The sequence below is a fragment of the Oryzias latipes genome, chromosome 21 (genome assembly GCF_053564925.1).
Source record: "Oryzias latipes strain Hd-rR chromosome 21, Olatipes_Hd-rR_3.1".
Lineage (NCBI taxonomy): Eukaryota > Metazoa > Chordata > Actinopteri > Beloniformes > Adrianichthyidae > Oryzias > Oryzias latipes.
Window position 1 is genome coordinate 17,688,867 of NC_136257.1, and position 237,886 is coordinate 17,926,752.

The 237,886-nt window shown below is 41.1% G+C and overlaps 4 protein-coding genes across 7 annotated transcripts; 1 reads left to right on the forward strand and 3 right to left on the reverse strand.

Annotated features, from left to right (window-relative positions):
* The first annotated feature begins 18,799 nt into the window (after nt 1-18,799).
* On the forward strand, nt 18,800-34,122 carry LOC101174308 (protein FAM171B). 2 transcript variants are annotated; one of them, XM_004081808.4, is made up of 8 exons: nt 18,800-19,114; nt 26,319-26,552; nt 27,019-27,111; nt 27,190-27,348; nt 28,450-28,620; nt 28,864-28,980; nt 29,273-29,396; nt 32,764-34,122. In XM_004081808.4, the coding sequence occupies exons 1-8, from the start codon at nt 18,943-18,945 to the stop codon at nt 33,626-33,628; spliced, it is 1,935 nt and encodes a 644-aa protein (XP_004081856.1). In that variant the 5' UTR covers nt 18,800-18,942; the 3' UTR covers nt 33,629-34,122. The 2 variants fall into 2 exon arrangements, with proteins under 2 accessions (XP_004081856.1, XP_011487864.1); XM_011489562.3 differs by lacking the exon at nt 26,319-26,552.
* A 54,010-nt stretch (nt 34,123-88,132) lies between these two features.
* On the reverse strand, nt 88,133-117,351 carry calcrla (calcitonin receptor-like a). Of its 3 annotated transcripts, XM_023950475.2 has the most exons (14): nt 117,149-117,351; nt 116,980-117,057; nt 102,593-102,711; nt 101,182-101,326; nt 100,746-100,856; nt 100,083-100,195; nt 99,678-99,769; nt 98,687-98,813; nt 98,335-98,488; nt 98,178-98,238; nt 98,041-98,107; nt 95,294-95,512; nt 94,848-94,889; nt 88,133-93,875 (listed from the first exon to the last, which is right to left on the reverse strand). In XM_023950475.2, the coding sequence occupies exons 3-14, from the start codon at nt 102,665-102,667 to the stop codon at nt 93,651-93,653; spliced, it is 1,431 nt and encodes a 476-aa protein (XP_023806243.1). In that variant the 5' UTR covers nt 102,668-102,711; nt 116,980-117,057; nt 117,149-117,351; the 3' UTR covers nt 88,133-93,650. The 3 variants fall into 3 exon arrangements, with proteins under 3 accessions (XP_023806243.1, XP_023806244.1, XP_078795483.1); XM_023950476.2 differs by lacking the exon at nt 116,980-117,057 and having other exon boundaries at nt 117,149-117,295; XM_078939357.1 differs by lacking the exons at nt 102,593-102,711; nt 116,980-117,057; nt 117,149-117,351 and adding an exon at nt 101,432-101,456.
* A 1,183-nt stretch (nt 117,352-118,534) lies between these two features.
* On the reverse strand, nt 118,535-182,347 carry tfpia (tissue factor pathway inhibitor a). Its single transcript, XM_023950477.2, has 8 exons — nt 182,146-182,347; nt 142,854-143,051; nt 128,369-128,545; nt 128,088-128,153; nt 126,345-126,422; nt 123,041-123,103; nt 120,776-120,964; nt 118,535-120,323 (listed from the first exon to the last, which is right to left on the reverse strand). Exons 1-8 carry the CDS (start codon nt 182,225-182,227, stop codon nt 120,250-120,252), a joined length of 927 nt encoding a protein of 308 aa, XP_023806245.1. The 5' UTR covers nt 182,228-182,347; the 3' UTR covers nt 118,535-120,249.
* On the reverse strand, nt 136,704-207,853 carry LOC144988674 (uncharacterized). Its single transcript, XM_078939356.1, has 2 exons — nt 207,840-207,853; nt 136,704-139,413 (listed from the first exon to the last, which is right to left on the reverse strand). The coding sequence occupies exon 2, from the start codon at nt 139,390-139,392 to the stop codon at nt 136,834-136,836; it is 2,559 nt and encodes an 852-aa protein (XP_078795482.1). The 5' UTR covers nt 139,393-139,413; nt 207,840-207,853; the 3' UTR covers nt 136,704-136,833.
* Between the last annotated feature and the right edge of the window lie 30,033 nt (nt 207,854-237,886).

The window sequence follows — 237,886 nt, forward strand, 5'->3', positions numbered from 1 at the left end:
CGTGTTTTTTGACAATATGGGAAAACGACACTTTTGTTTATGCGATTGTCACGAAATTGCACACACATGCCAAGACCCTGATTCTACAATAACCAAAGAAGTTTCGTTGACCTTTGACCTTGGGAAGGGGCGGCCATCTTGAATTTTCATAAAAAAGCACCTTTAGTAACGTATACAAACGAAAACTCGTCCTAGGGATTTTTATCGATCTTTTTGAAACTTCTCAGGCATCAATGGCAAGCTACTGTGGACAAAATGTTGGAATTAGAAGTTGTAGAATTTGAAACGCGTGCGCGTGGCGAATTCGCAACCGTCGCCATTTTAGCTAGCTCGCACATATTTTATCGGAATAGCCTGAAACTGAAATATGCGATACCCTGGCCCACACTGAACAAAACGATGTCACATACGACAAAATCGATAAAGGAATGTGGCCGTGGTAAACAAAAAACCGTCGCAAAAAAAAGTGCTGACTCGGCAAAAAAAAATTTTTTCGGATTTTATTTTTAAGAATCGGCTAACGAAACCCAGATAACTTTGTCGGGTATAACCAAAGAAAGTTTTGAAATCATTACGTGATGGCCACACGACCTACGGTTTGGCGGCCATTTTGTGCCAAAATCTGCCATTTTGAGTTATTCGCATTTTTACACGATATGGAAAAATGAACTTTTTTTCGAGCGACTTTCACGAAATTTGACTCGCATGTCCCTAGCGTAAGTCTACAATCACCTTTGGAGTTTCGTCGACCTTTGACCTCGGGAAAAGGCGGCCATCTTGAATTTTCTATAAAAAACACTTTTGCCACTGGATTCAAACGTAAACTTGTCGTTGGAATTTTTATCGATCGTCTCGAAACTTTTTGGGCATCAATGGCAAGCTACTGTGGAAAAAATGTTGGAATTAGAAGTTGTAGATTTTGAACGGCGTGCGCGTGGCAAGCTAGCAAAGTGGCGCACTGTTATAACTCCCATGCCTTTCAATGCAATACAGTGAAAATTGAATTCATGCATTCATGCCTGAAACTGAATACATTGAAAAACACTGGATATGGACATATAAGGAATGTGGGCGTGGTTGGCATAAAACCACTGTTGCTAAGGACGACAAAAAGTTTACTTGTACCGATTTGTCCGAAACTGACGTCAATCTGTTCGTCTTCTCAAGGGGACCAAAACATAAAATGGTTGCTATGGAGATAAAATAAACAAAAAAGCCGCCATTTTGGAAAAAGTGGGGTTTTTATCAACTTATGGCATATAGCTCTCACCAATGGAGGAATGTGTTTTTCTGAGTCAGTTGATGATGCTGATCGCTATGCTAGCACTTTTAGCCACATTAGCATAGCTAGCATAGTTAGCATAAATACCATTTTAGGTAATGTGTTTTTCTGAGTCAGTTGATGATGCTGATCGCTAGGCTAGCACTTTTAGCCACATTAGCATAGATATCATAGTTAGCATAATTAGCATTTTAGGTGATCTGTTTTTCTGAGTCAGTTAATGATGCTGATCGCTATGCTAGCACTTTAAACCACATTGGCATAGCTAGCATAGTTAGCATAATTAGCATATGTAGTTTTGACTAGCCTTCATCAAAAGTGGGCGGTGAGGGCGGTGAGGGCGGTGAGGGCGTTGGTGCGTAGAGTTGGGCGTGGAAGGCGGGTTGCGTCTGCGGGCCATACAACGCCGCTTGCGGCTTTAATTACGTTTCTTCTTTCTTACGGATCCGTTGAGCTCAAATTTGACCCCCGCCACATACCCGAAAACTCACCAAAATTGGCACACACCTAGGATAAATTGAAAATGAATTTTCGGCAAAGAGAACGTCACCCCCACCACGACGATGACATCACGGCGTGCGTTCCCGTCAAAAAAATGAATGGGCCGAAAATCGCTTATGGGGCCAAAAAAAAATATTTTGAAATACAGGTACGAAACCAAAACACGCGTGTTGGAAATATCCCAAAGAAGTTATGAAATCATTATGGGATGGCCACACGACCTACGGCTTGGCGGCCATTTTGTGGCGAACTTTGAGATATGGCGAATTTCGTGTTTTTTGACAATATAGGAAAACGACACTTTTGTTCAAGCGATTTTCACGAAATTTCATACACATGCCACAAACACGATTCTACAACTACCAAAGAAGTTTTGTTGACCTTTGACCTTGGGAAGGGGCGGCCATCTTGAATTTAAAAAAAAAAGCATCTTTATTGACGGATACAAACGAAAACTCGTCCTAGGGATTTTTATCGATCTTTTTGAAACTTCTCGGGCATCAATGGCAAGCTACTGTGGACAAAATGTTGGAATTAGAAGTTGTAGAATTTGAAACGCGTGCGCGTGGCGAATTAGCAACCGTCGCCATTTTAGCTAGCTCGCACATATTTTATCGGAATAGCCTGAAACTGAAATATGCGATACCCTGGCCCACACTGAACAAAACGATGTCACGCAAGACAAAATCGATAAAGGAATGTGGCCGTGGTAAACAAAAAACGATCGCAAAAAAAAGTGCTGACTCGGCAAAAAAAAAAAATTTCGGATTTTATTTTTAAGAATCGGCTAACGAAATCCAGATAACTTTGTCGGGTATATCCAAAGAAAGTTTTGAAATCATTACGTGATGGCGACACGACCTACCGTTTGGCGGCCATTTTGTGCCAAAATCTGCCATTTTGCGTTTTTCGCGATTTTACACAATATGGAAAAATGAACTTTTTTTCGAGCGATTTCGACGAAATTTGACTCGCATGTCCCTAGCGTAAGTGTACAATCACCTTTGGAGTTTCGTCGACCTTTGACCTCGGGAAAAGGCGGCCATCTTGAATTTTCTATAAAAAACACCTTTACCACCGGATTCAAACGTAAACTTGTCGTTGGAATTTTCATCAATCGTCTCGAAACTTTTTGGGCATCAATGGCAAGCTACTGTGGAAAAAATGTTGGAATTAGAAGTTGTAGATTTTGAACGGCGTGTGCGTGGCAAGCTAGCAAAGTGGCGCACTGTTATAACTCTCATGCATTTCAATACAATACAGTGAAAATTGAATGCATGCATTCATGCCTGAAACAGATTACATTGAAAAACACTGGATATGGACATATAAGGAATGTGGGCGTGGTTAGCATAAAACCACTGTTGCTAAGGACGACAAAAAGTTTACTTTTACCGATTTGTCCGAAACTGACGTCAATCTGTTCGTCCTCCCGAGGGGACCAAAACATAAAATGGTTGCTATGGAGATAAAATCAACAGAAAAGCCGCCATTTTGGAAAAAGTGTTTTTTTTAGCAACTTATGACATAACTCTCACCAATGGAGGAATGTGTTTTTCTGAGTCAGTTGATGATGCTGATCGCTATGCTAGCACTTTTAGCTATGTTAGCATAACTAGCATAGTTAGCATAATTAGCATTTTAGGTAATGTGTTTTTCTGAGTCAGTTGATGATGCTGATCGCTATGCTAGCACTTTTAGCCACATTAGCATAGTTAGCATAGTTAGCATAATTAGCATTTTAGGAAATGGGTTTTTTTTGAGTCAGTTGAGGATGCTGATCGCTATGGTAGCACTTTTAGCTATGTTAGCATAGCTAACATAGTTAGCATAATTAGCATTTTAGGTAATGTGTTTTTCTGAGTCAATTGATGAGGCTAATCGCTATGCTAGGACTTTTAGTCACATTAGCATAGTTAGCATAGTTAGCATTATTAGCAAATCCAGCCTTGACTAGCTTTTAATTTGTGGGCGGTGAGGGCGGAGAGGGTTGACGGTGGTGCGTAGAGTTGGGCGTGGAAAGCGGGTTGCGTCTGCGGGCCATACAACGCCGCTTGCGGCTTTAATTAATTTTTATTTTTTATGTCGCATTTTATTTTTAATCTGTGTGGTAAGTGCTTTTTTTGTGGCAGAACGAAGCCGGAAGAGCGGCTAAGTGAAGGCTAACATGCGCTAACAACAACATTTAGCCTGGATGAACATAAATCGATGCGGGAAATGCCGCAATCTGCAGCTTGGCTCCACGTAAATATGTGGGAATAACATAAGCCTTTATTTTGTTGGGACACGACTAGAAACACAAATCCACGTGATTGTTTGAACGTTTTTTAAGGACTGAGCGGAATTTTGCTTTGAAAAGCTCACACCGCCCCAAAGCCGCTGTGTGGGATGAAGACATGGTTCTCCAGAATTCGGCTGCTCGTTCACATAGAGCTGCGGGACAGATGGCAGTCTGAAGCCTCCCTACCGTAAAACAAAGCATCCTCCCATCCACCCATAAATTCCTCTGAGTGGGGTGAAAATGTTGCTGCAACAGCCCAAAGAAGCAACAATACTGCAATTTGAGAAAAACATAAAAGCTTTCTGTGCCTGTATTTTCTTTGTGGAAATACCCATTCTTGTTCATTTATACAATTTTACCACTTTCACCAAACTCATATTCCTCTTTTGCTTCATTTAATCACAAAATTCATTATATTAACATCTACTTTGGGACTCTTTTTCTTCTTTTTTGGTATTTGAAGAATTTATCTGTTATCGTTCATTCTTTCAGAGACTGCTCACCATTTCATATTAATGTGAGTCAGACATAGTAATGACAGCCAAGGAGACATCCAGTGTCCACATGAAAACATGTCATTAGTGCAACACTGGACAGTACATCACAGGAAGAGAGATAAATGAGATGGAGGTATTCTTCCTTCGCCATGTCACGCCGCTGTGACAGTTTGCATTAACCTAACATGTGACCTCACATGATACATAGTTTGGGTGTTTGGAGGATGTTTGTGGTCTCCCGCATAAATGATGCCCCATCAGTTGGGTTCATTTCTTCTTCGTCACCATTATCCTTTTTGTTTGTTGGTATCAGACAGAAAGGAGACACATCCATCACAGATAAACAAAAATATGTACGAAACGTGCTGTCGTCCTCCTTTGGGAGATCATCCAAACATCTCCATTCCTACACCACAGATCTGGGACTTTGAGACTTCCTTGCTTCCTTATAGCTGAACAGATATTTTGCAGTTTCTTAAATTTGCTGGAGCTACTTTCCCAGGGGAGAGCAGCTCGGTCTGCTCCACTTATCATCTGCAACACCATGGCCATTACCGTCTTCTCTGCTTTTAGTTCATTTCTACTCGTCTTCCTTTACCTCTTTGTGAGGCTGCCACTCCAGCAGGCGCCGCCCTATGAGTGATACCACAGCAGGGTCACAGAAGGCCCTCAGGAGTGACCCCCTCACTCTCAAGGACCGCAGTCTTCTGAGAAGATACAGCCTGCTCTGCCCCTTCCTGCACAAAACATCTGTGTTAATATTCCAGTCCAGTTTATTGCTGAGATGAACAACCAGGTACCCTGGTACCAATGAGGGGGCATCAGACTGATACAAGCAGAAGTCCACCACCAATCTTTGGTGGTGGACTTCTGAATCTTGAGGTGATCACCTGAATCTTGAGGTGGTTTTGCACACACCAGTCCATAAAGTCCAGAATAAGTCTTCTGTAACCACCCTCATCATCCTCAGTGGTGAACCCAAAATTCACTCACGTCAGCCCTCTGTATCATGCATGAAGGGTGACACTGCAGGCCAGGGTATAGTTTGTAGATGTTTTTAAAATCAGTTTTTAATGTTTCATTTTGTGTATTTTAAAGAGAATGCATGTTCTTCCTTCAACATTTGTTGTCTTTTCGTGGTCAAGTCATTCTCAGGTCAGTGTAAACAAGACTAAACATGCAATCAATGACTACTATCAAAATTTTTCAAACCTCTGATTTCGGACCTTTCACCTTTCACTCAAATGCGAACAAAAACTCTTTTTTTTCATTTTTACAAAATGATGCCTCTTGTCGTCATCTTACCTTCTGCGAGGAATTTGAAGTATTTTCCGATCAAGAAATGGCTTGTTGGTTAAAATAAAAATATTAAAAAAGAAGTAAGTCTAAATTTCCCAGGGGTGTGAATAATTTCAGACTTGTAATTCCTCTTACAAATTTCCGAGCGAAAATGACTTCAACTTTTTCAAGCTTTCAAAAGCTACTTATTGACACTTTTTTAAAATGTTCCATGAAAGTCAAGGTCAGAAGAAGTAAAATACAGTATCCAAAAGCCAGTGGCGGACCGTGCATTACACACCTGGAGCTTCAGTAGTACTACGTCTGAATCACTCAACCCCTCATTAACCATTTTACGATGCAGAAACGAGCTTTGCATTGCATATTGGAAATTCCTGTAGCCACAATAAATGCTTCTAACTGGACCAGAGTGCAGCCTTTGACACAGTTGACCACTCTATCGTTTTAAACGGACTTCACAACATGGTTGGAATTACTGGGACAGCTTTTAATTAGTTTAAGTCCTACCTCAAAGATGGAGATTTTATTGTTAATTTAAATTATTTCTCATCTGGAAGGCACAAACTAACATGTAGGGTGCCCCAAGGATCCATCCTGGGTTCAACACTTTTTAATTTTTACATGCTTCCGCTTGGTGATCTCATCAGGTGACACCGCATTAACTGTCATAGCTATGCTGATGACACTCAACTGTATGTAGCTGTGCCTCCGGATGACATTGGACCCGTGGACAGCCTTTTAAACTGTATTTTAGATTTTAAAATCTGGATGAGAGAAAACCTTTTGAAGCTCAACCAAGACAAAACTGAAGTCTTGGTTATCGGTTCTGAAGCTGTGAGTGACAAAGTCCAATTTTATCTGTCACCAACTTTATGACTATATGTGATACAGGAACCTTGGTGTGATTCTAGATGTAGATCTTCTTGACCAACACGTGAATCAAGTAACAAAAACTGCATTTTACCATCTGAGGAATATCGCCAGAGTGAGACCCTTTCTCTCTAGAGCCAGTGCTGAAATCTTAATTCATGCTTTTATTACATCAACAATCGGTTGTTCCTCACTTCTTGCCGCCTCCATTTTGACTTTGAGCTGAGTGAGTTCCCTTCCGAGCAGAGCAAAGTGGCTTTTGCTCTGAGCTTTCTAACGGGCCGAGCCAAACGACGGGGGGTTGGCAGAGTGGGACAGCGGAGCTGAGCTATGCCGCTCATTTCGAGCATTTTCCACCCAACTTCTCACGGTGTTCGACCCAACCACTCCACACCGAGCTGCCGCTTCAGAGCTTCTCCGTCTCCAGCAAGGAGCCCACAGCGTCTCGGACTGGAGTTTCGGACACTGGCTGTCAGCACCTGCTGGTCAACGTCTTTCTTCTGGGCCTCTGCAGCCCACTTAAGGACAAGGTGGCGGTGAGGAACTGGAAGTGGAGGGGCTGATTGACCTGGCCATGCGCATTGATCAGAGGAGGAGAGAATGGGGTCAGGAGCAACGCAGCGACACAGGCCACCGCATCCTGTGGGTGTTCTGGCACTCAATTCTGGCGCCTTTGCCGGAATGGAGCGCATACAGCTGGGATCTGGACGTCTCATCCCTTTATAATGTCAAAGGTGCATGAGGGAGCGGCTATGTCTGTATTGCGGGGTTTCCGGGCATTTCAAGCACAGCTGTCCGAGGAACTCCAGAGAAAAGGGAGAACTGGTGAGCTGAGTCTCCTCTTTATGTCCACCTTCAAGGCCACCTACCAAGGTCTTGGTAGAACACACTGGAGTGCAGGAGGAGTTCAAGACTTTGATTGACTCTGGTTCCGATGGAGATCTGATTTCTCAAGATGTGGTTAGAAGACTTATGATCCCTAATGAGCCTTTATCTCCTGACCTGGTCATTCACGCCTCGAATGGTTCAGTCATTCACAGGGTCGCTGCACACACTTGTGAACATTAAAGTGACAGTATCTGTTAACCACACTGAACTGAAGAGGATCTACATTTTAGAGAAAATTAAAACCCCAGGTTATCTTAGGGTTTCCTTGGTCATGCAAACATGCTCATCATCTTCTGGACAGCTGTTATCATGGAGTTCTTTTTGTTTACTGAACCGTCTCTCTGCTGCTGCTGCAACACTCTCCTGATCCTCCAGACCTCCGTAAGGTTCCCTCTGTATATCATGACCTGAGTGCAGTGTTCTGTAAGGTTTGAGCTAAGTCTCTGCTCCCCCACCGTCCCTATGAGTGTGCTATTGACCTCTTACCAGGATCACAAACACCAAAGGGCCACATGTGTTGGAGACCCACAATGTCCTCAGACATAACCACTTTGCGGCTGCATGTCCTGTGTATGCCTAGGACCCCTCCTGCTGGATTGTTGCACCTTCGACCTGTGTCTTCCAGACTTTGGTCCCATGTAGCTTTAGACTTTATGACTGGTCTACCCAACTCAAGAGGTAAAAATGTTATCCTGTCATTGACAGATTCTCTAAACTGGTGCATGCCATACCACAGCAGAAGCTACCATCAGCTGTGCTCGTTCCTCAGCATTTGTTTCATCTGCATGGCCTGCCTTAAAACATCACCTCTGATCGTGGCCCTCAGTTCATAGCTGCATTTTGGAAGGAGTTCTGCAACCTCCTAGGGATCAAGGTCAGTCTAAGCTCTGGCTTCCACCCCCAAACCAATGGCCAGGTAGAGCGGTACAACAAGGATTTAGAACTGACGTTACGAGCCGTGTGTAACAGAACCCAGGACTTGGTCCTCTCTGCTTCCGTGTGCTGAGTATTCTCACAACACCTTCATTAATTCCTCTAGATACTCTCCCTTCCAAGCAGCCTATGGGTATCAACCTCCTCTATTTCCCCACCAGGAACAACTGGCTTGAACAGGGTGTGACACTCTTCTGCTGATGTCCCACTAAAAGGGGGTACAAAGATGTTACTCCCCCGCTACATCGTTCCATACTCCATCACGCAAATCCTGTTTCAGTGAAACTGGACCTTCCTCGCACACTATACATCCTCCCTTTGTTCAATGTCAACAAGTTGAAAACAGCCAGAGACTCTCCTCTTCAACCCGCTCCAGTGTCCCCTCCAGCTCCTCGTTTCATGGATGGTGGTCTGGTTTGGTCGAGTGGGCATACAGCACCTTGGAGCGTTACGGCCCTGCCAGGCTGAGCTGCAAAACAGGATTGGTGACCCCTGCGCTAAACGTTAGCCACATTAGAAGTGTTTGACGTGTTACTATAATCACAATAACTAACTTCCAATCTTGTTTGTAACGCGTAAAAAAACGAATGATACCTCTAAAACACGTGTCAAACTCAAGGCCCAGGGGGCAAATGTGGCCCTCCATGTCATTTAATGTGGCCCTCGAGGGCATAAAAGTTTTTAATTTCTTAAAATAAAAAATAAAATTGGTGTGTATCTATTCATATCTAGGGGGAATCGGACATGAAATATCGGATTGGGCTACTATACATTAGGACTTAAACACTGTCCATATAATCTAACCTGACATAATCAAATTTAAAAGGATTTATGCTAAAGTAACAAGCAAACTTATGTTTTCTATGCAACTGTAATTGTCACTTTAAAAAGTTATAATAAATAAATAAATTAGTTATTAAGAAGTAGTTACATTCATTTTTCATTACATGTATAAGTTATATCTGGCCCTTTGAGGACAGCCACTATGCTGATGTGGCCCTCGGTGAAAATGAGTTTGACACCCCTGCTCTAAAACAAATGTTACTTTGACTACGCTAATTCCCATCTTTGTTAGTAACATGTAAAATTAAAAAAGGAATTTGTGTTACAATTACACTCAACCTTTTTTTAAGTGTACCTTATAGTGCAGAAAATATGGTAAACTTGTGATACTTTAAATGGCACAAATTCAAAACCACATTTTTATAACATTTGAGTTTATCGTCTGCTTATCTGCACATGGTAATGTCACAATCAAATGCTATTTACAGGTTCAATGGTCTGACATCATACATCCACAAAAATCAACATGTTTAAGCTTGGCTCTCATTGGAACCAGCTGGATCATTTTTATTACTTTCTCCCAGATCACAGGCCCTAAAACATTTATTTCAGTTTGTTTTGCATTAGGATTAAAACTATTCAATTCGTCAGGTATGGAAGAGAATTACATGTGCTGTAAGTGAACATCCTCACCCTTCCATAGTTTCTCCAACAAATGCCCAGCAGTTCACTTGTGTCAAACACAGCAGGTGTGTCAGATGGTCTCTTGGCAACCATGTGGCCCTGGTGTAGAATCATAAAAGGTCATGCAGATTCTTTCTGTGGTGACTTCAAGCAAAAATGGTTCAGAGTGTACGTAGGAGAGCATCTTTATACTTTTACTCTATACACCATTTGTTTCTTTTTAGCCTGAGCCACGGCATTGCTGGTATTTCTTAATCCTACCTTGACCTTGGCAAGGTTTGTCATGAAACCATGTGTTTTGCATCTACAAAAAGTCAGTTCCCCATATTTGAAATGGCCATGGAGATATTGTGCACGTTTTAGCAAGAGCTTACCTGCTCTTTTTCTTAACTCCACTGCAATTCCAGTTTTTTTTTTAGGAGCAGACATTTGAAAAGCTATAAAATAAAAAGAAAATTTCAGGGAATACCTTTAAGCTTCTGTGGCCATAAAACGCTTAACGGAACTCTGATGTAACGTCCTGCAATGTCTCCACAATCAAACGTTTTTTTCTTTCTGGGAGTGTTTAGACTTTTTTCTGAGGTCCTTGTTATCCCCCAGCCAAATTCCACATCATGCCAGGATACCCCAAAAGCCAGACTGATGCTGTCATAATTCATGGCAAGCTGTGCACCTGTCTCTCCAGGCAAGGACTTACTCACTGTGTGACACTGTCTATCACTTTGTCATCTTTAATTTCTTCCACTCTCGTGTCATTTTGTTGCCTCTGGTCAAGAATATTTTGAAAGGAAGCACAGCTGCAGAATCTCGTATGGAGTCCGTTGCACACGCTGCAGTCGGCACCTGACAGGCTGTTTAGTTTTCCAAATGGACCAGCAACAGAAATGAATGTCGGCTGTTTTGATTGTACTACAATATATGATCATCAGAAATAAAAAACCTATGGAAGTTATTCCCTACTTTTAGATGGTTTCATTGGGTTTAGTATGGCTCGTTTGCCATTTTTATGAAAATCCTGTTTTTAAAAAGTTCTTGTGGGTTTTTTCTGATGATAACAAAATTTAGCTTAAAATCGCATTTCTGAGTACCGTAATTTCCGGACTATAAGCCGCTACCTTCTTCCTGCGCTTACAGCCCTGCGGCTTATTCAGTGACGCGGCTAATTTATGGATTTAATTGGCGGCCGCCATGTATGTACTTTCGGACTCTGTGCATGGTTCGAATTCTCTATCCAACTCCAGGCAACATGTCATTTATTTTTCAACACACCTCTAAGCAGCCAAACAGCATGGACTTTAGTTCAGGTCTTAGACACTTCAGTCATGGTTCAACAAAAAGAAACATGCATGCCCGGCCGCATCCCAGATTCCTTTGGTGCCTTTAGACCCAACGTGCACGTGATCGCCACTACATTATGATGCAGCTTTCAAGTTAAAGGCAAGCGTGAAAAAATCCACCATCACCAACGGGTTTGGAAAAGCCAGTCAGCTGCTGACGGAAAAGCTGCAATCTGCAGCTGGGCTGCACGTAAATATGAGGGAATAACATCAGCCTTTATTTTGTCGGGACACGACTGGAAACACAAATTGACGTGGTTGTTTTAACTGTTTCTAAGGACTGAGCGGAATTTTGCTTTGAAAAGCTCACAGCCACTGTGTGAGCTGGAGACATGTTCTCCTGCTGCTCGTTCACATAGAGCTGCGGGGCCGATCGCAGTCTGATGGCTCCCACACGTAACAACGCATCCGCCCCTCATACACAAAACGTAGAGTATTAAGTCCGATTGCTCTGCACAGACACGATTTGCTCCGTCCACCGGCGCAATGGGGACGAAGCGCTACTCCCTGGAGCCGCCCTGGCCAGGGGTGTCGGAGAAAATAGGAAGGGGAGACAAGGAGCGCGCGGGGCGAGCGCGGACGCCTCTGCTGGAGCAACAGTGTTTGTTGTGGAAGGAAACTTCTGACGCACGCGCCGCGCGGAGGCGCGCGCTTTTCAGTCGCCGCTGCTTCATTTTACTGGTGTGTTTTTTTAACCTGCCCCGTTACCACCATAATGCTGCCGCGACACAAGCGGAAGGAGAGCTGTTCTTCCGTTCGCCCCTCCATGCACTGCTGCTCCTTGCTCATTCTTAAACACGTACAACAGTGTGGCGAGCCGGGTTAGACCCGCCTTTAGCCCCTAAGACTCATGGGAAATGGGGGATCGCGGATGTAAATTTCCTCATCATAACTGAAGGATGTAATGTTGATTATATGGTTACTTTTTGTAATTTTATGTATGATACCTAGATTGTCAATAAGTAAAAAAAACTAAAAAAAAAATAAACCATAACTGAGGAACTTGTGAACAGAATAGAGCTCCATGCTGTTTGGCAGATGTGGGTGTATTCAAAAACATGAGTCTGAGGCAAGGCTGTCTCCTCCCACAGTAAGCTAATGAAATGCACTTAGTTTGGGAGTCAGGACTTGACTTGTCAGGCTGACTATGTTGCATAATGCATGCGGCTTGTACGCTGACACGGCGTGTGTATGTACAAAAGAAGTAAAATACATGGAAATGGGTGGGTGCGGCTTTTAATAGGGTGTGCTCTATATTACGGTATGTCTTTATTCAAATCTTTGTGAATCAGCAACAGTCAAAAAATGCAGTTTGAAAAGATCTCATTTGTTATGTGGAAAATATGCTGGATAGACTGCAAACTCCCTGCTCCACTTCATTTTGATGCAGGCACTTGTAGACTACCAGATCCATGAACGTCTAGTCATGAACTTGCTAGCATTTTGCTCAGACAAGGATTAATATTAAGGTTGGGGTTGATAGGGGCTGTAAACTAGAGGTAGAGCGTGTAAAGAGAGAGCGCCAAACGTCATGCCCACAAGTCAGAGGTGAGTTTCCAGTGAACTGTTGCTCTGCAGAAACTAAATTCCAAAAAACAACAGTTTTTTTTGGCTAAAAAGGCATCATTATAGTTAAAGGACCACAGGGAACACTTTTAAAATACCTCAAAAGATGATCAGAGTGGTGCTGTAAAAGAAACACTACATTTTATTAAAAGGTGGTGTCACATTATTTTTGGGGAAAAGTCACAAAAGTGCAAAAACCAACTGCAGGAGCTGGTTTGAACAGACTGAAAGGAAAGTCTGGTATTAGACAAGGCAAAATGTGGATATATTTGAGGAAGCATCAAGCATATTTTAAGCACACTGTTTTTCCATCCCTCTCAGACCGACAGACAGCATATACCTTACGTTGTTCAGTTTTGTAGACTAGAGCTTGTTCTAGTGCAGTGTTCAGATTCTCTTCTTCTTTATGGACTCTTTGCACAAGATTCAAGTGGTTTTGAGTAGCCAATAATTTAATAAAAACAATTTTAATAAAACTGTGATTCAAAGTCCCCCTCACAAACTTTACTGATTTGACTTGAATAATAATAATAATAAGAATGACCATAGCAAAACTGTGATACATAAACCCACGCCTTTTGTCCCTGATGCAAACAAAGTACCAAATGATGCAGTACCACCAAAAACCACTAGAGACGGGTTACAGCAGCAATTTTCCTCCCATATTAAAAGGTCTGACTTTTGCATAAATAAATGTATGTACAGTCTGGTTTCAAGTATATTTTTTTTTCATAGAATCCTACTTTTTTCCAACTTGGGACAACTTTGTGTAGGGAACATTTTCATTTCATTTTGTTAGACCTCAATTACACATGTTAGGAATTTTATTTGTTTAGCTTTTTTTTTTTTTTAATGAAGTACCTGCACAGACAATACCCAATAGAGCTTCAGGACTCTTTTTTTTTTTTAATTTATTTTTTATTTTGATTCAGAATTTCATCCAAATGGCATTTTTTAAATGTTGAGTTTGGGACTTTAAATTCACGTCCCTTCCCATGTCAGGCTTCATTTTTGCTGTGCAAAATCCCGTGAGTGACTCCGTTTTCCATCGATTATATATGTGTATGGTGCTACATTTCTATGCTTGATCAGCAGATAATATTTCCAACTTATAGTTGGAGCTATCCTTACGAACTTCCACGGTGAAGTCTACATAGACTTTTACGAGATTAAAAAACCCAAAATAAAAATAAAAATGAGAATTACAGAAGTCTCTTATTTTGCAAAGTGGCTGAAATTTAAATGAGTTACCTTGCCAAATTTGTTAGCCTTCAAGCAAGTAACTCTCAGGAAGATTATTTAACTTAGAATCACAATCAATTGTTTTTACAGAGCACAGACTAATGAAGTTCTAAGCAAAGTTGAAATTATGTTACAGTTAAATTTAACAACTGCTGTGTTCTTGTCTGGGAGGACAAAAATAAAGTCCATTTTAGTTTCTTACAGCAATACAGGATCAAGAAAACAAGAGGTTGGGTGTAAAGCAACTATTTGGCACCCATTTCCAGGGTGAAATCTAGACATTTTCCAAAATAGTCCCCATAGGTGCAGCTGTTTGTGTAGAGAAATGAACCATCACTGTATCTATGTGCTGTTTCATGCATGTCCAATGCAGGAGCCTTTGAACACCTTTCTCATATCACGACTCTGGAGACCGTCGAACGTTGTCAGCAGGTTTAATGATACTTAAAAGGGTAAAACTGAAAGCAAATGGTCAATACAATTAGCATATATGTATGCATAGCATTGCATCATAATTTTACAAACTCCAAAAATAATAGACTGATAAACATGTTTCTTTTATAGAAAATCAAATGTTCCAAAATTAAATTTTAAGCACGTACCGGCGATGCAACCTCTCACTTGAAACGAATGCAGCAAAGTCCTTCCCCTGACACAACGAAGTGCATGCATGCTAGCGGGTTCTTTCTGCTTCTGCACGTGCACTTTTCAATAAAGATTTTTTCAAACAAGTGGGCTGAACAACGATGCCCGGCGCGATCGCTAGAGGTCTCCAAAAACACGCTCAAAATAATCAGTCCATTATAAGAAGATTTAAAACATTCATTAAACACCATAACTTTTACTCATAACAGAACAATCTAATTTGAAGCAAATTGATCCTAGAGACGGAGGCTGTCATCCATCCTCCTACTTGTATGCTTAGACTCCGATTTATACTTTGTCAGAAGGGAATTAAGCTAGGAGGACTAATGTGTCATCTCGCTGCCTCCTCACCCTGTCACAGAAGAACTACGATGGGAGGAAACGCCCTCTGTGGAAGGGTTTTTTTCCTGTATTGGCCCCGATAAAGTACCACCAGTGAGGCATCACACATCTAACCTGTAGATAAAGTCAGGGAGGAATACAATAAATAAAAAAACACAACTTTGTTTTTCAGTCTTACAGATTACACGTTCAGAGTGATGCTCATTAAGAACTTATCATCTACCGCAAATTATGTCTTCACTTATCTCAATAAAGGCTTCTACACAAACTGATGTCTAATTGTCTAGACCAAGGGTGTCAATAATTTAATGAATTTTGCAGATGAGGGACAAACAGGTAGAAACACCATATTACACTTTTATTTAGACAACAAAAATTCTAAAAGGATGAGTTATTTATTTATTTTAAATGACTGACATGAGTGAAAGAAAAGAAACAAGTGGTTTGAAGTTGAAAGTGTTCATTCTAGATTATTTTTTATGCTGTAAATAGTTGGTAGTTGAAAAAATGTCTTAAACATGGCAGAAAACTACAGATTACAGTTCTGTTGTAACAGTGCTCAAATTTAATTTTCTACTTTTGCTTTTTTGGATTATTTTGGGCATGACAATCCCAGCAAACCTTTCTATTCTCCAATGAAACATAAAAGCTTTTCACCTGGATGAGAGTTTTCAGAGTGCAGTGACAGTGTATTAAATTAATGAATGAAAAAATGAGCATAAAGGGAATTTTTAATGGGACGAGATTTTAATTCTTAATGCAGGCAAATTCTAGACCTGTGAGAAAGTTCCAATTATGGATTATTTTCTCACTTCGAATACAAATTAATATATTTTCCTACAACCTTGTAGAACCACTGCTGAACAAAAACCTCTTTTCTTAACCAAGTCCCACTTTGTGCTGGGAGATGTTTTTTTTTTTTTTTTTTTTCGGTTTAGCAGGTTTAGCATCTGCTGTCAGCTTTCAATGTAGTAGGTCCCCTTAGTCATTGAAGATCAGTGTCTTTACTCAGAAGCTGATGTTACATTATTCCCATCTAGTGGTCGGAAAACGAAAAATGCATGACATTTACATTTAACAGATCAGCCACTTTACTCAAATGTGTTTGGCTTTCATGAGCTAATTTATTCACGACACCAGAGCATTAAACTTTAGATATGTTTTCCTGATTAACATCAGATATTGACATAATTACAACCTCAATTGGTTTGTTTTACCTGCTCTTAAAAACGCAGCAATTAAAGGTGAGAGGGGTAGCAAAAGCTCACTACACGTGCAGCAGCGCAGTGCGCGAATGGAATAGAGCACCAGGTGCAACAACAAGACTAGAACAGACAATATCAACACAAAAGTGTACAGAAATGAGTGACACTGGAAAAAGAAGCAAAATCCGTAACCACTTCACTTTCACTAATAAAGCGAAAAGAGAATTTAGAGTCTGCAAGAAAACAATTCCACCTAGAACTGGCCCCACAACCAACCTGCACCTGAGAACTGAGGCTTTGAGGCGGCTTTTAAAGGTGGAAGTGCCGCTTCGGGCTACCATAAGAAACCGTGTAAACAATCATGTGAATTTGTATTTCCAGTCGTGTCCAGACAAAATAAAGGCTGATTTATTCCCACATTTACATCGAAGAGGCACATTGCAACATTGCCCGTGTTACGGGTCCCGGGTGCGGCGACCACAATAACAAAAAGAATTGTGTCTGTAAAAATATAAAACGAGTCTCAGAGCAGAAAAAACACGAGAACTCTTTCATTCTCCAAATCACTTCTATTTAAATGTTTCAACACATTTACAATTTCAATTCCGTGCATGTAATTGTCCAATGTACAATCTGACCTCTAAATTAAGTCTAAATTAAATATCTGACGAATACCTCACATCAGTAATTACTCTCTGTTTTCAAATACATTACATTTCCATTTCAAAACTAAACAAAAGAGTCACATAAGTTTAATTTACTTTAACTTCTGTAGTCAGCAGAAACAAAGGAAATACTTCTTTGTTTTGTTACTTAGCATATTATTGTTTTAGCTTATAAATGCTGGACATTGCACTTTTGAAATATAACCTTATAATAATAAACGAACAATAAATCATCCCTTTTACAACTGTTACAAAAATCATTAATGTTTCTGTTGCTTTTAAACATGTTTAAAGTCACGTCAGGAATCTTATAAAACTGTTATAACACACACAGTCATGGGTCCAACTAGTTTGCATAGTTGCTATGGCAATACCAGAGTGTCAAAGGTTCCGCCTACCAGACTCATAATATAGTCCTTTAAAAGTAAATAAATGCATTCAAAAATAATTATTTTAATTACCAAAAAATAATGGCTTTTAATTTTGAAATAAATACCAAATGTGGATGCACATATTTGGGTGCACCACACCCGCACGGAATTGAAGTTCATCCACGGCTAAATGTTGTAAGCACGTATTAGCCTAATGCTAACCCTTCTGTTTGTTCCGCCAATAATAAAGCACTGGCTGCACGGATTAAAAAAAACGATAAGGCCCTTAATAGTAATCACAACAATAATAAAAGCACATTTAAAAGATCTTCTGCTGCTGTTTCCTGTTGATTTTGCTATTCGAGGACAGCTGCAGCTTCCCTCCACAGCAATAGCACAGATTTCGCCATGCTAAACTTTTCGTTGCATGTAGGGCCAGCAACGCAGAAGAAGAGTGAGCACTGATGTCATCGCCCTGCCTCCCCCTTGGAAATTCATTTATTTTAATTGTCAAACAGGATATTTCTAATTGAATTTTGCTACACATTTACTAGAGAACTTTTAAAAAATGAAATGTCAAATACCATTTTCTTGATCATTTTAATTAAGTGACAGAGTGAGCGGTGTTGAAGAATAAAAAGAAAAAGCGGTTTGGGAGATTGATTTTTCATTTTAAATTTGAGTCAACGAATGCAGATTCATTTTGAAAATGAAAAAGGATTTCTGGTATTTACTTTTATTTTTAATTATACAACAGAAATTATTTTTAATTATGCAACAGAAATGCTTCCATAGATCCTAAGAGCGCAGGTTTTTAGAGGAATACTCAGAAATGCGTAAACATCAAAATACCAATTAGGGGGTTTGTTTTTGTGGGGAATGAACATAACAATACTCTTAAAAGCTCAAAAAATTAATTTAGCAAGGAATAGACCCTTTAATTGAAACAATTTGGAAAGTTTTGGGCAATTTTTTAATATTGTTATTAAAATGGCTAAATTGACCCTCCATACATGTAGACTGCTGTAAAGAAATGTGTTATTTTAAAACGGCACCAGAAGTCCGAATGTCCCGGTGATGATCAGAAGAGAAGAGCTATAGGCGCAACTGGCAGCCAGGACTCTGTCAGTTTGCCCCAGGGCAGCTGTGGCTACAACAGTAGCTCCCATCACCAAGTATGAATGAGGAGTGAAGGAATAATGGACACAATAAAAGCGCTTTGAGCGTCTGGAAAAGCGCAGATAAATCCAATCCATTATTATTATTATTATTATAAGTGCTTCACCGCTTGTTTTTGTCCCAAGACAGAAAAAGAAAGACAAAACAGTGAGAAGGACAGGACAGATAAATAGATGCAGGAATGGCTGTGTGGGCCTCTTGATGGGGGGGGCTAGAGGGGCGGAGCTTTTTGACAAATGTGATTTTAGACGCTGACTGACAACAAAAGTAGTTCGTTTGCCTCAGAATGAGCTCCAGTTTTGTTTATCTTATGTAAAAGTTTACAATATAGAGGTGGACTGACCGGACCGGACCGAATTCGAGCGTGCAGGGATGTATCTGCTCTGGACGTGCTTGGTTCTTGTTGTGGGTCAGTGCGGGAGCGGGCACGCGGCCGGTCGGCTTGCCGCGAGCGCTGACCCCTCTTCTCATGATGATGATGGCGATAACTTTTCGCGCAGGGGTCACGTGGGCTGGGAGCCCCTCCAACGCCGGGACAAAGCAGGTGCGCACAAAGTTTCACCAAAATAGTCCCTCGACTGTTTATTGGGTTGATAAAAATGAAGACAATAATTGGAGAAGGGGACACAACAGTGTTTGTTATTGTTGTCATCCAGCATTTTCTGGTTGAGTGGTCTGATCAGATTATAGTCTCAGACGTCTTAGTTTAGTCGGCCCATACACCATCTGCATGAGGATTTTCTCTGCTGATATCTATGTTCATAAGTAATACAGTTAGTGATGTCAGAACTGGCTAAGTGATGGCCTCCCCATCTGCTTGTTATGGAGCACCAACACCAAGAGAGTCATTTATGGCTTTATCTTTATTAGTAAACTAACAGTGGCTTAGGGTGCAAATTAAAACGCTTTTGGGAACTGTCTATGAAGTGTGGTAATAACATTCTAAAATCAGCCAGTTTACATGTGTGAATGTATTAAAGCAGCTTCTGTGTGTCCTAGTTGGTCTTAAAGTTTTTTTTTCATTTTTCCATCAAAACTTTGCTTCTACCTTTTTTCTCTCTCTTAGATTTTTTTTCTTTCAAAAGAGCAGCTCTGAGTAGCAGAAAGAAAGGATTTGTTACCCTGTTCACTTACCAAGCGATTCATGACTAATTCATGCTGATGTAGGAGTACATGACCATCCGTCATCGCATGAGCCTGCTGTCTGTTTTGTGGACTTCAAGGATTGGAAATGTTCTCCCTGGTCCGCCTCCCTCTCCTCCTCCTCTTTCCAACCCTGCTGGCTTGTTGAGTGCTGCCAAATGCCTCCCTGTCCCTTCATTTTCTGCAGGAAAGGACTGTCCACTGTAGAGAAAACATGCCACAAGCGATACTAGTGATCAGTATTGCCATGAAGATATAAATTGCGATACATGAACAAATGGCAAAACAAAAAACAAGTAACACATAATTTCCATTTTACTGCAACAATTGTATTTAAATAAGTCAACATCACCCTCGTCTATCGTCTAACTGCGATTTATTGTGCAGGCAGAGTCCACTCTACTTTTATTCAATTTAAACCAGAATTATAGCTTAATAAACACACGGTTATTTTAACACATGTTAAAATAAAGTTTTGTGTGATTACAAAGTAATGTAATGGAATCACGTTTGCTTCATCAAAATGAAAATATCTTAAGGAATAATACGACACTCAGAGATTAAAAACCGTCTTACTGATGATACAACTCAGGATCTGTGAAAGCATAAACATGCAAGAATTTATTATAATTTAGTAAAAAAAAAAAAAACACATTAGCAGCTAAACAGAGATAAACCCATCAAATATAACTGTTGGATAAAATTATTGAGGTTTTCAGATTTAGTTGATTATAATCTGTTAGAACCACTTTAACCAAAACACTCCAAGAAGAGGTGACAAAATGTTTTGTGTGCCTATTTACAGGGTCCAGAAAGCTATAAAAGGAATACTTCAAGCTTGAATAATGGGAAACGCATTTAAAAGTGCCAATTTATTAAGTGAGCTGATATGTGGAACGCTGTGATCCCAAAAATTGGTGGCAAAAATCCCTATGTATATAAAAAAAAGAAAAAGGAAAAACCCATTGAATTACATTTATTAAAAAGATCTGACTTATCACAAAATATTAATCTTTTAAATTGTCTTTTGGTGTTTAACTTAATAGTTGCAAATGTTTTTTCTTTAGATTTTTTATATAAAAAAGTAACAATTACAGTTTTACTTTGGTATAATTTGAATAAGAGAAATAAAAACTTTTGAAAAAGTATTTTGGCCTTTTTATTCAGTTTGTTGTTGTTTTTATTTTGTATCTTTCCAATGTTTTGTACTATTTCAGAATAAAATGAGGAAACAAAACTAAAACATAAATGAAACCCATTAAAACATGTTTAATGTGCTTTTGCCTAATTAGCAAACCAAAGGTTTAGATTTAAAGAGTGATGTGAGGATTCTGTCTCGCTACATCCAAAGCATCCTTTTGAGTCCCCATGTAGCTCAAAATCCCTGACTTCTGCCTTAGGAATGGAATGAAAGGTGTTTTCCTCCATCAGCCAAATGCATGGCCTAATTCCAGAACACATGCAGTGTGACGGAGGTCGTTGCACAAATAAATCCGTGCTGGACCATCTGCCGACTTACAAAGTGGTCCCACAAAACCGACCAGTGTTTTCATGTTCTCAATAGGTGTAAACATTCATCAAGGTGTAATTCATTGTGTTAAAGACCCACTCCAATGTAAACACCAGGTGTTTTTGGTGTTTTTAACATGTTCTTGAGAGATTTTTCTTATGATGGAGGACATATGTAAATATAATTAGGCTTAAAATTGTATTTCTGAGTATTTCTTTATTCAAGTTGTTGTGTTTCAGGTGCAGAGGAAAGAAATCCTGTTTTTAAAAGAGCTTACTGGTAACATAATAAATACACTGGGGGGGCCACAAGCTCCCTGCTCCACTGCATTCCGATGCATCCACTTGTAGACGACTTGATCCATGAACGTCGTCGTTTTCCTTCTTCAAGCTGGCATCTGACTCAAAACTGTAGGGCTGGATAGATCCCATATTGCTCACTGCTCATTTTTGTTGCACCGGTTGGGGGTGTGAGGTGGCTGTAAGCTAGAGGGAGATAGTATGAACAATTGACTGTTTTTTGAGAACTGGACTGAGCAACCCTTCCCTCCTGGCGTTCCAAACAGGAAGTACTTGCTGGCTCCAAGGAGCCAAAATCCCACAGACTTCTAGAGAGAAATAATATTAAAAGGTCATGCAAAGACAAAAAGTAAATATTAACATTTAAATGTAAACGTCTGTGCACATCCACGTAAAGAAATGCGTTTCTCCTCCACGTCACGCGCACAATGCGGATCACTACTGGGGAAAATTAATAATGAAAATATTGCCACTCTGCAGAAACTATGTCCCAGAATACAACACAGAGTTTTAGATTTTAGCTAAAAACAGCATAATCATAATTTAAAGACCACTAGGAACGCATTTACAGTTGTTTAATAGATTACAGTAATAATTTAAATTGATTGGAGTGGGTCTGTTTTTTTCTGTTTCGGTGTGATTTTACATGCAGATCTTAGCTTTGATCAACACGTGAAGGAACTAAAACTGCATTTTATCATTCAAGGAATATCGCCTGAGTGAGACCCTTTCTCTCTAAAGGCAATACTGAAATCTTAATTCATGCGTTTATCACATCAACAATAGATTACTGTAACGCGCTCCTTTTAACCAGAACCAGGAAGAGAGAGCACATTACACCAATCTTAAAATCTCTGCACTGGCTCCCTGTCAGCTTTGGGATTATTTTAAAGATTCTTTTAATAGTTTATAAGAGTGTTCATGGTCTTGGTCCTTTTTTTATATCAAACTTGCTTTTAGTTTATGAACCTCCCAGAGCCCTTAGGTCCTCAGGCATGAGCCTGCTGAAAGTCCCTAGGGTCAGGACAAAAATTTACGGTTGAAGCCTCGTTTAGATATTTTCAGACCTCGCCTGTGGAACAACCTGCCTGCGGATGTGAGGGCCTCATTCACTGCCGAGGTTTTTAAAAAGATATTAAAGACACGTCTATTTAATTCAGCTTTTAAATAGATATTTGGGAAACCGGATATAATTTTTTTATTTATGAACTTATTCTAATTTATAATTTTATATTCTAGCCGTTCTAACTCTGTTTTCCGCTTTTTATGCATTAACTTGTTTTTATTGATAATTTAGCAGTTTTATATTTTAATTTTCTATTTATTACTTCCACCTTTCAGACTGTATATGAGTGTCTTCTCACCCTTGGCTGGGGTATTTGTGTTTGGGCTCCCAGAGTTTTGGCCATGCTTGTCCTCTGGGGTCTCTTGTTCCGGGTTCTCCGAGCTGCCTGGCCTGATGTGCGCACGTTGGACCTTTGGACCCTGGGGTTGAGGCACTGTGGGGGGGGGGGGGGGGGGGGGGGGGTGCTGGGGATAAGCGGATGTTGTGCTCGTGTTGCTGGGATGCTAACACTCCAGCACTCCAGGAGGAAAGGGCAGACAGCACCATCAGGGTTCTTTTTAATTTACTTTCTTATCTTTATTTCTTTTGTGTTTGTTTCTGTATATATTATTATGAGGGACTTATTTTATTTTTTTATTGCATGTGTAGAGATTGGTATTTTTGTGTTCTTATTTGTTTTAATATTCAGCACCTTGAGCTGTTATTTTCGTTTGTTTTTTTTTTGTTTTTTTACATTAAAGGTGCTATAGAAATTTACTTTATTTGAATTTAAAAATTATAAACATGCAAAGAAGCTTGTTTTAGCTCTCCAAATGGAAGTTTTATTCCATTCTTGTGTTCATTTATCTTGACGTGTTATCTTTGGTTGTTATGGGAGGCTGTTGGGACTTAAAAAAATGATGTGGTCAAATCTGTGCAAAATTGGTAAACACTTCAACCAAGAAGCAGAAAGATCATTCATTCCCCTAAACATCAGCTCCATTACGGGCCTAATGATAGTAGCATTCACCCAACAACATAGGCACTGTGTGATCCATCTCCTATCAGAACCTCAGGCAGCCCGTTTCAAACCCTTCATAGATGTCTTTGTGGTGTGCATGGGTCAATTTTCAGAGTAGTGGAATTGTAGTAATCTGCCACAGTCCTTTCAGATTTTACTGACCCCCCCCCCCCCCCCCCCCCCCCCTCCCTGTACTGTTTTGTTTGGCCTTAAAAGTTGGACTAAAAGAGCATCCTATAACAACCACCATTGTGTCCATCAGCATTGACTTTAAAAGGCTCAAACCTTTGTTTTCAAATATTGGATGACAAAGGAGTTTGGCTCCCCGGAAGTTAAACGCATTAGTTCACCTCTGTTCAGAGAGGATTGTGAATAGAAAGGGTGGGGGTTATGGATCGACCTGATGTGAGTTTCTGGATTTGGCCCTCTCTTTAAGCTGGTGGCTTAAATCTGGAGTTTTCAGCAAACCTCTGGCAGATCTTTTTTAGCAGTGGGATTATGAGCTCGGGGAGCGGCGGCAGTTCAGCCACCGCCGCTGTTCCTTTGTTGCCATTACACAAAGATGCTCACGGCATTAGGATGGGGGAGATTGCTACCACGGTCGTGCTTCAGCAATTCGTTGCAGATAATAAGTGCAGAAAAGACTCTATATGGGCCCCCTTGCAAAAAATAACTATTGAGTTTATTATGAGCTCATCGCCGAGATCCATTTCTGCAAACGTATGTTCCAGTTCCTGCTGCATAGACGCAATACAGAGAATATTTATAGCAGGGCAGCACATCTGTGGGAAGGAAAAAACAGCCTTGCACTTTTTTAAGTTTTCTCTTGTGTTTTTTGTTAAGGAACAGTTTATTCTTAGCATTGTACTACTGAGTTTCATTTAAAGTATAGTCAGTTGCACCTGTACAGGGTTTGACCTGTACAGGGTTTGACCTTTACAGGAGCTGCAGGTTTATGGGTTGCCCAGAACTGTGCAGGGTCAGAGAGGACTGGCTGGTTAGAGGTGCATTTTAAGGGGAGCGCACATGTGTTTTGGAGTACTCATGAGGCTTTTTCTGCCACCTCAAGGGACATAATGGAAATGAAATATATGACTGACGCGCATGTGGTAAGTGTACCATGATGAAGTATGCTAAAGGCTAATTTAAGCTACACACTCTTATGACGTATGGAGGATGATGTGCTACGGTGTCCTAATGCCGCACTCTAGTCATTAGTAAGGTGAGCACCCCGACTCCCTAAAACATGGGATGTTCAGGCAATACATGAGAGCTAGTGGGACGTTTGCAGAATGTCCCCACTAACTGCTGTGATAACTGCACTATTGGGTCCCTTTTGCAGTGTGCAGGTTTTGTTGGGAGTTGAAAGAAGGAAAATTCTGTACGATGCACCTGCATCCTACCTACTTATTTACGAAGTAATCTTCCACTTTCGGCTTCTCCCATCAGGGGTCGCCACAGCGAACGAGTCGCATGGTAAATTTGGCAATGTTTTACGCCGGATGCCCTTCCTGACGCAACCTTCTCAAACCGGGCTTGGAACCGGCAGAGGTAGTTACGAAGTAATATACAATCTTAAAGTTTTGCCCTGTTCAGGTTTACCATTTTTTGCCAGCAGACAGCCAATATAAAGAAAGTTCTGACAAAGGGCCTGTAAGTGCTGTATAAGCCTAGCCATAAGGGCAATTGTGACTAATGTTTCACCAACAACCAGTGTGATATAAGGGCATTGTATGACAACATCACCAGTGCGTCATGTTAGGGTGTATTCAGACTGGACACATTTGGTTTGCTTAAAGAGGACCAGAGTTTGTTTTCCCCGTTAATTCGGAACAAATTTTCAGCCTGAATACACCCAAGTGGACCCTGACCCACACAGACCTGTCTTTGGAGGTGGTCTCAAATTTGTTTCCAATATGACTGAGTTTCAGTTTGCTCCAAGATTCCTGTCTAAATAAAATCCATCCTCATAGGGGAAAAACTGAATTAAAACAGCCACCGACTTAAACAGAGTAGGAATGTAGCCACAGATGAGCTGAGGACAAATGTAAAGCAATGATTTTTGACATGTACATGTGGCATTTTTCTTATGAAAGAGAATGAATGTAATAAAATAATCATTTCATTTTTGCATTTCTAAGTATTTCTTTTAAATTGCTGTCAATTGAGCGGTCCCATAGACGCTTCTTTTGAATTAATGAGCAGGAGCGCATGCACAATACACATTCTTTCTGATCTGCCCCGCCCAGCTTGCATAAGCTCAGGTGAAGGGTAGATTGCATGTTACTGCACTCCCCACAGGCATTTTAAGTGCGTCCAAGGTCTTTCTTTACTCATGCAAGACACAGCTTGCAGAAAGGAGGGGGGGGGGGGTCAAGGACGGGGCTACCCAGCTAGATTGTGGAATTTTTGGTTAAAAACTTAAAAATCGTAATTAAAACACCACTTTTCATTAAAAATATTCACTGATTCCAGATCTGTAAAAATCACTCGAGATAACGATAACTTTAACGATGAACTGTGTTTAGCTGTTTTGGTGCTGATGTAGAATTGTATTGTGCAGACTTTTATTTACATACATGTCTTTTTTTGTCATTTAGCACCTAGAAACTGCTGTTTCAGTTGCAGCAGATCCTGAAAATATAAACATTTTTGAAGTGCCATTTCGACCAGACTTGTATAAGTATAAGTTTGAAGTACTTGTAGAATTAAAATGTTTAATTTATTTAGGCTCCACCTTCAACCTGAGGGTTCAAGTAAATGACCTGCTGTGCCAGCGGCACCTGAGTAAGGCAGTTGTGGAGGTCTTCGTCAACTACACCCGGAACAGCACTGCTCTGAGCGGAGAAGACGGCAGAACTTTGCTTCATGTACCTTTCCACTTGGGGCTGCCAAGCACAGTTTTGGTCAGCAAAACCGGCTACATTCCTGCACTTCTGTCATATAAAACCAGCAGTGTTCCATGTAAGCCTATGTCCTTCATTTTTATCCAACACTTCATATAGAAATAGTAGGGGAAAAAGGGTAGAATTTCTCCTGTTATTTATCACTAGAAATTCAAATTAAGGCTATTTAGAATTTAGAGGTATCTAGTTGTCAAAGCAAAGCCTGAACTTGCTTTGTGCTTTTGACATTTATCTCCTAATTAGATTGCCTCACCTGTAGAAAAAAAAGACGCAGAGGATTGGTGTTTTTGTTCCTTTTCCCTCCTGTAGAAGTGCAGTGACAGCACTGGTGTGAATCTGCAGGCCTTAGTGGGTATTGCAGAGGTTGTGAAATCTCTTCTGTCTGAGCAATTCCAAAACCAGAGCTGGGGAAATGCAAGCCCACACTGCCATCTAAGGGCAATAAAACAAACAAAAGAAAGACAGTCAATCTGAAATATTGTTTCTAACGTTGTACCTTTATCCTCTCTACTTTACTCCTGAAGTGTTTTCATCAGTAACTGTGTCATTGCTCGAGCTGAACCAGGGGAACATGTGGCTTTTTGAAGACTATGTAGTGATCACTGGCAAAGCAGCTGGTACAGTAAAATCATGTTATACGAGTTTTTGTGTCACTTTTCCTCGTTTACAAGACAGTCCCTTGGTTCCATTTTCAGGCTCCTCATCCCTCCCCAATATCCGGTTTCCCAAGAGTCTCCTGAATGTGGCGGGTGTCATGAATTTCACCTCGGTGAAAGCGTACCTGACCATCCCTCAGCTAAAGTCGGAGCTGGAGAGCTTTACAAGCACTGTGGGCGTCATGAACAGCAAAAACAGTAAATTTCTTTAGTTCTCATATATTCCTGTTACATGATGTCCATTTAGTAAAGTTCTAAAGCAGGACCACACCTCCACCTCTCATCACCTGACAACCGTCATCTTCCTTCTCTCCACCTTCATACCATCTTCAGCCCGTTTATACTTCATGGCGATCGTCCATCGCATCAGTCATATTGCGTTCCTGACGTAATCGTGCGGTCTAGTTCATGTTAGTGGGGATTTTACTTTTCCAACATTATTTCCAAAATTTCATTGGTGTGGTGTTTTTTGTATAGTGATATCTAGGGATCTTTGAGATTTTGATTTTATATTCATAAAACAAGTTTGTGGTTAACTAATGGTGCAGACAAGACAAAGTAGGTGCTATGTCAGATTTTTTTGTATTCTAAAAGCCTCAACATACCAAATAACTACCGGTATACTTTTTGAGAAAATAAAATGGACATACTTTGCCATCTGTCATCAACTTGTTTCACATTTTGAAGTGATTGGGGCAATTCCCTTCCAATGACCTTGCAACCAATGCGACCCGAGCGATTCAAACCCACTATGACATATAAACCAGGCCTTAGCTTAAAGTCATCCTACATGTCTTTCTTCTCTTATGCTCCCCTTATCTTTTTATACTTCATACTCTCTCGTCATCTATTTATCCATCCTTCCTTTGTATCCACCTGTTCTAATTTTATTCCTACTCACAGACCCCATCCATCCATCCCTTACCCATATTAATCTGTTTAACCATGCCTTTTTCCTACTTGTGCACTATCTTCATTGTTCATTCCATCTGCCCATCTGCTCTCTTCCCTTTCTTTCCTTCACTCCTCCAATCATTAGACACCATCTGGGGTCCAGAGAAGACCTGAGGTGGAACAGTTGCTATCTCTGCCATTTGTTACCCAGACAGACTGATAAAACACCCACACTTCCTTTGTCTGCAGTAAATCTGTATTTCAATTAGAATAAAATTCTGTTTCCTGCTGCAGTAAAAGTTGAATCAGTGTCATCCCCGGTATCAGGGCGGCGAACAATTATATCTGTGGGAAGATTGGGATTGGTTGTTTGCTTCCTTCAACCTTTCCTCCCGTTTTCTCAAGGATATGTCAGCGTGGAGTTGAGGCCCCTAGCGGCTTTCAGCGTAGAACTCTTCTCCGGGGACATAGAGCTGGATATAAACGGGCCCGTGCAGGTCAGCCTCCCAGTTTCTGATGGCTTAGGACAACACATTTCAAAAAGTGTTCCAGCATGGTTTCTAAACATGACTACAGGTGAGCACGACAAAGACGCACTGTCCCATTTTTCTTCTGTTTGTCAAATACCAGTACTCTTATTTTTTTAAGATTTCAAGGGTTGGGAACTTCCTGCTAACTTCTAATTGTCATTTTTTCACAGTTATGGTGGATGACCAATGAAAACAAACATTATCCGACTTAACACAGAATTCTTAACTCTCCGCATTCGTTATTGTTGGACTAGTGCAGTTTATGACTGTTTTTTTTTAATCCCTAAAGGTGCATGGAAGAAAAAAGGACTTGGTCAGGTAGTCCTCATGGAGGGAAAGCGCGTGTGGACGTTCACGGCTCCTCATCTAGGATACTGGATCGCAGCATCTGCCTCATCCTCCAGAGGTACACCTCCTTTTTGAAAAAGCTCAAATGTGAAAAAGATTATAGGTGCTATGCTTTAATCTTCTATAAAACATAGAATGGAAGTTATTTCTTCATAGCAGACTCTCACACGTCTAATAGTTTTTGTAAACTCCATCTTAATCTGGATTACAAAAATAATGGTCCATCAAAATCATGTAAGGAACTGAAACTCAGCGTTGAAAGCTCTTATTTATTTGAAAAAGTTTATGACTCCATATTTTTTTATTCTCTAAACCTGTGCACTCATGTTGTCTTTATACCATCTTTTCAGAGTTTTTCCAACTCTCTGTCTTCATTGATTTTATCTCACACCATACTTTCTTCTTGATGGTTATTCTTGGAGGGATGCTTCTCACCATAGTCTGCCTTTTGCTGGGTCTGTTAAACTTCTGCAGGTAACAAGCATTCGTCTTGTCTAAGTCTCACATATCACTTGAAGTTTTAGAAGAACCATTTTTAGAAAAAAGTTGTGTTAATCCAACATTTTTAAGTAAGAAGTAAAGGCTGTAGACATTACAGGAGCTTAATACTGTAAAAACTGTTCCAAAAATGGAATAATATTAGTAAGACTTTTAATGTGAAGGAACTTTTACAGTTAAAACAAGATGGAACAATAGAAGCTAGAGTGTACATAGGCATTAAACGACCACAGTGGGTAGTATCTGCATAAACAAAATTGTTTAGAAACGGTAAATCATTCATTCATTTGTCCCTTTCGGGGTCAAGGGGCTGCCGGAGCCTATCCTGGCCACTTATGGGCGAAGGCAGGGGACACCTTGGACAGGTCGCCACTCTGTCGCAGGGTCACACATATCACACACCCATGCACACTCACATTCACACCTATGGACATGGAGTGACCAATTGACCTATAAAGCATGTTTTTGGATGGTGGGAGGAAGCCGGAGTCCCCAGAGAAAACCCACGCATGCACGGGGAGAACATGCAAACTCCACACAGAAAGGCCCCCCAGTGATGTTCTGTTTTCAGGTCCCCCAGCCGGGACTTGAACCGGGGGCATTCTTGCTGTGAGCACTAACCACTGCGCAACCATGCAGAAACAGTCAATGAGCCTGATATCAGGAGAGAGAGAGTTCCTAGGGTTTAGGAGTAGAGTAGCTGAAGATTCTAACCCCCACCCCCCCGTGAAGCTGAGGCAGTGATCTGAGTGATCTAGAAGGAACTGGTGGAGACTGGACAGAAACGGGGGAGTGAGGTTCTGGACGGCTTTGAAAGTGAACAGAAGGAGTCTGTAGTCGATTCTGAAGGTGACAGGAACCCAGTAGAACTTAACAGGGTGGGATGTTGTAAAATGGGGGGGTTATCAATTATCAGAGTGGCTGATTTCTGGAGCACTTGAAGATTTTTTAAGGGATTACTGGGGAATGCCACAGGAGGGAATTGCAGCAGTGGTGACAAAGCTGTGGACCAGGATGGAGGTGGTATGGGGCGGTGGAGATAGAAAAATGCATTCCGGGTAATATTTGTGAGGTAGCTCCAAACGTTTGCATCTTTTGATCTATTTTAAAACATTCCCAGTTGTCTTTTAATTTTGATTGTTGTTTTTAGCCAAAATCCAAAAACCTGTGTTGTTTTTAGGACACAGTTTCTGCAGAGCAGCAGTAGTTCACTTAAAAATTCACGTCCAGTCCGTTGACGCAGAGCAGGGAGCTTGTGGCCCCCCAGTGTGTTTTTCTATGTCACAACAACAATCTTTTTCAAACTACATGTTTTTATCTGCTTCTGGTTCACAACAAATTGAGGGGAAAAAATACTCAGAAAATCAATTTTGGACTTAGTTTTCAGAAAAATTCCACAAGAACATGTTAAAAAAACTGATTTTCATTGGAGTGGGTCTTTAAGGATTAAAATGGGAAATAAAGATAGAGAAATAACATGGTCATGATGTGATCAGTTCTTATTATGGTCATATTTAAAACCTGTTTCTCAGCTCGAAGGTCACCGTCCTCTTGGCCTGGATATGACCTCATCAAGTTCAGGTTTTTCCCCACAAAAAAAAAAAAAAATCAAGGGATAGTTGTATCATGACTGTCAAGGTTAAGAGGCAAAGATCCACTATCATCTGTCATTCAAGACTAATTTCTAAATATATTTATTAACTAAATAAAAATTCAACACTGCTCCAGTTGTCCTTGATATTTATTAAATCAATTTGGAACCAGATTGTTTGTATTTCTATATGTTTAAAATTAGAAATGTTTTTACATTAGAATAAATATCTATGTCTATGAAGACTCTCATTCATCCAGGTTGGTTCCATTGTAGTAGGTTTAGGGGCTGTCATCTGGACTTGGTTTTTAAAGTTAGAAGACGTTTCACCTCCTATCCAAGAGGCTTTGTCAATTCTGAAAAAAGCTGGTCGAAGAGGCATTCACCAGATCCCAACATACAGGAAAACAAGACAAGAAGGAACAAGAACCGAAACGGAACAGTATTTCAATTCCCTATATCGCAGGCCTGTCGGAAAAACTAAAAGGATTTTCAAACAACATAACATCCCAGTTCATCTCAAACCAGTCAATACTCTCAGACAAAAACTGGTTCATCCAAAGGACAAAATTCCCAGCTACAAACAGAGTAGTGTTGTGTACTCTATCCACTGCAAAGAGAACTGCAATGAACAGTATATAGGAGAAAAAAAAAAAACTCTACACAAGCGGCTCTACCAACATCGCAGAGCCAACCCAAGTGGACCTGAGTCTGCAGTGCATCTCCACCTGAAGGCCACAAAGGATAAACCTTTTCTTAATAAGAATGGTGGTCTCAGGTTTATTCTTCCATCCATCTACGGCAGTGTTTTGAAACCTAAACAACCCAACAGTGTCATCCCTAACAATCGTTAACAGCAGAAAGAGACGACCAGTTTGGGGAGGGAGTCACTGGCTCCCCAACCCCAACTGAGGACAAAGGACTCTTAACGACCCGAAACCATGTAGGCTAAGTTGACAATACCATCCAGTTTTAGGTCTGACTCCTCCCCCATGAGTGCATATATACCAGCTCTTCGACCAGCTTTTTTCAGAATTGACAAAGCCTCTTGGATAGGAGGTGAAACGTCTTCTAACTTTAAAAACCAAGTACAGATGACAGCCCCTAAACCTACTACAATTAGAATAAATAGGACAGACTGCCACCTACTGGTTATCTGATTACTTGACCCTAACTCAATTACCTTTATTTTAAAACCAGTTTTTTTAAAAAGAAGGAATTCCCCCCTTATGGTATCGAATTGTTTATCCATCCATTTTCTTAACCTACTCTTTCCCTTTCGGGGTCACTGGGTTGCTGGAGTTCGGCTGAGGCGGAGTACACCTTGGAGCAGGTCACCAGTCTGTTGCAGGGCCACACAAGCACTCACACACAGACACACACACTTTAGAGTAACCAATTAACCTTTGAAGCACATTTTTAGACTGGGAGGAAGTGGAAAAGTCCATCTGGCTTCATGTACACAGAAAAGTCCCAGTCAGGATTTGAATCAGGGCTTTCTTGCTGTAAGGAGAGAGTGCTAACCACTGCACCACTGTGCAGCTCCAAATTGTTTTTTTAACACTTTAATGGGATTCTTCTTGATTTTTTTTTCTTTTTTTGCTATGACATCTCCATACACATATAAGCATACATGCACTGAGACAGATTTGTATATATAAGATGATTGATGGATTGTAGGGAACTTTCAAGCCATGCAATGTTTGTGTCATAAGTAGTTTATTGTTGATTAGTGTTTTGTTTGTTTTGCAGAAGGGAGGTCAGTGAGGAGAACGCCCTAAAGCTCACAGTAATGAGGAGAAAGGACCAGAGCACCTCCACATCCTGTGATGAAGCATCTCCAGGACACGTTTACCCTCAGCAGGAGCAGAGCATGCCACAGACAGAAAGACAGGAGGACAAAAACAATGCTGCCTTTATATCTGGGAATGACGACAGTGTGATTCGTAACCCCGCTGCTGTAGCTGTTACAGTGGACTGTGACGACGTGGAGCTCGAAATGGATCTGTGCGATCCGATGGTTTTCTTTTCTGAACAAGTGAAAACTCCAGAGTCTCTTGTGGAAAGTTTATTCTTCTGCAATCAACAGGTCGCCAACCTTCCTGCTACTGCTTTCCTCCATGTGGAGGAGCGAACACAGAGGCGTAAATCAGCCACTCTGCCGCGAGCAGGTGCTTCCCACAGCGCAGCCGCCGAGCCGGACACCAATTCTCTGCCTAAAAGCCCTTCTGTTGTCCAGAACCAGACAGAAGAAGCTGAGGGTCGGCTTGACGATGAGGAAGCAAACCCCAGGAGTCCCTTCCCTGAGTCGGCGTCTGTACCAGGAACGTTGAGTAAAATTGGGCAAAACAGGAACTCGGGAGAAACCGCAGCAGGATTTTCTAAAACCCAGTCACCTCAGCCTCCTCGGGCCTGGTTTGTGTCGCTGGAGGGCAAACCTGCCGCTGAGATCCACCACGCCACAGCAGAGCAGCACAGGAGGCGGAGGCCGGTCGAGAGTCGAGACACCAGCTTAGACTCAGGAGTGGACATGAGCGAACTGAACCCGGGTCCTGTGAGGAGAGCTGGGACCCTGGATCGGAGGGCCACTTTTGTCAAACGCACATCCCAACAGTAAAAATCCACCGTCATACCAGCAAAGCATTATGGGTGAAAAGGCCCTACGTCTGCCTAGGTTTTTCTCCAATGAATAGCATCAATGAAACAGTTTAACAAATATCAGCCTAAGAAATATAACAAATGGAGCAGTTTTGCACAAAGACTAATGTTTAATAACCATTTAATTGTAATTTTTCTACATCAGCATCTGTATTTGTGGCTCTGTTAGCTTAAAGTTTCACTTTGATCATCATTTGATCTAGTCTAAAAGTGTTCCCATTGGTCTTTAAATTCTGATTTTGCTGTTTTTAGACAAAAACTTGTAGTTTTCTAGGACATAGTTTCTACAGAGTGGCAGGAGTCCTTTAGAAATTCACTTCTGAGTTGTGGGTGGTACTGTTGGTGTGGAGCGACCCCGCACCCGTCTATGTCACAAATACAATCTTTTTCAAATTGCTTTTTTTGTCTGCTCCTGATTCACAATGATTTGAATAAAAAATACTTGCAAATTGAATTTTGTGCTTTATTTTCTTTAGTCCTCCATCATCAGGAAAATGCCAAAAAACACAATTTTCATTGGAGAGGGTCTTTAAATGTCATCATTTTAAAAAACACATTTATCTTTTAAAATATAATCTCATTTTTTGTCATCAGCATTTGTCGTACTACTTCAGAAATGCAACATTTCATCAAAAAATAATTTAGGTGACTTTTTTTCTTTTAGCACATTTTACTGTCTTTAACTGTCTTTGGTCAGACCGAACCAAAAGGAATCAAAATCAGGTCCAGAGGGCCTCCCCGCCCCGCACGATTACCACGTCTCTCTGCTCCATCTACACTCAGTTCAGAGTAATGAATTGGCTCTACAGCAGCCTGATGAAAGCTGCCTTATTGAAACCACGTGTGTTTGAAGGAGGGGGGGGGGGGGGGGGCTGAGGAACAGGATTGGGAAACATTGCATTCAATGATGATAACTCCAAAAATATGCCTCTAAGTACAATTGAAGGGGATGGCAGATTTAGGGAGAACAATAGCTAGAGTCACTTTCAGAGTGATTTGTTGAGCCATAAAAACATTGGCAGCTGCTCAACATGAGCTGAGATCTCAGTGGTGCTGAAACAAGAAAGCTGCAGTGATTGACTTTTATTGAAAGAGCAATAGAAAAGATGTTTTTACCCTTAATATTTAAGTATGATTTATTGTAAAACAGTCAAATTCACAACTAGCACAAACAGGGCTGGTTAACCCTTGTGCTATCTTAGATAATCCCACTCTTGCATTGATGTGTTATCTCTACCATGACAAAGGTGCATAAAGGTGAAGAGGATTTCATGTAATCCATGACACCAGTGAGGTTCACAAATCATTGAAGAAAAAAGATTCAGCGAACTGTCTAGTGGGTCTAGATGACCCAACTCCCAATGTTAAAGTGCCTAGGATAGCACAAGGGTTAAAAAGAGACTTTATGCCATTTTGACTCTTAATTGCAGATATTTATAGTTAGAGGCTCAGCAATGATGGATGGACCTGCTTTAAAAACATCCATTTGGGCTAATTTTTTTCTTTGCAAAGAAAGATGGAAAAGAAGCTACAAATTCTGTATTCATTACCCACAGTATGCTTTAGTGGGAAAAATTTTGTTGATGACCTTTAATTTTGGACGATGTTGCTTAATCCTTTTTTAATTCAGTTTAAAAAATAAACAGAAAAATAATAGAAAATATTATTCTTTTAAACTAAAGGTGTGAAAATAAAAAGTGTTGCAAAAAAAAAGTTTTATTTTCATTTGAGTATGTTTTATAGGTAAGGGTTTTTTAGTTAGACAAAAAGTTTTGTATGGAGAATTTGTGCGATCATTTGAACAAAAACCTAAAACAATAGCAAAAATCAGTCATGCTTGAATTGGCATGACAGTTTATCTTTGAACAAATTCAAGTATCTGCATCCTGAGGCAGAATTATGCGGCAAGCTGGTAAAGCTCTACTGTAATAGAGTCACTCAGGTGAGTCAAAGTCAGTCACTTTGCTTTAGAGCCTCAACTTGGATTCCATTTCAGAAAAAAAACACTTTTATTTCCAGCCTCAATCTCCCTAACAATAACTGCCGATAGGAACAGGACACAGGCAAACATTTCAGCAGGATTTCTTTCCATGAAAAAAGTGATGATAAACGTTCATCAGGTGCTCATCACTCTAATTTTTTTTTTTTCTTTTGCTCAGTATGCAGATGTTACTTCATATTGTCTGTGCTGTTAGTCCAACTATTACTCCTTTGTTGAGCAAAAGTCACAGACTCCAAAGTGGACAATGCTACACAGGCTATCAGGGTAATGGTTGTCACTAAAGTATCTGTCCCCTTGTAGTCTTCTCTTGTGGCTGGACACAACCTACGACAGATACAGGTATATCCCAAACAGAATTTCTGAAATTACAGGATAAATTACTTTAATAAATCCAGATTTAATATATATATATATATATATATATATATATATATATATATATATATATATATATATATATATATATATATATATATATATATATATATATATATATATATATATATATATATATATATATATATATACAATATATAACAATATATATTGTTCTTGGCCAAGTATTTAAAAATTGTTTAAGAAGTTCTGATAATGAAATTTAACCATGGACAAAATCACCATGTTTCTTTTTTTTAACTCCAGATGAGTCACTTACCTTGACTGAATTTATTTGACAATATATTAGAAGAATCTATTACATATCTTTGTAACACATTAGTAAGTAATTCCAATGTCAAAAACTATACAATCAACATTTTAAATATACTTATTTTCAGTTTTTAATTTTTTTTATTTTTTTGTATACTATTAATGGTACGGCATCGAAACTGTGTAATTTAGATTTCAACTGTTTATATTTTGAAGTTTATCATTAACCACTAGATGTCAGCATTGTACAAATTTTGCTTAAATCAGTCAGAGTAAACACACATTTGCCTTTATTAGCAAAGTGTTTATTATTGTTTATTATTATTGTGTTTTGAAGCTTTAAAAATGATAGTTGCATTAAATAGTATTAGTACTATTAATCTTTTACTGCTGTCTCCCGTTAAAAGTCAAAAACATGGACATGATTGTTCCATTTGTTTAGTTTTCCTGGTGTTGACTGTCTGAGGAGAACTCTGCTTGATCTCACTTGAGCAGACTTTGGTGAATAAACCTACTTTAACTGTTTCCAGGTCCACTGGAGTTTATCTAATCGCAGAGCTCACAAAGTGAGCTGGCGAGGACAAGATTACCGTACATACAACTCCTCTTTCCCAGAACATTTTAGCAGGTGAAAATGCAAATGCAGACGCATGCAAAGCCCCCACCCACCTGACCTCCTAGTGGAAGGAGGTCAATAGAGTGGGGGAGGGCATGGCTGCGAACCAAGGCGGCTGGAGTGGAAACAGTCTGACGCACGCAGTAGATCAGAAAAACAGCAATTGAATTTTTGTGGGAGGGTAAAGAGGGAGGGGGGTTGGAGGTGATGTGGGGGACACTGAGTGACACTGTGACACCTCATGGAGAGCAAGTGGTCCCCTTTACAACCTATTTACAGTTTTGGACCTTAAAGGAGAAAAAAACATGTACCAGTAACTGTGCCCAACTGACTAGAATCACAAAGTCATCAGTAATAATTTCCTGTATGTATGTATATATATATATATATATATATATATATATATATATATATATATATATATATATATATATATATATATATATATATATATATATATATATACTTGTCCTTGAACTATTATTTTTTTATTTCTCTCCAAACCTCATGCTGGCACAAATGCAAAGTCATCACAAAGGGTTTTAGACTTCACAACTAACTCACACTGATTTTTTTTAATATCTCAAGACATTTAGGTTTCTGCTCCACATGATGCTGACTCCCTGCTACTTTTTTCCCTTTCTGATCAAAAATCCTCATTTATAGATGCGGGTTCAAACAAGTTCAGGTCAAAGGTAACTGGAGTTTGAATTCCGGTCCTTGAACTTCCTGATTTCACTGAACTAATTCCAGTTCAATGTTAAGTTCAATGGTATGTCCTCAACAGAAGACATTAAGGTCCCTTCTTATTATATATGTGGACGTTTTCCACATTCCGTTGCACTGCCAAGCTTCGTAAATGTGAAACTCCCGTCAGGCCAGACAGTGAGCGTAAGCTGCTGGTGGATAGGCGGTCTCTGTTTTTTTTCTTTGCCATCCTTTAAATTAAATACAGACTTTTATTGTTTTATTTTCTGAAAGAAAAACCTGCTGTATAATGCATTAGCCACATATTTATGATTAGGCAAAGAAGATAGTTAGGGGTTTTAGGAAGTGGATAGCCTTCACAATTCTCTCCAAAATAAGAGGTTTGTCAAAATCCAGAGGAATCCTAGGTTATTATTTATTCAGGATTGTGTAACCCTATAAGGCCCACTACACCAAAGAATTGACAAAAAATTTAATTTTTGGGTACTAAAATTTGAAAACTTTTGATAAAAAATAATTGCTATAGTGTGCTACCCTAGGCAATTTAACGTTGGGAGTTGGGTCATCTAAACCCACTAGACAATCCACTGAACCTTCTTCAATGATTTGTGATCTTCACTGGTGTCCATGGATTACATGAAATCCTCTTCACCTTTATCCACCTTTGTCATGGTAGGAGGAACATGTCAATGGTGGTAGACGGGCGCCTGTGTTTGGCAGCGGAGCCACCACCAGTGTGTGAATGTGTGAGTGAATGTGTGTGTGACTGGGTGACTGGGTCTGAGACTGTAAAGCGCTTTGTCCTTGTAGGAAGAAAGGCGCTATATAAGTATACGCCATTTACCAATGTAAGGGTGGGGTCATCTAGCACAAGGGTTAAATTATATGTATAATATTAAAATATGTATCTGTTATGCTAGGTTGGATAATTTGGTAAGTTTTTACTCACGACAATGTTAGTTTAAGATGCAAAAATATTGACATAGCTGTTCAGCAAAATTCTTGACCCACTGTGTCATATTTGATGTACACATTTTAAAATGGTGTAATTGTGTTAATAAGAGTCAATTATCAACATATTTTGCATTATTTCAATACTGTGGGTTTAACAAGATCACGGTCAAGAACAGTTACCCACTGCCCCTCATGGATTAGGCTTTTGAGGTTCAACAGGAGGCCCAGATGTTTGCCAAGCTGGACTTTCGTAGTGCCTATCACCTGGTTCGAATGGGACGAATGGAAAACTGCTTTCAGCCCGCCACCCGGTCATTTTGAGAACCTGGTTATGCCTTTTGGGCTCTCCAACCCCCCCAACCCCCCATCCCCACCCCCGCAGTATTCCAGGGTTTGATTAATGATGTGTTACTGGACTTTCTTCATCGTTTTGTATTTGTCTATTTGGACGACATTTTGATTTTTTCCAGAGACCTCGACGAACTAGCATGTTCGTCTGGTTCTCCAGTGGTTGCTTGAGAACAAACTGTGTGTCAAGGCAGAGAAGTGCCAGTTTCATCCCCCCTCTGTTTCTTTCCTGGGCTTTGTGATTACAGGTGGGGAGGTGGGGCAGACCCAGCCAAGCCCAGTAGCTAATTGGCCCACCCCCAGTAACCGTAAACAACTCTAGTGTTTCTTGGGTTTTGCTAACTTCCTCCGTCGCTTTATCCATAACTTCGGCTCTGTGGCAACACCCCCTTGCGGGTCTGACCTCTACCTCCTCTCCTTTCCACTGGACTGAGGCAGCTAACTCGGCTTTAAGCCGCTTAAAGCGGCTCTTCACCTAGCGCCTGTCTTCAGCATGACCTTTCCAGCCAGAGCATCATGGAAGTAGATACTTCTGAATGGGGTAGGGGCTGTGTTATCTCAGCGGGGGTGGGGTAATACCAGGTTGCGTCCTTCTGCATTCTTTTCTTGCCGGCTTATCCCGGATAAGTAATTATGGAGCGTAATTATGAAGTGGGCAATAAGTAACTATGATCGAGGAGATCGAGGGTTCAAATGGAAGCGATTCCATAGCATAATTATAAATAAAAGTCAAAACCAGAAATGCTTTTTCATTTTCAAAATGAAGCTGAATTCTTTGACTCAAAATTAAAATGACAAATCAATCCACCAAAATGCTTTTTCCTTTTCTTCTTTAACACCACTTATTCTGTCACTTTATTAAAATGATGATGAAAATGTTATTTGACATTTCATTTTCAAAAAGTTCTCTGGTAAATGTGTGGCAAAATTCATTTAGAAATGTCTAATTTGACAATTAAAATGAATTAACAGAAATGCTTTTTAATTTTCAAAATGTATCTGGATCAAACGAATTAAAATTAAAATGAAAATTCAATACTTCAAAATGCTTTTTCATTTCTACTTAAAAACCGCTTATTTTTTTTCATAATTAAAACAAAAATGCAAAGAGGGGATAGCATTTTCATTTTTAAAATCCACACTGCGAATATTGTCGCATTATTCAATTTGACTTAGCATTTCCAGAGAGGAGGCGGGGCGATGACCTCAGTGCTATCTCCGTGTGTCCGGCTGCTAACATCATGCTAGGAGCAGTGTAACTTTGTGTTAGCAGCAGATGAAATGAAAAAGCATTTCTGGTGTTGACTTTTATTTTTAATTATGCTACAGAATCGCTTCCATAGAAATCTGCCATTCGTGATCTGGACGGATCACAAGAATCTGTCTTACGTCCGGACCGCTAAGCGGTTAAATTCTAGGCAGGCACGGCTTGATTTTGTTATTTCATATTTCATACTGCCCCGGCTCCAATAAGGCCAAGCCGGATGCGCTGTCCCGGCTACAGGAGTTTGTGGAGGGAGACCAACCTCCCAAGACCATTACTCCCCCCTCCTGTGTCCTGGGTACGCTCTCCTGGCAGCTGAAGAGGGACATCAGAGCAGCGCATTCTCAGGAGCCAGATCCGGGGGGGGTCCTTCTTTTAAGGACTGACCTGCCACCCAGGCATGCGGAGGACGGGATCTTTTCTGCAGATTCTGGTGGCCCAGCATGCTCTGAGACACACAGGACATTGTTTCTGGTTGCATCGTCTGTCTCCAAAACAAGGTCAGTCAAAGACCACCAGCTGGACAGCTGCAGCCCTTGTCTATTCCAACCCCACCTGTCATCTCACATTTCTCTGTTCTATGTAACGGGCCTACCCCCCTCTGCTGGTAAGATGTTAGACATGACTGTTGTGGATCGCTTCTCAAAGGCGGCCCATTTTGTGGCAATAATCAAACTGCTCTATGCTGCAGAGACCGCCAAGTTGATCCTCAAACACGTGTTCAGGCTGCACTGCATTCCTGCGGACATTGTCTCAGATCGGGGGCCTCAGTTCACCTCGAAAGTGTGGAAGCCCTTCTGTGCAGCTTTTGGGGCTACAGCCAGACTCTCCTCTGGTTTTCATCACCAAACCAATGGTATTGATTTAATTAAAACCACTTGATCACACAACCGCATCACTCCGTAATATCCTCTTCTCTCATCTTTTAAATGCCAGAATAAAGACTCTAAAGCTCTGTTTCGATTATTGGATTTTGCACGACACCTAATAAATGAAAGAAAGAATTCTGAATGTGATTATTTCAATGTGTGTTGCAGAATGCTAATTTTAAACAGCTACAATGTTTGAAGTTGACATACTTGATTGCATGCAGCTCAGGTGTGACTTAGGAAGAAGGAATGTAAATACCAATGATCTGTGCCATCCAGCTGCCGCGTGGTGCCAAGAAATTACAGCATGGCACAATGACACTTACCTCTCATCAAGCCTGTATCCTACAGCAACATGAATGACAATGTCTTTAAAGGGAGTGTATACAAAACGCTTGCCGAACGAAAAGCTAAAAGTCTTTGTTTGTGTCGCACTAAAAGGTTTTAATTTGGTAGATCCTGTAAAACATTTCAAGGACGATCAATCAAGCAAGTATTATAGGAAAGGAGAAAGGAAGCTGTGTTTTTATTCTTCCCTAGGAGAATAGAAACATCATGTACGCCCAATTGGAAAGTAGGTGTGAGATCAGCAGATAAAGCCTAAGTCACAACTGCCCTCATTGGTGCATACGAGCTGTGTGTGGGAGAAAAATGGGCTAACCTGCCCAAAGTACAAAGGTGGCTCGCACAAAATGAAGTCGTAGACCACTTAGTGGGCCCATGGAGCAAAAATGTTCATGCACATTTGTTTGTATCGACATGGTGTGAGTGAGAGGTTGTAGTGAACACTTTTAAAACACATAAGGGTAAGTGACAAAAGGTGAGACACAGGCTTGTTGCACGGCTTTTCATCTATTTCAACCCCTCAAGTTCTGCGGACTGCTTAAGAAGCCCGCTAGTGCTGTTCACTTGATTGGTTCACCGTCCTTCTGCACAGCCTGACCATTAGAAATTATTAATCAGAGTGTAGCTCGTGTGTGTATCCTACGGGTATCCTATGGGCACTGAAGTGCACACACCGTCACTCCGTGCCTGCCGCATTCGCATCCGGTCAGCAAAGGGCCATGTCACACACTTTACCAAGTGCTCTCCTCTTAAGATCCAGCCCCTCCTCTCTGCAACCCTCTATGTGCCCTGTTAACCCAAAAATCTGCAGGCTTCGTATAGATCAACCCCCATACAGGTGTGTGTGAGTAAGACTTTAAGTGTTCACTACAACCTGTCAGGTAAAAAAAAATTTGCACGACCTTGATATTTCGTGCACTCCTATATGTAACCCTGCACTGGTTTTTCACCTGAATCCACCAGAAAGGGTAGGTGTGACCAAGGTACAAGGCGGCAGTACTTGCACCTTACTAAGAACCATACCTTGGTGTAAGGACCCCGTACAACAGCATCACATGTATGAACTCCTACTCACTAGAAATGTTTAATCTCAGTCACTTTACTTTAGTTCAATTTAAAATATTGTAGCGACCTGGGGGTTAGCTCCGCCTTCAGCCCCTAAGGCTCATGGGAAGTGGGGAGTTTTGGGGTGAAACCTTGAGTGAGAGGGTTGTGAATTGAAGTGACCTCCATGCTGTTTGGACTGTTAGTGTGTGCTTGGAATAATTGAGCTTGAGGCTCTAAAGGAAACATTGCCTCTCTTCCTGTTTATTACTCCTTGAGACTGTCTGGGATTGCGTGGTGTACGGGGCATGGACAGCTCTCCAATGAAGCCTCGTCATGAGCAATTTAGCCATCGCTACCCTGTTAAAGTGACGGTCCGACTGGGTCGTTACGACATATTCAATTTTGTACCATGTTATCTTGACCCATAGTGCAATTACCTTTTGATTTATTTTTTCTTACTGTAAACTTTTATAAATATGACACATTTCCCTTTTTTTTGTACATACTTATCCTGCTCTATTTTTATCTGTAATGCTGCAACATTGAAATTTCCCCATTGGTGGACAAATAAAAGATGATCTTATTTTATTTTGTCTTCTATTACATCATGAGTGCATGTGACTTACATTATCCTTACAAATACTTCATAATACACTTACCACACGCACAACAATTGTGTGTTCCAATTTTATGACGTCTCTTGAGGTGACCCTTAAGGAAACTGCAAGACATGTACTTCCTTTAAGAATTTTCTGTTCCTCTCTATGACCCTCCACAGACCCGGACAATCTTCAAAAACCCTCAGCACCCATACGGGTCAATCCCATATATGGGTGCATGTGACTAAAGGCTTAACAAATCTTTACACTGACCAAATAAAATTATCTGAATACATCTTGTTTGTTTGAATGAGACTTTCAGTTAAGAGAAATGAGGACGGTTTCAAAAGGCTGTGATAAAGAGACCAACCATCTTCCTGAGCTTGCAAAGTGACTGCAGGAGCTCGTTTTTGTCATTGCAAAAACCTAACATCTGCAACCCCCCCCCATATGATTTATGCCATTTTGATCTCACATGATCAAAATGGTGTATTTAAAGGACTTTTAACCCTTTATAGGGCAAGTGACTGTTTTTGGTAATTTCCACACCTGTTACTTATCACGCCCTTCCCCCGTCTCAGTGAGTTCAAGAGTCATGGGATCTTTACCGATGACTCAGCAAAGATCATCCTCCATTATAGGTTACTCAATTGTGCAACTTGACCAATCAGCAGAGAGCAGGGTCACATCAAATTTCCCTTTTTCTCCAAAATCAGAAAAAGTTGCTTTTGCAGCTCAGTTCACTGGACATTTTCAAAGGAATCGTCAAAACTAACCATGGTAAGTTGATGAAACTCATACATTTTATTGTTGAATAGTTGTGTTAAGTGTTGACATAGAAGTTGTTTGCGGAGAATTTATTGAAATGAGTGAAAATACGGCATGAAAAATGCAGGCACCATATTTGATCATACGCCCTTTTCACTAAAAACAAAATTTTACTTGGTATTTCTGTTTTTGGACATATGCCCTATGCATCTAACAAACCATATAAGTGCATTTTCTTTACAAATAAAGAAATAAAACTTAGAATATTATGTTTTAATGTTGCCAAATGTTTTATATCACTATACAGTGATTCAGAGAGAATTTAAACACTGTTTTTAGTTTATGAATAGTGATAAAGAGTGATTTTTGTCAGTTTATGATGTTATGACAGTTGTTTTATTGCATGTGTTTAATTTTTAGCTTCCATCAATCTTTTATGGCAAGAGGAGGGAAACTGCTGTTGTACCAGTCCACCCTGACATTAGTGATGATGATGAGGATCAAGATGATGATGTGTCAGACCCTAAATTCATCCCACCCACCAACAACCAGGACATTCCCAGACCCTCACACACAGTTGTGTGAGGGTCTATTCAACACTTTTGTTATCAGCACTTTTTGTTATTAGCACTTTTATGTTCTAAAAGTGATGTTCAAATGTTCAAATACATAATATGTGTTTTCTTATATTTATATATATATATATATATATATGTATACTTATTGGAATTTGTTTTCCCACTCACGGGCAAGTGACCAAGTACGGTAACTTCATTGGCATTGATTTTCTACATGAAAATAAAAAAAATTGAAAAATGTCACCAATGATATAAAGTCTTGTTATGTTCTCCAATAAAACTCTAAGGTAGAATTTTAGAATTTTAGAGTATTTCATTGAGTGCCCTATAAAGGGTTTTAAATAAGAAACTACCAAATGGCTCACATGGCAGCGTTGGATGGTTATGCAACTATTGGTCTTAGTAGTGGTAACTGCAACCTCTTAATTTTTCTCATAACAATGAAAAGCATTTGGTGTGCTCTGGAAAGTGGGACATCTGTGCTCCAGACAGGGTGGATCAAAGACAGCAGTGAAAGCCTCTAAAGAAAAGTAAAAGGCAAATTGATTTCTGATGAAAGACATTCAGCCCTTCACAGCTGACCGAATTACAAGTATTCACTGTTGCATGAACAGATTGTCTTTGTTGCGTTCTCAAACTCAGATGGAACATCTTTTAATATTTATTTGGTTTTTCTGTGTGTGTGTTTGTGTGTGTGTGTGTGTGTGTGGGGGGGGGGGGTGTTGCAGATGTGGAGCAGCTGTTTCCCACGCTGTTCGGGGTCCAACATATGATTCCAGTTATAACATTGAACGCCTTACAGATTTTCTGCCATGTGCTTCTACGCTTTCATGAGGAGGACGCCCATCAGTGGCCGTCAGGTTCTTTCATGCTTTTCAAAGTAAAAAGAGTGAACACTGCTTTTATTATTTTGAAATGTAAAACAAAAATGATGACAATTGTTTTTCCTGTTTAGGAATAAAATCACACCTGAATATGAAGTCATCGTTTAGCACTGCTTTGACTGGAAAGAATGTAAAAAACAAACTGATATTAACACTCATGAACCCCAGGGGTGTCCAAAGTAACCTTTTGCACAGAGGGCCAGATTTGGTGAGGGTAATATTTGTGAGGACTTGCAGTCTTTGAACGCTTATAACGTTACAAGAAAATGAACTAGTGTCACAAAAGGTGTTGCCACAGGTTTAAAATGGTTCATAAACTCATTTCATCAATCAGAATAAAAAATTCTTACACACAGCCTTTAAAAAAATGCTGGGGGCTGCATATGTTTGATTTTTATGACAGGAGTCCGTGATGTGGTGGAAATAAAGCCAGCCACACATGGCCCATGGATATGCCTGATGCAGACTCATAAATGCAGAAAACATTTTTTCTGCATTTATGCTTTTTCCATTGTGTAAGATGTGACAATTTGGATTTTATTTGAGAATTCCCAGGTTCTTCTCACCTTCTGTTTTGTAGTTTTCCTTGTGATTCACACTATGTTGAGGTTACCAATCATCCACAGCTGTATTAATTCGGGTTAGTGATCCTCTATGCAAATAAGTCTGGTTTTTCAGTTCGTCTATGTCAAGTCATCTGCTCTGTTACTCTGTGGTGTGGTTTATGCCATGTTCATTTTTGTATATATATATATATATATATATATATATATATATATATATATATATATATATATATATATATAGATATATAGATAGATAGATATCTATATCTATCTATATATATATAGATAGATATATATATATATATATAGATATATATAATACAAATATTTTTTTTTAACCCTTGTGCTTTCCTAGGCACTTTGACATTGGGAGTTGGGTCATCTAGACCCACTAGACAATGCGCTGAACCTTTTTTCCTTCAATGTTTTGTGATCTTCACTGGTGTCCATGGATTACATGAAATCTTTCCACCTTTATCCACCCTTGTCATGGTAGCGAGAATACATCAATGTAAGGTTGGGGTCATATAAGATTGCACAAGGGTTAAAGGTATGGGTGTGTGTCATGTTTTTCAGGGAATCTGAAACTTAGGGTTAGGAGTAGAAGCCCCATGAAGCTTTAAACGGGGTTCATGCAATTGTGCCGTACAAATGAAACAATCATTTGGGGATTTGAAACCACACAGAACAGCGGCCTCTGGTGGTGGACTGGACGTATATCATCTGCCTCAACTAAGCTCTTTTAAACACTTAAAAAATGTAAAACACAATGTGTGACAATATCTGTGAGAAGTAATTTTTTGACACTCCAAAACATACATCACATGAAGAAAATAAATGCAAGGCAAAACTATGATGTGCTAGCACTGAACTCATGACCTTTGACAACTCAATAGACAACTCAGTTAGTCTGTTAGTCTCCTAGGTCAATGTTTTTCAACCTTTTCTGAGCCACGGCACACTTTAACCTTAAAAAAAATCCCGCGGCACACCAGCATCCAAAAATTTAAAAAAAGAAGGATAAACTCATAGTCTGTATTGATCTACAGCCCCTCCACAATCTCACATGCATTTTTGAGATAATTGTTGCAGAAAAAGCTGGAAACTGCAGCTGTTTTTTTCTAAAAGATTCAATAAAAGTTAAGTTAGAAGATTTAAAAATAGTTTGATGTGTGTTCGTTGGTTTCAAGACGTCTAACGACAGATCTCCTTGTGCCCTGTCACTCTCACAACCCAATGCATCATGGGAGATGTAGTGCATAAAACGGCCGGAGATCGGTTTTCAGAGCTTCATTGTTTTGTTCACTTGTTCCACGGTCTGATACCGGATTCTGTGGAAAGCTACAGCGCAAAAGACGAGCTTTAGCTGGTATTTTTGTTAGAACTGAGCGACTTTACGAGCTAAATCGGGACAAGGAAGTGAAGACTTTAACCACTTCTGATTGGTCAGACTGATGACATGTGATTAAGCCCCTCAAGAATGATTGGTGGAGACAGTCAAAGGGACGGGACTTTTCCCAAATACAGCCGGAGCTGCAGCTGAATCGCGGTACGGTCATTCTTATCAAAATGTCTTTAATAAAATAAAATAAACGCAAAGAAAAAGTATTTTACGATCTTTTATATTCCTAACTCCTCAGTGTTTTATCAGGGCCTGTTTGGATGAACACAGAGCTGAAATCCTGGAGATGGGAAATGTTTTTAGATCAGTTAATGAGGGCAATTTCCCACGGCACACTTGACCATCTCCCACGGCACACTAGTGTGCCGCGGCACACTGGTTGAAAAACACTGTCCTAGGTGAGCTACCGTCCAAGGTTGGTGAGCCCCACCTGCCCGAAGCAGCTGCTTTTGAGGCGGCAGCACACCGCCTTTGCCCCTTCTCCTGTTAGTAGAAACGGTTACGCCGGGCTTAGTAGCTAAGCCACACGAGAAGGCCAGAAGCTGGACTGGGTGGTCGGAGGCTATTTGAGACGCACACCATTGGAAGCTTTTATAGGGAGTGGGAGCTTATTCCCACTACCTCCCCCGGTTGTAACAACCTTGAAACCATTTCAAAATAGAGCTTTGAAAAACGTCTTGCAGCAAGATTCTGCAGATTTGCCTCACTTTGACCTTTCGCCCCAAGCCTCTACCAGCTGTAGGTGGTGGACATGGGCTAGTAAACAGTAGAATAAAAGAAGAATCCCCTTTCTGCTTGAACACCTTATGATAAAAGCACATTAATTTAGCATGTTCTTGAACGCGCATCACATGCTTCGTGTGAACGTGGGATTACCCCTTACTGACACTGATCTGTCTGCGGTGCATATTTGTTGAGTTGTGTGTGGAGTCTGTCTCATGATCGTCATTTAGTTTACATTGTCTCTGTTGCATCTCGGTCCGATTCCACTCCCCTCTGGCTTTCGGAGGAATGGTTTGTCCTGCCACCCCCATGTTATCAGCATCCTAAACTTTGGCAATCAGACCCATGCTATCTGTTTCCTCACTGAGCCCTTGTAAAATGCACATTTTGTGTGTTTTTGTTCTTCTAAAATTAAACTCGATATCCATGGCGTTTACGTCTGTTGTTGCAAGGGCACGACACTTTAAAAATAAAATACAATTTTATGAAGTTTTGTTTTGAAAGTACAAAGAAAGTCTTTATTTTGAAACCCAGACCGGTTTCCGGTTCTCCGGCTTTTTACGTAACATTGACGTGTCAACGGTCTGGAATTAAAACTCCTGTGTAAAGCTTGTGGGACAGTATGGAGAGACCGATGTCAGACGCAGATGTGACAAAGGCAATGTAAACATTCCGATTGATTAATGAACATTCTATGTGTCAACACAACGAAGACACAACGCAAACGGACCAGTGGAAATCAGCCTTTAGGGTTCAGAGTGTGGTAAACTGACACAAGGTCATTATCACAAGATGGGGGAGGAAGTAGCTGCTACAGAAAAAAAAACACGTTTTATTATTTTTTTTCTGGATATCAATTTTGGCATCTGCCTCTGAATTTTACAAAACCAGCTGTTTTCCAGCCCTCCGTGGGAGCTTCTAAAATGAGGTGAGCGTCGGGGCATCGTGGGCCAAATCTGAACTGCCCAAAGCACTTGGCGAAAGACAGACCAGCCACTGAATGAGAAACAACGTCATGAGTCACCCCGAGGCTACGTGTGTTTGTTCTACTTGACTTTCTCATGGTCATGCTCCTTGATGCTGGAGCATCAATAGTGCCTTTCAACTGTGGCAACAGGGTCATCAGCTGTATAAATAGGAGGAAGCCGACTGAACGCTGGGATAATGTGTTGAAGCTGCCATGTTTGTGTTCTGACACCTGCGCCGAGTCAGATAAGGCTCACAACTGAGTAATTATTAGTTCTGAGATATTTTTGGACACGTCTGGTGAACGGCAAACTTTCACAATTGCAAGAAAAAATATTGTACCAAGGTTATAAAAAAAAAGTATTAAATAATCTTTAGCTGGAAAGGCTGCTCAGGTTTATCTGCAAAACAATAAGCAGGCAGGCTTTCATGTAGCTCTGAAAATAATGAAAAAATAAAATCACTCCTCCAAGCTGCAGGGATAAGGATAAATTGCAAATTGGTAGCTGCACACAGATAATTGTGAGTCTGCTGTGGTTCAAAATTAGATAATGGCAGACTAGGGCGAAATTTCAAATGTCAGTTTAATTGAGGCCAATAATATAGTTATAACATTGACCTGGAGGTTCAGAAGTGGAGGCTATCTGCAGCACTATGCTTCCAGATGATAACAATAAAATGTGATAAGAATAAACTGTTATATAACCCCATGCTGCTGTTCTGTGTGTTAAAAATATTTTGTATTTAAAGAAGATATACATTGTTGTTCCTAAAAATCTTGCAGAAATGTCTCTGACTTTGGTCAGGCTGATCTTGGAATAAAAAATCTTGGTTGTTGGTTAAATAAACCCCCAGGAATATTTTAAATTTAGTTGGTGAAGATTTTTGTTTATTCCGGTGTTGTCTTGAAGTTGAGTCATGGCATCTGGACCCACACTAGATGTGTGGGTCCTTGGGTAAGACCCTTTGCGCTACTGCCTTGCACGGGGGAGTGCCGGTCCCCAGCCTGGATAAAATACAGGAAGGGCATGATGGGCATCTGTCATAGAAATGTCTATATACAATACGCTTTCCTAAAAATCTCCTTTCTTGAAATGTTTCAAACATTTTAAACGTTGTTACACTTTTTTTTTCAAACTTTCAATCTGTTTTATGAATTCTTGATTTGTTGTTTTGACCTGACAACTTTTTTTAACCCTTTAACACCAGGAAATGTCACCACCAACACCTAAAAAAACACTCTTTGACATACTGTAACTCTTCAACTATTTACGCAATCAATGTGAATCATCGGATTCATGAAACACATTACATTAAGCCACTTTTATCTTGACAGAACCATTTTTATTGCGTAAACAGTCGAAGAGTTACGGTTGTCGAAAGAATGTCAACACTGGGGTTAAAGCTCTGGTGGTAAAGGGTTAATTTCAACTAATTTTTTAAATTTGATTTTAACACAGAAAAGTGAGTTTTTAGTTTTATTTTGCAGCTTCACATTGTTTTAAATAAAAAATTAGGATGATTGACAGAGCATTTATTTTGTGCCTCAGCTAAACTCTCTTGGGGCTTCAAACATTGCTTGCGTCATTGCTTCTCTCCAGGATTTGTCTGTATTGTTTGTCGTTGATGCCCACCAAATCTGCAATTCCAGCCACCATGACTTAGTTACCAAACTCAGCAGATTTTCCATCTAAAAAAAAAGGTAACGATCCAATAACATGACATAGCAGCACAAAATTACAATCTGTCGTGTTGAGAGTTTGGGGATAACGTCAAAGCAACAGTAGTGTGGAAGGGAACAGCAACTAAACAATGCAGCTCAAAAAAAATATTTTGTTATTCTAATGTTTGGTCAAAACACAGACGTCAACAAAGATTTATTTGCAGTAGAAACTTCAAAAATAACGTCAGGTCAAAAAGGTCAGAGAATACATCCTCACTAAATATGGAGTCTCTCCCACGGTCTGAACAGAATTTTTCTCATAGGAACGTTTAGATTTTCTGACATTAATGTTTGTAAGCAAATATTTGAGTTTTTAATTGAAGAACACTTTAAATGTATCTAATTAGAAAAAAAAATCTTTGAAAGTCTGAGGATTAAGCAAACTGGAGGTTATGTGAAACACTCTGAGTGGCCCAACAGAGTTTCATAATCTGACTCCTTTCTCCTGTCTGGGTTTATCTCTGGTACACGAGTGGTCGTCCTTATATAACTCCAATGTCAGCCAATGATCTACGGTCATTTCAAGCAGGCAACTCTGGGAGATACAGCCACGCACAAACACAAAGCAGCTGTAATACTCGCAGACAAAAATCAGGCAAAAACACATTGAAAAAATGCACAAACACACGCAGAATGGCTTTTGATGAGCTTAGTCTGCGAAAAGGACGTTTTGCAACCTTTGTCTGTCATCGCCGGTCATAGTTTCTCATAAAAACCTCCCTTCTCCTGACATTGCTTTCCCCTGTCTGACCCCTTGCCCTGTTATTTGCGGACAGCAGGAGGTTGTCAGAGGGGAAAAGAGAGGAGATACAATCTGAGAGGGAACAAACTTCCAACTGAGTGTTTTTTACCCTCCTTTGGGTCTTTTTTAGCATCTCTGCCAAAGTTGATTTTCTTGAAATGGTTTCAAATGTTTTCCAGGTATTACTTACTCCAAATTAAGAAAAAAAAGAACATTTAAAAAAGCAAAAATGTCTCAAAAACGACCATATGTGAAGAGAAATATTGACAAATTGTCAAATGTTTTTCCCAATTTTCATTTTATCAATTTTTTTTAAAGTTGTCCTGTCCAACAGCTGAGCAAACATATAAGAGCTGAAAGCCTTTTGTGTTGGACATATGTTACTTTTACAACAGGGGTTATGAATATTCTGAATTGCCAGAGGTATGTCTGAATAAACCACTTTTGTAATCTAGGCCAAACTTTATTCATCTTAATCATATATGTAACGTTTGGGTGTTGGACCGGACGGAAAAGGAAAGGAGGGAAGAAGAGAGAAGGATGTTGGGGGGGGGGGGGGGGGGTAGTTATTATAGAGTGGGGTGTGAAACCATGAAGCAGCATGAAGCAACAAGTTGCTGGAAGGTTATAATCATTACGGTTAGGTTCAGATGTTATAAACATACCTGTTGGCTCCAAAAATGTTCACGTTAACATGTACACAATACAACTAATATTCACACACATATACTTATGTATTCAGACAAACTACTGTAAAACATTTCAATATGTCACGCAAACTATTTGTGTAAAGGTGAGATAGGATCTGTGCATGAGTGATTGTTTATGTTCTTCTAAGGTGGATGATGGAAAAGAAGGAGGGAGAGTTCCCAGTCATCCCCACACCAAGACCCCCGCCGCAGTAGCAGCGGAAGCCAGGAACACCCCCAACACCCGCGGGGTGGCAGACAACCGCCAACAACCGCCTGCCGGGCAATCACACCCGCCACCCAAGCCAGGCCCAGCTGACTGCCACAGTGGCCCCCAATGCCAGAGAGCAGGGAGGCAAAGTGGGACAGAGAGTGCAAGCTCCAGCCCAACCTGAAGAGCAGCCCCCCGCCGTGCTGGGAGGGTCCAACGCGGGGCTCTGCCTCAGGAGAGCACCCCAGCCCCAGACGAGCACCCCACCACCACCTAGAAGTTCTGAGCATCGCCCCACCTCAACCCCAGGCATGAGCCAGGGCTCCCCACGGGCGACCTGCCCCATGCTCCAGGCAGCCACCCACCCAGGTCCATGAGAGAGCAAGGCAGGGGCCGACCACCCCTGCCCAGGAGGAGGACGCCCAAGAGAAGTGGTGTAAACATGGCCTGACCAGGCTTACCCACAATTGGAATTTTGGAAAAGTCGGCGCACGAGGGAAAGGGCCAGAACTCACACTACAGCAGTGCTTCTCAATTATTTTTTGCCCGGCCCCCCCTGGGAAAAAGAAAATGTTTTGCGGATGTATACAGGATATGCAGGATATCTGAACATTCACACATAACATAAAATATAACTGTGCATCAGTAAATGACTAAACCTGTATACAAATCAGATGTTGTGCCAATTCAGCTGAGTGTAAAAGAGACTTTCATGAGCTAACGGTATGATACACATGGATGTTGAATATTAAGGTGTAAGAGCAGCAATAAACAATGAGTATGTGCAAAAGTGCTGTTTTTTGTTACTCCTGTCAACTGTTAAGGAGTCGGATGGCAGAAGGAAAGAAAGAGTTCTTTAGTCTGGTGGTCCTGCACTTCACACTCCTGTGCCTCTGTCACGTGGGGAGGACAGTGAACAGACCTTGTTGCGGGTGGGTTGGGTCTTTGATGATCTAGGCAGCTCTCCTGCGGACCCTGCGCTTGTAGATGCTCTGGGGCGAGGGCAAAGGAGTCCTGGTGATCTTTACCACTCTCTGCAGGCGAGATCCTCAGCAACTTCAACAACGCAGCTGTAGAAGTTGCTGATTATCTTTGGGAACATGCCACACTTCCTCAGCCTCTTCAGGAAGTAAAGCCGGTTATGAGCTTTCTTCACCAGTTGTTAGTGTTGAGTGACCAAGTGAGGTCCTGGCTGAGGTGGACCCCCAGATTTAAAGCTGCTCACCCTCTCCACTTCCAGACCCTGTATAAGCAGTGGCTGATGACGGTTCCTCTCCTTCCTCATGTCCACTATCTCCTCTTTTGTCTTCGTCCCCGCTAGTGATGCGTCCCATCTGCTCAGCAAAACGACAACCCAGACTGAGGTTTGTGGATGAGATGTGGGGATCGACCGTTTTGAATGCAGAACTGTAGTCAATGAAGAGCATCCAGATGTAGGAGTCTTCATTCTCCAGGTGTGAGAGGGAGGTTTGCAGTGCTGAAGCGATGGCACCTGAGGTGTACCTGTTGGGGTGGTATGCATACTGCAGGGGGTCAAGTGTGTCTGGGATGCTGCTCTGATTGTGGGTCAGCACCACTCTCTCGAAGCACTTCATAATGATTGGAGTGAGGGCTACTGGTCTGTTGTCATTCAGGCAGGTGGGAGGCCTCTTCTTGGGGAGGGGGACAATGGTAGTGGTCTTGAAGCAGGAGGGGATGGTTCTCTGGCTGACGGAGATGATGAATATGGAAGTGAGGACGTCTGTCAGCTCATTGGCACATGCTCTGAGGGCTCGTCCAGGAATGTTTTCCGGTCCTGTTGCCTTGCAGGGGTTGATCCTCCTCAGGGATTTCAGGGATTTGTTTACCTGGGCTGATGAGACGACTGGTGGGAGTGAGGGGGGTGTAGTGGTCCAAGAGTGTAGTGGTCCCTCTGTGGGGGAGGAAGTCGCAAAGCGGGTATAGAATGCATTGAGGTCATGATGGGCTGCAAGGCCCTCCACATGCGGCCAGAGTCACCAGTGGTATAGAAACCATCCAGCCTCTCTCTGTACTCCCTCTTTGCTGCTGTTGTGGCCTTTCTCAGGCCGTACTTCGCAGGTTTGTACTCAGTCTCCTTGCCAGATGTAAATGCAGTGGAGCGAGCGCGCAGCATATGACGTACATGGCCGTTTATCCAGGGCTTCTGGTTAGGAAACTTCCTGACTTGGATGGTGGGCACAATGTTCTCCACACAAGTCCTGATGTACCCAGTCACATGATGTTCAAACTAACAAACACAGCTGTAAGCTCTCTTGGCAGGTAATAGGGACGGCACTTCAGCATTAAACAAGTCACCTCGGGTGAACAGTGCTGGCAAACAGTCCGTACATCCTCACACCAAGTGTTGTTGAGAAACACACACACACACCGCCCCCCTTTGCCTTACCGGAGGCTGCTGTCCGGTCTCCCCGATGAATGGAGTGCGTCTCTAGCTGAACAGTGGAATCTGGGATGTTATTTGAAAGCCAAGTTTCCAGGAAAATCAGAGCACAGCATTCTCTTATTTCCCACTGTGTCGTCGTCCTGGCTCTTGGTTCGTCCAGTTTGTTTTCCAGAGGCCGCACGTTGGCTAGCAGGATGCTGGGTAGCAGTGGTCATGTGGTCAAGTTGCACTGGCTTTAGCCTAGCATGGAGCCCTCCCCTCTTGCGGCTCCGTCTCTGAAGCACTCTCCTCAGGTCAGCTGGCTCGCAAGAGGCCGGCGCGCCGGGGGCGTCCTGATGGTGGTGGTGGCGGTGATTACTGGGGCGCACAATGAGTTGCAGGTCCAGAGGTATAAATCTCCTAAATCCGAAATGGTGCAATTCTGCAATGTGAAGTAGTGCCTGCCTGTTGTATGCCAACCCAGCATTGCATCTGTGCAGTAAATTAAACACACAAAATACGCAAAAAAAACCAAAAAGCCGCCATTCCCCATCACCCCAATAAGTGAATATATGAGGAAGAGGGTAAGTTGGGGACAGCTGGTAGACTGTCCCCCGGTGGTGAAATAGCCGTCACCCAGGCCCCCAAACATTGAGCCCAGGTCTACTCAGCCCAGGGGTCCCATCCCCCAAAGTGCCGACCCCCTCAGGCCCCACACACCCCACAAAGAGAGAGGAGCCAGGAAAGTGCCCCCCCCCCCCCCCCTCCTCAGAGCAAGCCCAGGCCCCTGCCCACAGGCGCCACCCTGGGGAAAACTCTGGTCAGGCCTCTACGAGACCGAAGCACCCCAGGACAGGGCCAACAAGCATTCCCCTCCCCCAGACCCCACAGCCATGATAGCTTTCACCCAGAGCAACTGCCGTCCCAGAGCCAGGGAAGGAGTGATCCCAGCCCCAGGTGCAGATAAGTAGCCCAACCAGCCCTGCTGGACCTCCCCCAGCACAGGCAAAAAGACCACCCCTCAAGCCAAGCCAGTTCCCCAATCAATCTCCCCAACCACACCGCCCATAACCTGAGCCCGATGTAATCAATTTTTAAACATGTTAATATGTAATGATTTTACAAATTTAAAGTCGAAATAGGTTTGCACATTGAAACCTTCATGTGATTTGTCATAGGGTTTCTTTGCTTTAAAGATCAAACAAATCACAAAATAATTTCCAATTATAGGCAAATTTAGCTTATTTGAACTTAATAAGAAAAGAAAATAACCCCTTATACTATCATTATTAACCCCATGACGCCTATCAATGCAAATATGCATCAAACCATTCCGGCTCCAAAATGACCGGGGACAGCAGTCTAAGAAAAGATGCCCAGACTTCCTTCAAAAACATAGGTGGCTTTTTTTTTCATAGCTTGTAATAAATTCAGCCATTGAGGGGATAAATGTTGGATGATATTGAAGAAGAAGAATTGAACTTGTAAACTCCAAAAAGTCAATCCTAGCTATAATGTCATGGTGCCTGTCAGTTCACCTCCCCCTCCTACAGCTCTCACCACCTTGGTGATTGGAACCAGCTGACCCTCATCTACTCATCATCCTGCCGGTCTTCATATGGGAGCTCCTCACCAGAATCCAGCGCCAGTTTGTTATACTCACTCCGGTTCCTACCTTTGGTCACGCTGGTTCTCCACTCCACGTTGGTCCCGCCGTCCTCGGCGTCCATGCCTTGCTCCAAGCTGATTCCGCCGTCCTCACATCAATGTGAGTAATCAGGAGATTTCCCCTCAGTGCCCTACCCGCCAATTTTAGCTGCACCCCCTAAGTACACACACCCTTCCCCCTTCAAAATATACATTCCAACATAAACACACACACATGCACACACATACCCTCACAAACACACATACACGCACACACATTTTGCAAGGAAGGTGGGACCTAGGACCATCTGTCCCCTACCCCTTCCCTGGTGGGGGGCACGGGCAGTGGCGGTTCTACACTAAGTTACTCCCTGGGCGAGTAACCCCCCCCCCACCCGCACACATACAAAACAGAGGGCGGTGGTCACGTGCGCGTCGGGTCTGCTGTTTCGGAGCAGGGAATTGTGGCAAATAATCCCCACTGCCTGCTTTTGTCGAAATTGGGTTGAGCACGGGTGTCTCTTCTGCCTAATTCCTTTTCATGTGCCTGTTTTACGTTGTTTCACTCTGAGTTATTTCATCTTTTATTTTTTTATTTTTTTGTTTTGTTTTTTGCACCATAAGTGTGAAGAGGGAATAGGATGAAGACATTTGTAAGAGTCTGATGTGCCAAAATAAGAGCGTAAAGTGTCGGCAGCTACAGGCATGTCAAAATAAAAGCTCAAAGCTGCCTCTTTGATTTTGAAGCACATTATGTGTAACGCAACGGGCATGAAAATGCCGCCCCCTATGAAGTGCCGCCCTGGTCCACCGCCCACTTTGCCCATATCCAATACCGCCACTGGGTACGGGGCCCTTGGCAACGGCGGCCGTGTCCCCTGGGTGCCGGTTTCCTAGGCCCGGCGGTGCTCTCTCCGCGCGGGGAGGGGGGTTCACATTACACCTGAGCCGGGGGTGTCCGTGTCCCTGGGGGGTGGTTTCTGGTCCTTGCCCCTGAGCGTTGGGCCCCGCCAAATTTCCAACTGTGGCCGAGCCTGGTCGGGCCATGTTTACAACACCCCTTGTGGGCCCCCTTTTTCCTCGAGGTGCTCCCCTCCTGGGCACGGGTGGCTGGCCCCTGCCTTGCTCCTCCCTGGACCAACCGTGGGCTGGGTGGGTGGCTGCCTGGAGTGGGGAGCGGGTCTCCCTTGGGGGTTCCTGGCTCGTACCTGGGGTTGGGGCGGGGGGATGCCCAGAACTCCTGGCTGGTGATGGGGTGCTCGTCTGGGGCTGTGGCCGCCCTTCTCGGGTGGGGCCCTGCATTGGGCTCTCCTGGCGCGACGGAGGGGCTGCTCTCCTGGTTGGGCTGGGGCGGCGCTCTCTTTCCCCCCATGCTTCCCTGCTCTCTGGCTCTGGGGGCCTCGCGGCGGTCCTGCTGGCCCTAACCTGGGTGGTGGATTTTGGTCGCCTGGGGGGCGGTTGTTCCCTGCCTGCTGCCGTGTGGCATTGGGGGTTCCGGCTGCCGCTGCTGCTGCGGCGAGAGTCTTGGTGTGGGGATGGCTGGGCACTCTCCCTCCTTCTTTTCACATTCCACCATCCATTTTAGAAGAACATAAACACTCACCTGAGCACAGGTGTTAGCTCACCTTTGCACTAACAGTTTGCATGATTGAATGAATTAAATATTTCACACTAGTTGGTTTGAAGGCATAAGTATGTGTGTGTGAACACTATCTGTTTTGTGTACATGTTGACATGTGGATTTTTTTGCAGTTAGCAGGTGTGTTGATATCATTTGAGTGGGTGTGTGGACAGGCCCCGCCCTTTTTGTACTACATTTGAACCTTACCGTAATGATAAACAACTAGTAAACGTGCTGTTCTATGCTGCTTCATGGTCTTATCCTCCCCCTCCTATTATCACCCTCCTACCCCCCCTTCTCTCTAACATCCCTCTCTCTTCTTCCCTTCTTTCCTTTTCCGTCCGGTCCAACACCAAAGATTTTAAAACATGATTGAAATTAATAAAGTTTGGCCTCAATTACAAAAGGGGTTTATTCAGACATACCTTTGGTTTGTCTGAAGATTAATAACCCCTGTTGTTAAAGTAAAATATGTCCAACACAAGAGGCCCTCAGTTCTCATCTGCCTGCCCAGCTGTTGGACAGGACAAGTTAAAAAAATAAATAAATACAAAAATAAAATTCTCCAAGTTAGCTAATTTCATCCCACTGCCACAGTTACCCATCGCCTCTGAGACCGCTGATGTCTTGGTCCAGAATGTTTTCCGTCACCACGGAATCCCAGCCGACATCGTCTCAGACCGTGGGCCCCAGTTTGTATCATAGGTCTGGAAGGCCTTCTGTTCAGCCTTGGGTGCCACAGTCAGCCTCACCTCTGGGTACCACCCTCAGTCGAACGGTCAAGCGGAGTGGGCCAACCAAGAGCTGGAGGCTTTTCTCCGTTGTCTGGCAGCAACTGCCGTTCTGCCAACCATCGCAGGGTCGTGGGGCCCACCTACCAGCCAGGTCAGAGGGTTTGGTTGTCCTCGCGGAACATTCCTATCCAGGCCACGTCTCGCAAGCTCGCCCCCCGTTACAAAGGACCCTACACTATTTGAGAAAATCATTAACCCCTCCTGTGTCTGTCTCCGGCTTCCTGCAGCCCTCAAGGTCCATCCATCTTTCCACGTTTCACAGATCAAGCCTGTTTTGGACTCACCTCCACCTCGCTGCAGAGATTGTGCCACTCTGGTTAAACCAAATCCACAGCAACAAGACTCACAAAGCAGGTCAAAGGCACCAGCGTACTAGGCTGGCACAGCACCACATCAACACTGGGGAAGCAGCTCCCATTTGCTTGCGGCCACATAGACTGCCTTTGGCTAAATGGCAAGCTGCAGAGGAATCCATTTGCAGCATGCCACCTTACTGGATTATTGAGCCATCGGACAGCCCATAGACTGTACCTGTCGTCTTGATCCGAAAGAATGATGGAGAATGGTGCCCCTGTGTGGATTACAAGCGACTGAACGCGGTGATGAGGAAAGATTCTTATCCACTGCCACGGATTGATGATGCTGTGGACTATTTTAATGTGTTCCAGTGGTTTAGCTCCTTAGACTTGAGCAGTGGCTACTGGCAAGTTGAACTGGCAAAATAGGACAGAGCTAAGACTGGTTTTAGCATTGGACAGGACTTGGGCAGATTACAGTAATGGCGTTTGGACTCTACAATGCACCAACCACATTTCAGCGCCTTATAGAGTGGGTATAAAGGAATATTCCCTGCAGCCGCTTTGTGGTGTACTTGGATAATTTGTTGATGCATGCTCGGGACTTTAAGACCGCTCTGGATAATTTGAGGGAAGTGTTTGCAGCCATTCGAGGAGCAGGGTGGCACCTTAAACCGGCAAAGTGTTGTTTTGGCCAGAGAAACGCACTTTTTGGGACACGTGGTCAGTGGTGCAAGGGTAAGTACTGACCCAGCGAAGGTGGTAGCAGTGACAGAATCGCCACAGCCAGCCAACATCAATGAGTTGTGGAGTTTCCTGGGCCTGGTCTCTTATTACCGCAAATTCATTAGAAACTTTGCTACTATGGCTACGCCCCTTCACCAACTCTCCCACAAAGGTCAGCAGTTTGACTGGACATGGATGCCAGTGGCATGGGAGTTTGGTGCTGTGCTGGCCCAGCCTGGAGAAGGTAGGGAGAGTGGTGGCTTTTTACAGCAAGAAACCAAAGAAACTCAAGAAACCAGAGCAGAACTACTGCATCACCAGGCGAGAGCTAATAGTGGTGGTTTTGGCAGTGAAGCATTTTTGGATTACATGCTTGGCACGCGGTTCACACTTAGGACCGACCATGCCTCTCTCATCTGCTGCATTCTGATATCTTCCAACAGGCTGCTGTATTGCAAGTCCACTGCTGTGATCTTTGTACAGTACACAAGGGACCCACACAATTTTCCTGTGCCCCTCTGCAGCAATACCTGGTGGGGATGCCAATTGAGAGGGTTGGTGTGGATATACTGAGTCCCTTTCCTGTCACTGAGTCCGGTAACCGGTATGTCCTGGTGGCCGTGGATTACTTCACCAAGTGGCCAGAGGCATATGTGGCACCAGACAAAAGCACAACTACAAGCAGAAGGGCAGTTGGCCTACGATCACACCGCAGGCTGAAACGACCCAATTCCAATTTTTTTGCCCCTATGCGACCTGAGCTGATCTTTTCATGACAGTCTGAACAACACAGATCCGATCTTTTCAAATGCGACCCAGGCCACTTGGGTATGTGGTCCTGAATCCGATACGTATCCGATCTTTTCAAATGCGACCGACGTCTGACCGGCCAGTCCGCATGAATCCGACCCGTACGTCATCGATACGCTATTAAAGTCATAATTAACAAACCCTCCAGCTCAGCTGCCATTAGAACTAGTTTGCACATCTAAATGTAATGAGTTTGCTGTATTTTTCAATGACAAGGTTCAGGGCATTGAAAAAGCCATGAACTCCACAACATAAATAACTACCCAACAGCTACCTAGTCCCTTTTAAGCTGACTCACTTTGTACCTGTAATTGACAAAACTGTCCAAAAGATCAGCAACTGTTTTAGTTCGTCTACATGCTGCCTTGATGTGTTACCCAATATATTTCCTAAGTGTGTACTGAACATTTTGTCAGCACCAATTACTCAAATACTTAACATGTCGCTTCAATCTGGAACATTTCCTGAGGCCTTAAAAACTGCAGAAGATCAATTTTGATGTCACAGTACTGAACAATGACAGACCCATCTCAAATTTGCCATTTTTAGGAAAAGTCCTTGAAAAAGGACTTTTTACCAACAGCTCACTGACTTTCTCTTAATAAATAATTAATTGGATGTTTTCCAGTCAGGTTTTAGATCTCGTCATAGCACAGAAACTGGTCTTATCAAGGTAACTAACGACACACTGACGCTGGCAAAGCCACTGTCTTAACCCTCCTGTTATGTTGTGGGTCAAATTGACCCATTTTAAAGTTTGAACATCTAGGAAAAATTGTTAAAAGTATTTTTTCAGCATGAAACCTCTTTTGCTTGACTTAATTAGTGTAATCAACGTATATCATGAATTTGGTTCATCTCACATATCCCCCCCCCCCCCCCCCCGCATTTTTATATCACATAGATACTGTTCGGGTCAATTCGACCCGGCAGTCAAACTGGAGGTACAAGGATGTCTCATCATTAGTAGTATTTCTTTATTTGCAGCTGTGAGACATATTTCACCCCAATCACACACATAGACACACACATAGACACACACACACATTTTCCTAGGTGTTATGACTTTTTATAGGAACCATTTACAGTATGTTCTCGTGGGAAAACTCAACCCACATTCAGTGGACACTCAACAGGGGAGGGGCAAAACATATAAAGATTCTCTGCATGGGAGTCCTTCCAACATTACATAGGCAGACCTTTAGAAAATGAGCAACCAAAGCAGGAAGATGACAGTCCAGGAGGCTCTGGAAGTCATCAGTGATCATGATCAGAAGAAGACTATCTTGAGCTAAATTCTGATTCTAATAGTTCTGATTATGAACCAAATGAGTGGCTGGTTGACAGCAGGGGACGTCACATCAGTGTCACACTAAATTAGGTGCTGTATATCCCCTCCTATCCCCAAGACATCTTCTCTGTGTGAATTGCAACTTCTAACGGAGCAACTGTTACCTTCAAGGAGGGAGAAGACGTCCTGCAGTATAAAGACGGTACACATTTTTTTAGTCATGAACATAATAGACTGTTATATTTGCCAATGGTGTCTGAGAACAATAACTGTGATCAATCTATAAGGTAGAGATGAGCAGCCCATCTGGCGCAGACGGCCCCCTTGGACGGGCAAAAGGCCCACCCCCCAAGCCAAACCAAACTCCCCACCCAATCGTGCAATCCGTTCCCCCCGGCGCCGAAGCACGGAAGACCACGCAGCACCTCCGCCCACCTCACCTAGGCACCGAACCAGACCCCTAACCAACGGAACCACCACTGCCCCCACTGGATACCAGAAGGCCCAAACCCAACCCCAAATCCGGCAGATAGACAAGGAGTATTTTTTTTTTTTTGCTATACAAAGAGTTCTGAAAATTATATATACTAATCCCCCTTCTGTATCGATGGCACTCAATTCACCAAGCACACAAAGTGATAGTGAAGTTGTGATTGAAACATTAAGCCAGACTGATAGATCAGCACATTCCTGTTGCCAGAGAGCCTGACAGAACCACAGTGCATGCATGTAGCTGTCGGGTAGATTACTATCCCAGTGCTCATAAAGGTCTGAGTTTCTGAGACCCATCTTGAACATCCTCTGTCCAGTGTAGTAAATTCTGTGAATAGTTTTGAATTGGATTAGTTGCAAGTTTGGGCTTTTAGTCAGTTTAAAGGTGTTTAGACAAATTTCTGACCAAAAGCTTTGATCTATGCTGCTGCTCAAAGTCTGCATCACATTTTATACTCGGAATTGAAATGTTATTGTACATATATGTATATTTATATATATATATATATATATATATATATATATATATATATATATATATATATATATATATATGTTTGTGTATTTTTCTCAACATATATCCTTTATCATTGGAAAATGCTACAAGAACATGCTAAAAACACAATTTTCATCAAAGGGGGTCTTTAACAATGCTTTTTTGTTCTGCTGTCTGCAGAGTTAAAAAAGCATTTAGTGAACGGACATATTTTTCCACACATTACTGCAAAAAAAACAACAAAAAAAAACGGACCATTTCCTTTTTTCCATTAGTTTCCTGCATTCTCAAGGGAATACTTCTTAGCAAACCTCCCACTTTAGAGGGCAGCCACACCTAAATTTAGAAGCTACTTCATGGTCTTCTTTATTCCCCATTTTTTAAGGGAAGAAGTGGCATTTCTACTGTTTCTACTTCCTTTTTTTCATTTTCTTTTCCACCCTGGTAGTTCTGTGGAGTCACCTTATCTATAATGAAAGCATCACCTCAGAGCACCAAAGCATGGTTGAAATGATAAAGAATTAATGCCTAAAATGTTTGTTTGCTTTTTCATTGAGGGGGTGTTTTACATCCGTTCTTCTTTTCAGTCAAAAGCCGTTTCAGGAAAAAAGAGGTATTCTCAAAACACAAGAATCCTCTCACCAAACCTGGCTCTAGGATTGAGGTGCACCTCAGCCTCACGTTCAAATCTGACTTTCAACCTCACGTTCGACCTGATGTCCAACTGAATGTCATCCAATAATCTTCAACTGCTTTAGTTTAGCAGACTTTTACCAGCATCCGTGCAAACCCGCCTTCATCTCACCATTCACAATGGCAAATGATCGATAAACGCTGGTTGGCCAATGCCCACTGACATTCAGTCACATCAGCATTCCTGGAAATCTCCCAGCTCTGATTTTGTCTGCTTTTCTGCAGGAATTTAGCTTGCAGCATTTCCTCCTAATCAAAATCACCAAAATCCTCCAGCTCATTCATTAAAATCCAGTGAGTAAAGAGTGTAAACCAGTCCAGACCTTTTCACAGTTTTTAATAAAACACATTGAAAACTCAAAAGTGGATTACAGCAGGCGGCCACCTATAGAAGCTTAAGTTTGTATAAACAGATTGATTGGCATTTGCATCCAGCTACCAGTGGCCAGTTAGGAAAAAACAAAAACTTTGCAATTTCTTTAAATAAAAATTCTTTGATTAAAAATTGATAACTGTTTTGCAATACAGTTTATGAACTAAATAGGTTACATTGCAGTGGCCTCTCTGATCAAAGTCAAAGTCAAAGTCAGGTTTATTTGTCAATTTCTTCACATGTGCTTGACATACAAAGGAATCAAAATTACGTTTCTCACTGTCCCGTGCGTAGACATAAACAACAGTAAAGTGCAGATGCACTACAAAGAAACAGGCCTAATGGCATCACAAAGAATGATTTCATAAAAAATAATACATTACTATGCTTCTTTGTGATGTAAAAACTTGATATTATATTTGTGTTTATACAGTATGATGTCCTTTTTTGTAATCACAAAGTATAATGTCATCAAGCCAAAATCTGAAAGATAGAGGTTCAACAACACAGAAAACATCTCAACACTTCTGAGAAGAAGAGGCATGACAAGCAAGACCAAGCAAACCATCACTAAGAAACCACAACTTTGAAGTACAATGTAGAACAGCTCAAAAAAAGCTCGAGGTGGAATGGTCTCTCCTGGAAAAGGAGAAAACGTTTATCTACAATGGACTCCATAAAAGAATCATGAAAATTCGGAACTCACCAAAAAAATCAACCAACTGATAAAAATCTAGGAGACCTTCAAAGAAACAGCATATCAGACTGCAATGGCGGAAAGAAAAGTCCCCCTTTCTCCAAGAAATGTCTCAATTAAAAAACGTTGTACAGGAAAAGGAAGTCAAATATAGAACGCAGAGGACAAACACAAGTGGGATGAAGAAAAGTCCTCCCTTCTCCAAGAAATCCTTCAACTAAAAGAGGCTATCAAGAGAAAGGATGTCAGACTCAACCACTGCCAAGTCTTCACGTCAAAGCTTGAACAACTCCAGGAGGTGGACAATCTCAAAGAAAACAAAGAAAAAAATCACACCGAGGTTTACTAAGTTGTTTCAAAAAGTTTAGAAGAAAAAATTAGGAACATACTACATTGTGTATGTTTTAGAAATGTTGATGTGGTGTGTATGTTTTCCAAATTCACACCACAAAAAAAATTAGTTTTTGTTTTTCTTTTATTCATGTTTAATTTGCTTGGTTTTTCACCTGGTGCTCATGTTCACCCTTAAAAACATCTTAATCCTTTATCAGTGTTGTAGAGTATGTTTGTTTAAAAAAAAGAAAAACTTTATGTTTTTTAATCCATGTTTAACCTGCTTTGGTTTTCTCCTGGTGCTCAGGTTCCCCCTTGAACAACTTCTTCAACATTTATCAATATCGTTGTTTATCGTTATAAGATAAAGAATTAAACCCCTGTTTTATGTGTTATGTATGTGGGGTTTTCTCCTGCTGCTAAGGTTTCCCCTAAAAAAATCTCCTTATTGTTTATCAGTGTTTCTGCTTCACACGTTTATGTATTATTGGTGACTCAAAATTGTCATTTAAGTGTGTTTAAAAAAAAACTGTTTAAAAAATAAATGGATGAAACGAATGGATGTCAAAGTGAAATTAAATGTGTTAGATGTGACAGGTGTAATGAAATGATGTGAATGAGTGAATGACTGTGATGCAACCACTAGGGAACACTATCCAGTGGTCTCTTGTGCCGGTCCCAAGTCCGGATAAATGCAGAGAGTTTTGTGAGTGCAAAAACAAATTGAACGTATGAATCAGGGGGCGGGCTGGTGTAGGCTTACCTGTTAAACCCCAGCACAGCTCCCAAGTGTTTGAGTTTGTCCCAGTGGATGAGAGGGTCATGCCTTTTTTTCACCATAGACTGGGGGGTAGGTCTAGGACAGTGGTCTACTGGCGGAAAAGCAGTCAAGAGTAACCAGCCTTCTTGGTATCTCTTAGAAAGGAAAGCACCCCAAAGGGGCTCTCCAGTGTCCTCCTGGGGAACTTTAATGCCCACATGGTCAACAACGGTGGCACCTGTAAGGGCATGATTGGAAGGAAAGGCCTCCCTGATCTGTATCTGATAGGATCTTTTGTTGTTGGATTTATGTGCTCTTTCTGTCCATAACAAATATAATTTGTAAACACAAGGGCGCCCATCAATACACTTGGCACCAGGACACCATACGTTGTTGTTTAGAGTTGTGATCGCAATCTCTCTGGTGCCTATGGCAATCCTTGAACCCAAAGAAGTAGTTCCACCGAGGTAGCTGATAGGTACCGGCAGTTTTAAGCGAGTTGCAGCTCAGGCTGCTGAGGAGGCAGAACCTAGGTCCTGTGAGGAGTTTTTGAAGTGCTGCATGGTTTGCTAGTATCTCTCTGAGGCTAACCAATAAGTCTTTCTCCATGACCTGCAGTTTTCTGCAGGCACCGTTTTCAGTGCAGGTGGGAAGCTGTTGACTTTGACTGGGGGACATTGTTAGGTGATGGAAGATGGCTGTTCCTGCTGTCTCCCAACACTGATGTGACTGCATCAACAAATGCCGAAATACAGATCACTAAACTTAAAAAGGGCATCCACAAACTCTCTGCGTTTTGGTGAAAGAACGATCTGTTGAATTCTTTGCTGGACCTGGCGCAGTAACAATGGATGCACATTGCTTCTCTGAAAGCGGCTGTGCAAGACACGGTTCACTGAAACCCTGATACCTTACCGCAGCCTCCCTCGACCACCACACCCAAGCCGCTTTGGTCTGAGGTGGTCTGCCGCAGGAAGAAAGCCTCGGACCACAAAGGCCTCATCCTCTCCAACCACTTCGATCTCCTGTCAGTTCGAACATCCGACGATGTCCTGGTAGCTGCTCCTCCACTCAGCAGTGAAAATACTCACTCTGCTCCCGCTTGTCCTCTTCTGCTTCTTGGACCAAGAGAGATGACATTTGGAGGTTCATCTCCAGCCAAATGAGACAGCTTCTGAGAGACGCAAAGAGTAGTAGGCGCCCTGACACCCACCGCCCTCTAAACAAAATCCACGTCCCTGCGGGTATCGAACAATAGGGAGTTTTCTATCTGCAATTTCGATTGGCCGTAGGGCTCAAAGTCTGTTGTATCTCTCAACCACCTCTCCTTTTCCTGGTGTCCCGCCTGCATCAGGGGCCGCTTCCTCTCCCGCAGCAGTTGTAGCGCCAACTCCTGCTTGTCCGCCTGCCGCGACGGACCCACTTACCTCAGCAGGCAGAACTGTCGGTCGTGGGGGTCACCCAGACTCCTTCTTTGTTGTTGGTACCTCCATAGTTAGGAGTTAGACGCACCTTCAGTCACCCACGCACGCCCGTCCGTGTCATCACCAACTCTGCCCACCAGCTTGCCCATCACAACCCCTCTGTTTACACAATAATGGTGAATGACCTCAAGTTTTAGCAATCTGAGACCCTTAAGAGGACTTCATCAACATAAACAATCAAAATAAACAATCACAATCATCCACTGGAAAGAATTTGATTGGAAAGTAAAACTGAGATTTTTTTCATGCTCCATTGGAAATTTCTGCATTTGTTAACAATCATACAGTAGCCCTATGCTGGAAACATTGTGGGAAAATAGGGGACCATTACTAGTATGAAGCCTGTTGAGACAACTGCGTTGTTATATTGGGCCATATAAATAAAATTGATGTTGAAATTTTCTTTATTCAAATTGTTGTGAATCAGGAGCAGATGAAAAAATGCTTTCAAAGAAAGAGCTTATTTGTGACATAAAAACGCTTCATGCATCTACTTGTAGACAAATAGACCTAAGTACGTCTTTGTTCTCCTCATCTGAGCTGGTATCTTGGTCTGTTAGGTTGGGGGTATGAAGGGGCTAGCAGGAGAGCGTGTAAACAGAGAGCTCTCAGCAATAGGAAGGGGAAAAGGGGATGGGGTTGCTCCACGCAGTTCCACCTACAACTTAGAAGTGAAATTCTGTTTTTTTTTTTTTTTAATGACAGAAAGGTTATAAAAAAAAGAGAAAAAAGAAGTGAAATCCTAAAGAACTACTGCTGTTATGCAGAAGCTAAGTCCCAGAAAATGATTTTTGCTGATTTTGGCTAAAAATGGCATAATCAACTATTATAAGATAGCTCAAAATAAACATTTTTTGAAAATCTGTCAACGAAAATCACACAACATTTTAAATTACTTGTCAGCAGGATCCACTTTTATATAGCTGAAAAAGAGGTCTGGACTAAAAAACGATTCTACTTTTAATTTAAAATGTTGTTTTACAACCTCTTGAACTGTCACTGCAATCAAATCATTTCTCCTGCTGACAGATCTGTTGCAAACTCCCCATAAAACATGCTTTAATTACTATATACTTTTTTGAAGCATAATAGAAGTTGATGCTAGAGTCTACATGGATACAATTATACTCTTAAAACATTTCATTAGTGTTTGCACTCTGATGCTCAAATAAAAAAAAATCTGTATGGGATAAAATGATTTAGGAATAGAGTTTGAGCTCAAATGCCAGAACACCAATTGTTACTTTTGGGTAAGAAAAGTTACTTTAACCAATTTGAATTTTTTTGTCTTTTGGAACCCAGTAAAATCCAAATGCAATATTTGAAAATTATTTTAAGGCAATCTTATATGAAGATTCTGTATACAAATATTTGTTTTTATAGAATTACTTGCAAAAGTGGAAGAGAAGAGCAAATACAATAAAAGCCATAAAAGCCGCATCTCACCATGCAGTCTTGAAATTTGTTATGAAGAACACATGTTGGGAAACAAAAGCTTACTTTTCCATTAGAGCCTTGGTATTAAGTAAGTCCAGACATTTGGGGAATCTCAGCTCAGGGGTTGAAGGTCGATCGTACGTCAGCTCAGCTATGCTGAAGTTCTTCTTTTAGCAAAAAAACTAAACATAAAAGTCAATAAGGCAAATTTAGTGCAAAAAACTTTAAAAACCTCATTCTTTGTAGCTGTTGTTTGGAGTTTCATTGCTTGCCAAAATTGTGCAAATGAAAAATAGTGAAATGTACCAGGAATGAGAAATATCTTTCACAAAGTTAGTGTCTGGCAACATATTGACAGAAATGCTTCCTGACTGTCCTGCTTGATTTTTCAGCTGCTCAACAGCTCTTCTGGCAGTTTGTCACATGTCTCGAGGATGCACGCCACACCAGCTTCCCTCAGGGCAGCCCACCTGAGCGGTTTGCCCGCTCAGTTACCCCTAAGGCTGCCTCTCCGGAGTGTTGTTCCTCTTTTTTTCCAGTTTGTCAGGCCCCTCCTTCCCTTGACACCATCCATTTCACAGGCTTGCTTGGGTCACCTGGCTGTGCTACATTCTAATTTCTTTGTTCGAGATGGTGTTTTATCATGAAGGAGAAGACCTGTCGTGCCATATAGATGTTCTGTGAGTCGCTGTTCTTGGTTCTTATTTGGCTGTTGTGGGGTAACCTTATGTGCTCTGAACTATACTTCCTGTTTTTTTTCACCAGAAAAAAAGAAAATTTAGAAAACTATTGTGCTCGAAACAGATTTGACCCTGGCTGACATTGCACTCCCTTTTCTTAGACCGTTTATATGTTTGTCTTCGTTGCATGTTGTCCTTCCTGTCCTTCTTTCTCTTTCGGCTTTTCCCATCAGGGGTCGCCACAGCGAATCATCCTTTTCCACCTCACTCTATCATGGACATCTTCTACCCTAACATTAGCCAACTTCATGTCCTCTGTTAAGACATCCATGTATCTCCTCTTTGGCCGTCCTCTTGCCCTCCTGCCAGGCAGCTCCATCTCCAACATCCTTCTACCAATATATCCACTATCCCTCCTCTGAACATGTCCAAACCATCTCAGTCTGGCTTCTCTGACTTTGTCGCTGACACAGGCAACATGAGCCGTCCCTCTGATGTACTCGTTCCTTATCCTGTCTAACCTGGTCACTCCTAAGGAGAACCTCAACATCTTCATCTCCGCTACCTCCATCTCAGCCTCTTGTCTCTGTCTCACTGCTACCGTCTCTAACCCATAGAGCAGAGCTGGTCTCACCACTGTCTTGTACACCTTTCCTTTGAGTCTTGCTGGCACTCTTCTGTCACACAACACTCCTGACACTTTCCTCCAACCGCTCCAACCTGCCTGCACTCGCCTCTTCACCTCTTTTCCACAATCCCCATCACACTGAACTGTTGACCCCAAGTACTTAAACTCCTGCACCTTCTTCACCTCAGTCCCCTGTAACCTAACGCTTCTACCTTGATCCCTCTCGTTCAGACACATGTATTCTGTCTTACTACGACTGACCTTCATACCTCTTCTTTCCAGAGCAAACCTCCACCTCTCTAGCTGTTCCTCCACCTGCTCTCTACTCTCACTGCAAATTACAATGTCATCCGCAAACATCATTGTCCAGGGAGATTCCTGTCTTACCTCGTCTGTCAGCCTGTCCATCAGCATAGCAAACAAAAAAGTTGTCCTTCCTGTCCACTCGACAGAAAGATAAAAAATGTTTCAACCTCACCCACCACACCCACATTCTATAACTACCACAAATGCATCCTCTAGGAATCCCTTTTTCTGTGTGATCACGTTTCTCCACCCATGCTCACGCTGTTTTCACCCATGAGGCATCAAGCTTCTTGATTTTGGGAGCAGCTTTGAAGCAAATCCGTTTCATGTAGAGTTTTGTTCATGAGCTTAACTCCATGAACTGTGGAAAAAACTCACCGGGTTTCGGTGTGGGGGAAAAAATGCATCCACTGTGGTCTAGTTTAAATCAAGACATGACTGCTACTCTAGAAAATCCTTGACGATCTAGTTAAGTTTTCTTTAAAAAATCACAGTATTACAGCAGAAAAAAACATAAAAGGCTCATTAAAGCCCCATTCTGATCATCAGAGTGTTCCCAGAGGACTTTAATTATGATGATGCTTTTTTTTGCCAAAAAAATAAAAAAGAGTTGTTTTTAACGGACAGTTTTTGCAGAGCAGCAGGAGTTCATCAGTAATTCACCTCTGAGTTGTTAGTGGGACTGTTGGCAGAAATGAACCCCTCCCCCCTTCCATTCCCCATTGCTGAGAACCCAGTTTACGCTCTGTCCCTCTAGCTTACAGACCCTCATACCCCAACCTAACAAGTATGAGGCCAGAACAGTCTCATGATTCAAAAATGCACCCAGTCTCTGTCACAAATGCACACATTCAGATTCACAAATGTCATTTTATGCTAACGTGCAATATGCATTCGGAAATGCCCACTAAACACTTCACACATGGACACCCTGTGTTTCACAAACACACATGTTGTGTTTCACACATGCATACTGAATGTTTTACGAATGCACAATAAGTGTATCTCAAAAATGTGCACGCTGTGTTTCACAAGAAACGCTTCAGAAATTCACAATAAATGTATCAGAAATGCACAATATATGCTTCACAAACATTATTTTTAGGTACACTTGTAATATGAACTCACAGATCATGCAAATTGCAGAATGTGCATTCACTAACCAGCTCTCAAAAGTGAATCTCCCCCACATTTGTGAGAGAAATCCCTTGCAGTGAATTATGAGACTCTCGTGATCACTAATATCATCGTTTGGCTAATGAATCTGTCAATCAAACTCATCAGCAAAGCAGGCGTGATCGCTTTCAACCAATCTAATGGCCCATTAGACTCTAACTCAGACTAGCAGCCCTAGGAATGGTCTGATTAGGCTTCCCCACAATCTGGTGGGGAAACATGACAGGTTTGACAGTAGCGTGTCACATCAGATTTAACACCAGGCCAATAGAAATGTCTCGTCACCCTGTCTAAAGTCTTCTTCACACACATATGACCTTCAGTGCGATACATGACTGGGACAACAACCTGAAAGAAACTACCCCAACTGTCTTCACAGGTTAACTCAGGGGGCGTCCATTTGCTTCACATTACTCCATTGCTAATGAAACAATCATGGGGGAGTTTCTCAGCTACGCCCTCTGGTACAACATTATCAAACAAAGAGGATAAACTTGTGTCAGCCTGGGCAGCTTAAAGGTCCTCATGAGGAGGAAAATAATCACCAAAGCCAAACGTGTTCCACATCAGAGATTTTCCTATGAAATCTGGTCAATTTTTTCAATAGCTCCCAAACCACTTGACCCAACAAGTTCAGATATAAGCTCAAATGTAAGCTAACTTGTCTCACTTGTTGTCAATTGCTCGTGAGAACCCGCTCGTTTTCCTGGGTTGGGAGGATCTGGTGCTCAAAGAGCAGGGGAGAGCAGGGTTTTAGAGGAATACCCAGAAATGTGAGAATGGATAACTCAAAGCTCAAATAAATGGATTTTGTATGATAAGGGCCCTTTAATAAAAATAAATAAAATGTGTATATATATATATATATATATATCTCGTGGTCATGTTCTCTTTATTCAATTGGACACTCAGTCCAACAGTTTTCCAAGCTCCTGAGCTCTGCACTAAGCAATGGAAATCGTAGGTGGGCTGAGTTGCTTTTTTTTCCTGTCTTTTCTTCCTTTCCTCCCCACACATAATGAAATTTGATTACAGCCTGATTCTATTTAATTTGTGCATTGACTGTCACTGGAGAAAAGATTATAGGTCAGCCTATGTTAGTCATTGTTTTGATGAGTCATTCATGCAGCAGTGCTTGAACTGACTGGATGAGGGAATGAGAGCTCTGTGTCAAAGACTCATTTCAACAATAGAACCACATCAGTGTGTACATAAAAATATGGATGTTATGCCAGGAGAAGCAGAAAGGTGAGCACAGTAGGCAGGTTCTAAACTTGAGTCTAGGCTTTTTAGGTGGGTCAACTGTAAAAAGATGGTTAGCATCGTGCAACCACAAAGGCAGTCATTTGTCGGCAGATGAGAAGCCGGCAAATGCCGCAACACGAGACCTTGTGTTGCCTAGTAAACGTAACATCCTAATTTCCAATTCCTTTATTTTGATTGGCCACATTTTCCGCACAATAGGGGCCTCAGGATTATAGAACACACCGTCAATGAGTGGTCTACTTTTGAACGTATATCATATAAGGTGCATTGACATATAAGTAAGACAAAAGAGTCAGAGACAAGTCCGCCAGTTAGACTTTATTAACTGCGTTCACAGGAATTATAGAACTTATTTATAATGCGTTGTTAGGTGTAGTTAGGAACACATTTAAAAAAACACAGTTCGACATGGCAACACCACTAGAAAAATGTTGCACAGGAGAACATTGTGCAGTCGTGTTGACAGCAAACTGGTCAAGTCATAGACTTTTTGGAGAAGGAGGCCTTTTTAGTTCTTCTTCACCTACAGGAAACATGTTAGAGATTGTTTCTTCCCACTCAACAGGTTGATGAAAGTAATAACTCTTTATAATTACTTCTTTTCTCAGTACCAAAGTAGGGTAAAAAAAAAAAGGTGAAAAAGTGGTTTTAAAAAGTAAATAGTGAAAGGTTACTCTCTCATTCATTCATTCATTTATTCTCTCATTTTCTTATTTTGGAGTACCTTTTGTGATGGATTTCTATTATTATATTCTCCACATCTAGGTGCAGAGTGGAACTGACAAAAAAAACATGTATTACTTGATAGGTGTGGCATATAACAGATAAATCTATCTTAAAGTCGAGACTGACACAAAATTAAACGTAGAAGTATAATTTTTGCAAGTGTGCTGAAATGTTTCACCACTCGTCCAAGTGGCTTCTTCAGTTTTTGAAAGAAAAACACTTTAAGAACTTGGCAAAATATATAATACAGTATATAAAAAAAACATTGATTAGATTTATCTATAAAGACTCCTTTACCCAGGTTGGTTCCATAGCACAGAACATTTTCAAAAATGTTAAAAAACAAAGTTCAGGTGACCTCTTGAAAAACCTTTCTGTCATAAATTATTTGATTTGTTGATCCTGTCTTTGTTTAGTTTTCTACATTACTGACAGGGACGAATCTCATTATTTAGTTGTTCTCCTCGAGAAAGTCAGTCAACTTAGAGCCACTATGCAAAATTTGAGCTCAAAGTTGTTCCACTCTCTAACTTAACACCAGTTTCTGTGCTGTCAATTGGTGCCATTCGGGTTTTCTCTTGGTCCACAACATTGCAGTACATGTGGTTTATTTTCTAATCTAGTAAACAATCATTTTAAAAGTCATGAGGAGATCTCTGTTTGGGCTTTTTTTCATCAGGATTTATTTCTTGTAGACTAAGTTGCCATAATCTGCTATATTTACTCCATTTTGATAATAAGAGGAACAAGATAATTTTTGAAGTAAAAAAAAATTGGGTAACGCTTTATAATAATGTCCTTAATAAACTATTTATAAAACATCAACAAGCACTGGTAATTTTTTAGTAAGCTGCCTATAAGTACATTAAGTAGCATTGGTAAATGTCTTACAACTGACTTACAAGTTTAAATAATCTGTTTATAAATACATTAACATATTCTTTAACCATTGTGCTATCTTAGACCCCCCCCCCCTTCCTATGACAAAGGTGGATAAAGGTGGAAGGATTTCATGTAATCCATGGACACCAGTGAAGATCACAAATCATTAAAGAAAAAAGGTTGAACACACTGTCTAGTGGGTCTAGATGACCCAACTCCCAATGTTAAAGTGCCTAGGATAGCACAAGGGTTAATAAACTACTTCTAAGACATGAACGAGCATGAGTAATGTGGTATTAAGCTGCTTATAAAGACGTTTATTAGCATTTGTTAATCCTATTCACAAGCTATTTATAAATTGCTTGTATAGCATTAATAAATATATTAACAGTTTTTTATTAAGAGTTTATTGAGTGTTTTGCAGCCCCTCAATCTAAAGCATGACCAATAGATTTAAATGTCTTGTATCAAAGATATCTAATATAAAAAATGTACAAAAAGACACTGGTTTACTTTTAAATCTCTTGCTCATTTTGGCCAAACTTCATTTTCATAAATGTAAATTCTCTGGTTGAAAACCCTGATTCATTTTATTCTTCTCTGAGTTAAATCAGTATATTAATAGTATTCGTAATGAATACTAAAATTAATTTTGGTCTGTACTGTATGTGTATTTGATATTTGCAATTATGTTTTTATTGCATACCTGAAAGTGAATCCTAGTAAAATGACATAATGTGCAATAACGTTTATTAAAAAAAAATATAAATTGCTTGCATGGGATTTATAAATATATAAACAGTTGCCATGTCAAACTAACCTTTTTCTTAAGCCCATCTGATATGACTCAACCTCAATACTACACCACCTGGATGAACGAGAACCTTCATAGACAGTTTAAGGGTTTTGCAGCCTCCTAAACTGATGGCTATGTTTTGCCACAAAGAACCACAAAGTACAGAATATAAACAATGACCTTTATAACTCTAACCAGAGCCACAAACATATAACAACTCTTCAACACATGACAACAGCAATGTGAAAGAACACACGTACTGTCCATTATAGATTGTGCCTTATAACATTTCGAACTAAGCAAATTTTAATAAACCTCAAAATGTTTGCACTCAGAATCTGCCCTTTCCAAGGGGCGGTAATTGTCCACAAGCAATTTCTAAATGGCTTGTAAAGATCACCCCATATTTGGTCACGCTTTAGATTGGGGGGGGCTGCAAAACACTAAATAAACTGTTAATAAGAAGACTGTTAATATATTTATTTATCCCATACAAGGAATTTAAAAAAAGCTTGTAAATAGGATTAACAGATACTAATAAATGTCTTTATAAGCAGCTTGCTCATGCTTGTTAATGTCTTATAAGTAAGCTTATTTAAACTTGTAAGTCAGTTGTAAGACATTTACAAATGCTAATTAATGTACTTATGATCAATTTACTAAAACATTACTAGTGTTTGGTAATGTTTTATAAATAGTTTATTAAAGACTCTTATTATAAAGCATTATAGGACTGTTTTTTTGAAGGCTGCATTTTTACAGCTTTTTTGAATTCGCAAAAACAATCCTGATGACATTTTTACATGTGTTACTTTATGTCAGAAAACAACTGGATCTAGAAAAAAACTTTTTTTAATTTTATTTTAAAAGGTTTTCCCTTCAATTTTAGAATTAGGAAATAACTTCATGTGAGGATTCAGTGGTTTTATTTTTGGTCATGTTTTTGGTTTTCTTTTTGTCAGAAGCTGTCTTCAGTTCAGTTAATTGCCCCCTGCCCATTTAAGTGTCTTGGTTTCTGTTCATCCTTGTCTGGTCATCTGCTCTGTTGTGTCACAGTTTTGTTTCTCCTCATAGTTTTGTCATGTTTCAGTTTGCTAATTAAATGTATTATTTCCTGTCACCAATCCTGGTCTCCTGCATTTTGGGTCCTCCACCACCAGTTCCTGACACTTCATGCTTAGTGATTTCCTGTTTAAAGATCCAATGTTTTCTTTGATTAAGAAAAAAACATGAATCACAATCAAGATAGGTGTAATTTATCCTAAATTCTTAATGCATTAAAAAAAAAATTGAAAATCTTAAGATTTTCATGATGCCCTCTTCTCTTTTAAGCACCAGTGTCAGTGTGAGATGAAGCTTGTGAGACGTTTTATTTGCACTAAGGCTTGAGGACCTAATCATTCAGAACCATCACATGCATTTTTCTTTTTCCTCCTTGGTGCCTGCACTGGAATGTTTTGGGTCATTCTTTAGCCGAGGGCTGCACTCGACACAGCTCTGTGACTCAGGAGAGGATGTTTATCTAGCAGGACTTGATAACTACATCCTCTGGGATGGGTTCTGTGACAGGAACACTAGTTTTGTCTTCTGATGTGTGCCATGAGATATATTGTCCAGCTAAGGACATTAAAACAGTCATTTCAACCTTGGTTTAGACTTATTTCATATGTCATTTGAACCAACTGCTTTCATTTTAGATATTTGTTTATGTTCCACTTTGACACATATAAAGGATTAAGTATTAGTTTCCTACATGATTGGATACATAATATCATAATGTAAATATTCATAACAAAAAGGAAAGTGTCAAAAACCCTTTTCTACCTACATCATCTGTTATTTTTAATTATCGTCATTTGTTTTTCTGTTTATCAATATTTAAAACTGGCATGTCAGAATAAGAGCATGAATTGCATCTCGCACTTGGACATCAGGCTTTTATTTTTAATGGAGTTGTTTTCAAAATTGTATCTAAATCTAATTTAAGAATAAAGCTTTTTATGGCTGTGAACAATTTACTTGTTATTTAAAGTATGTAAGTAGTTTATACACATTTCCGCTGACCCCCCCCCTGTTTTTCCATCATTTTGCTATTTTTCTCAGTTTTCCATGTTCCAAACACCACTTTGGCCATGGACTACATTTCCTTGGAGACACATGGTTATCTCAGTTTCTGCAAACAGAGAGGATTTGTATTTTAAGGGGGTGTTTTTTGACAATTGCAGGAAGACTCTGACCCTCTTAGTACTCGGCAGCATTGAAAGATATTTCCTTTTGCGATGGAGGGGCAACACTGTTTGCCTTGTTAGCAGCCTCCCCAAACAATTTGCTCCACAAGCAAAGCCCCCCCTGCCGCCTTTCTTTGCCAGGCGCAGAGGAAGAGTAAAAACTGTTGAACATTCCAATAATACCAAACTAATGGCATGTTTAACTCTACGGAGAGCAACAAGTATAATTGATAGATAAATGAAATTTCAAAACACAATTAAAATATATAGTTTTATACATAAAATTGATCTTTTTTTCAGACATCAAGTGCAAATATTGTTGGAAATAACTCAAAAGGTTTTTTGAGGGTGATAGATTTTTTCAAAAGTAGTTTTTAGACAGTAAAAACAAATTTTAGGGTAGTTTTTTTACACGTTTGTAAGTATTTTTCCCCTTTTATTATTAAGCTGAACCTGCTTTAATGGAAGGATTAGTTTTTTTTCTTTCTTAGGAAAAAAATGGGTTCTATTTTTACCTTGTAGACTGATCTACCATATTTTACAGCATTTGGCAAAAAAAAAAAAGTTTTTGCAGGATGAATGCTACATTTGTTCATTATGCTAAAAATGTTTTAGCAGGAAGCAAGTATTGTGCTAAAACAAAGGAAAAAGCATAAAACAGAACAGTCCACATGTATTTTTTGTGTTTTTAATTCTGAAAAAAAAAAATTCCTGAAGTAATTTGTAATTTGTTGCTATATATCAAAAAATGGACATGGGAATATTTTATCCAGTTTTATTTTCATGGGTTTTATGCAATTTGGCTTAATAAAAGTGATATTCTGTTTAAAGAAGCAACAGTTTTTTTATTACTGCACAGAAAGCATGTTGGGTGTTAAGAATACTTCATGGGAACAGAAAAAAAGCAATCCTAGTGATTCTGGTGTCAGCTTAAGTGCTGATCTCTTCCAGCTTCCAAGTGACACATTTAGCAGGGAATGAAATCCCGAACCTCTGGTGTCAAATCCAAGGGCACAGGAAGCCGGAGAGCACAGTAAGTTTGTTTAGGTTGCTATGGGTGCAAAATGCACAACTTGCAAAAACTGGTCAGAGTCCCGATTTTAGGGCTGAAAATGACTAAATATATCTGGAAAAAATTATTTCAAAACAGGCTCACCCAAATTAACAATGCAGGAAATAGAGTTAATTTAACACATACTTAAGCACACGCATAGATGCACAGAGTTCCAATTTCACGCATGCAAAGAAGACTAAGTCAGAGCTTATCCTTCTTTTCTCCCTTTTTGCAGCGTCCATGCCACTCTTACGCTACACCTGTCATCAGGCTCTCTAACACGAGGTGCCAAACAACTTTCAGACTGATGTGTTGCTCCACTTCCTGGAAGCTCTTCCAGCTAAATATAGAGTCGCACATAGTCTAATGGAGGAGCCACTAAAGCAGAAGGCTGCTAACAGTGACTTTAAAAGACAAAAAGGAGAACTTCCCGATTTTGGGAGGGCAGCTTTATCTTACCTAAATTTCTCCCACAGTTTTACATACATTTGTGCAAAGCTAGTTAAAAACAATGTTTATTTTCTTATCCTTTGTATCAAGTACAATTAACTTTAGTATATATATTTATATCAGTAAAAAATCCTGAATTAAAAACTATATCATTTATTATTAAAATTACTCTTTTTTTTCTGTGACAAAACAACTAAGTTCAAATTACTTATTGTGACCAAAGCGTCACCTCTCACTAACATGTCCTCCTCTTCCCTTACGGTCCACCTACAGGGTCGGACTGGCTGATTCCAAGGTCTTCCTGCCCCAGGGGGACGAGTTGTGTTTTTCCACTCCAACTTCATCCCCATGAATTCTATCTGCCTCAGCTTACGGGTGACACTTTTTGACAACCTAAAATAAAAATATTCATCTGTTATGATCCATCATCACTTACTGAATTATATACCCGTAGTTGAAAAAAACAAAACAAACATATGTTGCCGTGTCACATCCTGCACAGCAAAGCTCCCCATGAGTGTTTCCCAAGGAATGTGATTGCTCGGTGAACCTCTCACCCCCACATGCGGTTTCAGAGACAGGCAACACCAGCGCTCTCAGATGTCTGCACCTGCCAAAGCTGTGAAGTGAAAAGGGTGGGGGGTAAAGACAGAGTAACAGGACGTATAGAGAAGTGTGTCAGGGTTCAGAAGGCGGCAGTAATGTAAACAAAGCAAAGTGTGTGTGTGGAAGTGGTTTGTTATACACGGAAACCCTTAGCGAAAAGTCACACAAATAAAGTTTATTTTCTTTTCTTATATTAGTATAGCAAGTACACTAAAGACCAAGCAGTACAAACTGAATACTTCTTTAGACTAAATTGGAACAGTTTAGGTTTACAATATATACAGTATTCCCCTCCATATCCACAGTGGTTAGGGACCAGAGACACACACGAATACGGAGAACCACCCAAACCACTGCCATGGCTAAAGATTGTCCGTCACTGACACTTACTCATCAACAACCCTTCTGATACATTTCTGATTCCGGTTTTAGCCATCATTCATTCACCTGCATGATAATTATTCTCTGTGATTTTTTGGCCTCAGGGTATCAGGATATTTTCTGGCTGCTCCTGAGGTCAGCTGGTCCAATATCTCCATGCAGGGGAATAAACTTTGGCTCATAGCGATTCAGGAACCAGTGAAAGCTGCCTCTGGCTGATAAATATTCTTTAGCAGACGGGCTGGCATGCTTCGACTCTACGCTCCCCTCCTCAGAAATTCCCGCAGCACCTCTTTCGCACGCAAAAATCTCATACAAGCGTCTTGTGTTGTCTAAGTTTTTGTGTTAAAATTTGAGGAGTCACGTGACTTAAGAAAATCTGCCGATAGGTGGAACTGCGAATATTATAATATGAATAAGCGGGGGAACACTGTAGATAGTATAGATAAAGTCAAATTTAAGTATGCTGCTTCACTTTTAGCATGGACTATACTTGTAGTACACTTACCATATTTTCCGCACTATAGGGCTCACCAGATATTTAAGCGAGACAAGAGTCAGAGATAAGTCTGTCAGTCAGTCTTTAACTAATTCACAGTAACTCTAAAAATTCTAACACGCAACAACATTTACAATACCTGTAACTGCAAAACTTGTTTGTAATATGTGAAAAAAACATACTAACATTAAAATCAAACGTTACTGTGACTACACTTACTCCCAACCTTGTTAGTAACACGTAAAAGATACAGTTTGACACCGCTACACGTAAATTGCGTACCTCTCAAATTCAACATCAGTAGGCACAACCAGAATTATTCCATATTGAAGGCGCTCTGCTTTACACTGTTGTTTTTTGGAAAAAAATTAGTGCTTTTAAGTGTAGCTTATATTGCGGAAAAGACAGTAAATAGACAATTTTTTGCTAAAGGAATGTTTGTGACAAAAACGGTAAAGATTTAGTACTTCATGCTAATAAATAAAGAAACACAAACCTAAATAGAGTCAGTGGTTTACAGTGTTTTAAATTCAAGATGGCAGAAACAACAAACACTTAAAACACAAATGAATGTCCATTTTTAAGGAATCTTTATTGAGATTCACTGTTTATCTGTAACTGCATTTAGAAGAATTAAAAACTAATAAAAGTGTGTGTTTATTTAGTGGATAAGTGCCTGTGGGCTACATTCTTTAGTATCCTGATTGCATGACCTGTGTCTTGCAATTTCCAAGCAATTTTAAATGTAAACAGTCTTGTTCACTGAACTTCCTGTTAGGTTGGAGCTCACTTACATGAAGCATGTTTGCCTTGAACTGTGGTGATAACAACGTTTGCCCGTCCTGACTGCAGGTTGGCACTGACATTACTCTTTGGTGCTCAAGCACAAATGTTCACTTGCTGCTCTGCATGCTCACTTCGACTTTAATCTCGTAAAAATACAAGTTTTTTCTAGTAAAATCACAAGTTTTTTTTTCTCGTAAATCTATGACTTAAAATCTCGTAATTTTCCTTTTTTTTTTTTTTTTTTGTTGGCCCTAAAACTCAGTCTTAATGATCCACAATAATCCCAACAGAAATTTAAAAACTGGAATTAAAATTTCACATTCGAGCAACAGTCAGATTAACCTCATAAAATCATTAAGTAATCAGAGCTGAGACCTTTACTTTCACTTCATATTGGGGCTTTGTGTGATTTGGCCCTGCATTGTTAAATGGATGTATGTGTCTTAATATGAAAGCCAGGAAGAAGAAAGTTTGATATGCACAACCTTAGTATTGAACAGGGATACATTTTTCCAGTGACCTGTATGACCTTCCCTTTTCCCATTTCCTCTGCTGCAATGGATGTGTCTAGGATGGATGTGTTTTGATAGCGAAAGGGATATACACAGGCGCCCCCTTATCCTGTGCGGTTTATCTTCTGTGCCTCGGAATGACACCACAATTGGGGGGGGGCTTTAAAAAATATGCTTTTTAAAAAAAAACTATTAAACTACTAAGTTTGTGTTTCTTTCCTGTGGACATTGCACAATAGAATGTACCTATCTAGCAAACAAAACAATCCAATAAACAATCAAAATTATAATAAATTAATTAACTCTACATATTCCAATATGTTTTAATTTAATAGAAACATTGTGTAAAATCACTTATGTGACATATTTTGTGACTTTCTATGTAGTTAGGGTTAGGCCTTATTTATTTAAAAGTAAACATTTTTAAGTTCCAACAAATGACACATTTACCTCATATCTTTATAAAATGTAAACTGAAAGTGATCTATTCTATGGAATCATAATTTACATAGTTGTTTACTGTTTTACTTAAAAACTAAAAGAATTGCAATGCTACATTCACACCGGGCATGAAGGGAGAGGTTTCCTCTCCTTTTTCGTTTGCTACTGTTTGCTAGCAGGTGTCGCCACCTACAAATGGAAGAGGCTTGATCTAAAATGTCAAAGACTTTGACATCTCTAGTTTGACATATGAAAGATGTGGTGTCATTTTTCAGCTGGACACAAACCGCAATTAATGATTTCACTTCCATGATCAATTTTCAAAGAGGTGGTTCTCCTGTGAATTTAAAGGAGGCCATCAATACATCACTACCAAAGCCGAGTCTCTAAATGATTGACCTGGTTTAACATTCAATAGCACGTTTTGTAAATAGAGGCAGAAAAAGGTTGTAAAAACGTTTCTAGCTAATCGTAAGATTTGAATATGAGGGCCTGAAATGCGGATTCTCGCATGTTTACATAGATTTTTCATCGAAGTGGCCGTTTGAACGTGTGTTGCTGAGGGCAGTGTGAACATAGCTCAAGGTATTACACTTTACCATTAAGTAAAGAGTACAGAATAAAGGCTAAAGTTGATTTCTCAATTTTGAATTACCTGATTTTTTAAGTCCAAATATGGACAGAATAGCAACAAAACCCCCACGATACCTACCTCTTCACTTCTTTAGTCAGTCATGAAAAAAGAAGAGAAGCAGGCTGCCAGAAGGCCAAAAAACACACGACTGTTTACTCTCACTTCTGGAAAAACTGTGTTTGCATGTACTTTGCTTAAGGAGCGTTTAATTTGGGCAAATATTGAGAAACTGGATAATAGCCCCACAGCTCAGCCTGTTGTAGAGTGTTGGTGAGTTTTCAAGGACTTGTGATTAGACAAAGTGAGACCCGGAGCAGCTAGGAGCAATTCTTTTGTCAAGCTGTTAGATGTTTGTGGATGAACTTTTGAACTCATTAGAGAGCAGCTTTCAAAGCTCTGCATGCATTTTTGGGGAGGGGATGTTCAACTTTTAAAAAGCAGCTTCGCTCTCTTTGCTCTTGTGGCTCTTTCTACATCACAAAGCAGATAAAAGCAAAATAATAAATACAAATCTGAACAGATCATTAGGATGTCCCCTTCATGTTGTGCATACAGGCCAAAGTTGGCTATCAAATGAGATTTGCTGATCAAAAAACACTTTCAGCTTGTGATCTAATCTTATAAATACATTTTAAGAAATAAATATTTCACTACAACTTCACTCATTTGAAATGCTTATTAACATAAATCCTAAAAAGCACTCTGAGCATGGCAGTTTTAATGTGACTTTGAGGTATCCAGCAAAGACACATCGGTTTCAGCACTCACAGACACAGACACTCACACACTCATCCCACAACGCATGCATTTCTCCATTCTTCAGCAAATCTGATCACAGTTGCAAAGAAAGACAGGTGTAGGTATCCAATCCGTACCGGTCGCATGTGCCAAATGCATCAATGTCCGAACGGCATTACAGTGTAAAGACACAATTATTGTTAATAATTTGAAGATGTTAAAACTGACGTTAACAACAATAATTACGTTAGATTTAGGTTAGTAAGTAAGACTTTCGGATATGTGGTCCTGATATTGTTTATGTTCCACTGCGAAAAAAATTATGACGTCCAAACATACACAGATACAACATACAGTTGAGATACAACTGTGTCCACTTTGGAAACCGGACTGGATGGTGGAAATAATAAAGTACATTTCAAGATGATAAATTACCATAATTTCTAGATAATGAGGCACTACTTTTGTCACACGCTTTCAACCCTGCAACTTATTCAATGATGCGGCTAATTTATGCATTTATTTCCTTTTTTTAATGTACTATTTCTAATGACCGCTAGGGTCGCTCGAGCAGAAAGGGAAGGAGTGAGACAGGGGGAATAGGGCATATGTGTCGAGGAAGAAGCAAGTTTAACGTAATATCCTGCTTTGTGAATGAATAGCATGAACAGACCCTCATCATGGAAAATGCAAGAACAAATGCATATGATGCAGCTTTCAATTTAAAAGCAGTCGTTAAAAGCAGTGTGAAAAAATCCACCATCACCAACGGGTTTGGAAAAGCCGGTCTGCTGCGTGACGGAGAGGACAGCGCAAGCTGAGGAGGGAATTCACCTCAGGATGAGATTGACACTAACAGCTACAACGAAGGAGACACTGAGAGAGTGTGTGGCGAAGAATATCTGACGCTATTCCAATCCGACACTGAGGAGGAAGACTTCCATGGTTTCAGTGTACAGGAGGAAGATGAAGAACTTTTCCATTTATGTTTTTCAAAACAGCCCTGTTAGTGCTGTGTTACGGTGTGTCACTGCTGTGGAAGAAAACTTCACTGCTCCCAGTGACTTTTACCTGTGTGTTTTTTTTAACCAGTCCTGTCAGTGCTGTTACTACCATATTGCTGCCCTGTTACTGGCATGTCGCAGGCCCTGTTTGGAATAGAGCTGTGTGGGATTTTTGATTACCGCGGTGATGAAGCAGCAGGAGTTGCAGTGTCGCTGTTTACCCCCCCAACACAAAATCCCCCGGCGGCCGCGTCGCAAATTAATACCGGTACAAGTAATCATCACAACACACTATTTTTTATTAACAAGTGACAGTAACAACTAAGTACTAACTATCTAACTAATGAACTAACTATATAGGTGTTGTAGAATGAGCATATGTGTCAACGTGTTGCGTGTGTAAGAGGAAGGAGCGGGAGCAGAGCAAGAAGGAGTGAGAGCGCTCCCTCTTGCGCGGCACAAGCTCTCCCCTCCCTCCGCTGCACGTGCTCCCTCCTCTTTCTGACACACGTGGTGCATGGTTTCAGCACATACACATCCTCATTCTACAACACATGTTTCAATGTGGGCATATGCGGCGTATAGACAGGTGCGGCTTATGTATGTACAAAATGTTGAATCCTTTAAAAATGTAATCAGGTGCGCTCTATAGTCCGGACATTACGAGTAGTTGTTTGTTGAATAGTTTTTGAAGACCTTAGATAAACAAGGTAAGATGGAGATGGGCCTATAACGATTAAAATCTGAAGCATCACTTCCTTTAAAGAGAGGGGTGATAGCTGCTGATTTCTACTCAAGAGAAAATTCACGTTTGCAAAGAAAGGTTGAACAGATATGTGATTTGTGACACAATTATGTGTGCACCCAGGTTCAAGAAAAATTGATCCAGAGTATGCGAACTGGCAAATTTGAGTGACTAAATTAAGTCATTCCACAAGCACCTCACTTTCTTTCTTTCTTTTTTTTTTTAAACTTGTCCTCTCCAATAGTTGAGTGCCTCTTGTAACAATTGTAACAATTGGCCAGATTTTATTGTTACAATTGGAATTTATGGATCTTCAGACAGACTTGAGTGTATATTTGTATAAACTGCTTTTGTGTTTGAGGCTAAGCTTTATTTATGAAAATTACATTTTACACTTAAAATTTCCTTCGGGATTATTAAAGTTTATCTATCTATCTATCTATTTGTGTGCTGCAAGGTCGTGCAGTGGTTAGCGCTCTTGCCTCACAGCAATAAGGCCCCCGGTTGAAGTCCCGGCTGGGGGACATGAAAAACAGAACATCAATGTTCAATGGGGGACCTTTTTGTGTGGAGTTTGCATGTTCTCCCCGTGTATGCGTGGGTTTTCTCCGGGATCTCCGGCTTCCTCCCATCGTCCAAAAACATGCTTCATAGGTTGATTGGCAACTCTAAATTGGCCATAGGTGTGAGTGTGAGAGTGAATGGATGTGTGATTGTGGACATCCTACCCTGCGACAGACAGGCGACCTGTCCAGGGCATCCCCTGCCTTCGCCCACAAGTGGCCGGGATAGGCTCCGGCAGCCCGTGACCCCGAAAGGGAAAAACGGTATAGAAAATGAATGAATGAATATATTTGTGTGCATTCCTTGTTGGACCAGACGAGAGGCACGCCACCGCCTGGGAGTCCTGAGCCCCCACCCTCCCCCAACCCCAGAGGCAGGCCGGCACACCCCATGGTCAGTCCACACTGCGCACCAGTACAAACTGCCAGCCAGCCCCACCGAGGTCAAGAGGGGGGAAGTGGCAGAAACCGACCGCCCGAGTGGGAAGGCGGACGCAGGCGACCAGCGGAGGCCCCAGACAGGGCCAGGGTACGGTGAGCCTGAGGACCATGCTATAGTTGCTGTGAGCAATGATGGAAAAGATTGGGGTGTCCCGGTATGCCCAAGTGAGGGGCCCTGGCCCCCAGGGGATGCCGCCCAGCCCGCTCAGATGTTGTATACTCCCTCCCTGCATGGAAAAAGAGTTGCAAGATCAGGGTTGCAGGAGCCCCCACAGCGCTACCAACACCCCGGCAGCAGACGCAGGCCCGTCCCACTCAGTGTGGGGGGCAGGGGACAGGGAGCAACATGAGCATCCCCCTCTCGTTCTTGAAGCAATTGCAGAGAAAATTTGAAGTGGCCAGGGAAAGATCGGTCATTGTTTATTCATTCTCTTCCGTTTTGTCTCGGGGCTGCTGGAGCCTATCCTGGCCACTTATGGGTGAAGGCAGGTCAGGTCACCAGTCGCAGGACCACATATCACACAACCACACCTATGGACAATTTAGAGTTGCTAATTGACCTATGAAGGATGTTTTTGGATGATGGGAGGAAGCTGGAGACCCCGGAGAAAACCCACGCATGCACAGAGAGAACATGCAAACTCCACACAGAAAGGTCCCCCATTGATGTTCTGTTTCCAGTCCCCCAGCCGGGACTTGAACCGGGGGAATTCTTGCTGTGAGGCAAGAGCGCTAACCACTGTGCCACCGTGCAGCCAAGCATTGTTTATTGTTGTGTTCAAAACCCTGGAGGGCAAGGCAGAAGAAAAAGCATTAGCAGAATCTTCAAAGTGCTTATTAAAGTTATCTATCTTAAAGCTCTCCACTTTAATGGCATTTGGTAAATGTGAAAACACAGTTTTGTTTGCCATCGTTTTCACCATCTGCCAAAAAATCTTGGGGTCAGAAATAAAAATATTCAGATTTTACTTTCTGATATTTTGAGTACAATTATTCCACACCGTTCTGAAAGATTGCCAATCAAAAGTTTTCTTTTATGCCTTTGCTTAATGCCACAATGAGTGTTTAAAACAAATCAAGTCTACTAAGTCATTAACAATGTTGGGAGTAAATCGGTTTTCAATCCAAACTCTTTTTAAAGGAAGATGCCTGTGCAAGATGGAGATGTACCTTTAAAAAAAAAAAAACTTTTATACATCTGATTCTGTGCCATTTTTCTTGTATCAGATGCAAAGACCAACTTCCTGTATTGTGACCCCACAAATCTTTGTAAAAAAAAATAAAAAAGACCTGACTTACAAAAACAGACTTGTGAGCGTCAGTTTTAGCAATTTAAAAAACTGACAAATTCTTGCCTTTTATAATGATTTTATAATTTTGACTCAAAAAAAATCAGCAATCACAAGGAATCATTTTGAAAAAGGATAAGACAATCACTTCTTACGAATGAAACAAAGAAAATCTGGCACACCCTCCTTCAAACCAGTTGGTTTTTGTTTCCCTTTCTGCTTTTAACAATCTTGTGCTCTTATCTTTATCATCCGCAAACTTTGCTGAAAGTTGGAGAGCAATTTTTTGATGTCATGTTTTTTATTGTCAGCACTTTGTGATAAAATGTTGTGCAGTTGTTTTCAATTAAAAACATTTAGGAAATAAAAATAAAATATTTTATAACTTTGAGGATAAATGTGGAGATTAATGTGTGTTTGTTTTTTGCTAAAGAGGCAGATGTTTTTCATTCCCACAGTCCACCACAGCTAAAGAGGTCCCTGTTAGGAAAGTAATAAAAACATATCTATTCTTGCTGGAAACTAGGAGTTAGAAGGTGGAGGTTCCTCTACCAGAAAAAATAAAAATAAAAGTGATATCTTCCTGCCTCTAAAAAAATGAGTATAAATAGAAGAAAGAGGAGATAAAAAGTGAAACTTGAGGCATATTCTGTGCTATAATGTATTGATATTGAAATACACACACAATAGCAACACTGTCTGATTCACAGATAATAAAAAAGAAACATTATAAGTACAGTGTGTATATATTTCTTCACATCCCGAGAGTTAAACCAAAACCATTTTTTTACATTCAAACAGCAGTATGGAGTCAACGAGTTAAAATTGAGCACATGATAAATACAAGCCACAAACACCGTTCTAAATACTTTTTTTTCCCATCCAACATTTTACCAGAGTTACACAAAGGACTTCATGAAGAGCTGCATCAGACCTTTAGTTACATGAATCCACAATTTAAAGGAAAGGTACATTTGGCAGAAGATTCTTTCAATTCCATAGCTTGACAATCAAAAATTACTTTTAACTTAAACTATGATACTGCTTGTGTGCAGAATTCCTTTCATGACATAAAAGGGCAGAAACTTGAGCTCACGCAGTAAACCAAAATTTATAATAAAAAAATAAATCATTGATTCTCTTTAACCCTTGTGCTATCCCAGGCACTTTAACATTTGGAGTTGGGTCATCTAGACCCCACAAGACAGTGCGCTGAACCTTTTCTCTTCAATGATATGTGATCTTCACTGGTGTCCATGGATTACATGAAATCGTCTTCACCTTTATCCACCTTTGTCATGGCAGGGAGAACACGTCAATGTAAGGGTGAGGTCATAGCACAAGGGTTAAGCCTCAGGAGGAATCAAATGCTTTTGTTGATATCAGTTTTATGAGAAACAGAGGGACTTCCAGGCCTTTGCATTCATCATAGACCATTACCTTCGAGCACACCCACATCATGCTGCTGAACACAGGAAAAGCAGAGAACACACATACATGTAAGGGTCTAGAAGTGGCTGTGACATTTGATAAGCAGGACACAGATCCGGTAGTAGGAGATGAGCAACACCACCCTTTTTCACCTGAAAGTGTAGTCAATGGCTTCTGCATCCATTTAAACACAGTATACATAAATCATGCACGCATTCTCCAACATATTTAACTTCTGTGTATACACAAAAGTGGTGAGATGTTTTTAAAAATGTAGGTAATTTGGGAGTATCTCTTTTGTTTGACATAACGTTGAAAAAGTCCTTTATTTCCCCTCAAACTTAAAGACCCACTCTGATCATCTTTTGAGTGTTGATTATGCTGTTTTTAGCCAAAATCCCAAAAAATTCTCATTTGTTATAACATAGTTTTTGCGGAGTGGCAGTAGTTCTTTAGAAATTTGCCTTTAAGTTGTTGGGGGGACCGTTGTTCTCTGTTTACACGATCCCCCCCATAGCTTACAGCTGGTGCAACAAAAATGGCGACCAATAGTGGAGCTATGGAGCAAAGCAAGGAGCTTGTGGCCCGCAACGTGTATTTTGTATGTGACAATTAGGAATTTTTTCAGACGACATTTATCATGTTCCTGATTTACAATGATTTGAATAAAGAAATATTCAGAAATCTTTGTGAGCTAAATTTTCTTATTATATGTCCTTCATCATGAAATAAATGCCACAAGAACATGTTAAAAAAACAATTTTTATCAGAGTAGGTCTTTAAGATTTGAATGGGGAAGGATGCAGGAGCTAAAAAGAAGGGAGTAAAAAAGGAGTAGCGGCTTGTGAATTTAACAAATAATTTAGAACGTTTCTTTTCTTTGTTTATTAAATTCTCTTTTTCAGTTATTGTTTCAGTTAAATGTTATGTAAAAGAAAAAAGAATCTCTAGTTTAAATAACTACATTGTTTTACTTTATTTAAAATTTAGTTTTAAAAAGTAATCCTGAGATGTAAATAAATAAACTGACACAAACACTCTCCATGAACATGTGAACCTCCACTGGTTGCACAAGACGCTAGCCCTTCTTAAAGCCGGCACATGCGGGTGACGTATCCATGTGTTTGGTATTTTTCCACAGGTGTAAGGACGCTATTTGCATCCCGATTCCTTGTTGCTAAGCAGCACACTGTTGACTCTGGTATTTCAGGAGAAAAGCAGGGCATGTTAGAGGTAAATCACTGGTGTGTTACTGATATGTCAGCGTGAGGATGAGATGAGTTACCGACCAGGAGAAACCTGGACTGAGGTCAACAGTTAAATCCTCATTGCTAGCAAGCATGTGCTTTGAGCATGTTATGATACCCTTCTTTGTAAGTGTAGAGAGGCGCTCACCGGCTGTGCTTTTGGTAACCTGACATGCTGCAAAATATGTAGCAAAAGCCTAAACATGCTGTTTAGAGTCATCTGTATACAGTGGTGGAAAAATATGGTTGGTACTCCTCAGTTAAAGAAGGAAAGTCCACAATGCTCACTGAAATGACTTGAAACCTTTAAAAGTAACAATACATTAAAATGTATTGAGAATTAAATACAAAATCCCCCATTACTTTTGAGTTTTTGATTAACAGAATTATTTAAAAAAAGAAACTAATGAAATGGGGCTGGACAAAAATGATGGTACCTCCATAAAAATCTGAGAACTAATTGCCCAGGGGGTCATGATGAACTCAGGTATGTCCTTTAATTGACATCACAGCTGTTTTCAAACCCATAATCAGTCAGTCTGCCTATTTAAAGGGAGACAAATAGTCACGTTGCTGTTTGGTGAAAAGGTGTGTATCACACTGAATATGAACAACAGAAAGCCAAGGAGAGAATTGTCCCAGGACATTAGAAACAAAATTATAGACAAACATGGTAAAGGTAAAGGCTATAAAACCATCTCTAAGCAGCTTGAAGTTCCTGTGATGACAGTGGCACATATTATTCAGAAGTTTAAGACCCACGGGACAGTAGCCAACGTCCCTGGACGTGGCCGGAAGAGGAAAATTGAGGACAAATTGAGGAGATGGATAGTTGGAATTGTATCCAAAGAGCCCAGAACAACCTCCAAAGACATTAAAGGTGAACTCCTAGATCAAGGTACATCAGTGTCAGATCCCACCGTTCGTCATTGTTTGAGCCAGAGTGGACTTCATGGCAGACGACCAAGGAGGACACCACTGTTGAAAAGAAATCATAAAAAAGCCAGACTGGAATTTGCAAAAATGTATGTTGACAAGCCACGAAGCTTCTGGGAAAATGTCCTTTGGACAGATGAGACAAAACTGGAGCTTTTTGGTAAGACACATCAGCTTTATGTTCGAAGACTTAAAAATGAAGCATACAACGAAAAGAACACTGTCCCCACTGTGAAACATGGAAGAGGCTCAGTTCTGTTTTGGGGCTGCTTTGCTGCATCTGGCACAGGGTGTCTTGAAGTTGTGCAAGGTAAAATGAAATGTCAAGATTATCAAGGAATTCTGGATAGAAATGTACTGCCTAGTGTCAAAAAGCTTGGTCTCAGTCGCAGGTCACTGGTCTTCCAACAGGACAACGATCCAAAAATAACAGCCAAAAACCCCCAAGAATGGCTAAGAGAAAAGTGTTGGACTATTCTGAAGTGGCCTTCTATGAGCCCAGATCTGAGTCCCATTGAACATCTGTGGAAGGAGCTAAAAGATGCCATTTGGAGAAGATACCCGTAAAACCTGAGACAACAGGAGCAGTTTGCTCATGAGTAGTGGGCCAAAATACCTGTGCACAGGTGCAGAAGGCTCATTGACAAAGACTGAAACCGTTTAATTGCAGTGATTGCCTACAAAAGGTTGTCCAAAAAAATATTAAGTTATGGGTACCATCATTTTTGTCCAGCCCTATTTCATTAATTTTTTTTAATAATTCTGTTAACCAACAACTCAAAAGTAATGGCTGATTTTGATTATTTAATTTTCAATACATTTTAATTTATTGTTACCTTTAAAAGTTTCAAGTCATTTCAGTGAGCATTGTGGACTTTCTTTCTTTAACTGAGGGGTACCAACAATATATGTATGTCATGGAATGAAATCCAGATGAAGAGTAATCCATGACTGTAACTGAGTGAAGGTTGACATTTTAATTTGTATTGTGTTGATTTTTTATATTTTATTTCAGAGTTCTGACTTTTTGGGAGATTGGAATATATGTGGAAAAATATATCACATGTTGGAATCATTGACGGTATCTGGTAACTGGACTGAGTGACCCCTCCCCAAATAGGAAGTACCCACAGGTCAAAACTAAAGAAACCAAGATCCCATAGATTTCGATTGAGAAAAAAAACAGCATTACTCAGTCATTCTATTTTTCATTGTTGCTCTACTACCATTTCTTTTACATGTTCTTGCTGATCCTTCTGTTTTCCTATTTATTTTCTGTAGTGAAATTCAAATTATAAACAGTGTGGTCTTCCAACAAGCTCACTCCTGATTGAGGAGAGTGGTTTCCATAGAAATGTTGAATCAGACTGACCAATCATTGCTTATTCAGATTGTCTTTCTCCATATTGCAAAAAAAAATGGCGACTGAATGACCTTATTTTGTAGGAGCCAGAAGTAAGCCTTTTTCAATGGGTAATGTCATGGTAGGTCAAATTCTCTTGTACAGTCAATGGTTGGAACAAAGAAAGTGTTGCAGAGCTTAGCAAAAGATGGCCATTGAAACCATTATGTAAGCATGTTTCCGTGCTGTTGGACAATTTCAGAGCAAATTTAAGTTTAAAAAAAGACTTCATTATTCTGTAAAAGGGAACTTTACAGATTAAGCAACAGTTTCGATTTCAGTAAAAAATGTTCCTGCTTTTTGTCTGCCTTCACTCAGTATAAAGTCTTTAACACCCCCCACCCCCAAGTCAAACCTTCCCACAATTCTCCACTGGTATTTAAGTGTCAGCATATTTCGGTTCAAAGAAGATCAAGAAAATCTCTTTAGCTGCCTGGATCAAATCAGATGGACATGATCCAGCTAAAGCAGTACCGAAACATCTTAATTATGTGCCATAGGGACAGTTTGTGTGTTTTTAACCAGAAAACAATTTCAATTTTTTGTGGTATGTGTCCACATGTTTACAAAAGTGTCATCAATCATAAACACTGTGTGCTATTTTTTTGTTATTTAATATATGGAAATGTAGATAAATTAGCTTTTAAATATACAGTAAATAAAAAGAATATATCTTTCATATATATTACAATACACTTCTTGGCTGTTTCCCTTTTTATATACTTTTTTTAAGATATGAAGAAAAAAAGGGCGCAAGGCCATTTTTTTTCCTTAGTTTGGCAAAACCGTGTCAGACAGAGTTCACAGTGTATCCAAAAGGCTGGTTTGTGCACAAAATCACGTGAAAAGGGATACATGAGCATTCGATAATAAATCATTCAGTCACAGACATAATTGTTAAGGAAAAAAAAGTTTACAATGCTGGGGTTATAGGACAGAATAATCCCAGATAATGGGGAGAAGGAGCTGCTCCGAGCTCACCTTGCACTTTCCGGAAAACATCGATTTAATGGGAACGTGAAGATTCCAGTCTGTTTCCACTGCTTCATTTGGTTTTGTATAAATAGGGAGGAGTGTCCACAGTCGCCCAAAACACGGCGCAGCTTGTTGCAGAGATGAACGTTAGGACAAAGTTTTGGGGAAAAACCCTCAGGCGAACGGGCTGTCTGACTTCAACATGGACGCATGCTCGGTGTCGTGGCAGCTCTTGCCGTTCATATGTTCCGTGTGGCCGTCGATGGAGTAACAGCCCTGGACCTCCGTGATGGAGGAGGCTGTGTAGGAGGCGGAGCGGAGGGCGTCCGAGTGGTTCCCTATGCTGCTGCCAAACTGGATATTGTACTGGTTCCAGTGCCGCCTCAGAACAGCTTGGACCTGAGTAGAGGAGAAACACCATGCTTCAATTACTTTATTTATTCAGCGCTAATTTATAGTAAATTTACGGCGCTTCACATAGACATCAAGATCGTCGGACGAGGATAGATAACTTAATTGTGTAAATTTGCATTGAGCTACATTAGTTTTAAATGTTTCCTTAAAGACCCACTCTAATTCTGATGACAGTAGACATGTATAAAAAAACAGGTTTAAAATTGAATTATTATGTGTTTATTCAAATTGTTGTGAATCAGGATTGGGTTTTTTAAGGCCTGAATATATAAACACTATATATGTATATGTTAGATTAGATTAGATGACTTTATAAATCCCACAATGGGGAAATTAATTTATCTGTGGCAGCAACAACGACATTCAGAAATAACATCAAAAATGACATTCATATTAAATAAATAAATATAAAAAAAATACAGCTGCGAAAGTGTAAAAAACATGTGATCCACTGCAAACGTGATCCACTGCAAAAATGTGATCCACTGCAAACATGTGATCAACTGTAAAAACATGTGATCAACTGTAAAAACATGTGATCAATTGTAAAAACATGTAAAAACTTTTTTTTTTTAAATACAAAAATAATTAAGCAATAAAGTAAACCCCAAAACAACAACTGTTCAGTAACAAAAACAATTGAAAACAGCAACAACTGCAACAAAAGTAAATGAATAAATGAGTTAAAGAGAGTCTGATGGCTGTGGGGAGGAATGACCTGCGGTAGCACTCCTTCTTGCACTGTGGGTGCAACAGTCTCGTATAAAAAAATATATATATATATATATATATATATATATATATATATATATGTACACTGTATTTTTTTTTTGACACAAAAGATCTGCAGAAATGATAAAATGTTGTGAACTTTTGTCAATTACTATCTATAATGATTTTTTTGGTTTGTCGATTATGAGAGAAAGCGCCTCAGAATGACAGAAAAGCCAAACTTACTTCTCCATTGAAAAAGCAGAAGATGGTGGCCACAAGCAAACCCTGAAAAGAAAACGAGATGGCTGAAACTTGGAAATGTGTCCAAAGCTTGTTTCAGACTCAAACTAACATATTCAAGCATTTTTAAAATTGCCGTCAGAATAAGTCTATACGATCAATATTTTGCCAACATACAGGCAATTGCATCTTCAGCTGCGAAGGGTCCTGCTTTCCCATTGTTCCTCTCTACAGGGTTAGGGTTGAGGCTTTGTTTGAACCTCTCCGGTCCAAACAAAGCCTCCGCAGAGGTGTCTGGCAATGTTCGGGTTTAGCTCAAAAGCTAAAGAAGGACGGCGGCATACCCATGATGGCAAAATCACCAAATCTTCCAATGCAGGACTTTAGATTTGCCTGTTTTGCCACAGGAATCAAACACAATAAGCTCTGAGAGCCCATTGATCACTCACCTGGTAGTGCATCAGTATATGCATGATGTAGTCGTAGATTTCAGAGGAGACCCGCCCACCTGGCTTGTAGGGAAGCAGGACATACTGTATCCCCAGAAGAGGGACCAGGATGAGGGTGGCCCTCACTGCCTTCATGTAGAGACTGGACTCTGCCTGGTGGGTTACCTTCAGCTTGGTGATGAGAACCCTCACAATGTTAAGCAGGAAAAAGACGTTGACCTGGTGAGAGTAAATACAGTCATCAGCTTCAAGTTTCCCCTTTTTGTGGTAAAAAAGACGATGTTTACTGACACATGGTGGTGACATAATCAAGGAAAGGTATAGAAAAACATGGTATTCTAAGCTGGAAAGGATTGTAAATTTTTTGAACACATCACAAGTTTTGCATTAAAAAAGCAAAATTAGAAAACAAAAACAAAAAACTTCTTCAATTGTGTTAACTATTTCATCTAAAAAAAAGTAGAAAAAAATGATGTGCTTTTAATTTGATAGTTATACAAATGTCCTTACACATTTTCTGAAATAAGGAGTATTTTAAGATCAAATGCCATCATAACTATCATCATAACTATCAAATCTATCATGATATCTATCTATCAAATCTAGCCGTTAAACCACTCAACCAGCTGTTTTGTAAGTCATTAAGCTAGGGCCACTTTTTAAATTTTTCAACTTCTCCTGCCAACAGCACAGCTAACAGATGAAAGCGGAAAGGCTCTTGTGTTAGACAACCTTTATTGTTACAACAGGGGTTATGAATCTTTGGACACACATGGTGTATATTTGTTGGACAGGATGGGAAAGAACAGGGGGGAAGAAGAGAGAGAGAGAGATGTTAGAGAGTGGGGGATAAGAGGATAATTATTAATTATTTTTAAAATCATAAAATAAAATAATATTATGAAGCAACAAGTTGCAGGAAGTTTATAATCATTACTGTCAGGTGTAGATGTATAACAAATCTAAAAGGGGCAGGGCCTGTCCACTCACACACTCAAATGTTGCAAACATACCTGTTGGCTCCAAAAATCTTTCATTCATTCATCTTCTTTACCGTTTATTCCCTTTCGGGGTCACGGGGTTGCCGGAGCCTATCCCGGCCACTTGGGCGAAGGCAAGAGATACCCTGGACTGGTCGCCAGTCTGTCGCAGGGTAGAATGTCCTCAATCACACATCCATTCGCTCTCACACTCACACCTATGGACAATTTAGAGTTGCCAATCAACCTATGAAGCATGTTTTTGGACGGTGGGAGGAAGCCGGAGATCCCGGAGAAAACCCACGCATACACGGGGAGAACATGCAAACTCCACACAGAAAGGTCCCCCATTGATGTTGTGTTTTTCATGTCCCCCAGCCGGGGCCTTCTTGCTGTGAGGCAAGAGCGCTAACCACTGCGCCACCGTGCAGCCGAAATCCAAAAATCTTCACATACAGATATGTCAACATGTACACAGTACCATTAGCGTTCACACATGCATTCAGATTAACACATGTGAAACATTTCATTCAGTTACGCAAACTATTTGAGCAAAGGTGAGTTAACATCTTTGCTCAAGTGAATGGTTATGTTCTGTTTGGGTGGATGATGAAGTGTTAAAAAAACAAACAAGCGCCACTAAGGCCACTTTATAAGCTCATTTTTAAGTGAACATTTTCATTATTTTTAGCTTCCTGACTCATGATTTGTTGTGTTTATGAAGGAGATTCCCATTTTTTTTAGGCAACACACTTTTCAATCCTGTAATCAACAAAAAACAAGGTCTAAAGGTCAAAATCTATACATGTTATTTTTTTTAATGTTAATGTTAAATGTTTAACATTTAACATTTATTTAGATAGCTATAGCATAAAGAACGTGCTAAAGGGTCAACTAAACCATTTATACCACTTGTAATCACTAAATTCAATGAAGTTTTCATACTTTGTGTTGCTTTTGAACAACTATGCCGAGGCTGGTGCTTCTTCTTCTACGTTGCTGTCAGTAGCAAATGCTGAACACCTACAGTGCTCTTCAATGGCTTTTAGTGAGATAATAATTTGGGCCTATTTTGTCTTTTATTAAATCACAATTAAATTGCACATGACTGTAAATCGCACCCCGGGTCAAACTATACATAAAAAGGTGACTTATACTCAGAAAATACGGTATTTCTAATAGGCAGCAGTGGATGCAGTTGATTTTTTTCCCCCCATCCTAAGCCCTTGACTCTAAAAGTTTTAATTACAATGGGTTATAAAACTTGCTTTTTACATCAAGGTAATCCTTAATCTGTAGTTGCCATATAAGTTTTTGTTGCTACGAAATTTTTATTAAAAAAAAAACACTGAAAGTTACAATCTGCTTCCTCCAAATGAAACAAATCTTCACAATTTTTTTCCCCAAATTTTAAGTCTTCATTCTGAGAAAAAACCTTTTGTGGCCAGCTTTTCTATGAAGCATGTCCCAGTGTACTGATGAGTCAATTCTTAGAAACCACACGGGTCTGGAGACCTCAGAACGGAAGATAAACTGATTTGAAAACCAACAAATTCAATCAAAGCAGCCCTGAAAAAGTGTAGGCCCCTTGCACTGCATCCGCTCAAAGACCAAAAGAGCTCCATTGGGCTCTCATTGTGCAATAAAGCAGGCCACCATGAGAAAAAGGGAAAACATTGAAGAGAATTGCTCAATCTGAGTAATCAGCAGTTGTGATTCTGGCTGTAGGAGAGGACTGGTGTGGGATTAGAGCGGGGGTCCTCTTACCACAAGAGCGGCACATATGGGACCGTGGATGATGTAGAGCAGGGATGTTTTGGAGCTTATCCAGCAGCTGGAGAGATGAGGACAGCATTATCAAATGGTCGTATTAGGTGGATATCTCAAAAGGACAGAGCCCTTACTTGTCGTTGTAGTAGTAACTCCTAGCAATTGCGTGTATGGAAGCCGGAATAAGAGGAAATCCTGCGAGGCAAAAAAGAAACAAAAGTTTTTCGTCAAAAAAAACAAACAAAAAAAACTGTCCCTTAGTCTTATCTCCATCCCGCTCTCCTTTCGTACCCCAGCCAAGAAGATAGTACCACATCAGGTGTTGCTTCTCAGCAAACACGGCCACCACGATTAGAGTGTGCAGATAGATGCCCTCACACAGCATCCAGAAGTAATTGCAGCCAAAGAGGTACAGATGAATAAACATGGAGACTTTACAGCTTGTCTGAGGAAGACAGAAAACAACAAACAGATGCAGCAGACAGTGGCTCTACCCCACAGTGTAGCTTTTAGTCTCACTCTCAGCTTTATTCAATCTCTCTGAGTAATGAGGAGTGGAAATTCATCAAGTAAGCGATGACAAACTGTGTTTTAATGAAAAAACGACATGAATAAATTATCAGCAATGAGCCAGAGGACTAACTGGATTCCTCTGCACCAGCTCCTGGTTGTTGGCCACGGCAGTCAGCCAAATGATGGTGATGACAGAGTTCAGGACAAATGAGAAGAAAAGGTTTTTGTGAAGGGTGATCCTTTGGCAGCTCAGGCTTCTGTGAGAAAAACAAAACAAAACATTTACATGGCAAAAAGTACAAGCAAAGATAAGTCAAGTTGGACTTCAACTCACACATTATATTTATTCTATACACAGTGGTAACTCCACGCTTGTCATTGTCATAATATACCGAGGTAGAGACTCTTAATAATTGCATAATGCTCCTTAAATCTATCATAGGCATTGCCTAAAGCCTTAGTCACATGCACCCATATGGGTCAACGGGTTTTGGGGTTGTCCGGGTCCATTAAGATTCGTAGACATTAGCAGCCGCATTTTAAGGGTGTGTCTTGTAGGGTGTGCCATGTACAGCTGTGTCCTGTATTTCCCTTAAAGGTTTGCACAGCCACTTTAAGGGGCATTGTTGAAAATGTAGCGTACCATTGTCGTGTGTGTGGTAAGTGTATCATGAAGTATTCATCAGGCTCATGGAAGTTGCTCGCACTTATGATGTATGAGCGATGCTGTCATACAGTACCTTTAAAAAAAAGATATTGGATGGAAATTTTCACGCTACGGGCTTGCCAAGCAGTCTACATCCCAGATATTTCCTCTTGGCCATCTGCGTTACCAGTACAGATTTGTCTATTTTTGACCGCCTGACAGCTCGTATTAATTTGTAAGCGCATTTGTGACTGCTGCTTTATGAGTTTCAAGGTTTTCACCTAATTATCAATTATGGGAAAAACACTCTTTCCTGATTACCTTAGCAAGCTTTTTCAATCATCATCAGGGTAGCTTATGACAGGAAACCGGATAGAGGACAACTACCAGAATAACTGTCTAAAACAGAAGTCAGAAGCAGCCAGACTCTGTGGAAATGGACTAAAAATTAAAATAAAAAAGGATGTGTACTCACTTAAAATGGAAAAAGATTGCCAAAGAAATGAAGAGGGAGACAAGAGACAAGCCATGTCCAATGAGGGCCAAGTAAAAAAGGTTCATCGCAGTCTGAAACGAGACAAAACGGGTCAAATGTGGCATTTTTGACTGATAAACACACATTTTAGTCTTTGAATGTTTTTAAAAACTTTTGCAGAACATTTAACAACAAAAATGTATCCTATAATTGATTTTGATTTGATTTAATTCTTAAGAAAAAAAATGAATAATATGAAATAAATATATCCAATGACACCGTGACGGGCACTTATTATCAATTATCAACTTGCTCTTGAAAATGCACAATCATGGTACAAACAGTCAATTGAAGGTCAGTTGTAACAACGAGAAAAATACAACAACCAAAAAACAAGTGACCAACCATTCTGCCTTCATTGGTGTGCTCATTGCAGCGAGTGTAGTTGGTCCATGTCCGGTTGCTCTCGGGATGCAGGAACCAGTGGCCGTTTTCAGTACAAATCTTTGTAACCATTTCTGCAGAAACATTTTTTTATGTTATGCAATAAAGAAAAAAACAACACACCACTAAGTGTGTTATTTTTTTCTTTTTTTGTGGACCTTTTAAATTATCAAAATAAAAGGCAAAGCAACAACTTGGGGAAAAAAAGCTTTTTAATACTGATCTGTCACTTCTGCAAAAGTTCGTATTTCAAAATGTTGATTCAGTCTTTTTGCCAATCAGGTAGACAGTCATAGAAACACAGACACAGGTCGGTCAGCAATGTTGTCTAATGGATTGAGACCTTTATGTTTAGGTACAGTTTTAGATTTCTTAAAAAATAATAAAAAGTAAAGAATTTAAAAAACCTTACAAAAATAATTAAGGGTTCTTTCACACAAATTTATAGGTACATTATATTTTGCCAATTGTTTTTTATTTCTGAGATATGCATTAAAAAGTCAGATCAGGGAAGGCATTTGCAGGTAAAATCTTCATCACCATACAATTTTACTATATTTAAAGAGCTCAGACTTAGCCAAACCCAAGTCCGGACCTGATGTGTTTTTTACTAACAGATCTCACCCGATGGATCAAAATCCTGGAAGTAATCAGGGCAGTGCTGCTCTGAAGTGACCCCTGCAGCCGTGTCATCCCAGCACAACCAGCCATCCCAAGTTCGATTACACATGGCCTCTATTCCGCAGAGAAATAACACCATTAGTCATATATTTATCTATTTTCTGAACATACGTTTTTCTTGTTTGGGGTCGCTGAAGCCGATCCAGCTACTAAAGGGCAAAGGTGGGGTGCACCCTGGAGACTTTACCATTCCATTGCAGTGCGATGCAGTCATTTAAATGAAGGGTTAAACTTTCTTTCAAAAATGAAATAGGCTTTTTAGAATTAATGATCTGGCAAATATTGAAATTTACACCTCCACTGATACTCATACAAGAAACGTTTAACCTCCAGAAGTAAAAACAACCCAAAAAAACCCTCACAAATCTAGACAAACGACCTTGTCTGCTGTGAGTATTTTCTTTCATTATCTTCTGGTAGCACTCAAACTGCGCGGTCACTATCTTGTTCCTGGTAACCCCAATGTCGTGGTAAACATTTGTTGGCTGGTGCTGACTTTCATTGACATCAGGGCTTGGCTTCACCTGCAGACAAAAAGGAAGGGAGGTCTATTTTTATAAGGAATGTGTAAAAATGTAAACTAAAAACATACATAATTACATACATACATACATACATATAATACATACATATAGTGCCTTGCAAGGGTGTTCGGTCCCCTTGAACTTTTCTACCTTTTGTCACATTTCATGCTTCAAACATAAAGAATAACAATAACAGATAAAAACTAAAATATTGGGTGTGCAAAATTATTCAGCCCCTTTACTTTCAGTGCAGCAAACTCTCTCCAGATGTTCAGTGAGGATCTCTGAATGATCCAACGTTGACCTAAATGACTAATGATGATAAATAGAATCCACCTGTATGTAATCAAGTCTGAGTATAAATACACCTGCTCTGTGATAGTCTCAGAGATCCGTTCAAAGCGCAGAGAGCATCATGAAGAACAACGAACACACCAGGCAGGTGCGAGGTACTGTTGTGGAGATGTTTAAAGCCGGTCTCTGGTGATCCCTTTCAGGTGTGGTGAAGGAAAAGGGTGGCATCTGATCGGACCAGATTGATGGAGGCAGCCTTTAAAAGTCAGAGTGGACCTCCAGTCCTTTAGAAGGGAACTCTGCTGTAACCCATAACCCGTAATCCGGGATGGAGAAATAGTTCAGGGTTGTGAAACATTTGACACACCAAAACTAGTGACATCTATTGACCAGACTACAAAATTACATCAGAATGGAACAAAAAAGACCAGGGGGGTATTCCAGGAAGCATGTTTAAACTACCCTGACTTTAAGCCTGAACTCTGGCTGAAATCCGCCTGAACTTTCTTACTCGGGGTATGTCGGTTCCAAAAGACCGGATATGAGTTGGCGTAATTACGCTCGACTTGGTAACCCTGGGTTAATGCACGTGCATGTCGAGTACATAAAGACATTCTCAATAGATCGCCGATTTCCGGAGTCACCATGGAAACGCGTGGAGAAAAAAAAAAAGTGCTACACTTCAGTGACACGGAGTCTGAGATTAATGCCGGCGTATGAAGATTATACGCCGATCAAAAAAGTAATACGGCCACAACATCTCTACACCTCTTCCACTTCCCACTTCTGGTAACATGTGAAAATGAACATCAATTCTTTCCATTTAGCTGTGTTTTTCATATTTAAAATATTAAATTCTTGGCACATAAATGGCTTTTATTTTCGTCTTTTTTAGGAGAATAATAATTACTAAATTAATCATCAGTTCTTGGTGATGTTGGACCTGGGTTTGATTGAAATGTGAATCTCTACCATTGTTGGACTGCTCAGAAGTACAAGAGCCACCATCCAGTTCCATCCAAAGCGATCCAGCTTCCACTCAGCCATGTTGGGGTTGGGGGGGTTGAGACGACAATTTCCCAGCTGCCGATCTGAAATGGAAAACAAGCCACTAAGATCCAGAGATAAAAAAACACATCACAGTTTTTTAACTGTTGTATGGAGCAACGGCAAGACAGTGTGACACTTCGGTTCTGTCCACTTAGCGTTTGGGCAGTCTGGAAGGAAACGCTCTCATGATTTACTAAGAATTTAAAAGATTTGTCAGAATACGGACAAGCAAGCACCCTCGTCGCGGTGTCTTGACAGCCATGGGAGTCTAGCTCCTTTCCTGTTGCTTACTCTTTTTCTTTTTCTGGAGCTTTTACACTGTCTGACAGGCGCATTAAACATTGGGTGTGTGAACATGTTCCGCTTTGAAAAGGCGGTGCCTCAGCAGAGCATGACCCCAGAGTGCAGTTTGGGGTCAAGCGAAAGATCACTGCAGAACTCTCATACCCATATTTGGAACAGAAAACCACTCGACTACTTGAGATGTTTTCATCCCACTACACAACCTTTTCCAAAGTTTTATATTTTACATTTTGTTGCTTTTATAACTTCAATTTTTACAAATATATTACAGAAAAGAGTAAGAACTTCCAACTGGCATTAAAAAAAGGTTGGCACTGTTACAATGTTTCATACAAGGATTTGTCTCTTTAAGACAGCTGGGCTATCTATAAGAAATGAACACACAATTGTGAACAAAGGATCCAAAGTGCAACATAACTCATAATGTCAGGGCTCCCATTCGCATGTGAAATAAATATGGTGTTGCATTAATGTATGTAACTGGGTTGTCCCTTTAATGGGGAATGTGAAAAGTCTTCTGAGCTCAGGGAACTGCACCAACTAAAAACCAACAAAACAGGAAGGAGCCCAAAGCGAAAGGATAGCTGAGAGAACCACGTCCAGAGAACATTCACCAACAGGCACTTAACCAAAAAGCCAAATGAATTCCGTAAAGACAATTGCATCTTTGGTGATCAATGGTTTTATTTTGAAGCTTTCTCCTCTTTCAAATTAAATATTAAAAATGAGAGTGCAGAACTCCTGACTTCCACATATATAATAAAAAAAATAGCTCATGTTTATTTGAAAAGCGAACAGCGTTTTCAGTTGCAGAGCTACAGGAAAACGCATCAGTGGAGAGAAAACCAATGGATGAAGTGTTTTTCAGATTAAAATAGAAAATGTTTTAAAATCATGCTGGTTTTCTTACCATAAATCAGATAATATTCAATTTATGTGTTAATGCGACATTAAAGCCTTTTCATAAATACATGTATGGTAATTAGGGAAAAAAAACAATGAAGCATTTTCTGTTTATGATCATATGCTGTATCTGAGAACTGGACTGAGTGACTCCTCCCCCCTCTTGTTCCAAACAGGAAGTAGTTGCTGGCTCCAAGAAGCCAAAATCATATAGACTTTAAGAGAGAAATAAACAGCTTTTACTCTGTCATTCTATTTGTCAGAATAACCATTTTTGCTCTGCCATCTTTTCTTAACACGTTCTTGCTAATTTTCATTTTTTTCTGTAGTTCACGTTATTCACGCTATGAACTGGCCAATCGATGTCTATAAGTGTGTGATCTTACATTCAACATATATTGACTAATTCTCCTGAGTCTTTTTTTAAGAGGTAGGGGTGAGGACTTCCAACAAGCTCATTCTTGATTGACGAGAGTGGTTGCCATTAAAACAGTGACTCAGACGGATTTGGACCAATAAGCGCTAACTGATGTTATCTGGCTCCAACATGGCAGCGTCCATATCACAAAAAAATGGCAACTGAATTGACTTCATTTTGTTGAAGTTGAATATCAGTCATTTACTATGCGTGACATCACACTCACTTGGTTCAGTTCTCTTATACAGTCAATGTTTATGCTATTTGTATTCTTGGACCACAGAGGCAAACCAATGAGAATCATGCGGGGGTTTGCAGAAGTCACACATCAAAGAGTTGACCACATTCATTCTCGGCGTAGCTCTGTCCACAGACTGGTCCTGAGTAGGCATGCACAATTAATTTAAAATTTCTTGATATCCCGAAATCAGTTTGTGCAATACGCGTATCGCAATTACCTTAAATGTTTACAAACATGGATAGACAGAGAAACCATTTGATTTTTTTTTTTTTAAAGCGCAAGCATTGGATAATGGTTCTTCGGTGACATACAGGTTCTTACCTGTCTCCTATTCAGATAACTTGCAGTATAATTTATGTTGACGTACATTTAAATAAAACTGCTGCAGTGAAATGAAAATGATGTAATAAGTGTTTTTTGTTTTGCTAATTCTTCATGTATCACCAGTCATATCATCATTACAATATTGATCACTAATATCGCACAACGCAAGTTTTCCTCAAATCATGCAGCTCTATTTCTGAGGTCTGTTCAGAGTTTTCACGAGAATCTCACTGAGGAGCAGGAGGAGGAGCTTACTGAAAGCTGGACTGTAAAACATTATGGTGATCTGCAAATTCGAAACAGCCAAGGAGGTCAGCTGCTGTGTTCATACTTTTCTCTGCAGCAGCTGTATTTTATACAGAAACCAAACTGCTAGATGATCAAAGTCATTGGCGATGGAACTTTAGTTTGTTCATAATTTAACCTTTTTTTAATGAAAGGCATTATCTGAAAGGGGGTTGATAGCATTATGTGACAAAGCAGATAATGACAAAAGAAGGAGAAAAAAAAAGGATCAGTGGACTCCTGTCGAGCTCTTTCAGAGCCCTGGAGCCAGAATGAGAAATGTCTCTAGTTTTATTTAGATGCTGCATAATCCAGACAGTTTAAAAATCATACAAAAACAAGTACCAGTACATTATAGCAAAATACGGTAAATTCCTATTTTATACCAGAGATGGGTTTTTCATTTATACTTCTAAAACAGATTGACATAATTATTTTATTTTTGGAAAAATGCAAAGTTAATGTTTCACTAATTCACTGTGATTAAAAAATAAGCCAAACTTTTATTGACATAGCCTTAAAGTGAGCAACTTTCTAACAGAGCGGTCTACTATCTTAAAATTCAGTGCATTCCCTGGACCGGATTGCCCATACCCCCACAGCTGGCCCCCACCCATAAGGGCAGTTGCAACTAAGGCAACTAAGGCACTTACACTTCTGTAGTTAAAAATATTACATGTTGAAGAATTACTTTACCAGAAAAAGTTGTGAAAGTATCCACCAGAAAAGCCAGTGAGTAGCCACTGTTGTTGAAGTACTTAGTTGAGTAAACATAGCACAAGAAATAACATGAAACACAACATCTGCCAGCATGCAGGCATTTACCCAGGACATCGGCACATCTGCTGTCTTCTCACCCTAAAACAGTTACTGCACAGACTGTCTCTGCAGAAATCTTCTGCTGGCTAGCTGGTAACTTCCTTTTGAAATTGCAGGATGTTTGTCAATTTGACGCTCTGACGTACATCAAGTCCCATCAAATGGCATTCGGAAGTCAATTTGGCTGATGAGGGCCAGAAACCTAATTATAGCCTCACATTTATGAGAACTTATGGTGTGTCGGCTTACAGAGGAACAAACATCAACATTTGTGCCACTAATTATGTTATTGCCAAAATTTTTATGCTATAAGAAAGCCTACATCCATTACAAAAATATAATAAATATAAATATATATACTGTATATAAATAAAAACATAATGTGTACCTAGGATATTTACAGTTTTGTCTAAAGGTAAAAGTAATTTAAAAAAACAAAAGTTGTATAAAGAAAACATTAAATTGTGTTGTTGTCCAACCTCATAGTGCAAAATTAATATATTTTCAGTACTGTTGGCTGCTGTCTTCTTATCTCTGCTTCCAAAAGGATGCTGTGGTCAGCAGCCTGCAGGATTCCTACATGTTTACATTCAGACTGGCTCCAACAAGATTATTTAAAAAAAAATGGAGGAAAAAAAGTTTGGTCAGTGCAGAAAATTGTGCCCCAGGCACTGTTATTTTAATGATACATAAGAGTTAATGAGCTAGCAAGTTAGCAAAAATGTTAAGCGAGGTTGGGAAGAAAAACAAAAGGTTAGCATGCTAAAGAAATAATTTCGCCAACTCTTTTTGTAGCTTTGATTTTGTTCTGTGCTAAAACCTCATTAACCCTCTAACAACAGAGACAATCAGAGACAGCAAAAATAAAGCATGCTCTTTGAACTACTGTAACTTTTTGTCAGTTTATGTATTTAACGTAATTTCAACAGATTCTGACAGCTAACTGGTGACAGCTAACGTAAAGTGTTGCATATAGGTGCAAAGTTACTTGTCTCAGCTTCAGAATTCGTTTGAGTAACAGTAATTTCGTAAACGTTGAAGAGTTATAGAAATTCAAAGACCGTCAAAATTCCAGCTAAAGCTCCAATGTGAAAGGATTAAATAATAATGGTTTACAATCAACCTAAATATCAGCAACAACCAGTTTTAGCTCTTAGCTTTAGGTTTAACCTTTGCTCGACTTAACTATGTCTGAAAATGTACCTCTTCATGTTGTTGTTGTGTTCAAAGTAAATTTGGTAACATTTATTCTTCTGCAAAATTCTTTTCTTAGTTCTTGATCGAAAACTATACTAAATTAGACCTGGTTTTCTCACTTAAGTTACTCAAGCTAACATGTCTCACATCAGAATTTATGCCTTTTCTATGAAAAGTCTGTGGACTTCATAGCTTATTTTGACTTCACACATCATGCAAAAAATGTGTTAGCTAGTGAGCAAAATGAAAGACTTGCTAAAGCTAAAACTAGTGAAAGCGCACACTAGCTAAGCTGTCTAGCTTGAGAAAGTGTGATTAGAAGCAAATCCTCAAACTTGAAAACAGCAGCTATCATTCATTTATAAAGGAGGAAATGGTGCAGAACAGATAAGTAAAAACCCTCTTAACCCAGATAACCAAGTCTACATCTTTGTTGTTCTGCCATTCTTTGACTGGTCTATCCTAGGCACTTTAACGTTGGGAGTAGGATCTAGACCCACTAGACAGTGCTCTGAACCTTTTTTCTTCAATGATTTGTGATCTTCACTGGTGTCCATGGATTACATGAAATCCTCTTCACCTTTGTCCACCTTTGTCATGGTAGGGGGAACACGTCAATGTAAGGGTGGGGTCATCTAAGATAGCACAAGGGTAATGTAGAACGGCCCCATGACTGCAAATGTCTACAATGACCTTTCTGTAGAACATGTAAAACAAGTGACAGGAGGAAAGTTGTTCTTCTTTTTATAAATGATTGGCATTTCAAACAATACACGGATGCTTCCAAAAGCATTCACCTGTGCATTTGAATGTTTTCCATGTGACTAAAATGTCTGCTATGGAATTCTAGTCTGCAGCTTTTGAAGTTATCAGTGCCAGGTTGTGGGAACAGACTTTTTAAGTCGACACCAACAGATGTTCGGTGAAAAAAACTGCTTCATGTACGATGGAGATGACATCTTTGTTGAATGACCAACAAAAAACAAAGAGCCATATTTCATCCAATCTGAGTGGTGCACAAAATATTCTTTGCATTAACATACCAAGAGGGGGGATCCTGTTTTGCAATTTTAAGGAAGAAAACAACTGAAATACCAAAGGATCTATGTCACTGCATTTACACCCAGTCCACATTCTAAGGGCAAGTGCACAGATAATGTTAAAAAAGACAGGGGTTACGAGAGGAAACACAACAATCTCACTGATCCTGCATTGAATTCCCGTAGAGCCTTCATTTTTCTTTGTTTATATATTTTCTCCTTTTCTAAAAAGACACCAGTAACACATTCACTGTAACATGAACTTTCCCATGTCTTTATTACCTTTAAAAATACTAAACAAAAAAACATGAATCAAAAATCCAATATTGATCATTGCTAATGAATCATTGCAATTTTTTATTTAAGCGGCTAATTTACAGTATGATAGCAGCACTGCTGTGTTGTTCTTATTCAGTTCATAAACAACTTTACACCACAGTGTACAAACAAGCACACCCCTCACTATAGCAGCTGAACACATAGAAAGTTGTTGACATTCATAACAGCAGACTGTTAAAAGTACCCACATTAAACCAGCTTAACATTGTTGGCATTGTTCTGATCTTTAACAGGCCTGCAGACTCCAGCCATTCTGTCATTTGTTTTGCAAATGAAGTGTGTGAGAAGCACTAGAAGAGCTCGTTTTTGTTTCTGATGTAAACTGTGAATTGAACTTTTTTTTACACTTTAATTGGGGTATTTACCATTAAGGTATGTCTGACTGAATGTTTCTCTAATAACTGGTTTGCTGACTTGACCATAAAGCACACAACATTATGACATAAGTACTTTTCAGGAAACTGGTGCATCTCCCCTAACCCCATATGTCATTTTAAAAAAGGATTGTAAGACTCCAATACCAAAATACTGCATTCAACTCATTACATCTGGAAAAAAGCTGTAAAAATATTTCCCTAAGCCAAGACTTAATGAAAACGTGAAATCTTTTATAATATAAACTATATGGCTGCTGTCATTTTAAGAGAGGCTTTAAGCGCTGGAGGACTTGCCAAGAAAGTTGATCCGACTGAAGTAGCCTCTTGTCTACGCACAGGAAAAAATACTAAAAGTGCTTTGATAAAAATACATAAGTTAAAAATATAATCTGCTACGTTGAGAACTACACCTGCATGTGGAGTTCTGAGGTAGCTCAAGAGCTGCTTGGGTTATAATCTATATGCTTAAACTGACAAAGCTGTCTACCTTCCAGCACAAGTGCATGCATTTCCTATTTCGTAACTTCCTGTTATTGTCATTTTTTGTCTTTTGTGAATTAGGGAAAGCTTTCATGAGAGCTTCAGCTACTTTTTTGTCTCCTACTCAGCTGCAGATTTACACAAAGCAGTTGCAGGGCTCTTATGTTGCTGTGAATCCCTCTGATTAAAGTTGCATGCAGCCAGTAAGCTGTTTACAATTCCTTTTTATTTTTTCTTTAAAAAAATTGTATTTTTTGTGGACGCTTCAGCCCAATTTTCAGCTGATGTTCTTCGTCAAGTGAAATAAAAAGAACGGTTTCTTTAAGCAACTAAAAAAAACTTGGCTGACATAACTTCAGTATCTGTGCTAACGGAATATAATATGGTTTTAGGACAGCGTGATATTATTTTGTTTGTTGACGTCACTTTTGTGTCCTTCAAAATTGAATCAGAAAAGAATTTGAATATTACTCCATCAGTGTCATGCAGTGTGAACAAAGCCTATCAGATCACGATTCAATTCTAATTTAATTGTCAAATATTGTATTTTAATTTGAAAACATATTAATCTAAAAAAGGATTGCTTTTAGTGCTAGTTTTCACTCCCTGTGTCTAAAATTTGACAGAAAACTCTATTATGAAATATTATCATATTCTCACGACCATAGGCGCACTTAAAAGTCTTACATTTTCTCCAAAATGTAGGGGGCGCCCTATGAGGCGGTGCGTCTAATGTGTTGCTGTGGGACTTTGGCAGAGGAGGTTGGAGCAGACGGCATGAGAACGGGGAAGGGAAGTCTGGCTGAGTGAGGTTTACGTAAAGAGACCAGATGGTTTTTCCACGCGTCAACGTCTCTGTTAATCTGTGACTCCATGTGTGCACATCTCACAGACGCTTTGAAAAAACAAGTGAAGCAAATGAACTCGGAGCTTGCTGTCATTTTGGGAGCCTTGAAAAAGGAACTCCAACCGCTGGACAGGGCGTTCAAAGTAAGATTGCGAACGGCGTGGTAGAGATGGATGACGGATGGCGAACGTAGTTTCACTAAGACTCGTCGGGCAAGATACGCCACAATCTGTGAATGGATCGCAGATGCTTGGCTAACGTGTCTGCTTCCACTGTTCTTCGAGTTCTTCGCAAAAGCCGGCATCATTTATGATGAGCCACACGTCAACGAGACGGACTCTGACAATGAAGAAAAGGAAGCTGGCGTGTTTGATAGAAATTTAGCCCAGCTATTCATTGCAGATACAGAAGATGAGGACTTTGATGGATTTTTGGATGCTGTTTTATGACTGAAAACATAGAAAGAAATCACAACCAACTCAGTTTTGCTCCAGCTGGCATTTTAAAACACACCTAACATGCATGTTTTAGCGGTATGTGTTAATGTGCCCGGGCCTTAAAACCCGGTGCACCTTTTGTGGGTGTCAAATACCGAAGAATCACCCATAACTGAAACTGTGCCCTATAATCCAGTGCGCCCTATGGTTGGGAAAATACGGTAATCAATCACTGTATCTATGATCTCAAACACAAATAATAAGCATTAAAAACACATTTATTCAAATTAAAAGGGCACTAATTTCATATAAAAAGATAGTTCACTTCAGGCTAATATTTTATGTTTTACTGTATTTGATTTTAAATTTTGAAAGTTTAATGGATTTATTAAATTTTTTAAATAACAGACTTCAATTTTGGTTGTTTTTATAGTTTTATTCTTTTTTTATTCTTTATGTATCTATATGTCAGATATGCTTGTGTGGTTGTTTTCTAATCTACGATATATACGTTTTTTCCTAAAAAAATACAATAAATATAACAAAAAATCAAAACAGCCATTTTTGTCAAGTGTCCTTGTCATTAAAGATCTTTTTTGATTAAAGCAATTTGATAATTTTTTTTGGTCAATTACACAACCTTCCATTGTATGTGTTCATGCGTATTCCTAAAAAGTAAAGCAGGGCTTTCGAAACTCATGAACCATGGAAACCAATTAACAGCATTGCCACAGTTGTTTTTCTGAAGAGCTCAGAACAGAAAAAAACCTGCCTATAAAAGTAATATTTTCACAGTAGAGTAAGTTTGTTAATTGGAGATCCAAGACAAACGTCTGCTGTGGATATTTGCTCACAGAACCAGATAATGAAGGGTACCAAAGAAACTCAAACCCAGTTCAGTTGTTAGAAGATACATTCTTGCTGTTTTGTAGCAGCTTCTTTAATATCTAATTAGTTGGTATTTTTTCTTTGTCATAAATAAAATATCAACTATCAAGCTGCTTTTGTATGCAACACTAAAGGCATCTAAAAATGTAATGTCATACTTTGTCGACCATGCATGGCAGGTCCACTACGCAAACAGAAAACTAGCAGAGCTTTCTGCTGTGTGATGAATATGTTAACTAAAAAGAGCCTCAATGAGAGGCTGTTTGATTCTCATAACTAGGTTTTCATCAAATGTTGCTTAGCGCTTCTCAGAACTCACAAACAAAATGTCGACACAAGAAAAGAAATATACTTAAAGTGAGTGCAAAAGCTCTAACGGTTCATATCACATCACTGAAAATGACTACAGGGGGAAATTTGAGCATGTATACTATTGTAAAAAACACACGCACACACACAATGAAGGGCTTCTGAGTTGAAAAACAACCAGAATGTGGTAAAAGAAAGTAGACAATGATACAAAAAATGTGATGTCGGTGAGCGTCTCAGTGTAAAATAAATGCTATGCAATATTCACAAATGGAAAAAAAAAACATCAGGAAAATCAATACTGGGCAGGCTGCAGGAGCCCACTGTGCCTTGATGATTTATGAGGGGGTTACATTTCAGGACAATCAACATTACTCTAATGAATAAGAATCGCTTTTGCACTCTAAAGAGCGGATCACCACTTGGCAAAGCTCAAAGAATTTACTACTCACAACATCTCTTGAGGATTTTTATGAAGAGATTTTAGTTTAGTTTAGTTTAGTTTAGTTTTTTGTAAAAAAGATCTTAAATGCATCTAATATGAAGATGCTGTTTGAAAAAGAGCTTGTTATTTGTGATGTAGGAAATACGCTGGGAGGGCCACAAGCTCCGGCTCCAAGATCTTAGGTTGCTCTGCCCCAATGACGCCTGCCCAGGATTTAAAGGTGAATTTCGAATGAATTTCTGCCGCTTTGCAGAAACGATGTCCAACAGAATGACAGCTTTTTTGATTTGGAGTAAAATTGCATTATAATATTTAAAAGACCACTGGGAAAGTGTCTGTAACTATAACTTGCACCTCCTGTTTGATGCTCTTTTTCCTCTCCAATGTCGCCAGTTCCAGCCAGTTGCTTGTTCAATACAGGGATTAAACCAAAAGCCCTCCCATGTAATGTACTGATCAGTTAGGATCATTTGGGTTTATTGAAATGATATGAACTGAATGAATGAAATTAAATGAACTTAAGCTTGGTTAAATGTTTCCTGTCTGAATTAAACTAGCTTTAATTAAATCTTGAAACATAAATGCCTGGAGCCAGGACGGTTCACCCGATCACCTCTAGAGGAATTTATTTTACATACAAGGCAGCATCCGTTCCCTTGCAAAAATGTTTAATTCCTCATCCAAAATCAAATTACTTTAAAGTCTTTCACTTTCAGCTGATTTTATGGCTATAACACACCAGGGCAGCTTTTTCTGGACCATAAAGTTTGCTTCTGTGTACAATGTGTTTATTTAAACAAGTTTAAAATACTAAATGAACTACAGTGCAGACCAGCCTGCCTGAAAACAGCTTCAGTTCATTTGCAAGTGAATCCCGGTGCAGTTCATTTCAATGTAAAAACAAATGATTATCCCACATGTCATGCCTCTATTAATTGAAAAAAAAAAAAAAAAAACTCACTGCAAATCCAAAGAAGGGAAAGTAGGAAAACAGTAGGAAGAAAGCAAGTAGCAACTCCAAATAGTGCCATTTCAAAAGCAAACAATAGGTGCGGTTACATGGACAAAAGTAATCGGAATGAACGCCTGATCAAGATAAAAATGCGGCATGTAAACATGCCGTTCGGAATACTCCGAATAGGTTTTGCCAATTGTTGATCTGATCGCGGTGCATATAAACAGTTCATTCCGATCGTGGGTCACTACTGCGCTGGCTTTAGGTCATGCGTAGATCGTGTGACACACCGGAGAAATCTTTGGAGCGTGAGCAGGAGGGAAGCATGTCTCTGTAGCTTCGTGTGTGCAAGCAGGGGAGGGTGCTTTGTTACGGTGTGCACTTCAGAGGATGCTTCAGACCGCAATCAGTCCGGCTGCTCTGCGTTAGCGAGCTGCCGGACTCGGGAGGACCTTGTCTCCCGAGAGGACCGTGACTCCGAGCAGAAGATCGGCTCTGGGGCGGTTTGTGAGCTAAGGGAGGCGCTTTTTGAATGGAGAAATGCCGCGCAGTACTTAGAAACCACGTTAACAATCATGTGAATTCATGTTTCCAATCGTGTCATGTCAAAATAAAGGCTGATGTTATCCCAGATGCCCATTGACCGCATGGATTTTAACTGCATCCACGGCTAAATGTTGTTGTAAGCATGTATTAGCCTAACCCTAACCCCTTCTTCTGGCTCTCTTCCGCCAAGGAAAAAAGTACGGATTGAAAAAAATTATGAGCAAACAAGCATTTAATATTAATTATAACAATAATAAAAGCCCGTTTAGAAGATCATCTCACTCTATGCTGCAGGTTTCTTTGTTAAACTCTAATCCGATCATTGGTCTGATCAAAGATATTTTGCACATGTAACTGCAGCTAATATTGAGATTTTACATTTCAAGGTCCACTACACTAGCACAAGGAAAGTAGTCTTTGTCTGACTAAAATCAAATTGTTCTGAGATTCCTCAGCTCAGATTGTTGTTCAAATTTAAAGTAGTTCAATTGTGTCTAAGTGGCAAAATTCTTGTTCACACTTTTAGCTCTGGATTTTGATCTTAAAACTGAATAAATGATCAAAAAACAACAAGAAAACTGTCATTGTCATGTAAATTGGAAAGTAATCCCATTACTATCTCAATATAGCATACCTTTAACCATTAGTCTATTAGTTTGTCTTTTTTTTAATGTAGAGATTAAGAGTTTGACTGAAATAAATTCTCAAAAGTGAAAGTGGGCAACTGGTAAGGTCCTGACATTCTTTTGATTATTCTTCAATCACAATTGACATAATTCCAGTGGATCCTGAAGCAGAAGAAAGCCGCTTTGCTTTGATATGCAACACTTAACAGTAGTGAAGTGCAAACACAAACAACGCAAATCAGCTGATTCTGTTGCAGAGAAAAGCAGCTTTGCTTATCCCTTTGCACCGTTTTTCAACTTTATGCATCAGTGCACTTTATGTTCGTAAAGTGTCGAATATCGTTGCCAAGTCGCTTTTCTCCACATTTGAATCAGTTGATTTAATATTTATAATTGTGTAAACGGTCAAAGACTTACGCTAGTCAAACAGCGTGTTATCTATAGACTTATATCTACAGGTGTTGCCGGAGACAACCTATGGTATTAAACAGTTAGCAGACATGAAACACTGCATCTGTATATAGGGTTAGGAAACATAAAAAACTGTACACTGCAAGTAAAAACAGATAGATTGTAAACCTGTGTGTGGATGTTTCTGGCCAGGAGATTATCATGAGCCACCACCGGTTTTTAAAAGTCTAATCTGATGGATCTGTTCTAATTCATTTGGTACGCTCCTCTCAATTATTCAGGCTTTATTTGGGACAATTAATTTGTCAAAATATTGCAAGAGATTTCTTCTGACAACAGTTTGCATCCTAATCCTCAATCATGCACATGTAAGCAGCATTGGTTTGCTGGAACTGTATGCTGATTTTTCTTCTTTATTTGAAGGCAGATGCTAGATAGCACCTATAAAGCTTAAACCATAAGATAAAGACTAAATAATATAGAATAATTTGTTTTTGTAGCTTCACTTTAATGTTTAAATGGTAATGCAATGAGGAAAAGGTAACATTTGTTTAGTCATTGTATTTTTTTTTACAACCTATCATATTTATGGTTGTTATTTGAATAGAAAAATAGGGCATAATCACATAATAGTTTATGCATAAAGCTTGCTAAAAATTTTCCACTTAATTTTAGGTTTTCAAAAAACCAGATCAATGTGTAGCAGATGTGCTGTACAACTGGATTCCATCTGATAAGATGATGGAAGTACACGCACAAAGCAGTCTCTAATAGGCAGTTAGCTTTGGACGAAGGATTTTTAACTGCTCTGTCAGTCATTTAGGGAAGCTTCCCCATTTCACAGATTTAGCCATGAGAAGCCCTCTAAGAATGAGAGCTATGTTGTGCCTGCTCTTGCAAGTTGGAACCATACTTTCCAGAAAGAAAACTACAGGAGTATGGGTTGAACAACGGACTCAAAATGGATGAATTGTATTTCTTATATGATTTTTGACACCTCAAACAAAAAGTGCACACTACTAGACAGAACAAAACACTTTGTTGTGATGTTGATTATCCGTATGCCAAAGGGGTTTGTTGGAATTTACCGTTTTTTCCACACTATAAGGCGCCTTATTATTTTAAAAAAAAATGCACTTCATAATTGGGAGAGCCTTATATTGGTATTAATTATACTGTTATAATATGCCAGTTAGCCTAGGTTATTTCATTCATTTTTTTCTTCTTTAACGAAATAAAACTAATTGAATTTCAAATTTCCTCAGAAAGTCAAAGTCAAAAATGTGCTAGCTTTGCTCTTCTGTGCATGTCAGTTATTTTTAACAATAGCTTTTAGGCTAGTGTAGATTACTAAAGGTGAAGTAGCATGCACATTTCAGTTTGATTTCAACTTAAACTAAAGTTGCTCAGAAATCAAACTTTGAAGTTCCAAACTCCTGGAAGAGCTAACTCTGCAGCCATATTTTTACTTATTTAGATGTTTATTCTCCACCTGAGTCAATCCGCCTCCCATGGACTCTAGTGTTTCTTTTCTTCATAGGACTATTACATTTCTAGCCAAACATACTCGTCATCATGTCCTCCTCTGATACCTAACCATCAGTGGCACCGTTGACCATCATCTTTTACGTTTCAACTGTCCGGCCCACAAACTTCCAGTGCGTCTAAATCCTCTGATGCTTATGTAACATAATTTAGGAACCATCACTGAACGCATCTTTGCTCACTGGCTAGGATTGGAGCGGAGCTGCTACTTCACCATTCAATTTAACCGTCGTTCGTCGATGCCAAGCGAGAAACCCGCAGCTGTGATAACATTCCTTCTTCATTTTTTTCTTCTTCATTTTTTTTCCTCCACTTATAACTCTGAAGGAAGAAATAGGTGCAGCTGTGCCATTAAAAGAACATTTCACGCCTTAGCACAAAGCGCCGAGTTAACCCTCGACAGACTGCAACGGTCTTAAATCCAACGGAACCTCGAATGCAACACCCCCAAATCCTGACAGAATCCGTGGAACTCCTCCTGTCAACAACTATTATATATTTATCAATAAATGATCGTCACGGCTGTGGGCACCAGCCCCACGCGAGGGCTGCTGTCTCCTCGGTGTCTATTCACCTCCTGTACGGAACAGTGGCTGGAAGTTCCAGATGATGCCCCTCCACGAGCGTTCAAACCCACGGCTATGACGGTCCTCTATAAATAAACAGTAAAATCCATCTCTACTGTCGTAAAATAGACATGCCTTTAAAACAATAAAGGTAGTTGTTGTTATGTTTGCCCCTACCAGAAATGAGTCCGGCAGCAGCAGCGGGGTGGTTCGTCTGTAGCGGTCTCAGCTCTCAAGGAATCCGTGAAAAGGCTCTTCGTGAATCGGGTGCTTTCGTGTCGGGGTACCGACAGCAGCAGATCTCCGGCGCTCATAAGGGGAGGTTAGGACGGCTGTCAGCTTGACGTTGGAAGTCAACCCACTACTTCCTGTTACATCACAGAGTACAGCTGAGGAGCTGGAAGCTGCGGCTGGCTTTGCCACTTCAACTCCCACATTTATCAGACCTGTGTGTTCCGTTTATATAAGAAAAATCGCGTTTTGGACCGGAGGACTCAGTCAGTGTGGCGCAACACCAGCCTTCAGCAGAAGCGAGGTTTTCACAATAAAGCTCCATTTAGGCTATTTCTCTCTTTTCCCTTTTATCCATAGAAAAACTCTATACTAAACATATATTCTACCTAAATTATATTGATTTAGTTAAAAGAAATGTTATTTTGATTTATGAATAATAATTGAGAGTATTTTAGAAGCGTATCATTGTGGGACAGAGATGCAGAAACCTTGCATGAGCTTAGTGAGTCCATAATCTGTCAAGTGATAAGAAATTACACCAAACATGAAATTAAAGCTAAAAGCCCCTCTCTGATCATCTTCTGATCTTTTTTTAAAGTGGCTTTTTTTAAAATCACGATTATGTTGTTTTTAGAAAGAGAAAAAAAAAACCGTCATTATGTAGGATATAGCTTCTGCAGAATGGTAGTAGTTCATTAGAAATTAGCCCCTGAATTGTGACTGTTTAGGCTGAGCAACCCCGCTCCCCTTCCCGTCTCTGAGGGCTCTGTTTAAGCTGTCTCCCACTAGTCTACAGCCCCAACCTAACATTACTGGTTCAGCAAAAATGGCGAGAAATATTGGAGCTATCCAGCTGTACAGTTTGGAGATGCCAGCTTGGCGAGAACAAAGAAGACGTACATCCATCCAAATGGAGTGTAACAAATAGGCTCTTCTATGTAACAGGTACGCTCTTTTTTTAATAGTCTTTTATTGTATGCTGCTTCACAACAATTTAAAAATAGTCATTAATGCAATTTTAAGCTGAATTTTCTTTATATATGTCCTCCAGAACATGTTAAAAACACCATTTTCATCAGAGCAAAACATTCCGGTCAATGTTATAATCAGGAGGGTATTTGTATTTCCTATTATAATTGTCACTGATAAAAGCTTGGAAAGAATATGTTTTTGTCTGTTTTTATACCTCCCAGTGGTTTATTGTCATTAAGCTTTTCTGTGACAAGGAAAGAAATCTAGATTGCACGTTTGAAACTACAAGCATCCTTTTCGGCACAGAGATGTTTGAATTATTCCAGTCATGTTAAAACAAGAGGTACATAGTAATAATATAGTTAGTTGGAGAAGTTTATTATGTTTTTATTGTGCAATGCTGATTCGTAAGTGGGACAAATGTGCTGGTCGGGGGTTCAGACACAGCAAAACCTCCATCGTTATGCAACACTGCCTCCTTGTGTTCTCTTTTAAGCAAAAAGTGGTTACTGATTATGCTTTTTTGCTAAAGATTGAAAAAAAACTGTAAAAACAAAGAATTTACAAGATAACATTCATTACAACAATAATTTGACACCAGTTAATGTTACTACTGTTGTTTACATTCATTTTGAACAAAAAAGCATTCAGAAAGTAACATCACTCTGTGGACAAATACAGATGTGAAACTGCTGTTGCTGTTTGAACAAAACAGCTACGTCATAGAAGTTTCTTTTACAGACTGCAAACAGCTACAAAAATATAAAAAAACCATCAACAATAGCCCAGTAATAATAAAATTTGGATGCAAATATGAACACAGTTTTTGAAATTAAGAGCATTTCAGTCAATATAATGCAAAAATCAGGCATTAAAACGCCATGTCTCAGAATGGAGAATGTGTGCTTTAGGTCACACATCCAGGTCTTGATTTTAAGCTAATTTCTGTACACGTAAAAAATCAGTTCACTTAGTATAATATTGAATAATTTTAAAGACAATTATCTTTAAAAAGAAAAACTTTTATGGAGAGAAAAAAATAACTTTAATCTTTAAAGATTGGAGAGCTACCGAAGCCGAAAACGGCCTAACCCACTTCTGTTTTGATCGTTTTTTTCCGTGATAACGACATTTACTGTCTCGTTATCTCGAGAAAACTAATTTATTTACTGTAGCGTTCCTCTCTCTTTCCTGACTGAGACGCAGAGTTGTTTATCTGTCCCTTTATTTGTACAGCTGTACAGCTTTCACCAACAAGTTTTTTTAAATTTTAAGTTATTCTTTTATTTAAAATTTGAGCTACGCTCCTCAGACGACCTCATGCCGTCTTGCGCACCAGCCCCCCCTCCCTTTATTCCCCTAAAGCCGCCAACAACAGGTTGAATGACAGAACCCAGGGCCAACAAACGTCTCTGCGTGGTGCATTCACTGAGTTCCGGACATTAGTGGCACCCAAACAGCCACTCAGTCAAATACAATCCTTTTTTCATTTTTCTACAATCCGCTGCAAAACAAAAGAAAATGTTGAACTCCAGAAAAACAGATCGATTTCTAATTGATCAATTTAATCATGGTTGAACTCAGGCAGAGATTGTGCTGATGTTGTTGGTCATATAAACAACCTTCAAATCAGTCATTGTCACTTGCGGAGGAGGTTGGTGCAGCTACAGCTGTGCAGGCAGCTGCAGTTCAGTGATCCTGTGGTTGTTGTCCACTGCATCAGTGATCAGATGAAGGGATCAGGCCGTCGACACAGCCACAGAATGATGCATGAGAGGTGCAGAATGGAATGACTGTGTGTCACTTGGGACGTGGGCTTTTATAATTAAAACGGGGAACAAAAAAGAGCAGGGTAGGCTGTTTTCAGCTTCCACAGAGAACAATAGCCATCCACAAGCTCAGGAGTGCAGATTTAGAGCTGGGAGGTGGACAGAGATGGGTTGGAGTGCATGAGAGTATATATTGGTAAACAGGTAAGAAGCAAAAACAGAGTAAAATGTCTACTTTTTACAAAGCATTGTAAAACAATAGATATGAGGCCAAAAAGAAACACCAGTGCAGGAAATGGGGGTTCAAGCATCGAGGTTCACAATGCTGTCGACGTTCTTCTTCCTTATTCGGATCATCGTCTTGCTAATATTGAAACCTGGAAAAAGGAACCAACAAAATGATGCATAAATAGGGGTGAGGAAACACTGTAAAAATGATTTTATTACTATAAACCGGGGGGGGGGGGGCGGCTATGGGGGAATAAGGGGGGCAGCTGGCCCCTAGAATTGCCCACTTGCCCTCCAAATTTTGAGTCAATATTAGTATCATTATTGACAAAGATTAAGAAACCATCAATACAAGCTTCATCAAGCACTGAAAACAAAAGGAACATCTTAAAATAAATCTTGAGCTACTTAAATAATGTTTTTTCAACTTAATTTTGACATATCTCTGTTCCTTTCATCTGTAATGGCCTTCCACTCCTCTTTTCTTATTTATTACCCTTCCAAATCCCCCCCCCCCCCATATTAAGTGTTCTAGCTCCACCACTGCACACATTTGTGCAGAAATAGATAAGGAAAAAAAACACTATCTGGGAATCCTTACCTCTTCTGGGCAAGACGCACTTGTGAACGCAGTGTTTACGGATACGGAAGTTGTTCTTGTTCCCCCCGCAGCCCGTGTACCAAAAGGAATAGCATCTTTTGGCTTTTGGGTGGTAAAAATACCGTCTCTCCTGACCGTCGCAATCTCCTGGATCCACGGGACTCAGGCAGATGTCTGCAGGAGTGAGGCCTGAAACCGGACAGAATTCTCTTACTGGGTAAATACTGGATACATAAACATAACATAATATCAGTGGTGAATGGCCTGCTTAGGGGGGCTACTACACATTAGACAGCTGTAACACAAATGGCAGCAAATATACAACATTCGTTTACATCATAGATTTTGGTTTCCAAAGTACTAAAGGATGAATATTTATAATGTTTGGACATCCAAAGCATTTAATTAATTAATTTCTAATTTGCTTTTTTTAGTAGTACCTTGTCTTTATTTACAATCACAGGATTTAAGTCCTTCCCTGTGTTGGTTTCCGTGTTTTCCAGTCACACACATGAAAGGAGGCCTGTGTGAACCCTCAAGTCAGTGCTTGATTGGTTTTCACAGTTTATGCAATTAACTTTCATGCATTCCAGTTGGATTGCAGGGATCAGGAAGAATGCAGAGGGTTTTTTTTAGCTGCACAAAACCGATACTAGTTGATGCCTGTTTACTTTTCATAAAAATCAGCTTAAAGTCCACATGAGTTCTCATCGTCCTGCTTGTCCCACATCTGGGTAGAATAGATTTTGACTTCTTACTCCATGCTCTTACATGTAGAAAATAGCCTAGAAACTAAGGAAAATGTTTGTGGCATGTTAATTTTTCATTGTAACAATGCTTTTTGTTAATAAATGTTGGAAACCCTATTTATTAACCATTTAGTTGCACTGCATTTTCCTATTTTGTCAGTGCCACACTGCTCTAGTTGATGTTGCTGCTGAGCCTTGTTTTGAGCCTGTGGTACCTCCAGCTCCTGTGAGCACAGACCCTGCTTTACTGGGTCTGGAAGTGTCTGCTCTGAGAAGCAGCATCCCTTAATCTATATATGCAAAAACCAAGATTATGCATCGTTTGTGACCTCTGGTATAATCTCTAAAATAAAAGCCAAACTCCTTGGAGGTTATAGTAACAGACTGATATAGTAGAAAATGTTCTTAAAAGCTGGTTTTTAATTGTAAAGCACCACAGTACTGTAATTTGTCTTAGGTGGATTCATACAAACTTCCATCTGCAGCCTAGTGTAGAATTTACTGCCAGGTATCATAGAAATAATCTTCCAAATAACCGTTTCTTCATCTATTGTATAAACATATAAAAAATTAATATATGAAATATTGTATAAACAATTTCAAATAGATAAAAAAAACATTAAAAGTCCATATATTAAAAAAAAGTATGGTTCTAATTTGTCTTGCCTCCGAACCAAATTTTGACATTTTCAAAAGGTATGTTCAGACTTAAAGAAAAAAAAAGATAAACAAGCATCAACACCCTCATTTTTAGAAGAAAATTGGACACTTTAGAAATAGAACAGGTACTTTGGAGCACATTTTCTAACATCCTTAGGTTATGATATGAAACCAGAGCAGTAACAAAACAAAAACAATTAAAATGACCAAGCTGTGCATAAAATAAATTATCAGTAGTCTTTCTATTTTAAAAATGATTCGATCAGCAGATCCCGGCAAAAATCACACATGTAAGTCATTTGTCTGCCACAAGATGTCAGTATTTTATTGCGAAAAAAGGTAACAATAGCATCAAAACAAAAGTAAGTTCTCTAATGAGAAAAATTCCATCTTAAGGCTTTTACATTCAAAGACACCAGATAAGGAAAATCTGTTTCAGTAGAAAGATTAATTCTTAAATTGAACTTTTAGTTTTCAAACCCTCAATTTACACCCACTTGAATTTAAAATAACATTTAAGTGACATTGTTAGACCTGAAAAGAGCTTTGCTGACATGTGGGAATCTCTCAATAACAATACATTTCATAGAGGCAAAAACTAAGGACTCGCTCTGACTGTGACTCTTCCCATCATGACAAGATTTAGATTAAATTCTCAGATTTATAACTCTGAATAAGATGGGGGTCCTTCATTCACTGTCCAGCTCTGCTAGAGAAGAACCTAAAAACAGCCTGACAAAATAACAAACAACTGAAAGTTTGCGACAAATGGGACTTGTGGCGTTGATCCACTCTTGTTGGCTAATATTAAAATTCCTCCAGTGTTTTGCTTGAACATTTAAAATTGGTTTCTTACTGTTCACATCTCCAAGAGAGTTGTTTATCTGCATCAGAGGTTCATTAGCAGCAGCCAGGTTCTCTGAAATAGACACGTCAATGGATCAATATGCAGTATCTGTGGGTTTGATTCTCTCCCTGTAATCACATGTGAAAACAAACAAGAGGTCCACATCTGTGCAGAAAGATGGAACCACTATGTCAGAAAGTTTCCAAACTTTGTCACTTGTAAATACAGTTAGTTTATTTTTGCTACTCCCACTGCTGCATTGGGTTCTGCAATCCCAGAAAAACATAATTTGACTTATTATAGGTGTAGATACATAAACAATCTATCTAAACCTTTTAGAGAGTGCCTGTAACGCAGGGAAACCATAACCTTTCTGGCTGCCTCTGTTGCACATGCTCATGGAAGCTCTTTTGTAATAATTCCAATGAATGATTTATCAAGCTTTGAGCAATTTGCAGCAAGAGTGTGGGATCCTCAACAAGTTAGGAAATGTCCTAAATTTCACTATTGTTAGCAGCAGTTGTTGTAACAAACGGCTGTTGCTCAACTGAGGATGAATGAGAGCGAGTGGAAAATGTACGATCCATGTGTGGGATTTCTAATAGCACAATAATAGCAAAGTCAATAATATTTTTTTCTTCTTAACTTAAAAGACCAAATGGTGTTTTTGGTGTTTTTAACATGTTTTTTGTAGCATTGTTCTCACTATAGCAGACATGTATTAAGAAAATTAAGCTTAAAATTTCGTTTCTGAGTATTTATTTTTTCAAATCTTTGTGAATCAGGAGCAGATAAAAAATGCCATTTGAAAAACATTGATTTGTAACATAAAAGTTACAATGGGTGGACAACAAGCTCCCTGCTCTGCTTCATTTTGATGCATCCACTTGTAGACAACTAGTATGTCTTTGTTTTCCTTGTCTGAGCTGGTATCTGGCTCAAAACTGTACAGTTGGATAGCTCCAAAATTGCTCAGCCTTTTTTATCGCACTGGTAATGAGTTATCAGTAATAGGGAGGGAAAGGGGGACGGGGTCGCTCCATTCTAATTGTCAATAACTCATAGGCAAACAAAAACAAAAAATGTAAAAACATTTATTTTGGCTAAAAAAGCATAATCTTGATTAAAAGACCACACGGATATGGAAGCGATTCTGTAGCATAATTAAAAATAAAAGTCAAAACCAGAAATGCTTTTTCATTTTCAAAATGAAGCTGCATTTTTTGACTCAAAGGTAAAATGAAAAAGCAATCCGCCAAAATACTTTTTCATTTTCTTCTTCAACACTGCTTATTCTGTCACTTAATTAAAATGATAAAGAAAATGTTATTTGACATTTCATTTTCAAAGTTATCTGGTAAATGTGTAGCAAAATTCAATTAGAAATGTCTAATTTGACAATTAAAATAAATTAACAGAAATGCTTTTTAATTTTCAAAATAACTGCATCAATTGACTCAAAATGAAAATGAAAAATTAATACTTCAAGATGTTTTTTCATTTTCTACTTAAAAACCGCTTATTCTATGTCATAATTAAAACCAAATTGCAAAGAGGGGATTGAATTTTCATTTTAATTTCATTCGAATTGTGTTGTATTATTCAATTTATCTTAGCCTTTCCGGGGGGGGAGACGGGGCGATGACTTCAGTGCTATCTCCGTGTGTCCGGCTGCTAAAAGACGCAAGCTAGGAGCAGTGCAGCCAGGCTTGTAGCTTTGTGTTAGCGGCAGAGAAGAGGGCTTTGTGACGGTTGTGCACTCCTGATGATTGTACACAGCTTCTCTGGACCGCTTCTCTGGACCGCGTAGCAGCATTTGCGTCTTCTCTGGTCCTCCTTTGGACGCACCGCGGTTCGTCGAAACTTCCACTCGCACTAGCTTTGTCTTCGGACCAGCAGCCACCTTCGCATAGTGGAGCGCGAAGCCCCGCGACCCGAAGCTCCAGATCGCCGAAGGCGGAAGTGCTGCTACGCAGATCTGAGAAACTCTAAACCATCACATGAATTTGTGTTTCCAGTGGTGTCCAGAACAAAATAAAGGATGATGTATTTCCCAAATATTAACATCCAAGATGCTCATTGCCAGCATGGAGTTTTAAGTACCTCCACGGCTAATGTTTTTAGCACATATTAGCCTAATGCTAACCCGTCTGTCGGGTCCTTGCAGCGAAGAAAAAAGCACTGATTTAAAAAAATGTGAGCGAGCAGGCCCTTAATAATAATCATAACAGTAATAAAGCACATTTCAAAGATAGTGTCCTACAGCTGGAGCTTCGGGTCGCGGGGCTTCGCGCTCCACTATGCGAAGGTGGCTGCTGGTCCGAAGACAAAGCTAGTGCGAGTGGAAGTTTCGACGAACCGCGGTGCGTCCAAAGGAGGACCACAGAAGACGCAAATGCTGCTACGTGGTCCAGAGAAGCGGTCCAGAGAAGCTGTGTTCAATCATCAGGAGTGCACAACCGTCACAAAAGCCCTCTCCTCTGCCGCTAACACAAGGCTACAAGCCTGACTGCTCCTAGGATGATGTTAGCAGCCGGACACACGGAGATAGCAGCACTGACGTCATCGCCCCGCCTCCCCGCTGGAAATGCTAAGACAAATTGAATAATGCGACAATGTTTGCAGGTGGATGTGAAAATGAAAATGCAATCCCCTCTTTGCATTTTGGTTTTAATTATGACACAGAATAAGCGGTTTTTAAGTAGAAAATGAAAAAGCATTTTGGCAGATTGCTTTTTCATTTAAATTTTGAGAGAAAAAAATGCAGCTTCATTTTAAAAAATGAAAAAGCATTTCTGGTATTGAATTTTATTGTAATTATGCTACAGAATCGCTTCCATACACGGGATGCTTTTAGAAAAGATCAAAAGATTATCAGAGTGGGATTGTAACTTTTAAAAATAACTTTTGGAAAGTAGAATAATGTAGCAACTGCAGCAAAACATTACTTTTAATATTTATTTTTGTTCTTTTCAGGTCATTTTGATGGATGTATCACATGACCAGTGGCATAAATTAAGCACACTGTAGATAGGAAAACAGTTGGTGTAATTTTAAAAACAAAATAAATACAAAAAGCTATTTAATAAAATGGAAGAATGTGCAATGCAATAGTCTTACAACTGGCGTGACCCACTGTTTAAAACTTCTTTGCTTTTCTTTTCTCTTATTGTCTCTACTAAATGTTTCAACAGTATTAATTTTTGTTTATGATCTTTTCCATCTGAAAACTAATTTGATTAATATCCCTGAGTAATCTGAGTGTAAATAAAGCCTTGCTTGGTGGAGTGTGGTGAGTGTGGTGAGCATTTACCAGAGGCAACAACTGGCTGCACGAAACTGAATCTTCTGGGAGCGAGTGTGCTGACCTGCGGTGCTGCTGAAGAAGTTTCTGTATCAAAATGACAACACAAATATGATTTTTAGAAACAAAGAGGGGAAAACAGAAGTTTGAAGAATTTTTTTCATTGGTTTCATCTAATAGAAAAAAAAAAAAAAAAGAGAGAAAAACTGCGCATCCTATAATTTTCTGTCCTGTATTATCACGACCATATGGCGCACTTAAAAGTCGGAAATTTTCTCCAAAATGTACGGTGCGTCCTATTTTGCGGTGTGCCTAATGTGTTGTTGTGTGACTTTGTTAAAGAGGATGTAGGAGAGGACAGCAGGAGAACGGTATAGAGGGAAGAGTGGACATGAAAGAAGACCCCCCCTCGAATAGTACAAAAGTGCAGGTATGTGAATCATGCAGAACAACGTCGTTTTGGAAACCCTGAAAATGCCGCCTGCAAAGAGACACGATTATGAAGCACAGTTTAAACTGCAAGCTATCAGCTACGCGGAGGAACAATCGAGCAGCTGCAGGAAGCTGAAAAACAAACTCCGACAAGGCAAGAAGACGCAGCTGAGTTTCCGCGGAAACAAAGCGGGGTGGAATTGGAAGACTGACTCGAGCAATGGATTAACGATCAGAGAACAGCTGGGAGAAGCGTCTCTACAGTCACTATTCGTCTGAAGGCCGTAACGCTTGCAGAGGAAATGAAAATTGAACATTTTCAAGGAGGTGTGTCTTGGTGCTTTCGTTTGATGAAAACGGTGCCATCTTTCCGTCCGGGCAAGTACTACGGTGGCGCAGAAACTTCCGGCGGATTACAAAATCTGTCCATCTTCCCCTCCAACTGCAGCAAACACGTCCAGCCCAGCCACATCACCAACATGGACGAGGCGCCGCTCACTTTTGACATCCCGGTGAGTCACACTGTCGAATGGTGGGCACAGTTTAACTAAGACTGAGAGGCAGCGCCGTGCCCGTTCCGCCACAATTTGTGAATGGATTGTAGAAGCTTGGGCTGACGTGTCTGCTTCCACTGTTCTTCGAGCTTCCGAAAAGCCACTATCATTACTGAAGAGCCGCACAGCAACGAGTCGGACTCTGACGATGACAAAAGAGAACCTGGCGTGTTTCATATAAAATTTAGCCCAGCTGTTCATTTCAGATACAGAAGATGAGGACTTTGATGGATTTTTGGATGCTGATTGATGACTGAAAAAAATAAATTAGATTAGATCCAACTCAGTTTTGCCCCCGCTGCCTTTTTTAAAACACAAACTAGCATGCATGTTTTACCGGTATGTTTTAACGTGCCCGCGCCTTAAAAAAAAGATCACTTATTCCACAATTGTGTTGCCTCATATGTGTGTGTTTTTTTAAAAACGTATCGGAAAATCATTTTTGCATTTCCAATTTTCTGTTTCTCTCTTTTCTTTATTTTAAATAAAAACGTTTTTGCATTTCCACATTTTCGTAGCTGCTGTTTTTAAAAGAGTAAAATCATTTTGTATTTCAACTTTTTAAGTATATTTTTTAGCTTTTCTACATTTTTTGGGGGCCTTTTAAAAAAACAGTAAAAACATTTTTGCATTTCTTTTTTCTGTTGCTCCTTTAAAAAAAAGTAAAATCCATTTTGCATTTTCACAGTATTATTGCTGTTTTTTTAAAGGTAAAATCCTTTTTGCATTTCGACACTTTATTCTGTGAACATTTCTTTACAATCACCTTTTTTTCCCTCCTGTCTCATATGTAGGTTTGTTGGCTCCACGACCTCTCCCACATCTGTGGGCCCTGACAGCACAGAGAGATGAAACTCACATTACTTCTAACAGAAGGACAAACATGTTCCATAATCTCACTACAAGAACCAACCTGTTAATGGGTTGAACTCAAATGCCCTTTAGGATTTAACAGGTTTTTTTTTAAAACAAAGCCTAACAATGCCATGTTGACAGCTTGGGTGTGTGCCAGTCTTCAGGAGTACAGAGTTCAAAAGGCTTTCTTACCTGGGTTCTGACATTTGGCTTGGCACTCGGCCATGCTCCAGAAATTGTTGGCATTGCCAAAGCAGCCACCATAAAAGAAGCGCCTACACTGGCGAGTCTTGCTGTCAAAGAAGTAGCGTGACAGTAGCCCTCGACAGGGACCGGGAGCCTCTTCTAAATGGCACGGGTTCTTCTCATCTACCAGGTGAAGACAAAGGAAAGGTATTAGTGACTCACTTCCAGCACGCTGTTGCCAAGACGGTTGCCAAATACAAACAATACAGCAAATTAGACAGATGGTGTTTATTGGCAGACTTTTTCCTCTTTATTGAACGCTGCCAAAAATTATGCCTGTCATATTTTCACCAGTGAGTTGTCAATCATAAAAATAGAATAAATGATCTGTTTTTTGTCAGTTAATAATTTCTATTTAATAAACAAAAAAGAGGCAGCCGTTTTTTAAATTGTGACCTTTTGATGCAGGGTTTACACTCAGCTGCCAGACAAAGGGATGGGACACGTGGCCATAGAAAGTGGATGTTGTAACTGCATGGTGTAAGTCTCCTTCTGACTTCACTGGGCGCTGTCCAGCTACCACTGACCTCTCTGTCATCTAGTAATGACTCACATTCAGTGGCAACCTCTGGACTAACGCTGCACCCTCGTCTTCACTTTCATGTCACAAACATGGGCTTATCAAAGATCTTCTGCCATAAAAATTCTGTTCTTGGTCTTTTAACATGTTCTTGATGCATTTTTTCTGGTAATGGAGGAAATGTATAGCCATCCATCCATCCATCCATCTTCCTCCGCTTATCCGGGACCGGGTCGCGGGGGCAGCAGACTGAGCAGAGATGCCCAGACTTCCCTCACCCCAGCCACTTCCTCCAGCTCCTCTGGGGGGACCCCGAGGCGTTCCCAGGCCAGCCGAGAGACGTAGTCTCTCCAGCGTGTCCTGGGTCTTCCCCGGGGCCTCCGCCCAGTGGGACATGCCCGGAACACCTCTCCAGGGAGGCGTCCAGGGGGCATCCGGACTAGATGCCCGAGCCACCTCAGCTGGCTCCTTTCGATGTGGAGGAGAAGCGGTTCTACTCCGAGCTCCCCGCGGGTGACCGAGCTTCTTAGCTTCTAAGGGAGCGCCCAGCCACCCTACGGAGGAAGCTCATTTCAGCCGCTTGTATTCGGGACCTCGTTCTTTCGGTCATGACCCATAGCTCATGACCATAGGTGAGTATTGGAACATAGATCGACCGGTAAATTGAGAGCTTTGCTTTTCGGCTCAGCTCTCTCTTCACCACAACGGACCGATAGAGCGACCGCATAACTACGGACGCCTTCGATCCGCCTGTCAATCTCACGCTCCGATCTTCCCTCACTCGTGAACAAGACCCCAAGGTATTTAAACTCCTCCACCTGGGGCAAGGACACTCCACCGACCGAGAGATGGCAAACTACCTTTCTCCGGTCAAGGACCATGGCCTCAGATTTAGCGGTGCTGACCCTCATCCCAGCCGCTTCACACTCGGCCGCAAACCGCCCCAATGCACGCTGGAGGTCCCGGTTCGATGAAGCCAACAGGACAACATCATCTGCAAAGCAGAGAGGAAATCCTGTGGTCCCCAAACCAGATCCCTTCCGGCCCCTGGCTGCGCCTAGAAATTCTGTCCATAAAAACAATGAACAGAACCGGTGATAAAGGGCAGCCCTGCCGGACTCCAACGTGGACCGGGAACAGGTCTGACTTACTGCCAGCTATGCGAACCAAGCTCCTACTCCGGTCATACAGAGACCGGACAGCCCTCAGTAAGGCTCCCCGGACCCCATACTCCCAGAGCACCCCCCACAGGATGCCACGGGGGACGCGGTCGAACACCTTCTCCAAATCCACAAAACACATATGGACTGGATGAGCGAACTCCCACAATCCCTCCAGCACCCTAGATAGGGTGTAGAGCTGGTCCACCGTTCCACGACCAGGACGGAAACCGCACTGTTGTTCCTGAATCCGAGGTTCGACTATCGGACGGAGTCTCCTCTCCAGTACCCTGGCATAGACTTTCCCAGGGAGGCTGAGGAGTGTAATTCCCCTATGGTTGGAACACACCCTCCGGTCCCCCTTCTTAAAGAGGGGAACCACCACCCCTGTCTGCCAGTCCAGTGGTACGGTTCCCGACCGCCACGCGATGCTGCAGAGACGTGTCAGCCAAGACACTCCCACAGCATCCAGAGACTTGAGGTGCTCAGGGCGGACTTCATCCACCCCCGGGGCCTTGCCACCGAGGAGCTCGTTGACTACCTCAGTGACTTCAGCCCGGGTAATAGACAGCCCCACCCCAATGTCCTCACTCTCCGCTTCTTCAAAAGAAGGCGTGTCAGTGGGATTGAGGAGATCCTCGAAGTGCTCCTTCCACCGCCCGACAATGTCCCCAGTCGAAGTCAACAGCTCCCCACCTGCACTGAAAACGGTGCCTGTGGAGAACTGCTTTCCCCTCCTGAGTCGTCGGATGGTTTGCCAGAATTTCTTCGAGGCCAACCGATAGTCCTTCTCCATGGCCTCACCGAACTCCTCCCAGGACCGAGTTTTCGCCTCCGCAACAGTCCGGGCCGCAGCTCGCTTAGACTGCCGGTACCTGTCAGCTGCCTCTGGAGTCCCGCAGGCCAGCCAGGCCTGGTAGGACTCCTTCTTCAGCTTGACGGCATCCCTTACTTCCGGTGTCCACCACCGGGTTCGGGGGTTACCGCCGCGACAGGCACCAGAGACCTTGCGACCACAGCTCCGAGCAGCAGCAGAGACAATGGAGGTGGAAAACATGGTCCACTCGGACTCAATGTCCCCAACCTCCCTCGGTACCTGTTTGAAGTTCTCCCGGATGTGGGAGTTAAAGACTTCCCTGACGGAGGGCTCAGCCAGACGTTCCCAGAAGACCCTCACAGTACGTTTGGGTCTTCCAAGTCTTTCCGGCCTCCTTCCCCGCCAGCGAATCCAACTCACCACCAGGTAGTGATCGGTGGACAGCTCCGCCCCTCTCTTCACCCGAGTGTCCAAGACACAGGGCCGAAGGTCGCCTGAAACAACTACGAAGTCGATCATTGACCTCCTGCCTAGGGTGTCCTGATGCCAGGTGTATTGATGGACACCCTTGTGCTCGAACATGGTGTTCGTTATGGACAAACTATGACGAGCGCAGAAGTCCAATAACAAAACACCACTCGGGTTCAGATCAGGGGGGGCGTTCCTACCAATCACACCCCTCCAGGTGCCACTGTCATTGCCCACGTGGGCATTGAAGTCCCCCAGGAAGACAATGGAGTCCCCCGTTGGGGCACTTTCCAGTACCCCTTCGAGAGACACCAAGAAGGCCTGGTACTCCGAACTGCTGTTCGGCCCGTAAGCCGAAACCACAGTTAGAGACCTGTCCCCCACCCGGAGGCGGAGGGACATGACCCTCTCGTCCACCGGTGTGAACTCCAACACTTGGCGGCTGAGCTGGGGGCTCACGAGTAAGCCCACGCCAGCCCGCCGCCTCTCACCTCGGGCAACTCCAGAGAGGTAGAGAGTCCAACCCCTCTCTAAGGACTGAGTTTCAGAGCCCAGGCCATGTGTGGAGGTGAGCCCGACTATATCTAGACGGTATCTCTCAACCTCTCGCACCAGCTCAGGCTCCTTCCCTCCCAGAGAGGTGACATTCCATGTCCCAAAAGCCAGGTTCCATGATCGGGGTTTGGGCCGCCGAGGCACCCGCCCTCGACTGCCACCCAAACCACATTGCACCGGCCCCTTTTGAAATGTATAGCAAAAATGTAAAATCAAGAACATTTCTGAGCATTTCTTTGTTCAAATCACTGTAAAATAGGAGCAGAAACTATGTCCTAGAAACGACACAGGTTTTTTGATTTTGGCTAAAAACTGCAACATCATAATTAAAAGACCACTGGGAACACTTTTAGAATAGATCAAAAGATGATTGTAGTCGGACTGTAACCCTTGTGCTATCTTAGGCACTTTAACATTGGGAGTTGGGTCATCTAGACCCACTAGACAGTGCGCTGAACCTTTTTTCTTCAATGATTTGTGAACCTCACTGGTGTCCATGGATTATATGAACTCTTTCCACCTTTATCCACCTTTGTCATGGTAGGGAGAACACATCAATGTAAGGGTGCGGTCATCTAAGATAGCACAAGGGTTAAAAGTCTCCACACACACGTAAGCAAGTCCAGAAAGGGTTTTTTTCAAGCTATGCAGAACATTGAAGTGGCCAAAGGCCTTGGTTGGGACACTGTCTCAGCCACCTTCCTCTGTGTTCAGCCGTCCCACCCTTATCTTCTTTAGAATGCAGCCTCTGACTCAGAGATGGAATGAATGTTACTAAGCTGTACATGGAAAAAGACAATAAAAAAAAGAATAGTGTTGGGCAGAGTTTTAAAGACAAAAAAAAGTGTTTGTCAGCTGCTTACAAAACATGGAGAAATTTGCCACATTTCATAATAAGAATATCAAAGCCTGTTTTTTTCCCATCAAACTGAGACACATTTGTAAAGGAACACGCATTTGCAGCATGAGAGTAGAGCTGAAGATAAGTTGACAGCACACTCTGTGCTGACAATGTGGCACATTTTAATGGGAGTAACCCACAAATGCTTTTTTGCAGGAAATGTGGCATCATAAAAAAAAAACATAAACAGATTTCCCAATGGTAAAGGATTTATTGTGAGGCAGCACTATCAGAGCAAAGAAATAATTCACTGAGTTTTTCTAGAAGTTTATGAGGTTTGAGTACTCTAATAAATTTAACTTAATTTCAAAACATCTGAGGTTTTGTTGCGTCTCAGTGACACACAAGTGCCAAACTTAGCCTCATGCAAACCTGCAAGTTGGAAACTAGAGAAAAAAAAAACTCTGGGACTAAAGGAGAAAAGTGCAACATTCCATCTGCTGAAGGAAACGAGAAAGTGTCAGGGGTGATGAGCAAACATGTTCCTGACGGGAGCCTGAAACATCTGCAGCATAATGTTGTTGTCTGTGTGTCACCCTGCAGATACAGAGAGATGCTCAGGGAATGGCATGTTTGAATTCATAATGAAACATGATACTTTCAGCTCCCTTATATAGCGCCACGCATAATTAGAGAGCACAAGGTAATAGATGCACTTTTGACATCATACAATCGAATTAAATTGAATTATCTTTCATGACGTTTTTATTGCTTCTGTTTATGGGAGAAATTGGAATCACTCGAGTCAACAAACTTTTGTTAAGAAGGGCATTGAGGAATTTTTATTATGTAGCAATCACATTTATGGTAAATAAGATGCGTGGCCCTACATAATTTTGTGATCGAGTTTTGGTTGGGAGTAGTAATTTTTTCCTGTTTCAACACCTATTTGAATCCTTACTGAAGGCTCATTTCATGCTCTGCAGTTTATTCTGGCCTATCATGAGAATGAAGAACCAAAAAGTGAAGATTTATTTACCAAGAACAGACTCACCTGTTCAAAAGAGAATAGTAACATGAACTCTTTTTAGCTGCAGCTGTCACAACAACAAGCTGTTTTTTTTTTTAATTCAGTGGTCTCTAAAGGGCACATAAGTTTATTCCAGATTGAAAAAAACTATTTTAAAGTCTTTTTCTACGAGGATTTTATGAATTTTAATTTGTTTTATCCCACAATGGGGAAATTATTCTCCGCATTTGGCCCATCCCCTGGGAGGAGCCGTGAGCTGCAGACTAACTGTGCTTGGGGGGCGACAGCTGGTTGGTGAGGGGGGGATTGATCCACCAACCCTTTGGTTGTTAGATGACCTGCTCTACCGCCTGAGCTAAACTGCCGCCCAAAAAACACGCGGTAAGATATAAAGAGTGTGTAAAATGTCCTTATTGTCATTTTTGTTTAAAGGAATACAAAAGCATTTACTTATGTTACATTTTGTGTGATCTACTATTATTTTGCAGTAATTAACTTAGATTTGCAGTTTTAGGTAAACTTTGTGTCAGGACCAAGAGGGAAAATTTCCTGTTTGAAGCAGGTCTGAAAAGGATGTAACTAAATATGGCACATTTGGATTTTATTTATTATCCCTGCGAGAGCAAATTTTATTTGACATCACTTTTAACACTTTATTTTCCACTCCTTTTTTTCTTGTTTTTTCCTTTTTTCTTTAATAATGTATATTTTATAGGCCTTCTCTGAAGGCCTATAAAATATCCAAATCGTGTGATAATTTTATGTTGTCCGTGCATACTCATTAAATCATTCCAAAGAGCTTGTCCATTCTCTTTTATTTTGTTTATGATGGTTATGCTGCTTCCAGACAGACATATTTTTACATTGGAGCATTCAGCCAATCGCTTTTCAGCAGTCCTTTGTTACCAGGCAGGGTAAGGGCCTTCACTGTGAGTTGTTAAGTTCTCCTAATGCAAAATCATTGTCAGTCATTCATTTACTTCAACCAATCAGATTTTGAGTTTGTGTCAGCAGGGTCGTCTAGCAGGCTTAGACAACGTCACAGTGTTCAGACCTTCTGATTGGACAGAACTTTCAGGAAGACACATGCAGCCTTGTCCAGTTTGACACAGAGCCGCGGAGCACTTTTTGATCTGTCTCAGTTAAAAACAGAGCTGACTGTAATGTACGCCATGGATGATTTTCCAGGAAAATCTCCCACTGATCTCCTTGACTTCCTTCATCAGAAAAATCAGAGTGAGATCACGAAGCAGCTGTACAGATTTGTGTGTTTGGCGCTGACCATCCCCGTGTCCACTGCGTCTGTTGAGAGGACATTTTCGGCTCTTAACCCTTGTGCTATCTTAGATGACCCCACCATTACATTGACGTGTTCTCCATACCATGACAAAGGTGGATAAAGGTGGAAAGAGTTCATGTAATCCATGGACACCAGTGAAGATCACGAATCTTGAAGAAAAAAGTTCAGCGCACTGTCTAGTGGCTCTAGATGACCCAACTCCCAATGTTAAAGTGCCTAGGATAGCACAAGGGTTACAACCTACGCAGAAGCACAACTGGACAGACTTGGCTCTCAGCACTGGCCTTGACGGTAATAGAAAAGGACTTCTTGACAAAACTGAAGCATGATAATTTACATGACAGGGTGATCAAACGGTTTTTGAGGCAAGAGAGGAGGATGGATTTTGTCTCCAAATATAATTTTTTGATAAATATCATAATAAATAATATTTCAAACTTATGTGATTGTTTTCAATGTTTTGTGCTGGCTGTAGTTGCATAATGAGATGTGTTTACTGTTTTGTTCATTCAGTTTATTTAGAAGCATAAAAATGCTTAACGAGGGGATAAGTGATTCAGATGTAGCGCTACTGAAGGTCCAGATGTATAATGCATGGTCCGCCACTTTTCAAATCATTAGTTTATGGATTTATGTGTATCCAGCTTCATAATAGGAGTGTTAAAGTCATTTAAGTAAAGATGGTGAATGCTTAGCAGAAAACCTGTCAGCCAACATGATTAAATGATTTTTGTAAAAAGAAAATCATTAATTTATTTATGATCAAACATCTGACTCTGAGACTTTTGAAGCCAATGTGTCTGACTTCAGTTTTTACTATTTATTTTAAAACTGAAAAAAGAAAGTCAATGTGCATTTCTTGGGACACAGTCAACTCTTGTGTGTGGTGGATTCAAACTCAAACTTGCGGGGGGGGGTTGTAGTGTGTAGGGTTGTAGGGTTATGGGGGGTGGTTGTGGGTGCGTGGCGATCCCTGGGTTGCTTAGGTCGCGTGCCTGGGCTGGCTTGCGGAGACGGCGCGCCGGTCGGGGGTGGCCGACTCATGGGTCCCGGGGGCCCTGGCTTCGTCCCTGGCCTTTGTCTCGGTGTCCGGCGCCCGGTGGCCCCCATGGCTGCCGCCTGGTACGGCTAAGCGCTCCTGTCTCGTGGCCTGGGGGCCGGACACTGGGTTCGCTTGTGCCTCTGGGCATTGGGGGGGCCCTTGTAGGGGGGCCCTCTCTGTGCCTGGCTGGTGGGGTGGGCGGTCCCCTCCTCCTCCCCTCCCGGGCTGCCTGGGTCCGGGTGCTGGGGGGGCTTCTGGCCTGGGGGGCTCCCCTCCCCTCTCCTGGTCTGGCTGGTCTGGCTGGGTGGGATCTGGTTCCCCTTATGAACACACGGTTCACTTCGGCAGCATGCATGTATCTCCACCCCCATGTGCACGTGCACACTGCCACACTGCTCCCTGTCTGCTTCATCCCTCCTCCTTACCCACAGTGTATTGATGGAATTTTTTTTTTTTTTTCTCGCTCATCTTAGTGTCAGATTTACACCTTTGATCAATCATTCGTCTTTCCAGCAGATCTGGTATAATTGTTACAGCTTAAAATAATAACTTATTCAAATCAGTGCTTGTATCCCCCACCTTTTCACCTTTCTTCCTTTTACTCTCTTCCACCCTCCCCTCACATTCTTCTCCTCTCCCTCCCCAGACACACTCTTCTTTCTCTTTCGGCTTTTCCCATCAGGGGTCGCCACAGCGAATCATCGTTTTCCACCTCACTCTGTCATGGACATCTTCTACCCTAACATTAGCCAATTTCATGTCCTCTGTTAAGACATCCATATATCTCCTCTTTGGCCGTCCTCTTGCCCTCCTGCCAGGCAGCTCCATCTCCAACATCCTTCTACCAATATATCCACTATCCCTCCTCTGAACATGTCCAAACCATCTCAGTATGGCTTCTCTGACTTTGTCGCTAACACAGGCAACATGAGCCGTCCCTCTGATGTACTCGTTCCTTATCCTGTCTAACCTGGTCACTCCTAAGGAGAACCTCAACATCTTCATCTCTGCTACCTCCATCTCAGCCTCTTGTCTCTGTCTCACTGCTACCGTCTCTAACCCATAGAGCAGAGCTGGTCTCACCACTGTCTTGTACACCTTTCCTTTGAGTCTTGCTGGCACTCTTCTGTCACACAACACTCCTGACACTTTCCTCCAACCGCTCCAACCTGCCTGCACTCGCCTCTTCACCTCTTTTCTACACTCCCCATCACACTGAACTGTTGACCCCAAGTACTTAAACTCCTGCACCTTCTTCACCTCAGCCCCCTGTAACCTAACGCTTCTACCTTGATTCCTCTCGTTCAGACACATGTATTCTGTCTTACTACGACTGACCTTCATGCCTCTTCTTTCCAGAGCAAACCTCCACCTCTCTAGCTGTTCCTCCACCTGCTCTCTACTCTCACTGCAAATTACGATGTCATCCTCAAACATCATTGTCCAGGGAGATTCCTGTCTTACCTCGTCTGTTAGCCTGTCCATCAGCATAGCAAACAAAAAAGGACTCAAAGCTGATCCTTGGTGTAGTCCCACCTCCACCTTGAACTCCTCTGTCTGACCTACAGCACATCTCACCACCGTCATACTTCTCTCATACATGTCCTGAACTACTCTGACATACTTCTCTGCCACTCCAGACGACCTCATACAGTACCACAGCTCCTCCCTCGGCACCCTGTCATAAGCCTTCTCTAAATCTACGAATACACAATGTAGCTCCTTCTGACCATCTCTGTACTTTTCCATCAACATTCTCAAAGCAAAAATGGCATCAGTGGTGCTTTTACGGGGCATGAAACCATACTGCTGCTCACAAATCTCCACCTTCTTCCTAAGCCTGGCTTCCACTACTCTTTCCCACAGCTTCATTGTGTGGCTCATCAACTTTATTCCTCTATAGTTGCTGCAGTTCTGCGTGTCACCCTTGTTCTTAAAGATCGGGACCAGGACGCTTCTCCTCCATTCCTCGGGCATCTTCTCACTCTCTAAAATCCTATTGAACAACCTCGTTAGAAATTCCACTGCTGTCTCTCCTAAGCACTTCCATACCTCCACAGGTACGTCATCAGGACCAACGGCCTTTCCGCTCTTCATCCTTTTCAGAGCCTTCCTAACCTCCTCCTTTCCAATCTCTGCTACTTCCTGCTCCACAACAACCACATCTTCCTCCCTTCTTTCCCTGTCATTTTCCACGTTCATCAGCTCCTCAAAATACTCCTTCCATCTTTTCTGTACACTCTCCTGGGTTGTTAGCACCTTTCCATCTCTGTCCTTAATCACCCTTATCTGTTGCATGTCCTTCCTATCTCTGTCTCCCTGTCTGGCTAGCCTGTACAAGTCCTTCTCTCCTTCCTTTGTGTCTAGCCTGTCATATAGCTCATCGTAAGCTTTCTGTTTGGCCTTTGCCACCTCTCTCTTCACTCTACGCTGCGCTTCCTTGTACTCCTGTCTACCTTCCTCAGTCCTTTCTACATCCCACTTCTTTTTAGCCAACCTCTTCCTCTGGACGCATTCCTGTACTTCCTCATTCCACCACCAAGTCTCTTTACCGTCTTTCTTCTTTCCAGATGACACACCAAGCACCTTCCTACCTGTTTCCCTGATAATCTCTGCTGTAGTTTCCCAGTCATCTGGAAGCTCATCCTGACCACCCAGGACCTGTCTCAACTTCTGCCTAAATTCCTCACAAGTTTCTTCATTCTGTAGCTTCCACCACTTGGTCTTGTTTTCTGTTTTCCCTCTCTTCTTCTTCCTGACCTCCAGAGTCATCTTACACACCACCATGCGGTGCTGTTTGGCTACACTCTCTCCTACCACCACTTTGCAGCCATTAACCTCTCTCAAATGACCTCGTCTACATAGGATGTAGTCCACCTGAGTACTCCTACCTCCACTTCTGTATGTCACTCTATGTTCCTCTCTCTTCTGGAAGTAAGTGTTGACTACAGCCATTTCCATCCTCTTTGCAAAGTCCACCACCATCTGTCCCTCCAGATTCCTTTCCTTCACACCATACCTGCCCATCACCTCCTCATCACATCTGTTGCCCTCACCAACATGCCCATTAAAGTCTGCTCCAATAACAACTCTCTCTCCTCTGGGGATACTCTCTATGACCTCATCCAACTCACTCCAGAATCTCTCCTTCACTTCTAACTCACAGCCAACCTGTGGCGCATACCCACTGACTACATTCACCATCACCCCTTCAATTTCTAACTTTAGGCTCATCATCCTGTCTGAGACTCTTTTCACCTCTAGAACACTGTTTACAAACTCCCCCTTCAGAATCACTCCTACCCCATTTCTCTTCCTATCAACACTATGATAGAACAGTTTGTATCCTCCTCCAATACTACGTGCCTTGCTGCCCTTCCACCTTGTCTCCTGCACACACAGTACATCTACCTTCCTTCTCTCCATCATGTCTGCCAGCTCTCTGCCTTTCCCTGTCATTGTGCCAACGTTAAGAGTCCCTATTCTCAAACCTATGTTCCTGCCTTTTCCCTTCTCTCTCTGGCCACGGACCCTTCTGCCTCCCCTCTTTCTTCGACCAACAGTAGTCAAATTCCTCCCCAGACACACTAAATGTAACAAATAAATAAAAAATAATACGACAAAAAGGGGTTTATACAAATCTACACCCTAGTTTCTCGAAGCTATATAACCTCTTTTTGTGATAGTAAAACCTGTCCAACACAAAAAGCCTTCAGCTCTAATCTGTTTGCTCAGTTGTTGGACAGAACAAGTTAAAAAAAAAAAAAAACTAATTTTTTTGAGTCTGTCTAAACTGTATTTGAGAGAGACACAAACATACAACATTCATGTTGAAAATGTAGCCTGAAGTCAGATGGGCACACGGACTGGTGTTGGGTATGCCCAATTTTACAATTTTCCTAAAATTGTCAATTGGGTGGGACAAAAGGAAAGGGGCAGTTTTGCTGGGTTCATTGACTGTATATGAGAACAGGGCTGAGTGATCCCGCCCCCCCTCACGCTCCAAACAGGAAGTACCAACTGGTTCTGGAAAGCCAAAATCAAATAGACTTCTGTAGAGAAAAAAATAGCTGTTACTCAGTAATTCTATTTCTCAGAGCAGCCATTCTTGCTCTGACAGTTTTTTTAACGTGTTCTTGCTCCTTTTTTCATATTTTTTTCTGTATTACAAGTTAGTCAAGTTATAAACTGGTCAATCAGATGCCTCAATAAAAGTAAGTGGTCTCACGTCAAATGTTCAAAATATTTAAATGACTGATTTTAGACTAACCACTGCTTATTTGCGATCTCTGGCTCCAACATGGCAGCATCCGTAATGCAAAAAATGGCGACTTCTTTTCATTGAAGCGAGAAGTAATAGAAAATGAGTGACATCACACTCAGTAAGTCCAGATCTCTTAAACAGTCAATGGTTGGGTCCATCCATGGGTCTACTTGTCTGCTAATCAAAAAATTAAAAAAAATAAATCTTAAGTGCTTCTAAGAATGAAAGCAGCTATTTTTTAATAGAAATTCAATCATGAATATGAGTAAAGCAATAACTTGGGCATATTGTCTATTAAAACAAAGAGACCACTTGATGAAGCTCAAGCACAAACACTCAAAAAATTATCCTCAGAACTCTTTTTAACAGTGTTTGTAATGACACCCTTAATATTACCAACGAATATTCCCATGCACTTCTGCTTTTATTTTGTATTATTTGCATGAAAACTAATATAAAAAAGGCAAAGACAATGTTCTTTTGCCTGTTGCCATTATACAAATCAAGGCATAACACAAAAACATCAATGTCATATCACAAAGAAAAGAGAAAAAAAAAGTCCTATTGAATGTGTTGCTTCCTTTGATGAAGGAACAAAATTCATGTTGATCAGACATGTCCACCAATAAAAAGGTGGAAAATAGCAGGTACTTTTGCAGACCACACACAGATCTTATAGCAGTGTAACACAGCAGAATTTCTGTTATTCAGGTTGTGGTAATCCATTGAAAAGAAGGCAATGTTCCTCTTTACTTTGTGCCTGATAAGATTTCCGCTCTTAAGTATTCAACTGCACCTAAGGCCACCTATTTTTTAGTTTTTTTATCATTTATTTTTATGGCCATTTCCATGAATTCTGCCTTCTTTGTTCTCCATTTGCAGTAAAGTTGATGAATTTCAAAGAAGTATTGTAATGCATTTCTACTTTGAAAACCCTTCTTTTTGTGGAATTGTTGTTGGTATAGCCTCACAGCTCCTACAGATTTTGTAAGTGTAATAGCAGTATTACAGTCCAGAGAAGCTACACAAAATTTCGAATCTTTTAAGATACCATAACATGCAAAGGACCACCAGGAAATAAACATATAGGAACATGATTGAATTAGTTCATTTGACTTTGAAAGAAGGTTGGAAATAACTTGCTGAAACAAAGCAAGGAGATTGATCTGCAGCCAAGGTCAGGACCTCCTCCCTCCAGCCCATTGAAATAAACGACAAACCAAAACTGCAACTGAACTACCTGAACTGCCTGAATGCAAATACCTCAAACATGCTGAGCAAAAAAAGGAAAAAAAGATTTACAAAAATCCCAGAGAAATCCTACCTCCAATGAAACACCATGTTGCCTCCTCTTCCCTTCTCGTTCAGACTAATTTTTAACACCTTTTAAACCACTTCCATCTTGCTACACCATCACTTTAGAATATGATTCTGCTACAATCAAAAACACATCAATTTAAATAAAATCCATCCATGCACAATTTTCCAAAGGGAAGTAGAAAAAAACATTTCTATTTTTATTTATGAAAAACAAACTGCATCCACTGCTGCCAGGTGCTCTGGGATTTACCTTAGCTTTTCTGTCATGCCCAGTTGTCAAATCAATTTAAAGATTATTATTTTATTTCAGTGGTAGCTTTTTATATTAGTGTTTACTTTTTTTTCAAATCACTAATGAATTGCATATAAACAGCGCAATAATCACGCTCGGTTAGTGCTCTACAATGATTTAGGTGTTCTTTGCCTGGTTGTTTCGTACTTCTTGTTTTTTTCATTTTAACGTGGTTCATTCATGATACATCAGTGAAAATGTATAAAGCCCACAACTTTTCTCACATTTACACATTTATTCACGTAGGGCCAATTTTCATTTGTGCAATATGCAAAAAATGTACACGGCCTTAATGTACAGATGTAGATATCAACTGCAGTTAACTAAATTGAAATATTATAATAAGTTATAAACTGTACAGCTTCTAAGGTTTGTCATGTTGCACACATAGACAGCTGTGAAATATTTAGGCACCTAGTTTGGGTCTGACAAGAATGAAGTCAGTCTATGAAATGGAAACATGAATGAGACACACGGGCAACCTTTAGTTATAGGATCTATTTGAAAAGAATCACCACTAACTCCAGGCATCATCACTTGAACAATTTACAAAGAGTGTGTACGGCTTTGCTCCAAGTATCCTGTTTCCTATTAAGAGAATGCCTTTAGCACTTCAGAAGTAATGTGCTGGCAATTTTCCATGTTAGTCACATACCAACAAAATGATGTTATATGGTTTAAAGCCCGAGGTGGCAATAAAGCCTAATGAGAAACAAAGGCCCTTCAAAGCACAACAGATTATTAAATCACAACAAAATTCCAATCTGAAGCCAAGTGTCCAGCTGCAACTTTTTGATCTTTTAATTACAGAAGAAGACTCACCAGAGACAACGCAGGTTTCCTCACACTCCTGCAGCGTCACAAAGTTGTTGGAGTTGCCACTGCAGCCTCCATATTCAAACTCCTCACAGCGAGCTGTGCTAACGTTGAAGAAATATCTGTCTTTGATGGCTCTGCAGGGTCCCGGATCCGCCTTCATGGCGCACAGTTCATTGAATATGATGGGTTGTTGTCCGTGTGCTGGGAATAAACAAAAAAGCATCCAATTACTAACAAAACAGAAAAAATTGCTGAAAAAAGCAACATTAACATTCAGACTTTCAAAATAAAACTTTTTGTTGCTGTTTAACTTCACGAATTAATTAACGTTTGCCTACTTGTCGTAAATTTGTTTTTCTATATGTACAGTGTTGGACAAAATTGTTGGTACCCCTCAGTTAAAGAAAGAAAGTCCACAATGCTCACTGAAATGACTTGAAACATTCAAAAGTAATAATAAATTAAAATTTATTGAGAATTAAATAATCTAAATCAGCCATTATTTTGAGTTGTTGATTAACAGAATTATTTAAAAAAAAGAAATTAATGAAATAGGGCTGGATAAAAATGATGGTACCTCCATAAAAGACTGAGAACTAATTGCCCAGGGGGTCATGATGAACTCAGGTATGTCCTTTAATTGACATCACAGCTGTTTTCAAACACATAATCAGTCAGTCTGTCTATTTAAAGGGAGACAAATAGTCACATTGCTGTTTGGTGAAAAGGTGTGTACCACACTGAATATGGGCATCAGAAAGCCATGGAGAGAATTGTCCCAGGACATTAGAAACAAAATTATAGACAAACATCGTAAAGGTAAAGGCTATAAAACCATCTCTAAGCAGCTTGAAGTTCCTGTGACAAGTGTGGCAAATATTATTCAGAGGTTTAAGACCCACAGGACAGTAGCCAATGTCTCTGGATGTGGCCGGAAGAGGAAAATTGAGGACAAATTGAGGAGATGGATGTCCAAAGACAATAAAGGTGAACTCCTAGATCAAGGTACATCAGTGTGAGATCACCATTCGTCGTTGTTTGAGCCAGAGTGGACTTCATGGGAAACGACCAAGGAGGACACCACTGTTGAAAGGAAATCATAGAAACGCCAGACTGGAATTTGCAAAAATGCATGTTGACAAGCCACGAAGTTTCTGGGAAAATGTCCTTTGGACAGATGAGACAAAACTGGAGCTTTTTGGTTAAGCACATCAGCTCTATGTTCGTAGACTTAAAAATGAAGCATACAACGAAAAGAACACTGTCCCTACTGTGAAACATGGAGCAGGCTCAGGCTCAGGTCATGGGTCTTCCAACAGGACAACGATCCAAAAATAACAGCCAAAAACACCGAAGAATGGTTAAGAGAAAAGCGTTGGACTATTCTGAAGTGGCCTTCTATGAGCCCAGATCTGAGTCCCATTGAACATCTGTGGAAGGAGCTGAAACATGCCATTTGGAGAAGACACCCGTCAAACCTGAGACAACTGGAGCAGTTTGCTCATGAGGAGTGGGCTAAAATACCTGTCGACAGGTGCAGAAGGCTCATTGACAAATACAGAAACCGTTTAATTGCAGTGATTGCCTCAAAAGAATGTGCAACAAAATAAAAAGTTATGGGTACCATCATTTTTGTCCAGCCCTTTTTCATGAGTTTCTTCTTTTAAATTATTCTGTTAATCAACAACTCAAAAGTAATGGCTGATTTTAATAATTTAATTTTCAACAAATTTTAATTTATTGTTACTTTTGAATGTTTCAAGGCATTTCAGTGAGCATTTTGGACTTCCTTTCTTTAACTGAGGGGTACCAACAGTTTTGGCACCATTGCATATTTATCAATCTTTAGCTAGTACAAGCAAAGCAAAAATTACTACATGCAAGATTTTTATACACAGAAACATCTTAATTATTTATTAAACAAAGAGACTCTGTGATTTGAAATATTTGGCCCAGAAGAAGATAAGTGCACTGAAATTCTACATTGTTAAAAAACAAACCAAAAAAACATAGCAACTTGGTTCTGCAGAAGCAGAGCTCCTTGAATCACTCATGAAAGCTGCTACTTCCAGACCCCAAAAAGGACAGCAAGTGAAAGGCAGAGCTCTGCTACCCACTGCTGTGAATGTTAAATCACTCTCCCTGTGTGCAGCCAGGAAATGGCTTTTCCTGCATTCACTCCTGTTGTTCTTGGGTCATCTCTCTGTTCGAATTGGCTGCAGAGCTCATGTTCATCTCTGCCAGCACTAAATATTTTTCCAACTAAGGTTGTACGTGGTCAGGGCTTGAGGAATAGTGTTTGGTGGTGAATTGTTGAACCCTGTGAGGTGTGAGGTTCATGGCTCTTGTGGATCAATGGTTTTTTCAGGGATCATCAGGGAATCCGGTTTCTGTGAACCTTTTTTGATCAGAGGAGCCCACACTTTTTTGGCATGTGAGCTACTTATTAGACGACAATTTTTTTTAAAGACATATACACACACACACATATATAAATATATATATATATATATATATATATATATATATATATATATATATATATATATATATATATATATATATATTCCTACCACAACCATCACAGAAACCAATGAGCTGGTTTACACTTCAGCAGCAGTGATCCTTGAGATGCTTGGCTACAAGAGCAACCATGGAAGAAAACAGTACCCACCATGGAAGCAACGGTTACAGGCCAAAATCAAGGCAACTCGGAAGGATGTGAGTTAGCTGACAGAGGCTCAAAGAGGTACAATAATAAAGCAAGTAACTAAGAGAAACAGCCAGATGCCCATACCTGAAGCACTGGAAGCTGCCAAACAAAGGCTGTTAGCCTTGAGCAGCCGCCTTAAGAGGTACACAAGAGACAATGAAGCCAGACGAATAAATAGGCTCTTCGCAACTCAACCTGCAAAAGTGTACGCTCAGTGGCAGGGTCAAAACAGCCGAGCAGACCCACCAAGGCTAGAAACTGAACAGTACTGGAAAAGTATATGGGAAAAAGAGACAGCACATAACAGCAATGCCCAGTGGCTGGTCTCTCTGAGAAAAGAACATAGCAACCTCCCTGAACAGAATCCAGTAACCATCACAGTGGCAAACATCCAAGAAAGAGTCTCAGGTATGAAGAACTGGACAGCACCGGGCCCTGACATGATACATGCCTACTGGCTAAAGAAGCTTACAGCACTCCACGAGCGCCTGGCAGCACAAATGAACCAGCTGCTAAGAGATGGGACTCACCCCGAATGGCTAACAGAAGGGCGAACGATCCTGATCCAGAAGGATCCTTCAAAAGGTGCAGTCCCATCCAACTACCGGCCAATAACCTGTCTCTCCACAACATGGAAGCTCATGTCAGGCATCATTGCAACCAAGATAAATAGGCACATGGATCAATTCATGAGTAACACACAGAAGGGCATTGGTAGAGACTCCAGAGGAGCCAAACACCAACTCCTGGTCGACAGAACAGTCGCTCAAGACTGCAAGTCACGACACACCAACCTGTGCACAGCCTGGATTGATTACAAGAAGGCCTATGATTCAATGCCCCACACATGGATCACTGAATGCTTGGAGCTGTACAACATCAACAGGACTCTAAGAGCCTTCATAGGAAACTCAATGAAGCTGTGGAAAACCACCCTTGAAGCCAATGGGAAGCCACTTGCACAAGTGTCCATCAAATGTGGGATATACCAAGGTGATGCTCTGTCCCCACTGCTGTTCTGCATAGGTCTGAACCCCCTCAGCCAAATAATCACCAAGACTGGCTATGGATACCGACTCAGAAATGGGGCCAACATCAGTCACCTCCTATACATGGATGACATCAAGCTATATGCTAAGAGCGAGCGTGACATTGACTCCCTGATCCACACCACCAGGATCTACAGTACTGACATTGGGATGTCATTCGGGCTCGAGAAATGCAGCCGGATGGTGACTAAGAGAGGCAAGGTAGTCCACACAGGAGGGGTCTCACTCCCAGAAGGAACAACAGCAGACATCGAGGACAGTTACAAGTACCTTGGAATTCCACAGGCAAATGGCAACCTGGAGCAGGCAACAAGGAAAGCTGCAACAGCTAAATACCTCCAACGAGTAAGGCAAGTCCTGAAAAGCCAGCTCAATGGCAAAAATAAGACCCGGGCAATAAACAGCTACGCACTGCCAGTTATCAGATACCCTGCAGGAATAATAAGATGGCCAAAGGAAGAGATACAGACCACGGATGTTAAAACACGAAAGCTCCTCACCATGCATGGAGGGTTCCATCCCAAATCCAGCACCCTGAGACTGTATGCTAGCCGCAAGGAAGGAGGCCAAGGACTAGTGAGCGTGGAAGCCACTATCCAGGATGAAACATCGAAGATCCATGAATACATCAAGCTCAAGCCCCCAACTGACAGTATGCTCAGTGAATGTCTCAGGCAATGGAGAGCAGAGGATACAGTGCTGGAGGACAGATCCTCATGGGAGGACAAACCCCTGCATGGGATGTACCACCGGACCATAACTGAAGTGGCTGATATCAAGAAGTCCTACCAATGGCTAGAAAGGGCTGGCCTACAGGACAGCACCGAAGCGCTCATCCTGGCAGCCCAGGAACAAGCCCTGAGCACCAGAGCGATAGAGGCTCAGATCTACCACACCAGACAAGACCCAAGGTGTAGGCTGTGCAAAGAGGCGCCTGAAACAATCCAGCACATAACTGCAGGGTGTAAGATACTGGCCGGGAAAGCATACATGGAGCGCCACAATCAAGTGGCTGGAATAATATACAAGAACATGTGTGCAGAATATGAACTGGAAACCCCAAGATCAAAATGGGAAACACCTCCGAAGGTCGTAGAGAATGAGAGGGCAAAGATCCTGTGGGACTTCCAGATCCAGACTGATAGGATGGTAATGGCGAACCAACCAGACATTGTAGTGGTAGATAAAGAACAGAGGAAAGCCGTTGTGGTGGATGTGGCAGTACCAAGCGATGGGAACATCAGGAAGAAGGAACATGAGAAACTGGAGAAATACCAGGGACTCAGAGAAGAACTGGAGAAAGCCTGGAAAGTGAAGGTGACAGTGGTGCCTGTGGTAATTGGAGCACTCGGGGCAGTAACAGCTGGCTTACTTTTTATGTTTGCATAATTTGTTTGATGCCCTTTTCTTCTGTTTTCTTTGTTATAAATGCCTTAGATGCCAGCATGGACACCTAAACATTAAAAAATAATACCTTGTGCCATGACATCATGTCAAACAGCATAAAATGTTTAGAATGCTCAAAGAACAGCTTTAAAATGACATCAAGACTGGAGTCTCGGAGTGTAAAATAATGATCTATAGATTTTCTTGGTGGACGAGTCCTGAAAAAAACCCATCCTTGTGGTGTCTGGTCTAAGAGGGAACAGGTAATCCATCCAGACGAGGTAACGATGGCAGCATCTCACCACTTCAGCCTTTTCCTTCTATCCATTCGATTTATTCTTCAAATTATAACCAGGCATGGGGGACTCTGGTAAACCCCTTTCTATGTCTCCTGACTCACTGTAATTATTTAGGCTTGTGGTGAGTACAGCGCCTTGCAAAAGTAATCCCCCCCCCTTGAACTTTTCAACCTTTTGCCACATTTCAGGCTTCAAACATAAAGATATAAAACTTTACTTTTTTGTAAAGAATCAACAAGTGGGACACAATCATGAAGTCAAAAGAAATGTACTGGATATTTTAAACTTTTTTAACAAATAAAAAACAAAAAAATTTGGCTTGCAAAATTATTCAGCCCCTTTACATTCAGTGCAGCAAACTCTCTCCAAATGTCCAGTGAGGATCTCTGAATGATCCAATGTTGACCTAAATGACTAAAGATGATAAATAGAATCCACCTGTATGTAATCAAGTCTGAGTATAAATACACCTGCTCTGTGATAGTCTCAGAGATCCGTTCAAAGAGCAGAGAGCATCATGAAGAACAAGGAACACACCAGGCAGGTCTGAGGTACTGTTGTGGAGATGTTTAAAGCCAGAAACCTCACTGAGCTCAAGCTGTTTTGCAAGGAGGAATGGGATACTTTCAAAAACTTAAGGGGGTTGAATAATTTTGCACGCCCAATTCTTCAGTTTTTTATTTGTTAAAAAAGTTTGAAATATAGAATAAATTTCGTTCGACTTCATGATTGTGTACCACTTGTTGATGGCACTGTAGATGCACCTAAGACATGAGAGTAGTGATGATTACGGAAAGCTTTTATCTTTGTTTTTCTCACATGGTGAGATATTTTGACATTTGCATGCTTTCTTTTTACAGGAATGTGGGAATCTATGTTTTTGGCTGATATGAATGTTTGGATGTTATTCATTTTTGCTGCAAAGCCACATTTGTAAGTTTTACTATTTTGTTATTTTTTCATTTTTTGGTGATCCAGAAACATATAGTGGTACATTCAAAGTTAATAAATCCCGAACAATTAAAAAAAAAACTTCAGGTCCAGAGCGCTCTAATTTGACACACTTTTCTAAGCAATCCAAAAAATATTGACCATGAACCTCTTATTAATATAATAAAATATATGTTGACATACCTTATTTGGCAGTTTATTACAACAGCAAGGTGGTAGAAAAGACATGAATAATTTTAGTTTCCTTTAGCCTGTTTGGTGAATTTGATGATTTTGAAGACTGGGTTGCAGCAAAACAGAAAGACAGTATGGAATCTAAGAAGGGGGAAGAGATGACACACAAGGAGATGACATTGGAGAAATTAAACTATTTAGATTATTTTCTGCAACTTTTTCATTTTGTCTTTGGAAAAACATGTTTGTTTCATCATCTGGATAAAAACAAGCTGGACAAGGTGAAAATTTCTTTTGGAATGATGCTTTGTTTAACTTATCGTAACATTCAGTGTGTATAAATCACTTTCCTCCGCCACTGCAGAGTGAGGTTGGAGCAGACTCTGTAGCGGTTACCATGACAATGCGTCACACCGCATATCACATAGGTCGCTTTTTGTGAAAAACCATTTAAACTTAAAAATATAACAAGAACGAAGTACTGAAAATTGATTTATTATTTCTTTCTTTCGTGGTATAAGTGGGCTAATGCCTTATTAAAACCCTTGTGCTATCTTAGATGACCCCACCCTTACATTGACGTGTTCTCCCTACCATGACAAAGGTGGATAAAGGTGGAAAGATTTCATGCAATCCATGGACACCAGTGAAGATCACAAATCAATGAAGAAAAAAGGTTCAGCGCACTGTCTAGTGGGTCTAGATCAGTGTTTCAACCAGTGTGCCGCGGCACACTAGTGTGCCGTGGAAGATGGTCAAGTGTGCCGTGGAAAATTGCCCTCATTAACTGATCTAAAAACATTAACCATCTCCAGGAGATCAGCTTTTTGTTCATCCAAACAGGTCCTGATAAAACACTGAGTAGTTAGGAATATAAAAGATCATAAAATCCTTTTTTTTGTGTTTAATTGATTCTATTAAAGACATTTTGATAAGAATGACGGCAGCGCGATTTAGCTGCAGCTATAACTGTTTTCTGAAAAGTCCCGCAGCTTTTACTGTCTCCACGACTCCACCAATCATTCTTGAAGGCTTAATCACATGTCCTCAGTCTGACCAATCAGAAGTGTTAAAAGTCTTCACTTCCTTGTTCCAATTTAGCTCATAACTCACTCATTTCCCACAAAAACACCAGCTAAAGCTCGTCTTTAGCGGTGTAGCTTTCCACAGAATCTGGTATTAGACTGGAACAAGTGAACAAAACCATGAAGCTCAGAGACGCAAGTCTTTCTGCCGTTTTCTCGCCGTATTCACACTACATCTCCCATGATGCATTGGGACAGCGCCTCAGCGTACATGAGTCGTCCTTGTTACACGGATTGAAACCACAACGGACATACAGTTTGTATGTAACTTAACTTTTATTACATCTTTTAGAAAAAACATCTGCAACTTCCTGCTTTTTCTGCCACAATTATCACAAAAATGCACGTCAGATTGCCGGGGGGGGGGGGGCTGTAGATCAAAATAGACTATGAGTTTCTGCTTTTTTTTTTTTTTTTTTGGGATGCTGGTGTGCCGCGGGATTTTTGTCAAGGTTAAAGTGTGCCGTGGCTCAAAAAAGGTTGAAAAACACTGGTCTAGATGACCCAACTCCCAATGTTAAAGTGCCTAGGATAACACAAGTGTTACGGTGTCCGTTATCAGAAATGAACAGACATCGCAGAAGCAACTCCTCGCGGCCATCAACCGGATTACAAAAACTATGTAAAACTATAAAATGAATTAACTCAGTAGGGGTGGGATAAGCTTGCTTCTTCCCACTCCTTTTCAAGCAATAAATCAAGCTCTACTTGACTTTAGTTAATGATCACTGTATTTAATTAAGCAAATGTGATTTTAGTGTCTTATTTTGTTTTATTTTCTGTTTTTCTAAATCCATGCATTTCAACATTTCTGTAAAGAGTTTGATAAATCTGTGTACATTCTTTATTGCTTTGACTACAACGCTTGAAATAAATCGGCAAATCAAATCAAATCATTTAATTTCTGATAACAGTCACCTCATCGGGCATTGTCTTTTACATAAATAATAGTTGTAAATAATAGCTTTAAATTAAAATGAGATTAACATGATTAAAAAAAAAGTCTTATTTATCTGTCTATAATTAATCTTGATTATCTTGATAATTTGACACCCTTAACACCAATACTATAAATGGATCTGCATGTTTTTTTAAATTATTCTCTCTAATAAATAGTGGCTGACATTTAGCTTGCCAGTCTATTTATATTAAAGGCGTTTTGGTTTTTGAAGTATAATCTTTGTTGTATTCAAACTCCTAAAGGGAAAACTGTAAATCCAAAATGGACATAGTTGCTTATATTCTTCAGCATAGTGAAAATAAATTGCTTAAGAAAAATCTCTGGTCTGTTTGAGCAAAGATTTGCAGTCACATGTCTGGATAAAGATCTGAGCTTCTCAGCGATTTCCCAAGCTGCTTTGCACTTCTACATGTGGGCAGGAGGCGTCTGTTCATGTCCAAGTCCAAGCTTGTTTGGTACATCAGAGGAATGCGTTTTTTCGAACTAAGGTCATCATCACCATGGGATCGACTCACTTTTTGGATTGGTAAACCAGCAAGCAACTAGCTGCCAGATGATAAAAAGAGTGGGAAAAAAAAGAGTTTCAAATTGCAGACTCCAAAAGAAAATCAAATGGAGACTAAGTTCAGAACAAGTTGCTGCAATGCATCAAAGTAGATTCAATGTCAGTCTGTGTGGCAATATCTGGGCTGTTTCATAATCATATTTATCTTATTTTGAGTCATCATGAAACAGGTAGCTACCTTATTAATTTAATTTATTTTCTAGTGTCAGTTTACAGTTTAAGGTCCTCCTTTAAGCGTGTTTGAAACTAAAAGTCAGTGAAGATTATGGTTTATACGTAGATCTAACATTCAAGACATTTGGAATTTATGATGTCATTTAAGGGCTGCATGGTGGTGCAGTGGTCAGCGCACTGTGTGGAGTTTGCATCTTCTCCTTGTGCCTGTGTAGATTTTCTCCAGGCACTCTAGAACGAACATGCTCTAAAGGTCGATTGTATTAACTGTATATCAGAACCAGACCGAGCCAGTGTGAACCCATAGAAAATGGTTTACTATCAGCTCAGACCACATGAAGTCAATTTAGTTGTCATTTTTTTCCAATATAATAAATGCAATAAATGACTGGATTCTGTCCTTCATTTAGCCACCTGTCTCCTCAGAGATGTTGCATCTCCAATCGTAATCCTTGACAGACTTATGTTGGCAAAGGTCAACTGCTTTTTTTTTCAGCAGCATTTTTCCATAGGTTCACCATCCGAAAATGGTTTGGAAGTTTGCACCAACCACCTGCTTCTGCACAAGTGTACAGATTTATTTTTACTTTTAGAGCAGAAAATTTGGTTTATTAGCGGAGCTGTGAAAAAGTAAGATTAGTAAGAAGACAGGTAAAGGTATTAAAATAGCATCAACAAGCACACATTCAAATGCTTTTAAAGAATAGTTTCAAAGAAAAAGATGCTTCGAAGCTGGAGGTCAAACCAAAAGAAAAGAGTTGCAGAAAATAACAGAAGAGAAGCAAAAAAAGGCTTAAAGATGTATGAAAGAAATGCTTCAGTTCTGCTATTATTCTGAAAAGATATGCTGCTAAATATCAAGAAATATATTAAGTGCGCTGGGAATTTTCTTTGTCTTTCATACACAAACTTATTGTTTGGTTTGTGCTTTTATGTGATTTCTTTTGTGTTTTATGCACAAATGGCTAATAGATAACCAAGTATGTTAAACAAGTGTGTTAAAATAATTTCTCTACAAATCAAACTTTAAGACACAAGAATCATGTGTTTTTAAAACTAGGGGGTGTCAAATTATTGCATTAATCGCGATTAATTATTTACGGACAATTTAGCTCATTAATGTTTTTTTAATCCCATTAATCTCATTTTCAAGTACTATTTATTATGTAAGGTATGATGCCAGACGAGGTGTCTGTTGGGCCTGGTTCATAAATAATAGCAATTTGTCATCTCTCAACTAAACTTTATTTATTTTTTTTTTATTTTTTTTTTTTTTAATCTTGTCCTGTCCAACAGCTGGGCAAACAGATGAGAGCTGAGGGCCTCTTGTGTTGGACATATTTTACTTTAACAAGAGGGGTTATTAATCTTCAGACAAACCAAAGGTATGTCTGAATAAACCCCTTTTGTAATTGAGGCCAAACTTTATTAATTTCAAACATGTTTGAAGATCTTTGGTGTTGGACCGGACGGAAAAGGAAAGAGGGGAAGAAGAGAGAGGGACGTTAGAGAGAGGGGGGGAAGGAGGGTGATAGTAGGAGGGGAAGGGGGATAAGACCATGAAGCAGCATAAAGCAACAAGTTTACTGGTTGTTAATCACCATGGTAAGGCTCAAATGCAGTACAAAAAGGGCAGAGCCTGTCCACACACACACCCAAGTGTCAAACACACCTGCTAGCTGCAAAAATGTCCATCTGTCGACATGTACACAAAACAGATAGTGCTCACACGCATACTTATGCCTTAAAACCAACTAGTGTGAAACATTTCGGTCATTCAGTCACGCAAACCGCCAGTGCAAAGGTGAGCCAACACCCGTGCTCAGGTGAGTGCTCATGTTCTTCTAAAATGGATGGTGGAATGTGTAAAGAAGGAGGGAGAGCGCCCAGCCATCCCCACCCCAAGACCCCCACCGCAGCAGCAGCGGCAGCCGGAATCCCCCCCACGCCACACGGAAACCGGCAGGAAACAACCGCCGCCCGGGCGACCAAGCCCGCCACCCAGGCCAGGGCCAGCAGGACCGCCGCAAGGCCCCCAGAGCCAGAGAGCAGGGAGGCACGGAGGGAAAGAGAGGGCCGCCCCAGCCCAACCAGGAGAACAGCCCCCCCGCCGCGCCGGGAGAACCCAACGCAGGGCCCCACCGGAGAGGGACGCCCACAGCCCCAGACGAGCACCCCACCACCACCCAGGAGTTCTGGGCATCCCCCCGCCCCAACCCCAGGTACGAGCCAGGACCCCCCAAGGGAGACCCGCTCCGCACTCCAGGCAGCCATCCGCCCGGCCCACGGTTGGTCCAGGGAGGAGCAAGGCAGGGGCCCGCCGCCCCCGCCCAGGAGGGGGGAACCCCGGGGAAAAAAGAGGGCCCACAAGGGGTGTTGTAAATATGGCCCGACCAGGCTCGGCCACAGTTGGAAATTTGGCAGGGCCCAGCGCTCAGGAGCAAGGACCAGAACCCACCCCCCAGGGACACCAACACCCCCGGCTCAGATGTAATGTGAACCCCCCCACCGCGCGGAGAGAGCACCGCCGGGCCCAGGAAGCCGGCACCCCGGGGACATGGCCGCCGTTGCAAAGGGGCCCGTACCCCCCACCAGGGAAGAGGCAGGGGACAGATGGTCCTAGGTCCCACCTTCCTTGCAAAATGTGTGTGCGTGTATGTGTGTTTAAGAGGGTGTGTGTGTGCATGTGTGTGTGTTTATGTTGGGATGTATATATTGAGGGGGGAGGGGTGTGTGTACTAAGGGGGGTGCAGTTAAAATTGGCGGGTAGGGCATTAAGGGGACATCTCCTGATTACTCACAGTGATGTCCCCTCACCCCCCCCACCAAGGGGCCCTAAATGTCTAAGGTGCGGTTAAAATTGGCGGGTAGGGTGATAGGAGGACATCTGCTGCTTGCTGGCAGTGATGTCCAAGCACCCCCTCTACCAAGGGCCCTACATGTCTAAGGTGCAAATAAAACCAAAAGAGGGGGGGCCCACTCCATACGGCAACCATAGGAGGGGGGGCCACTGCCTAGTAAACCCCCCCCCCAAGGCTCATCGCAGGCTAAGCCCCCCACCCCCTCACCCTATTATGAGGTTATATGAGGAAGGGGGTAAGTTGGGGACAGCTGGTAGACTGTCCCCCGGTGGTCAAACAGCTGTCCCCCGCCCCCCCCCAGCAAGGGGGCCAGGCCCACCCAGCCCAGGGGCCCCACCCCCGGAGGCGCAGACACCCCAGGCCCAGCACCACCAACCCCACACAGAGGGAGAGGAGCCAGAAAGCGCCGGCCCCCCCCGGAGCAAGCCCAGGCCCCCACCCCCAAACGCCGGCCCTAGAAGAGCTCTGGTCAGGCCTCGACGGGACCGAGGCAGCCAACCGGCCGGGGAAACCGCCGATGGCCTCAGCGGAGACCCCGACCCGTCAACCCCCCCGCCCCGTACCAATAGTGGACCCCCCCCTCCCCCAGAATGCCCCCCCACAGGACAGGGCCGACAAGACCCCCCACCCCACCTCACCCCAGACCCCGCAGCCGAAACGGATGACACCCAGAGCGCCCGGGGGCCCCAAGAGGGTTGTCCCGTCCCGCCCCAGAGCCAGGGAAGGGCTGATCCCAGCCCCAGGCGTAGATGGGAAGCCCATCCAGCGCCGCTGGGCCCCCTCCCCCGAGCAGCGCCCCCCGCCAACCCCCCCCAGCACAGGCAAAGGGACCACCCCCCCAAGCCAAGCCAGAACACCACCCCACCCCCCCACCACGCACCCCCACACCCAAGCCCAGAGGACAACGCAGCGCCCCAGCCCGCCCCACCCCGGCGCCGGACCCGACCCCCCGACCAACGGAGCCCCCACCACCCCCCGCCAGGCACCGACTAAAATTTATTTATATAGCACTTTCAAACAACAGCAGTTGATACAAAGTGCTAAACACGAGAAATAAAGAAAACAAATACTAAAGCACGTTAAAACACAACATTAAATATAGAGAGATAAAAACAATAAAACCAGTACAACAACACTACAATAACAGAAGTCTCATGTTGGATTAAAAGCCAGAGCATGAAAATTGGTTTTGTAACGGGTTTTAAAAATGGACAATGATGGAGCTTCTCTTATGGGCAGTGGCAAAGAGTTCCAAAGCTTTGGAGCAGTGACGGCAAAAGCTCTGTCCCCTCTGAGCTTCCGTCTGGACCTCGGTACCTCCAGAAGCAGCTGATCAGCTGATCTGAGGCACCGGGCTGGCGAGTGAGGAGAGAGAAGCCCAGAGAGGTACAGCAGGGCAAGACCATGTAAAGATTTAAAAACAAGTAAAAGAACCTTGAAGTGAACCCTAAAATGCACAGGCAGCCAGTGGAGCGATGCTATAATTGGCGATATGTGCTCTCTCTTACATCCTCCAAGCAGAAGACAGGCAGCTACATTTTAAAACCCGTTGGAGACGTGAAGGAGACGACAGGCTAAGTCCAATATGCAGAGAATTACAGTAATCCAGCCAGGACGTGATGAACGCGTGGATTACTTTTTCAAAATGTACAGCTGTTGAAAATGGTTTTACCTTAGCAAGTTGGCAAAGATGAAACAAGCTTGACTTCACCACTGAGCTTATCTGCACGTCCAGTTTAAAATGATTGTCAAATTTAAAACCCAAGTTAGAAACAATTGGTTTTAAAAAGTTAGTCAAAAGACCCAAATCAACTGGGGATGGTCCATTAGAATAATTCACTCTAAAAACTTAAACATCAGTTTTATTCTCATTAAAGCTCAAAAAGCTGAGGGCCAACCAGTCTGTAACCCTTGTGCTGTCCTAGGCACTTTAACATTGGGAGTTGGGTCATCTAGACCCCACAAGACCACCTTTTTTCTTCAATGATTTGTGATCTTCACTGGTCTCCATGGATTACATGAAATCCTCTTCACCTTTATCCACCTTTATCATGGTAGGAATAACATGTCAATGTAAGGGTGGAGTCATAGAATAGCACAAGGGTTAATGTCCTGAAGACATGACAGGTGCTGCTTCATGGAGAGATCATCTTTTTTTAACAGCAGATAAATCTGACTGTTGTCTGCGTGCAAATAAAAGAAATGCTGCGCTTTCTCAATATTGATCCTAAAGGTAACAGATACAAAGAGAACAAGAGTGGCCCTAAAACTGATCCTTGTGGAACCCCATAAGGAACCTGTGTTGTGGTAGATTCCAAACCACCAAAGCTGACACACACGGTTCTTTCTGCCAAGTAAGACTGAAACCAGTCCAGTGCAGTACCTCGGATCCCCAGCGAGTTCTGGAGCCTAGATATTAAAATACTGTGGTCTACTGTGTCAAATGCTGCTGTTAGATCCAGCAGAACCAGGACAACATAGTCTCTAGCATCATTAGCCAGGAGAATGTCATCGCTGACTCTTACTAATGCAGACTCTGTACTGTGCAAGGGCCTAAAACCAGACTGGAAGACGTTAAGAATTTGATGTTGGTTTTAGAAATCCTCTAGCTGCGAGTAGACCACTTTCCTCAGGAGTTTTGAGATGTAAGGCATCTTCGAGATGGGTCTAAAATTAGCCAACACAGTAATGTCCAAGCTGGGTTTTTTTTAAGTAGAAGCTGTTGCATGTTTAAAAACAGCAGGGATGACACCAGCAGCCAGACTGCTGTTGAGGATTGAAAGGACCATATGTGCAACGCTGGGGAAAACCTCCTTGAAAAGCTTGGGAGGGATGGAATCTAGGTGAGAACCTGATGGTTTACTTTGACTGACCAACTCATTCTATGAAGTATAAACTGCGCATGTCAGAAATTAAACAATGATGCAGAGGCCTGATCGTGTCAGATGGTTGCTTCCGCAAAGTTCGTTAATTTCGGATAATGGATTCCTCGAAGGACATTTTCCAATAATACCATCGTCACTCACAAAAAAAAAAGCTAAATACATAAATCCATGATTAGTATCTCAATCTTTTTATAATTTACCATTTAAATCGTTTTCACAAAAAGCTGCCTATTATATACGTGGTGTATACTAATGGTAATCTTTTAATCTTATTACATTATAATGTAACATGACATTTAATGGCATTTCAAAGTAAAGTTACTTCTACTGATGGACACATTTTGAATACTATCACCATCTTTGCTTGTAATGTGTCCCATTCACGTTTATTTATTTATTTTTTGGATCTTGGGTTAAAAGACACCAATACCACAAATACCTCCCAACCACTTGTGGGCAGCAGGTGTAGAGAATAGACTGGTAAAACTCAAAGATGGACAGGTGGCTTTAATGATATCCACACAGGTGAAGGTGATTAGGCTGATTAGAAGTCAGTCAGGGACATTACAGGCCTAGGAGGAGCCATGCTAGTTTCTTTGTCTAAAGTTTGTGAAGTTTTTATGAGCTTGGATGAGACAGGAGACAACAAAGGAACAGCTTCAGGGAAAAGTATAATGACTTAACTTTCTAGCACAAACAAAACAAAGCTGATTCAGCTCAGCCATAAATAACCGGACCCAATGAGACAGAAATAACAGGCTCAAACAATGATAATTTTGGTGCGGATCACTTCAGATGAGTTCATTGCAGCGGGAGTCTTCCCAACGGTTGAGTTTTCCTTTTTTCTAATGGTTCCTCACACTGGTAGATAGATCAAAGTGAGCCTCGGGCACCTTCTGAAGCACTTTCCCCATCAGATCAAAGGAATCCCACTGAAATGCGGACACGTTCCCGCCTCCAGGGGGGTGGGATGTATTGCCTCTTGGACGAACAATAACAGCTTTGAAAGCTCACATTGTGTGGTCGGAAACAGGACGGGGATGGGGTGTAGTTAATCTATTCGTGTTTGGTCAGCATGCTCGCTCGTGTATAATTCAGCAGCACATAAATAAACCACATCTTGAGAAGAAAATTAAATGTTGTTGGAGAAAACGGCAAACCTGTCACATGAGAGAGGACATTATCTTTTACCTAAATGAGGTTATGGAGCTTTGTGTCTTTGGTCTGGCTTTGCTAAACATATTGTGGGTTTGCTCTTGAACAGAAAGGCTTCAGGGAAGCCTTTTTAATTAGCTAAAAGGCTTTGTGAGGACCATCCATATTTAATCAGAGCCTGTGTGTTGATACAGCAGGTGGTAGGGAGGAGAGATACCATTAGTGGATTAATTGTCGCTTCAGTTGATAACATTTGTGGATCCACTTTTTTGTTTCTGGACAAACTGCCTTTAATAAAGAGCTCATTTCTTTCTTTCAATAAAAACAAATGACTTCATTTTTGCTTTTCCTTCCTACTGCTGAGCCGGTTAGGTTGATATTTCAATATTTTATCTGAACAAGCACCAGATTTGCCATGGTTGTACCTTAGGATCCTCTCTTTCTGTAAAAACTTGTTAGCCACGAGAAAATCCAAGAAGCCGGTAGTGTGTAAAGAGGGCAGCCATACCCTTATTTGTTACTTTTGCTACATCTGTAACAGCTACGCCAATATCCCCCCCTGCGCGTGATGCTTCTACTTCCGCTAAAACATTTTACGTCTTACCAGTCAGAATATCTCCTGAAATGTTTACCATACTGAAAAAATGTAAAGTTAAATTTAATGTTGAAAAAAAACAAAAACAAAAAAAGTTACGGATCAGGACTGCACAATCCTCACTGGAAATGTGCAAGGTCTACCTGATCTGTACCGTGCATGTGCCAATGTTTTCTTCTTCTTCTCTTTCGTTTGATGGCAGTTTACTCCTCAGTGTACGAAGGTACTGACACTTTAACTCAGTTAACACAGACACATTTTTAACGGTAAATTTGGCTGCAAAAGCAACTTTTGTAGCCCAGCTGCATCTCCTCCTCAGAGTAAAATCTCCTCAGTTCTCTAATCTAATTCAAATTGATTAAGTGTCGCAATGTTGGCGACAAGAGGTAGTGACGTAAGATTCGCACGTGCAGGGTACCAATCAGAAAGTCAGTACAGGGCGGGTAGCGTCAGTTACAAAAATATTTGATTACTATTTGTCCCAGTCTAAACAATACGTAAGGGATGATGGCTGATGAAGTGTGCATTATCGCATTATCAGAAATAACGTATTCTGTGAAAGCCGGAGCCGTTCGACGCAAAGTGCATTAATTTCTGATAATGCACACTTCGATGGCCATTATCCCACTTATACCATGGTCATCAGTTTTTAGTACTTTATTTGTTATTTTTTCGGGTTAGATCACTTTTTTCACAAAAAGGGGGACTAGTTGTTAGGTGGTGTGGAGCGTTGTCACTGTAACATGACAACATGCTGCTGAGCCCGCACCAACCTCGACTGCAGCGGCAAAGGAAAGAGATATAGATGCTGATCGTCATGATGAGTTAAATAAACCATCAGTTCAGAGAGAAAGTTCTCCTCTTACCCCTTGTTTTTGTCCAGATGATGAGGCAGAAGTTTGAATCAAAAGAAGCCAGCGCAGTGATATAGAACATTTAAGTTATGTGACTGGAACGTCTTTTTTAGGCATGCATTATCACTGTGGCTTATCACTTTATGAAACCACACCCAGCATCCAATCATAATAGAGTATTCACCTGGACCATGGCATAAGGGCTGTTAATTCACAAACTACCTGTTTTTAACTTGAGGGGTACAGAATGATATATTTTGAATATATTATCTAGATTTTCAAATTTTGTTTTTTTTCTATGGCAAACATGATTTTCTGAAAGAGGGGATGCTAAGATAGACCATTGCCAAATTTATTGCTTGTACAACAAATGCATGATTATTTTAAGAACCGTTTCCACTACTACTTTCACAGAAACACACTAAACTAAAAGGTTAAAAATAACCCAAATCGTGTTGTTTTTAATCCAACTCTGAGGTTAAGAAGGGACAGATTTTTTGGGGAGTAATTTCACTCAGAAAAATCAATTTGGTTGAAGTGAAGCTACTATAATACAAAAGTTTAGTATTTCTCCAAAAAGTAACCCAAAAATATATCCCAACACGAATAACTCAAAAAATTGGGTTTAAGAAATAACTCGATTGTTTTAAGAAAGGAGGATAAAAATAAAATATCTCACAAACGTATTTAATTAATTTTTTTTTATTTTGTTATTTGTGAGCTTGGTAGTGGTAATACTCTCAGTTGCAGGGGGGATATCATTTTCTTGGTAATATCTACGTTGAGCACCAATGCATCACCTGCCAAGTCTCTGCAACGATATGGTAAGAAAAACCTGCAATGTCCCCTGCGCTTCAGTGGTTCCTCCAAATCCATGCTCTGACATTTTCAAAATCCGAGTATCACAGGCAGTCCAACTCTGAGCCAATTAAAAAAGCTGTTTTCCTTACCAATCACATAGACAAAGCCTGGTCACCAGATGGCAGTATTATAGGAATAATTATTACTCTTTGAATGGCAGACGAGGGCAAACTTTAGGAATTTAACAACAGATATTGTGACTTCTCGACCCAGAAAGAGGATGCAACGCAGACATAAGTTTGCCCCAAACTCCACAGAGCCTCATGGGGACGAAGACAAGCAGCACCATCTGCCAATTTCGACGAAGTCCCACTTACAAAAGAGCGGGTGAATTATTCATCGAATCGCTCGCAGCAGCATCCAAATGATTCCGAGGAAGAAGGTGCTGACACTAGAGATGGAAAAAATGTTGGAAGTCAAAAGCTCTTTCCTTTAAGAACACCGGCAGAATATAATGAGAACACATTTGGGAGTAGTTGATTGAAATGAAGCGGAAAATTTGAACAACTGTGTGATCCTGCATCTTATTAGAATTGTTTCACTTCAAGACCTGAACATAAAAGCTATGTTGCAGCAAAGGAGAGGAATGGAAAATCACTATGTTTGAAGGGGTAAAAACTGTTATTGATGCCTTAAGATCCATGATGGTGTCACAAAAGAGAGCAGATGAAGAGAAGAGCTCATGAAAAAGGGTTCCTTCATGCTAGAACAACAAGCAACATGTTTTGGACAAAACTGATGAGGCGAGCAGGTGGTTGTGTCAAAACCTGACGCAGTGATGCTCCATTTCAATGTACTAACAGAAAACCAGAAAACCAAACATCCTTTTAGCACTTTTTTTTGTAAAAAACATGTCCTTTGATTCATGGAGATAGTGATGCACCATCGAACGTGACAAGGCACAACAAAACCCCAAATGCCGTGTTCACACAAAATCGCTCAGCACTTTTATGAAATAGGGACCAGTTTAGCCTTTTTTCTTTATTTTTTTTAACAGTTTCATTTCAATTTTTGACACCTGTGGGCTCATGACAGTACACAGTGATGCAGAAATCAATAAACAAACAATTCTATGAAGAGAAAAAAAGAAGAAATTACTTAAAATACAGTAATGAGAAAAATAGCAGTGATTCAACACTCATTATTATAAACATTAACAGTTTACCCAGAAACTCTACAATGCTGGCCTGCAAACATTCAATCATTCATTAAACTTAACAAAGTTATAAAACCCACAAAAACTGTAAAAGCACATGTAGATGTCTGAAAAACATAAAACCTTCAATCAGGAAAGAACTCCTCAGTAGCTCTAAGTTCAAACTGTAAACAATAATTTGACAAGCTTGGAAAAACAATTAGACCTACTTCAGAAAGGATTATTTCCTAAAGATCTGCTCAACTTTCCTTAAAACACAAAACACAATCTAAAAGGTCACGTGAGAACTAAAGGCCCACTCTTCTGAAAATCACGCAATAAGAAAATTAGCTTCAAAATTGAATTTCTGAGTAATTATAATCAGGCAGTTGAGCAGGTCATCCAATGATCAAAGGGTCGGCGGTTCGATCCCCGCTCCCCAAAGTCATCTGTTGTTGTGTCCCTGCCTCCAGTGTGGCTCCCCTGGTGTATGAATGTCCCGGTGATGGTTAGAGGGCCGTAATGTTTTTATGAACTCAAACATGGAAACATGATTACCATGCAGAACTCTTCAAAATAATAAACCCGATCTCTCCACATTCTCCGTGTCTACCATGCATTGAAAAACACAGACACCGCTCCATGTAGTGATCAGATGATTACTTTAGCTGGTAGCTCCTCTCACACGCGGCTGCAGTATCAAGCTTTAAAGAACTAATTTTCTAAGAGGCGGGGGGCGGGCCTTGCACACCCCCAACAACAGGTGAGATGACAGAGCCCGGTCCACAAAGCATCTCTGCCGTTCACGGGTTTTGCATACATAGAACTCCAACAGCAAAATGGCCTAATGTAGTCCGTTATTATATATTCATGAGGGGAAAAAACCACCAAACCGACCCTAAAACCGCCCATATTATGCATAACCAAAGCCATTTTTACCTGCAAATTTAGAACCAAAACCGCCCAATCTGGCAACACTGCTGCTAGCTTCTCCCTCCACAGCTCACTGTGAAGTTACTTTCTGTTAGGTAGTTAGCTGCTCGGCCCAGTGAAAATTTCAGAATAAAAGCACTTCCATTGCAGCTTTACTTCCATTGTGAGTTAATGTGTTGTGAGTTAATGTGTTGTGCTGTGAGTTAATGTGTTGTGATTTAATGTGTTGTGTTGTGAGGTAATGTGTTGTGTTGTGAGTTATTGTGTTGTACTGTGAGTTAATGTGTTGTGATTTAATGTGTTGTGTTGTGAGGTAATGTGTTGTGTTGTGAGTTATTGTGTTGTGTTGTGAGTTAACGTGTTGTGAGGTAAGGTGTTGTGTTGTGAGTTAATATGTTGTGTTGTGAGTTAATGTGTTGTGAGGTAAGTTATTGTGTTGTGAGTTACTATGTTGGGTGGTAGGTTAATGTGTTGTGTTGTGAGTTATTGTGTTGTGTTGTGAGTTAATGTGTTGTGAGGTAAGTTACTGTGTTGTGAGTTATTGTGTTGGGTGGTAGGTTATTGTGAGTTAATGTGTTGTAAGTTAATGTGTTGTGATTTAATGTGTTGTGTTGTGAGGTAATTGGTTGTGTTGTGACTTATTGTGTTGTGAGTTAATATGTTGTGTGGTAGGTTAATGTGTTGTGTTGTGAGTTAATGTGTTGTGAGGTAAGTTATTGTGTTGTGAGTTACTGTGTTTGGTGGTAGGTTAATGTGTTGTGTTGTGAGTTATTGTGTTGTGAGTTAATGTGTTGTGAGGTAATTGGTTGTGTTGTGACTTATTGTGTTGTGTTGTGAGTTAATATGTTGTGTGGTAGGTTAATGTGTTGTGTTGTGAGTTAATGTGTTGTGAGGTAAGTTATTGTGTTGTGAGTTACTGTGTTTGGTGGTAGGTTAATGTGTTGTGTTGTGAGTTATTGTGTTGTGAGTTAATGTGTTGTGAGGTAAGTTACTGTGTTGTGAGTTATTGTGTTGTGTCGTGAGTTAATGTGTTGTGTTGTGAGTTATTGTGTTGTGTCGTGACCCTTCTGGGCCAAATGTTCACTGAGAAGTCAAGAACAATATGCAATCACCCTCCAATAATGCATTTATAAAACTAAATGCTAACTGGGCATAACTTGCGAGGCCTGCCGTACTGGTCTAAGGGCAGTTTGTTTGTGTGTTGGAGTTAGTGTTACATGTGTAATGTTAATGTATCACTAATGTTTAAATAAACATTTGGACCTTAAAGCCTCTGACATTTCATAGTATTTAGTTTTACAAATCAATAGGAGATGGACAAACCTTTTTGAGACATACACATATCAATTTGCTCTAATATTACATTTGTTTTTCTGCAAAAACATCATAAAAACATGAAAAGTTTAACAACTCTTTTCCAGTGAGTGTTGTTTAAAAAACAAAAACAAAGTACAAAACATTTAACACCAGAGCTGTTGCAGGTGACGATTGATGCAGTTTAGCGTAAATCCAACTGATTCTGACGTGGAGAAGCTATGCTGTAGCATGACTGTTCTGAAATGATTGTCAGAATCAGTTGATTGCACTACTGTAAGCCAGGTATTGCATATCAGAGCAAAGGCTGCTTTTTTTTTTACGGTAGTCAAAAGAATGTCAATACCAGGGCTTAAGCTCCTGTGTTGAAGGGTTAAAACCATCAAGCAGCTTGGTTGCAATCCCTTTTCCCTATGGGCTTCAATGGTTCTTGCATTGTACAATGAAGCTGTCATTTGTCAAGCGATGAGGACCACTGAGTATTTTAAAAATCACAGTCGTGAATGTTTGTGTCGTGGCTTTGATGTGGATGTGGTCACACAGCTGAATCAATAGGTCAGACCCACAAAAAAAACCAAGACAAAGCGGATCACGGCCTATTTGTCCAAACATTGCTCCCAGTCGACTGCAACAGATTCACTGGACTAAAGAGATCGATTTCGCTGTCTTCATTTACACTGAGGGTTTTCAATCAAACATTGCACACGAGAAACAGGAAGTACTTTGTTGAAAGGAAATGACAGTGTGTTTTAGAGCATGTCCTCTTCTGGCTTCAAGCTCTAATTTAGTTAATCACAAACTACAGGTGGATTCTGTTATGTCTCCTTACTAAATAAATATTAGCATTTAGTATTCTCTACGGCAAGTTTTGGCAACATTTGCAGCAGCATGGTTTCCAAAAAGCATTATGTGCTGAAGTGTCCTTGGGCAAGACACTGCTCCTTACATTGCTCCTGGTGGCCAGCGCCTTGCATGGCAGTTCTGTCACCATCAGTGTTTGAATGTGTGTGTGTGGGTGTGTGTGGGTGTGTGTGTGTGTGTGTGTGAATGATGAATAAAGCTGTGACTGAGAAGTGTTTGGGCAATATCAAGGAACAGAAGTGTCATATAAGTGTACACGCCTTAGTTTTTATGAGGCTGGCATCAACTGTGAGGACACTGCACTTGGATTTTTGTGGTTTCTTTGGATTTTGTCATGTTCTGTTTTCTTTATCAGTCTAACCAGGTTCAGCTTGATCATCCACAGTTGTCATCTCAGTTAATTACCCTCAGTATAGTTAAGTGTCTGGTCTTCCGGTGTGAGGTCATCTGCTTTGTCATCTTGTTGTTTCGCCGTTGGTTTTTTGTCATTTTCTAGTTTATTTCTTAAATGTTTACGTTTCTGCCACCAAGCCTGGTTTCCTGTGTATTGGGTCCTTCATCACTGACCTAATGTATTTTAAAGAATGTATAACTTTTTACCTTTAAACAAATTGGATTTTTTTTTTAAAAGGTCAAAAGGCATCCACACTGGCAGGTTTGATTCCAGAGTTCATTATCTCTGAGAGTTCAAATGAACCAGCCAAACCCTGGTGTGGCTAAAAGTGAGGGAATGGGTTCACTGCACTTTGTATGTGAGTCAAGCATCCACAGCACAAAACAAAAAAGTGGGAAAAACGACGTGATCCTTAAAACAAAATGGCAGAAGTGGCTGGTTTTCTTTTTCCTTATGAAGCAGGCTAAAAAACAAAGAAAGTTTAAACTAATTTCTTTATCATAGATATTTAAAAAGGAAACAAGGTTGTGTCTAACTCCCATGCTAAATGTTTTACACTTTTATACAACTCCTCTGACTTTTTATTTTAACACCAAGTCATAAATGGTCTGATTACATGAGTTGGTTTGGCCATATTATCGCCATTCCATACTTTTGAATCACATTTATTATGTGCAAACACATTTTAGTGTTACCAAAACAATGCTGCCATACGGAGCCCGTGTCCTGACATTAAGATATAAAAATATATCTTGTTCCCACAGATTAATATCTTGTTCCCACAGGTTATTATGTCGTTCGCACGAAATACTATTCCGTTCCCACAAGATACTATTCCGTTCCCACAAGATACTATTACGTTCCCTCAAAATACTATTCCGTTCCCTCGAAATGATTAACTCGTGCGAACACAATAATTATGTCGTTCGAACGCAATAATTAATCTGTTTGAACGCAGTAATTATTCACGTCATAAGTCATACACGCGGATATGCTCTCTGTACGCCGGCAAAACTAAGCCACTTTCAGCGGTAACTTCCGTGTCTCTGTGACCCATATTCGTTCAAAAAAGGAACATGAAAAACAAAAATGATCACTTTAATACTGTCTCAATGAATTTAAGAAAAATATCAAAAGATTTATGATAACTAGGCTGCTTTGTCATACGATAGCTCCTGCTAGGCTACTACTAGCGCCGCCGCAGAGCTCTTTGATGTATGCCGGCATTTGGGCAACTGGCTGGTCTGTTGTCAGACAGCTGATATTGTAGTTTAGGGTCGAATAGGAATAATAATATTCAGGACTTGTCTTTTATTTAACTTTAGCAGTCAGTTGCTTTACATTCGAAGGCTATAAGGATACATGCTAACTGACTAGCCGATCATTGACCCTGTTATTAATTTATGTCATAGATTTACAGCAGATACCTTCACATTTCTGTCTGTGTGTGTCTCATTACATTGCATTGAAGACACGGAGGATGTTTAGAGAAGAGATTTATTTATTTTTAAAAGCACAGAAGCATCCATTGTATTAAAGCGGTGAAATCCAACGGTTAAATGGTACACAGACCATCCTGCTGCTATGCATGTACTTTAAAGCCATCCAACGGGGTTCATTTTCTATTTCTGGTTTAGAGGGAAAATGTCCAGATCTTCAGGCTATGAACAACAGACAAGTTCTGTCGCTCTCTGGCCTATCAGTGGCCAGGAGTCAGATTACGCTGTAATCCAGCCAAAATTGGCATGATTGGAACCACAGCCTCAGGGGTTCACAAAAAAACAAAAAAAAACAGCACAAAACGGGCTAACTATAAATCATGACAGAATGGAGCTCATGGGTAGCCAGCAGAAAAGTCTAAAATGTACTTTGCTAAACTACGGAGAACCTTGTACACAGACAGGGCTGTTTTCAGGGCTCCAGACTGCGACCAATTGGTTGCATTTTGGGACCAAAATTTGAGAGTGTGCGACTGAATTTTACATCCAGTCGCACATGTGCGACCAGTAAATTTGCCTCCCCCACCCTCCGTATTTTTTATACATTAAACGTGGAAGGGGCACGTCAATGATCAATTAAATAATCAATGAGACGCGAGCGCACACGCACACAGGCAGACACACACACTCGCGCACATACTCATGAAACGCGAGCATGTACACTCTCGCGTGATGCCTGTGTGTGAGGCGGCCACTGCGTGTGAGAGGAATTGGGAAAGCCACTGTGAGTGGCTAAAATGCGTGGAGGGGGAGGGGCCTAGAGATAATCGAGCGCGCGTAAACATCTGTGGGAAGGAAACGGAGAAAAATATCATCACAACCTGATATGTGCGTCTGAGCTATGAGCAAGCGAACTATTGATTCGTTCTTCCGACATGCGGCTAGTGTACCAGTGCCAGAGTGTACAGCAGGGGTCTCAAACTCGCGGCCCGCGGGCTATTTGCGGCCCCCAAGATGATATTTTGCGGTCCCCGCCTTAATATGAAGGTTTAATGTTACTGCAGCCCGCCAGTTTGTATGAATGACACTTTTACATCGTCGTGCGCGAAGCTGACCAACCAATCACAGTGGAGTAAATGACTCTTGGGGGGCGTGACAATGACAGGGCTTGAAAGCAGGAAACCTGACAGCCCCCTCCCCGGACCACATTAAGGAGTTCCTTACTTTCCTTTAGAACGTATCTATTCGCTCGTAATTTTCTACATACATGCAGTCCGTGCTGAACTTTTCTCTGGGCCGCACAGAACCGGAGGAAGGTTTAGGTTTTGGTTACGGTTACGGCGGCGCATCAAACAGTTATGCACGGCCGTTACGGCAGCACACCGCTCCCGCGGGAGATGGTCAGCTGAGGAGAATAAATGTCCCACACCTACATGCGTGACAGCTAACAGGGCTTGAACTTTAAACACGCTCGAGCAAAAACAACATTAGTTTTAGTCACACTGAAAATACGTGGGGAAAAAGACGTGTTTGAGATGAACCAGCACCTCGCCTGGATCATTGGGGACACCAGGCGGGGGGGCTGTGAGATGAAAGCGAATCTGCAGCAAGACTGAAGGAGAACAGGAAATTTGAGTTGTCCTTAACATCCAATTTAGTTTTAATATTCTTCTCCCCCTTAGTATGATCGGTGTTATTATATATTTTATGATCATTTTAATGTTTTGTGATGTATGTAGCCTTTTTTAATGAATTGGTATTTTAAATTATTTTAATTAATCACTCCACTACAAAAACCATCAGGACACATGTCCCATAATGCATTGTTTTGTAGTCTGTAGGGCAGCTTTCAGTCAGTTCAGTTTCCAGCTGTGTCCGGGTAGATTTGCCCCTTGCTCCCACCCCTTTCTCGGGATATTTTTGTGATGATTGACAGTTGATGTTGGAGCAAAAACAAAAATATATGTCACACACCAGGTGATCTGCGCAGCGTTGAGTTCACCTGGGTGATCAAACACACTTATTGTGCATCTTGGCTGCACCTATTTGGTGTCACAAAGATAAATTTCCATCCGTTTTCTTTACTTATTTGTACTGTCATGACAGCGATGGTGATGTCAGTTTACCTTCTTGTTGCATCTTCAAAAGTGCAGAATAAAATGTGACACTGAATTTGAAACAGCACATTGTAATTTCTGCATCTATTATTAAAGTATTTATTAGTAATGCAGTGGAAATTAGTAGATTTGGTTAGAATGTTGATTTACGGTATGCGCCCCTAAATTTTCTGGTTGTGCCCCTAAAATTTTCAGTTAGGAGCCACTGTGCTCCTAGTGAAAAAAGTTAGTCTGGAGCCCTGGCTGTTTTAAAATCGACTGCATTTTCACGACCATAAGGCGCACTTAAAAATCATAAATTTTCTCCAAAATGTAAGGTGTACCTAATGTGTTGTTGTGTGACTTCGGAAGAGAGGACATAGGAGAGGACAGCATGAGAACGGTAAGGAGGGAAGTGTGATTGTAAAAGAAGACACCCCCTTGAATAGTACAAAAGTGCAGGTATGTGAATCATGCAGAACAACGTCGTTTTGGAAACCCTGAAAATGCCGCCTGCAAAGAGACACGATTATGAAGCACACTTTAAACCGCAAGCTATCAGCTACGTGGAGGAACAATCGAGCAGCTGCCAGAGAATTCAAGATGGATAAATCCATGGTTCGCAAGTGGAGGAAACTGCAAAACTAACTCCGACAAGTCAAGAAGACGGAGTTGGGTTTCCGCGGAAGCTAGGCGAGATGGCCCGAGTTGGAAGACGAACTCGAGCGACCAATCTCACAGGTTAAAAAAAACAAGTGAAGCAAATGAACTCGGTGCTTGCTGTCATTCCAAGAGGCTTGACCTTCTTTAAGCTGCAATTCTTTGTTCAGGTTTCTACTGGGGGAACAGGGTGGGTGGGGGGAGGAATCTTGTGAGGGAGGTGTCCCATCGGTGTTTGATTGTCCTGTGTTTTCTGTTTTTAAAAATTTTCATTTCTTGTAATTATTTTATCTACATAAATAATAAAGTTTGAGTTTGAGTTTTGATGAAGGAACTCCGACCGCTGGACATCGGTTGCGAACAGCATGAGAGCGGTGGATGACGGATGGCAAACACAGTTTTACTAAGACTGGGAGGCAGCGCCGGGCGAGATGCGTCACAATTTGTGAATGGATTGTAGAAGCTTGGGCTAACCTGTCTGCTTGCACTGTTTTTCGAACTTTCGCAAAAGCCGGCGTTATTGATGAGGAGCCACACGGCAACTCTGACTACGACGAAAGCGAACCTTGCGTGTTTGTCCGAAATTTAGCCCAGCTGTTCATTTAAGATACAGAAGATAAGGACTTTGATGGATTTTTTGGATGCAGATTGAGGACTGAAAAAATTAAAATTAAATCACAACCAGCGTAGTTTTGCCCCCGCTACCTTTTTTTAATAAAACACACTAGCATGCATGTTTTACCCGTCTTAAAACCCGGAGCGCCTTTTGTATGTGTTAAATACAGAAAAAGCACCCATAACTGAAACTGCGCCCTATAAACCAGTGCGCCCTATGGTCGTAAAAAACCAGTAATCTGTTAGGAACTGGAAAGCAGGGTAAAAAACAGGAAAAAAGGGACTGATGTGGTCATATTTCCAAGCTTTAGTCAGTACCCAAGCATCAGCAGCTGCTTTACAGCCAGTTTACGGAATCCATGTGGCAGACCATTACAACAGTCTAACCTATTGGAGAAAAACACTGAAACAGGTCTCTAGGTCCAGCCTAGACAGGATTCCTTTGATTCTGGAAATTTTTTCAAGATGGTAAAATTCTGAAGATGTAATAGGCTGTATAGGTTCATTAGATCCATAACTGCCTACATCTTGACTTTTTTAGAGTTTTAGAAAGTCTGAAACCCTAAAAAAAAACAACCTTAAAAGTCAGAATATGATTCTAGGTAAATGTTAACATTTTTTCAAAAGCTATGTTCACACCATGCTCAGCAATGTGCACCCAAGCAACTACTTTCTATAAAAAGTCTATGTATGGGCACATTTCAGACTTCCGTGTTCAAAACTCCGGTGTGGGTACCGGATCGACTCGGGCTGCCAGATGTTCTCGGGGTCCTTCGGGGTCCTTCGACCAATGATGACATCACACTATTTAAATGGCTGTAAGTTGCCAGGACAAATAAGTTAACGTCTTTAAGTTTTTTTTTTAAACTTTATTGACAGTTGAGGTATCATACATTAAATAACGAACAATAACAATGTAATCAACATTACCTTGAAGATCAGTCACCATTGCCAAACATAACATATTAACATAGAAAATAAACAATAGAGGGGGAAAAAAAGAAACAATGAACATAACACACAAATAAATAAAAACATAAGTAAAATAAAAATAAAATAAAGGAATATAGAACCAATTTAAATACTAGTTAGGGGTACTCGTGAAGTTTGTATTTCTGAACAAAACTAAGCAATTTCAAGCCATTCTTCTTTTTCATATAATGAAGTGATTCAAAGTAAAAACAGAGCTCTTTATGAAATGTTATAAAAACTGGTTTGGTCTTCAAAAATTTATTTTTGTGTATATAAAACTTTCCTTGCAATATCAGGATATTAAGAACTGTATTTTCTGGTCTATTATATGATACCACACCCAATAGAACATTTTTTGATTGTAAATGAACTGGCATTGCAATTTTGGAAGAATACCAAAAGCAGAACTCATCAAGAATGTTTTCATAATTCCACAGTTAAAGAATAAATGATCCACCGTCTCAATGTCATTCAAACAAAAACTGCAGTCATTCTCTTCAAACCCAAAACGAATCCTCAAAAATTTCTTAGATGGGTACGACGTCGCTAAGTAGTAAAATCGCTAAACGTAAAATCGCTCGCTGAGTAGTTTGTCCAACTGGTGTTACCGTTGAGAACATCCGGCAGCCCGAGTCGATCCATGACCCACACCGGCCTTCACACATCGCACATTTTCCATTTTCAGGATTTCCATACAAAACCTGTGTCCATTTCACGCGCGTTGAAAGTTAAACAAGGTAAAACTTTGACCACTCAGAATTCAGATTTGGTAGTGACATATGGTTGGCGTTGTTTTTAATTCTTGAAAGTCTCAACCGAAAATTGATCATGAAGAAAAATGTAATAACTGTGGTTTGTGCCAGACTGGAATTCTATGACTCCAAGACTTTCAAACATCGGAATAGAGCTGGGAAAGAAAAAGCCTGAGAGATACGCACAGTTTCCACAATTCACACCACGCCTCTTCCAACTGTAGGTGGTAGACATGCTAGAAAACCGTAGCCGTTCGGTGTTAACACCATATGCCATTCAAGAATCTGCTTTTAGCGCCTTCTTGAACCCACGTCACGTGCCCAGTGTGAACAAAACATCATTCTCATCTGTATTTAGCTGTGAAAAGTTGGTCTGCCACATGGTCATCTATTGGATACAGAGTGAGTCCAATAGCCCATATTCACCTGCTATGAGTAAAATGTAAATCTGAGTATCATCTGTATAATTGTGGTCGGACACTGTTAATTTTTTTTTTCTTTTTTGTGTATATTATTTAGCCTAGTGGAAGAATATACAGACTGAACCCAAGATATCTCAAGATGAACCCCTGGGAGACACTACAAGTCAAGAACTTCTGATCTAAAACACTTACCAGTCTAATACTTTCTTTCTTCAAGATAGGATTCAGACCCCTCAAAGGGAAGTAGTTTTCTAGCCTCTGTTGTGGGATCAAAAGCAGCACGGACAGATCCATATCATTTGTCATCTTGATGAGAGCATTCTCAGTGATATGTTGGAACCTAAAACCTTACTGATAATCATCAAAACAATTGTTCGACAGGATTGCACAGCTTTGAGTTTCTTCAAGCAACTTTCTTTCTGATAGATTTAATCAAACCTGACAACAAATCAGCCTCAACATGTCATTTTCCCTTCTCCACTTGGTAGCTATCAAATCAAAATATTTATGCAGCAGTGGCTCTTTCAAACCCCGTCTGAACTGGTACAGAGGGAAGACAATATGATTCCTTTTCAACAAGTTCAGACTATGTTCACCATAAATCTTTTGTTCACTCTGCTGACATTAGCTGAAAAGGTTGAGTTTGTCAGAGCGCCTTCTAATAAAGCCATTTTTCTTTTTCTGGTGTGTGATATGAAGACATAAGCTATATTTAAACATGCAGCACAGCCTTTAAAAACTCACAATAGGAGGGACTGCAAATGTCTGCAACATTTAAGACAGATTCTTTGTGCATTTCGCTCAGTCACATTAATACATCTATTAAATGACTTGGTCAGATCATGTTGGAACACCACGGATAATCCTTTAGAACGCTTGCACTGAGCAAATGAGTGTGCTAATGAGGAGAGCCACTCCCTATTATTTTCTGCTGACCTGCAGGTTCCTTTTGGTTATGTTTTCATATATTTCAAATCCCTCATTTGCATTAAAAAAACGTATTTCACACAAAACTTCATAAAATTTCCCAGTTGGAAAAAATATCCTATTTCTAATTGGCAGAACTTGTTCAGGAAACATGATCGCAGATACTGTAACAAGGTAAACATAGCAGTACAGTTTCTTCTTTTTTTGCCACGGAGCATTTCCTAAACTGAACAGCTGAAAAACAACACTAACCTGTTCATTTTGTTTTGGACTGCTGAAACGTGATATACCTAATAGGACTCTCCCATCTCTTTCTGCTTCCAGCCTCTCGTCACGCTGGTTTTGCTGTGAAGGGGGTATAACTAAAAACTGTAAAACAAGCTTCAAAAGGGGTTTATGTGAGGTCAGACTGCACCTCTTTTACACCCAGCTGCAACAACCTTGTAATGTCTAAAACAAAACAAAAAGAAATCACATTATGTTCCTTTTAAAAAAGCACAAAGGACTTTAAACAGCAAGGAAGGAGCTCACATTTCCTAATTAGTATGCTTGTTTATGTCATGTTTTGAGATAAAAGCTCAGCATAAGCTTCAGAGAGAGCTGAGATGTTTCCCCTGCTGCAGAAAGCAGCGAGATCCAGCATTTACCATAAATGTGCTGAGAGGACATTTAAGGTCCACCTCGACTTCTTACTGTACGCTCCTGGAATGATAATCCTCCATCAGATTAGGAAGGGTTACTCTGTAAACAGCCACGAATTCTAACTCAAAGAGCTTCAGAGACGGTGAACTTTCTCAGGTCAGTTTGGAAGAAAGTAAATAAAGTTTAAAGTCAGGAAGTCATCTGTTGAGCTCCTGTGTCAAGATGTACTTTAGCCATTGGAGCCTTTAGCCTTTTAACGCAGGAGCGAAAAGGGGTAGTTTGCCCTCTCTGGGTGGGTGGAGTGCTGCAGCCCCAGGTGGAGGACTTTAAATATCTTGGGGTCTTGTTTAACAGTGAGGGAAGATCAGAGCATGAGATCGACAGGTGGATTGGTCCATCGTTATGCTGTAGTTGTGCCGGTCCGTTGTATAGAAGAGAGAAGCTGTGCCACAAAGCAAATCTCTCAATTTACCAATACTCACCTCTGGTCTTTGCTTAGACTAGGGCTGCTCATTCCTGGTCCCAGAGATCTACCACCCTACCTGTTTTCCAGATCTCCAAGCCCTGCTAGGTGCTGATGCTGATGCTGATGCTCAATCAGACGTCTCCACAGTTTGACTGAATGAGCACACCTGGTCCAGGTAATCAGCAGCAAGCAGTGTAGAGAGAGCAGGAAAACAGGCAGGGTGGTAGATCTCCAGGACCAGGAATGAACAGCCCTGGCTTGGACAGTTACTCCCATCCACGATGAGCGGAAGAAAATGGGTGGATGATTACCATTGTTAATATTAAACTCTTGATTATTTACAAACTTAATGTAATTCAAGCGGATTCTAAAGCTGAGAAAAGCAGCTTTGCGCTGATGTATAACATTTTACAGCAATCACCGTAAATCAGCTGATTCTGACTTGGAAAAGAGCATTTTTGTACCAGGAGTTTACTGCTGATGCCTTTCTCTCCGTCAGAATCTGTTGGAGAAACAATGACTATGTAAACGGTCAAAGAGTTACATTAGTTTGAAGAGCAAGTGTCATTGGCAGTCACCAGGGACAGCTCCGGTTTTAAAGGGTTAACGCATTTTAAAACACAAGCAATGTTTTAAACCATATAACTTTTCTCTCAATTTGATTAAATGTGAGCAGAGCTCTGTGAAACATTTGTGTTCTGGACTAAAGTAAAAATGTATCGTTTTTTGGCGCCAGTGTTCAGCAGCGGAGCCATCAGGGTGTGAATGTGTGTGTGCATGGGTGAATGGGTCTGTGACTGTAAGCGCTTTGGGCCTTTGAAAGAGGGTGGAAAATGTTATATAAGTATACGCTATACGCCATATCCACTAATTTAGAAGTGTTTTGCTTTTAGGACTCAAAACTAATGTTAGTGATGTTGGGTTTGTAAGTTATAATCCAGCTAGATCTTTGGAGCAGTAAGCAACTACTTAAATTTTTTTACATAATATAAGTTATATATTTTAATGTGGGCTGTGTATGTTTACGTTTTTTTTTTTTTTTTGAGGATATCTGTGTTTTGTACAGTACTTTATCACATCAATCCAGATGAAAACAACTCCCTTGCCTTCATCTTGCAATCCTGCTTTCACTTTGAACACATCGTCTACCTTATCCTGGACGTTATTGCGATAAAAGCTGAAATGACACATTGAGTTTATGGTACCTGGTTCTCTGAAGCGCATCATGATGCAGGTGCCGAGCTGTTCACACCCTGTTCTTAAGAAGCTATTCCACGCATATGATCAACTGTAGGTAACTACAGTCTAAAGTCTAAAGTCTTAATGAAGTTTGTGTCAGAGCAGGAACACCTTTTTTTTTTCATGCTCTTGTTTTGTTGACCCGTTTGCTACCACAGGGCAAAAAGGAAATGATTTAAATAGTGTAAAATTATTTATTTCCTTTCAGACCAAAAAGCAAAAGAACTTTTGAACAGTGGACCCCAACCACTGGGTTGCAGACCGGTATTGGTCAAAAGAGAAATAAACTATAATTTACATTATTCTGTATTTTTTTATTTTAATTTTCTGATCTGAAGGAATTTTTATTTTGCAAAACTACCCAATTCCCTCCACCACTATGACCCACACTTGTCAATTTATGCTTTTTGAAAATAAAGTTGAAATTTCATGTAAATAAAATTGTACATTAACAGTAATTTTGCGTTTACTGAATTTTTCATAAATTTATAACTATTTTTAAAAATCAACAACTTTGTTTTTTATGGAATTTCACCCCTCGTAGGATATATACAGGCATTTTCCAACTGTCTTTCTAAACTAGATTTCATTTAGGACCGGTTTAATGATAAAAATAGATTTTTCAGAAACGGGAAGATAAAAAATAACCTGATGCCAACTCCATGGCGGTTTGTTAAAATATTTATCTGGCATTAAACCAGTCTGTAGCCCAGAGGACCACTGATTTATAGAACTTTAGAGCTCTAAATTTGCTCCATCACGATCCTGGTTCCAGACACTGCATTCAGAAACGTGCTGCTGGGAGATGCAAGCTGACAGAGGTGTAGAAATTATTTACAACATGATCAGCTAATAAATGTCTCCATGGGCCCCAGTTTCTGAATAAATCTTACCCAAGTATTCATGGGAATTATGTTTGAAGATTTGTGGTTCTCTTTGCTGCTGGGACTCACCCAAACGATGGCAAGTACTCATGGAGTCCCATAACAGCAAAGATCCACAAGATATATGTTTTTTCACAACAATCTGGATTATACAGCATCTCAAGCAGAAGATAGTGTAATTTCTTTGTAACATTTTATAGACTAAGTTTTAAAATGACTGAAAATTAGAGAAACTTTCTTGTATTAAGTCATTGCAACATCATTAAGTCTGTTTTTCTTTGACGTTTTTATGTTTTAATTTTTGTTTTATGATGTCGTCGACCCGTATTTTACTGAAGCACATAAGTTGTTTGTTCAGTTTTTGACTTGTACTGCTCTTTAAGCAAAATGCTTTTGGTTTTAGACTTTTTCAAGCCTGAAATTCACCCCCTCCCACAAGTGGGAGATAAGTTTCTTTTCTGCCCGAGGCTCACAAATAAAAGGGCCACTTCAAAAGGCGAGTTTGCATCTAATTAAATTTCTCAACTAATTACTGTGACACAAATTTTATGCTTCCGTGAGGTTATTAGCAGAGGACCCGGGAACTCCAATCAGACTCGAAGAGTGTCTCATTGCTTTACGTCCCTGAAGAGCACATAAATGATAAGCGTATAGTAAAGGTTAATGGTCCTCTGTGAATAAAGCCTTGATGAAGCTTCATGTAACAGATCAATCAGGAAGCGCCTCCCAGTATTTACTCATGGCTTGTGTCATGAGTAAATACTGTATCATGAGTAAATTGCAGTTGTAAATGATTGCTGTGATAATGAGGGGATACTAAAATTATCATTTGAAGCTTTCAGTTTGTGTTCATCCTTAGGATAAACGCAAAGATAAAATGATTAACAACTGTTGTGGATGGTAACCCTTAATGATGCTTCACTAAAAGCTATTTAAAAAGGAAGAAAGTTTAAAACAATAAACCAAAAGACTGTTTTGGGGGCTTAAGGGTAGTGTAAGGGTTAGCACTTACGCTACAGTCACACCTGCTTCTCGCTTCTAGCAGTCACTTTCAATGAAAAGTCTACGTGAACTGCCGTAAAGCCACGTTTCTGGCTTCTGCGTTCAAAACCCTCATGTTTAAGTGTCACTACGCAAGATTTTAAGTCCGTTATCAGGCTTTACAATCCGGTTGTTCACTGAACGTACATAGAAAGTTAACCAGATGAACTCTCGACTGCTTGAATTTCAAACAGCTGAACTTTTACCAGTCAGGGTCCATAGTGTCCTTTAAAAACCACGAAAGTGCCAACCATTGTAAACATGATCATGAAGGAGAAATTCATCTTTTTCTTTTCTGCACAGCCAGAATTATAAGAGGCCAAGTCTTTCATTTATTGGAATAGAGCTGTGAAAGAAAAAGCCTGTAGTAAGATTCACAAGATTTCTATCGTTTCAACATTTCATCCCCAAACTCTTCCAGCTGTAGGTGGCGGACATGTGCTAGTAAACAACAGAAAAATTTAAAAAAGAAGAAGCCCCTCCCTGCCGCTTCCTGCTTGTCTGGTGCTGGTCCACCACAAGCTCAATCCACGTTCTTGAAACCGCATGTAGCGCATTCAAGAACTCTATCCTGGCTGGGTTCCTTCTGTGTGGTGTTTGCATGTTTTCCTCATGTATGCGTTGTTTTTTTTCGGGGAATTCCGGCTTTCAATTTGTGACTCTCAGTTGTCTATTGGTGTGATTGTGAGTGTGCGGTTATCTTTCCTCTTGGCCGATTGGCAATCTGTTTAGGTTGTACCTCGGGTTACAAAAACACACAAATCATGTGGTTTGAGATTTACTTTTTGTGTGGTTGTAATTTTTTCTTTAATTCATTTTTTAGGAAATGTAATGGATTGTGCATTTCTGTGTGTAATCATTCAGGGTTGAACCAGCCAACATTGACTGGGATAGACTCCAGCAACCCTTTGACCACAAAAATGATTGTTTTAGGTGTTTTTAACATGTTCTTGTGGTTTTTATTTTCTTTTTTCTGATGGACAAAATTAAAGAAAATAATCTCAAAATTGCATTTGTAAGTATTTCTTTATACAATTATTTATTAAAATCAGATTAAAAAGATATGGATGATGATGATGGGAAGGAGCCGGGCTTACTGCATGCTACTACACACTGCAGAAACTATGTCCTAGAAAACGACACATTTCTTGGGCTACAAACAGTATAATCATAATTAAAAGACCACTGGAAATGCTTTTAAAATAAACCAAAAGATGATCAGAGTAGGACTTTAGGCATCACTTCTAAGTTGTTTTCTTAAGATTATTGTTGCTTAGCCCTAAACTCTTGAGTTTCCTTTACTCTGTACATGTGAAAAGCTTTATCTTTTACTAATAAACACCACCATGAGTTCTACTTTTAAATCAAACTTTATGTAAAAAGCCAATCGAGATCATTTAGGAATGTTTTGCAACAGTACTTTTTCCTTGAAAGTGATGATTTTCTGCCATTTCACTAGGTTTTGCTAATGAGTTTGACAATTCTGAACCCTTAATAAGCACTGTGTGCAGTTTTAACACATCAGTCTATGACAGCAGCAGAAAACATTGAAGTTTAGTCGGCCTAAAATGAAAGAGTAGAGGTTCAAAGGAGTCATTCTCATTAAATGATCTTAAACTTTATCTCTTCAGAGTCTTTTCATAGAGGGATTGCTTGTGTTTTTGTTTTTTTTGTTCAGTCTTGTTTAATATAATGAGTCCAAAATGGCTTCACGGTTTAATGAAAACCAAAGCGTCTCAGATATGGGCTTTATGAGTCATGCTGGGTTTGTATTGCTGAAATTCAAGATGTACACTTACAATGCGCGACGGGATCACAGCCCGCATTATGTTGCATTATACCTCAGTAGCCAAGAGAGTTTAGCCATGAGGCAAAGTACTCAGAATTGTTTTTCTCTCTCCCCCGGTGAGCTTTAACTGGTGGCTAAAAGACAAGGTAGATTTTATAGGCAAATAAAATTAATTTTCTCTGCAGGGTGGCTGAGCTTAGCTAAGTAACAGGACTGGAAATAAATAGAGGGTGGTGTTGACTTGCCAGTCCTCCGTGTAGAGAGGTTTGAAGGAAGATTTTAAAAGAAAGTCTCAAGCTATGTTCACACCGCCCTCAGCAACGAGTGTTCATGTGGCCACTTCCAAAGAAAAAAGTCTATGTTAACACGCACCGCCATTGAATGCACATTCAAGGCTAAACCAGTTGCATTTTGACCAATAAGAGACTCAGATTTGGTAGTGGCGTATGGGTGGCATCCTTTTTAATTCACAGCAGTCCCAACCGTTAGAAAATTGATTATGGAGGAGAAATTACTTATTTCGGTTTGTGTCTGGCCGGAATTTTATGACACAAAGTCTTTCATATATCAAGCCTGGAGCAGGCTGTGTACGATTTGTATCACTTTGACATTTTGCACCAAGCCTACGCTAGTAGCAGAAAAAGAAAAAGAAGAAGCCCCTCCCTGCTTGTTCAGTGTGAACACATGGGCTAAATGCATGTTTAGCGCATACTTGAATGTATGTCACATGCCCAATGTGTCTGTAGCTTAACATTAACCTAAAATGAGGCCCTGCAACAGAATGGCGACCTGTTCAGGGTGTATCTGCCTTTGCCCAACACTAGCTGGGTTGGCTCCAGCAACCCTGATACCCCAAAAAGGATTCAAAGGATTCTGAAAATGGATGGACTAAATCTTAATAAAAATAAAGGTCTGGATGATCTATCTGATGATGCTGGAGGAAGTTCCATAAACTGTTTCAACTCAACTAGAATGATCCCCAGTAAAGCAGCCAGGCCTTTGATGAGACCAGGAAACTGTGACAGCTTCACTAATGTCTGCAAATCTTAAAAAGTCTCATTATGGAAGCCCAACATTTACAGTCTCAATGTGTCGCATTTTGTTTTTGCTATGTTTTAAACATTTCAGTTGTTTTGCTTTATATGACTTTTTTCTGAAGAAAGATAACTGCCACATCCTGACTTTGCAGTGAAAATTTGCTGCCCTGTTTATCTCAAACTACATAGCCTTCTTAATGTAACAATCAGGCTGTCACACAGGAGCAAACTTCCACAATTAAATGTTCTAATCATAGCACAGAAATGTTCTCTGCATGATGGGAAATGATGCATCAAAATGGTGCATGTTCAGCCAGAGATAAGAGACATTTTGCACAGTTCACGTTGCAGTTAATCAGCTGCAACTTTCTCCTCTGCCTTCCGCCAGAGTCTGACCCGCCACAATAAATGAGGTTTCTGGACCTTCATGGTAGCTGATGTCAGAGCTCCACGCAGGAATGGAGTGAAGGAATCCACTTTAGAGGACCTTATGTCAGATCATTCACGGGCTGCTGGGCTTGTGACAACCACATCCAGCAGCGTGGATATCGGGCTGGTGTTGTGACAGCTCAGAAAAAGGGGAGGGCTCGAACTGCTGTTGATGTGGACTTCGGACGGGCTTAACGCCACAGCGCTCGCGTGAATGGAGGGGTCAATGAGACGCTCCCGAGCCAACCAAAGCGACACATATATTGTTGATACTTGGCGAGATATAGTGCAATTCTTTTTAAAGTAGAAGTTCCACCAGTAGAACTGTTACACAGTACAACATATAAGAAGAATTGAAAAGGATCAAGTCCCCCCCCACACACACACACCCCAGTCACCGCGTAAAATCAGTCAACGACCTAAAATTGAATTATCTTGAGTATTCGTGTGATTAAACCAAAAGTACTTTAAATTTTAAAAAGTTACAAACTTTATCATGTAGCATCCCAACGCAGTTGAATTTATAAAACACTGCGTAAATGCGTTAATGGTTCAGACTGAGGCACAGTTCCATCTTACGCACGGGTCTTTGGAGACGTAAAACAAGACGGGTAAACGCACAAACCCTTCGTAAAATCCTGGTCTGCCAGCGTCAATCACTTTCCTTTAAGTCTTCTTACCTCTGTGTTTTCTGGAAGACCCCAAATGAGCGAGACTGGCGAGGGATAACGCGCAGAAAATCCACCACTTGGTCTGAGCCATGTTATTGCTCTGAGCGCAGATCAAAGTGTGTAAAGTTTAAGAGGAAAACTTCAAGTTGTATTGCTGGAGTGTGCGTTTGTGCGTGTATGGCTATGACTTCTCTGTACGTGTGTGTAACTGTGGGCGCGTACTTCCGCTTCATTATAATATTGAGCACAAAATAGGGCCAACTTTATATTAGAAATTAAACCTAATTGTCTCCAAAAACTATAAACTTTTTATTATTTTTTTTTACATTTTGATACAACTAAATCGCAGCAGTGATGATTAGTTCAATATTATTTTTTAAATATTATTAGTTCAATATTATTTTTTATTCAAATGTATTGTAGTGGCGGTCACGTGCATGTTGGGTCTGCTGTCGGAACTAAGCTTAGTTATTTCATCCTGTTGAGTTTACTTATATTTTGCACCATGAGTATGGGGAGGGGAGAGGATAAGTACTGTGCGATGGATAACGCGTTTTAAAATTAAAGTTAAAAGTTATGTTAAGTCATCTGGTTGCCTCCGTCATTGAAGTGTTGCTGCAGTATAACATCATTTATTATAAGTATTATTAACTTGTTGGTGATATAAACTATTTGATATACTCCATATGCTAATTTTCTTGCCACGAGGAATAAATTATGTTTAGATTTTCACTAAAGATGGAATCCTTTTGTTTTTTTTTCTCATTTCCTCATGTCTGCTGTTTATTTAATTGTACAACTTTGCTTTTTCATTTATCAAGATTATCTTGTGACAAAATAAGATTATAAAAAACCTAGTTTGTTTGATAAAGTTGGGTAACTTAATGAAGGTATTGCAGCCTTTATTCACCCATTCAAGTGAGGTCATTGCAGGAAGTCCTGCAAAGCAGATAAGAATGATTCAGTCTAACTCAGAGGGTCAAGTCAAAGTCATCTAAGTTACAAATTGGCACAGTTCCAAGTGGCCCATGCTTTGAGTCCCATTTTCTCAGCAGCCGAAACAACTAGTCAAACATGATCATGTTCAAATCCCCAAAAACAGCTGGGGAACTAAGCTTGTTTTTTTTTCCCTGAGGGTATATTTGATATCCTCAGTCAGCCTGAAACATCAGCTGCCCCAATAGAGCTTTTTGACCTGTCGATGTTTGTCAGGCTGACAGGTATCGTCCTTAGTCAGCTTCCTGGAGTTGCTGACAGGAGTTTCACATGTGACACCCTTAACAATAAAACAAAATATGGGAAAATCAGTCGTAAACTGTTAAAAATATGGAAGCAAACAAATGAACTATACTCCCTTTGGTTGGTGACTCAGTAAAAACAATGTCAACACACCCTCAGCTGCTCCCTTCTGCCTTTTGGCTGCTCCCTTTAAGGTCACTTCCGCGAGTCATTTGCCTCTATCAACACATCCTTAGAAAAGTATGATTATTCCAATTTCCTCAAATTAATGTCTCAGTTTCATTTTCAGAGCTACAGAGAGCGTTGTTCATTCTATTCTTCGGAAATAACAGAGTAAAGGCTTTTTAAACTCTTGTTTGTGTTTGTTTTTTCTGCCTACCTATGTAAGGGGACCCAAGTCTAGGTCTCCCTGTGCTGCCCCAGCCTGGATAAAATGCAGGGTTGTTTCAGAAAGGGCGTCCTGTGTAAAAATCTCTGCCAAACCAGTGAAAGCTGACTTCACTGAAATCTGACCCCTGAAGGGACATCCTGAAAGCTGAACAATAGCAACATCTTCCATTGCAATCACCAAGCTGTTTTTAAAGGTTTTTGTTCATCCTTTTTCCTAAGATATTGGTTGAGTCTTACTCAGAGCTGCAGAAATATGACATGAACCGGACAAGAAATAAAAAACTAAAAAAATCATATTTCATGGCTATTAGATGCAGAACTGAATTCCCATTGCTTTATCATCGGCTGCAGAAGTGAGCTTGTTTCTTTAGGTGCAATTCAAGGCCCCGCCTTCCATTCCGGAATTTGACGCAAACCAGGAAGTACCAAATGGAAACAGGTTTCAGAAGGGAGCAATTTTGCATTGCTTCCAATGTTAAATAGTTCAACTTTACACTTGCAATCAATTGTTTTAATGGCTGTTATTTGACACAGTTTGTCATGTTTTGTGCCCTTATTAAAGTCAGTTCAATCCATTTTTATTTCTATACCCCAATATTACAACACAGTTCCTCAGCGGGCTTCACTAATTGTACAAAACATTAAATCAATTATAAAATACAAAAGCTAACTGCTAAACTAAACTTAACAGACTAAGCTAAACTGGGCATCCCTGCGCTTAGACCCTCCTTCTTGGTAAGGTGAAAACTCCTAAAAAATAAAAAATAAACAGATTCCAGGGGGGAAAAAAAAATGAAACTAAATGAAAAAAGCCATGTTTCTCCTCAATAAATGCAAAATAAATGCTTCAGCAAGTTCTGAAATGTATTTCAATTATTCTCTCTAATCTATTTATTCCTACTTGAACCTTCATCTGATCTTTTCAGCATATGGATAAGTGATAGGCGATACCACACTTTTAAGACTCGATAGTTACAGACTATTTTTTGCATAAATTATTCAATATCATCAATCGATACTGATTACTGGTCATTTCTTTTTGGTGAATTTTGTTTCTCAAGTATTTTATTTGCTATCGTAAAAACCAAAACCATCAAAAACTGGCCAGCTAACAACTTTAATGAGCAAGGTTAAAAATACAAAACCAACTCAAATCCCCTACTCATGCCATGCTGTGTTGTTGCTAAGGGTAACACATGCACTTTTATTTTCTTATTTATGAATTAGTAATTGATACTTGAATAGAATCATTATCAAAATTGTTGATGTATGGATATCTATATCTATACTCCCATTACTAATCTGGGTCGCTCTGTAATATAGAAACAAAATTGGCTAAATTTAGTGCAAAGTGTGTTGCCCAGTGGGTAAATCCAACTAAACTTCAAACTTTACTTTGTTCTGCATAATTGTCATCTATGGAACATGGTTGATGGGCAATCTCCAGTCAATGTGCCCCTCGCACTTTAGGCTATTTCAACCGAATGGCTTAATTTTGCCATTAGAAAATGATCCGTCCAGCCTATATGTGTCTGTTTTACAAGTCTGGCTTTGATCTTTCGAATAACAACCTCCAGTGTCAAATGACTATTTTTCATTTGTGAAATTATCTGGACACAGAAGGGCGTGTCACCTTTTGTGAGGTCGCACATCAGCGCTGATGTCAGCTTTCAGGTATCAGCACACAATCCCGCTGTGATGAGGTGCAGCCTGAGCCCATCTGCTGAGAGTGAGGTGTTCAGGGAGCCGTGCCAGGTAAAACGGATTAGAGCAGTTGTGGGGCATTGTTTAATCAATCACCCTGTGTGGCAGGAGACAGTTTGGATGCTAACCCAGGTGGCTGTAAGTGTGCCAGAATATGTGCTGTCACTGTTATTGTTTGCTTCTAACAGAAAAAAAAAATGAAACACTCAAAAGCTTTGTTAGTTTGTCTGTGTACAGAGTTGATGAGTAAAACTGTAACACTGAATGGATCCTGAGCGCTCTCATCTTTTGCCAAGAAAATTTGACTCACATTATGGTTAAGTGACTAATTTTAGCCGCTTGCTTTAATTCATACTACATACTACAAGCATTAGTCTACACTAAAAGTGAGGCAGTGTCCTTGAAGTTTACTTTTCATTAACAACCGTATTTAAATAGCATAAACTGTTCCAGTTTAGTCTGAAGAAGTACTCGGTTAGTATGCATCCTATAGTATGGTATAGTATAGTATACTTTTTATACTTATAGATCAAAGTAAAAAGGTTTATCTTTCCATCATCCAAACGTGGTTTTATCACCCACTCATGGTGGAAAAAGTGTTATCTGAGCTTCTTCATCCACTAAATCATCTTCAAATGGACATGCCATGCTCCTTCACCTCTCTGAAAACAAACTAACCTTCAACTAAACCTGCTCCAGACCAGGTTATGTTCAGAGCATGAGTTGCTATGGGAACTAAGTATACCCTGAAACATGCCTCTGTTTTTGGAACCGAAAGCGGTGGTTGTACACTTCTTTAGCCTTAAACTTACCGTGGGAGCTAGCATTACCTGCTTTCTGGAATACCCCCCAGGGCGACAGCCATTTTGTAAACAACAAAAGTGGGGACCTGGGACTTAGCCCCGCCCATGGCCACTGAGACTCATGGGAAGTGTTTATTCCCACACCATGAGTTAGGGAGCTGTGAAGAGAAGATAGCATCATGTTGTTACGGTTTACGAGTATGTTCAAACTAAGGCCCCATTTACACTGCGTGGTTCAAGTGACCTAATTCCAATTTTTTTCCTCTCATGTGGCACAGATCGGACATGACCGGCGAACGTGTAACAGGAAAAAAACGCATGGATTCTGATTTTCTCAGATCGGATTCAGGCCTCATTCATATGTGGAAATAAATTGGATACGAATTGGATACGTGCATATGCGTGTGCCATGTAAGCACACAAATTGGATATTCCCCAGTAAATGCGAGTCATACGTCAGTGACATCAACTCAGGACACCACCAACTGAGATCACATGACTTATTATAGGTGCTTTTGTGCACTGATTTTGCTGTTGGAGGACAGGTGGAGCCCCATCAGCGTGTTACCTTTCACCCTCAGGCTTCAGACCATAGTCGGTAACCGCTATTATTTCCGGTCCGGTCCCGGTCGGGATGCAAACGGTAACTAATCAAGCGGGACACCGTTGCTGTGAAACAGGCTGGAAGTCGTTTATTTCTTTGCTTGGATCAAACTGTTAGTACAGCACAACGTCTGCAAACACTTCCTCGTTCAAAACTCAGAGAGAGCACATAAGCCGGCCGAGCAGCCCTCCTTTTTCCTCTCCCGCGCATCCCCTCTCCTGCCTCATCCAGCAGCTCCCAAGGCAACGCCTCCTTCCGTCCCTGCGTTGCCTCCATGACAACCACTGTCACACAAAAGAAACACAACAAAAAAAGGGGGAGGGACAAGCTAAGCTGCTAACAAGCAGCTGTAGCAGATTTCGCCATGCTAAACGTTTGCCGTTTGGACCAACATGCATCTTCCAAATGTGCTTTTATTACTGTCATGATTATTATTAAGGGCCTGTCGCACATAGTTTTTTAAATCCGTGCGGTCAGTGCTCAGGTCTGCGGAAGGCGGAAATGCTGCTACATAGTCCTCCAAAAGTCTACGTTTGATAGTTTCAGCATTGTATAGTGTACAGGCAAAAATCGGATACGAGTCACTTTTAAAAGATGATGTAAGCAGGTCGTCTAAAAAATCGGATAGTCAGAAAATCGGATTTGGGCATCAAGACCTGCAGTGTAAATGCAGCCTAAGTGAGCTGTAATGTCGTATATTTAGTTGGAGAAACTACTCTTCTGCTCCTCCCTCCCCTCTTGACTGAACCTGTTGGGGATTGTGACTTCTGTGGGAGACAAATAGTATCCTATTACAGCCAATTACATGGCAGCTTAACTCTCACCACTGAGATAAGAGTGATGCTCTATTTGGCCTAAATTTCACTCCCCCTTTCTCAGGCCACCTTCTTCTATGCCCCACAACTACACATTAAGCGCACTGCCTCATAGGGCGCTCACTACAGTTTGGAGAAAATATTAGACTTTTAAGTGCGCCTTATAGTCATGAAAATGCGGTAAATAAAATTTTCTTCTCAGACAACAAAACTTTAACAAAATCTTTTGACATTTTCATTTCATTGTCAACGAAAAAAACGACACAAAAATGCCCTTTGATGACAACATTCAAACATAACGACTGCTGGTGAAGAAGGCAGGAGCAAATGCAAAGCGATCCGATCGGAACACAAAGTCCTGCGGTGAGGCTGGGCATGCTTCGTCAACCAGCCCAGAGAGACGCTTATATATTTTTGTGATTCAGGTGAAAAAATGGGTACACCAGGTAAAAAAAGAAGAGCAGATATTTGGACACATTTTACATTTGACGCGACCCTCAACAAGACTTTGTGTACGTTGTGTGGACCGAGCATCATCAAACTTGAAGCAACATTTGGAGACAAGCCACCCTGAATATATCCACGCAAAGGTAAGCATGCAAACACTATTATTACTAGCGTCTTGGGGCCTTCTTCCAAAGTTAAAGTTACTCTCTGTGAAAGACAATACTCATGACAATGATACGATAATCTAAAACCTTTTATAAAATGAAGGTGTTGCTAAAAAGGAAATCTTTTTTTTCCCCCCTATTTTACCCGCCATTCTTTAACCCTTGTGGTATCCTATGGGATCCAGATGACCCCATCTTTACATTGACGTGTTCTCCCTACCATGACAAAGGTGGATAAAGACGGAGAGGATTTCATGTAATCAATGGACACCAATGAAGATCACAAATCATTAAAGAAAAAAGGTTTAGCGCACTGTCTAGTGCCTAGGATAGCACAAGGGTTAAACAGCTGCAGAAGCCTCTGAAAGATGATAATGGCCCACCGGGTTCCAAGAAGGCTAAAATTACCCAATAGAGTATTTCAAATGTATTTCAAAGTGTTTTGAAATACAAGAATGACTCAACAGAGCAGCTGAGCAAAGAAAGAGCGTTAGCTAAATGGATTGGGAGCACAGGATTACCAATCACAACTATTGAAGATGAAGACTTTGTTCACATGATGGAGACAATTGATACAAAGCTGACTGTTCCCAAGAAAACTAAACTAAGTGACCTGATAGATAATTACTATAAAGATCTTTCAGGAAGAGGTTGGCTGCTGCTCAGAAGATGTCTATTGGGATTGATTTGTGGACAAATAAAGGACTCACTGCTTCATTCATGGCTATTAGTTGTTCCAACATTTTTATGTTCATTTCCTAATAACTATTGTTTATAAAATGTTAGAAAAACTGACCACGTCTTCAATAAAGGCTTTTTTTTATGTTCAGACGTTTATTATAAATGTAGTGGAATTATAATTTTGTTTCTTTGAATGTGTTAATTTTTTAAGGTTGTTGAAGCTGAATTTGCAGAAATGACAATTTTTGAAATCAAAGTGAAATAAAATGTTGCTTTTTTTCTCTAAATTTGTTAAGTCTTTGTTTGTTATTCATATGTTCATAACTTAGTAAATTTCATAAAAAATGCTTTACCTTTTATTTTAGATTTTTGTTGAGATAAATATCTACTGTAATTCAGTTGACTAAAATTAGACTAAAACTAATAGAACCAACAAGACTAAATTGCCACTAAAACTAAACCTTATTTTAGTCAAAAGACTATGACTAAAAGTAAATTGGAATTTTTTGTCAAAATTAACACTGCATGACTGCAGACATCAACGTCCAGAACCGGAACTCCTTGACCAGAGTTCCTGGAACTCGAAAAAAAACGTTTTAACTGACAAACCTAACAGTCACATAATTTCCTGTTTTAGGCTTTAAGCCTTGTGCTATCTTAGATGACCCCACCCTTGCATTGACGTGTTCTCCCTACCATGACAAAGGTGGATAAAGGTGGAAAGATTTCATGTAATCCATGGACACCATTGAGGTTCACAAATCATGAAAAAAACGGTTTACTGTCTAGTGGGTCTAGATGACCCAACTCCCAATGTTAAAGTGCCTAGGAAAGCACAGGTTAATAAATATTTTCTCCAATTCTGACTTCCGGGTTCCCCTTTTGGCGCATCCCGTCAGGGGTTGTCGCAGTAAATCAGCTTCAACTTATTTAGACAGGTGATTTTGGCATAGATTTTTTATGCCGGATGCCCTTCCTGACACAACCCTGTATTTTATCCGGGTTAGGGGGCGGCAAAGGGAGACCAAGATTCGGGCCCCCTGTGGCTACATAGTTAGGCAGTAGCATCAAGTAGCTCATCACGCCCCCTGAGAACGAACCCTGGTTTATGTGCCCGTCCTACATGCAGCCAACTGAGCCATCCAGCCGCTGGGTTCGCTGAAGACAATTTTACAAAAATATATTTTTTTTGTTGTGTGAAAATCCCATTTAGTCCCATTTTTAGAAGTCTAATATTTTAAAAATATAACTGGTTCAACAAAATTCAATTCAGTTTATATAAGGGTCAGTTGGAAAACAAGGTTATCCAACAACAAAACATAATAACTATAGATGCATATTTAGTTATGTTTGAAGTTAATTAGAAATAATTTAGTTTTGTAACAGATGATGATTTTTCACATAAGTTCAAAACAAAATGATCTTAATTGGGCATTAATACTAATAAAAGTTTACACAGACCTCTTAGCAAAAAGAAGTACACCTGAAGTTTATATGATTAATTTTAGTATGCTTGAGGATAAGTATAGCAAGTATAAAATAGACTATGTACGTGTAGTGTAGGAATTAAATTAACTGAATACTTCTTCAGACTAAACTGTAATATTTTAAGTTTACAATATATGGATAGTAACCGATAATAAATGACAAGTACTTTTAGTACAGACTAAGTATACTTGTAGTACACTTAAATAGACTACTTTTTACTAAATGACTGCAAAAGGAAAATTATCTTTAGAAATAGAGACCCTTTAGAGAAAAAAAAAGTATCACAATGGTCTGAGCAAGCTCTCTCCTCTGTGTGCATGCCCCCCTGAACGTTTGTTTAGTGTGGGATGTCAGCTGACAAGAATGTGCCTGTCTGTTGGCCTGATCTTGCAGAGCCATTACTCATGCTGTTTAGGGAAACCACAGCCTCTGCGGTCCTTCACCTTCTGTCTGCACAGATTGAGTTTTCTGGGGAAAAAAAGAAAAATTACAGATGGAATTTTCTCTGTGTCGTTGTTTCCCAGAAAACACTGACCTCAATGTGTAAGTTTGGGATTTTAACAGATGAGAGAATCATCTGCTCTTTTTCCAATGGTTGTACGGAAATTCAGTCTTCAGATGTTATTTTATTTTTAAAGCTTTTTCATATGTTTCACACTTGGGTTGTACAAATTGCAAAAACCATCTCCCAGCTTTCATGTCTCCCACACAGCAGGTTCTTTTAATTTTTCAAAGATCCATAACAGTAATTCCAGTTTTCTCCTAATTTATTTCACTTTGTGAGCGCACAAAGTGCTTATTTTTCACAGAAAAATCCGTTAAATTCTCTTTTAAAACAACAAATGTAGCATGTGAATGACAAGATTTGAAAAATCAGCTAAACATTGTTACCCAGTGTGTGGTAAAACTTAAGACAAGTGGGCCGCTGAACACTGGCTGACATTGAAAGGTCACACAAATAAATCTAATAGTTCAGTCTAATTCAACTACTTTAGAAAGCCACAATTTACTCTCAAGGTTGTCTCAAGGGTGCACTGGGGGAGCAAGAAAAAGAGTAAAGAAAGAAGTCAAATTCTTTCAGCATTAATCATTCCAATCAATTTTTTATAAATACATTGTAAAAAAAAATCCTATATTAGTGTCACATTTTCTTTATATACAGTACAGACCAAAAATTTGAACACATCTTCTCATTCAATAAGTTTTCTTTATTTTACATGATTATGAAAATTGTAGGCACACTGAAGGCATCAAAACTGTGAATTAACACACGTGGAATAATATACATAACAAAAAGTGTGAAACAACATGTCATATTGAAGGTTCTTCATGGTACCCACCTTTTGCTTTGATTACTGCTTTTCACACTCTTGGCATTCTCTTGATGAGCTTCAAGAGGTAGTCACCTGAAATGGTCTTCCAACAATCTTGGAGGAGTTCCCAGAGATGCTTAGCACTTGTTGGCCCTTTTGCATTCACTCTGCGGTCCAGCTCACCCCAAACCATCTCGATTGGGTTCAGGTCCAGTGACTGTGGAGGCCAAGTCATCTGGCGCAGCACCCCATCACTCTCCTTCTTGGTCAAATAGCCCTTACACAGCCTGGAGGTGTGTTTGGGGGTCATTGTCCTGTTGAAAAAGAAATGATGCTCCAACTAAACGCAAACCGGATGTAAAAGCATGCTGCTACAAGATGCTGTAGTAGCCATGCTGGTTCAGTATGCCTTCGACTTTGATTAAATCCCCAACAGTGTCACCAGCAGAGCACCCCCACACCATCACACCTTCTCTTCCATGCACAGGACAAGGTGTGATGGCCCCTCTCTTTACCCGGGGCAGAGTAAAGAGCCGTATGAACCATGTTGGACTCTGGGGACATCAGGGACCGGCCTCCTGCGGGTGCCCAGAGTTAGGACTAAACAAGGGGAATCAGCGTTTCATCTTATGCAGCAAAAAGCTGGAACAGTCTCCCTAAGGTTGTGAGACAGGCTTCTACTGTGTTAAGGTTCAAATGTAGACTCAAAACATTCCTCTTTAGCCGTGTATATAACTGACGTTTCCTTAACGACTCCTCTTCTCATTTCTTTTCTCTTTCCTTTCTTTAAAAATACATTTTATAATGATTAAGTGTATTTAATCTATGCACTGTTATGTATTTTGATTTTAATGCACTTTCCTGTTTTGTGAAGCACTCTGAATTACTTTCTGTACGAATTGTGTAATACAAATAAACTTGCCTTGCCAAAAACAAAGAAATTCTGAACCTTTTGGCGACTCAAAATCAAATTATTGTTAGTGTAGCCAGCTTTCCTGGCTTCAGTGTCGGTAAAGCGGAGTTTCATGTGTAAAATAAGGAGCTCAGAGACACGTTTGGGTGCAGAGGACCGCTACTTTATCTTCCTTTTCATAGACATAACTAGAAGTCCATTTGTCACCTTACGTCATGAACCTGTCATGCACAAAGGAAACACCAAAGCGGAAGGAAAACAGTGTGAGATACGTCCCCTACTCTAGATGAAACATCTCATTTCAACATAAAACAACAATGAAAATCGTCAGTTGTATTAGCATAAGAACGTTTAAAATGCCAAAACGTGCATCTCCTTAGACGGAAGCGTCACACAGACATAGAAACCTTGTCTTCTGTGAAGAAAGGAAGGATTGATGTGGACAGCTGCAGGGATACCGATGGCTTCAACGGGCTGCAGAGATCCTGCAAGCCCCCCCCATCAATAAATAAAACATTAATAATTCGTTAATCAAACAAATAAGCTTCCAAACATTTGGAACGTTAGCAATAAACATTCAGCTAACCTATTCAACTAAGTTTAGTCAGTCTGTTTTGCTGCTGCGCGGCGTTCACTTGTAGCACTGTATGAGGACTTCGTCTTTAATCTCGTAAATTTACAAGAACAAAGTTGTTGTCATAGTGCCTCTGGCAGTCTCTCCTCCCCCCCTTCCCCGATCTGCTCAGCCTTCCAGATTGGACCCAGCTGTCAGCACTCACCTCATCAGCCTGCCTACTTAAGAGGTTTCTTCACCAGCATTCATCGACAGTTCATTGCTTCTCTATGGACAGTTTCCTATGTGTGCTGACCTGGGTCCTACCTGATCACAAGCCTGTTGAAAAGTCCACGCTGTCTCTCACGACTCCAAGCCACGTCAAGTCTCTGAGCTTCGCCACTATTCCAAGCCACCCCAAGCCTCCAAGCCACGCTACTCCTTTCTACTGCTCCACACGAGCTGCTACACCTCAGGAGGAAAACAACATCCAGACTTACCTGCCAATCCTCACTCAACCTTGGACAATAAATCATTTAAGTCGACTCAATCTCCTGTTATCCTTCCGGGTTCCAGCAATTAGGTCTCCTCAGTTCTGCTGACCATGACATTTGTAAATTTATGACTTTAAGTCTCGTAATTTTACTTTTTTTTTTTTGGTGGCCCTGAAACTCCATCACAGCAAATATCCTGTAATTGAACCAAATAAATATTAATTTAAAAAGATTTAATTAATCAAATGTGTTTTTTTTTGTCTCTTACAAAACTTTGTTTTGTGTTGTTTTTTTCCCTGAAAGGAATGATTCTTTATATTTTTAAATAAAAGTTCCAGTTTTGCCTAATTTGAGTCAGCGTTTGTGGTTCTCACATCCAAACAAAACTGCTTTTGCAATTTCAATAAATTGATTTTTTTTTGTATAATCAAGTTCAAAAATATTTTTAATTATATCAAATTAAATTTTCAGTTTGTGTAAATTAAAATGAAATTTTTAAAAATTTGCAAAAATAATCTTTGCACAGAGATGAGCTGATTAGCAGTGATTTAATGTTGTCTAAATACTTTCTTGGAGGATTCCCATAATTCTCTCTGATGTTTGCGGTAAAGTGTTGCTTAATATGCTCAGATTCTTTTACACAGTCTCACTGATGAAGCACTTCAAACTACAAGGCGTTGAGGTTTTGCATCAACATCTGCTGTTTTTAACATGAAACTGCTGCTGCATCCAGTAACCACTTCCAACCTCTCATTATCATTACACTCAACCTTTGGAGTGAAAGGGTTCCTCTCTTACAATATAAGGATCAATTCGCCTCTGGTTGCCTCACATAAGCGAACAATAGGAGCAATGAGCGGCCTTAAACCCCGCCTTGAAATCAGCCTCTAAATGTGTGAGGAGATATAAGACTTTTCTTTTCAACCATGAGCAAAAATCAGAGATGATGCTCACACGAGCATCTCCGTTTATAGCTCGACACATTTGTTACCCAAGAGCCACCCGAACCCACATAACATTAGCTTAGAATCTCAGTCGAGCAGATGAGAGGCTTTAATCTCAGCAAGATGATGAGCAGTTAGGCAGCAGGCGGCAGACGGGCCTCCATTATCTTTGAAAAGAAAGAGGGGGGAAAAAAGAGAAGCCAACGAGTCTTTTCGATGTAAGTGTCAGAGCAGGGAGAGATAGAGGTAATATCTAATTACTGAATTTTCTAAACTTGAGGTCATGCAGGTGAAAGTCATTTAAGTGCATTTAAGTAAAATCCTTCCATACATTGCAAGAATAAAATGATTGTGTTACAGCTCAAGCCAAACAAAGGACCTTGAGGGGATTTTCATATAATTACTTCATTCAGAAATGGGGTGGCAGAGGTTTTATTTTGCAATTAAGAACTCATGGTTTCTCAAACTGTGAGAAACTTAAAGTAGTTTTAGTGAAACTGAAAGAAACAGTAATCTTGCTGTAAAGCATTTTTTAAAGAAGGGGATTCTGGGTGTTATTCTGAAATAAATTGTTCTGTGATTTTTATACCTTTAAAAAACATCTTTTGAAAATGATTGTGTGTAAAACTACCCAAAGACAAAAAAGGCAGAAGAAAGAAAAAAAAAAACTTTTTTTATTATTGATTTTGTCGATTAGGTAAAAAGTGAACTTGTAAACTGTAGACTTTTGAAAGTCTAGCTCAGAATTATTAATAAAAAAAATTCTTTATTACATCAATTCACAATGTTCAGATTTCAAATTCCTAATGTTTTTATTTTATTTTGAGAAATCGTTTAACAAAGAGGATGTTTTTGCTTTGATAAATTAACGCCCCTCTCACCCTTCCACGGGTGGTGTCTCCTCCAAGCTCGGGTCCTCTACCAGTGGCCTGGGAGCTTGAGGGTCCTGCGCAGTACCTTGAGGTCTGAGGTCTTTCCAGGTATCTGTTGTAGCCACTCCTCCAGCTTGGGGGTTACTGCACCGAGTGCTCCAATTACCACAGGCACCACTGTCACCTTCACTTTCCAGGCTTTCTCCAGTTCTTCTCTGAGTCCCTGGTATTTCTCCGGTGTCTCATGTTCTTTCTTTCTGATGTTTCCATCGCTTGGCACTGCCACATCCACCACAACGGCTTCCCTCTGTTCTTTATCCACCACTACAATGTCTGGTTGGTTCGCTTTTACTATTCTATCAGTCTGGATCTGGAAGTCCCACAGGATCTTGCCCTTTCATTCTCTACAACCTTTGGGGGTGTTTCCTATTTTGACCTTGGGGTTTCCAGTCCATATTCTGCACACATGTTCCTGTATATTTTTCCAGCCACTTGATTGTGGTGCTCCATGTATGCTTTCCCTGCCAGCATCTTACACCCTGCAGTTATGTGCTGGATTGTTTCAGGCGACTCGTTTTTTTTTGTTTGTTTTTTAACTTGTCCTGTCCAACAGCTAGGCAAACAGATGAGAGCTGAGGGCCTCTTGTGTTGGACATATTTTATTTTAACAAGAGGGGTTATTAATCTTCAGACAAACCAAAGGTATGTCTGAATAAACCCCTTTTGTAATTGAAGCCAAACTTTATTAATTTCAATCATGTTTGAAAATCTTTGGTGTTGGACCGGACGGAAAAGGAAAGAGCGGAAGAAGAGAGAGGGACGTTAGAGAGAGGGGGGGGGGGGGGGGGGGGTAGGAGGGTGATAATAGGAGGGGAAGGGGGGTAAGACCATGAAGCAGCATAGAGCAGACAGGTTTACTGGTTGTTTATCATTACGGAATGGTTCAAATGTAGTACAAAAAGGGCGGGGCCTGTTCACACACACTCAAATATTATCAACACACCTGCTAGCTGCAAAAATGTCCACATGTCAACATGTACACAAAACAGATAGTGTTCACGAACGCATACCTATGCCTTTAAACCAACTAGTGTGAAATCTTTCATTCATTCAAACATGCAAACTATTAGTGCAAAAGTGAGCTAACACCTGTGCTCAAGTGAGTGTTTATGTTCTTCTAAAATGGATGGTGGAATGTGAAAAGAAGGAGGAGGAGCGCCCAGCCACCCCCACACCCAGACCCCCCCCGCAGCAGCAGCGGCAGCCGGAATTCCCCCAACGCCACACGGGAACAGGCAGGGAACAACCGCCCCCCGGGCGACCAAGACCGCCACCCAGGCCAGGGCCAGCAGGACCGCCGCGAGGCCCCCAGAGCCAGAGAGCAGGGAGGCGCGGAGGGAAAGAGAGCGCCGCCCCAGCCCAGCCAGGAAAGCAGCCCCCCCGCCGCGCCGGAAGAGCCCAACGCAGGGCCCCACCGGAGAGGGACGCCCACAGCCCCAGACGAGCACCCCACCACCACCCAGGAGTTCCGGGCATCCCCCCGCCCCGACTCCAGGTACGAGCCAGGACCCCCCAAGGGAGACCCGCTCCGCACTCCAGGCAGCCACCCACCCGGCCCACGGTTGGTCCAGGTAGGAGCAAGGCAGAAGGCCGCCGCCCCCGCCCAGGAGGGGGGAACCCCGGGGAAAAAAGGGTGGCCCACAAGGGGTGTTATAAATATGGCCCGACCAGGCTCGGCCATGTTGGAAGTTTGGCGGGGCCCAGCGCCCAGGGGCAAGGACCAGGACCCACCCCCCAGGGACACGAACACCCCCGGCTCAGGTGTAATATGAACCCCCCCACCGCGCGGAGAGAGCACCGCCAGGCCCAGGGAGCCGGCACCCAAGGGACACGGCCCCATCGCCAAGAGGCCCGCACCCCCCACCAGGGAAGGGGTACGGGACAGATGGACCCAGGTCCCACCTTGTTTGTAAAATGTGTGTGCGTGTATGGGTGTTTGAGAGGGTGTTTGTGTGCATGTGTGTGTGTTTATGTTTGAATGTATATATTGAAGGGGGAGGGGTGTGTGTACTAAGGGGGGTGCAGTTAAAATTGGCGAGTAGGGCACTAAGGGGACATCTCCTGATTACTCACAGTGATGTCCCCTCACACTCCACACCAAGGGGCCCTAAATGTCTAAGGTGCGGTTAAAATTGGCGGGTAGGGTGCCAGGAGGACATCTGCTGCTTGCTTGCAGTGATGTCCAAGCACCCCCCCTACCAAGGACCCTACATGTCTAAGGTGCAAATAAAACCGAAAGAGGGGGGGCCCCACTCCATACGGCAACCATAGGAGGGGGGCCACTGCCAAGTAGCCCCCCCCAAGGCGCATCGCAGGCTAGACCCCTCACCCCCTCACCCTAATATGAGGTTATATGAGGAAGGGGGTAAGTTGGGGACAGCAGGTAGACTGTCCCCGGGTGGTCAAACAGCCGTCCCCCAGCCCCCCCCCAGCAAAGGGGCCAGGGCCACCCAGCCCAGGGGCCCCACCCCCGGAGGCGCTGACACCCCAGGCCCGGCACCACCCACCCCACACAGAGAGAGAGGATGCAGAAAGCGTCGCCCCCCCCCCCCGGAGCAAGCCCAGGCCCCCACCCCCAGACGCCGGCCCTAGAGGAGCTCTGGTCAGGCCTCGACGGGACCGAGGAGGCCAACCGGCCGAGGCAACCACTGATTGCCTCAGCGGAGACCCCGACCCGCTAGCCCCCCCGACCCGTACCAATAATTGCCCCCCCCTCCCCCCCAGAACGCCCCCCCACAGGACAGGGCCGACAAGCCCCCCACCCCACCCCACCCCAGACCCCGCAGCCGAAGTGGGTGACACCCAGAGCGACCGGGGGCCCCAAGAGGGTTGTCCCCTCCCGTCCCAGAGCCAGGGAAGGGCCGATCCCAGCCCCAGGTGCAGATGGGCAGCCCATCCGGCGCCGCTGCCCCCCCCCCCCCCCCCCCCCCCGAGCAGGGCCCCCCGCCAACCCCCCCCAGCACAGGCAAAAGGACCACCCCCCCAAGCCAAGCCAGACCACCACCCCACCACGCACCCCCACACCCAAGCCCAGAGGACCACGCAGCGCCCCAGCCCGCCCCACCCAGGCACCGGACCCGACCCCCCGACCAACGGAGCCCCCCACCGCCCCCGCCAGGCACCGGAAGCCCCGACCCCCACCCCAAACCACGGCAGAAGGGCAAGGAGCAGCGACGACCGCGCCCCCCACCCCCTAAGTCACGGAGTAAACCACAGGAGACCAGAGAGACTGAATTCTTTCAAAGTTAATTGAGCTTTGGGCTGACATTTTTTCCAAGCTGATATGATCAAACAGCAGATTTCTGTGTTGACTTATGTTTATATTTTTCTTGTTTTTCCAATTTATTAAAATAGTTTTTTTGGCAATACAAAGAGTTATGAAAATGATAGATGCTAATCCTTCTTCTATATCGATGGCACTCATGTCACCAAGCACACAAAGTGACGGTGAGGCAGTGATTGAAACGGACTGATAAATCGGCACATACCTGCTGCCAGAGAGCCTGGACAGGAGTGCAGAACCACAGTGCGTGCATGTAGCTGTCGGGTAGATTATTATCACAGTGCTCGCAAATGTCTGAGTTACTGAGACCCATCTTGAACATCCTCTGTCCAGTGTAGTAAATTCTGTGAAGAGTTTTGAGATGGATTAGCTGCAGATTTGGACTTTTTGTCAGTTTAAAGGTGTTTAGACAGAGTTCTGACCAGAAGCTTTCATCTGTGCTGATGCTCAAATCTGCATCCCATTTTTTTGTTGGAAGGGCAATATTGTTATCTAAATTACATAAAAGTTTGTATATTTTGGAGAGAGTTCTATTCATTGAAAAATTAATCAGAGTGGTAACTACATCTGGTAGCTTTAAATCGTCGTCTTTAAATTTATACTTTTTAATAATACTTGATTTAAGTTGCTGATATTCCAAGAAGTTATTTATTCCATATTTGTCTTGAAGTTCCTGGGGAGTTATGAATCTTCTATCAATAATTACGTGCTCTAGTTGTTTTATGCCCCCTGCTTGCCAAGCTGGGAAGTGAATCATTTTTTTGTTAATAAGGATGTCCGGGTTGTTCCAGATGGGTGTCATTTTGCACGGTTGAATTGATGATTTTGAAATTTGGAGAAATTCACACCAGGCTGTTAAAGTGGCATTTATATTAATGCTTTTGAAACATTCCTGTTTATTAACTGTTTGGCTAATAAATGGTAGCTGTGACAGGTTGATCTTTCCACATAACGCCTGTTCCAAGTCTAACCATGAGTTGGTTTCTGGATTATTTTTTAACCATTTTAAGATATATTGTAATCTATTTGCAAGAAAGTATTTGTGGAAGTTAGGTAATTCTAATCCTCCACAGCTTTTTGCAGATTTTAAAGTTTTTAGACTAATTCTTGCAGGTTTGTTGTTCCATAGAAAGCTTGATATGGATGAGTCTAATGTTTTGAACCATTTTAATGGCGGTTGTGTGGGAATCATTGAGGAGAGATAATTAACCTTGGGTAAGATTTTCATTTTAACCGTGGCTACCTTGCCCATAAGGGACAGAGGCAGGTTGGTCCAGCGTGTTAGATCGTCCTGTATGCTTTTCAGTAATGGGGTGTGGTTTAGCTGCACCAGTTCTGATAGTTTGGGGGAAAAGTAGATACCCAGATATTTGATATTTCCTGTTTTAACTGGAATTGTGAGTCTTTGTTCCATATTCCTGTTGAGTGGTAATAAAACAGACTTATTCCAATTAATGGAATAGTCTGATATGGAGGAGAATTCATTTATGATCATTGCTGTTTCATTTACAGAATGTAAATTCCTTAAAAACAGTAATATGTCATCCGCATAAAGACTAATTTTATGATGGCTGTGTTTGGTTTTTATTCCTATAATGCTCTCATTCTGTCTTATTGCTGCAGCTAAAGGCTCAATGAATATAGCAAAAAGAGAAGGAGAGAGTGGGCAGCCCTGTCTGGTTCCTCTTCCAAGAAAAAACCTGTTTGAAGTCTGTTTATTAGTTCTAACTGATGCATTGGGGTTGCGATATAATATTTTGATCCAATTGATGAATGCTTCTCCAAAACCAAACTTATGAAGAGCAGCAATAAGGAACTTCCAATTTACTCTGTCAAAGGCTTTTTCAGCATCCAGCGATAGTACCGTCATTTCCTGGTTTTCAATGGTGGCAAAGTCTATTATATTAACTAGTCTACGGACATTATCATCCGAGTGTCTGCCTTTGACGAATCCAGTCTGGTCGAAGTGAATTATGTGAAGAGTGATTATTTCTATTCTCTGTGCTAGTGCTTTGCAGATAATTTTTACATCTGCATTGATTAAAGAAATAGGGCGATAGCTTGAAGGACTAGTGGGATCCTTGTCTGGTTTTAGAAGAAGAATTATGTTGGCTGAGTTCATGTTAGGTGGCATTGATTGGCTCTCATTAATAGATGTGACCGTTTTATAAAATGTTGGTGCCAGTTGTTCCCAGAATTCTTTATAAAACTCAGCAGGAAAGCCGTCAGGCCCTGGTGCTTTACCATTGGGCATAAGTAACAGAGCTTCTGTCATGTCTCGTCAAGTTTCCTGTTGTCTCGTGTGGGGTTTCCTGTTTTGTTTTGAAAGTCTAACCTACCTCTCGTTCCAGACCTTCCCCTTCCTGCTGTGTCTGCTCCCCACACCTGTGTCTGCCTCATCATCCCTGATCATTCCCACCTGTGCCTCCCCTCCTCATGTATTTATAGCCTGTGTTTCCCTTTGTCCTGTGCCTGTTTGTCATGTGCTTTCACCTGCCAAAGCTAGCTTCTCTCTTGATTCAAGAAATTAAATCCTTAAGCTCTGCATCTGAGTCCAGTCCTGTGTTCTGCCTTGTCAGCTTCATGAAGTTCAGACAGCGAGAGCGGAGAATCTAAGTTTGTGATTTGATCCTCATTTAGCCTGGGTAGGTTTACATTATTAAGAAATGAGTCAATACTTTGCTCTGACGGATTGATCTGCGGTGTGTACAGGTTTTTATAAAAGTTTTCAAATGCGTTATTAATTTTGACCGGGTCATGAGTGACATTTCCTGTTTGGTCCATAATAGAGGTGATTGATGATTTTTCTCTATTAATTTTAAGCTGATTAGCCAGAAATTTGCCAGATTTATTAGAGTTTTCAAATCTAAGGCGACTCTTTGCACAGCCTACACCTTGGGTCTTGTCTGGTGTGGTAGATCTGAGCCTCTATTGCTCTGGTGCTTAGGGCTTGTTCCTGAGCTGCCAGGATGAGTGCTTCAGTGCTGTCCTGTAGCCCAGCCCTTTCTAGCCATTGGTAGGACTTCTTGATATCACCCACTTTAGTTATGGTCCGGTGGTACATCCCATGCAGGGGTTTGTCCTCCCATGAGGATCTGTCCTCCAGCACGGTATCCTCTGCTCTCCATTGTCTGAGACATTCACTGAGCGCACTGTCAGCTGGGGCCTTGAGCTTGATGTACTCATGCATCTTGGATGTTTCATCCTGGATAGGGGCTTCCAGGCTCACTAGTCCTCGGCCTCCTTCCTTGCGGCTAGCATACAGTGCTCAGGATGCTGGATTTGGGATAGAACCCTCCATGCATGGTGAGGAGCTTTTGTGTGTTAACATCTGTGGTCTGTATCTCTTCCTTTGGCCATCTTATTATTCCTGCAGGGTATCTGATAACTGGCAGTGCATAGCTGTTTATTGCCTGGTTCTTATTTTTGCCTATGTGCTGGCTTTTCAGGACTTGCCTTACTCGTTGGAGGTATTTAGCTGTTGCAGCTTTCCTTGTTGCCTGCTCCAGGTTCCCATTTGCCTGCGGAATTCCAAGTTACTTGTAACTGTCCTCAATGTCTGCTATTGTTCCCTCTGGGAGTGAGACCCCTCCTGTGTGGACTACCTTGCCTCTCTTTTTCACCAACCGGCTGCATTTCTCCAGCCCAAATGACGTCCCAATGTCAGTACTGTAGATCCTGGTGGTGTGGAACGGGGAGTCAATGTCATGCTCGCTCTTAGCATATAGCTTGATGTCATCCATGTATAGGAGGTGACTGATGTTGGCCCCATTTCTGAGTTGGTATCCATAGCCAGTCTTGGTGATTATTTGACTAAGGGGGTTGAGACCTATGCAGAACAGCAGTGGGGACAGAGCATCACCTTGGTATATCCCACATTTGATGGACACTTGTGAAAGTGGCTTGCCATTGGCTTCAAGGGTGGTTTTCCACAGCTTCATTGAGTTTCCTATAAAGGCTCTTAGAGTCATGTTGATGTTGTACAGCTCCAAGCATTCAGTGATCCACGTGTGAGTCATGGCATTGAGTCATAGGCGTTCTTGTAATCAATCCAGACTGTTGGTGTGTCGTTACCTGCAGTCTTGAGCAACTGTTCTGTAGACCAGGAGTTGGTGTTTGGCTCCTCTGGAGTCTCTACCAATGCCCTTCTGTGTGTTGCTCATGTTGCTCACCCACAGTAGCGGTTTTAGGCACGGGCCATACGGGCGATCGCCCGGGGCGGAAAAATGACGGAGGGGCGGCGCCAGCGGCTCAGCTCTTGTAAAATACTTTATGCACCACTATTGGTTTACTTATATCACAGAGTTTGTTACAGCCTGAAACCTGGCGGCGCCCCCGCCCCGCAGCTGCGCTCCCTCCTGTCTTTGAGAAGTAGACGCAAATGTGTGTGAGAAGGAGAAGGGAGGGGGCGCGGGGTGAAGAAGGAGAAGGGAGGGGGCGCGGGGTGAAGGGTGAAGGCTGAGAGGTGAGCACTGAGCTCAAAACGCATGCGCAAACCTGGCTGGATCTTCTTCCAGGGGAGCAACGGTCGCGGGCCGCGACTCAGTGCTTGATGAAAAAACAAAAATAAAAATTGCGCCGCCATGTAGCGAATTGGCGCCCCTGGGTGCAGCTGCACGCGCTCCTGCTGGAAATGTTTGACGAACGGGGGGGGGGGGGGGGGGGGGGGGCTGCGGGTATAAGAAAGTCATGCTTTTTTGGTTATTTTTGTGTGAAATGAAATGCCCAAATAAAAAATGGGAAAACAAAAAAAATTCTTCACTTAGATGACAGTTGGTTTAGTCGACAGACTTGATACCTATGTCAGGACATTTATGCTAAATGCAAAAACATCTGAAATATGGAGAAAAAAGGTCAAAGCTGGTGCCCAATTTAGAAAGAAAAGAGAAGAAGAGGAGAAAAGAGACAAAGAAAAGGGTATTATCGCATAGCTAGATGCACGTTTTCTAAATTTGAATGCTACCTGCCCTACAACAACAACAACGTTGCAGAGGAAAAATCTCTTGTTTGGTCTATCATGACCAAAACTGAAGTAGACCCAAATATTGCAAATAACGTCATTTTCAAGATATTTATTCTTAAATGTTTGCTCTGCCTTAACTTGTAACATTAGTTATGATTCGTGTGTCTGTCTGCTCTGCTGTAACACAAAGTTTTTGTTGTGTTTTATTGTTGTATATTAGTTCATAATGTTAAATAAGCTGTGATGGTAGCATGCTGCTGCTGCTGCTGCTGCTGCTGCTGCTGCTGCTGCTGCTGCTGCTGATGCTGCTGCTGCTGATGCTGCTGCTGCTGATGCTGCTGCTGCTGATGCTGCTGCTGCTGTTAGCTTTTCAAAACTCCAGTTGATCAAGTCATACCTGAGATCACCAATGTCTCAGGAGCAACTCACTAACCTGCTGTTGTTAGTATCAATCATTCAGGGGGGGAGCAGATTTCATATGATGACGTTATTGACAAGCTTGCATCAGGAAGGCCACAAAGGTTAAGTTTTAGTTAGTGTTTTCTGTTCTTAGTGCTGCAGTTACATTTATTCTAGTGTATTATTAGTGTGATTTGTAGTTTATAATATTTATTTCAGATTATTTGTGTTTATTAAATATTTCCTAACTGTATTTTCAGTTACAATAAATGGACAAAGTGACTCTATTGGGGGGGGGCGCCAGAGGAGGGTCTCGCCCGGGGAGTAATTCAGGGTAGAACCGCCACTGCTCACCCATGTGCCTATTTATCTTTGTTGCAATGATGCCTGACATGAGCTTCCATGTTGTGGAGAGACAGGTTATTGGCCGGTAGTTGGATGGGACTGCACCCTTTGAGGTATCCTTCTGGATCGTTTGCCCTTCCGTTAGCCATTCCGGGTGAGTCCCATCTCTAAGCAGCAGGTAAATTTGTGCTGCCAGGTTGTTCTGTCTCCCCCAGGGTTTTGTGTTTTTGTTATTGGTTAAATGGGTTTAATTGTTATTTTCTCTTATTTGGGACGGTAAGATTAAAAAGTTCATTGTAAAGTCAAAAGGTAATGTCTTACGCTGCCATCTAGTGGCCACATGTGGTGCGTAACGTGGGAAGCTTGGTTTGGGAAGAGAGGCACGTGCTGCGTGTTCGAGAGTGGTGCGCATGCGTGAAAAGTGAAGCTCTTTGATGTATTCAGAACCCTGTGAGAAGCGATGATCTTTTTACAAAATTAAAAGTGGCTCAAGAAAAGCAAGTCTGTGGAGTTTTTTGAAGCCCTTTGTGTTTAGCTCGCTGCATAAGCTGAATCATTACATTTAGCTGAGGGCAGAAGAGTAAAAAGATCATCGAGTCAAGATCGCGGACAAAACGAATGACGAAACATGTCCGACCACGAAGAGAGCACGCAACTGGAAGTCATGTCAGAATGCAAATCCTCTTCTTCACGTCGTTCAAGTAGTTCAGCCGCAAGCCTAGCTGCAGCTCAAGCACGAGCTAAAGCTGAAGCCGCCCGCACTAGAGCAGAGTACGCCAAACGCCAAATAGACATAGAAGTTGAAAAGGCACGCATGGAGGCTAAACTCAACGCTCTGAAACAAGAGGGAGAAGCCGAAGGGGCGCTCGCTGAAGCCAGATTTCTAGAAGCAGCTTTTATGGAAGAAGCAGAGTTTTCTGAACAGCCAGAACTTCCAGTTACAAAAGCCACATCAGAGAGACTCACTGAGGACTATGTAAGAAGCCATTTTCACAACAACCCACATAAAGAAGAAGAGAAAAAACATCAGGAAGAGACATACAGAAGTAACCCAAACCACGAGCAGACAAATCTTCTGTCACCAACTCCATGGCCACGTGAGCACCCATCAAGCTTTGCACCACCGTGGCAACCAAAGGTTTCCCCACCTCACTCACCCAGCCAACCCATCAATGCTCCATCTTCAACACCACAGAAACCTTCTGACATCTCTAACCTCGCTGCTTTGCTCTCGCGTCGGGATCTACTGACCACAGGGCTAACAGTGTTTAATAACCGAGCTGAGACTTATGTGGCCTGGAAATCAATGTTCCTCAATGCCACCAAAGACTTAAGTCTGAAATGCAGTGAAGAACTTGACCTACTCACTAAGTGGCTTAGTGGTGAATCTCTCCAACATGCCTTAAGGATCAGAGCTGTTCATGTGAACAATCCAGAAGATGGTCTTCATCGTTTGTGGCAAAGACTGGACAGAAATTATGGCTCAGCTGAAGCTATCGAAGCTTCGCTTTTCAAACGTCTCGAGAATTTTCCTAGAATTTCTCCTAAAGACAATCATCTTCTACAGGAGCTTGCCGACCTCCTCTTGGAACTCAATGCAGCAAAACATGAAGGATATCTTCCTGGTCTGAGTTTTTTGGACACTTCAAGAGGAATAAATCCAATCGTTGAAAAGCTCCCACATGGACTACAGGAGTCATGGATCAGCCAAGGGTCGAAGTATAAAAAAGACTATAATGTTCATTTTCCACCATTTTCTTATTTTGTGCAGTTTGTGAACGACCATGCAGAGATGAAAACAGATCCCGGCTTTGTTCCAGAACTGGAAAGTGGAAAGCCAGCAACGTTTCAGAAATCCAATCACGTCAAACAAAACGCAAATGAGCACAGCTAACGCTCACCCTCCAAACCCAGATAAACTGTGTCCCATTCACAAGAAGCCACATCCGCTGGCGAAGTGCAGGGGGTTCAGATCAAAAACATTTGATGACAGAAAGACTCTTCTTAAACAACTTTCTATCTGTTACAGGTGCCTTGCTTCAGCTGAACACAGAGCTAAAGATTGTAAAACCACAATTCACTGTTCAGAGTGCAACAGCAACATGCACATCTCTGCCATGCACGCTGGACCACCCCCATGGAAGGTTGCAGACGGTGATAAGACAACAGATGTGCACGGCGGGGAGCCAGATATCTCATGCTTCACAGTGACCACCTCAAACTGTACCGAGGTATGTGGACAAGGTCTGCATGGTAAATCCTGTCCAAAGATTTGCTTAGTCACCATTTATCACAAATCAGCCCCTGAAGAGAAAAAAAGATTATACGCAATCTTAGATCATCAGAGCAATGTTTCACTGGCTCGTTCAAAGTTTTTTGACATTTTCGATCAGTATGGTGAAGCCCTCCCATATACTCTACACATACTCTAAGAACATGCTCTGGTACAGTCGACAAAACAGGACGGAGAGCATTTGATTTTTACATTCAAGACATCAATGGCCGAGTGTCTATGCCCCTGCCCGTGCTTACTAAGTGCAATAAAATCCCAGACAACAGGAGTGAAATACCAACTCCAGAAGCTGCAGCTGCTCATCCTCATTTGTCTCATCTATCCACACAAATACCACCTCTTGACTCGTCAGCTGAAATTCTCCTGCTCCTCGGTAGAGATGTCATACGGGCTCACAAGGTACGCCGTCAAGTAAATGGCCCTCATGAAGCACCTTATGCCCAGCAGCTCGACCTTGGATGGGTCATTGTGGGAGATGTGTGCCTCGCTGGTGCTCACAGACCTACTGTGAACTCTTATAAGACGAACATACTGGATAACGGTCGCCCCAGTCTGTTATCTCCTTGCACCAACAAAATTCATGTCAAAGACAAGTCAACAGAAAACTTATTCATCTACGAAAGGAGTCAAGCTAAAGACAAGCTTGGAGAACAGATCTTCAAAAGAACAGCTGATGATGACAGACTGGCATTGTCTTCAAATGATGAGACATTTCTTAACATCATGAACAAAGAATTCACAAAGGATGAGTCAAATGATTGGGTCGCCCCATTGCCTTTTCGATGTCTCCGGCAACGGTTGCCTAACAATAGAAAAGAAGCCTTTAATCGTCTCATGTCACTACGCAAAACTTTAAGAGAAAACCAGAAATGAGAGAACACTATGTGGAGTTCATGGAAAAAATCTTCGAAAAAAAACAAGCAGAAAAAGCTCCACCTCTCAAACACAACCAAGAGTGCTGGTATTTGCCTAACTTTGGCATTTATCATCCACAAAAGCCAGGTAAAATTAGAGTTGTTTTTGACTCGAGTGCTCAGTATGGAAACACATCTCTCAATCAGGTTTTACTCAAAGGACCTGATCTCAACAGTAGTCCTGTCGGAGTACTTCTTCGCTTCAGAGTTGATCCATATGCTGTAATGGCAGACATAGAACAAATGTTCTACAACTTCAAGGTCAGGGAGGACCATCGTGACTACTTGCACTTTCTGTGGTTCAAAAATCATAACCCAGATGCAGAAGTGGAAGAGTTCCGAATGACTGTGCATGTTTTTGGTAACTGTCCATCACCATCTGTTGCCATATATGGTTTGAGAAGAACTGCCAAAGAAGGAGAACAAGAATATGGCAACGATGTAAGAGAATTTGTTGAACGCCACTTCTATGTGGATGATGGCTTAAAGTCATTTCCCTCTGAATCTCAGGCAATAGACGTGCTCCGCAGAAGATGTTGGCTGAATCTAACATTCCTCTCCACAAAATCTCATCAAACAGTCCAGTCGTTACCAGCGCCTTTTCACAAGAAGATTTGGCTACAGGTTTACAGGGGCTCGATACTTCCTGTTTGGAACAAGAGGGGGGAGGAGTCACTCAGTCCAGTTCTCAGCCCATGAACTGCAGTCTTGGATTGGGATGGAACTTGTCTACAGACTAATTTTCATTTAAAGTGGAAATCGGGGACAAGCCTTTTACTAAACGAGGAGTGTTGTCAGTCATCAACAGTCTGTACGACCCGCTACGCTTTGCTGTGCCAGTCAGCTTAGAAGGTTGGGCCATTTTGAGAGAGATTTCAGTTGACATTCCAGAGTGGGACACTCCTCTACCAAAAGAAAAACAAGACAAATGGCAACAGTGGAAAAACTCCCTGAATCACCTTCAAAATCTCAAGATTCCTCGAATGTATACTTCTATTCCAATATCCAACGCACAGAGAAAAGAAGTTCACATTTTCTGTGATGCCTCCATTAAAGCAGTCGGAGCTGTTGCATACCTGACGCTCACAGATGCAAACGGATACAGGGAAACAGGCTTCCTTTTCGGCAATGCCAAACTTGCTCCAAAACCAGAAATCACCATACCTAGACTGGAACTTTGTGCAGCTGTGTTGGCGGTAGAAATAGCTGAACTGCTTTGTGATGAGCTTGACACGTCAATAGACCAGGTGACCTTTTACACTGATTCTAAAGTAGTGCTCGGTTACATCTGCAATAAAAAACAACGCTTTTATGTGTATGTCCACAATCGTGTGGAACGCATTAGACATTCCACTCAGAATCACCAGTGGCGTTATGTTCCCACCCACTTAAATCCAGCTGATCATGCCACAAGAACCCTCTTGGCTGAACATCTGTCCTCATCCACGTGGCTTACTGGACCCTCTTTTCTAAACTCTGCACACAAAGACCCAGCCCCAAACCAGTTCTTTGAACTTGTCAACCCTGAAAATGATGCTGAACTGCGTCCTCTTATCGTGTCTTGCTTCACCTCTGTGTCTAAAGGCGGTCTCGGAACTGCAAGATTTGAGAGATTTTCCAGCTGGAATGACTTGCTCAAAGCAATCGCTAGGCTGCAACATATTGTTCAAAGCTTTGGAACAAGGACAAAAGAAAAGTGTCTTGGTTGGCACAAATGTGATGAACATATCACCAGAGAGCAACTCCAGCAGGCCAAAACCACAATAATCCATGCAGTTCAAAGAGACGTCTACAGGGATGACATCAGTCGCATGGAAAAGGGTGAGTCTGTGCACAAACACAGCTCACTGAGCAAATTGAATCCTTTCATGGACAGCAACAAAATTATCAGAGTTGGAGGACGACTGAAAATGGCTCAGCTACCAACTGAAGAAACTCATCCCATTCTCATCCCCAGTAAAGACTACATAACTCAGCTCATAATTCGGCATTTTCATACACAAGTGTGTCATCAGGGCAGACACTTCACTGAAGGTGCTATCAGGGCTGCAGGTTTCTGGATAGTAGGTGGAAAGAGAGCAGTTAGCAGTGTCATTTTTAACTGTGTCACGTGTCGCAAATTAAGAGGCAAGCATCAAGAACAAATTATGGCAGATTTGCCAGAAGACCGAACAAACACAGACCCTCCTTTCACATGTGTAGGTCTAGATGTCTTTGGCCCCTGGCCTGTTACAGTCAGGAAAACACGAAGTGTTCAAGCAAGTGCAAAAAGATGGGCAGTAATTTTCACATGTATGAGCACCAGAGCCATACATATTGAAGTTACAGAATCTATGGACACATCATCCTTCATCAATGCTCTGCGATGGTTTGTTGCCTTCAGAGGACCTGTCAAACTGCTCAGGTCAGATTGTGGCACAAATTTTGTAGGCGCTTGCAAGGAACTCCAAATCGACAAATCAGGTTGTCAAAACAGGAAAGTTAATACATATCTTCAAGACACTGGCTGCAAGTGGCAGTTTAATCCACCAAATGCCTTCCACATGGCAGGTTCTTGGGAGCGGATGATTGGTGTGAGTCGACGTGTTCTGGATGCCATTTTGCTGCAGCATGGGAAAGCTAAGCTCACACATGAGGTGTTGGTGACGTTCATGGCGGAAGTGATGGCGATTGTTAATGCAAGACCACTAACCACAGTTTCCACTGACCCAGAACATCCTGAAATTCTCACCCCTGCTATGCTTCTCACGCAAAAGGTTGGAACAGCTGCAGTCCCATCAGGTCAGTTTGACAAACAAGATCTCTACAGGGTACAGTGGAGGAGGGTGCAGCATCTGGCCAACATCTTCTGGGGAAGATGGCAGAAGGAGTTCTTAAGTGGACTCAAGAACGACGGAAATGGAAAACATCAAAACCCAATCTAAAAGTTGGAGATGTCGTCCTGGTGAAAGATGGACAAGAGAAACAAAATGATTGGCCACTTGGACTAGTGACTCAGACTTTTCCCAGCAAAGACAACAGGGTCCGAAAGATTGAAGTGAAGGTCATTCGCAATGGTGTGAAGAAACATTATGTGAGACCCATCAGTGAAGTTGTCTTGCTTGTGTCAAACGATGCTTAATACTCATTTTTTCCTAATAGTTTAGTGTTTAAGAGGTATGACATTTAAAAAATGTCAGACGGGGAGTGTCTGTCTCCCCAAGGGTTTTGTGTTTTTGTTATTGGTTAAATGGGTTTAATTGTTATTTTCTCTTATTTGGGACGGTAAGATTAAAAAGTTCATTGTAAAGTCAAAAGGTAATGTCTTACGCTGCCATCTAGTGGCCACATGTGGTACGTAACGTGGGAAGCTTGGTTTGGGAAGAGAGGCACGTGCTGCGTGTTCGAGAGTGGTGCGCATGCGTGAAAAGTGAAGCTCTTTGATGTATTCAGAACCCTGTGAGAAGCGATGATCTTTTTACAAAATTAAAAGTGGCTCAAGAAAAGCAAGTCTGTGGAGTTTTTTGAAGCCCTTTGTGTTAAGCTGAATCATTACATCTGGCTGAGGGCAGAAGACAGGTGCTTGTGGAGTGCGGTGAGTTTCTTTAGCCAGTAGGCATTTATCATGTCAGGGCCCGGTGCTGTCCAGTTCTTCATACCTGAAACTCTTTCTTGGATGTCTGCCACTGTGATGGTTACTGGATTCTGTTCAGGGAGATTGCTATGTTCTTTTCTCAGAGAGACCAGCTACGGGGCATTACTGTTATGTGCTGTCTCTTTCTCCCATATACTTTTCCATTACTGTTCAGTTTTTAGCCTTGGTGGGTCTGCTCGGCTGTTTTGACCCTGCCACTGAGCGTACACTTTTCACAGGTTGAGTTGCGAACAGCCTGTTTATCCGTCTGGCTTCATTGTCTCTTGTGTACCTCTTTAGGCGGCTGCTCAAGGCTAGGAGCCTTTGTTTGGCAATCTCCAGTGCTTCAGGTATGGGCATCTGGCTGTATCTCTTAGGTACTTGGTCTCTCATTGTACCTCTTTGAGCCTCTGTCAGCTTACTCACATCCTTCCAAGTTGCCTTGATTTTGTCCTCTAACCGTTGCTTCCATGGTGGGTATTGTTTTCTCCCATGGTTGCTCTTATAGAAACCCTAGCTTCCTGCATGTATATACACACACACCTATATACATATATATATATATATATATATATATATATATATATATATATATATTCTACAAATATGTATGTTCTACAAATTTATATGTACTACAAATGTGGCATTTGAGTGCTAGGTTGCCTAAAATTTAACAAAAAAAATAACCACACCTGCTGCTGGTGTGAGTTCGGATCTTTTTTTTATTGTTTCTTCGCTGCAGCTGGATGTCAAAGAAATTCTGTGATCGCATTAGCAGATACTGCTATTGTGAGATATTTAACAACAAAGTTGGTTAAAGTCGAAGTTCAAAAATGATTCCTTCAAAAGGAAAATTGTCATGTCTCTTCAAGTTCCTGTCCATCACTTGTGTTGTCTCGTGTGACACTTCCTGTTTTATTCTGAAAGTTTAACCCACCTCTCGTTTCAGACCTTCATCTCCCTGCCCTTGTCTGTTTCCCAACACGCTGAGCCTGCCTCATCATTCCTGATCATTTCCACCTGTGCTTCCCCTCCTCATGTATTTATAGCCTGAGTTTCCCTTCGTCCAGTGCCTGTTTATCATGCGACTTCACTTGTCAAATCTAAGCCTAAACTTCTCAAATATAAGAATTATAATGACCTTAAACTCTGCATCTGAGTCCAGTCCTGTGTTCTGCCTTGTCAAAAATAAAGTTACTTTTTGTCTGTGAAGCCGTTACATCTCATCTGCTTTAAACTTTGCATGCGTCAAACTAAACCCTGCACGCAATTAAACCCCATTCTCTGGCGTGTCAGATATCAGTCTTGTCTGTCTTAGGAGAATGTGAGCGCCTGTAATGGAACTCCTCAGCCATGTGAACCCGCTTGCCTGTGAGGGTTATCTTTTTATTAAATCAAACAAGACATACAATAGCTGGATCTGACACCACTGTACAAGCAATTCCCACGATAAGCTACAAATAATATTTGCTGCTCCCTGCTGCTTGGATCAGGGTACAGTTCATACCAGTGGGAGGAGGAGAACAAATAAACTGACACAGAGCATGAAAAGGACACATTTTTAAGAGATAATTTTAAGAAAATTGCTAGAAGTGCTGGTGAACCATACATGTGACAGAGAGATAGAAAAAAAGAGGAGGCTGGTGCATGTTTTGCATTAAAATATTTATAAACCTCTAGTTATGCCTTGGAGCTGAAATAATTGCAATGGATTGCTTTTTGCAACCTGCTTTTGTTTCTTTCTTACTTTTTTGCTTTTGCAATACAAATGTATGGATTTTATTTCAACACCTTGCTTTATCCTTCGGCTCCCTTTGCTATCAGGGGTCTGCAACATCACTAATGAAGTAAATGAATGCATCTCTTCCCATCTTTTTCACGCACTTTTGGACTCCCTCCCCCCTGTCATATCCTTTCAGCTGGATGAAAAAGCTGCAGCTGAGCCATTTTGTTATGTATTTCAAGGCACATATCCTTGATGCATCTGCCAAGCCTCATCAAGGAGCAATCCTAAAAGGAAAGCAAAAAAATAGAAAAATAGATCCTTAATTCTCTTACTGTCAGAGCAGTTTATATACTGTAGAATGCAGCACCGTTATAAGATTTTCAGTAGGGGTGTATGGATTAATAGACTCAATTAATTAATTGATTTATATTCTTATGATCCAATGGCCATATGTTTTGCACTGATCAGACAACACAAGGGTTCGGTGTGTGTAGGCCACTACTCAAGACCTTCTATGAAACTGTCGTTGCATCAGCAACTTTCTATGCTGTGGTCTGCTAGTGTGGAGGAATTACTGACAGGGACAAAAAGAAACTGGACAAGCTGGTGAAGAGAGTTAGCCCTGTCCTGGGCTGTCCCTTGGACTCAGTGGACTCTGTAGGTGAGAGGAGGATGCTGACCAAGCTATCCAGCATCCGGAACAACCCCGCCCACCCTCTGTATGTGACGGTTAGAACGATTAGTAGCTCGTTCAGCCGAAGACTGCTGCACCCCCAGTGCAAAAAGGAACGATGCCGGAGGTCCTTCGTCCCAACAGCAGTCAGGCTATACAACAACACGGTCTATGACTGCTGAAACCGCTGCTATTTTGACCATTTAACTTGTTATTTTGAGGTGTATTTTGTATGTTGACATGTTTTCCACTTTCTATTATTACAATTTTATTCTTAGTCAATGCTACTTTGTTTTTTCTAACTGCTATATTTCTTTTTTTTGCTGCTGTGACAACTGAATTTCCCTCAGGGGATCAATAAAGTCCTATCTTATCTTATCTTATACCAAAAACTGTCAAAGTAACTTGTGTAGTGACACGTGAATGTGAGAGTTTTGAACAAAATGCACCTGAAATGCGCATCTACGAGGCTGACGTGGGCATATACGTGCATGACATAGAATTTTCAATGGTTACTTGAACGTGCATTCTGGACGTAGCTTGAGTCAAACTGGTTGATTTTTTTGGTAAAGGTGAACTGGACTGATTTTTAGGTCAGTAAATCGGATCGAATCAGATCGTTTAAAGTGAACCAATATGGATCATGAATTTTGTTGGGAGTGGGGTTGCTCTGTGCCTACACAACTCGGAGGTGAATTTCTTATGTATTCCTGCCGCTCTGCAGAAACTATGTCCTTAAGTTTTTTTTTATTTTGGTAAAAACTGCATAATCATAAATATAAGACCACCGGGAACGGTTGGAGTGGGACTTTAAAGAAGTCAACTCAAAAGTAAGAACTTTGTAGTCATTTTTTTATTTTTTTTACTGCAAATTTTGCATTCTGCATTGCAATAGAATGAGGTATCTATGGTTAATGGCTGAATTTCTTCTGCGAAGAATGTGAAAGTAGGACATATAAAATCAGAAGAAGGGGAGTGATCAAAGACTCCATGAAATTGCAAGGCTGATTGAATTGTAGCGCAATACCGCTCTGTCTAATTAGTTCCTTAAATTTTCTACCATTAGCATATTTTGTCTTCATCACAAAAGCCTCTCACTTAACTTCACTTGCAGCCAAATTCCTCATTCTTTTCTAGTACAGCAGTATCTCCAAAGACAGCAGGCTTAACACTTTAGGCTCTCATCTATTAAACTGCATGCATGTCTTTTATTTTTTTTCCCTGCCTACCAAGCATCTGCAGACATTGAACCAATGCCAGAGGTTATCAGCTGTGCCATTGCTTGAGCAAGGCAGTAAACAGTGTTAATTTTCTCACTTATTGGCATGAAGTGAGAGTAGCAGCAGGACCGTAGTTTTTTGGCTAAAACCCATGTCACACTCTCCAAGCAGCATCAAGGATTAACCCCAGTCCTTCTGCCGCGCTGCTGCTTCCTCCAGAAATATCTGCGCAGTAGGATTGAAAAACATCAGGGTGCCTCCAGGTCAAGGAGCCAAAGATGAAACAGGAAAACTTTTTAAAATTTGTATAATTTTTACCAGTTATGAAAGTGTGAATCTCATCTCATCTAAGAAATATTAAAGCAAATATTATTGTGAAGTTTTTCTTTCATATGTATCATATGTTGCAGAAAAAATGGACAAAAACAGTAAATGTAGATGCTTATTTGTGCTTATTTTGTGTTGTTACTAAAACACAAGAGAAATAACCTTAATTTATCTCATAGAATACAGCAGATTTATAAACCACAGATATGAACGAAAATAAAATTTAAAGCCCTCAACAAAGCTACATTTTTGCTTTATCATGGGGGGACAAAGGGACTGGACAATGGGTAGCTGAACAAGTTTTTCAAAAATAAAAGCACCCAATTTAATTGCAAATTCAAACAAAGTCTGATTATGGCAAAGGGTGGAAATTAGGAACAGAAGCACAAAACATTTATTGGCATCTGATCAAATCCAGGTAATTTAGCATTATTAACCCTTGTGCTATCCTAGGCACTTTAACATTGGGAATTGGGTCATCTAGACCCACTAGAGAGTGCGCTAAACCTTTTTTCTTCAATAATTTGTGAACCTCACTGGTGTCCATGGATTACATGAAATCTTTTCACCTTTATCCACCCTTGTCATGGTAGGGAGAACACGTCATCTAAGATAGCACAAGGGTTACAAGCAACCAAAAGAATAAGAAATCCTCTAAAATGACAATGTCATTTGAAAACACATCATCTGCTGTGCATTGTTTTGTGGGTATTTTAGCAGCATGGTTGCAGTGGCAGTAGCTCATCTTGTTTGAATAGAAAGAGCAATGAATGGAAGGGGGACATTATGAAGGATTAATAACTGAATTCAGTCAATGCATGTAAATCAGCTTTCTGATAGATCTTATCTAAAAGTCATTTTTGCTAGTGTTTGATGCTTCAAAGTCTGGAAGGCTCCAATGTAGGTTTAAGAAATTTATCCAAGTTACACTTGTCCAACTGTTTGAAATTCTAAAAAGAAATACACTTAAACTTAGTGAAAACAGTTCTAGTCCGGGTTCTTGTATGTTGTTAAAGACAGACTCCGATCATTTTCTGAGATTCTAAAAGCATTTATAGTGGTCCTTTTAGGATTATGCCGTTTTTAGCCAAAATTAACAAAAGAACGTAATTTCTGCAGAGGAGCAGTAACTTATTAGAAATTCACCTCTGAGTTGTGGGCAGGACTGTTGGTGTCGAACAACCATACCTCCCCTCCCCTTTCAACATTGCTGAGAGCTCTCTGTTGACACACTCTACCGCTATCTTACAGCCCCCCACACCCCCAATCTAACATTACTGGTGCAACAAAAATGTCAATATCAGAGCTAATAGTCTTGAGCCAAATGCCAAATTTCAGCTCAGATGTGGAAAACTAACACGTGCATGGATCTAGTCATCTTCTTGTGGATGCATTAGAGCAGGGCTGTTCATTCCTGGTCCTGGAGATCTACCATCCTGCATGTTTTGAGCTCTCCCTGCACTGCTTACTGCTGTTTAACTGGACCAGGTGTGTTCATTCAATCAGAATCTGAGAGACATTTGCTAATCAGCAGCTAGCAGGGCTTGGAGATCTGGAAAACAGGAAGGTTGGTAGATCTCGGGGACCAGGAATGAGCGGCCCTGCATTAGAGCTTGTGGTCCGCCCAGCATTGTAAATACCCTACGTTAATTTTTTTTTTCTTCTTTTTCAAACAGAATTTTTTCATCTGTTCCTGATTCAGAATGATTTGAACAAAGAAATACTCAGGTAATTTTGCGCTTAATTTTCCTTATATATGTCCTCCATCATGGAGTAAAAATGCTACAAGAGCATGTTAAAAACACCAAAAAACACAATTGTCATTGGAGAGGGTCTTTAACTTATTAACCCATGCATAATTATATTGTATTTTTTCTTTCAGGACCCTCTCTCTAACTTGTATGATACGACAACTCCAATAACTATAAACCTTCTTAACCACAGGTCTTGATTTGTTGCCAGAACTCGCTTGCTTCTCAATGCTAAGCAGAGGAAAGTTCCTGCTTCTGCAAGTGAAAGCGTTCCTGTATCATTGACACCACAAGGCAGGATGCCGATGCATCAGCCTGTTACTCAATTAAGCCTGGATTGGCTGCCCTGGAATAAATTTCTGCCGCCACACACATATTTAATCAGCAGCCATGGATTCAGGCTTGTCAGAGGGCGAGAAGTTGTTACTCACAAAACCTGTGGGAAGGCAGAGGATGTGATGAGACTGCAGTGCCCTATCTCTCACAAACATCAACTGAGCAGAGATTACATTTTAAAATGCTTTTATAACTAGAGTATGTGGAAGAAAGACACATAAAATATTTATCTAATGTCTAAATATTTCCCTGTCAGATTTTTAAAATTGGTTCCTCCCTTGGTCTCACATACTGTCATACGGTTTTTTCCTTACTATAAGGTGCACATAAAAGTCTTGATCTTTTACAAACGACAGCGCACGTCTGGAGTACCTTATACATGGATTGATTCTGGAAGTTCTTACTGATGTTAAAGCAATTTTGAAAGGTACATGGCGCTATGTCAAAATATGTGCCTTAGTACTTTTTCAGGATTTTAATTGATCCTCTTTTTTATTATTCCAAATTGATGCATCCAAAAGGAGCAAAAAAATGAATGAGGGGCTCATGTCACATGAGTAAACAGGAAGTGCTGCAAGACCGACATTTAAATAATTGAGTCTGGAGGGTCTGGAAGATTACGAAGGTAACATTGACAAGTGTTTTGAGTGGATATGGGGAAGATCCAAGCTGCCTCTACCCCAACTTCAAACTGCAGACATCAGGATGAGTCGCCTGGAGCTGCATGCTCTCCCTGCACCAGCTTTGAAGGAATCCTGAAGTCCATAGATACAAAGCTGCTTTGCTTCCACTAGCTCTAGTGGAAGTTCCTTACAAATAATTCCAGGTGCTACGGGAGGCACTGGAATTCAGCTAAAGCCAAGTCGCGGAGCTCATGGCCGAAAATGAAGCACTCAGAGACATGGTGGAGAAGCTAAAACGGAGTGAGCAGTAGATCTCTGCAGTCTACCACAAGAGTAAAGAGATGATGCTGGACCTCCAGACCCAGAGCATGAGGGACAACCTGGTTGTCTCAGGCATTCCGGAGCAGGTAGGTGAAGATCCCGAAAAAACACTGAAAACTTTTCTCAAAGAGCAACTTAAAATCCCAGAAGACACACTCAACAAAATCACCTTCCACTGTGTCCATCGTTTGGGTGGAGCAAGGCCCAACAGCCAAAGACCCAGACCAATCGTGGCTAAATTTGAACACTACAAACAGAAGGACTTTGTCAAGAACCGCGGTCGTGAACTGAAGGGAACCAGTCTCAGCATCAATGACCAATTTCCTGCTGAAATTCTATATCAACGGAAAGGTCCTTTTTCTATCCGGACAAGGTTCATCCAGTATGGTTTCCGAGTCATCTCCGTGGACAAGCTCTATGTTGATGGTCGTCTCTATAGAGAGAAAGGAGTCACCACCTAGCTGACATAAGCTCAAAATCCAGAAATCACTCCACCACACTCCAGTCCACCTATTTAATTTACATTAAATATGGTAAAATTAATAGACATACTAAACAGCTGGTCTATTTAAGTTAATTATCTTCTCCAATTAGTCTTTTTCTGTTATTTTTTTATTTTTTGTTTTCTTTTTCTTTTGTATTTCTTTTTCTATAGCCCCACCTTTACTCCCCCTTCTGGACAGTAAGATTGACAGCCGTTAGTAAACTTGTTTCACAGCTAACTGCAAAGGAATATTATTCATACTAATCATATTTCATACAATATCACACACTACCCTTGCAGCAGGAGACAGTCAGAAGACACAGCAACTTAGCTCATTAACTTTGCCTTCACTCAGTTAGTATAATCATGTCCACACTCAACTTTGTCACATGGAATGTTGGAAGGTTGGTTCCGGTGAAAAGAGCCTAAAGTTTTTAATCTAAATCTAAATGCTCTAAAAGCAGATGTCGTTGGAAACCCATTTAACTAATTCAACAGACCATTTTCTCTCCTCCCAACAGTTTCTGTTCAAATACTCAACCTGTTATAACTCAAAGCAAAGAGGTGTTCCTATTTTAATCAATAAAAATGTCACATTTATGCGCACCGACACTATGTCGGATCCAGAAGGTAGATATGTGATTATTAATGTATCAATTCGGAATACGAAATACTGCATAGCTAGTGTACATGGCCCAAATCCAGATGACTCCTTCTTTCACAGACTCTTTACATCACTGTTGGCTCACTCTGGCTACATGTTTGTTATAGGAGACTTCAATTTTGTCATAGACCTTGAAGTCTACAGACTTAACTCAGCGGCGAAAAATTGAAGCTGGCGATAAGCCGGAACTCTCAGGCAGTATATGGACGAAGTGGGTCTCTGCGACACTTGGCGCTCTTATCACTAAAACACCAAAGGTTTCACCTTCTTTTCTCCTGTTCACCACTCTTAATCCCGGTTAGATCATCTGCTGGTCAGCAACTCCTCCATTAAGGATATTAGAGATGTTCAGATACATCCAATAGTTGTCAGTGATCATGCATCAGTTTCCATGACTATACCTAGGAACATATCAAATGTAGTAAAAGTTGGAGGTTTAATCTGTTTAAAGACAAAGATTGAATTAATCATTTTAAAATACTAATGATAAAAACTAATGATACTCCGGATGTTACACCGTTTGTTCTTTGGGAAGCGGCAAAAGCAGTGATGAGAAGTAAAATTGTTTCCTTTTCATCTAACTAAAAGAAGAAAGAAAAGGCAGCCATATCTGAATTAGAAAATGAAATAAGAACTTTTGATGATGCTTATGCTTCTGGAACAGAACATGTTCTGACAAGTTTTAGTAAATTTAAACTTAAATTAAATAATAGAATTAATAAACAAGCTCAACTTAAGCTACAAAGTCTTCAAATGGAAAAATTTGAACAAGCAAACAAATCTGGTAAATTCTTAGCTAATCAATTAAAACAACAAAGAAAAAAATCACAATCTCCTCGATTAGGGAAGGAACTGGAAATATTCCCCTGAACCAAAAGAAATAAACAGCATGTTTAAAGAATTTTACAAGAACTTATTTTGATCTCAAATCGACCCATCAGTAGAGAGCATTAAATCCTTTCTTGATGTGTAAATTTACTCAAACAAGACCAATAACAAATTACAGCCTCAGACTCACCCCTCTCTGGGGCAGAACTTCATGAACTTTTGCAGCTGATGCCCAATAACAAAGCTCCAGGGCTGGATGGGTTCCCAGCAGAATTCTACAAAGAATTCTGGGACCACTTGGCTCCATTTTTTTAATAGAATGGTTATATTTATTAAAGATCACCACCCACTGCTAATATAAAGTCTGCCGACATCATTCTTCTCCTGAAGCCAGTAAAAGATCCAACCCTGACTTCCAGCTATCTTCCCCTCTCTCTGATCAATGCAGATCTTAAAATTATCGATTCCGGTTCCGGTGGCGGCGGCTATATAACTATCTTCAAGTGACTTAAAAGTTGACTTTCTCCAAAAGAAGAGAGCTGACCATGGCCCCTAAGAAAAACCAAGCAACAGGTTACTACAATGACCTTAAAAGGATACTTGACGAAATCCAAGCTACGTTGTATCCTTTTGTGGAGCGAGGCAGCTAACTCCTCTCATGGAGCTAGTGGAAGAGCTTCGAAGACTCCGGGCTCAAAACAAGCAGTGAGATAACCAGGTCTGGAGAAAAGATTGGAGGATATGGAACAACAAAAAAAGGATGAATAATGTCATTCTCACTGGATTACCGATCAAACTTCAGGCAAAGCTAAATGCAGCTGGAGTTAGCATTGCTAATGCTAATAGCGCTAGCATTTCTAGCGGAGTGTCTCTGGAACATCAAGTGGAATCATTTCTCATGTCTAAAGGGTTTTCCCTGGATCTAAATACCATTGAGACCTGCCACCCACTCCCCGGGAGAAAGGAGATGGATTAACTAGCGATCGTCATCAGGTTTGGGAATCAAAAACACAAGCTAGTTCTGATGAATCAAAGGAGGAATCTGAAGGGATCTGCTGTTTATCTAAACGACCGCCTGACCAAAAGGAATGCTGAAATCGCCATACATGCCAGGCTTCTCAAGAAGCGTAAGCAGATTGAGAACTCTTGGGTTAAAGGCTGCAGGATTTACGTCAAACCACTCGGTCCACCGAACCGGTCCAAGGTTCTGGTTGTTAACAACATGAATGATTTTGAGAAGTGTTTGATCACGGACGTCTGAAGCAACAAATGCAGTAATAAATCAAAGAGTCAAATATAATTTCAAGAAATAAGATGCCTGGGATCAGCGTTTTCTCCAAAAGTCTGAAGATTTTCAGCAGAGTTCTGACCTGCAGACAACTTGACCTCAACTTTCAGTGCCGCTGATAACAGCCGCAGAAGGATACAGACCTTTTTCTAATGTCTGCAGACATAACAGAGAAGAGAACTATAAACTCTGTCTAAACCCAGAAGAACGGCTGTTTACCCTTGTGCTAACTTAAACATTGGGAGTTGGGTCATCTAGACCCACTAGACAGTGCGCTGAACCTTTTTTCTTCAATGATTTGTGATTTTCACTGGTGTCCATGGATTACATGAAATCTTTACACCTTCATCCACCTTTGTCATGGTAGGGAGAACACGTCAATGCAATGGTGGGGTCATCTAAGATAGCACAAGGGTTACTCAGCAGAAGAAGATATACCAATCTAGGACAATTAACAGAATATGGACTGATGATTCATTCCTAATGAAACATAATTTGCACATATTTTTAACTTTTGATACTTGATTAATTATGCCATGAAGGACCAGAGCTCCCATTGGGGGCCTGGTTCCCTGGAGCTGGGGCTTTGCTCTCAGACTTGGGGATGGTATCATGGTATCTAGTCTTGCTCCTCCTTGGCTTTGCCTTGGGAGGGCTGGTGATGGGGGCTGGTGCACCCTGCGGTGCCGCCTCTGCCACACTGAGTGGCCTGGTTAACAGGATAATCAATTGAATAAACAAATAAAGTTAAATAGACCACCTCACACCCCATCAGGCTTTATTTGCTTTAGAAACGCACGGATCATTGATGGAAGCAACTACCACTTTTTAATTGCACCCCCTCTTAGTACATACACTACAGCTTAACATCAACATACACAAATACTCTCAGATAAGGCCCACTAGGGGGTATTCCAGAAAGCATGTTTAAACTACCCTGACTTTAACCCTGAACTCTGGCTGAAATCCGCCTGAACTTGCTTACTCTGAGTATGTCGGTTCCAAAAGACGTCATATGAGTTAGCGTAATCATGCTCGACTTGGTAACCCTGGGTTAATGCGCGTGCACAGCAAGTACATAAAGACATTCTCAATGAATCGCCAATTTCCGAAGTCACCATGGAACGCATGGTGAAAAAAGAGAGCGCTAAACTTCAGTGAGAAAGAGTCAGAGATTTTAATGACTGCGAATGAAGATTATACGCCTATCAAAAAAGTAATACAGCTGCATCAGCAAGCCATATTACGGCTGCTTGGAGAAAAATAACGGACAAAGTAAACACACGAGTTTCTGATCTTATTTCTATTTTCATTGTGATGCATATATAAATTATCGAACTTTGCCAACTTAAATAAATTACTTCTATTGGTAACAAGTAATTGAGTTAAATTTATTTAACCCAATTTCTTACATCTATCCAATTCAATAATTATTTTGACAACTCAAATTTACATATTTATCCAACTAAATGTCATATTACTCCAATTCAATTAAATGTCTTTCCATCTTAATTTTTGGACTTCTTGAAATCTCATATGTGTAAGTTTGAGCCTGCAGATTTTCTCATTTTTTTGACAATAAAAAGAAACAATATGGATTTGCAACACGAAATCATTTACCATTTCTCCGACCTTAATATTTGACCACAATGCACTAGTGGTGCTAAATAAACTCATCATCCTCTCCCTCCCTGTCACTCATGGTGCAGAAAGAATTAAACATAGGACAAAATAACTAGACAGTCGTGACTTAATAGGCGAGACAGACCCAGACGCTGGAACCCAGAAGGAAAACACTGGTGAGTTATGAGGCAAGTAATAGAGTTTATTTTGATCCGACGTGGCTGAGAGTCGTGGAGAGGTGGCGTCACTGGAGGTTCAGCAATGGCTCGTGGCGTGACTGTATGAATCCGTGAGGTATTTCGGCTCAGGAAGTCGGGAGACTCAGGTGACCACTTGTGGTTTAGAAGTCCGGAAGACAAGGTGTAAGACGAGGTTAGATAAGAGCAAAAACACATGAGCTATGAATAACTTAGTGACCAGGCTATGCACCATCAGGGGCAATGAACTGGCGATGAATACTGGTTTTGGATCTCCTTAAGTATGTCTGGAGGCAGGATGAGTGGTCACAGCTGAGTCAGGAGCAGAGCAGAGAGGGGAGGGGGAGAAGAGCTGCCAGAGGCACCATGACATAGACAATGCACAGTAAAACAGCTAAACAGCTAAACACATTTGGTCAAAAACCCACACTTAAACCCAAATCCCTGATTTGAGCTGACTTAACTAAAAAAAATGATTCATCTTAACTGAAGCAAATAGTTAAGTTAGATCGAAGTGAAAAAGTTTATCTTTCCAACATCCAAACGTGGTCTCATCCCCCTCTCACGGTGGAAAAAGTATTATCTGAGCTTCTTCATCCACTAAATCATCTTCAAATGGACACGCCATGCTGCTTCACCTCTCTGAAAACAAACTAACCTCTAACTAAACCTGCTCAAGACCAGGTTATGCATAGAGCATGAGTTGCTATGGCAACTTACCCTGAAACATACCTCCATTTTTGGAACCAAAAGCTGAGGTTATCTGCTTCCTTAGCCTCAAACTTACCGTGGTAACTAGCATAACCTGCTTTTTGGAATACCCCCCTGGTGGACATGTTTGGGCGATCGGACTCCGCTGTTGAAGAGTGGAGGAATCTGTATCCCCCCAGTCCGCCATATTTTAATTTCATCTCTTTAGTTCACACACACCTAGAGGGGATTGTCACGTTGTTCCCTGTCAACCAAACCCCAGACTGGTTGGGGTGGGCCAACGTCAGCTGCCAGGGCATTGGTGGCTCCCCGGGGGTACCAGTACCCCTGACCTTTCACAGCATCTGAGTAGGGTGGACCATATCCCCCGAGAAGCAGGTAAGGAGCCTTTTTTTAGGCACATCAGGGAACCCCAATTTTCCCATCATCGCAGCAACTAATGCCTTGTGCTTAGGCCCTGACCCTATCAGGGGTCAAGAAAAGAAAACACACAAACAATGCAAAACATTTCACTTCCACAATCAATCCAATCCAGGCATCCAAGAGGCCTGGATTGGCCGGGTTGCTGTGCTGACTGACCCTAGCTCTGGGGTGTAGGGTGCCGGCCTCCTGCCTGCATTCAATGTGATCAAGTTACACTCTTAAAAGCACAGATTCATTTAACCCACCTGCTTATTCACTTATGGGCATGAGTACTGTTTTCACACCCCTCTTTCAGAATATTTTATACCCCTCTATAAGAATATTGGTTATGCAAATCTTGTGTGTACCTGTCTGTTTTCATACTTCTTTCATACTAAATCCTCCATCAATAATGTATAAATATACTTAAAACCTGTAGATAGCTGTGTGCAAACTATTTGTTGGTGTGTGTATGTGAGAACTAAGTCATGAAATCTAATTATGATACTCTTATGTTATGACTCTGTACTATTGACTGCCCCCATCTTTCCCATCTTAAAACTGTATCCCCCACTTCTAACATCCCACTCTCTCTCTCTGTCTCTGTCTCTCTCTCTTCTTTTCTTTCATCCAGTCTAACAAGGAATGCATATACAGTACAGACCAAACATTTGGACACACTTTCTCATTCAAAGAGTTTTCTTTACTTTCATGACTGTGAAAATTGTAGAGTCACACTGAAGGCATCAAAAATATGAATTAACACATGTGGAATTATATACATAACAAAAAAGTGTGAAACAACTGAAACTATGTCATATTATAGGTTCTTCATAGTGGCCACATTTTGATTTGATTACTGCTTTGCACACTCTTGATGAGTTTAAGAGGTAGTCACCTGAAATGTTTTTTACTTCACAGGTGTGCCCAGTCAGGTTTAAAAAGCTTGATTTTTGACCATTAAATTGGGTTGGGACCATCAGTTGTGTTGTGCAGACGTCAGGTGGATACACAGCTGATAGTCCTACTGAATAGACTGTTAGAATTTGTATTATGGCAAGAAAAAAGCAGCTAAGTACAGAAAAATGAGTGGCCATCATTACTTTGAGAAATGAAGGTCAGTCGGTCCAAAAAATTGGGAAAACTTTGAAAGTGTCCCCAAGTGCAGTCACAAAAACCATCAAGTGCTACAAAGAAACGGAAGAACCAAGAGTCACCTCTGCTGCGGAGGATAAGTTAATCCGAGTCACCAGCCCCAGAAATCACAGGTTAACAGCAGCTCAGATTAGAGAGCAGGTCAATGGTACACAGAGTTCTAGCAGCAGACACATCTCTTCAACAACTGTTAAAAGGAGACTGTGTGAATCAGGCCTTCATGGTAGAATATCTGCTAGGAAACCACTGCTAAAGAAAGGCAACAAACAGAAGAGACTTGTTTGGGCTGGAGAACACAGGGAACACCAGTGGAAATCTGTGCTTTGGTCTGATGAGTCCAAATTGGAGATTTTTGGTTCCAACCACTGGGTCTTTGTGCGACTCAGAAAAGGTGAACGGATGGACTCTACATGCCTGGTTCCCACCGTGAAGCATTGAGGAGGATGTGTGATGGTGTGGGAGTGTGTTGCTGGTGACACTGTTGGGGATTTATTCAAAATTGAAGGCATATTGAACCAGCATGGCTACCACAGCATCTTGCAGCAGCATGTTATTCCACCCGGTTTGCGTTTAGTTGGACCATCATTTCTTTTTCAACAGGACAATGACCCCAAACACACCTCCAGGCCTCTGTAAGGGCTATTTGACCAAGAAGGAGAGTGATGGGGTGCTGCGCCAGATGACCTTGCCTCCACAGTCACCGGACCTGAACCCAATCGAGATGGTTTGGGGTGAGCTGGACAGCAGAGTGAATGCAAAAGGGCCAACAAGTGCTAAGCATCTCTGGGAACTCCTTCAAGACTGTTGAAAGACCATTTCAGGTGACTACCTCTTGAAGCTCATCAAGAGAATGCCAAGAGTGTGCAAAGCACTAATAAAAGCAAAAGGTGGCTACTATGAAGAACCTACAATATGACATATTTTCAGTTGTTTCACACTTTTTTGTTATGAATATAATTCCACATGTGTTAATTTTTAGTTTTGATGCCTTCAGTGTGACTCTACAATTTTCATAGTCATGAAAATAAAGAAAACTCTTTGAATGAGAAGGTGTGTCCAAACGTTTGGTCTGTACTGTAAATATAATTACCATAAATAAAGCTTAGCCTCAAATACAAAAGTGTTTTCTACAAATAAACATTCTGGTTTTTTTTTTTAAATCCATGAATCCCTGTCGTAACAGTAACATCTGTCCAACCCAAGAGGCCTTCCGGTTGCTCAGCTGTTGGACACGGCAAGTTAGAAAAAAAAAAGGATAAAAAAACAACAGAAGGGCAAAACATATTTTCAAATACAAGCAATGTAAAGCTGGAACAGTTTAAAGGCAGTAAGGAAAGAAATGATGCAGTCTATGTGTGGGATGGGCAAGCAAGTCTTACTCAGGAGTGTGAGATTCAAAGTTTTAATTAAAAGTTTGAAGGAGGTGAACTGAGGCACACAGCAGCAACTGAGGCACAAGCAAGTCTCCCGTTGGCTGGAGATAAAGGAGGCAAAGAGGCGAGTCCCTCTGGTACATATAGGAGGGATAAGCTGCAGGAGAATCAGTCTGAAATGAGTTTTGGTTGCAATAACATTTGGTTGATGTCAGCTGGCAGACAACACGGTGAACGCTTAATACTGGTGACCTGTTTAGGGTGTAGTTCACCTTTGCCCAAAAGTAGTTAGGAGAGGCTCCAGCAACCTGTGACCTCAAAAGGGATTCATCAGGTTCAGGAAATGGTTCGAATGGATGCTCCCTGTGTTTCCAGGAGGTAGCGATAGAGAGTTGGGGAAGCAGAACCAGAAATGAAGAAGGGTTTGTACATGACAAATGATTATGTCATCAGTAAAGAAGAAAAATTGCCCAGTAATCTGTGCTAGTTATGATATGTTCAGGAAAATACAAGAGGGAAAAAAAGGGATATTTGATGCTCAACAATCAAAGGAATATCCAAGGGAGTAATCATCATTGAGGCGATCCAGGTGCAGTAACTTAAACTCAATTTATATACACAGAAAATTTGAGTAAAAGCTTATTTGGGACAAAAATTAAGATTAACAAAATTAGGGCTTTTTAAGATGTAATTGTTTCTTTCTTTCTCACAAAACAATAAGAGAAAAACAACACAGCTTTCAAATCTTTATTTACTTTTACTCAAAAATATGATCAAGTGACTTAAGGTACCATAAATTTGACAGAACAAGATTAACACAGCATCGTCAGGAAAAATGTAGCTTCTGTATTGTTTTACAAAAAAAGGATTTATGCCTAACGAATGGTAAACCTATAGAAAAATACTGTTTCCTTTCCTTTCTTTTCTTTTGATGTGTGATTTTAATTGACGATACAGCTCTGGTGTTTGATCCTTAGGAGCAAGTTAACTCAAATCACCTTTGCCACAAAAGGCTTGCTCTCCACCACACTGACAAATTTTAGGATGAACTTTTCTGCAGTAATCCTTCGACTGAACTAGAGGGCTGCATTGGGATTGGGTCCCGCCGGGTCCCGCGGGACCCAACGCAAATCTCGCGGGATTGGGCGGTTTGAATTGTACTGCGGGCGGGAGCGGGCGGCAAAAAAAAAAAAACTCTGCGGGATCAGTTTTGCCATGAATATCTCATGAATATATAATAGTGGACTACGTTAGGCTGTGCGGCTGTTGGAGTCTTATGTACTGAAGCTCCGTGAAGGCACCAGGTAGAGACGCCCAATGGCCACTGTCATCTAACCTGTTGTTGGGGGTGTGCAGCGCCCCGCCCCGCCTCTTAGAAATTGTGTTCTTTAAAGCCTGATACCGCGGTCGCGTATGGGCGGAGCTATCAGCTAAAGTTCTGGTCTGATCGCTGCATGGAGCGATGTGTGCATCAAAGCATGGTAGACACGAAGAATGTGGAGAGATCAGGTTTATTATTTTAAAGAGTTCTGCTTGATAATCATGTTTCCATGTTTGAGTTCATAGAATCATCCCAGAGAAAGTCTCTGCTTCAACTCCCGCAGTGAAAGCTGCGTCTCAATCTGACGCCGTGTTTGCATCTCTCTGACAGAGTTTGAAGCCAAAGCCCCTCCCCCGCCTCTTTACCTGCTTTTCCTCTCTACCTGTTCACCTGTTCACATCCTCTGCAGCTTAGAGTTATTTTCCCCGCGCTCCCAGTGTATTCTACACAGAGAGCGCAAAATACGGTCATAGCAGGTTAAAGGCCCGTACACACCGGGACGAATATTCGCCAGGCGTTATTCGCCAGCATTTTTCGCCACGTTTTTTGTGTTCACACCCAGGCGATTTTCGCTGACGATGAGCCGAGCGAACATGCAATTTCATTCCCTGACGTTAGATGGCGCTTAATGTAAACAGAAATACTCCTGTACACAAGGTGGCGCTGCGCAACTTTACGCTTCTTAAAGTCGCTTTTCCCTCAGAAGAAGAGAGCAAGTATTTACGCGATTGTCAGAATCATACAAAGAAAACATGAATATTTCAAGCATCAGTAGCTCCAACTGGTACTTGGTAAGGGGATATTTAAGAATGTCCGTCATTATCTCTTCGCGGCAGTGTAGACGCTACTCGGCGTCCATCTTCTTCGCTGGTATGTGTGTTCAGCAAGGCAGTTTTGTGTTTGAGCGCCCCCAAGTTGTGTTTTACTGTAACTTCAGAAGTTCCAGACACGTGTGCAAAAGCGCCATTCTCATTGGTCGAATAGATTTCGACGCGACGCGTCGAAAAAAAAAAACGAACCCGAGGCGTTTTTTTTTTTTTTGACGCTCTGACGCGTGGCGTTTTTTCGCGTCGGTGTGCACACTCTCATTGGTGCCCTTTGTTTAGTCACGAGGCGTTAAACGTCAGCGAAAATCGCCGGCGAAATTCGTCCCGGTGTGAACGGGCCTTAACACGTTAGTTGGAACGCTCTAGCGCAACAGAAGGATGAAAGAGCTGTCAATCTATCTGGCAACACTGCGCGGGATAAGAAGCAGAGGTTTCCTGACAGGGACATGATGTCAGTTGATGAAGCAGAAAAGAACCTCAAACGAGGTTCATCTTGTTCAGATCTGCCTGCCAATGCCCCATTGAGGCGCAAAACAGCAAAAACGGGAAAAGGCTGAAGCTAAAAAAAAAAAAAAGTATTTTTCCGTCAGGAAAAAATTAATTCATAGATTTTCAGCTCTGTTGAACCATTACAATGTTTTTCTTCCTGCAAATGACTTTGACCTGCATCTATCCCAGCTGGTTCAGCGCGCTTCAGGCCGTCTGTCTGCGCGCGGACACACGCACACTTTTTTACCGAACAGGATTTGTGAAAATATATTTAATGATTATGTTGCACATTACACAAAAGAGGAATGCATGAAAAGATGAGACTGGAGGAGGGACATGAATCTCTTTAATAATATCAATAAAAATACGTGTTTTTTTCCTGCGGGACGGGAGACGATACAAAATCAATGCATCTCTATTACTGTGCGGGACTAAATTCTCTGAGTTTTGCGGGTGCGGGCGGGAGTGGACATACATATTGCGGGTGCGGGCGGGAGTGTAACGCATACGTTGCGGGAGCGGGCGGGATTGGTCAGAAATTTGGCGGGTGCGGGCGGGAGCGGGTTGAAGAAAATAGTCCCGCGCAGGGCTCTAGACTGAACCACTAAAGCCATTTGGATTTTGCTCAAGTTTATCTTAATCCAGCTTCCTGTTTTCTGCTTCTGGATCCGACTTCCACCAATATCTGACCCAGGGGAATCTGTTTGATCCAACTTGAGCACAACTACCATCCAAAACTTAGACCTACAACAGAGCAACACTAGTTTAAAAACCAGCAGTCTGAAATTAGGCTCAATAATACGACGGAGTATTAGGTCCACCAAAAAAAAAAAATTAGAGCCACCAAAAAAAAAAAAAAAAGTAAAATTACGAGATTTTATCTCATACATTTACGACTTAAAATCTCATAAATTTACGAGAAAAAAGTCGTAGATTAAGGAAAAAACACCGAAGTTGTCCGTTTATCGGAACCTAGCTTGAAGATGAAGTATGTGGAGCCTTTTGTGAAGCTTCATTTCCGGATTATTATAGGTTTAAAACAAAGAGATTCTGAACCTTTTGGCGACTCAAAATCAGATTATTTTCCGTGTAGCAGTCTTTCCGGGGTTCAGTGTCAGTAAAGCGGAGTTTAATATGTAAAATAAGGAGCTCAGAGACACGTTTGGGTGAAGAAAATCGCTGCAGCCTTTATTCTCCTTTTCATTCACATATCCTGAAGTTCATTTGTCTCATTACGTCATGAACCTGTCATCCCAACACCAATGCGGAAGTAAACAGTGTTACAAACGCCCCCTCCTGCAGATGAAATGTCCCGTTTCAGCATAAAACAATAAAGAGGAATGAAAATAGTGTTTTATATTGGCTTTGGAACGTTGAAAATGCCAAAAAAAAGTGCTCCTCCTTTTGTGTGACGGAAGCGTCACACAGACGTAGAGTCTTGTCTTTGGTGAAGAAAGGATTCAAGCGAACAGCTGCAGGGACACCGACGACGGCTTCATCGGGCTGCAGAGATCCTGCAAACCAACCATCAATAAATAAAACTTTAATGAATCGTAAATCAAACAAATGACCTTCCAGACATTTGGAACCTTATCAATAAACATTCAGCTCACCTGTTCAACAAAGTTTAGTCGGTCTGCTCTGCTGCTGCACGGCGTTCACCTGCTGCTCTGCATGCTCACTTCCACTGTAATCTCCTAAAATTACGACTTTTTTTCTCCTAAATTTACGAGTTTTTATCTCCTAAATTTACGAGTTTTTATCTCCTAAATTTACGAGATAAAATCTCGTAATTTTACTTTTTTTTTTTTTTGGTGGCTCTAAATTTTTTTTTTTTTGGTGGCCCTAATACTCCGTCGTACAATAACAAGAAGATTTGACAACTTTTTGTGTAGGGATATGAAGAAGAAAAGCCAAGAAATTAATAATTTAAATCAATCAGGAAAATCACCCCATAATCAGGCTTCAGAGAAAAAGCAAAGATAAATCTCAATGTTTAGTCTGTTTCTGATTGAAAAAAGCTAAAATAAGCGTGGTATTTATTTAGCATCTTTTTTTCACAGGATTTTCTATTCCCCTGATGGAAAAGAAATTTCAGCAGTGAACCCTTTTACAAAATTCTGTTCACATGTTTGCTGACAACAGAATTGGTTTCTTGAGAAGTGAGTGGGTCCAGATAGTAATTTTTAGTTGGTTAAACTCAGATTAGGGTGAGGAGCTCCGTCATCCGCGAAGAGCTCGGAGTAGAACTACTTTGATTTGATTTTGATTTGAAATGGTTTATTTCAAGCAATTAAGTAGAAATAATACACAACAGCAATATAATCATCAGTTATACATTCATACAGTAACTAATCATACTTAGGATAATTAGACATTAATAACTATTGCTTGAAAGGGAGTGGAAGGAAGCAAATTTATATAATCCCACCCTGTTATACTGTAACCATTTTATTACATGATTTATCAATATCCGGTTCCCGGTTTTTATCAGACAGAATTAAAAATCATGAGATATCGATAAAGCACATGACAAAGATGAATTACTTAAGTATTACGTCAAAAATAACTATTTTAGAAAACAACATGGCAAATGCAGATCAGTCATCTGAAATATATGCAGATTATGTTACTTATAAAAGCCATTCATATGAATAAAACATAATACTGTATCAGTAAAATAGACAACACTGTTTCAGGAATTTTCATAGCAAAATTTCATCAAGTATCAAAAGATAAAAACATGTGCAAAATTATGCTACATTAGGAAAGATTTTTGAATCAATTTATCAGTTTTTGGAGAAAGTGAAGTAATATCATTAAAAGTCAATCAATTTAACCATTTTCAATAAGTGATTAATCATTTGTTTTACTTTTTTTAATATATTTTTTTTGTATTTTTTTTTTAATATATAAATTAAAGTAATGCTGTAAGGGAAAAGTAAAAAGGGTCCATAACTGTCGATTGTCCAAGGTTGGTATTTCTTCTTTTACTGATAACAGCCGTTCTTCTGGGTTCAAAACAGAGTTAATAGTTCTCTTCGATGTTATGACTGCAGACATTAGATTCAGGTCCATATCCTTCTTCAGCTGATATCAGCGACGGTGAAAGTTGAGGTCCTGTTGTCTGCAGGTCAGAACTCTCTGCTGTTATTCAGGTTACGTCAGACATACAGAGAAAGTGATGAATCCACGTGTCATATTTCTTGAAATTATTTGGCTCTTTGGTTTATTACTACATGTTGTTTCAGACGACCGTGGTCAAGCACTTCTCAAAGTCCTTCATGGTGCTCAAAACCAGAACCTTGGACCGGTCCTCTGGACCGAGCGGTTTGACGTAAATCCTGCAGCCTTTAACCCAAGTGTTCTCAATCTGCTTACTCTTCCTGAGAAGCTGTGCATGTTTTGAGATTTCAGCATTCCTTCTGGTCAGATGGTCATTCAGATAAGCAGCCGAACCTTTCAGTAGTTTCCTTTGGGTCATCAAAGCTAGCTTGTGTTTGTGATTCACAAACCTGATGAGGATCGCTGGTTTATCCGTCTCCTTTCTCCTGGGGAGCAGGTGGCAGGTCTCGATGGTGAGATCCAGGGAAATCCCTTTAGATGTGAGAAATGATTGTATTTGCTGCTCCAAAGACACTGCACCGATCTCCGGCGTATTAGCACTGCCAGCTACGCTAGCGCTAGCATTAGCAGTGCTTGCTCCTGCTGTCAGTATCGCTCGAGGCTTGATTGGTAATCCAGTGAGAATGACATTATTCATCCTTACTTGCTGATCCACATCGTCCAGTCTTTTCTCCAGAATCTCGACCCGGTTTTCTCACTGCTCGTTTTGAGCCCGAAATCTTCGGAACTCTTCCATCATTTCCCAAAGTGGCATTAGCTTAGCCGACACTTGTTCCATAAAACTTTTCAGCGTTTCTTGAATCTTCTCCACATCGGAAGGAGCCAGTTGAGGTGGCTCGGGCATCTAGGTCGGATGCCTCCTGGAAGCCTCCCTGGAAGGTGTTCCGGGCATGTGCCACTGGGCAGAGGCCCCGGGGAAGACCAAGGACACGCTCGAGAGACTACGTCTCTGGGCTGTTCAGTGGGAACGAACTATTATTTTGTGGGAACGATTTTATTTATTTATTTTAGCTATGTTAGGTCCCGGGCTCCGTACATATCTGTCTCTGCAGCAAACTCTGTAAGCCTGTGTGGTAATAAAGGGAAGGGCATCACCTCAACTGGATAAAGGCAAAAGGACAGCAAGAAGTTTTTTAGATTAAATGTAAAAAAAAACTTCAGGTTCTAACATTTGCAGATGACTTAATATATTTTTTCTGTTATATTTGCCAAGCCAGGGACACTGTTACCCAGGGCGATGAACACATACTGTTTTCTGCTGCTGTGAACATAAACCCCTCTGTTCCGTCCACTAAGAGGCTGCTTCTCACGCTAAAGGTCAGCCTTCAGAATTTTCTTTATGTGCTCCCTGTGCTGCTGCTGACTAAAGAAACCCCCGCCACAGCACAAGATGCTGAAGTGAAAATCCTCATATTTACTTTGTTAGTTTCCCTGCTGCATAACTAGACTAATTCATTAAAAACAAGACCAATTGTGACATTTTAAAACCTTAAACGAGCCTAGAATATATTATTACAGCAAACCCTGTGCAAAAAGCATTGCCAAATAAAACTTTTGTATATAGCCTTAATGTATTTGGATCTGATCCTTGTGAAAATGTCTATGAGCCCATGAAGACATCAAATATTCAGTAGATTCTATTATTTGAGCCAAACCATTTCTTCTAGACTTATGACTTTAATTTCCATCAAAGGCTACCATTAAAAACAACACTTCATAAAATACCACCAACTACACAAAAGTGATGAAACAGCCCTATCCAGAGAGGCCAAAAATATTGTGATGCAGTAATGATAAACAGTTTTTCAGCTTTGCAGAAATTGCAGTCACCTCAGGGTGAGACGAAATCAAACTGATGGGAAGCAGTAGGTTGAGTTCACACATCCCTTCTTAGGCTCGTACTTGAGCTGACTGCAAACTACCTCATGCGAAAATACAGGGAATAACTCAAAATGTGTTGGAAATCTGTTGATGTCCCAGAGTGGGATGCAAGACCGGACATCTGAGGCTCACATCACATCATCTGGGCAATGAAGGGTAGGTTTTAAGAGAAAAGAATGAATGAATAACAGCCAGGTGGACCCAGAAGATGTGAGTGGAGCAACACATGAACACAGAAGCTGACCAAGACATCTGGGTAAAGCGAAAGGTTTTTTTTTTTCATGAGTACACTCATTAGCAGTGAATGTGTCAAATTGTGTGTATGTGTATGTCAGGGGGCTGCACGGTGGCGCAGTGGTTAGCGCTCTTGCCTCACAGCAAGAAGGCCCCTGGTTCAAGTCCCGGCTGGGGGACTTGAAAAATACATCAATGGGGGACCTTTCTGTGTGGAGTTTGCATGTTCTCCCCGTGCATGCGTGGGTTTTCTCCGGGATCTCCGGCTTCCTCCCACTGTCCAAAAACATGCTTCATAGGTTAATTGGCAACTCTAAATTGTCCGTGAGTGTGAGAGTGAATGGGTGTGTGACTGTGGACGTTCTACCCTGCGACAGACTGGCGACCTGTCCAGGGCATCCCCTGCCTACGCCCAAGTAGCCGGGATAGGCTCCGGCAGCCCCGTGACCCCGAAAGGGACAAAGCGGTACAGAAAATGAATGAATGAATGTGTATGTCAGGGACTTTTTTTTCTGATGGAAGGAAAACTACACTGCTCCTAATAAGTTAGGGATTTTGTTATTTACTTGAGCACTTTTCCTATTTGGTCTGAATTTGAAAGAAATACTTAAAAGTTCCCTTTGATATTACCAATAATGAATGAGAAGGGACCATTTTACTTAGATTGATATTAATTACCCCAAAGATTAAGACAATAATAAAAATAGTCCCAAACAACAAAATTGACCATGTCCATAGCGGGTATTTCCACCATTTGCCACAATGACAGTTTGATAGTGGCGTTTCATGCTCCTCACTAGACTCATGATGTTGTTCTGAGACAATGTCTTCCATTCTTCTACAAGTTCTACATGCAGTTCTGCCAGGTCACTTAGGAGTGTACGATCATCCAGTTTTTCCTTCAGCGGGTCCTAGACGTACTCTATGTGGTTCAGATAAGGGCTATACCATATGAGGAACTGCAACTTCCTGGAGTCCAGATGTGATCATTTGGGTGCCATCTGGTGGAGCATTATCGTCCATGAACAAAAAGTCGGTAAAACTGGTAAAATTGTGGGATTATGATGTCTTTGAGGAAATAATGTGCAATGACCATATACAATAACTGTAGTGCTGACTGGTGATGCCTGCCCAGACTGTTGCACCTCCTCCACCAAAGTCAACCCTGGAGACCATGTTGACCTCAGCATATCGCTCACCTCACCTTTTCCAGCCATGCTGACAACAAAAATTTCTGGGCAAGGTGACCCGACACTCATCAGTGAACAGTACAGTAGACCATTGCTACTCTGTCCAGGTCACATGGTCTTGTGGCCACTGCAAACGCTTACTGCGGTGTCTGGATGTCAGAAGAGTCACCTGCAAAAGCTGTCTGGCATTCAAGTCAAAGCAGTGGAGTTGGTTGTGAATGGTTTGTCTGGAAAGCCCTGTACCCCTCATCTTGTAAACGAGCTGCAGCTGTGTGGGATTTTGCAAGATGAAGTCTGAGTGCAGAGGTCCACTTCACTGCTGGGTCTGTCACAAACTCTGCCAAAAGTTCTGTGTCTTGATCCAAGTCTGCTGATGACACTTTGAAACTCACCGAGTTCACCTGCAACATCTGACTGCCTACTACCATCTCGACACAATTTTTTTATTAAACCTATTTTAGTCCAACCAAATTGAAGAGATTCCTCTGAAAAAGTGGCAAAGGTAAAACAAATACTCCTACAGGTTGATTCCCATTTAACACTCCCCTTGTTATTCATCAAATCTTCTTCATCTTCGGTGCTGACAAGAGCTTTTCAGCTTTATCACTCGGTTGTTTTAAAGGGCGTTCCCAGAATGTCACATTTTAAACCAGGACAAAGGAAATCTCATTATCATCTCATCCTTTCACATGGCTTAAAGTGACCAGAGACTAAGCCTCAAACTGCTGACATATTTCCAATGGAAAAAGCAAAAATAATAGCTGATAATCGTCAGCGTTTAAAGCCTGTCATGTTCTCTGCTGCAGGCTTCGCACAGAAAAATATATTGGCAGCGATAAGACGGTGTTAGTTTGAGGTGACCAATTTTTACATCAGAATTGTTTTTTGTTTAGTAAATATGCAATTTTTGGTGGGTTTCAGCTCATGCTCATGACAGTGGATCTTCAACATTTAACCTTCATTCACCATAGGTGTGTCAGGTATCCATGGTAACTGCCTCTTTTGTTTCCTCATGATGAGGTTCCTAATTCTGATTATTTAATCCCATTATCCTCTTTTCTTTGATTTATTTAGGATGATCTCATTTGCAGGGTTTTTAATCCTCACCATTCATCTTTCTGTAGTGTTTGGAGTTTTGTAATACACAAAATATATATTGAACCAAAGCAAAACCACACAAAATATAGGTTTGAACCAATTTTGGTTTTTTTTTGTTTTGAAGTACCTTTTGCACTGTTTTACCAGTGTTTGTCAAACCAATTTAGACCTTTTTCTTGTGCATCACCAATTTGAATGAACTTTGTAACCATTAATACAGATCTTTTGTTTTGCTTTAGTTTGTGTTTAGAGCACAACAAAAGTGTTTTTCAAACTGAGCTTTAGATCATGGAGTGCTTAGTTATGTAGTCTTAAAGTAGTTTAAAGTCCCACTCTGATCATCTTTTGATCTATTATAAGTGTTCCCAGTGGTCTTTTATTTATATTTGTGACATTGTTAGCCGAAATCCAAAAACCTGTGTCGATCTGGCTGGAGTACTTTACAAATTTGGCTCTGAGTTGTGTGTGGGACTGTTTGTGCAGATTAAGCCCGCTCTTCTTTTCTGTCATCTATCTGTCTATCTACATGCTTTCTCACTAGCTTAAATCCCTCACAACCTTAAACCTAAGGCTACCAGTGCAACAAAA

Bases quoted from the DNA above. Each gene is read 5' to 3' on its own strand.
- LOC101174308 (XM_004081808.4), top strand. From the start codon at position 18,943: ATGTATCTGCTCTGGACGTGCTTGGTTCTTGTTGTGGGTCAGTGCGGG. The intron at 19,115-26,318 runs GTGCGCACAAAG...TAATTTATTTAG, and splicing joins CCAACGCCGGGACAAAGCAG to GCTCCACCTTCAACCTGAGG. The intron at 29,397-32,763 runs GTAACAAGCATT...TTTGTTTTGCAG, and splicing joins GGTCTGTTAAACTTCTGCAG to AAGGGAGGTCAGTGAGGAGA.
- calcrla (XM_023950475.2), bottom strand. From the start codon at position 102,667: ATGGCTGAGTGGAAGCTGGATCGCTTTGGATGGAACTGGATGGTGGCT. The intron at 100,857-101,181 runs GTCGTTTGTCTA...TCTGCGGAATAG, and splicing joins AAATACTCACAGCAGACAAG to AGGCCATGTGTAATCGAACT. The intron at 93,876-94,847 runs GTAAGTTTGGCT...TCCTCTACTCAG, and splicing joins TCTGCTTTTTCAATGGAGAA to GTCCAAGCTGTTCTGAGGCG.
- LOC144988674 (XM_078939356.1), bottom strand. From the start codon at position 139,392: ATGATGAGCCTAAAGTTAGAAATTGAAGGGGTGATGGTGAATGTAGTC.
- tfpia (XM_023950477.2), bottom strand. From the start codon at position 182,227: ATGGCTCAGACCAAGTGGTGGATTTTCTGCGCGTTATCCCTCGCCAGT. The intron at 126,423-128,087 runs GTGATTGTAAAG...ATTTTGATACAG, and splicing joins GAGACAGGAGGGAAAAAAAG to AAACTTCTTCAGCAGCACCG. The intron at 120,965-123,040 runs GTAAGAAACCAA...GTCCGGTTTCAG, and splicing joins CTCTCTTGGAGATGTGAACA to GCCTCACTCCTGCAGACATC.